We start from the raw sequence: 288358 nt of genomic DNA on the forward strand, positions 1-288358 counted from the left end.
TTCACAACTACACACTAGCTCACATTTCTCTCTGCCACTTGTACGAAAGAACAGGTGCAAGAAGCATCTGAAAGCCAACACACCTCCTGCTAATTTTCTTTTTCCACTAGAAATAAATCACTTGCAGTGCAAACACCCAAACTGTTTGAAATGTGCCTGATGAATGGCTCTTACTGAAGGAGAACTGCTACTTCCATGGGCTGTAACCTGTACTCAATGTTCAAGGATATGGAGAAGGAAAAGGGGCACCACCTCTTCTGATGTAACTTCCTGTGGGCAGGATGTAAGAGAGGAAAGGGCTGGTGAGGCTGGGCAGAGGCTTCTTAGTTTTAATTGCTACTGCTGATGGTGGGGGGGGGGGGGGGGTGTGGTTAGAGAGTGAAATCAAGAAAGGAGACATGCCAGGTCCATGCGAGGGGGAGAGGAGGAGAAGATAGAGAGATACTGGGCCTGGAGGGGGCAGGAAAGAGAGATTAGACCTGAGAGGAGGGAGGGAGAGATGCTGGACCTTGGAGGGCATGGAGAGAAGAGAGAGAACAGACAGAGGAGGAGAAATGCTAGACCAAGCAGGGAGACAGCGATGCTGGACCATGGGGGGAGGGGGAGTAAGAAGAAGAAGACATGCTGGCCCCAGAGGGAGGTCAGGGGGAGAGATGCTGACTCTGAGGTGGGGGAGGTGTATGAGAAAGGGGAGGAAAGAAGTGATACATGGGGAGGGACAGGGACACAGAGAAGAGATGCTAGGTATTGAGAGAGAATAGGGGCAGGGACAGAGAGGTAGAAGGAGGGACACAGGAGATGCTGAACAGAGTAAGATAGGGACACAGAAGAGAGATGATGAATATGGGGGAAGACAGGGACCCTGAGAGGGCAGATGATGTACATGGGAGGAAGCATAGAGATGGGGACATGATTGATAAGGAAGTGGACAGTGGACATACAGAGAAAAAAATGTGAAAAGGTCATGAGACCCTGAAAAGAAATTTAAGAAAAAACAGAGGAAAGTGGAAAAAAGACACTAGGTCCAAAGCGATGTTCAAATAAGAAATGTAGAGGAAAGTATTTTTTTCTGAATTTATTAATTGTAATATGTCAGCTTTGGGAAATGTGCATCTCTGATACCTTGAATTTCTATTTCTATGACAGGTTTTCTATATATAGGTAGGTCTACAATCCACCCCCCTCCCCGCACTTCAGTCCCCACTACCTTGGGAGAGATGGCTTTATAGGGGGCCCATCCAGTCCTAACTAAGCCACTGGATCCACTATACATTTTTGGCAGGGGTCAGAAGATCACATTAGCCTCATACTGAAAGTGCTACTTTGGTTCCCCACTCTTCCAGGCCATCACACGAGTCTTCCCCGCAGGCATTCCTGCGTTCCCGAGTACTATGCTCACTCCCCACTCATCACATATATGTTGGTAGCACCATCCTGCCACGTAATTAATTATGAAGTTACCAAATGCTGTTCTTCAGGACTGTAGCCCACATTTCTGGATCTGCAAAATGAATCCTCCTTTAATAATTGTAAAACAGGTTTAAACACAGACAGTTTTTGAAGGTTAATGTCCTTTTCACCGCTTGCAGCTGTGGTCCATAGGCCCCACGAAGACTGGTTTATTCTGGCCGTGGTACAGGAAGACTTGTGCTGGATCATTTTCATCTCCTCTGCTTGAAGTTTTTTTTCCCCTTCATTTGTATTTTGTAACTATTTCTTACCTATTTTTATTTACTGTGTATCAGTAGATATCGTTGATATGCTGTACCTCAAAAGCTCCCTGTCTTGGACATTTGTCATTTCATCCTCTCTAGGACTTTATAACAAATGCTGCAATGGTTTCCGTGGTCTTGTCAACACACAGTGAATTCCAAAGACTTTAGTTCACTTTTTGAATGATTTCTAATTTAACGTATTTAAAGCAAGTACTGCTGGACATATGCAGCATCGTATAATGATGAGAAGCGTGACCTGCTCAAAGCCTTTACGGTATAATGGCCACTGTGGAGTTCTTTTGAATGATATCATCATCAGGATACATGTGATTGTCATAGAACAGTATGATGTTTTTAGGTACTTTGTATCAATTTCTATTGATTTGAGTTGCTATCTATTAGAACAGTGATGGGCAACCTTTTGAGCTTGGTGTGTCAAAATTCGCCACAAAACCGAGCATAACTCGGGTGGTGTGTCACTTCGAGAAAAAAAAACATAATTTTGCGATATTTATAGTTTAAATAACAAAAATGTATAATTGTAATATATAACTGTATTTAATAAACCAAAAACTAATTATTTAACTTACCTACTTAGTGACTTCTTTGTTCATCTGTCAGTCGGTTTCTTTTGTTGGTCTTGATATTATTTAACTTGTGTGGGGTGCCATGAACTAAGATAAGTGAGGGGGAGGAGGAATTCTTTAACTAATCTGCCTATTAGTGACTTTTTTGTTGCTGAATTTCATTGGCTAAATCTTCAATTGAAGGTTGGTATTTTGTACACTTCAAGCCCAAGCAAGCGCTACTAACTTCATCTGTCAATCTGTTTCTTTTGTTGGTTTTGATATTATTTAACGCTGAGAATAAGGTTTCACAAAAGTACGTAGAGGGAAAAATTGTGAGTAAAGCCATTGCTATATTTTCAGGGTGCTAAAAGTGTCTGGTAATCGGATCCAGGCACTCCAAATTTCCTGGTAACTCAGATATTCTCTTAATAATTGCATCTTTATTCTGCATATCGTGAAATAGAACTGGTGCACATCTTAGGAGAGTTTCTTTAATAAATTCTCCCTCACTGAGTGCTTTTCCATGCTGAGCTATGGAGTGAGCAATGCTCAAACTTGCAGATGTTAAATTTGTAGAACCTTTTACAAATGTAAGGATGGAATTAGATTGGCTCTTATAAAAGTGTAGCTGCCTGGAAATGTATTCCTTCCTTTCATCCTCACTTTTTTTCAAGAGCTGGGAATGATTAGTTTCAAAATGTCTATTTATATTCCACGTTCTGCTTACTACCGTTTCAGTACATAGAACGCAAAATGATCTGCCATTTTTTTCTATAATGCCATACATCTCGGTCCATGTCTCTTGAAAGGGTCGGCTACTGCTACTACCACTTCCTTTACTTAACCTTGGTTTTTTATTTTTTGGGTTCTCCATCAGGGGGGCAGTGACAGAAGATAGAATTATAGATAGCCTGTTAGCCCTGCAGGCAATTAGGGGTTAACTAGCCTAACTGACCACCTTATGTAAATTAAGATGGCTGCCGCTATTTCTAATGGCGGGAAACGGCACCCATAGCACATGCCCTCGCCTCTCCCAGCCTCCCCCTCACCTATCTCAGTAATGATGGTCAATTACAAATCCACGACACCCCAGAACAGTAGATTGGATGATGGTTGCGGGTAATGGTGATCACAGGGCCCTCAGAGATGCGTCCCCCACGGCATTCCGCTGCTCTCTGCTCCGCCGGCCGGAAGTGAGATCAAAGATCCCCTAACGGCCGTGCAGGAGCCGGGGCAGAGGGAGCAGCAGGGAGGGAGCCAATAGGAGCGCACACGGCACACCCCCAGCGGGTAAACATGCACCGGGTGATTTCGCCGGGGGGGGGGGGAGGTTGCGCTGCACCGGGGGGGAGGGGGGCGCATCGGCGATCCACCCCGGGTGTCAGCAAGGAACTCCGCTGCTTCTCTGTATGCGGCCACATGCGGCCGCGTGTCACTGAAAATGGCTACGCGTGTCATAGGTTCGCCATCAGGGTATTAGAACATGGAAACCCACTGATTCTCACTTTTTAACAAAGTGAATATTAATTTCAATATTTTTAGATCATTGAATGTGCATAAAAGACGGCAATTGAGGCCAAGCATTGTGAGATTTTATTTATTTATTTTATTTTGTATTTTTTAGGTGGTTGTATGACTACTTTTAGGGGTTCACTTTGCTTTTTACCCCTATTAGGTAGGTGATATTTAGTATGTATGGTCATTCAGTTATTTTAGTGTTGTATATCTCCACCTATCTGTCCTATGCAGTTCTATTGATACATTTAGTGTTGATATTATTTTTTGTGTTGATATCATGTCTTGTATTAAAATTATTATTTTATTGCATGCATATTTAATCTGAATGTTTTTAACTGATATTGACTTGATATTATATTTTATTGTATTATGTTTTTAGATTTTATCTGTTTTTATTTTATATGATGTGATAGTGTTTTTAGATATGTTTTATTATCAAATATACAATGGTGAAGTTTATGTTTTACTCATTATGTATTTTTATTTTGTAGTTTTTTTACCCCTGACGCAGCCTGAGGGCGAAACGTGGCCACGTCGGGTAACTTGTAATAAACCACTTCTTCTGTTACCCTCCTGTTCTATTTTTTTTGATCTGCTTTTTTTCTTTTGATTTGCCATGAAGCCCACAGACAGTGATTTCCCTAGAGTCATAAGGGGTGTCATTGGCAGAACTGGGACGTGAACCAATGTTCGGACCCCTAGGCCATTTCTCCCATAAATGAGACGACTTATTGAGCTGATGGACTTTAGATATATAGAGCAAATTGAGTTCTTGTCTGTGTTTATGGTTTTCTGTTACTTGAGTTGTAAGATGTAAGTTTCTATTGCCGACTGATTAAATTCAAGCACTTCACCCTGAGCCTTGGAAAAGTGTGTCAGAAACACGCATATGTGTGTCTGTGGACTGTGCGTGTTTATTATGGACACGTGTGGGCAGCAGGTCTGTCTCTCACATCGCATGGAGCAGGGCCATCCTGGGATGTATATCGTTCTCGTTCTATGCATGTGGAAAACTGCACAGGCACATCTTTAGGAGATATTAGCATAAATGCTGCAGAAGCTCCTGGCATTTTGGCTTGTTTGAGAGCAGGTCTGAATGGTGGAGTATGTAAAGCAGGTGCAGTATTGGGGGAACTTCGATAAAGGACACTAAAAATTAGATGCCCAAGACCTGTGCCCTAAGACAGTATTTTATAACGGAATCTGAGTGCCTAGATTCCTCTTATATAATAGAGCGTAAGTTAGTACTTAAGCGTCAACATTTACATCATGTAAACAGAAGGTGTAAATGTTACCACCTAAATCTGGTACCTGGGTTTGGCGCCTACATGTGTGACCCGGCCACGCCCCATCCACATGCACACACACCCCCCCCCCTTTGTAGTTCTGCACTAAAGCCCCAATGCTCAAACCTCCAGCGCCATACTGAATAACGCCATAAAAATACTGCCGGAACAGCGCAGAATAACGCCCTAATGCTCAATGATAATGAGATGCAAATAGAGGTGCGCTCATAACTTTTAGCATTAGGGAGTGTGGCAGGAGGATTGTGCTTGGTGCACGGGCAGAAGAGATCTGCGGTAAGGTCAACTCCTGTACCTGGTAAAACCCGAATGAGAAGCTCACATTGGCGTCTGTTTTCTAATAAAGAGTTATACATTTTTTTTTTAGCTTGGACGCTTATATTCAGACGCAGGAAACAGATGCCAATGAGTGCTTTCGCTTGGGTCTGCTGTTTCTCACAACCAGTGCTTAAAGGCTTGCACGGGCTTCTTTCTGCTTCCAAAAGCAATCAAAACCGGCAGATTTTGCAGAAAGAATCATGAGAGAAGCATGAGAAATCCTCTCTTCCAACACCCTAACGTCTGCTCCGACCTGGCGTTATTTTTTGCAGTGGTAAGGCAGTTTTGTTTCAGGCGCTCTTTTCGGAGGAATACAAAATGATCTCACTAACGTAAGCTTCACTACATCTAACATAGTAAATGACGGCAGATAAAGACCTGTACGGTCCATTCAGTCTGCCCAACAAGATAAACTCATTTACATGGTATGTGATAATTTATACCCGAGTTTGATTTGTCCTTGCCTTTCTCAGGGCACAGACCATAGAAGTCTGCCCAGCACTGTTCCTGTACTAAACGTTCTGAAGATTCTGGAATCCTAAAGAGTTACAAGATTCCGGAATCCCAGTTAGTAGCAACATTCCATGTAGAACTCCAAAGAGTAACATAGTAAATGACGGCAGATAAAGACCTGAACGGTCCATCCAGTCTGCCCTACAAGATAAACTCATTTTACATGGTATGTAATACTTTATACCCGAGTTTGATTTGTCCTTGCCATTCTCAGGGCACAGACCGTAGAAGTCTGCCCAGCACTGTTCTTGTACTAAAGGTTCTGAAGCTAATGTCGAAGCCCCTTAAAATTTACACTCCAGTCCATCCCTATCTATTCAGTCACGATCAGGGCGTAGACCGTAGAAGTCTGCCCAGCTCCCGTTTTGTTTCCCAATTACCGGTGTTGCCACCCAATCTCCACTAAGATTCCACGGAAATATTCCTTCTAAACAGGATTCCGCATGCTTTATGCGCTTGTTCTGTGCAGGTAGGTGCTAATGGCCTATAGCGCCTGTGTTTATTTTTGAGCACTGGGGTCTGAGGCACTAATTTCTAAAATAGCACCTGCCATTTACCCCTTTTTGAGCATCAAACTTGTGGTGCAATATACGAAATTAGAGGTATGTGCATAAATCAAAACCCTGCCCGTGACCCACCCAAACCTCTCCCCTGAACATGCCTAAAGACGCAAACACGTACAGCTAATTAAAAGTCGCTTATGTGCAAGGTAATTCTGCCAGAGGCCTTTTGCAAGCGCAAGTCAGCATTTTCATGTGCAAACAAGGTTTATCAAATTACCTGCTCCCATACTGACCGTGTGCGTCCCCTGCAGATCCAGCAGCAGGAAAAGCAGTAAACACGCAGGAAGGTGAGCTGCGGCTCCTCAGACTTTATTACTACAGCAGACTGCAGAATATGGATGTCTGGGAAATCAGAAAGCGTCAGTACTCAGCGGAGGCCAATGATACTCATGCAGCACCAGTGCTGAGCGACCCATCAGGAGCTTCTTTTATCCACTTACTGCCATTTGAAGTACTTAAAAACAAAATGAATCTATGAACAACAGAAGCTAAAATAACTAAGACCCTGATTTGATGAGGGAAACGGTGGAGGATTCTAAAAATTAAAGCATTATTCATTCTTTCACCCCCAAACGAAAGCAACCTTACCAATTTCCAGTTCAGATTAAAAGTCAAACTGCAACCAAAAATGTGTCCTCCAGAAAATAAAAGTTAAAAATAATTCCATAAAAGTCCTTTAAAATGTCCTTGCAACAGTTCAGAGCACCTGGTTAAAACTGCCTTGGCAGGGTGAGGAAGGAGAAAACAGTCCCTGTGCTCACTCCTTGGGTATTTCGCCCGGTCTCTTCAGGGTGGCGCTGTACTTCAAAGGTACGCTCTCCGATTTCAGCACCACCTCCACCAGAGAAAAGATACTGATCACCTGCAGCCAGGAAAGAGGATACAGCGGTCAGAAAGACAGCACAAGCAAATGGTGCGGATCCACCTTGATCCAGCTAGTGAATAAAGGCCCTCGAAAACTATTTTGCTTTTCCCCTACCGCCTGACACATTTCACATCAACAGCAGGTACAAAGGTTGTGAATGTTATGACATGAGCACTTTATGCATTCTAATCTTTCAAAGAGAAAAATGCGGTTAGTTCTATCCCAAACTTTGTGCAAAGTATACAGATTAAAGCAGCTGTCAAATTTACAACTATACAGGCTACATGAAACCTGCCCTCTAGGAGTAAAGAACTAAGTATTTTTTCTGTGAAAGAGAAATTCAATTATCAGAAAGGGAGATAGAAACAAAGCGTAGAAAGAAAAGGAACATGGACAATTCTTGAAAGACACTCTTCTAGATCTTGTGTGTCTAGGTTTTCAGAAAGCTTTTGGCGTAAGTACATAAGAGTTGCCATTCTGGATCAGATCGACGGTCCAGCAAGCCTAGTAACCTGTTTCCAACAGTGGCCAATCCAGGTCACAAGTACCTGGCAAGATCCCAAAACAGTAAAACAGGAATAAACAGTGAACTCTGACAACTATGTCTTAATAATGGCTTATGAACTTTCCTTTTAGGAAATTAGCCAAACAGTTTTTAAACCCCGCTATGCTAACTGCTTTTACCACATTCTCTGGCAACAATTTCAAGAGTTTAATTACACACTGAGTGAAGAAATATTTTCTCCGGTTTGTTTTAAATTTACTACCTAGTAGCTTCATTGCGTGCCCCTAGTCCTAGTATTTTTGGAAAGGAGTAACAAGCGATTCACCTCTACCCGTTCCACTCTACTCAGTATTTTATTGACCTCTATCATATCTGCCCCTCAGCCATCTCCAAGCTGAAGAGTCCTAGTCACTTTAGCCTTTCCTCATAGGGAAGTCATCTCATTCTATTTATCATTTTCGTCACCCTTCTCTGTACCATTCCGCTATATCTTTTTTGAGATGCGGTGACCAGAATTGCACCATGGAGCAATACAAAGGCATTATAACATTTTCATTTTTGTTTTCCATTCCTTTCCTAATAATTCCTAACATTCTATTTGCTTTCTTAGCCGCTGCTGCACACTGAGCAGAGGGTTTCAAAGTATCATCAATGATGACACCTAGATCCCTTTCCTCGTCGGTGACTCCTAATGTAGAATCTTGCATTACATAACTATAATTCGGGTTCCTGTTTCCCACATGCATCACTTTGCACTTGCTCACATTAAACGACATATGACATGTGCCATTTGGAAGCCCAGTCTCCGAGTCTCGAAAGGTCCTCTTGTAATTTTTCACAATCTTCTTGTGATTTAATAACTTTGAGTCATTGGCAAAATTAGTCACCTCACTAGTTATTTCCAGCTCTACATCTTGGGAACTTGGAAGACTGGGCGGCATCCAATTGATAAGGGGATTTGATACACCGCCTTTATGTGGTTACAATCAAAGCAGTTTACTTATTTTGTACCAGGGGTAATGGAGGGTTAAGTGACTTTCCCAGAGTCACAAGGAGCTGCAGTGGGAATTGAACCCAGTTCCCCAGGATCAAAGTCCACTGCACTAACCACTAGGCTACTCCTCCACTCATTCCACCAATAAGAGCCAACCTCATCAGTGATGTCACAATGGCTTGATTGCCCGATACAGTTCCCCAGGATCAAAGTCCGCTGCACTAACCACTAGGCTACTCCTCCACTCATTCCACCAATAAGAGCCAACCTCATCAGTGATGTCACAATGGCTTGATTGCCCGATACTTGGCTCACTTCTGATATTGTGATGTCATAAGGGAAAGGGGGAAAGGGAAATGGGACTTGATATACTGCCTTTCTGAGGTTTTTGCAACTACATTCAAAGTGGTTTACATATATTCAGGTACTTATTTTGTACCAGGGGCAATGGAGGGTTAAGTGACTTTCCCAGAGTCACAAGGAGCTGCAGTGGGAATTGAACCTAGTTCCCCAGGATCTCAGGCTCCTGCACTAACCATTAGGCTACCTGCAAAGTTTAATGTGGACAAGTGCAAAGTGATGCGCATTGGGAAGAATAACCCAAATTATAGTTACATGATGCTGGGTTCCACAGTAGGAATCACCACCCAGGGAAAAGATTTCGGGGTCATTGTGGACTATATGTAGAAATCTTCTGCTCAGTGTGTGTGGCAGCGGAACCCAAAAAAGCACACAGAATGTTAGGAATTATTAGGAAAGGGAGGGAGAATAAAACAAAGAATATCGTAACGCCCTTCCACATACCTGGTGTACTGCTTCCTGTTCTGGTGTCTCGGGTTCCCAGATGAGGGTCAGTTCTGGCTTCTTTCCCACTTTTGTGAAATGGGACTCTAGAAGTGGCAAGGCCTGCCAACAGAGATATAATATAGCACGTTAGAAAAACGGGGTGACACAAATTCAAGAATGACAGAGAGGAAGTCAAAGCTAGACCGACTGAATCCACCAGGATTTTCTGTTCATAGACAATACTCTCTGCTCCCAGAATTTCTCCCCTCTGATACTTTCAGGTTGCTCTTACATTGCAGTAGACGCGTTTCTGAACTCCATATTTCAACACCAACACATCAAAGGCTTCGTTCAAGACTCCCATCACCATGGCTTCCGATTCCAAGGGGCCAGACTCCTGGGATAACAGTGCAAAGAGGCAGATATAATGCACAGCAATGCAAAGGTTCAACACACTGTGGCAAAAGCAAGTGAAAAAAAACACACTAACATGCTCAAATTCTATTCGTTGTTTATTAACTGTACTAACTATCATTTTTATTGTATTAATAGTAGCACTGCAGTGTCATTCAGACAGCAATGAGAAACAGCTGAGACTCTGGAGATGAGAATGATCCAGTGGCCAACACCCAGTCAGGCCTCACCTTGACAAATACAGAGAAGAAGAGGTCGGTACTGAGCTCATGCACTCGCTTAGAAGCGGTCTTCCGGTCATTGCAGTGGTCTGCTTCTTTCTGAATTTCAGCTGCTGTCAGTCTCACGGGACTCCCACAGCCTGGAATGCAGGAACACATACGTTTGTTACAGTTTCATGGGGCGTGTTTAGATCGTCACGTCCTCTTACCGTTTCCATCTTCATCTGTGGAACAGGACTCCAATTTCCAGGCTACAACTGGGAAGCCCCCTCCCCACCACTCTGAGAGTCCAGTACAGATTGCTATGACTGGTTACTTTAGACAAAACAGTACATAAGTATTGCCATACTGGGAAAGACCAAAGGTCCATCGAGCCCAGCATCCTGTTTCCAACAGTGGCCAATCCAGGTCACAAATACCCGGCAAGATCCCAAAATGTATAAAACATTTTATAGTGCTTATCCCAGAAACAGTGGATTTTCCCCAAGTCCATTTAATAACGGTCTATGGACTTTTCCTCTAGGAAGCCGTCCAAACCTTTTTTTAATTCCGCTAAGCTAACCGCCTTTACCACATTCTCTGGCAACGAATTCCAGAGTTTAGATGTTTGCCAATTCCTCTGCCTTTTTGGTGGAGAAATCCCATTTTACTATAGCTAAGAAGTGCATCAGTACGAAGATACACTAACTGGACCTCGTGCTATTTGTTTTGTTCTCACACTGCCTACATACAAGGTCACAGGTCAGCCTCTGATCAGTGGCGTTCCTAGGGGGGCTGACACCCGGGGCGGATCACCGATGCGCCCCCCCCCCCCCCCGGCGAAAGAACCCCCTCCCCTGGGTGCACGCCGCTGGGGGGGTGCCGCGCGCCGGTCAGCTTCATTCGTTTCCATGCTCCCTCTGCCCCGGAACAGGTTACTTCCTGTTCCTGGGCAGAAGGAGCATGGAAACAAATGAAGCTGACCGGCGTGCGGCACCCCCCCAGCGGCGTGCACCCGGGGCGGATCGCCCCCACCGCCCCCCCCCCTTGGTACGCCACTGCCTCTGATCCTTGCAGTTACTCTTCTAAACCTACCAATCGCTGCAGCAAGAAGACGGTGTACGATGACATCAGGAAAGCGTCGAATTGGTGAGGTGAAATGTGTGTACAGTGGCACATTCAGTGCATAATGTCGAAACTGAGTCTCATCCTTCAGGATTCCAGTGCAGAAGTACAACGCCATCTGAAACAGGACCAACAGGAAAACTCAGTACAAGACAAGGCATCACAAGGAGGGGAGAACGTCAAACAAAAAGGCAGAAGATATCCCACAAATATCAAATATCAAACAAAGGCAGAAGACACACAAAACAAACAAAAAAATGGGGAGCGACCAAAGAAATTCCAACACAAGGGCAAGTTTATTCAAAAGTACACAAAAATAGAACATTGACTCGATGCAGACCTGCGTTTCGGCATAAAACACGTCTGCCTCAGGAGTCAATACCATCTGTGAAGAAACAGTGTGTTTTAAGCCTGTAAAAGTTTCCTGCCTTATGTTCTGAAGTGTATTACTCCTATTTGGCCAGCAGGTGGTGTTTCTTTGCTGTAAAGCTGTTCAAGCGAACTGAAGGGTCCTTTTACTAAGGTGCGCCGGAAAAAATGGCCTGCGCTGTTGTAGGCGCATGTATTGGGCGCGCACAGGTCCATCTTTCAGTGCACCTGCAAAAAAGGCCTTTCTTTTTGGCCGAAAATGGACGTGCGTCAAAATAAAGATTAACAAATGTCCATTTTGGGCCTGAGACCTTACTGCCACCCATTGACTTAGCGTTAAGGTCTCACGCGTTAACTGGACAGTAATTGTCAGCACGTACACTGCCGATTACTGCCCGGTTAGAGCCACGCGGTAGAAAATGAAAAATATTTTCTGATGCATTTATTGGACGCACATAAAAAATGGAATTACCGCCCGGGGCACGCTGTAGCCAGGCGGAAATTCCAAATTGACGTGTGTAGGTGCCCACACACCTTAGTAAAAGGACCCCGGAGTGTTTTTCTTTAGTTTGACACAAACATTAAGCAAGAAACAGCATATATTTGAAATCTTGTCGACTGGGCTGTGATTGGCCTGGAGTTTGAAATTACCCAGCAGTTGTTGCTGGCTGTTGCTTCAGTCTTAGCTTGGGAGGAAAGAGAGACAGATCTCTTTCCTGAGGCTCGGTTGACTATATGTCCTGACCTTCCCAGGTATTGTTTAGACAGTATACAAATGTTTAGTTAGTGTTATAACTGATCCATATTTCAGTTACCGCTTGCACTATTTTGTTCCACTGTTCAATTTTTCAGACAACAATTTGTTTGTTGACTCTGCTGGCTGGACTGATAAAGAATCCTGGTGGATTGTGTGTTGAATCTGTGAGTGCTTTCAGGGAACTGTGGGACCACTGGGAGTGTGGCTCCAGTAACCTAGAAATCACTGGGGCTAATTTGAGAGCGGGAGAATCGCCCAGAGGCATTGTGACCCAGTCGGTGGGAGGAGGGTGTTAGCGTAGAGTACAAGCAGCAGGTGTAGGAGAACCTGAGCTGTGCTGGGGATACAGCCTCGAAGTGGCCAGACAGGTAGGTTAGGCATCTTGTGAAACTATCAAATCAGCACTATGCAGAAACCAATCAGGAAACCAATGGAGAGATACAGTGGGGGAAATAAGTATTTGATCCCTTGCTGATTTTGTAAGTTTGCCCACTGACAAAGACATGAGCAGCCCATAATTGAAGGGTAGGTTATTGGTAACAGTGAGAGATAGCACATCACAAATTAAATCCGGAAAATCACATTGTGGAAAGTATATGAATTTATTTGCATTCTGCAGAGGGAAATAAGTATTTGATCCCCCACCAACCAGTAAGAGATCTGGCCCCTACAGACCAGGTAGATGCTCCAAATCAACTCGTTACCTGCATGACAGACAGCTGTCGGCAATGGTCACCTGTATGAAAGACACCTGTCCACAGACTCAGTGAATCAGTCAGACTCTAACCTCTACAAAATGGCCAAGAGCAAGGAGCTGTCTAAGGATGTCAGGGACAAGATCATACACCTGCACAAGGCTGGAATGGGCTACAAAACCATCAGTAAGACGCTGGGCGAGAAGGAGACAACTGTTGGTGCCATAGTAAGAAAATGGAAGAAGTACAAAATGACTGTCAATCGACAAAGATCTGGGGCTCCACGCAAAATCTCACCTCGTGGGGTATCCTTGATCATGAGGAAGGTTAGAAATCAGCCTACAACTACAAGGGGGGAACTTGTCAATGATCTCAAGGCAGCTGGGACCACTGTCACCACGAAAACCATTGGTAACACATTACGACATAACGGATTGCAATCCTGCAGTGCCCGCAAGGTCCCCCTGCTCCGGAAGGCACATGTGACGGCCCGTCTGAAGTTTGCCAGTGAACACCTGGATGATGCCGAGAGTGATTGGGAGAAGGTGCTGTGGTCAGATGAGACAAAAATTGAGCTCTTTGGCATGAACTCAACTCGCCGTGTTTGGAGGAAGAGAAATGCTGCCTATGACCCAAAGAACACCGTCCCCACTGTCAAGCATGGAGGTGGAAATGTTATGTTTTAGGGGTGTTTCTCTGCTAAGGGCACAGGACTACTTCACCGCATCAATGGGAGAATGGATGGGGCCATGTACCGTACAATTCTGAGTGACAACCTCCTTCCCTCCGCCAGGGCCTTAAAAATGGGTCGTGGCTGGGTCTTCCAGCACGACAATGACCCAAAACATACAGCCAAGGCAACAAAGGAGTGGCTCAGGAAGAAGCACATTAGGGTCATGGAGTGGCCTAGCCAGTCACCAGACCTTAATCCCATTGAAAACTTATGGAGGGAGCTGAAGCTGCGAGTTGCCAAGCGACAGCCCAGAACTCTTAATGATTTAGAGATGATCTGCAAAGAGGAGTGGACCAAAATTCCTCCTGACATGTGTGCAAACCTCATCATCAACTACAGAAGACGTCTGACCGCTGTGCTTGCCAACAAGGGTTTTGCCACCAAGTATTAGGTCTTGTTTGCCAGAGGGATTAAATACTTATTTCCCTCTGCAGAATGCAAATAAATTCATATACTTTCCACAATGTGATTTTCCGGATTTAATTTGTGATGTGCTATCTCTCACTGTTACCAATAACCTACCCTTCAATTATGGGCTGCTCATGTCTTTGTCAGTGGGCAAACTTACAAAATCAGCAAGGGATCAAATACTTATTTCCCCCACTGTATAAACATAACACCATCAATAATCCTAACCGCTATTGCACGTCAGATGCCACAGACTGAACCACAAAGTATATAGTGTCAAAAAGCAATGTGACAAACAAAATGCTCTAAAGAGCAGCGCTGATTTGATAGTTTGGGGAGAATGCCAGGCTATACCCAAGACCAAGCATTCAATAGCTACTACAGAGGTGAATGCGCCTTACACAAACTGAAAATGGGATAACATCAAGTCATCAACTTATCTTCCAGGACTACATTCAGGATTTCAATACTCAACAGTTGTTCATTTTTCTCTACTCATCCTCCCTTACTTTACCACCCTATGCCAGGCAAACACAAAGCTGGCTTATTTATTAGGCAGTTGCCTAGAGCAGCAACTTCCTGGTGGAATGAAAATAAAAGCTGAAGTCAAAGAAAACAGTTTTTCCTGACAGCCACACAAATTCAAAGTGCCAGCACAGCAGACTTTCACCCACAGGAAGGGCGAGCAATTTTCAAACAGCCCATTTACCTGGAAATTGTCTTCATTAAGTACGTATGTATGTATGGGAAAGTTGCTTACCTGTAACAGATGTTCTCCGCAGACAGCAGAGGAATGCAGCCACACTGCCTGGTGGCAATCTACATGCAACCCTATCCTGATAATTCGGGCGTGCTCCTCCACTGTATGTCTCAAACATGTCTAAACCTTGTTTATAGCTAGGGGGGGAGCTCCAGCATGTCGGCTCCATCAATGACATCACCAGGTAGCGTGCCTGCACATTCCCTGCATGGCTGCGGAGTAAACTATACACAAACATACGTGTACACACACACAGATATACATAAAAACAAATTTTAGTATTTAAAAGTATGATGTCCTATTATGTGGAGAGGTGATGTTGGAATGATCATGATTGTTCAGTTTAATTATCAAAATGTCAGGGGAAAGGGGCGCAAAGCTGACTCTTCACCCCGGCTACTTAATACTCTTGCACATGCCCTGCTGAAGTGACCTCTTTTTTTTCCAACAAACATCACAGCAAAACCTGCATAAGAATGGCCTCTATTTATTTAGCTCACTTATAACGGGTTACAGGATTATATATATAACAAAAATTAAAACAAATAACAATACAAGTGTAACACAAACATAAAACATTAAAACACAAACATAAAACATTAAACTACAGAAAATATCAAATATACCACATTCTAATATAATAATTTGTACCGTCAATGTACAAATGGCTGGCTGGCTGGCTGGGTTCGTAACATCCTGACGTCAGCAAGCCTCCAGCGTTCTCTTCCCTCTCACTGTCTCTCCCTCGTGTAAAGATGAAATGACGTCAGAGGGTGGAACAGAGAGAGGGAAGGGAACGCTGGAGACGAGCTGACGTCAGGATGTTACGAACACAAGCAAGACAAGTGGAGGCACGGAATGCTGGACATGGAGGGGAGGACAGAATCAAGGGGCATCGAGGGGAGGAGAGGGCAGGACAGAGGAGAATCGACATGGATGGGATGGGAGGAGAGGACAGAATCGCGGGACACAGATGGGAGGGCAGGGCAGAGGAGAATCGCTGGACACGGAGGGAATGGGAGGCAAGGGGAGAATTGCAGGACATGGAAGGTAGGGCAGAGGATAATCGTTGAACATGGAGGGGAGGCAAGGGCAGAGAACAATCGCTGGACATGGAGGGGAGGCCAGGGCAGAGGAGAATCGATGGACATGGATGGGATGGGAGGACAGGAGAGAATCGTGGGACACAGATGGGAGGGCAGGGTAGAGGAGAATTGCTGGACATGAAGGGGAGGCCAGAGAAGAATCGCTGGACATGGAGGGGAGGCCAGAATCCTGGAATATGGAGGGCAGGGCAGAGGAGAATCGCTGGACATGGAGGGGAGGCCAGAATCGCGGGACACCGAGGGGAGGGCAGGGCAGAGGAGGATTGCTGGACATGGAGGGGAGGCCAGAATCGCGGGACGCAGAGGGGACGGCAGGGCACAGGAGAATCGCTGCACATGGAGGGGAGGTCTGAATCGCGGGATACAGAGGGGAAGGAAGAATCGCTGGACATGGAGGGGAGGGCAGGGGAGAGAGGAGAAATCGCTTTGACGAGAGCCTTAAAAACATAATCACCATTACAAGATAGCCTTGCTAGTGCCCATTTCACTTTCTTGAAAACGGATCTTTTTTTACTAGTAATACAATAATCATCATAGAAATCTCAGAATCTGACGGAATCTTTCTTTCAAAAAAATCAATAAAAACAAGAAGGTTTTAATAGTTTTATGAAACTCCAATAAATTAGTCTGTAAGATAACGGAATTGTATTCCATGAAAAAGCAATGGAACAAGAGTATGCGTGAAAGCAGACACACTCAAGTTGAAAAAATCTGGTGGGGGAAGAGAAAAACATGTCACTCTGAGGGCACAAAGGATGATTAAGAACATAAATTACCAGATTCCTCAAAAAATATTTAGGTACCATCCCACAGTTAAATGCTAAAACCGACAGTTTAAAAGAACAGCGCTTCTCAACTGCGAGCCAATGCAAAGAATGAAGGCTAGGTGTAACATGACTATACAAACTAGAAATTGTTTCTAGGTCTCTGCCTGCTCAACTCTTGACAATGCATTGCAATAGTCAATGGAGAAATCAGGTAGGCGTAGACTGACTGGGCTAAATCAGCCACAGAAAAATAGGAATGGATCCTATGAAGTTGATGAAGATGGTAGGAGGCGGCACTGGCTACATGTGAAATATGATTTTCAGAAGACAACCCCGCATCTAATTCAACTACTTAACTATATATTTGATCCTTTGCAAATATAGTAGATCCATCCCACATCAACACAGGATGAGGGTAAGAACAACGTTCTCTATGAACTCACAAAAAGAGGAATTTAATTGAACTTCAATACCATTCAGTTCTTAATTGAAGTCAGACAGGTTAATAACTTCTCTAGTTGATCTCCTCAGGCAGAGCATAAGGGAATATATAACTGGGTATCATCAACAGAAGTGTGAATACGAATACCATGACTCAAAACAATATCAATCACAGGTCTTAAATAAAGATTAAGAAGCAAGGGTAACAAAACAGCACCTGGGAGAGCTCCCAATATCAAGGGTTTAGGTTTCGAAAGCTCAGAACCTACCAAAACATGTTAACAGCTATCCTCCAAAAACATCTAATTGTGATAGAGCTTTGTCACAGATCAATACTAGATAAAATAGAACGTTCCAAAGTATCAAAAGCAGCGCCAAGAGAACATCAGTCCCCCTTGTCTAATATTTCCAACAATCATCAACAATATCCATCAGTGCTATAAAATTTCCAAAAACCAGATTGAAAATCAGAAAGCACATCCTGTTCTTCAGCTAAATCAAGCAGCTGAGATAACACCACTTCCTCTTGTGACAAATACTCAAAGCTGTCTAGCGCAATTTCAGGGATCCAGTGCTATGAAAGAGAAATACGCCTCAGTCTCACACTTCCCATTTCTTTTCTCTTCCAGTCAAGACCCAGTTGCATCATTTCTAGATTAAATCTGTTTAGGTCCCTTTTCCCTGAACTGAGCAGCTTATAATGTCGCTCGTATGCTGGTGATTGACTTAGATAATGGGCTGGTAAGCATCCTATGGTGTTAAAACAAGTAAGAACGCAGTCTCACCTGCTCAGTCTGTGGTCTCTGTGCATTAACTGAATGGGTAAAATAATTCTGATCAGCAAACGGAGCAGACACAGGCTGGAAGGCAACACAGCGGGAAATCCAACAACCTCATTTTCACAAATTAACTTTTAGCAGCTTTCAATTAATGTTCCTAAATGTGGCACAGTGTCCCCTCAGGAAATGGAGTTTCAAGAAACCATATAATATTTACTTTCACTGCAACTTCCTCCTGCTCCTTTGATCTTTCAGCTCAACCTGAACCACCCTGTCATTCACAACTATTCACTGGGTTTTGTCCTCTGATTTTACACCCTACTTCAAAACTCAGTCCAGCTTCTGCAGCAACGTCCTTTCTGGGGTCATAAAGTGGAGCTTAACTACTTTAGGCTCTATGTTTGGCCACAAGGTGTCACCTTTGAGTGAGGGCCACAAATCCCTCCCCAAGGGCCTCTGCAGCATCCCTATCTCCAGCAAGCCTAGGTCTTTAGCATGGTATTTTTACTACTACTAATAATTTCTATAGTGCTACTAGACATACACAGCACTGTACACATCATATGCAGGTACTTTCTCTATCCCTAGGGGACTCACAATCTAAGTTTTTGTACCTGAGGGTTAAGTGGCTTGCACAAGTTCACAAGCAGCTGCAGTGGGAACTGAACTCAGGTCGCCAGGCTCAAAGCCTGCTGCACTAACCATTAGGCTACTCCTCCAATCACAGCACCTGCCCCTTGGGCCACCAAATTTAGAGGCTGGTGGGTGTGTCTGTGACAACTTTGCTGTGTCCCTGTTTTAACAGTGGCACAGGAAGGCTAAATCTCCTCTCTCTATATAATGTGATTTTCCTCCAAAGTCTGACCTTTCAATAACACTGGGCATTTAGCACACACATCTGGGGTTCTTCTAATTTTTCTAACTTACAGCCGTCCTTTAACCATATGTTCTAACTGAAATCTTACAAAATTTAACCAGTACAAACAGAGAGTAGAGTCTGCCCAAAAAATTACCAACAAAGCTCCCTTCCCGACATCTTTTCTCATCCTCAGCAAAATGCATGAGAGAGAGAGAGAGAGAAAAGGAAAGTGTAAGGTAAAGTGAGAAACACAAAACAACCTTATGCATACTACAGTCTACTGACAGAAGAGTAAAGGATCTTCTGGACAGACCTTCCCTGCAAGCAGTTCCTGTACTGGGATTCAAAGCTGGCTGGAACCCAAGCATTCGCAAGTCAGCTGGTTTTGCCACAGGTGGAGAAACCTTCCCATGTCTGGTGAGCTGCAGTGGACTCAGGGGAGCATAAGAGAGGCTTGTGCTTCTTCCAGGTGCTGGGCAGCGCACCACGAGCCCCCTCAAAATCTTGCAAAGGAAGTACAGTAGTGCCTGAACAGCCTGGCCCTGGCCTGCACCATTATTGGACTGCATCTGCCATGTTCAAAGAGTATCTTGAAATTATCAGGCGTGAGTCAGTCCAGGTGACGTTTAATGTGAGCAAGTGCAAAGTGATGCATGTGGGAAAGAGGAACCTGAACTACAGCTACGTGATGCAAGGTTCCACATTAGGAGTCACCGAGCAGGAGAGGGATCTAGGTGTCATCGTTGACGATACGTTGAAACCACATCTCAAAAAAAGATATAGTGGAATTAGAAAATGTACAGAGAAGGGTGACAAAAATGATAAAGGGGATGGGACGACTTCCCTATGAGGAAAAGCTAAAGCGGCTGGGACTCTTCAACTTGGAGAAAAGGCGGCTGAGGGGAGATATGATAGAGGTCTATAAAATAATGAGTGGAGTGGAACGGGTAGATGTGAAGCATTTGTTTACTCTTTCCAAATTACTAGAACTAGGGGCACGCAATGAAGCTACAAAGTAGTAAATTTAAAACAAATCAGATATTTCTTCACTCAATGTGTAATTAAACTCTGGAATTTGTTGCCAGAGAATGTAGTAAAAGCAGTTAGCGGGGTTTAAAAAAGGCTTGGCTATCTTCCTAAAAGAAATGTCCATAAGCCATTATTAAGATGGACTTGGGAAAAATCCACTGCTTATTTCTAGGATAAGCAGCATAAAATGTATAGTACTGTTTTGGGATCTGGCCAGGTACTTGTGACCTGGATTGGCCACTGTTGAAAACAGGATGCTGGGCTTGATGGACCTTTGGTCTGTCCCAGTATGGCAATCATGTTCTTGTCTTTTCTTGATAGCAGCAGCAGGTGAGACAGGTTTCCACGTAGAAGTTTCTTTGCTCATATTGCACTGAGGACTCCCGATCACTTAATGAAATGCTTTGCAGATGGATTAGGTATGACAAGTCAGTGATATGGCTACTGCAGTACAGCCTTAGGTTAAGAGGGTAAAAGGAACAAAAGGGGTAATTTAGTAACTAAGCAGACAACAAACAACACATACCACACACTTTGTCCTGAGCAGTTACTAGAGGGTTTTCAAAATGTTTCCCAACATGGCCAACATAAATATCCCGGGTTACTTTACACATGTGCAGGTAAACATCAAGCCTGCTCCAGAAACATTTCCATTCGGTTTATGCGCACACAGGCTGAACGCTGATAAGTTTATGTGCTTAGAGGCCATCTATGTGAGAAGCCCCAAAACACACCTACTTCAAGTCTATTTTAAAAAGGCAACACAAGTACCTATGTGCTCCCAGCACCAACCCCCACGGAGTACAAAGTTACTGGCATTGTTTTTCAATTTTTGTTGTATTTGAATGTTTTATATTTTTATTTGTTGCATGTTTTATGTTTTAATTTACATTTCACTTATGCTGTTTGTTAGTGGCTCAGAATGCAAGATAGGCAAGCTATAACATTCCTTAAATATAAAATCTTGTCTGTCTTCTGAATTTTTTTCCTGATTTTCTTTCTCATTGCCTCTCAGCTTGCTCTTCTCCATCTTTGTCTTTCTTCTGTTTAACACTCCTTTTATATCCGTCTTTCATCTTTGTCTCATATTCTTTTATTTCCCCTCTCAGTCTCTAATTTCAATCTCCCCCTTCTTTTCGACCTTCCCTTTCTCTCACTCTGAATATCTAGCAAGCCTTTCCAGCCTCTCTCCATTTCTCACTCTCTCTGATTCTCAGCTGCAACTCTACCATCCTGCCTTATATTTCCACTTTCCTTTTTCAGTCCCTCCTTCATCTTTCCCTCACCGCTTTCCCTTGTGCTGCTTCAGCCTCAGTCATTCCCCCTCTATGCACATGCTCAACCTCTCTCTAGGTGCCAACCTCCAGCGTTAACCATCTTTCCTGAGTGTTACCACAGCATCAATCTATCATTCTCCTTCTTTGATCTATTAGTGTCAACAAACAGCCGTATAAAGTCCCAGACTCAACTGTTTTCCCCTACTGCCTCTCCAGGTCTCAGTGATCTATTCTCATTGAACCATTCCATAGCCTGAATATGCCCTCCCCCCCCACCCATCCAGTATACCCCTCGCCTCTTCCCTCAGTCTCATCTGTCTTTCTCCACTGCCTCGTCCAGTCTCAGTTGATCTCTTCTTGATAAACCATTCCCCAGCCTTAATTATGCTCCCCCCCCCCCCCCCCCCCACCCCGGTCAAAGACTCGACTGCTAACAACTGAACATAACTGACAGTATCTATGTGGAAGCTGAAGGAGCATTGGGCACCCAGCATTCCCCTTGCCACTTCTGCAGACTTTCAGAAACCAGTGCTTCAATCAGAGAGGACAGCGGGACCAGCACGAGGAATATGGGCATTCCTTCAATAGCCCTAATGTAGATACTTTCAGACTCTTTGCTGTACTTTGTTGTTATAGGGTTTCTGGTGCAGCATTGGTGGGCTGGATACTGCCTTTGAGCCATACTTTGGGGATCTCAGCTTTGAAGGACCAAGAAGAGATGTTGTAGTACATAAGCTTTCTGGATCTCACATCTAAAGATGAGATGCGTGTGGTCCTGAAAATTAATGTGAGAGAAAGACATGGACAACACACGCATGCTACCATATATATTTTTTCAACTATGAAAATATTGAAATACCACTGCCCTTACTCCTCTCTCTCTGCTTCAGAATCCTTGGCCTTAAAAGGCTGAAATAAAATCCACCCTAGAGTTGGCTGCATGCTCTGATTGGTGTGTACATACACCAGGCTCCTGTTAGGGTGAAAGGTGCTATAAAACGTCAGACTAAGGGTGACCAGCAGCACGATGTCTGACCTTTCTACCACATCACATCAAGGGAGGAAGAAGGAAAACTGAGGAGTCCAGGACCCTCCTTCAAAGGCCCTGCCAATATTATTCTACATGCTGAGAGCTCTGGTTTACATCTTGGGCAACAGCAGTCAATAGGCTGTGAAAATAAAAACTGGAAAGACAGCCGCAGCGCTTACAACTCAAGTTCCGTTTTCTCATTTGAAGCATGACTAGAGCAATGGCGGAACACTTCAGTTTAAATACAGTAAGGGATGCTAGTTCCAATGTTTAAAAGCCCTACACCTTCCCCAGGCTGAGAGGGATACGTTAATACAGTAAATGAAAACACAAAGTCCTGTCCTCACGTCAACTTCAATCTACTACTACTATTAACATTTCTAAAGCGCCACCAGGGTTACGCAGCGCTGTACAATCTAACAAAGAAGGACAGTCCCTGCTCAAAGGAGCTTATAATCTAAAGGACGAAATGTCAATTTGGGAGAGTCAAGATTTCCTGAATAGAGGTATAATGGTTAGGTGCTGAAGGCGACATTGAAGAGGTGGGCTTTGAGCAAGGATTTGAAGATGGGCAGGGAGTTTATTCCAAGCATAGGGTGAGGCGAGGCAGAAAGGGCGGAGCCTGGAGTTGGCGGTGGTGGAGAAGGGTACTGATTTGTCCTGTGAGCGGAGGTTACGGGTAGGAGCGTAAGGGGAGATCATATTCATGCACCTTTCTGACTTGAAATACAATTTTAAGTTAGTCCCAGTTACTCTGTCTTATCTGTCTATAGGTTCCACCTCCACTTCCACCCTAGGCTGTCTATTAAGATGTTTCATTGTATATTGTGTTGACATTGTAAGTAGCAAACTATGTCGTATTATGAACTGTTTGAATATTTTTACTGCAGTAATTGTATGTTGCCTATGTCTGGCTTATTCTTGCTGTACACCGCCTTAGGTGAATTTCTACAAAAACATGGTAAATAAATCCTAATAAATAGTATTATTTCTTGATTTCTTTTGCAGGTTTTGCCATGGTTTTTGTTTAGCTAGCGTGCTACGAGCCTTCATCCCCCACTGCTTTGTAACTCCTCTCTCATCTAGCCCAGTTACTGCGAAGACAGTAGCTGAGCTTTAGAGTCAGCAACAAGGAGCTGCTGTTGATTTATGGCTGCGACTCCCTTCCCACAAGCACTGTGAACTTTGCTTCCATAGCATCCCTTGCCAGCTTAAAAAATCAGAAGAAACCAAGCCAGTGAAAGCAGAGTGTTCCAGCTTCCAGTCCAGCTAGAACAGGCAGAAGAAATCAAGCTCAGAACAGTTCCCGGTTGGCGAGCTGGCAGAAATTCACCACCGCTTCTTATCTATCGCATTGGGGCCTCAAACATGTAAGGTCACAGGGATTCATTTCTTGCATAGATTGGGAGCATGTGTTAAACACAGGAAACTGCCTTATCTGCACTGGTTGGATGTGAAGGTTAAGGACATGGAGCCCCCTTACCTGCATTGGTCGGGAGCACATGTTGGTCAGCACTTCCTTTCGAGCCACTGCATATTTATCTGTCCCAACTGCTTCATTCAAGCTTTTCTGGAAAAAAGGCAAAAAGATAAGTACAACTTCCATTCTCCAGCATTTCAAAAGCCAACAAAGTGGCATAGCTTTTATGTCTTGGTTCCTTGCCTTTTTTGTTATTGGTCATTGCCTCTCTGGCACAGTCTGCCACCTTCAGCCTGGCCTGCAGGATCTGATAGCTAATTACCTGCCTGCTAAGTGAGCCAACACTTTTCAAATATCCTGTTTTAAACCAAAACATGGCCCCTGGAAGAGGGAACGCGAGAGAAGCCTCTCATGGACAGATCCAGAAGTATACAGCAGGACGGCACATACTCTGGAAGAAGGGCGGAGCCTAAGAAGTCTGGGAGGGATGAAAAGATTGAGGGTGCCTCCCCCGCGGGTAGGAGGTTCAGACCCATGTCCAGCGACAACTGGTCTCTTAGGACATCGGCAAAATTGAAACCTCTGGATATGAGCTATGAACAAAAATACCACTAATTTCAGTGCATTTAGACACAGAAAGGAAATTTACTTTTTTTTCTTTTGCTACAAATGAACCAGTATTTACCAACTCAAAATCATGGCCAAATAACTCAGTTTACTGAATCAATATGCTTAGTTTTACTCAAACCCCAAGAGATGGTTTCTTGACATAAGCAGAAAGTGGTAACTTGGCCTTTTGTCCTTCTTCTCTTTTGCCTTATGCTAGGCGATTTTTTTAAGTCAATGTGGCAGAGGCGTATGTAGACCTGCCATTTTGGGTGGGCCCAGAGTTAACCTGGGTGGGCCCTTCCCACCCCCACCCCTGTACATACATACAATATAGTGTTTTTTTTTTTAATGACCTGATGTCTGCCCATTTCTCTCTGAACCCCCTCCCCCGGTCCTACCTCAGAGCCGTTGCCCATTGCAATTCCTATAGGCAACCTGCGCCAGCCCTGCAGACTTCTCTCTACCACATTCCCACCAAAAAAACAAGACGTGACATCATTGAGGGCAGGACATGATAGAGAGAGGCCTGCAGGGCTGGCGCAGGATGCCGTCAGCAGTAGCTCTGAGGTAGACTGGGAGGGGGCAGATGCCAGGCCACAAGTGAAGAGGGAGAGAGAGTAGTGAGGTGCTGCCACTGAAGAGTTTTGGGGGCTTCATGGGCTGCTGACTGGGTGGGCCTGAGGCAAGAATGGGTGGGCCGGTGTCCACCCAGGCCCACCCTTAGCTATGCCACTGCAATGTGGATAAAACACTTTTTTACCAATATAAATTGCTCTTTCCATACAGCCCACCTTCAAAGTGGGTAATAGTGAATTTTATCCCATTGTTACCATGTACAGTGGCCATTAAAAACACACACACACAAAGATTTCCAGGTCACAGACCACCGACAATGCCGTGCAGCACCCCCCCCCCCCCCTCCCCCTTGAGTTCCGGACTCATGGTATATGTCGAGCATGGCGCAGTACTCACATGGAGATCTCCAGCACTACTGAAGTCAATGTTTAAGCCCATCTGCTCACAGAACTCCATCAGGTCTTCAAGCATTTTAATCTTTGGTGGTGGGTGACAGCGCAGCAGTGCCTGACCCTGGAAGGAACGATAGATTTTGTGGGCAACTGCCATGTTTGCCAACAGCATGAACTCTTCAACTAGCCTAGAATCCAAGAAAGAAGGAGATCAGACAGGGACGTGCAAACTTTGCATGTACACATGGAACCACCAACATAGTTAACATAATATCACAAGACCGTTACATGTTTTCTGATACCTCTGTGGGAACATGAAGAACTACAGCACATGATAGAGTTGATGCTTCTACAGTCAGATAAATCCCAAATGAGGAGCCTCATGGCAAAACACAAGGCATTTCAGGGGGTGGGGGGAAGGGAGGGAAAGAGGTCAGTAGCCATCCTTGGAGTTTGCAACTGAATGCTTGTAAATAAAAAAGCTACTAAGTAATAAATGTAAAACAACCCAGAGATAATATTTCTTCACTCAACGCATAATTAAACTCTGGAATCTGTTGCCAGAGAATGTGGTAAAAGCAGTTAGCTTAGCAGGGTTTAAGAAGGTTTGGCTAATTTCCTAAAAGAAAAGTCCATATACCATTATCAATATGGACTTGGGAAATGTATTGTACTGTTCTGGGATCCTGCCAGGTACTTGTGACTTGGACTGGCTACTGTTCAAAACAGGATACTGGGCTTGATGGACCTTCGGTCTGTCCCAGTATGGTAACACTTATGTTCTAAGCTAAGCCAATTTTCAATTTTGTTCCCAAACAATGGAATTCTTATAAAATGTTATTTGAAATGTTGATGAATAAATGGTGTCAAAGGGTGTTCTTTTTAGTGTTATGATTAGAATTTAATTGACATATACCAATGCTGTCAGAGTCGTTTTAACCACTCATGGGGTCCTGGGCCAATTTTATGGATGGGCTACCAATCCCCCACCCCCTTAGGTCCTCTTCACCCCCTGGTTCAGCGGCACAGCTTCCTTAGCCAGATAAAGGTACAGAGCCACTGACTAGGTCATGCCCTGATGGCTCTGCTACTTGTGTCCCTCTGAAACAGAAGTCCAGCTCAGAAGGGGCAGGCCCAGCAAAGCTATCTGTGGTGCAGCAGTGCAGCCTAGACAACAGCTCCATGCCTTTAAATAGCTTTTTCTTTTTTTTTTTTTCTGGAAGCAGTGGGGGAGTTGGTGGGTAAGGAAGCTGCTAGACCAGGGTAAGAGAGTAGAGGGAAAGTTTATGTTGGACCAAGGTGCACAGATGCCAAGGGTGAGATTTACCACCCCAGTGAGTGAGAATGAAGGCCAATGAATGAGGTTTTTCTTGCAGTGCATTTGGGGTGTAAATTTGGCATGGCGGTAATGAGGAAGGGTTTCTGGCTACTCTTATTGACAAACAATACCTTCATATGCTGTGAAAAATGGATTTCTGCATCGTGAATGACACTTAAATTCACTTATTTCAAACACTTACCAACACTAAACTACATATACAACTATGTAAATAAATTCAGCTGTATTTAATGATCCCGCATAAGGAAGTGTGTCTCATAATTTACCCCTGATCAGACACCATCTCAACACAGAGCAGATCCTTCAAAATGTTCTAAAATTCTCTCTGAAGTTATAACAAACTAAAATTATATTAAAGTTTTGATGTCACCTGAGTAAGGGCAACACACAATCCCTCCACTGCAAAAACATACTCAGAAGCAGAACCAAAAGCAGTAACTCACGGGACTCAAAGACCAACAACCTTATCCATGAAAAGGCAGCACTGTAAATATTACACTGGGCAACAGACCTCCTAGAGAGAACTGCTTCAGAGCTCTACAGACTAGCAGACCACCACACCGGTCACAAGTGCAAAATAAAGACTGATGAAACCAGGGACTGCAGACCAGTAATAGCGACATGAAGGCAAACAAACAAGACTAAACTGAAAACCTCAAGAGGTCAGACTCTGAATTATACAGCAATTCTAGAGAAACAGAAACCAGAAAAGCATATTCCTTTGCCATTCACTTTGGTCCTAGCAACTCTTTTCTGCCTTTTCCTCTCTTTGCAGGGTCTCCTGTCCATCTGACATTTCTTCTCTCCATGTTCACCATTCATCTCCTCTGCATTCTTATCTATTTTGTCCAGCATTTCTCCTCTGACCCTATCTTGCCCTGTCCAACATTTCCCCTCTGTCCCTCATCACCCCTCTGATGTTGTTATCCCTTTACTAGCATCATCCCCTTGCCCAGCATTGCCCCTCTGTGTCCCACTGTCCTTATCCCTTCCCCATCCAGCATTGCTCCTCTATGTTCTATTGTCTTCTTCCTTGTCCCTATGCTCAATCCCTGTCAAGCATCTCTTCTCTGAGTCCCTGCCCCTCTCCGTGTTCAGCTTCTCCCCTTCCTTCCATATCCCCCACTCTGGGGCTAGCATCTCTCCCTCTGTCTTCCCTGACCACCAAAGCTCCATGGTCCGCATCTCTCTCTCCCTCCCTCCCTGGGTTCATCATCCCCCTCCCCCTCTTTCCGGTCTCTCTTTCTCTTCTCTCCTGTTCCCCCTCTCAGGTCTAACATCTCTTCTCCTCTCTTCCCCTCCCCCATTTCAGTCTTCTCCTCTCTCATTCCTCCTCTCTCCCCCCCTCCGAGTCCAGCATCTCCCCCTCCCCCCAGTCTTTCAATCTTCTCTTCTGTTGCCAGCTGCAGCTGCCTTCTTGCTCACTGGTAAAAGCAGCCCTGAATGCTGTGTGTTATGTGCATTTTGTAGTAGTATAATTTATTCATTAGTATACAAATATGCTAAATGTGGCTTAAATATGCCCAGGGATTCTATTTTAATCAGTTGGATATTATTTCCCTTGACTTTAATGAACTTCTCCATATTCTTGTGTACTGTTTTGCAAGGTCGTCTCCTGTACACGACTTCCATTTTTCAGGTCCTCTGTTTGCCATTATGGTGTAGTGAGAGCTCAGTAAACAGTTCGGAGGGTAAGAGTATTTTGCTATTACCATGTACATATTACAGCCTCCTTTGTACACTTTAATACGCATGGTTAGGTATTTTTAGCGTGCGCAAGTTGAAGTTCAGTGCATAGGATCATACTCTGCCTTATTTGGTACGGGGCTTTTTCCTGGCCAGAGAATGGGGAAAACTTTTCAAATAAGACAGTAAGGGGTCGATACTGAAAATATTTCCTGGCCAGTTAAATTGCTTCTTCGGGGCTAACCAGTCATATTCAGCAACACTTAACTGGACAGTGCCACGCAAAACTGGCTATTTTGGGAGCGTTCCAAGGGCAGAGTCAGCGCTTGGCTGGTTATATGCCAATGCTCAGTACTTAACTGGCCAAGGTCACCGCATAAATAGGACCAGATAAAACTCAGTCCTAGCTTTAGGCAGTTTAACGTAGCCAGTTAAGTGCTGAATATCGCACTTAAGCATCTACGTTTTTGCCAGCTCCGTAAACCCAATCAGATCCTAAGTTTTGAACCAGCTTCAGCAACCCAAAATACATACTAAAGGTCTGTCAAGAAAAGGATAGGAACATGGAAGTAAACAGGAAACTTACAGAATTCCAAGAAAAAAGGCAAAAAAAAATGTGTAACTGCAACCATTGAGATATGCAGAATTCGGGACCACGTTTGCACCATTACAAAATGAGCTTCAATCAGATTAACTGTTCCAGTACCATAACGGATATCTACAAACATCTGTACAAGGATCAGCTGCATTCACAGATCCAGCTCCCACTCCTCACATACAACAAGTGAGAAAAGCATGTCAAAGTTTCCAAGGTGAGAGAGAGATTCCGTGAGTGTGTGTGTGCGCGTGCGTATGCATGCAGTCTCAGACCTGAAGGGGAGAGAGCGAGAAGGGTGATTATAATACGACTCCTCCCATGCAATATGTTGGCTTTGAAACATGACGGCAGATGAGGGCCAAATGGCCCATCCAGTCTGTCCATCCTCAGCAACCACTAACTCCTCCTTTTCCTAAGGGATCCCACGTGCCTGTCTCACGCTTTCTGAAATTCCGACACAGTTCTCGTCTCACTTATATATATTGTAGTATCATCATCTTCCAGGGGCGTATCTGGACTCCGGCGGTAGGGGGGGCCAGAGCCAGAGGGAGGGGGCACATTTTAGCCCCCCCCCCCCGCCGCCGCCGAGCCCCCCACCGCCACCAATGACTCTCTCCACCCCCCTCCCGCCGCCCACCCTCCCCCGCTGCCGTTCTTACTTTTGCTGGCGGGGGACCCCAACCCCCGCCAGCCGAGGTCTGCTTCCACCTGCCGCTGCCGTAAAAACTTCTTCTTCAGCCGGCGGGGGACCCCAAACCCCCGCCAGCCGCCCCGCGGTGTTTAAAATTCATCTTCGGCCTCCGTGGCCGTGCTGCTGTGATAGGCGCTGTTGAAATCCACTTCGGAGTCTGACGTCGTTGTACGTTGTACGTGCTGCGACGTCAGACTCCGAAGTGGATTTCAACAGCGCCTATCACAGCAGCACGGCCACGGAGGCCGAAGATGAATTTTAAACACCGCGGGGCGGCTGGCGGAGGTTTGGGGTCCCCCGCCGGCTGAAGAAGAAGTTTTTACGGCAGCGGCAGGTGGAAGCAGACCTCGGCTGGCGGGGGTTGGGGTCCCCCGCCAGCAAAAGTAAGAACGGCAGCGGGGGAGGGTTGATGGCGGTAGGGGGGTCCAGGGCAAAATCTGCGGGGGCCCAGGCCCCTGAGGCCCCACGCAGATACGCCCCTGTCATCTTCTGCTCATTGTGTCCTGAACTTTTTACCTCATGAAAGTTAGTCCAATACAAAGGTATCATTTTACATATGGTTGTTTTTATTTATTAACATGTATTACATAGTGAAACCAGCAGATGGCAACCTTGATCACTGTGAAACCAGCAGATGGCAACCTAGACCACTGTATAACTCTACTGACCTACAGCGGATGAAGGCCAAAAGTCAAGTACAGGTGGCAGGTTACAGCCTCTCATGTTAGCACTACAGCACAGCTATTCCTGAGGCTTTCAATCTGGGTGTTAAAAAAAAAAGAAAACAAAACTTTCGGGCTCTCTAGTGAATCTAAATGTGACAGTGCACATTGCATAATACAGAGAGAGCAGAAGACCTCATCAAACAGGTTCCAGTGCAAAGGCTCATACACAAAATGCCCCTGGCAAATCAGCCTGCCTACAATTTGGCCCCCGACAAATGAGCCCCCCCTTGACAAAAGGGCCACCCCAGAGTATTTTACCTGTTCTGCTCCTGCAACTGTGTCTTCCTGAGTCCCGCTGCTGCTTTGAGCCGAGGTATGTCTCCCCTTTGCCACCCCAGTTTCAGTGCTCACTGTCCAGAATGGCTCCTTCTTCCTCCCGCTCAGTCAAGTATCTCTCTCGCTCTCTCCCCCCCTCAGCAATCCTCCAAAGTTCCTGTGTGCCGCCAGCAGCATCAGCAAAGGAAAACAAGCTGCCTCGTCTGGCCCCAGAAATGTTCCCTCTGTTGTGTCCCGCCTCATCTGATACAACTTCCTATGTCCAAATACGCAGGACACAACAGAAAGAGTGCTTCGGGAGGGGGGGGGGGGGGGGGGGGGAAAGCACCTTGTTAACCCTACCGGTGGCCCACAGGAAAGTTGGAGGATTGCCAGGGGTGAGGGAAAGGGCGAGAAACAGACCACGGAGGGTTGGCAGGAGGAAGAGGGAGACTTGCTGGACAGGAAGGGTAAGAGATGCATTTCTAGAGCATAGGAAGGAGAGGAAGGGAGAGAGATGCCAGAATGCAGAAAAGGGGGTAGTTGGACAGAGATAACAGAACATGGGGGTGGGGAGAGAAAGATGCACTGGAGAGGGAGTTGAAGGAAGAGACAGTTCAGATGAGGGCGTGGGGATTGAAGGGGAGAAGAGATGCTGCACCCCCAGAGGGAGGGAGACGGAGTTTTTATTATACTTCTTATTTTTGTGAAGGGCCATGGGCTATTTTGTCAAGGAATATTTTGTTACGGGGCTATTTTGTCAGGGTGCCCTTTATATGTTACATAAAGGGCAGCTTTCAAAGCTATCCGAGACCTGTCTGCCTTCAGCTAACTTACAATTATATGTCATGTTCTACAAGGTGCATCCTTTTATCTACATTATTGGGAGGGGCGTTCTGGGCAGGATCAGAAAATTGTATTTTCCACTCTCCATGGAAACTCTACCTGTACAAAAGCCAGGTGAAAAGGTCTGCGGGAACTTTGTACCTGCAGCTGGTTTCTCTTTCACATGATGTGATCTGCATCCACACAGCTGTTCCCCAGTCACACAAGCACATGCAGTAGAAGGGCCTTCACTCATCATGCATTGGTGGTTCCTCTCCTGGCTGGGGCAAGGGGATGTTTCAGAGAACACCTGCTACAGGTAAGTAACTTCACATTCTCTGAAAGCATGTAAGAAGACTCCCTAGCTAAGGGTCACATTCAACAATACAAGAGAAAATGATGAGACGTGCCAATGAGCGATAACATTTTTTGTTGGTTAAGACACTTTTATATCTTTTTTCATCAAAAATAATAAGAATGAGCTTTGGAAGAATGGCACCAGGCTCTAGTACACAGAGAGGACGTAAAGAACAGACTTTAACCTATTAAAACTGAGGTCTCCTCTGACTATTAGCCATGCTTTATACTGATATTTTGGTAACTTTTAAATAGTCAATTTAAATGCTAGCCTATGGAACTGTAACAGAGATTATGGGGCTTATTTTCAAAGCACTTAGATTTACAAAGTCTAAGCGTTTTGAAAATACGCCACTTTATATGCTAAAAAAACCCAAACTATTCCTTATACTCCTTTGCTAAGACTTTAAAATAAAGCCTCCAAGATTATCTAAAAGAGAATATGAAGAGAAATTTGCCGCAGAGGCTAAAACTCACAGTTAACAACTTTTTTAGGTGCATCAGAAGCAGAAAGCCCACGGGGGAATCTGCAGGACCGTTAGATCACAAAGGAGCAAAAGAGACAGTCAGGGACGACAAGGCTTTAGCAGAGAAACTGAATGAATTCTTTGCTTCAGTCTTTACGGAAGAAGATGTAAGGTATCTGCCTGTACCGAAAATGGTTTTCAAGGATGATGATGCGGAGAAATTGAAAGAAACTGGAAGAAGTACTGAGCCAAACTGACAAATTAAAGAGTAGTAAATCACTTAGACCGGATGGCATTCATCCAAGAGTATTCAAAGAACTCAAGTATGAAATTGCTGATTTGCTGTTAGTAATATGTAACCTGTCATAAAAATCATCCGTAGTAACTGAAGATTGGACGATGGCCAATATGATGCCGATTTTTAAAAAGGGTTTCAGGGGTGATCCGGAGTAGAGGAGTGTGGTAGCCGTGTTAGTCCACTGTTAAGGTTATCCGGGAAATTACAGACCAGTAAGCCTGATATCAGTGCCAGGAAAAATAGTGGAAACTATTATAAAGAATAAAAATATGCAACACATAAACAAACATAGTTTGGGTCAGTCAGCATGAGTTCAGCCAAAGGAAGTCTTGCCTCACCAATTTGCTTCATTTCTTTGAAGGTGTGAAGAAACATGTGGATAAAAGTGAGCCACTTGATGTAGTGTATCTAGATTTTCAGAAAGCTTTTGATAAAGTTTCTCATGAGAGACTCTTGAGAAAATTAAAGAGTGAGGGGATAGGAGGCAAGGTTCTTGTGTTGATTAGGAATTGGTTATTGGACAGAAAATATAGGGTAGGGTTAAATGGTCATTTCTCTCAATGGAAGAGGGTGAACAGTGTGCCACAGGGATCAGTACTGGGACCAGTGCTATTTAACATTTATAAATGATATGGAAATCGAAACTACAGCAGCACCACTCTAGACAGGCATAGAGCTGTCAAGTCCCCAAATCCCAGGAGACCCATGCTGCTGAACCCTTGCACTACAGCAATCAATCCAGGTCTCGGAAAGAAACGGTCAAAGCAATATGAAACAGCAGCGAAAGGTAAGGGTGTAATTAGGATTTCTGATTTTAGGTTTTAAGCAACGAACACTGATAAAACCACGCCGCTAAATATTTGAAATAGCTGTCTTCTCTATAAAACCCATTTGCTTTAATGCTCTGCTACCTCTCCTCTGGGCTGTCTTATATCCTCCACTCCATTTCTGACACAATCATATATACTTCACTGCAGTGGAAAAACTGGTGTATGCTGGTGTTTTGCACCTCAGGTACTACTGCATAGACCCGTTTTTCTTCCCTCAAGGAGCCCCTACACAAGTACCAGGTCGCAAATGGCTTATGGGTGCCACTATTAGCAGGGTGGTTTGCCATTGCCATGCTCAATCATCTTTCCCCTCCAGCTAAGGCCACATACTCATTTACCAACCAAAACTGGATGGATGGCTGAGTTGAGCAGGGGCCAGTTACCTGACAGAAATTCCAATGAGGGATGCAAACTCAGGTCCTGGGAGCAGTAGGCAAGTGACCTACTGAGAGCAAAATTAAGTGGAAAGCAAACGACTACATTTGCAATTTATAAAGATCAAAGAATAAAGTCCTTCACCTAACACAGGCAGTCCAGGAAGTCAAATCAAGAGGAAGAGGAAAGGGTGGAGCAGCCTAGTGGTTACAGCAGCAGGTTAAGAACCAGGGGAGTCTGGTTCAAATCCCCCTGCGGCTCCCTGTGATCTTGGGCAGGTCACTTAACCCTTCATTGACCCAGGTAAAAACCTAGGGCTCACCCCCAGAATAAACATGATGACAGAGGGAAAAGCTCATGTAAATATAAAAAAAACCACCCAAACTCACTAAGCACATGGAAAGCTATGTGCACAAATGCTCGTAGCCTAAGTAAAAAAAGGTTCAAGACTTGCAAGCCCTGATGTTTGAAGAAAGCGTGGATATTGTTGCTATTACGGAAACATGGTTCAACAATTCTCATGAATGGGATGTGACCGTACCGGGCTATAATCTTTTTAGGAAGGATAGAGAGGGCCGAAGAGGTGGAGGAGTGGCTCTGTATGTGAGAGAAAATATCAGAGTGGCTGAAATGTGACGAACCTGGGGAAAAGAAGAAGCTTTATGGATCGTCCTGAAAAGAGAAGACGGAACCTGTATCCACACGGGAGTTATCTACAGACCTCCTGCGCAAACGGAGAAGTTAGACAAGGATCTGACAGAAGATATTCAAAAGATTGGTATGAAAGGGAAGGTGCTACTGTTGGGAGATTTCAATTTGTCTGATGTGAATTGGAACGTCCCGTCTGTGGAATCAGAAAGAAGTAGGGAGATTGTGGATGCCTGTCAAAGTGCCTTGCTCAGACAAATGGTGACGGAACCCACGAGGGAAGGGTCAATGCTGGATTTAGTGCTCACTAATGGAGGTACTGTTTCCGATATCTGGGTGGGTGCCCACCTATGTAATAGTGATCATCACACCGTATGGTTTGATATAAGGGCAAAGGCAGAGTGTGGACGCACAAAACTCAAAGTACTGGATTTCAGACGTACTGATTTTGATAAAATGGGGGAATATCTGAAGGAGTTGTTGGCGTGGGAAGGCGTAGGAGAAGTGGAAAAACAGTGGTCCAAGCTAAAGGCTGCTATCAATATGGCGACTGATCTTTTTGTGAGGAAAGTAAACAAAAACAAGAGAAGCAGGAAGCCTATATGGTTCTCCAAACAAGTAGTTGAAAAAATAAGAGCAAAAGAGGATTTGTTCAAGAAATACAAAAGAACACAACAAGAGAATCATGGAAAAGATTATCGGATTAAACTGAAAGGAGCGAAGAGGGAAATACGGCTAGCGAAAGCGCGAGAGGAAGAAAAAAATGGCTAAAGATGTAAAGAGAGTTGACAAGACTTTTTTCAGATATATTGGAGAAAGGAGAAGAGATAGGAATGAAACTGCAAGACTGAAAGATAATGAGAATGGCTATGTGGAGAGTGATGAAGATAAAGCGAACATGCTAAACAATTATTTCTCTTCGGTGTTCATGGAGGAAAATCCTGGAGAAAGACCACGGTTGGCTGCCGAGGGAACATCTGGGAATGGAGTGGATACTGCACCATTTATGGAAGAAATAGTTTATAAACAGCTGGAGAATCTGAAGGTGAACAAAGCTATGGGGCCGGATGGGATAAATCCCAGGATACTGAAGGAGCTCAGAGAGGTCCTGGCGGGACCTCTTAAAGATTTATTTAATAGATCTTTAGAGACGGGAGAGGTTCCGTGAGATTGGAGACGAGCGGATGTGGTCCCTCTTCACAAAAGTGGAGACAGGGAAGAAGTGGGAAACTACAGACCGGTAAGTCTCACGTCGGTGGTAGTGGAGTCGCTGCTGAAAGAAGGATAGTTAACTTTCTAGAAGCCGACGGGTTACAGGACCCGAGGCAACATGGCTTTACCAAAGGAAAATCCTGCCAAACGAATCTTATTGACTTTTTTGACTGGGTGACCAAACAACTGGATGAGGGACATGCGCTAGATGTAATCTACTTGGACTTCAGCAAAGCATCTGATACGGTCCCCCACAGAAGACTCGTGAATAAGCTGAAAGGGTTGAACTTAGGACCGAAAGTGGTGAACTGGATAAGAAACTGGTTGACCAACAGGTGGCAGCGGGTGGTGGTAAATGGAATCCGCTTCGAGAAAAGGAAGGTGAGTAGTGGAGTTTCTCAGGGGTTGGTGCTGGGGCCTATTCTGTTTAATAAATTGTGGGAGATATTGTTGAAGGGTTGGAAGGAAAGGTGTGCCTTTTTGCGGATGACACGAAAATAGCCAATAGAGTGGATACCCTGGAGGGAGTAGAAACGATGAGAAGGGATCTCCGAACGTTAGAAGAATGGTCGAGAGTCTGGCAGTTAAAATTTAATGAGATAATACTGGGGTACCACTACGTCCTGGTTTCAAAATATATACCTATATAATACATAGAAACTGTTGTGCTCTTTCTATGCTCGTCTTTTTTTTTTTTTTTTTCCACTATGCTGTGAATCAAAACACAAACACACTGTGCTTTATAATACTAGAAGTGCTCAATGAAATGCATTTTACTCTGGCGAGTCAACTGGAGAAGTAATATGTCTATTTAAGCATCATCGCACTTCAGCCCTCCCTTGCCTCCTAAATCTTTAGAATATATAAAGATACCATTTATTAATGGATACTTAGCTGCGGGCTGGTGCTGCTCGTAATTATTATACTGTTGTCGAGTTATTGCCAAGTTGTAGCCAGAGTGTTTTGATGGATGTGTGAACGTGATGTTAAAACTCAGTGATCACGCCGTCATTCTTAATACGGCTTCTATTTCATTAATCTTGAATTCTTAATTCCAATAATATCTAATAATAATAGTCTCCAGTTGACGCGCCAGAGTAATATGCATTTCACTGAGCACTTCTAGTTTATAAAGCACAGTGTGTTTGTGTTTTGATTCACAGCATAGTAAAAAAAAAAAATAAAAAAAGATGAGCATAGAAAGAGCACAACGGTTTCTATGTATTATATAGTTAAAATTTAATGCCAAAAAGTGTAGAGTGATGCACTTGGGGTGCGGAAACCCAAAAGAGAGATACCGGATAGGAGGGGAGAGATTAGTAAGCTGGACTCAGGAGACAGACCTTGGGGTGTTGGTGTCAGAGGATCTGAAGGTGAAGAAACAATGCGACAAGGCAACAGCCATGGCCAGAAGGATGCTAGGCTGCATAGAGAGGGGCATAACCAGCAGAAGAAAGGAGGTGTTGATACCCCTCTACAAGTCATTGGTGAGGCCCCACTTGGAATATTATGTTCAGTTTTGGAGGCCGTATCTTGCTAAAGATGTAAAAAGACTGGAAGCGGTGCAAAGAAAAGCTACGAAAATGGTATGGGATTTGCGTTGCAAACCGTACGAGGAGAGACTTGTTGACCTGAACATGTATACCATGGATGAAAGGAGAAACCAGGGTGATATGATACAGACGTTCAAATACTTGAAAGGTATTAATCTGCAAACGAACCTTTTCCGGAGATGGGAAGGCGGTAGAACTAGAGGACATGAATTGAGGTTGAAGGGAGGCAGACTCAGGACTAATGTCAGGAAGTATTTTTTTACGGAGAGGGTGGTGGATATGTGGAATGGCCTACCTGCAGGAGGTGGTGGAGATGAAAACAGTAATGGAATTCAAACATGCTTGGGATAAACATAAAGGAATCCTGTTTAGAAGGAATGGTTCCGTGGAATCTTAGCAGAGATTGGGTGGCGATGCTGGTAATTGGAAACAAAACGGGAGCTGGGCAGAATTCTACAGTCTATGCCCTGATCGTGACTGAATAGATAGGGATGGGCTGGAGTGTAAATTTTAAGGGGCTTCAGTACTTAGTACAAGAACAGTACTGGGCAGGCGTCTACAGTCTGTGCCCTGAGAAAGGCAAGGACAAATCAAACTCGGGTATACATATAAAGTATCACATACCATGTAAAATGAGTTTATCTTGTTGGGCAGACTGGATGGATACAGGTCTTTATCTGCCGTCATTTACTATGTTTACTAAGGTGTGCTAGCGCTAACCATGTAGACGCCCATAGGAATATTATGGGCATCTACACGGTTAGTGTGTGCTACTAGTAAATTAGGGGCTTAGTAAACAGGGTCCCTAGTAGAGAGTTGCACGGGGACAGAAATCTTACCCATCCCCGCCCGTCCCTGCTGGAATCTTACCCGTCCCCACCCATCCCCACTGGAATCTTACCCATCCCCACCCATCCCCGTAAAATTTAAACCATCCCAACCCGTCCCCACCCGTCCCCGCAAGAATTTAACCCATCCCCACCCATCCCCGTAAGAATTTAGCCCATCCCCACCCATCCCCATAAGAATTTAATAGTACATAAAAGAAAGTTCCAGTCAGCTCCCTCAGTCTCTCTCTGGATTTGAGCCACAGCACTGTAGGCAAGGAAGGAACGGAAGTTGGAACTTGGAACACTCTGGTGCGCACATGTAAGATTTGTCTCTGATTCACTGGCAGTGTGTGCTGAGAGGTCGCCACATGCACGCGCCAGTAGGTCAGGTGACATCTGATTCTCGTGCCTGTGTCAGAGCTGAGGTCTGTGCACCAGCCTGGGAGCAAAGAGGATTAAATAAATGCAAAAGACCCAGAGGCACAGGATTTGGTAGCTGATCTCCTAGCTTACGTGTATGCTGGGTTTCAGGAAACGGAAGGACAACCTACCTAAACTGAAGTTGACAGCTAAAGCCGAAAGCATAAGTAAGATGAATAAGCCCACAAACTTCATAGAGAGATCATCTAGTGATACCATGGCATAAACTGGATACAATATTATGTAGCAAAACAATGAGGATAAAAGGCCAGAAGAAAAGGAGAATGATAACGTCTCCTCCCCGAGAGAAAACAGAAAAAAAAAATATTCCTTGATAATAGATCTGAGTGACGCCTAAAATAATGTGAAAGATTTAAAATCTCAGCCTGAAGCATGCAGCACCCATAGAAGAAAACAAATTCACATCCTCTAATAACAAAAATGAAGAAAATACAAAGTCTTATTTAGGCAAGATCCAGAGAATTGGAGGAGAACATTAGTACAGTTTAAAACAGAAGTTCTAGAGAAGACTATCGGAAGCGGAATGACCACCCAGCATAGAGAAATAGAAAAGGCAAATATCAAGACTATGGAATGGCCCCAAGGAACAGCTAAAGAATCGGAAACTAGACTAAGAAGAGCTCCAGACCGAATGACCACCACTCCAGCAAAACTTGACAAACTGCAAAAATGTATTGTTAGCCAGCCAAAATTAATACACTTCTCCTTTCAAAAGGAGACCCAACTAACATCCCCCAAACTTCATAACTCAACCTTAGTCCTCCGGGGCCACAACCCAGCCAGGTTTTCAGGTCTTCTCCAATGAATATGCATGAGATCTATTTGCATACATTAGAGGAAGTGCATGTAAATAGTCCTCATGCATATTCATTGTGGAAATCCTTAAAACCTGACTGGCTTGCAGCCCTCAAGGACTGAGGTTGCCAACTCCAATCTACAAGCTGTTTACTGTAATAGATGCCGACAGAATACATAATCACATATATTTTAATATTATGGGCAGTAGATTCAAAGGGCAATAAAAGAGGAGCTATGGAACCAAGAACCGGGTGATGCTGAATAAAGCTATTATGACAAACCCAGAAATGTCAGCGTTGCATGGACCGACTACAAGACAGCTTTTGACAGCGTTCCAAACTCTTGTACAATAAATTGCCTTGAAATGTACAGTGTGAATCCTGTACTGATTGTGTACGAAAATGTAGCAAACTACAATCCATCTGAATTATGAACAAGGACAGTCTGTGGTTCCTAATATCAAAATCTAAAGAGGAATATTTCAAGGAGATTCCTTTTCACCACTCTTGTTTTGCCTGGCCCTAAACCCACTGAATACTCCTATTAAACCATTGGGCTAATGAGTCTGCCTTAATCCCAGAGGTGTAGATGACCTTCCAATAAAATCATGTCTATTATTGATGTTATATAACTCCTGTAAGAATCTGCAAAGGCAGCGTTCAAGAAGGACAACTAAGGAAAACTCACTGATAGAAGGCCATATCATAAAAGATCTTGAACAGGAAACTGTATATAAATACGTACAAGGAGGAAGTGCAACCGTCCACCACGAGTGAGAGAAAAAAAACATCAAAAAAATACTACGGAAAACTGAAAAGTGTTTTAACAGCACGGAACATACAAACTGCCAACCATCTTGCAATCCCTGTGCAAAGTGGTTCCATAAAGATCTTGAAACACTGGATACAGGAACAGCAAAACTCCTCCATGATCCATAAGATCCAGTGTATGTTGCAACTTGATATTCCAGGAGCTGAGAATGACAGCAGATAAAGATCTTACGCCCTATTCTGTCTGTCTGTCCATCCATACCAACTACTCAACTCTAAAATCCCTTCTTTTCCCTGAGAGATCCTCTGTGCTTGCCCCATGCATTCTTGAATTTAGTTACAGTTCTCATCTCACTCCAATTACCTCCTCTTTTCTGTTGGTCGTTCCTCTCCCTATGCACCCAAGCATCCTTCCGGCTTTTGCCGTCACCTCTCTCATCGATAGTATTATGGGTTTCAGACTAATGCATTAGACAGCTACCAATATACAGTATGCCTTCATGTATACCTTACGGCATCAAAAGCCCAAATATTCAAAAAGCATTTCAGTATGAAAGCGAACCACCAGAGTCCATGTCTATCTTTAAAACCTGATAAAGTGTTCCGATGAACAGAAGGAACGAGTTGCAATCTAGAAATATATGGGAGGAAAGAAGCAACAAAATTTGCAAAACAAGAGAAAACTAAAGAAACTGATCAGCAAACAAACTCTCTTCTCCAGGGTTTACCTCACTACCAGCTCAGGAGGCCTGCAGATTATTCAAAACTGCAGTGAAAGCAATATATGGAGCTCAGAAGTATAACACTGCATCAGTACTTCTTGTAGGTGAACATCGGCTCCCAATCTTCTTTCATATAGCTTTTAAAATTCTGTCTCTGGTTCGCCAGATTTCTCATACTGAACTTCCTTCTTTCTTATATGGAAATCTTACTCCATATACTCCAGCCTGAGTTCTTCGTTCAGCTCAGCAACACTTATTATAGTCATCCCTATTCATTTAGCTCTCATTATGGAACTTGCTCCCTCTGGAGCTCTGTTCAGAACTCTCCTTCAGGAAATTCAAAACCTCTGTTAAAACTTGTTATTTTACTCAAGCTTTTTCTTCTGCTAATGAGTGACGTAAAATGGTTAATAGTGACTGCGCTCAGTGATACCCACATACAGCACATCACGCGTGTTCATGACTCATCCTACTGTTACTCAGAGTAATTCTATTCTATCCTCTTCTCCCTCCATTCTATAGATATTATTATAACCTTCGTCACTCTGCAATTTCCACTTTTCTTACCCCGGAAGTTATCATTTCATTGTAAAATGCTTAGTAATCTTATAATTTGCGGTATATTAAATAAAGCTGAAATGTGAAATTGTCTACAGCACAAATATATCAGGAACTAGAAAGTTAATTCAGTAACCATATTTAGATCGCATGAATGATTTTCAGAGGGGGACTTTAAACCTAAAGATGAAAGACTGATGCACAGGATAATAGACTGTGGACAAGATAGTTCACAGCCAGTACAGAACAAAACCAATAAAGCAGATAAAGGCAGCTTTTGAAACACTGAACAGGAAACAATTACTTCTATGTGCTAATGTCCAAAACCGTGTCTACAGAAAGGCACACTGGAACACTGAGGGGCACATTTTCAAAGCATTTAGAAGTGCTTTGAAAATGTGCCTCTAAGTAAACATGGGAACTCTGCTGTGTCAGAAACACACTGGGATCACGATGACCCCAGACAGAATAGTGGAGAATGAAGTTGTGGTCACCAGGACATTTCCATTCCTACTGATAAAAAGCTTGATACAAGAGAACCAGATATTGTGGTAAAACAGAAAGGGAGCACAACATCTTTACTAACAGAAATGTGGGAACCAAGAGACGATTGTATTCTGGGTGAGGAGAAACAGAAGACCTTCAAGTATCAACAAGTGCAATCAGAAGCCAAGAAAATACGGCGAATGAAAGAGAAATCCTCCCAATTGTGTTGGGCGCTACTTGCCTGATTAAAAAAATTCCCAAGCGCATCTTGATATGTTGACAGTTCACATCTTATCTATTCCAGAAGGCTCTCTTGGAACAACATATAATTCTGAGAGGCATAGCTTGACATAGGATGAAGTTCGTAGCATATAGAGGGCATAAGTGCCAGCTCAATATTCTTTCCTGTACTCCCCTGATTCAGGAGCTGAGAGCTCTTGCTGAAAAGTGGCAGGGGAAGGCAGGAAAGATGTCTAGCGACTGTTCCCATCTTCCCCTGCAGCCTACTGGCTGGCGATGAAATGTCTGACCAAAGTGCTTACAGAGGGAGCTTCTGGACTGCCTTAAAGAGATACCTACTGAGGTATTGGGTAAGGAAAGAAGAGCTGAAAGAGGGGGCAATCAAAAGGGAAGAAAGGCCTTTGACAGGGGCAGAGAACCTATGAGGGAAGAAGGAGAGGGACGGAAGGTGTAAAGCACCGCTGACAGAGGAGCCAGGAGACAGCAAAGGCTAGCTATAAAGAGGGGCACTGGCTGGGAGATATGATATTGCTGTGAGCATCTGGGACAGAAACTGAAAGAAGCTCTGGGACAGTTGCCTTGAGGGACAGAGAAGAGGAAGGATGACACAGGAAACAGGCTAAAAATGGATATTGGTCTTTCAGTTACGGTACTAGACTGGTTTCACTCATACCTTACAGACAGAACCTTTAGTCCTTTGGCAGAATACATCATCTTAGCTCTGACCCTTTCTAATATTATTTATGGCTCCCCTGCTTGGCCTTATCAGTTGCTTTACTTGACTTCCTACATATATGCAGATGACATCTAAATACTTACCGGTTTGAATCACAACTGTCCCCAGGTGTCACGGCTTGGGGTAGGTGAGCTCTTGGGCCGCAGTCAGGTTGATGCTGCCTACCAAACCCGAAGGCTAAGCGGGCCCCGGCTGGCGGCACATGAGTCATGCCTCAACAAAAACCAGACCAGAGAGTGGCTCTTAGCCCTTGAGGCACCCCGACAAGTCAGGGCAGAGAGTGGCCCTTAAGAAAGCCCTTTGGGGCTGGCCCGATGGAGTTGAGGCCAGGGAGTTGCTGGAACCAGGTTAAAGCCACAAATAGGAACAGGGCTGGAACAAAGCTGAAGGCACAGACTGTTATCCAAATCTGTCAATGACGCTGTCTCTTCCCATAATACTGTTCTCTTCTGTGCTCTGGATACTCTCGCCCCTCCCATTCCCCGTTCTGTAAGGTGTACAGGAGTAAGGAGGGGGGAAAGAGGATAAGGAAGAAGAAAGAATGTGAGGGTATGACGGAAGATGGGAGAAGTTTCATCTCTAGACAGGTATGACAGCCCTCGCAACTCAGCACTTCAATTTCTAGGTCTGGCTCTCTGGAATTCTCTTCTTGCTGTTGCTTGGCTCAAGCCCAGTCTGTTAAAACTTAACAAGGGGCTTCGATCACATTTTTCCAATCTTATTTGAGGCTCTGCTGTAGAGGAATGTGGGGTTACGATGCATGGCTAGCTCTGGAACTCCCCTTCTTACCCTTTCTTCTTTCTCCCTCTTCTCTCCTATAGGTTTTTAATTCCTATACACTATTGAATTTGTAAACAGCTTTGATTATGTCACAGAAAGGTGGTATCTCAAGACTGTAATAAACAACTTCTGGTGTGGACCGGCTGCAGGGGGAGAGGAGGAAGGAGAGACAGCCAAGAACTTGAGTACTGCTCTGGCTTTTCCCCATGGTCCCCATTATCTGCCCTGCTCTCCTCCTGTTACTGGGAGCAAAATGGAGGCGGGAATCTGAAATGCTGGTGGCTCCATCATACAGGGTAAGAAGCAATAAGCAGCATCACTTGCGATTACACAAGGGATGTATCTTCATTGCGGATATCCTGAAAACCAAAGCTGGGCACCACAGCATTACAGACTGAACAGTGTACAAAGTAATACAGTGAGGGCTAACAGTATTATGTAGCATTTACCCGAGGAAAGAGATAATATATTCAATTCTCCATATTGTAATGAGTATCATATCATACCCAACAACCCCATGCTTGAAATTTACCCCCTGCTGTTTCATTAATGGTTTAAAAAAAAAAGACAAAAATGGAAAAAGCCCCTGCTGTGTCCATAAGTGGTTAGAAAAATAACACAAAATAAAGCAAACTTCTTAGCTCTGATGGGAAACTTAGGTATCAATCGGCTCAAATTTGAAATTAGAAAAATGATGTTATAAAGGGTCATTGTGGCTAGTGAGAGGCCTGTCAAAATCTGCTGCTTCTGACAGCAACAGTAACGGGAATGCAGTTCCAGCACTTCTGCTTAGGTCAGAGGCAGAAGAGTAGTTGAATAGCAATAAACCAACATATTAACAATCAGAACTGAGTCTGGTACTGCCACTTTTGTGCCAATGGGGCTGCTTGTCGGTGTTGAAGGGAGCAGCAGGGAGACAACTGGACCCAGGAGGGGAGCAGCAGGCATTGCTACTGTCTTTAATGCGACTAGCAATATCCAGTTCAGTGGAGAGGGAAGGAAGAGAATCAAAGCTCCTTTGCAGATTAGAGTTAACAGTAGCTTTCAAATGCAATTCTTCTAATGAAGCCCCTCGCAGGGGTTTAATGAAGGCTCTGACTGCACAGCACTGTTTCAGTCTGAAAAGCATAAGGAAGGAAATGCAGAGCAAGCGCTGCTGAACCTCAGGCACGTTTAATTGCACCTAAAGACTGAAACCCCCACTCTACCGTTTAACTTGTCCCCCAAATTGAGTGCACTGCAGTGGAAAACACAGTATGAGAGTCAAGCTCTGGCACCCAATTAGGAAGATTAGCAATTAACAGTGTTTGAGTTTAATACCATTTGCAAAGAGTGATTTAAGACACCGTTTGCTACACTGGGCTATTTCACTGTTACTAACAGGCAACTGAAGATGGCAGACAGGAATTTGAAGGGAAGCATGTCAAAGGGCTCCATTTATTCCTGTGGCTTTATACAATGAAGTGGAGGTATACACACGTTAATCAGCTCACAGGCATTGCCGGGGCCACAGCCTGGGTGAAAGCACAGTGGGGTTGCGATATTCATGCAAACATTTCTTCTTTAGATTTAAAACAAATAGGAGAAAGTTTTTCTTTACTCAGCGTGTAGTTGGACTCTGGAATTCGTTGCCGGAGAATGAGGTGGCAGCAGCTGGCCTTTACGGAGTTTAAGTCCATTGAACATTATTAAATTAATTTTAATTTTTTTTTTTTTTTTTTTTGGGGGGGGGGGGGGAGGAGTTGCCAGGTTCTTGAAGCCTGGATTGGCCACTGTCGGAGACAGGACGCTGGGCTTGATGGGACCTTAGTCTTTTCCCAGTATGGCGGTGCTTATGTGCTTTCAAGCAGGTGTAAGTGTCTCTCTCTGAATTTGCACACTATTGGGGCCAGTCCTGGTAACCAAGCATCAAAGTGCCAAAAAAGTCAATGCCCAAGCCTAAATTACATCTGCTACACATTTATCTAACATTAACTACCTCTCCCCCCCCCCCCCCCCACACACACACACTCCACTCTTGCATCTCCCTCCCTCAAAAGATACAACCAACCACCCCTCCTCCCCCAATCCTATGCAGCTCATTGACCCATACCGATTGTAATCCTACCCATCTCAGCGCATCACTTCTATGCACAACACAATCACCACCCACCGAAGTTCCCCTCCCCCATAAAAAAAGCTTTTCAACCTCTCCTGTGACTTTTATGCAGGTTTGGGCAACCACAGAGCTCAAGGTCCAGTACTTCTGCTTAAGTCACAGGCAGCAGCAGGTCCAGCACTTCATGCACTGCTTCCATTGTACGCAAATATATCTCATGAATATTCAATGTAGAAATCTTGAAAACCCAACTGGGTTGTGGCCCTCGAGGGCCATGTTTGCCCACCCCTGCTTTTATGGATCTCAAAGGGGCTTTGGGACAATGTGTTCCTCCGGATACGATGGTACTAAGCCCAACAGTGCTATGGGAAAGCCGCCTGTGAACTAATCAGTTGTCCTTTTTAGTTCTGGCTTTATCTTCTCTCTCGCCATGAATTCTTCCTCTTCACTTCTTAATCTTACAATCGTGGCTCTGCATCTCTTCCTTTCACTTACATAACTGAAAAAAACATCTTATCACTTGCTTTGTTGTGGTGGTAGTGGGGGAGGAGGTTGTTTTTATTTTTATTTTTTTTAAACATCCACACATTTCTTTCCTGTCTTCCATCCAGGTTTTTCCAGATAGTCTTTCCTGAACTGTGACTGAGACCTCTTGTATCTTCTGGATTGAACCCTTTGCCCTTACATTCTCAACATATCTTTTGGAAATCATATCAGTCTAGTGTTTCTACTTTGTTGAGCTGAAAAACAGTGGACCAAAGTGAAAAGACCTATAGAGTGACCCATGAGCTTTCATGTTGAGACAGTTAATACAACTACTACTACTACTTAACATTTCTAAAGCGCTACTAGGGTTACGTAGCGCTGTACAATTTAACATGGAAGGACAGTCCCTGCTCAAGGAGCTTACAATCTAAAAAGACAGGTGTACAATCTAAAGACAAGTGTAGAGTCCGTCTGGTAGGTAATACTATATTTCATGAGAGGTTAGGTGCCGAACGCGGCATTGAAGAGGTGAGTTTTAAGCAGAGATTTGAAAATGGGTAGGGAGGGAGCTTGGCGTAGGGGTTGAGGAAGATTGTTCCAGGCAAAGGGTGAGGCAAGGCAGAATGAGCGGAGCCTGGAGTTGGCAGTGGTGGAGAAGGGAACTGACAGGAGGGATTTGTCCTGTGAGCGGAGGTTACGGGCGGGGACATAGGGGGAGATGAGGGTAGAGAGGTAGTGAGGAGCCGCAGACCGGGTGCATTTGTAGGTAAGGAGGAGAAGCTTGAATTGTATGCGGTATCTGATCGGAAGCCAGTGAAGTGACTTGAGGAGAGGAGTGATGTGAGTATATCGGTTCTGGCGGAATATAAGACGTGCAGCAGCGTTCTGAACGGATTGAAGGGGGGATAGATGGCTACGTGGGAGGCCAGTGAGGAGTAGGTTGCAGTAGTCAAGGCGAGAGGTAATGAGAGCATGGACGAGAGTTCGTGTGGTTTGCTCAGAGAGGAAAGGGCGAATTTTGCTGATGTTGAAGAGGAAGAAGCGACAGGTCTTGGCAGTCTGTTGGATATGCGCAGAGAAGGAGAGGGAGGAGTCGAAGATGACTCCGAGGTTGCGGGCAGATGGGACGGGGAGGATACGGGTGTTGTCAACAACAAAGATCTTCCTGCTCTGCCAGAACTTCCTTAAGGCCCTCCTCCAGTACCATGGAAAACTTTCAGAAATCAAAATTCAGCAGTAAAATCCTGCTAGAAGATGAACATTGCTAGCTGCTTTTGTAACAGCCCTGCCATCTTTGCATGATACAAGTGTGATTTTCTTCAAATGTCAGTGTAAGGATCCAATGGTTACTGGCCTCCACTAATCACCTCAACTACTTTTAACAGAACTTATAAACATGAAACAAACATTGCAAGCTGTTTCTAACGAGTGACTCCAAATGAGTGCATTCCAGAAACCAAAGGAATTCATAAGAAAAACTGAATGTGCAATAAAGAAACAGAAGCCAGGAAAGTATCCATAAAAACAAGGAAGAACAGAGAGAATCAAACGAATCTAGCCCAGGCTCCGTGTTATAACATTTTAAGAGAGAAAGACAGAGAGGTTTGGCCCTCCATGAACTACTGGGGTCTGTCAGGCCCAGGTCACTTTTCAATTTACATACAGGGGCCCAACTGGAATGTGAGATATATAAGCGGTATTTTCTATACTGTCTAGAAATGCCAGGATCCAAGAGGAAGATAGATAAAGGACCTGAGCCTCTTCTCTGCTTCCCTCATAACGTTAGAATGAGGGATAGTGGCCTAACAAGGTAACTGAAGGCAAAACTTTGTCTGCATCCCTTCCTCCAGGAAGACATTCTGGGCATCAACCAGTCTCTAGGTGAAGAGCCATTTTCTGAGGTTATTCCTGAATCTTACCACCTTGTAGCTTTATACTGTGACCCCCTCATTCCACAACTTCTTCTCACTGAAAAAGGTTTAATTTTTGAGCGATATTAATACCTTGTAGGCATTTATAGGTTTCTGTTTTATCCCCTCATTTCCCCTCTCATCATCCGAGTTCTGTTGCAGACACCATAGCATTTTGGTTGTCTCTCTTTTAACCCCCTCTAGCCCATCCTCTTTAAGCATTGTAGGTGAGCTCTCACCAATAACCTGTACACAGAGGTAGGATTACTTCCTTTTTTTATTATTATCCCTCTTTCTGTGCATCCCAGTATCTCCATTGCTCTAGCCACCAATTTATCTCATTGTTTAGCTACCCTGAAACTATCAGACACTATAACTCCAAGGTCTCCTTCATGGTTGGTGCATATCATGTACCACTTTTGAAATTCTTAATTTAAGCAACACATTAACAACATATGACTTGTGGCAGGCAAGAGGCAAGCATGCTGAATGTCCAGTCATGACGATACTTTGATGTTAACGCATTGACACTGTTTATACTGACTGTATTATGTTGCCACCTGCTGCCTTTATGAGAAACTGCATCAACAGCTTTGATTGGGACACGTGGCTAAGAGGATCATGGGAATTTTGTCCTCAGTCAGATTCTTTGCTTTGGGAGTTGAGTTCCTATAGTTTAGCCTCAGACATTGTCCAGTATACCGTCAGATGTACTCTGAGACTCATAACTCTTCCTCGTGAGTGATTCCATTTTATCATCCAGCAAGTTGTATGTTTTGCAATTCCTTTTATTTCTCCAATAAAGATATGGAAGTTCAGAAACTGAATTCAGATTCACTGTCTGTTTAACTGCATAAAATACTGTTACAAGCTCTAAGGAGTGGAGTGGAGGTGTGGCCTAGTGGTTAGGGTGGTGGACTTTGGTCCTGGGGAACTGAGGAACTGAGTTCGATTCCCACTTCAGGCACAGGCAGCTCCTTGTGACTCTGGGCAAGTCACTTAACCCTCCATTGCCCCATGTAAGTCGCATTGAGCCTGCCATGAGTGGGAAAGCGCAGGGTACAAATGTAACAAACATAAAATAGATACTATTGGAGATTCTACATGGAATGTTGCTATTCCACTAGCAACATTCCATGTAGAAGCCTGCGCGGCCACACTGGTGATCTGCAAGGGCCCGACTTCGCTAATGGAATAGCAACATTCCATGTTAGAATCTCAAATAGTAGCAACAGTGGAGGAGTGGCTAGTGGTTAGGGTGGTGGACTTTGGTCCTGGGGAACCGAGTTGGATTCCCACTTCAGGCACAGGCTAGCTCCTTGTGACTTAACCCTCCATTGCCCCATGTAAGCCGCATTGAGCCTGCCATGAGTGGGAGTTGGACTTTGTTCCTGGGGAACTGAGTTCAATTCCCACTTCAGGCACAGGCTAGCTCCTTGTGACTTAACCTCCATTGCCCCATGTAAGCCGCATTGAGCCTGCCATGAGTGGGAAAGCGTGGGGTACAAATGTAATAAAAAAAAAAAAAAAAATGACAGAATAGGATAAACAAATCCTGAAATATGAAGACAGGACTAAACGTTTAACATCTGATTTGGACTTTTAAATTTAAGCACTTGCTTCTTCCCAAAACGAAGCTCATGGTGAGCTATAATTCAGATACTATGAATTCCTCTTTTTATTTACGACCACCACAACTGCTTTTACCTTACCCAAGGTAAAAATACATTAGGTTTAGTCCACTAAAATGTATCACTTTATATCTTTTTAATTTTAGTATTATTTATTAACCTTTATTTCTATACTTTCTAAGGTGTAGGACTACGCATTTGCTCCTGTGTTTCCATTAGAACTCAGCTTGTTTGCTATATAAAACTAAACCCCAGGCCAAATTCACAGAAGACAAATGGGGTTTCAGGAACGGGATGGAAAAGTTACTTCCGTGACTGGTGACGAAGAGATAACATTCTTATACCAAATAATCAAGACTTATCCTTTCAGAAAATCCGCTTCCCTTTGTTTTCCAATGCTTTGTTAATATGTTTGCAATATTTATGAAGGGCAATGGGACAACAAGTCACACTGAAGCCTGTAGAAAGCAGGTCGCTTAACAGGAAAACAATTCCTTAACTTTGATAGCGTATGATTCTTAGGAGATATCCTCTACTGAAGTGCAGGCGTTCTATGCATGGCATGCAAGGGGATTAAAACTACAATTTAGCTGCTTCAGGTACCAATACATTTAGCACTTATCCTTACCTAATACTTCACATGATCTCAGTCTCCCAACATGGGTCGTTTTCTTACTCTTTGCTACTTTCAGTGAGAAGGCAGCATGTTACAAGCTTGTGCACATTTCCACTTCCACTGTTTAATGTGGGCAAGTTGAAAAGAGCATTTTGTATTAAAAGTCAGACTGCAATCCAGCTGGCTCTAGCACTGTTATTCTTGGTTTGGGCTAATTCAGAAGCACAACAACTGAGGCTCTCAGAAATCAGATGTGTTTCCTATACATGGAAACTACAAAAGCCAAAATGTGTGTGCGTTTGTGGGCAACTTTACCAGAGATAAATGACTGGGGAGACGAAGAGGTGGTGGAGGTATCCAGACAAGACATAAGGCAAGGCCACCATATTTTGCATTGATTCATAGGCCCATGATGTGAAAACTGTTATGGGTACATTGTACCTGCTTTTTGTGTCGATAGATTTAACCCAGAAAATAGTGCTTATAGACTCGGTGTACAATCAAATTTTCACAGTAGTGAGGAAGGCCCACTTTCAGACCTGACAAATTGCATGTGTAGATCGCTATTTAGACTCAAGAATGGCTTTGAAAATTGTCTTGAGTAAATGTAACAAAACTTGAGAGTTTTATAAGTTAATGAGGTAAGTACATGAATTCTGTATGGCATATCACATCCCTTTTTCCATCCTCACTGCACATTGCTAAGCCAAACAGGAACCATGGATCTGTTAATATATTTATTTATAAATCTGTGATCATGACGACAGCAATGATAAGGGTGGGGGTGAGAGGGAACCTGTCACCAGGCACCAAATGAGAACATGTTTAACAGAACAGACGGAAAACTGATATTAAACGACCTGTCCCAGACACCAAATCTTAAAACAACCAAGGCCCTGACCGGCAGCCTGGGACAGAGAACTCTGGAAGTCTGTATGGACTATCATTGATGAATTCTGCCCAATTTCAATCTGATCTCATGTTTACAAGGTGTTTGGTGATTAAATATTTAGACTAGAGGTTCAACCCAGAGCCACATACTTATAAGATTTCCCTCTTATTAATACGTTTAAACTGTTATTTTAATACATGTGTACGAAGTTGGCAAGAGGATATGACAGTTGCCAACAAATGCCCTGCTGGAGTCTCTTCTCAGGCTTAGGAAGATACTTCCCAGTGCACCAACCAGGTGATCTTCCTGCTGAATGTAACTGACTGATGGAACGCAAGATGCTCTTCAATGCCTGTACCCCCTTGCTGCTCCTCCAGAAATGGCTATTATCCACCCTAACCTCAACACACAATGAGTTTCATAACAGGGACCTAGAGACTGAGAAGGCAGTACAGAAGAAGCTGGTGTTGGTAGCCGTGGCAGTGCATGGGAATCGCTGCCACCACTGCCTTTTGGAAAATGGGAAAAGAAGGTAAACTCAGGGAAGGTGGTAGCATGAAGGAAGGGGGTAGATGCTAGACTGTGGCCCGGGGGGAGGGGAGGGGGGGCAGCGGTAGCTTCTCAGCCCTGCCCAAGGCTCTTGCCTTGGGTTGCCCTGCCTGTGGGTAATACAAAGTTTTAAGGTGGATTGTATTGTGTTGACATTAGAAGTAGCTAAGTGTGTACTGTTATTTGGATGATCTTGTCTTCTTAATTGCATATTGCCTCTGTCCTGGTCACTCTTGCTGCACACTCTGCCTTGGGTAAATTTCTTTTAAAAAGTTGTAAGTAAATTCAAATACTGAAAATAGTTAAGCTCTAGAACCTGTTGACAGAGGATGTGGTAAAAGGCCATAAATAGTTATCTGGTAGACCTGAGGAAGCCTCTGCTTATCCCTAGAAATCAGTAGCATAGAATCTTGTTACTTTTTGGTATTGTCCAGGTACTTGGGTTGCTGGCCACTGTTGGAAACAGGATACTGGATTAGATGGATCTTTAGCCTGACCCACTATGGCAACTCTTACATTTTTACACCATTATGTTGATATGACTTTATTTTATGTATTTATTTACTTATTAGGATTTATGTACTGCATTTTTTGAAGGAATTCACTCAAGGCGGTGTACAGTAAGAATAAATCAACCATGAGCAATAGGCAATTACAAGAGTAAAAATATTCAGATAATCCAAAGTATGGCATAGTATACTACTACAATGTCAACACAATAGTAATAGAACATGTTAATTGATAGTGAAGGGTAAAGCAAAGATGGAACATATAAGATAGGTAGGAGAGTAAGAGGAGTTAGAAAATAAGGCGACTAATTCAAAGAAAGGTGCACATGAGGTGAGAGAGATGGTTAAAATTATCCCAGCTAGGGTACGAGTGGATATCAAGGAAGAAGTCAGTTAAGGTTTAGCTACGTTGTAGTAGAGAGTTCATGATGGGAATAACTCCTGAGGACAACTGACTGCTACTAAATTTGCATCTCTACTGATTACATTTACTACTACTACTACTACTATTTAGCATTTCTATAGCGCTACAAGGCGTACGCAGCGCTGCACAAACATAGAAGAAAGACAGTCCCTGCTCAAAGGATTTGCATGAGTGATCCTCATCTGCAGCTAGAAGAGATTTTCACCATTTGTGTTCACTCCTGCAAAGTTCCCTTTTCTACTCTACAACCTTCGCCCATTCCTGATGAACCACCACAAAGCCTCCATTTCAAGTCTTACTTTCACACCCTTATGTCTAAGAATCTTCTGTTTACACAGGTCTCTACTTTGAAGAAGTTTTAAACTGCATAAATGGCCTAATATTTGGACGTATATTTTATAATCAAACATATAAATGGCGAGTGTCGTACTCACTCGCAAATGCGCAGTAGAGCCCCTCTCTGCCCCGCCCCCGCGTCAATACGTTATGATGGGGGCGGAACAGAGAGGGTCTCTACTGCGCATTTGCGAGGGACGAAACCGCCATAGCTAACGCTCCCCCCACCCGGCCGGGCCCTCGCTCCGCTATTGAAACAGCGAGGGAACGTAGCACACAGCTCTGCTGAGCTGCCGTCCTTCCTTCTTCTTCTCTGCCTGTGTCCCGCCCTCGGCGACGTTACATCACACGAGGGCGGGGACACAGGCAGAGAAGAAGGAAGGCCGACGGCAGCTCAGCAGAGCTGTGTGCTGCGTTCCCTCGCTGTTTCAATAGCGGAGCAAGGGCCCGGGCCGGATGGAGGGGTGGCGGCGAGCTCGGCGGCGGGGGGGCGCCTTGCAGCGGCGGCGGGAAGGGGCTTTCAACCCCCCCTCCTATACTAGCCCGTTTTTACGGGCTCAACGGCTAGTACTAAATAAGACGTGCAGGTCACGTTTGGGAATATTCATCTCTGTCCCACAGAAATCCTTCATACTTAGCAGACTAGAGACTTCTGTGCATTACGCACAAGCATGCAGAGACCTTAACACTTTTGAAGGCATGATCTGCATATTATCTGTGCTATACAGAAATTGGAGTGAGATACAAATACAAAAATATTCTTGTATTCACAGTCCAGTGCAAATTTCAAAAAAATTAACAAGACCGGACTTTTACCAAGAACTAAATAAAATGAATCAACCATATTCCAACACGATAAAATTTCTGTAAAAGAAAAACCTTTCAAAGTTTATGAAATGCAAAATAATCTCTCAAGATCTGAACCTGGTTTGGAATTTGATTCCACAGTTGGGATAGTATGGTTTATCCCCCACTATCATCTCCTGACCACCCAACTAAACCTTTCCGCTTCTCCTCCTTGAAACCCCACAGTTAAAAAATGCGTAATTAGGCCTGCTCATTAATAGCATTTCCTTACTGGCTAATTTAACAGCTAATATAACTAAACTCCAGGTTGCTCCCTCGGCAATCACATTTGCATGTTGTTGTTCAGTCTTGCTATTAACTTGTAATTTGTGGCAGGAGAAATAGCCAGGCGGTAATAGCTGGAAGCAGCATAGAAATGCTGCCAGTGAACACACTAAATAGAAAACAAACATTTTAGTCAAAGAAAGAAGATTTATGTATCTCGAACAGAACTTTTCTGAAGGTAGAGCAATCAACATTATCTTTTTTTCCAGGCTGATTCATTTTCAGCCCTATTAGTTTCCCCTATTCATTGAAAGATACTTTAATTGAGATAACGGAGAGAAATGTACTGATGCCTTAGCACTGGCTCTTCTTCAGAGGGAAAACTCAGTATGTCATTTCTGCTACAGATCAATATTGTCATAATGTGAACATGTCATTCAAAACATCTAATGCAGATATTTTTTATTCAGTGACGTGGAGGGGCATTTTTGAAAGAAACGTCTATGTTTGGATTTGGACGTCCTTGTAAAACATCCAAATCCGGAGGCAGGGAAAAGCGTATTTTCATTTCGAGATCTGGACGTCCTTAGACATCCTTAGACATGGACGTCTTTGACTTTCGGTGATTTTCGAAACCAAAGACGTCCATGTCAAAAACATCCAAATGCAAGCCATTTGTATGTGGGAGGAGTCAGCATTTGTAGTGCGCTGGTCCCCCTGATATGCCAGGACACCAACTGGGCACCCTAGGGGGCACTGCAGTGGACTCCATAAAATGCTCCAGGAACATAGTTCCTTTACCTTGTGTGCTGAGCTCAAGACTGTGGATAGAATCCAATCAATGGAAGGCAGTTCTAGTCAGACTGTAGGTAGGATCCAGGCAATGGGAAAGCAGTGGAGGCGGAGCACTGGAAGGCAACTCTAGTCACAGACAGTAGGTAGCATTCAGCCAATGGGAAGTTAGTGGGAGCGGGGCACTGGAAGGCAGCTCTAGTCACAGAGGGCTCGATATTCAGTGCTATTTAGCCAGCCCAGAATGGTTCCAGGCTGGTTAAATAGTGCTTAGCACCAATATTCAGCATAAGATAACCCTATATAACCATATATACAACTTTGTATCTGTAATCTACCGACTAGGCAAACGCCTCTGACGGTACTGTATAAGCCACATTGAGCTGCAAATAGGTGGGAAAATGTGGGGTACAAATGCAATAAATAAATATAATGCTTATCAATCATAATCAATTTCTTATTATCTAGAACTTCATTGGCTTCCAATTGAGGCAAGAGTGCAATTTAAGTGATGAGCTCTAATTTTAAAATTTTTCATGGCAGGTGTTTTTTCAACCTTTAAACGGTAACAAGCTTTATCGTACAAGAAATCAGATGTTACTCAGTTTCCCCCAATGTTCAGGGGGTAACCTCACTGAAAGTGTTTCAGTCCGCTCTGATTAATCAGGAAGCCTCAGTATGGAATTCACTTTGTTTCTTTAATATCAATAAATGATTATTTCTATTGAGAAGGTTGTTGGAAATTATTTTATTCTGAAAATTTGTCATGGCTTAATCTGATAATATGATTTTATTTTGAGTCACCGTAATTCCTGGAGTATGCTCCAGCATCTTTATGTACCCCCCGCATTCAACTTTTGGCATATGCGGATTATAAGTCATATTGCAATGTAATGTAATATATAGCAGGACATATTTACCCACTTCTACCCTAGCTAATATTCAAGCACATTTCTGACCTCATGTGCAGTTTTTTTTTAATTAGTCCCATATTTTTTTAACTCCTGTTACTCTGTCTTATCCATCCATAGGTTCCATCTTTGCTTACACCCTATGCTATCTATTAAATGTCTTATTATGTATTGTATTGATATAACATAGTAATGATGGCAGATAAAGACTTGAACAGTCCATCCAGTCAACCCAACAGTCACTACTCATTATCAAGACATGATTAAATCAACAATGAATGTGATCAAAAATACTTGATCATTGTCTCTTTGGCATTTCATGGGACATAGACTGTTGAAGTCCACCAGCCTTGTTCCTTAGTTTGCCACCGAAGCCCAACCCCAACCTATCCAAATCCGTCTTGTCAACTGCGGGACACAGACTGTAAAAGTCTGCCTGGCAATTGTAATGTAGCATATTATCTCATACCTTGTATTGCTATTTGAATATTTTTACTGCTGTAATTGTCTATTGCTTATGTTGGACTTCTTCTTGCTGTACACCACCTTGAACAAATTCTTTCAAAAAGGCATTAAATACATCCTAATACTACAAAATAATCATAAATAAGTCTTAATTCATGACCTGCTTGTACAGGATACATTTACAGATGAATCAAGAGTCGAGTTTTGGGTTCTTTGGCTCTCGCTCCACTGTGAGGCTGTTCCATAATGCCAAGGGACTGCCTACTTGTGAAGAAGGAATGCAGATAAGTTATACCATGTTGTTAACTTTCCCTTTTCAAACTAACCCCCAAAACCCCAAGGAAAGTGCTTGCACACACTTACACCTGCTCTTGGGTATGCCTCAAATTTGCCAGTTCAATTTACAATATATGTCCAAAAGTGCAAATCCCACCCACACGATGGATAAGCTTAAAGTGTCCCTACACATACCCCAGGAAAACTTCTAAAAAGCCAGAAATGAGTTAAAAATGACCTGCCACTGCTGCACTTCATGTGGTAGTACAGAGCCTAATAGACTGACTGCCTGTTCTGTGACATGCCCCAAGGGGTTCTCCAGCTGGGGGAGAACATCAGCCAGAAATACACAATGACATTCACTTTCAACTTGAGAGTTTGGTGCTGATTACCATTAATATTCATGTCAGAGACAATGATGGATTTTGTAAATGGATTTGTCCAGTCTAATTAAAATAAATGCCACCGGGCTTTGTTACAGGAGCTTCTGGACACAGACATGGAGCACAGAAGGCAGGTGAGATTGTCCTGTGGTAAGGCAGGACACTGGTGGATGCTCAGGAAGATCTGAACATTTGTAATCTAGAGCTGATTCTAGAAATGGAAATTATTCCAGGCAAGTGCGTGATGACTGACAACGTCTGTCATCTGAATTCAGGCTACATCATCCAACTACTGCCCGTAGGGTGGAATCAATTTTCTTTCTACAATTTTCAGAAAGGCTGAAATAGCAACGTCAAAAAAAAAAAAAAACAGGAGACTGGCAAAGGCAAAACTCTAGCTTGTAAACTGCACTAACATACTAACCCTGGCCCTCAGCACAACTTTAACAAACATCAACCTTTTAAGTCCCCAGATATAAAAATCAGCACAACAAAGAAGCAGAAAGCGACATGAGCACAAATGAAGTGTAGCGAATTCAATAAGGAACAGCGGCAGCTTAATAAGAAGTCGTGTGGCAAACTCTTACATTAGCACTCCAGTGAGTCCCGCTGCTGCCTTAATGACACCTGCGCCGGGGGATTCTTGAAAGCAATCAAGCTCTCTACAGCAGAATTCAGGCACACTAAGGCCCTTATTTACAGACACAAAACGGGAGAGAAAGGTTAGGAAATAGGGACTGCCGTTGCTATTGGGAGAAGAACGACTCACCATGGGGCAAATTCTTCAAAGAAGGGAAACTGAGCATCTGGCTGCTCGTTCAGTTCTCTCTAAATATCATCTTAAACAGGAGATAAAATAAACAGACCTTTCGTGGCTAGAACGGGAAACTCTCTATAAAGAATGGAGAGCATTTAACCTTGTTATCATGTACTACCCAACTGGTGGGGGGGGGGAGAGCAGAGAGATACTGATGTTAAGTTTACTGAATCTGATATATGGACAAACAACAGAGAGATCTCAGGGTACTCAGAGCAACATAATGCTGGGCTGAATAGGAACATGAATACCCAGCTTGTCAACAGGTCATTGTAAAACCAGAATTGGATTAGTATGCTCAATCTACAGGCTGTCCCTTCAAAGGTGCAGAGCATGGCTACCAAAAAATATAAAATCTGCAGTACAAGCCTCACAATGTGAGAGTAAAATTTTGGGGGGCGTATTAAATATCTTGAAAAACTGGAGGTACAAGCAAGAAAACTCCTCCATGTTGTAAAACTGGTCGTAAGCCCTTGAGCCCAGGACGAGGCCTAGTATAGGGTTTTGGCCAAGGCCTAGGGTAGACCAAACAGACACTACGCACTACCCCAGCCACCAAGCCCCACACACACAACAACCAACTAGCACCACCAGAAAGGGAGATAGCATTCAGGCGGGCCTCACGGCCTATCGGGAACCCACTCACACAGAGTCCAAGCATGCGGGCCTCACGGCCGAACAGGAACCAAATCATACACTGGGAAGGGAGAAAGAACGAGGGGCCCCCAAAGGGACAGGAGCACCAGCAACGCACACAGCGCTAGCTAAGAATGCAAGGGAAAAGGGACTGACAGACGTTCCTATAGGAAACACAAGGTTGTGCCACAGGCAGTCAAGGATAAAGGAAGCCACATAAGAGAACACTCTAGGCTACCATACAGCACACAAGGCAACGGGAAAGCCACCTAAGAATACACAATGCTAACCTCACAACATACAGGGATAAAGGGTACTGCTATATAGGATTACACAAGGCTGTGCCACACAGCACTCAAAGGACAAGGGAAAGGTAAGCAAACAGAGAATGTTGCCTTAACACACACACAGATCAGATAAGGAGCAGCGCTCACCAGAAGCAGGAGGCAACACAGCAAAGAAGGAATTAAAGCAGAATAAAGGAAAAGACAGCTTTAAAACACAACCTGCCAGAAGCAGGGCTCACTACAGACAAAGGGTTAACACAGAGGAAGGGGCAACTTAAACAAACTGGAACATACAAGGGACAAGCTTACCACAAACAATACAACACCTGCCAAGCATAGACCAGGTGTAGTGTAGTGAGGCAATCAAGCACAAGCTGGGAACACCCAGCACTCACACAGAATCTACAAGCTACGAGGAGAGAAAGCAAATCTCCAACGTAAAGACAGTGTGCACTAGCAGAAACAGAGAGAGAGGAAAGCTGGCTTCAGCTGACAGCAATCAACGCTAAAGAAAGGTAAGGAGAAGTAGATCAGGCTTCTGACGTCTGCTGCTTCAGCCGTCAGCCCCTAACAAGCCAATCAGGAGTGAGTCCCAAACATTCCCTGCCTATCTAGCAGATCATAACACATGTTCACAAAGTAGTTTATAAGAACTAGTATATGCCAAGACGAAGGAGGAATGGGCCTCAGAGAAATAGATTATATAGAGAGAGCTACCATCATAGACCTCCAGACCTATTTAAGGTCATCAATATGTCCAAACACACGTGTTCGAGCATGAGAGCAAGCGTCCAGAATCTAGTTCCATCATTAAACTTGGGCAAGCGTTCAGACAAGCAGAAGGGTTGAGTGAGAATCCACCTGTAAGTAAAGGGATGGAACAAACAGAATATGCAAAGCAGGAGAGAAAGCTCTGTAAAGGAGCTAATCAGCAAACAAGGACAAACAAGTGGCAACTGCACAAAAACAGTGGAAATCCGACAGATGTGGATCAAACCCATGAATGGTTAAAGAAGCGGAGAATTGAAACCTAAAGATGAGAGATTGATAGTTGCAACTCAGGACTGCAGATTATGAATGAGATGGTTCAAAGTGACATAGAAAAAACTGGTACAACTGAGATTTACAGATTCTATAAGAAAAGCTGGAAATGCCATCCGTCCAGGTGATTTATCACTCTAACCTGTCAATTTGACTTAGTAGGTCTTCCAGGTTCACCGAGATTTCTTTCAGTTCCTCCGCATCGTCACCCTTGAAAACCATTTCCACTACAGATCTCTTGCATCTTCTTCCTTAAAGACCAAATCAAACAATTCATTCAATCTCTCCACTGTGACCTTGTCCTCTAAGTGCCCCTATTGCTTCTTTATGATTTAACGGTCCCACGGATTCCCTCACAGGCTTTCCGATTCTGATGTACCTGAGAAAGGTGTTACTATGAGTTTTTGTCTCCATGGCAAGTTATTCTTCATATTCTCTTTTAGTCTTCTTTATCAGTGCTTTGCATCTAGTTTGACACTGTTTATGTTGGTTCTTATTTTCTTCATGCGGATCTTTTTCCATTCTTTGAAGGATGCTCTTTTGGCACTAACAGCTTCTTTCACTTCACCTTTTAACCATGATGGCTGCCATTTGATCTTGTTTCTACCTCTGTTAATATGTGGAATACACCTGATCCACGCCTGATTTAAAGTTCTAACCTTTGTGATCGACCCTTTCAGCTTCTTTTTAATAATTTCCCCCAGTTTGTCATAGTCACTTTCGAAAATTGAATGCTGCTACAGTAGATTTCTTCAGTGACTTCACTCCAGATATCAGCTCAAATTTGATCATGTTATGACCAGCTGATCCAACACCGTTACCTCTCATACCATGACCTGCATTCCACTAAGAACTACATCTAAATAGTTCCCCTTCTTGTTGATAATTGGACCAGTTGTTCCAAGAAGCAGTCAGTTATTACATCTAAGAATTTAACCTCCCTAGCGCTCCTTGATGTAGCATATTTCCTGGATGTCTCTATTCCCCCATGCCATTTTCTTCCTGGGTCTCCTGATTTCTCTTTCCATGTCCAGCATCTCCTTTCTGCCTTCTTACTAGGTCCCCTATGTCCAGCATCTCCCTATGTCATCCTTCCCCCATGTCCAGCATGTCCCCTACATCTCCCTTTGTCCTCCCTCCCCACAACCAGCATCTCCTCAATTTTCCTATTCCCCCCCCCCCATGTCCAGCATCTCCTATTTCCCCTCCCCCATTTCCAGCATCTCCATTCAATTTCCCTATTCCCCTTCCCCTTTGTCCAGTATCTTGCCTGGGTCTCCCTATTCCCACTACCTCATATCCAGTATACTGTCTCTTCCCTCCCCTTGCCACCTGGTCCTACATTGCTTCTTCAACCAACCCCGGACTAGCATAATCAACTTCCCTTCCCCCACATAAGCCATCACAGTCATGGTATCTTCTAAGGCCTACTGCCATGGTAGGAATAAATAAATAAATGCAGAGCCTTTGAGACTCATATGGATATCAAATGACCTGCCAATCCTGCCCTCTCTGACATAATAGAATGCACCAGAACAGATATGGTCGACAGGGACTCAAAGACTCCACACTTTTGTTTTTATTCATGGTGGCCAGAGAAGAGACTTGCCACCTGCTGCTTCAGACAGAACTACGTAAGGCAGCCATGACTCCACTGATTTGAGAGTACTTGCTGCCCCCCCCCCCCCCCCACTTCCAAATCTTCCACCTGAGGTAACCGCCTAATGACAGAACCACCCCTTCGCCTTTCCTCTCCTTTTTGTAGCGCCTAAGATCTCTTACAACCATCGTTTACAGTGAAGAAACTGAGAGACCCACTATGATGACTGTGCAACACTAAATAATCCTCTAGAACGTTATCTCACAGCACAGGAAGCCAGGGTGTGAATATTTTGATTTCAGGCATACCAGGCTCTGAGACATACAGCTAAAGGTCCACGAGAAAGCAAGCTCCTCACATGTACAGGAAAAGTAAGAGGGGCAGAGAAAGGACACAGAGTGCAAGCTTCAGTCATATTAACAAAAAAGCAAGAGGAGTTTCCATTCACGTTGCTTCACAGCCGCAATGGATCCACATTCATGTCCCAAAAAAACAATCCCTACCGCAGGCTGAGAGTCTCACTGATTCTCAGCATAGAGTAATGACTCTGGACCACTGTGGCTCCATATACCAAAGGAAAGACTAGCCAGCAACCAGGCACAAAACATGGTTATGGATGTGTGTCCACGAAAGATATGCAAAACTCTTCAAGACAAAAAGCAGGAGCATAATTTCCACAGCAAGACACCACTCAAGACGCAAAGGGCTAAGTACACACTACATACACTAGACTATTCTATCTCACACAGGCCAGGCTGAGGGAGCACTGGTTTCGCAGGACTGCATGTAGGAAGATGTAGTTTTATTTCCCAGTCCACCATTTCTCCTGCTCACTTTGCTGACGACTATCACTATTTCCAGGTCTGCAGGCGAACAGCTAGTTCTGGGGCCATTTTACAAAAGCTTAGCATATGCTAACTGACATTAGTTTGCATTATGTGCCATGTGACCCATAGGTATAAAAAAGGATGTGCAGGCTCATTGCATTTTCAGCTACCACCTTCCTTCGATTCTTTCCCTACCTCCTCATACTGATTGGGAGGCAGGAGGGGAAAAGCAGCAGTACATCAAGCTGCTCCTCTTTTTCTGCCACAACTAAAAAGAGTGACGTCCAACAAAAATAAGAATCCAAGATGTAGAAGTCGCATCAATTTATTATAATACCGGACTCAAACAGCTGTGTTTCGGCACAAAGGCCCTGAATTAGGAGTTCATCACAACGACCGATGTTATCAGTCTGATATACCTACAATAATGAGGAGTAAAGATCGAACGTTTCTTCAAAACAAGAGGAATGTCTGTGGCCCATGACAGCGTTTCTCACACAGCATGAACCAAACTGTTAAAAAATTCCCAGGTGGCCCAAATGGACCCCGAAGCCCCCCCCCCCCCACCCCCTCCAAAACAGGCCCTGAAACATTCCCAAACACTCCCACAGAAAACCCATGATGGGGCCCCCCCGATGCATCCTCACTTCCTCCCCTCCCAAAGAAATTCACAAGTAGGCCCCAAATACCTCACAAGGCCTTGGTCGCAAGGTAAGAGCAATATTCACTCACTCCTGCTTCAAGCACCGCTAATTTGCATATTGCCAGTTCCTGACCTCTAGCGGTACATTGAAACATACCACTAAGGTTAAGAAGAAGGACCTTTCCCTGTGGTAAGAAAAGCATAATGTGCAAGCTTTTTTGTATTCTGTTTTTTAATTAATATTTGCTCCAAAATACAATTAACCATTTCAATTTCAAAAAAGTATCATTAACAACTTTTCTCGTACCTCCCTTTCTCTTTACTCTTCCCATGGTGACTTTCATGCCTCCTCAGAATTCTCAATGACTATTCAATCAGCCTATCCTACCAACTTGAATAAAGTTAATTTTGTCTAGTGGGCAAGTTAGCTTGGGGAATGAATTTTCTTTTGTAAGTTAGTAGATTTTCTTACATTATTATTATTTTTGCTCTACAAATTTTGTTTGAAAACTTCTAACTTGCTTGTAAAATTCCAAAGAGAAAAAAAAAGAGGGAAAGAACAGCGTTTCCGAGTTAATTACTTCCACCATATCATTTTTGGAGGGCTTTGCAAATGTCAAACCCAGAAAAAAAAAAAAACACACGCTAAGCAACCTCCCTGGAATGAGCCTATGACATTTCTGCCAGCATGGAAACACAGTACACTCGCTTCCACAGGAACATCAGGTGAAATAAATCATTATAACAAAGAACCAGCAGTGTAAATTTTCATTCAGATTTTACTTTGTACTGATTTCAGAAGACAACAGGAGAGGAAGTGCCAATTCCCTAGTGGCACGGTGAGCGATCTCATCTTCAACCAGCTAAATCACACATCTTCTCCGAAGAATAAGCACATTCTTTGTCTCAGCAGTCACACTTATGCAATTATGGAAAACCATGATCGGTCGTTACTGGACAGGGGACAAATAATCCCATCAGAGGTTTACCACAAGAGATCTGGATTTATTCTTTTTGACACTGGTTTACCTCTGTGTGGGACATACGAAGCATCTCTGCCTTCCAGAGCCAACTCAATCAGCTCTTCTCAACTCTCGACACTTTTGGCATGTTCCATAAATACAAAGGACGTCAAGGCCAACTGTGGTCAATTTTGGTGCCAACTTAGTAAAAAGTATTTAGCTAGGCTCTGAAAACGTAGCCAAGGCAGAATTCCACTTCTGGAGCAAGTTCTTGGACTTTCTTTCTGGTTCAGTTGGGTAATTTAACAGAAGAAATAACTTAAGTACCAGAACGTAACTCGCCTCGCCCTCAGAATTAGAAAAGGCAGTAATAATCCAGAATGATCATGCTTAAAAGCTTTTATTTGAGGCAGGCGTTTAATTTAGTCACCTCTCCCCTCTCCAATAGGTTCAAAACTCTGCTGCCCATCTCGTCTTCCGCCAGGGTCGCTTTACACACACTACCCTCTCCTCAAGTCGCTTCACTGGCTCCCTATCCGTTTTCGTATCCTGTTCAAACTTCTTCTACTAACCTATAAATGTACTCACTCTGCTGCTCCCCAGTATCTCTCCACACTCGTCCTTCCCTACACCCCTTCCCGTGCACTCCGCTCCATGGATAAATCCTTCTTATCTGTTCCCTTCTCCACTACTGCCAACTCCAGACTTCGCGCCTTCTGTCTCGCTGCACCCTACACCTGGAATAAACTTCCTGAGCCCCTACGTCTTGCCCCATCCTTGGCCACCTTTAAATCTAGACTGAAAGCCCACCTCTTTAACATTGCTTTTGACTCGTAACCACTTGTAACCACTCGCCTCCACCTACCCTCCTCTCCTCCTTCCTGTACACATTGATTTGATTTGCTTACTTTATTTTTGTCTATTAGATTGTAAGCTCTTTGAGCAGGGACCGTCTTTCTTCTATGTTTGTGCAGCGCTGCGTACGCCTTGTAGCGCTATAGAAATGCTAAATAGTAGTAGTAGTAGTAGTAATTGGAGAAGAGGAATTTAGGATCTATTAGGACACCTCTAATGAGAAAACAATATTTTTGTGTGTTTACTTTGCTAATGAGTACCTTCAGAGAATGTTGTTAGGTCTTTTCTATCATATGAAATGGCATTCTTTTCTTTTTAAAATTTGTAATTTTAAATATTTGTGAACCACTGTGATCTGTAGAAGCCAGGCGGTATATTAAATTTCGGTAACAAAGAGAAGGAACAGGCTGGGTAAAAAAATATTTTTTTTTTCAATTTCAAATCCCAGTTCATTCTGGGAACTGAGTAGCAAATCTGCATCTGCAATTCCTATACTGAGATGCGTGATTACCCATATAAAAGTCTGTTTAATATAAAAAGTGTGCTGTGTTGCCAGAGACTTGGGTGATGGGTTCACTCTTGAGGAAGGAGTCAGCAGCTGTACGATTGGCTCCTTGATAACTACTACTACTACTTAACACTTCTAAAGCGCTACTAGGGTTACGCAGCGCTGTACAATTTAACATAGAAGGACAATCCCTGCTCAAAGAGCTTACAATCTAAAGGACACGTGAACAGTCAGACCGATAGGGGCAGATAGGGGATAGATGAAAGAAGATCCTGACTTCAGTATTGCTCTCCGTAGATTTAGGAATGTCTGTCATCAAGAATGACTAACAGGAGAAAGAAGCAAAAGGTACCATCAATCTGTGCCTAGAAAAAAGACGCCTAACCCAAGCCTTCAGGACCTGTTTTGGGGTTGTTGTTTTTTTTAAACTTTGACAGTGATATTAAGAAACTGTGCTCGTAATTAACACTCAATTACGAGCACAGTTTCTTAATATCACTGTCAAAGCCATTCCCTCTTCTGTATTGATTCATCAGGTGTTGCACTTACTTTCCTGTTCACTGCAACTGAAAACTGCGAAAGTCAGTCCTCAGTCAGTAAACACCCAAAGTAGTAAATTCCCTCTTCCTGCTTCCGTGGGTTAACTCCATGCAGAAGCCGCTGCTCAGCATGATTACATGGTACAAGTCCAACCATCACATGACATCACAGCAAACAAGAGATTTCGCACCATTCATTTGCTGGCTACGGAAGGAAGCACATTTTATTTAAGATAAAGTTGGGAATATTACCTCACTGGACAGCACCTAGGAATTCAGCTGTCTTTTTATTTGCTGGTTTTTGGCTTCTTAGTTTCCTCCTGCTCCTTTGAGCTTTCAGCCCAGCAGGGTCACAGCAACATGAGCCACCACAAACCTCCATTCAAATCTACCCAAGAGTTTCTCCCTATGTTGCATTTATTTAAAAAATTTTACCCCCCCCCCCTTTTTTTTTTAAATATCAGTCGACACAGGTTACATAACACACAAAACAATGAATAAGTAACACGTTGACAAATAATTAAAGAGAAGGAAAAAGAAACTGTTTAAGGCCCTTTCAAAAAGCCAGAAGAGACGTCTGACCCCTCAGAGCATCAGGCAACTTATTCCAGCAAATCAGGCGCAGTTCATTTTTCCAACAGCGACCCTACCTGACTCCACTAAAAGATGACTTTGGCAAGATCTTGACGATCGTATAACAGCTTAGGAGTCTAATTCCTTCATTATTCTGTCACAGACAAAGCACCAACACTGTATCTTCTACCAAGTCCAGCAACAAACCCAGCTCGACCCAGGAGTCCTGCAGAGAATAATTCTATAGCAGTGTTATAGAGCCTGAGGAGAGCCTTTTTTGTAAAGGAACACAGGCCCCTCCTTTCCTTTACAGCGTAACCGGGTATATAGGGGCGAACGCGCTTACGCTGTGAATGCTTGTGCCTAACCAAGACACCACCCACGTGCATGCCCACCTGTCAAATACCTGCTACGTGACATATGCGCAGATTTTAAGCGGATTTGGGCCATTTATACCCGCATGTGGGCACAGTATTCTAATCATTTCTGTGAGTTATTACACCGTCCATGATACAGCTCACTTGACAAAATTACCCCTCACAGGTCAGCCTTCTTTACTTAAATGCCACAAGAACAAGAATGTTCATTTTGATCCTCAGCTCCTAATGCCAGAGCAAGCTCAAAAGGGAAGGCACTAGTAAGAAATGAATGGGTGCCACACTCTCTGAAGTCTTGCATGGATTTCTGTAATACCCGCAGCTTCCTGCAGGTGCCAAACTTGACTGGGTCACACTCTGCAGCCTGCATGTGACCTGGGAAGTTCCTTCACGTGCTGGACGTTGCCTGATCTATCTGCTGATGTGTACAGAGCTGATAGTGCATCTTCAGCAGCAGGGTTTAAAGGTCCTTGTTTTTTGCTGTCACTTGTAAAAGTGAAAGCGGCTGAGCCAACACTGCTTTGTCACTTAACCCACCTGTTTTTTTCCTCCACTACTACTACTACTACTATTTAGCATTTTTATAGCGCTACAAAGCGTACGCAGCGCTGCACAAACATAGAAGAAGAAGACAGTCCCTGCTCAAAGAGCTTACAATCTAGTAGACAAAAAATAAAGCAAACAAAATCAATTAATGTGTAGAGGAAAGAAGAGAGGAGGGTAGGTGGAGGCGGTGGTTACGAGTGAAAAGCAATGTTAAAGAGGTGGGCTTTCAGTCTAGATTTAAAGGTGGCCAAGGATGGGGCAAGACGTAGGGGCTCAGGAAGTTTATTCCAGGCGTAGGGTGCAGCGAGACAGTTCACACCTCATGCAGCTCTGTGCTACTGCTGTATGGTATTGTGTCTGAGACTTTCCCTCTCTCTGCTGGCAGGACAGAGGATCAATGAAGAATTTGAATAGCCCTCATCCACTTTCCCTCCCTAAGAATTAACCACAGAGAGACAGCTCATGGCTCACTGACATAACACAGGTAATTCAGCTGTAGGAGACACCAGACATGTCTTGTAGCACAACCGTTTCTAGGATAAGCAGCATAAAATGTACTGTTTTGAGATCTTGCCAGGTACTTATGACCTGGATTGGCCACTGTTGGAAACAGGATGCTGGGCTTGATGGACCTTTGGTCTGTCTCAGACTATAACACTTACGTAACACCAGGAAACAGGAAAGCCGTGCAAAATAAAATTGGTGCCTGACTGTGTAATCAACAGAGGCAGTAAACTAGACAGCTTTCTCCTCAGGTTCTGGGAGTACAGCTTTTGGGTGAGAATATTTCCCCCTTTCCACATATAACTAAACCTTGTTTCTCTGAAGAGGCTAGAAAACCGTAAACCCCAAACCTTATTGCAGGCCACGTGACTCTGAGGCGTCAGCAGACTATGCAGTGAGGTACAGCCCACACTAAACAAATAGTATGCAAATCCTGTGTGCATACAAAATCTACACCAGCAGGAGCGTGCGCTGATCACCATGGAAACAGGTACACATCACGCGTGTGACGGCAGTAAATCGACACTTACACTACTGATCCATCCTGTTTCTCCTTTTGACCTGAAATGGCACCACTCCGTATAGCCATGTGTACCCTCACAGAGACTTGTACTGAACCCTGCTAAAACGAATGCAAGCTGGATTTCTGGGTTATTATCTAAACCCACTGCACCCTTACACTTTCTGACCTTTCTATCGTCCCTGTTGACTCTTTTAAATATCTCGGGGTTGTCAATGATTCAAAGCTGGCATTTGATCAGCAAATCTCTCAGGTTGTAAAGAAGGGATTTTTCTGGCACTTTTGGGCTTAATTCACACATTTCACGTCTCAACTGGATTATTGTAATATAGTTTACGCAGGGCTTCCTCAGTCAAAACTCTGCTGTCCGCTTGCTATTTTGGCTAAGCGATTTGACTCAATCACTCCTCTACCAGCTGGCTCCCCGTCTCACACCGCATACTATTTAAGATCTATCTCCTTATTCTAAGACCCCACTTGGCTTCACTAATTATCCCCGTACACCCCTTCTCGTGCTCTCTAGATCTCTGGATGCTAACCAGCTAGTCTTGCCCTACCCCAAGCAAGCCCACTACGAATCTACCTGCCATGCTGCATTCTTTCTTGGCTCCTTTCCTCTGGAACAGCTTACCAGCAAATATCAGATGTGAACTTTCCCTCTCCAGATTTAAAAGACCCATTTTTTTCAGAAGGCCTTTGGCTTTGCTCCTTTTGCCGTTCCCCCTCTTTGCCATTTCTCTCCTCACCTATGTGAATGCCTCTTTTCTATTGCTAATAGACTTATATTAGCAACGCTAATTTGTTGCCGGTGAACGTGGTGAAGGCGGTTAGCTTGGCAGAGTTTAAAAAGGGGTTATTACTACTACTACTAATAGCATTTATAGCGCTACCAGATAACATGTATAGAATGTTTGTACGTTTGGGAAGCTTGCCAGGTGCCCTTGGCCTGGATTGGCCGCTGTCGTGGACAGGATGCTGGGCGATGGACCTTGGTCTTTTCCCAGTGTGGCATTACTTATGTACTTATGTCCTCTACTTGGCTCACTTTTATTACATAGAGCAGTGATTTAACCTATTGTGATGTCATAGTGGCTCATTCCACCAATAAGAGCCAACCTCATTAGTGATGTCACAATGGCTTGATTGTATAGAATGTTTGTACGTTTGGGAAGCTTGCCAGGTGCCCTTGGCCTGGATTGGCGCTGTCGTGGACAGGATGCTGGGCTCGATGGACCTTTGGTCTTTTCCCAGTGTGGTATTACTTATGAACTTATTTTGTTATTGTCCACCACTTTGATCTTTTTGTAAGCAAAGGCAGTATATCAAGTCCATAATAAACATAAACATCAGAGGTGCATATCTGGAATACTTCTGTTCATTAAAAGTATCTTAAGTTCCTGTACTTGAGGGCAGTGACATCAGTTCACAGCAGTGGCACCTCCCCCTTAATTCCAAATTTGCAGACATGATCACCTCAGGTACTCACCCCCCCCCCCCCCCCCGCCATTTTTTCACCGATTGACCCGTCCCTTTCAACAAAACAAGCAAAAAGTTGTGGGTCCTTTATTCTTACATGAAATATTGGGCATGAAAGCTTCACTAATGCCATCTTCAGAAAAACAGGCTAACTCTTTACTCCTCCTCAGATCAGGCATTAGAAAATCATGCGCTCAATCTTCAAGTCTTTTATACACTTCTCTGAATGTGGATTTAATAGCTAACACAATTACCACCATTAGATTTAAATGAGCAGTGCACCAATGCTATGTAAGTCTTTGGGTATAGTTTTCTTGCCCACTAAATTCCTTTCTGCACAGAGAAGCCATATTAGCACAGAAAATGGAGTACAGAACGTGTGCTAGGCCTCCTGCACTTTATTACATTGGCCTCTCTGACAGCTAGGTGCTAATGGAGGTGTCAAACCCCCTTCCTGTGGCATACGAGCAACAGGGTTTTCAGTTTCAGCTGAAATTCATCCCTAAGTTTCCAACTGAAACTAAAACTAGCCCTGACCCCCCAAATGGGAAACACCTCCAATCCTTCCCTCCTCGTGGCCCCACCCATAGGCCTGCCTGCCCACCCCCTGAAGAGAAGAAGCCCCCTCCTGCATCCACCCATAGCTACCACCCTCTCCGCCTCATTGCTGATGTGGTGCATAGCTGGGGCAGGAACTATCCCCAGTTGGTCAAGACCACGTTGGGTCCTCAGTCAAAAATGGCTGCCAAGACCTCAGAAGCAGTCTCGCAAGATTGTCGTTGGAGCTCCCAGCAACCATTTTGACTGAGGACCCAGCATGGATAGGAGCAACTGGGATCATTCCTGCCTCTGCTAGGCACTACAGCACCAATGAAACGACAGGCCTGGGGGAGTGGGGTGCTACTCTTCTGGAAGACAAGAGGTGTTCCTTCTGTTCAGGGAGGGGGAAGGAAGAAGTGGGGACTGCACAGCAGGTTCGGTTTTACCAAAAAAGCAATGGCGTTTTCAGTCAAAACCAAAACAAGGCTGAATACCATTTTCAGGCTGGTTTTTGGTCGGCCTCCAACATGCAAACTCCCTTCCTGTGGCATATGTGCAAATCAGGTTTGTGAAACTTACTTGTTACTGTCCCTGTACTGATAGATGTAACAGCCCTGAGGCATCCCGCTTTCCTTGTCCAGGGTAAATGTGAGTTTCAGCTGGGGAGAAAGAGAAAAGATGACACGATTATATTGACAGTTCACATGTCAGAACCTTTCTAAAAGTCCTCCAACAGATAAAAGAAACCAGCCGTGAATAAAGAACCCTAGCCAGAGGAAGGCCACCTTCTAGAGGTTTCTAACCCTGCTGTAGAGCTCAGCTTGCTTCCTTGGCCTTGATGCGGATGGAAACAGACTGTTTGCCCTGTTTGGGGGTCAATGCAGAAAGCTACCAAGGGTGAACACACACTGTTGGCAAGAAGTTTGAGCAAGTAAATGGTCACACAATGAAAAAAAAAATTTTGCCCTGAAGCAAAACCTTGCATTAAGCACCAGCGCACAGCATATTTAAATGAATGATAAAGAGCCTAAGCTATTCCACCCTGATGGAGAGAACTGCTGCAGAAGACTTTAGATTCCTGTATTGTGCTCACCTTAAATGCCACATCTTAAGAGAGGAAGAAGGGTTAAGCTTGCTTTTCTGCACAGTGCATCACAGCAAAAAAAGCTAACACCCCTCCCACCTCTGCCCCCCCCCCCCCCCAACCCCCCCCCCCCCCATTGCCTTTCTAACCCTCAAATAGGAATAAAAGTACTGGTATCTGGTTGAGCCTTCTGAAAACAGCCCTAGTGTCTAGTGTCATCTGTGACCCTCACCCCGTCCCCCCAATGACCTTCCTGATCTCCACTCCCCCCCCCCCCCCAAGGAAGAAAAGCCCTAGTGTTTAGTGGCCCAATCCCCTTGAAAACAGCCCTGGTGTCTGATGGCACCCATGACCCCCCCCCCCCCCCAAACATAATCCTGGTATCTAGAGAAGGAGCACCTCTAGACACCAGGGCTGTTTTTTTGGTGAAGTGATGGGTAGATGAGGACCACTAGAAAAGGAGTATGCTTTTTTTTTTTTTTGGGGAGAGGGGAAATCAACAGGTCATCTCAGGGGGGAGATGGGGGATAGTGGAGCTGAGGTCATCATGAGTTTCACTAGATACTAGGGCCTTTTTTTGGGGGGGGGGTGTCAGGGAGGTTGGGAATCTACTGGAAACCAAAGCTTTTATTCATTTGGAGGGGGTGTGGGGGGGTTCAGGGAAGGATCAGGAGATTGATGAATGCGGGGGGCTCAGATGAGTGGGGGGGGGGGGTTATCGTGTTAACAAAACGTACACATATAAACTCTACCACTCGGCTTTCTGCATCAACCCCTTGATCATATATAAACTTGAATTATCACCTCTCTTTAGATGTGATTTAAATATCAGATAAAACTAAGCAGGAAATAATAGCCCAGCAAGGCAAAGAAAAGGTCGGTGGTTACAAATTGAAAGTAGTGCAACAAACAGTTGACATCCTGCAGCAGAGAGTGTCAAGGATCTGAAAAGAAAAGGTAAGGCAGAAAAGTCTTGTTGTCTCCAGGCTAAATGCACTGAATGCCACACAAAGGTAGAGAAAGCCTCTTCCCAAAAATGAGGTAGTGGGAGGCCACGAGGTGATCCCACTTCAAGTCAACATCTACAAGATGCTGGAGAGAAGATCATTATTACATCTCACCTAGGGACATCAGTTTCACAGAAATTGTGAATTGAACTGGGGGGGGGGGGGGGGGGGGGAGAAATCAGTGAAAAATGGCAAAACCGGGATAATGATACATATTTCTACCCAAGAATCAATATAGTGTGTGGTGTATAAATACATTTAGGGGTCGGTATTCAAAGCAAAAACTGGCCGCTCCTAGTCAGTTAAATCACCTGGGGCTAACCAGTCATTTTCAGGGCCACTTAACCAGTTAGGGCTGCTGAAAATGACCGGTTAGCGCTTAAAGCAAAACCGATATTTTGGGAGTGCTCCAGGAACGGAGTAGCAGTTGGCCGATGAAGTGTCGATATTCAGTACTTAACCGGCCAAGGTCACTGCATAAATAAGACCAGATAAAAGTCAGCCCTATCTTTACGCAGTGCCCCATAGCAGGTTAAATGCTGAATATGGCACTTAACCGGCTATGGTGTAGCCGGCTCCAGAAACCCAGACTGTAGAGAAGGGGACCCAGGTCCACATCCCCTCTAACTTGTGGTGGAAAGTGTGGGCCTTCCAAAACCCACCAAAAAAACCTACTGTACCCACATATAGGTGACACCTGCAGTCACAATGGTTACTGAAGTGGAGTACAGTTGGGTACAGTAGTTTTTTGGTGGGTTTTGGAGGGCTCACCATACAATATAAAGGTGTAACGGTGAGATGTGTACCTTGGACCTTTTATGTGTACACTGCAGTGTTCCCTAGGGTGCCCTACTGCTCTGCTGGGATGTCTGTGTGGCCAGTCTACTAAGAATGCTGCCCCCCCCCCCCCCATACGCCCTGATGGCGTGTTTTTGTGAGTTTTCTCTTGAACGGTTTTTTTTTTTTTAATGGTCACAAAAGAAAAACACACTGAACACAAAACATCTAGGAAATGGACATTTTCGAAGCAAAAGAGAAAGATTTTTCTGGTTCAAAAATTGCTATGTTCAGCAAAATATACAAAATTAGATTTAGATATCATATTGAAAATGCTCCTTCACATCTCATATATATATAAGTTTAGACAATTTACACAACTATACACAATTCAGAAAATAGGTAAAAAAACCCTCTTAAAAAAATCCTACGCTAATGCTATTCTGCTCTCGTGTACCTGACCCGACTATAAAGTCCCGAGGGATTGTCTCGGTATCTCTTTCAACACTTGCAAACCGTTTAGAACTTTTTGGTACAAGCAGTTTAGAAATCCAAATAACGTAAAGTAAATATAAACTGACATGTAACCTGGTAAAGCTCTTTTTCAATGTTGTGTCTTGATGAATTTAAACTTTATACAAAGATCTTATCAGCATTCCAAAATGGCACCAGGAAAAGAGAAGGTTCATTGCTTGTTACCAAAAATTGAAGGAGAAAGCACCCTTCATGTTTTGCAACAGACCAAAGCAGATATGAAAAAAGTCCAGTATACTCAGAGATGAGTCCAGAAAACTTTATTGCACAAGTCCCGACATGGCCATGTTTCACCAAATTGGCTGCATTAGGGATAAGTTTTAATCAACAAACCAAGAGTTTGCTTGATTCTCTTCCTGGTATTCAGCAGTTTATCCAAGACAACACCCTAGCCCATTATAAACCATAAAGCTGTATGTCTCTGTTGATCACCCCACCCCTCACCTATCCACACCCATCCTGTTAGAATATCAATGATATGCTTTGATGGTCCCATGCATACCTCCTACCCACCCCCATCCTCCCACCCTGTCAGACTGTCATAGTAATGCTTGAATGTTTTCACTTATATACACTGTCAGCTAGCACATTTGCTTATTTCCGATCTGAGGAAGAAGGGCAACCTTCGAAAGCTAATCAAGAAATGTATTAAGTTATGTCCAATAAAAAAGGTATCATCTTATTTTCTTTTCCATGTTTTATTTTGTTTGATTTCTATTGATAACTCCAAGACAACACAAAACTTGTGGAGCTCAAAACCAAGAAAGAACTGGCAGAGTTTCGCCTTTAGGTTTGAACAGCATGCTTGTATACACTCAAGGAGGGAATTTCTAGATAAACAATAGGACAACCCAGAGGCTGTTGTAAATTCTTATGCACCTTCGGCAAGATGTAAAAAATAGGCAGCTGAAGAGTTTTAAAATTCAGATATTTAAATTCATTCCTGGTCAAAAATCCTTGTTCTAAAGAACTTTAGTCAACATCTGAATAGCATCCAATTGCTTGAAAGTGACTACAACAGCAAAGAATCGTTCCAAAAGTAGAAAGAGGATATATGTTTTAAATAAAGACTGCATGTTTTGACAAGACATCTTCCATTGTCTGTTTCTTCCTTGCTCTTTATCCACCAGCCATCATTGTGAGGATTATTTCCTTCTTGAATCTAGGGTAGCAACTCCACCCTAGATTCAAGTCAGGGAACTCATGCAAACCAACTATGGGAATTCTTCCAACCACTATCAACTGAAGACATAAAATCACTTCTACTAAAATGCTCATGCTCATATTGCTTCTTAGACCACTGCCAGAATTCTTGATCCAAACCACCCCAAAAGAAGTGATTCAATGGTTAACAGACTGCTTCAACAGGCTACTTGATTCCGGTTCTCTTCCCCCAGACATGAGCAAAATCGTTCTCAAACCTCTAGTAAAGGGTTCAGGGTTAGATACGGCCTCTGCGGCAAATTACTGCCCAGTGGCAAGCATACCACTCTACAAAAATGCTTGAATCATATGTCAGTAAACAATTTTCCAAATACCTGGACACATTCTCAACACCACACCAGTCCCAATTCAGATTTGCATACCACACTGAAACCCTGCTCCTAGTACTAACAACATATGTCAAACAACAGCTACGCAAAGGAGATCAGGTTCTACTACTTCAGTTTGACATCTCAGTGGCGTTCGACACAGTAGATCAAGTAATGCTACTGGAACGTCTGAATCAAACTAGAATAACCGGACTAGTCCTCAAATGGTTAATCAAATTCCTCTCAAACTGAAGCTACTCAGTGAAACAAAATAAAAACCTTTCCAAATTCTGGATTCCAAAATGTGGAGTTCCTCAAGTTTCCCCGCTCTCCGCCTCCTGTTTAACTTCTTATGTTCTCCCTCAGGTCTACAAACCTGGAGTCAGGAGAATTACTACTATCTACTATCATGCTCCTACTAGCTGACATCCCCACACCCAGATCCAACCTGTTCAGCAACATTCGGGATGCAGACCATTCAAACCTGGGCTCTGGCAAACAAACTGAAATGAACACCCAAAAGACGAAGATTCTCTGATTCCGGAATCAAGGAACTGAGGTCCCAACTTCAATAACACTACCCAGCAACATCACTTTCCCAGTTGAATCAGAAGCCAGAGTCCTTGAAGTCATCCTTGACTCCTCATTATCACTCTTATCCCGTATCAACCAACTATGGAAGAAAACAATGTTTAAAACGAGGCAACCTCCTAATAAGATCACTCTTTGATCAAAAAGCCTTAGTAATATTGGTACAAATGCTTATCCTACCAAACCTGGACTACTGCAATGCCCTATTTCTTGACATCAAGAGCAAACATCTAAAAAAAACTACAGATCATACAGAACACAGAAGATCAATATTCAAATGAATAGATACAACAGTGTCTCACCTTATTTAACAAATACTATACTGGTTACCAATAGCAGAAAGAACGAAATTTAAAGTGCCTTATCTTTCAAAATCTTCAAGGTGCAACCTCTGCACTCCTGATTAACATCTCATCTATCTGCATTGATCACTCCAACTAAAAGAACAATTGATCCTAGCCCCACCCTTTCACAAGGAAGTCCGATTCCAGAGGATCTTTAACTCACTCTTTTCGGTGACAGGAATCCCACTATGGAACTCATTCCCGTTGACTATCAGAGCACAGAAAACCTACCCCAGCTTCCATAAGAAGCTAAAAGCCTTCTTCTTCCCAAAGACTGCAAAATAATACCCACCAGCATTGATCGCCAAGTACTGTAGAAATATCTAACTTAACATAGCTGTACAACACTATAAGAATGTATTCACCAAATGTCTTAATTATAAATCTGTAACTGCTGCCCTACTAATGCTGTAAACCGAACTGAACCCTAAACAGGGGATATTAGCGGTATAAAAGACCTAAATTGCACTGAATTGAATTTGTCCACCTACACTTCTGTTTAAACAATACCTGGATGTCTGATTTACCTTCACTTTTATTGATTTTTATTTTTTAATGTAATTCCTATGAACTGCTTGGTTTTCTTTGATTATAAACCACATTGAACCACTTGCTTGGCCCCTGCAATGTATGTTTTGTATTGTACTGTACTTCCCACAGCAATGACAAAGTGAAAACATACTTAATTCATAAAATACGCTAACCCCTCTCCTCATCATAACTTAGCAGCAATTGGTTACCTCAGTGGAGAGGCCCCTAACAGAACTGGGATGGAAAATGAACTAAGCTTAGTATTACCCATAAAAATGGTCCCTCCAGAGTATGACTGAAGCAGGTGGGAATGGAACTTATCTCATATTTTATTGCATCCTGGAGTAACGAAGTGATTTGGACAGGAGGATTAGCCTTTTGATTTGAGCCAGGATTCAGATCTTAGAGATGCTTCTTCCACTGTTTCAAGCACAAACATAGATTGTAAACACTCTGAGTACAACTCACTTTGAGCCTGGGTTTGGAAAGCTGAGTAATTAAAGCCAAATCCAAAATTTGATTTCCACTGCTGTCAATCAAGTGCCTTTCATGAGCACTGAATTCGCCATATGTAAAAACTTGTTGTAATTTAAGCTGAAGGTGAGCAGCAAAAGCATTTTGCCATGTTTATCAGCGCCGATGAAGAGATTTGGTCATGTGGACAATATAACAAAATGCGCCATTGTATGTAGAAAGCTTCAGTAATTCCGTCCAAACTGTATTTTATATCATTAGTTGTAACACTGTCCACCTTACCTTTTGTGCAATTATGCTGAAAAAAACCACAAAACCTTCAGATATTCCATATGTAGGAGTCTAACTGGGAGATCTTCCATCCCCTCCTCCCTCTCTTCACTCACAATCATGTCTCACACAACAGACAGGCAACATCTTGATTCTCTGTATTCTCATCACTGGAAACTACTTTTTATAATAAATTTCCCTCTCGGGTTCTTTCACTTATGGCCTGGGCCCCAATTATTAGCTCAGCTAATTAAGATGCTGCAGCCTGACAAATCTGACATGAGACGACAGACTCCTTCCCCAATCTTCTCAGAAGCGAATTACCACATTTAGAAGTAAAATGTTTACTGTAAGAGTTCATATTTATTTTTAAAGTTACATGTTGAGTCACATTCCAAGCTTAATTGTATATTTAGTTCAGTTTAACTGCTGGTTCAATCAAACATATCTTTTCTGGCAAACAATTGCACATCCCACCAAATCTTTGTATTAACTGAAAAGGTATGACACAAATGTTTTGCAAGCTGCAAAATGCCTAGTCATCCATTCGAACAGAAATAGGAGGGAGGGTTTCAGTCTTCTGGTGACTTCAGAGGCTGCATGACAATGTCACAATGCACAACATCACTCCATCGTTCAAGCAAGAGAGAAAAAATAAAGCAGCAGCCACAGAAAGTGGAGCCCACAAGGTCACCTTTAATGTGATTAGCTATGGCAGTAAGTGTCATTGTGTAGAAGGCCAAATGGCTCCTCCATGGCCTCCGTCTCCCCTCTCTTTCTTCGGTAATCCTTTGAGGTAGTGAGAATCCATCACAAATAACTGCTTTATGTTGGACGTGAAGTGCTCGAGCCTATTCAGAGGCAGACAAACATGAGCATTCAGAGCGCAGTACAATTTACTGAAAGTGACATTGTTTGTGCTTTCCATGGCATCAGCAGGGGTAGCCTCCAGAGAGCTCCACTGGATGGTTGGCTCAACCCACGTGCTCCCCTTGCTCCGCTTAAATTTCCTAGCTCCTTCTGACCCATATTCACCAGTTGAATTCCTCTGCCTTTGAAGTTTTGGAAGAAAGCCTACCTCATCCATCACTGACATCAGGCTTTTGAACAACTCAAAAAGCCTGGGAGTCAATTTTGTTCTACACGACTGAAAACATTTTGCCACAAGGGCTGTGTCTAGCAAGGAGATATGCCATGTGAAGGGTGTGTGAGAGAGAGAGGCAAATGAGAAAATTATTGCTCTACATTACAAGATAGTGCTGGAATCCAGCACTACTAAATTGTTTACACATAACCAGATATGGAAAGATTACATAAACTTATGGTCTTCAGGGAAAAACAGATGCGAAAGTGAATTTGAGCTTGGGATCATAAGAATATGCCATGATTCACGTAGCCACCTATACGTCCAATTCTAGAGGTCAATCAGAAACATAAGTACCTCGTAAAATAACCTTTGGCTGAATTTTGTGCTGGACAGCTCCCGAGCACTTAAAGGCTTTTCCACAGAAAAACCCAGTCTAGAGTTTCACAACATCTTTATTAAAATTGTTTCTATACCACTTTACAAACAATAAAGCCTGTTCAAAGCAGTTTACATCAAATGATTAGCGTCATTTTGAGATGAAGGTTAAAGCTCTTCAGCTGTAGTACCAAAGGCACAGTAAATACAACCCCCCCCCCCCCACCAACAATTCTATGAACTTGTACACACAAGTTACAGAATACTGTCAGTTGAACAAGTGCTTAATTGTTAAATTAGCTATAATTGGCACTAATTTGCTATTATGCATGTAATTGCCCTTAGTCGATATTCTATAAATTGAGCACGTAGGCTCCAGGTTAGGGGCGTGCCTAGCACTCACGTATGCACGGTATAGAATACTACAGCTCACAAAATCCACAGCTTGTATCTGCAAGGGTGCATGGACGTAGGAGAGCATAGGCAGGTCAGGGGTGTGCCTAAGCACACAGAATACTACAGTTACATCCTGACAGCAGTTAAGTATCAGCATTTACAACCAGCCATTCAGATGCTTGAGCCTAAAGTTAGGGAGTCACCGTAGACTTACACTAGGCAATTAAGCAACTAATTATAGATAGAGAATTTGCACTTAGCACGTGTGATTTTGGAATGACAGCTACCTGTGCTGAATGGTCTCCCTGGCGTAGTGGCACTACATGCTGCAAAGAGAAAAGTCTCTCTAAGACTCCTGCTAAGTGCTGTATAGAAGATAACATTCTGGAACAGATCACCAAAGGCAGCAGAATCATCGTAGGTTCCAAGCAGTGCTTCACTGTCTTAGGAAGCAAAATATTTACCAATCAGTCTTCCAAATCATCAAAGCTTAAATAAGGAAAGCAGACAGCCAGGGTAAAAGAAGAAAATCAGGCAGAGGCGAGGAACATTCTAGAGCTCTCTAGAAAGGAAGTTACTCGATGGATATTCTTGTCCTAACTGAATTCGGGGGTGGGGGGGGGACAGACTGGTCATTCTGGCAGTGATATTACACTATGACGTTTTCAGGCTACCAAACTGTTGGATGTCATATTTTCAATAGAACTAATACTTCCACCATGAATAAGCCAAAAGAAACACATCTGAACTCACTGCTCATGTGGCTCCCATTAGGTTTCGGAGAACGTATAAACTGATAAATGAGCATTTCCTATAAATGTAAAAAAACTTTGATTGCCCTTCAAACTGCCACATTCATTTATAACAAACTCCGGGGCGCTGAAATTGTTCACATATATTCAACAGAACTGAATATCTATAGACCGATGAGCTATATATAATTAAGTACATAAGTGTTGCCATACTGGAAAGACCAAAGGTCCTCGAGCCCAGCATCCTGTTTCCAACGTGGCCAATTCAGGTCACAAGTACCTGCAAAATCTCAGATCAGTAAAACAGATTTTAAGCTGCTTATCCTAGAAATAAGCAGTGGATTTTCTCAAGTCCATCTTAATAATGGCTTATGGACTTTTAAACCCTATAAGCTAAATGCTTTTACCACATTCTCTGGAAGTGAAATCCAAGTTTAATTACATGTTGAGTGAAGAATATTTGTCTGCAATTTGTTTTAAATTTCCTACTTAATAACTTCACTGTGCTCCCTAGACCTTGTATTTTTTGGAAAACGCAGATGAATTCACGTCTATCAGCTCCACCCAACTCACTATTTCAAAGACCTCTATCCTCCCCTTAACCGTCATCTCCAAGTTGAAGAGGTCTAGCCTCTTTCCTGATAGGAAAGTCATCCCATCCCTTCATTTTTGACCCTTCTCTACCTTTTTTGAGATGCGGTGAGCGGACCAAACTGCACAAAATATTCAAGTTGTGGTGGCACCATGGACGATAGGTTGACGTAGTGTATCTAGATTTTCAGAAATCTTTTGACAATCCCTCTTGAGACTCCTGTGAAATTAAAACCCATGGATGGAGGCAATGTTCTTTTGTTGACTAGGAACTAGTTGATGGACAGAAAACAGAAGGCAGTGGAGAAGGGTGAACAGTGGAGTGCCGCAGGGATCTGTACTGGGACCAGTCTATTTAACATATTTAAAAATGATCTGGAAATCTGAACGACAATGAAGTGATTACATTTTCAGATGACACAATACTATTCAAAGTTGACTGTGAAAGCTGTTTTGGTTCTAAATGATATCCTGACGTGAGCAGCAAGAGTTTGATGACTCATTGTTTGACTAAAGTAATAAACAAATAGCTGAGAACCGAAAATAATGAATTCATATCATACTTCACTGCTATTGCCTGTCACAATGGATGTGATTACAGCAGGAGTTCAGGATGTTTCTTTCAATTATGCAGTAACCAAAAGGAACCAGAGCAAGTTTAGAAGGTGTAAGCCAAGAGAAGGGCGGGCACATGTGCAGTGGAATACAACTGGGAATTAACTGTATTGCTCCTATCACTCAAAAGGAAGCCTCTATATATCATCTTGTTTTTAGTGTGTTAAGAACAATTCTCACACCAATTGGTTCTATTGAAAGTCCTATAAATAATAAATCCTGTATATGTCCATGTCTGGTGCTTCCTCAAGTAGGCATCTTATATAATAAAACTCACCCTCAATGTTCTGAAGACTGACATCACTTCCGTCACTTCCTTCAGGGTTCGAAGGGTTCATGGTGGTGAAGCCACCGAAATCGCCAAGTCTCGGGGCCCCGCCCTCGCGTCAAACGTGATGATCGAGGGCGGAGCAATGGTGTCACACACCGAGGGCGGAGCAATGGCGTACGTGCATTCGGAGGTGCGGAGCAATGGCGTCAGAACGACGAGGGGGGGGGAAAACCTGGCTCCAGAACGGCCTCTTTTACTAGTTATTTATAAAGGATTCTTTATCATTCTTTTTTACGCTCTTATTTTTTCTATTTTAGATCATGTGAGTTACATTCAGGTACTTTTTGTACTCACATTCTAAGTTTTGTACTTAAGGTGATGGAGGGATGAGTGACTTAGAAGAACACAACGAAAGGATCAGGGAAAAGATTATCTCGTTAAACTCAAAGAAGCGACGAGGAAATACGGCTAGCGAAAGCACGGGCAGAAGAAAAATTGAATGATATTGAAGAGGAGATAAGGCCTTTGTCAGATCTATGGGGAGGAAAAGAAAGAATGGATGCAAGACTGAAAGTACTGAGAATGGCTACGTGGAGTGATGAGGATAAAGCGAACGTGCTAAACAATTATTCTCTTCGGTGTAAATGCCTTGTGTGTTTCATCACGAGAGACAGCAAATACAATTTTAGAATAAATAAATATATAAATAGAAAAAGGCCCAGATTTTGCAAAGCACCTGTCACTAAGATTGTGATCTGTATCAGCAATATATGTACCACACATATATATATATATAGATAGATAGATAGATAGATAGATAGATAATATATATATATATACACACACACACACATATATAGATATATAAAATAGCTTTTCTAATAGATTAATATGTTAAAAATGGAGAAGTGTACTTTTTATGGTTTGTGCAAAGAAACCTATTAGAATAAGACAATCTGTTTAGTGTTCTTACTATGAGGCTGAGCCAAAATACAGAATTAACATCTGGTAAGTTTTGCCATAAAACAGTAAGACAGTGCATTTAGGAAAACTGCAAGTTTGTCTATAATGAGCCTTAGATCTTTCCACTATTCTAATTAACAGAAATCCCTACTGTCTCATACTTCCAGTAAAGCATGTGGTCAGCAACTGGGGACATATTTTCAAAACCCACTGAATGGAAACACAGCGGGAAAGACAGAAAGAAACACTGAACCATAGTAACATGGTAGATGGCGGCAGATAAAGAAAGACCTGTACCGTCCATCATAAACTCATTACATATGGTATGAAGTGATACATCATATGTATACTTGCTCTTGATTTCTCCTTGCTATTTTTAGGGCATAGATCATAGAAATCTGCCTGGTACTGGCCTTGTTCTAAAATTTCTGAAGTTATTGTCAAAGCACCCGAAAAGCTCCACTCTGGCCCACCCAAATCTACCCAGCCTCCATTTGGACACAGACCGTAGAAGTCAGCCCAGCATCGGTGGGGTATACATGGTAACAAATAATAATAATAAAATAATTATTATTCCTGTTACAATCTGGAGTCTTCCTGAGCAAAAGAACATTGGCAGATTTGGGGGGGCTCCCCTTCTAATTCAGAGGCACAAAGGCACTGTTTGACCTGTTGAGTTTCTGTTAATGGCATGTCACTTTTAAGACATTTTCAGGACACTGCAGTGTGGCAAACAAAGGATTATAAAAGCATCACACTCCTTAATATCTGGCCCTACTTAAAAATCAAAATATTTTGCTAAAAAGATAAAATGAGAAGAACATCTTGAAAATAGAATGATTTTCCCACATTTCTGGCGCAAATGGAAGCGTGCAAAGAAAAGCTATGAGAATGGTATGGGATTTGCGTTCCAAGATGTATGAGCAGAGACTTGCTGACCTGAACATGTATACCCTGGAGGAAAGGAGGAACAGTGATATGATACAGATGTTCAAATACTGAAAGGTATTAATCCGCAAAAAATCTTTTTGGAGATGGGAAGACGGTAGAACTAGAGGATGTGAAATGAGATTGAAGGGGAGCAGACTCAAGAAAAATGTCAGGAAGTATTTTTCACGGAGAGAGTGGCGGATACTTGGAATGCCCTCCCGCGGGACGTGGTGGAGATGAAAACGGTAACGGAATTCAAACATGCGTGAGATATGCATAAAGGAATCCTGTGCAGTAGGAATGGATCCTCAGAAGCTTAGCCGAAATGTGGGTGGCGGAGCAGGTGAGGGAAGAGAGGTTGGTGGTGGGAGGCGAGGATAGTGGAGGGCAGACTTATCTGGTGGTTAGGCGGGAAATACTGCTGGGCAGACTTGTACGGTCTGTGCCCTGAAAAGGCAGGTACAATCAAGGTAAGGTATACACATATGAGTTTATCTGTTGGGCAGACTGGATGGACCATGCAGGTCTTTTTCTGCCATCATCTACTATGTTACTATGTAAATTGATGAAGAATCACTATACTCTATTTGATCTAGTGCATTAGTCTCTTTCCTGATTTTACTGTAGCGGAGTTTCAAGTCATACAATTGTTCCTTCTAGGTGTATTTTCAGTTGGATATAAGAAGGAGACAGGCCTCCTTCACTGAAAGAAGGTTCTGGAATGAGGATCATTGGGTAAGAGTAGAACAGGAGTAATCGGGGAAAATTTTTCTGTACAGAAAGGGTGGTGGTGAAGAAGAGAGAATGAATGTATAGCTAGGAAGCTGCTGTGTTGTCACGGTCACTGTTTCTGTTAATTAGGACTGTTCAGATATCATTCACTGCGTATGACAGACTTTAGGCCTGGTTCACTAAAGCTTCCACCAGACAGACTGGGAGACAGCAAACAGTAGCCATAAGCTTTTAATAACTTTCTGCGATCAGCAGTAGCCACAAAATTGCTTCTTTAAGCACATTAGACCTTTTTAAAATTAAGAGCTGCAGAATGGATAAATTAAGGAATGGCCAGGGATTCTGAGGTTGGGGACAATCTGTATAGAAGTGATATTCAGACTCGTAGCTGGATAAACCTATCTGTTGCAGCAATTTAAGTTCAGTAACTGGGTAGAGCCTGCCAAATATTGGGCCTAAGGGTAAGGAAAGAAGTGATGTGCTTATCTTCATTCAGGAAGTAGCTTGTATTAGGATTTCTACGAGAAAGCTGCCTTCTGATGTTTGTTATGATAGGGTGATGGACTTCAGAAATCATGTGATTCCCATTGTCAGCAGTCGAGGACTTTGCCTCACCTTCTACTCGCAGGGTACAGTACGGCAAACAGTTGCAATTAGACCTTATATCTGCATTTTCTTCCATTCTAAAGGTCTTTTGATAATGTGTTTCTATAAAATAGAAAGCTATCACTGGATTTGAGATTGACTGCTCTAAATTCCTATGACATGGTGATCAGGATAAGCTCCTGGAGTGGAGGAGTAGCCTAGTGGTTAGTGCAGCGGACTCTGATCCTGGGGAACTGTATCGGCAATCAAGCCATTGTGACATCACTGATGAGGTTGGCTCTTTTGGTGGAATGAGTGGAGGAGTAGCCTAGTGGTTAGTGCAGTGGATTTGATCCTGGGGAACTGTATCGGGCAATCAAGCCATTGTGACATCACTGATGAGGTTGGCTCTTATTGGGGAATGAGTGGAGGAGTAGCCTAGTGGTTAGTGCAGTGGATTTGATCCTGGGGAACTGTATCGGGCAATCAAGCCATTGTGACATCACTGATGAGGTTGGCTCCTTATTGGTGGAATGAGTGTAGGAGTAGCCTAGTGGTTTGCAGTGGATTTGATCCTGGGGAACTGTATCGGGCAATCAAGCCATTGTGACATCACTGATGAGGTTGGCTCTTATTGGTGGAATGAGTGGAGGAGTAGCCTAGTGGTTAGTGCAGTGAACTTTGATCCTGGGGAACTGAGTTAGATTCCCACTGCAGCTCCTTGTGACTCTGGGCAAGTCACTTAACCCTCCATTGCCCCAGGTACAAAATAAGGACCTGTATATAATATGTAAACCGCTTTGAATGTAGTTGCAAAAACCTCAGAAAGGCAGTATATCAAGTCCCATTTCCCTTTCCCCCTTTCCCTTATGACATCACAATATCAGAAGTGAGCCAAGTATCAGGCAATCAAGCCATTGTGACATCACTGATGAGGTTGGCTCTTATTGGTGGAATGAGTGGAGGAGTAGCCTAGTGGTTAGTGCAGCGGACTCTGATCCTGGGGAACTGTATCGGGCAATCAAGCCATTGTGACATCACTGATGAGGTTGGCTCTTATTGGTGGAATGAGTGGAGGAGTAGCCTAGTGGTTAGTGCAGCGGACTCTGATCCTGGGGAACTCGGTTCGATTCCCACTGCAGCTCCTTGTGACTCTGGGCGTCACTTAACCCTCCATTGCCCCAGGAATGAATAAGTACCTGTATATACTATGTAAACCGCTTTGAATGTAGTTTCAAAAACCACAGAAAGGCAGTGTATCAAGCCCCCCCATTCCCTTTCCCCTTTCCTTTAATCTTGAGCCTGTGACTTCAAAAGAGGGCGAGTTTCACAGACCAACTGGAGCAGAGAGAAGAGGGTAAACAAGAGAACATAATTAAAAGAGCAGCCAACGAGGCACCTACAGTTCATGGGTGGGCCAGGAAGATTGGAAGGGCAGCTGCGGCAGGTATTTATGATTTCATAGCTCACTGAGGAACTCTTTGCAGATTTGTAGCTACTGGCTCACCGGACACTACCTTCTGATCACACATCTCAGAACAGTCTCCCTGCAGGTTGCCTCTACCACTGGTTCCTGCAGTCCATGTTGCAGAAAGTTACCGAAGGTATTTTTTCGTATGGTCCAGTGTTAGCCTGATTTTCCTCTTTTCTACATGAAAAATCCTTTTCGGTGTTTTCCTACTGTTTCATCTCCTCAAACGCAGTATCCCCAGGTCTCAGTCCTGACTCCATTGTTGTTTACTATTTCCTTAAGTCCCTTAAATCAATGTATTCTACTGTGCGGATGACATCCCTTTATTCGACTGTAAGGATCCTCAACACGTTGACCCAAGAGTCAGTTGTAATAAGTGCCATTAGACGGTGGATCTCTGACAACTACTTAATCTTAAATACATTAAAGATAATTGCAATCGCATTCTCTGATAGACCCTCTTTTCCCCTCAGTTGCTCCAATGATTGGCAGCACACTAGTTTCCTTGGTAACACAGTTCAAATACTTGTGAATACTTCTTGACCACGGGTCCGTTGCTTTTTAATGTATTTATATGACCTAGAGATGGGAATAACTAGTGAGGTAATTAAATTCGCCGATGACACAAAATTATTCAGGGTCGTCAAGTCGCAGGAGGAATGTGAACGATTACAGCAGGACCTTGCGAGACTGGGAGAATGGGCGTGCAAGTGGCAGATGAAGTTCAATGTTGACAAGTGCAAAGTGATGCATGTGGGTAAGAGGAACCCGAATTATAGCTACGTCTTGCAAGGTTCCGCGTTAGGAGTTACGGATCAAGAAAGGGATCTGGGTGTCGTCGTCTGATACGCTGAAACCTTCTGCTCAGTGTGCTGCTGCGGCTAGGAAAGCGAATAGAATGTTGGGTGTTATTAGGAAGGGTATGGAGTCCAGGTGTGCGGATGTTATAATGCCGTTGTATCGCTCCATGGTGCGACCGCACCTGGAGTATTGTGTTCAGTACTGGTCTCCGTATCTCAAAAAAGATATAGTAGAATTGGAAAAGGTACAGCGAAGGGCGACGAAAATGATAGTGGGGATGGGACGACTTTCCTATGAGAGAGGCTGAGAAGGCTAGGGCTTTTCAGCTTGGAGAAGAGACGGCTGAGGGGAGATATGATAGAAGTGTATAAAATAATGAGTGGAATGGATCGGGTGGATGTGAAGCGACTGTTCACGCTATCCAAAAATACTAGGACTAGAGGGCATGAGTTGAAGCTACAGTGTGGTAAAATTAAAACGAAAAAAAAAAAAAAAAAAAAAAAAAAAAAAAAAAAAAAAAAAAAAAAAAATCGAGAAATTTTTCTTCACCCAACGTGTAATTAGACTCTGGAATTCGTTGCCGGAGAACGTGGTACGGGCGGTTAGCTTGACGGAGTTTAAAAAGGGGTTAGATAGATTCCTAAAGGACAAGTCCATAGACCGCTATTAAATGGACTTGGAAAATTCCGCATTTTTAGGTATAACTTGTCTGGAATGTTTTTACGTTTGGGGAGCGTGCCAGGTGCCCTTGACCTGGATTGGCCACTGTCGGTGACAGGATGCTGGGCTAGATGGACCTTTGGTCTTTCCCAGTATGGCACTACTTATGTACTTATGTACTTATCTGTCCAAGCCTCAGATTGTGAAACTGGTTAAAAACGTGTTTTTGGGGCATGAAGGCAATTTCACTGTGTACATTCTTATTTGGCTGTATCTTCCCAGAAGATCTTGCTCTATGCTTTAAAGCCTTCGGATGGGATTACTGTAACAACATATGAAGCTTCCCACTCTACCTCATCAAACGGCTGCAACTATACAGAAATCAGGCCATATGAACTCTTCATTGAGCATAAAGGCAAGACCATATTACTCTCCTTCTGAAACATCACTGCTACCTATACAGTAATGAATTCAATTGAAACTTCTCTCAATAACTCATAAGGTTTTCTGTTCGGGTATCCTTCCCTATCTCTCTACTATGATTCTCGCCTAATCCCTCAATGACTTCTTCATTCTCTTTACGATGGCCGCTTATAAAATATTAACAGATCTAATAGCCAACCCAATGCAAAAGTTGTACAAAGACGGTCTTAGGGCAAATAAACCAGCAAGATACACCTACACACTCATATCCACCTCGTGTACATTACTGTACTACCAAACAGGAATTTTTAAACATTGTAAACCACTAAAATGTTCCTTACTGTGAAAGGCAGATATCAAATATCTGGAATACAAAAATATGTACATGCATAACTGCAGCCTGCTTTGTTTGCTCCTTTCATTTAGGATTGCAACTGCCTTTTGGTGCAGGTTCCTCCCCCAAAGCTTTCATTTAGTAACTGCCACTTTGTGCAAACTTCCCTTCCCCAATGTTTTCACTTATTTTTATTTTTTATTTATTTCTTTATTGCATTTGTATCCCACATTTTCCAACCTATTTGCAGGCTCAATTTGGCTTACAATACATCATGAATAATGGAAATACATGATAAGAGATATTTAGTATTACAGACAGATCTTGGGTGACATGATTATGATAAGACAAGATAGTAGTCTAACAAGCAGATATACTAAGTCTTTTCTGGATACTTGTGGGAGATTTACATTTGTTGGTCTTTGTGGTATGCCTTGGTTAAAGAGATGGGTCTTCAGTAGTTTTGCGGAAGTTAGTAAGTTCATAGTTTGTTTTAAATTGCACGGCAGCGCGTTCCAGAATTGTGTGCTCAGGAAGGAAAAGGTTGACGCATGCGTTAGTTTGTATTTTAGACCATTGCAGTTTGGGGAAGTGAAGGTTGAGGAATGTGCGGGATGATTTTTGGCATTCCTGGGTGGTAGGTCTATCAGGTCTGACATGTAGGCTGGTGCCTACTACTACTACTTAACATATCTAGAGCGCTACTAGGGTTACGCAGCGCTGTACAAATTAACAAGGAAGGACGGTCCCTGCTCAAAGGAGCTTACAATTTAAAGGACAAAATGTCAAGTTGGGGTAGTCTAGCTTTCCTGAATCGAGGTGGTTAGGTGCCGAAGGCAACATTGAAGAGGTGGGCTTTGAGCAATGATTTGAAGATGGGCAGGGAGGGGGCCTGGCGTATGGGCTCAGGGAGCCTGTTCCACGCATGGGGTGAGGCGAGGCAGAAAGGGCGGAGCCTGGAGTTGGCGGTGGTGGAGAAGGGTACTAAAGGAGGGATTTACTTTTACAACCAATGCCCTAACTATACATTATACCCAACCCTGTTCTACTTATGATGTAAACCGCACTGAACCCTGAATAGGGGATATTAGCTGTATATAAGATTTGAATTGACTTGAATAATATTGGCTGTATGCTGCATTGTACAGTGATAAGTAGGTATTTGATATAATTTGGGGCTTTACCTGCACTTTGATTCAGGATTCCCCCCCCCCCCCCCCCCCCCATGCCTTATTATCTCAGACACAGATTGTTATTTAGGGATCATTTGTATATACTCCCACTCCATTCTGAATCCCACCTGCATACCTTATGGCTAATTTCCAGAGAAACATTACTCCTTTTAGCTTGTGCATAAGCTGACTTACTGAAAATTGCCACTTCTAGAAAGTATTAAGATGTAAGTCCATGTACTTTGGCTGACCTGCACTTTCTTCCACTTCAGTGTATTTGTTCAAGAAATTGCAACTATTCTCCATTTCTGAGGTGGTTATATTCTCAGGGAAGCCTGCTGTTTGAGCTCCAGTGCAGATAAATGCGAAAGATCAACTCAAATGTTCATAAACTTTCAATTACAGCCAGAAAGTGATGTGAACAGCACTAGGCTTCCAATAAGCTCCTATACTGTACAGACTTATCTATATATAAACATACCAATGTATCAGGTCAATATTCAGAAAAACATTTAGGGAATAATATAAAACATGTACTCGAGACATGTCAAACCACTCTTACATTCAGCAGCACTAAGGAGGACAATTCTATAACTGGGCATCTGCATTTATGCACCCTTTGGATTCCGGAATCTTGCTGCCCCTTTGGGATTCCGGAACCTTGCTGCCCTTTGAGATTCCGGAATCTTGCTGCCTTGTGGGATTCCGGAATCTTGTTGCCCTTTGGGATTCCGGAATCTTGCTGCCCTTTGGGATTCCGGAATCTTGCTGCCCTTTGGGATTCTGGAATCTTGCTGCCCTTTGGGAGTCCACCAGGTACTTGTCACCTGAATTGGCTGCTGGAAGCAGGATACTGGGCTAGATGGACCATTGGTCTGACCTACTATGGTTATTGTTATGACCTTTTGTAAATGTACAGAATATCGACCTTCTGTGGGTTAAGTGGAAGCTCAATGCCTATGTACCATTCTCTAAAGGCACACAGTGCAATAGTGGGTGTTCAGGAGCATGACCTACAGTGGTGGAAATAAGTATTTGATCCCTTGCTGATTTTGTAAGTTTGCCCACTGACAAAGACATGAGCAGCCCATAATTGAAGGGTAGGTTATTGGTAACAGTGAGAGATAGCACATCACAAATTAAATCCGGAAAATCACATTGTGGAAAGTATATGAATTTATTTGCATTCTGCAGAGGGAAATAAGTATTTGATCCCCCACCAACCAGTAAGAGATCTGGCCCCTACAGACCAGGTAGATGCTCCAAATCAACTCGTTACCTGCATGACAGACAGCTGTCGGCAATGGTCACCTGTATGAAAGACACCTGTCCACAGACTCAGTGAATCAGTCAGACTCTAACCTCTACAAAATGGCCAAGAGCAAGGAGCTGTCTAAGGATGTCAGGGACAAGATCATACACCTGCACAAGGCTGGAATGGGCTACAAAACCATCAGTAAGACGCTGGGCGAGAAGGAGACAACTGTTGGTGCCATAGTAAGAAAATGGAAGAAGTACAAAATGACTGTCAATCGACAAAGATCTGGGGCTCCACGCAAAATCTCACCTCGTGGGGTATCCTTGATCATGAGGAAGGTTAGAAATCAGCCTACAACTACAAGGGGGGAACTTGTCAATGATCTCAAGGCAGCTGGGACCACTGTCACCACGAAAACCATTGGTAACACATTACGACATAACGGATTGCAATCCTGCAGTGCCCGCAAGGTCCCCCTGCTCCGGAAGGCACATGTGACGGCCCGTCTGAAGTTTGCCAGTGAAACACCTGGATGATGCCGAGAGTGATTGGGAGAAGGTGCTGTGGTCAGATGAGACAAAAATTGAGCTCTTTGGCATGAACTCAACTCGCCGTGTTTGGAGGAAGAGAAATGCTGCCTATGACCCAAAGAACACCGTCCCCACTGTCAAGCATGGAGGTGGAATGTTATGTTTTGGGGGTGTTTCTCTGCTAAGGGCACAGGACTACTTCACCGCCTCAATGGGAGAATGGATGGGGCCATGTACCGTACAATTCTGAGTGACAACCTCCTTCCCTCCGCCAGGGCCTTAAAAATGGGTCGTGGCTGGGTCTTCCAGCACGACAATGACCCAAAACATACAGCCAAGGCAACAAAGGAGTGGCTCAGGAAGAAGCACATTAGGGTCATGGAGTGGCCTAGCCAGTCCACCAGACCTTAATCCCATTGAAAACTTATGGAGGGAGCTGAAGCTGCGAGTTGCCAAGCGACAGCCCAGAACTCTTAATGATTTAGAGATGATCTGCAAAGAGGAGTGGACCAAAATTCCTCCTGACATTGTGTGCAAACCTCATCATCAACTACAGAAGACGTCTGACCGCTGTGCTTGCCAACAAGGGTTTTGCCACCAAGTATTAGGTCTTGTTTGCCAGAGGGATTAAATACTTATTTCCCTCTGCAGAATGCAAATAAATTCATATACTTTCCACAATGTGATTTTCCGGATTTAATTTGTGATGTGCTATCTCTCACTGTTACCAATAACCTACCCTTCAATTATGGGCTGCTCATGTCTTTGTCAGTGGGCAAACTTACAAAATCAGCAAGGGATCAAATACTTATTTCCACCACTGTAGGTAAGGCTCTCACTTACAGAATACTGTATGTTCCACATCTCCCTGCTGCATTTAGACACCCACAGTTTTGCCAGCTCTATGGCTGGTATAACTACAGGTGAATGTGTGAGGCTTGCCGATGTCGGATTATGCCAGTATTCTATAACGCAATCGGAGAACCCAGACACTGTTATAGGATAGGCTCTCACCACACGGGGGCACCCAGTTACAGAACTGTCTCCTTCACATATAGCAGGTGCCACTGAGTATGCCCGTGTAAATTATATGTACAAGTGCAAGCAGACTTATACGTAGAAGCATGCCAAAAACTGGAGCTGTACAGGTAACGCCCCCTAATTCCCTCTTGTTGTATAGATTATGCGTTTTGCTGGCCACCTGGGGGGGGATGCTGAACTATTGGGGGTAGGGCTTTCAGCCACCCCTGGTGGGGGCATGTCTTAAGATTCACTTAGTGTGTCAAATACCCTTTGACTAAACTTGCGTCTACCCATCAATTTTACTCAAATATGTTCATGCCAGACAAGAAAAACAGATGCATCTGGTCCAGTTCATTTGAAGGCAAGACATTTATAGCCTGCCAAAGGATGTCCCTCCTCCCTGCAGGAACTCAGTCATGAAATCAAACACAGGTCTTCTGACTACCAGTGGAATCAGCAGCAGTCGAAGCATGATCTTACTCACAGTTAAGATTCATCAATCACAACGATCCAACATAAATCCTCACACCCAGCAACACAACATAATCAATTTTCGTACTGGTCAATTTACTTTCCTCTTTCCCCTCGACCCCATGACGCCCAACTCACTTCTACCTCATCTGACCTCAACACAATCTTGTATTTGTTATCAACCGAAATGGCAAATGCCTTTACGGTACTTTGTAAGCCACATTGAGCATGCAAATAGGTAGGAAAATGTGGGATATAAATTTAACAAATAATAATAATAATAATCTCTACCCAAAAAACACAACTGACTGAGCTACTGCAGGAATATCCAGCAATCTAATCCTTACAACGAAGGGACAAAGCTACAGTCTTACAGGACACATTGGGGCTAATGCAATAAAACTCAAACTAAAAACTTTTATCATTCACTCGTAAAAGAAATGTAACGTACATGAAAATAATTCTTAACACACTATAGAAAGAGTATTTAGATCAGCAATAGGGTGCATTGTAACTCCCAAAATAACTACTGTATGTGCTTCCACTGTTAACCCCCTTCACCCGCTAACTAGCTTGAAGTGAACAAGCTGGCTAGCAAGGTGGATTTCCTTTCTTCCCTTCCATCAGCTACATTCAGCCCTCAGCTGGGGTATCTCCTTCCCCGCATCTCTGTGGCAGAGAGAATCTCCCACCCCCCTCCACCTTAAACCCAGGGATTATCTTCAACTCTTCTCTTTCTCTGCAAACATCCAAAGCTCTGCTAAAATCAGTTCTTTCTTTCTGAGCACCTTGCTAAAAGCCCATCCTTATCCACATTTATCACTTCCTTCTTACAACGCTGCCTCCTCCTCAAAGGTCTCCACTGAACGTCAGAGCTGTTTGACTTCTTATCCTCCAATGTTGTAACAATTTTGTACACATTTGTCTCTGATCCTATTATTAGCTCTAAATCCACTTTTGCATACAGTTAAGTTTCTCCTACTCACAAGTGCCTTCACTCTGCATCTGCTCTTTACCTCACACGAGTTATCCCCCCATTACACCTGATCTTCCATGGCAGACACGGTCTTTAATGGGCCATTTCAAATGCACAAGATTCCCACGACCCTAAGACATAAAGGCTACACAAAACGTACTGGCCTCCTAGGGAAACACAGGCAAGGCTATTTGGTTGTTCCTGGGACTGGACAGGGATCTGAACAAGCTTTGGGTAGGTCTAGAAAAAAATAACAGCAAAGATTTTTTCTCCAACCAAATAGAAAATCTCTTCTTTCTTCACTGATCACGCATTTCCACTTAGATTCCTTACACTAAAGCAGGATGGTGCTAGAAACAGATAAACCAAATCTGTCATTCTTACTTTCTCAGCATTCCAGTTTGCAACATTAAAGGCAGCACATTAGAAAATTCTGAAAACGGAATACGAACGCGTAGGTACATACCTGGTCTAAACGCAGAGCACCTCCATCAAAGCGCTGCTTGCGCAGGGAGCGTGCTATACAATGAAGATTGAGTATGGCCTGGCGAATTTCATCAAGAGCGTGCTGGGAAGATATGGGTGGCAGCTCCTCTTGCCTGAACTGTCTGTCCGGGTGATCAATCATACTTGGGGCATGATCATAACCTCAGCTTCACACAAGAGCAGATAATGCTACGGCCAAACCACTCATCCAGGATCTGCAATACAGGAGATTCGTATTATTAAAACTAGTAGAAACACCTCTGTCCTGCAATTTCTCAGTTCACTGCTTTCTGGAACCTGAACGTGGAGTATATTTGTATTTTCACAAGATAACACGGTGGAAACTCTGAAACACAATCATGCATCACTGTTGAAATTATACAAATGTGAAAAGCAGCACAAAATTTAAGACACCACAGTGGAAACCAACAATGTTGGTTCTAACACAGCACTTTTTGCTTTCTCCTTTCATTTCTGGCCCAGCTGGAAGCAGCGCTATGTTCCTGGCACCAGGAGCCTCCAGGTCACAACCATCTGAAGATTTTTCCCTTATTTTACTAGGACACACCAAAGGCACCTGAGAATCTTACAGGCTAACTAGGCTCTTTCAGTAGAGCTTTGAGCTGAAGGTCAGTCAGATAGTCAGCCCGGTGGGCTCTGGGTCAGCACAGTTGCATGGAGGTTAACTGGGCCCTGTCCAGTAGATAAGTTAGCACTGTCTTTTTGCGTCCTAACTTTATGTGCTCAACCGGTTGGCTGCGAACTGGTGGCCAGCTTCACCCACAGACCCCAATATTATTTACTTATTTGTTATGCTACTTTCCCAAGAAAATACAGAAATCAAGTGGGAAGCCACTCTGAATCCTACGGTTCAGGTGCAGTCAGCCAGGGCATCCCTCACTTCACACACCTGGCAAGGTCCCAGAAGTGTAAACACAGATTGTATGCTGCTTTGCCTAGAAATAAGCAGTGGATTTTCCCAGTTCCGGGGACTTTTTTTCTTAGGCATCAAGGAATAGCACTAAACACAGGAGCAAAATCTTCTGCCCAATTGATTCTTATGCCAGGTTCAGAGCTTTTTTTCTCCCGGTTTGGCATGTAATATGAGAAGAGAATGTCTTGCACAGGGCACCTGCATCCAGCGTCGATGGGACTTGAACCTTGGTTTCCTCTGTTCTGTTCTAACCAATAGGCTATCCTGACTTAACCAAATGTCTATGTAGGATTCCCCATCATTTGCAACCGGAAAACTGGTTTGACAACACAGTTCCCAGAGAAATGTTTTATTCGATTCTCGATATAACGCCTTTCTCTGGTACAACCAAAGTGGGTCACATATTACACATAGTTCACAATTTAAAGTTTTGCACCTGGGGCAGTGGAGGGTTAAGTGACTTGCCCAGGGTCACAAGCAGCTGCAGTGGGAATTGAACCCATTAGGCCACTCCTTTCCCAGCAGTTGTAACAAATGACAGTAATGAAGTGAAAGTGGAAAAAAACGAAGAGAAGGAAAAGAAAGAAAGAAAGACGATATGATGCAAAGAGCAAGGAATAAGAAGGATAAAAGAGAAGCAGAACAACCTTGCCTGCAGGAGTTATCTTCCAAATGACAGAAAAGGTCAACCTGTCAGTCATTGGATTCAGACTACACAGCTCTTCACACAACAGACGGGGAAGCATGGGGACCACCTGTGAACAAAAAAACAGAGCATCAGAGCTGCACTCCCAGTCCCCTTCTCCAAACCAAGGCTGGCTTTATAAGACACACTCATCGCACTATAAGTGAAGTATCCATGAGTACATGGCAAGGAAGACACAATTCCCAACCAAAGCTATCTGACTGATATTTCCCTTTTATAGTACACACTTTTAATTCTACATATTTTGTTAACATGCAGAAAGAATGTGCTCTCATAGTATTAATATATTTACTGAGAGTTGCCTGGTCTGCCTCTTCTCAAAAAGTGGTTTATAAATATGCAATTAAATCTGTATCAGGGCTTTTCAAACCTGTCCTGGAGACCTCACAGCCAGTTTGGCTTACAGGACATCACCAATAAATATGCACAAGCCAGATTTTTATTGTTACATTTGTACCCCGCGTTTTCCCACTTATGGCAGGCTCAATGCGGCTTACATGGGGCAATGGAGGGTTAAGTGACTTGCCCAGAGTCACAAGGAGCTGCCTGTGGCCTGAAGTGGAATCAAACTCAGTTCCTCAGTTCCCCAGGACCAAAGTCCACCACCCTAACCACTAGGCCACTCCTCCACTGTTGCTACTATTGGAGATTCTACATGGAATGTAGAATCTCCAATAGTAGCAACATTCAATGTAGAATCTCCAATAGTAGCAACATTCCATGTAGAATCTCCAATAGTATCTATTTTATTTTTGTTACATTGTACCCTGCGCTTTCCCATTCATGGCAGGCTCAATGCGGCTTACCTGGGGCAATGGAGGGTTAAGTGACTTGCCCAGAGTAACAAGGAGCTACCTGTGCCTGAAGTGGGAATCGAACTCAGTTCCCCAGGACCAAAGTCCACCACCCTAACCACTTGGCCACTCCTCCACATTTGACTACAGCAGGTCTCCAACGTCTGCACATGGTGAATATCCTTCAAATTGACTGGCTGTGAAGTCCTGGGACAGGTTTGGGAAGCTCCGTTTTACACAGCAAATTACTCCACAGGCAAAATGGCTTGTGAGGTGAGATGTCTCTTCTGGTCTGACAACTTTAAATAGCTTAGGAGTTTCTGAATTGTTCCGATTCTGAAAAGCAGCCTGCGCCTCCTCAGATGAAAACATTTTAGATCATTTTAATTGGCATGAAGGTTAACTGTTGAAATCATCTCCTGCAGCAATATTATAACCAACAAGGGACGAAGAAAGTCACATTGGTTTTCTTTTTCCTTGAAGGATATCAAGATCATCTTATAAATTCTTACTGTGTTCGCAGGCTCTAAAGAATATGAGGCAACCGTCTACCCCTAACATGGTAATGTCTTATGTTGGTCCAAGCCTTAGGAACAGTTTACTTAAGTGGTTAGGTGGTGGACTTTGGTCCTGAGGAACTGAGTTCGATTCCCGGCACAGGCAGCTCCTTGTGACTCTGAGCAAGTCACTTACCCTCCATTGCCCCATGTAAGCCGCACTGAGCCTGCCATGAGTGGGAAAGCGCAGGGTACAAATGTAACAAAAATAAATAGATACTATTGGAGATTCTACATGGAATGTTGCTACTATTGGAGATTCTACATGGAATGTTGCTACTATTGGAGATTCTACATGGAATGTTGCTATTCCACTAGCAGCATTCCATGTAGAAGGCTGCGCTGGCTTCTGTTTCTGTGAGTCTGATGTCAGACTCACAGAAGCAGAAGCCTGCGCGGCCACATTGGTGATCTGCAAGGGCCGACTTCTACATGGAATGTTGCTAGTAGAATAGCAACATTCCATGTAGAATCTGAAATAGTAGCAACAGTGGAGGAGTGGCCTAGTGGTTCGGGTGGTGGACTTTGGTCCTGGGGAACTGAGTTCGATTCCCACTTCAGGCACAGGCAGCTCCTTGTGACTCTGGGCAAGTCACTTAACCCTCCATTGCCCCATGTAAGCCGCATTGAGCCTGCCATGAGTGGGAAAGCGCAGGGTACAAATGTAACAACAAAAAAAAAACCTATCCAAAAGGCAGGGGGGGTCTTATTAACTAAGAGACTGGTTAAATCATGCTGTTCTGATGGATTAGCATTTGATTACTCTCTCTTCTGGTCAGGATATTACTGTTGACATTTATTTGCTATGTTTACTCTCACATCATGTTATATATAGCCTGTTTTACATTTGTCTTATTTTATGATATTTAATTTTTCCTTTATTTTATGTGATCTTTATGAATTTTCATTTCTGGTATAATGTGGATTTTTATTATACTTCTGATATTGACTTATGTACACTGCTCGGAGCACGTTTATTGCTGAGCAGGAAACAAATGTTATTATGTATGATACCAGATAGCATTCAGAAATAAAAATGTGTTATCTTTTCAGTAACTTAATTAACTTGCATTGTGTTCTTAGGGTCAACCTGCTCCAAGAATTGTCTTCTCTCTTCCCCCTCTGAAAGTCATGGGAACCGGGGGGTCTATCCTTTGTGACCTGCTCCCTTGTTCAGGTCAGCAAGTAATTAGCAGCCAGTTTTCTTCATTAACAGCTGAGGCTGTAGTTCATATAAAAGAAAGTCTGTCATTACGAAATGCAAACAAGGCCAGATCTCATTGTTTTGGGCATGTTGGCATAACTTGCTCTAAATTTATCACTCAGTACTGTTAGGCTCCCGAGGGAGCAAGCCAATCCTACTACTACTACTATTTAGCATTTCTATAGCGCTACCTCAATCCTCACGTAGTCTATCGGTATATGATGTACTTTTCACAACTAAAACAACACTGGTGGCTTCCGAGTTTGGGGAAATAGCTTATCTCGGCCTGCACCCGTCTGAGCTACACGTAGTACTGACATTCACTGATTCATGTAAGAAGTGGTTCCCTGAGCTAGACAGGCTTTTGGATTACTCCTACAGACTGCCATATGCATGGATTTACAGCCGCACTGACATGCTAGTGATGGTGCTGGAGGCGTCTCCCCAATCCTGCCAGCCAATTCTCAGTGCTCTTGGCTTTAGGGTTGTTTTCTGGAGCCTTCTACTCTCTTTGTATGAACAGTACTTTTTTCATCAAAAAGCAGGACTGTGTCAAGCGGGTAACACCAGTGCTTGTCACCAGGACAGAACAGCTCTCAAAGAGAGAGCGGTCTGAGTATGTGCTGCCCTTCTCACATGCAGCTGTCACCACCTAGTAAAGATCAGAGACACTCTGTTTTTGTATGTGGGGCTAAAAACCCAGGGGAAAAAAAATAAAAGAGACTAGGTAGCAGTGAGTGAAGTGGCAACTGACAAAAAAAACACAGCAAAGCATAAAGGAATCCTGTGCCGAAGGAATGGATCCTCAGGAGCTTAGTCAAGATCGGGAGGCGGGGCTGGTGGTTGGGAGGCGGGATAGTGCTGGCAGACTTGTACGGTCTGTGCCAGAGCCGGTGGTTGGGAGGCGGGGATGGTGGTTGGGAGGCGGGGATAGTGCTGGGCAGACTTATACGGTCTATGCCAGAGCCGGTGGTGGGAGACGGGACTAGTAGTTGGGAGGCAGGGATAGTGCTGGGCAGACTTATACAGTCTGTGCCAGAGCCAGTGGTGGGAGGCGGGACTGGAGGTTGGGAGGCGGGGATAGTGCTGGGCAGACTTGTACGGTCTGTGCCAGAGCCGGTGGTTGGGAGGCATGGCTGGTGGTTGGGAGGCGAGGATAGTGCTGGGCAGACTTATACGGTCTGTGCCAGAGCCGGTGGTTGGGAGGCGTGGCTGGTGGTTGGGAGGCGAGGATAGTGCTGGGCAGACTTACAGTGGTGGAAATAAGTATTTGATCCCTTGCTGATTTTGTAAGTTTGCCCACTGACAAAGACATGAGCAGCCCATAATTGAAGGGTAGGTTATTAGTAACAGTGAGAGATAGCACATCACAAATTAAATCCGGAAAATCACATTGTGGAAAGTATATGAATTTATTTGCATTCTGCAGAGGGAAATAAGTATTTAATCCCTCTGGCAAACAAGACCTAATACTTGGTGGCAAAACCCTTGTTGGCAAGCACAGCGGTCAGACGTCTTCTGTAGTTGATGATGAGGTTTGCACACATGTCAGGAGGAATTTTGGTCCACTCCTCTTTGCAGATCATCTCTAAATCATTAAGAGTTCTGGGCTGTCGCTTGGCAACTCGCAGCTTCAGCTCCCTCCATAAGTTTTCAATGGGATTAAGGTCTGGTGACTGGCTAGGCCACTCTATGACCCTAATGTGCTTCTTCCTGAGCCACTCCTTTGTTGCCTTGGCTGTATGTTTTGGGTCATTGTCGTGCTGGAAGACCCAGCCACGACCCATTTTTAAGGCCCTGGCGGAGGGAAGGAGGTTGTCACTCAGAATTGTACGGTACATGGCCCCATCCATTCTCCCATTGATGCGGTGAAGTAGTCCTGTGCCCTTAGCAGAGAACACCCCCAAAACATAACATTTCCACCTCCATGCTTGACAGTGGGGACGGTGTTCTTTGGGTCATAGGCAGCATTCTCTTCCTCCAAACACGGCGAGTTGAGTTCATGCCAAAGAGCTCAATTTTTGTCTCATCTGACCACAGCACCTTCTCCCAATCACTCTCGGCATCATCCAGGTGTTCACTGGCAAACTTCAGACGGGCCGTCACATGTGCCTTCCGGAGCAGGGGGACCTTGCCGGGCACTGCAGGATTGCAATCCGTTATGTCGTAATGTGTTACCAATGGTTTTCGTGGTGACAGTGGTCCCAGCTGCCTTGAGATCATTGACAAGTTCCCCCCTTGTAGTTGTAGGCTGATTTCTAACCTTCCTCATGATCAAGGATACCCCACGAGGTGAGATTTTGCGTGGAGCCCCAGATCTTTGTCGATTGACAGTCATTTTGTACTTCTTCCATTTCTTACTAGGGCACAACAGTTGTCTCCTTCTCGCCCAGCGTCTTACTGATGGTTTTGTAGCCCATTCCAGCCTTGTGCAGGTGTATGATCTTGTCCCTGACATCCTTAGACAGCTCCTTGCTCTTGGCCATTTTGTAGAGGTTAGAGTCTGACTGATTCACTGAGTCTGTGGACAGGTGTCTTTCATACAGGTGACCATTGCCGACAGCTGTCTGTCATGCAGGTAACGAGTTGATTTGGAGCATCTACCTGGTCTGTAGGGGCCAGATCTCTTACTGGTTGGTGGGGGATCAAATACTTATTTCCCTCTGCAGAATGCAAATAAATTCATATACTTTCCACAATGTGATTTTCCGGATTTAATTTGTGATGTGCTATCTCTCACTGTTACCAATAACCTACCCTTCAATTATGGGCTGCTCATGTCTTTGTCAGTGGGCAAACTTACAAAATCAGCAAGGGATCAAATACTTATTTCCACCACTGTATACGGTCTGTGCCAGAGCCGGTGGTTGGGAGGCGGGGATAGTGCTGGGCAGACTTGTACGGTCTGTGCCAGAGCCGGTGGTTGGGAGGCGAGGATATTGCTGGGCAGACTTATAGGGTCTGTGCCAGAGCCGGTGGTTGGGAGGCGGGGCTGCTGGTTGGGAGGCGGGATAGTGCTGGGCAGACTTGTACGGTCTGTGCCCTGAAGAGCACAGGTACAAATCAAAGTAGGGTATACACAAAAAGTAGCACATATGAGTTATCTTGTTGGGCAGACTGGATGGACCGTGCAGGTCTTTTTCTGCCGTCATCTACTATGTTACTATGTTAAAGAGAATGAGCATGCACTGCCTCAGTGGAGCAACCGTGGGCAAACTGAATGGACAGCATTGAAGACCGGTGAATTGATTTATTGAAGACTGTTGGTTCTGAAGCAGCTAATGCGAAACGGGACCTGTTGACCACGGTCTGATCACGGTCTTGGTTGAAGAAGGCTGTTCGCCTGCCTAAGTTAAGTAATCTTCTATGACTGTACGGCAGTGCTATGTATTCATTTAGAAATTGGAAAAATATTAAAAATAAGGAGGTTTTTAGCCGCCGATGATGATGAAGTCCTAGCCCTCATCCTGCTATAAATACAGGAGAGGTGCTTCTCGAGACGTTTTCCTCCAGAAAGGATACTCTTATGCTTACATTTTTGTAACTGTGTTTCTATATTTATATGTATAGAATTATGAGGAAACCAGTCCCTAATAACACCTATAGTTTACTTATATATACTGTCATCTACCACATTTGCTTATTTCCGATCTGACGAAGGGCAACCTTCGAAAGCTAATGAAGAAATGTATTAAGTTATGTCCAATAAAAAAGGTATCATCTTACTTCTTTCCATAGTACATAAGTAATGCCACATTGGGAAAAGGACCAAGGGTCCATCGAGCCCAGCATCCCGTCCACGACAGCGGGCCAATCCAGGCCAAGGGCACCTGGCGAGCTTCCCAAACGTACAAAATTCTATACATGGTTATTCCTGGAATTGTGGATTTTTCCCAAGTCCATGTTTATTTTGTTGATTTCCATTGATTACCTTTAAAAGTGACTAACACGGCTACCACACCACTCCACTCAGAATAAGAATCCTTCTATTTGGATGAACTGCTCCTAGAATACAGAACCTCACACAGCACGGTGTCATCCCCTTCAGAAAACAAGCTCAGCTGCAATGCTAGGAAAAGGCAGAAACGGCCTCTTACCTTCTGTACAAGGTAGACACTAGTGGCTCGTTGACTGGCCACTTTGTCCAGCTCTGTTCCTTCCTGGAGGAAATAGCTCACGTCTGCTATGTGAACCCCTACTTCAAAGTTTCCTGGAAGGAAAAGCAATGGTGTATTAGTGCAGAAGAACGATCTACAAATATACAACGTTAGTCTGCATAATCGTACTTAGAACAAAGACAATAAATTTATTTATTTATTGCATTTGTATCCCACATTTTCCCACCTCTTTGCGGGCTCAGTGTGGCTTACAATAAGATATGAATAATGGAAATACATTTGTTACAACTTGGTTATAGGTTACATTGTACAAGTTATGAGAGACCTTCGAAGTATCGTTAGGTATTTCACAATGGGTCATCAACATAGAAACATTGGAAGGAGACAATGGGAAGCTTAAAGGGCAGTATTAAGACACAAAGACATATGGTGTACATATTTCTGTGAGTAAGTGTATGAGTGATGTGGAATTACGGGGGATGAGGGTCAGAAGTGGATGTATGATGCATTGATGAACAGTGAGTGTGGACTCTATGTGTTTTGGCTCTTTCCGTAAATTGTTTCCAACAGATGGGTCTTCAATAATTTGCGGAAGGAAGCTTGTTCGTAAATCGTTCTTAAGTTGCGCAGCAGTGTATTCCAAAGCTGTGTGCTCATGTGAGAAAAGGTTGACGCGTGTAGCGTCTTGTATTTCACGCCCTTGCATATAAGAGCCAATTTTATGCATATGTGTAGCAGATGCTGTGCTTATAACTACAGTACAACGCCGATAATCCAGACAATCCTCTACAGGGAGTGGTCCAGATAATCATATATCTGGATAACTAGACATACCTAATTTTTATCAAGAAAACAAAATCACAACGTAGCATGTTGAACATTAGTTTTATTTCAACAATAAACTGGAAGAAAAAAAATTATAAACTACAGTATAGTACTGTATTTGCTACTTATTGAAAAACATTGTCTTTTTGGCAAATAGAAGCCCAGAAATCGGGTGGCCCAAGGATCTTTTTTGCAGGAACCAAAGATAGAGAGCTTTATCTACCTTTTCAATAGGCGATCTTTTCATGGTTTTTCTGGAACAACTCCCTTCCTCTTTTTAAAAAACTGAGATGTAGTTTACAATAGCATTTTCCCCTGACACTCCCTTTCTTAATTTCTCCACGATATCAATTTGGTCTTTAATGATAAAACGGGCTTTTATTTTGCTTTGTTGCCATTTTTTAAGTGCAAGGCAATTTTCTCTGTTACGACCAAGCAAGCTTTTTCCTCTGCCACGTCCCTGCAAGCTTAAAGAGCAAGGTTTTTCTCTGCAGCGTCCCCACAAGCTGAAAGCGCAAGGCTTTTTCCTCTGCCATGTCCTCGCAAGCTTAAAGAACAAGGTTTTTCCTCTGCCATGTCCCTGCAAGCTTAAAGACCAAGGTTTTTCCTCTGCCACGTCCCTGCAAGCTTAAAGAGCAAGGTTTTTCCTCTGCCACGTCCCTGCAAGCTTAAAGAGTAAGGTTTTTTTCTCTGCCACGTCCCTGCAAGCTTAAAGAGCAAGGTTTTTCTCTGCAGCGTCCCCACAAGCTGAAAGCGCAAGGCTTTTTCCTCTGCCATGTCCTCGCAAGCTTAAAGAACAAGGTTTTTCTCTGCAGCATCCCTGAAAGCTGAAAGCGCAAGGCTTTTTCCTCTGCCATGTCCTCGCAAGCTTAAAGAACAAGGTTTTTCCTCTGCCACGTCCCTGCAAGCTTAAAGACCAAGGTTTTTCCTCTGCCACGTCCCTGCAAGCTTAAAGAGTAAGGCTTTTTTCTCTGCCACGTCCCTGCAAGCTTAAAGAGCAAGGTTTTTCTCTGCAGCGTCCCTGAAAGCTGAAAGTGCAAGGCTAATTTCTCTGCCGTGTCCAAGCAAGCTAAAAGTGCAAGGCTTTTTTCTCTCCCACAAGCTTAAAGAGCAAGGTTTTTCCTCTGCTGTGTCCCCGCAAGCTTTTTTCTGCTGCGTATGAGTTGGGAGGAAAAGGAAAGGGCCGGGCTTTTCTGTGCTGCGTCCCAGCTCCCATTCACATCATTTCCTGCAGCAGACTGCGCAGACGGCAAGGATTGGCTGGGAAGGTACTGTACTGTTGGGCAGATAATGGGTCCGGCTAATTGGACATCCAGATAGAAACACAGAAACAGCAACATGACATCTGCCTAGTCATGGACTGTATCAGTTTTTTACCAAAACACATTCTGCATGCTTCTTATAAAAATGTATCAATATACCACATGCTATAATAAATGATTTAATAATGTAAAAACTTAAGTGTTTGTTCCGGTTTCTTTTGTCTAATATTACATTTTGCTTATAGATCAGAAACCATTCAGTGTGACATTAGGCAGAAATCGGGAGGGGGAGCAAAAACTTTTTCAAATCTCTTAAGTGGGTTACAATCAAATATACATAAAATCAAATTATTACATTTCAACCACAATTAGTCAAAAAGACTAATTAAAATAAAAAGAAACTAATACTACCATGTTTCCCCGAAAATAAGACACTGTCTTATATTAATTTTTGCCCCCAAAAATGCGCTAGGTCTTATTTTCATGGGCTGTCTTATTTTTCGGGGAAACATCGGGATTGGATCGGGGGTTGGCCCGCCCGCCCTCCGTCGCTCCTGGAACTAACCTTAAATGCCTCCTTTCACCTTCGCAGCAAGCAGCAGCAGGGCAGGCCACTCCTTCCTTCCGTGTCCCGCCCTCGCCTGACGTAACGTCCGCAAGGGCGGGGCACGGAAGGAAGGAGAGATCTGCCCTGCTGCTGCTTGCTGCGAAGGTGAAAGGAGGCATTTAAGGTTAGTTCCGGGAGCGACGGAGGGTGGGTGGAGGGGGACCCGGTGGCCTCGGTTGGGGGGGGGGGGCCCGGGGGCAGCCTTGTCCGGCTCTCGGCAGCCCTGCTTTCAAACAAAATTTGCTAGGTCTTACTTTCGGGGGAGGCCTTATATCTACCAATTCAGGAAAACCTCTACTAGGTCTTATTTTCAGGGGATGTCTTACTTTTGGGGAAACAGGGTATCATTCAAAAGCATGCTAAAACATATAAGCTTTTAACCGTTTCCTAAAAGAGAACAAAGATTCCAGAGAGTGGAACTTGTAAGGAAAAACGTACATGACCTGTCGTCTTTTAAATGAACTTAGTGAAAAGAGTGAACATCACGCAAACATTTACCCCAAGATCTCAATGCCTGTGTTTCCATACATGATGCAGTACTTAGTGGTGCATCATTATTCATGGCTTTAAAAACCAAAACCAGTATTTTAAACTGAACACACAGAGCAAAGAGCAGACAGTTAAATTCTTGTAAGAATGTGACTTGATCTAGGAACCCCCCTATCACGTGAGCAGCTTCATTCTGGGACATCTGAAGAGACTGCAACGATGTTTGGGTTAGACCACAATATAATGTATTACAATAATCCAAATAACACAACACCAAGAGAGGATCTTCAAGTCCTCAGCAAAAAAAAAAAAACAAGGAACAGAAACCAGAGCAGACCAGGAGTCTAGGAAAATCGTTATTAGAACAGACCCGATGTGACCACGTTTTGCCAAATAGGTTGCATCAGGGGTTTTACAACACACTACATACAGACAGAATGAAAATTAAAAAAGGTTTAAAAAAAAAAAAAATTATAAATATATCGAAATGCATGCAAGGAGACATGCAGAAAACTATAAAACATGCAATAAAAATGCAGTTGCAAATAATAAAAAGTATAACAAATTAAAAACAACAAAGCACTAAAAAAAGAAGCAGAGCATAACAGAAAGGATATACCAAATATGCAAACAACTAATCAATATAAAATCACTAACCATTGTGAACTCTATTGGTGTTTTAACATAACAGTGTGTAAATGATAAGAGTTAAAATAGATTAAAACTCGATCTCAGGCAGCAGGTCACACGGGGTGCTCTAAAGAGTGCTCTGCTGAAAAAGAGACACCATGTGTGAAACTCTGCAGTTGGTCATTTGAAAACCAGCACTTTAGAAACAGAAACTCTACTTTTGAGGCAGGCATGAGAGCCTACTGACCCAGTTGGCAGCTAGCAACAAGTAAAGGTCAACTGGTCTTAACAATCAAAAGCATAATGCAATATGAGAACTGTTATAGACATGAACTTTTTCTTCAGGGTTTAAAAATGTAAGAAAAATAATCAACAAACTGAGAAAAGGTCTCATGACATGGGATAATAAAATATGAAGGGAGCCAAGAAAAACATCTATAATCTAGTTTAATTTCACTCAGGATTTCCACCAGCCCAAGACCTCCGTTGCTTCTGAACCTTTATGGGAAAACCCAAGTAAATATTTTCTTACATATTTTTACATAATGTGAACTGGCAACGCTGGGACTAAACTGTTCATTTAAAAAGGTTGAAATGAAGATTGTAGGAATAGAAAATATTACTGCGGGCTAAATGCCAACAGAAGAACATGAAGGACGCCTGTGGCTATCAGAGGAAGGGGCTGGAAAGTGGAGAGTTAAAAGTACACATGGGAGTCCTGAGCAGCCTCCATCACAAATCCCTTTTATGAAAGCAAACTTGTGTTTTATTCACCTGAAGGACTCGTACTTCTGCCTTGGAAATCCAATAGCTTTGAGCCCCCTCCCCATACGTTTATATCTGTTATTATCAATTGTGTTAGTTAATCCTTTTCTTAAAATCTATTTAGAACACCTTCCAGTCAACACCTGCAAGAAATCAATATAAACTCTTGTTTCCTAGTTCCTCCTTCACGAGCTCACCTTACTCTGACAAAGATGGCCTACGGGATTCTCTCTTTCTTTGTGTGTTTATTTAGCACCAGGAAATACAGGAGTCCTTTAATCTGCAAGTACTCCACAAAACTGCAGACGCAGCACAATTCAGCCAAGGGCTGCTAAAGAAACAGCACTCACTGCAACCCAGACAACCCAAGAAGGACATTTATTATTCTTGCAATATCAAGTAACTGTATTTGCCAGAACCAGTAGCAAATTAAACAAACACCAAGGATTAACACTGAAAAGCACTGGGAACACCAGGAGAAGCTTTTTACTCCAACTGTACAAGGCAGATCCATTTAAAACTGATTTTCTCAACTTAAAGTGTAAAATCTTTGTGGTGCTGTTGGTACAAAATGATAATTTCTTGACTTGGATTATCTATTTTCATAAACTCAGCTGAAAATCAAACTGACAGGATTATCGTTTCTCTAGGAACATTTCTGAGTACTTTATTTCTCAACACGATGGAGCTCCAGTGCATTGAGCTCTTAACGAAACCCCAGAATTCATTGAGCCAACAGCTCAGTGGCGTTGAAGACTTTGTGAAGGTTGAAGGAGGCCACTTTGAACACAAATTATGAATTAACAAAGCAAAGAACCCATTATATCCTAATGTATTTTCAAAGGTCAGACTAAATGTTTAAACGATTGCAAAGTTTTCTGTGTAGATGCAGAAAAGAGGGGCACTTGGAAAACATATAGGACCTACTTATCTACAATATGGGAGTAATTTTATATTTAGGCACCGTCACATGTTGTATTCTGTTATAGAATACGTGGGTAAGTCAGTCACACACCTAAATGCGGCACTTACGTGACTTATAGTATTCTGTAAGTTATGCAGGTAAGTGGGAGACATGGACATTGTGGTCCATGCTCCGTCCCTTTGTGTTTTTGCGTACTGAAGTTACAGAACACCAGTGGGCAATGCACCTGGCACTTATCCGTGTAAAGGGTCTATGACACACGCAACTGGCACCTAAGATTAGGCGACTTGTTATAGAATGAGGGGCTACGAGGGTAAGTTTTTTTTTATTTGTTTTCAATCTACCTAGTTTAATAGGTCAGGAAAGTGCCCATTTTCTTAAAGTTCATTTATAAAATACCAGCACGTAGTCTGAAGAATCGTACTTAAAGGCACAGACGTTGTGCCTGTTTGAAACAGTCTACCCATACTCTGCTCCAAGCACACTCAGGAGTCATGTCCTTAGTAAACCAGTATTCTGGCCACTTATGTACATAACCTGGCTACGCAGATGTTTACATACATTGGAATGGTTAAAAATGGAATAGCTTAACCTAAAAGTAACTGTCACGACTGTGGTTGTGATCCCTCTCTGACTCACCTTTTGTCCCGATGGTCAGCTGCTGTGCTGGCTACTTTCTTTCCTGTGTGGTTCAAGCCTCACTTTGGTGTTCAGTGTGTATTTCCTGCCTCTGTCCTGTTTATAAGTGGTGCACTTTCATTCAGTGCCATTGCAATGCCAAAGGTCTCCAGGTTAGTCCGTGTGCAGTGAAGCACTTCTGCCTTGTTTATTATCTGTGTGCCTGTGGGCACTTCTGCCTTGATTTCTTGTTGCTTTGTTCATAGCCTGTGTGCCTGTGGGCACTTCTGTCTCGATTCCTTGTTTAGGGTGCCTATGTGCACTTCTGCTTCTGTTCTTTTCGGTCTGTTTGTGTGCTGGGTTCAGCCTTCAGCCATAGTTCTGTTGTTTGTCTGTGTGGGTCAGCGTTGTGTCCTGCCATCTGCCTTGCTTGTTCTAGTCCCCTCTACCTTAGCTTCAGCCTTAGTTCTGTTGTTTGTCTGTGTGTGGGTCAGCTTTGTATCCTGCTTGTGTCTGCCCTGTTTGTCTTCAGCTCCAGTCCCCTTCCTGCTTGTCTCTGCCCTGTTTGCTTTCAGCTTCTGTTCCTGCCAAGCTTGTTTGAAAATCCTGAATCCTGCTTCAGTATCCTGAATCCTGTTCCTGCCAAGCTTGTCTGAAAATCCTGAATCCTGCTTGAGCATCCTGAAACCTGTTCCTGCCAAGCTTGTTTGAAAATCCTGAATCCTGCTTGAGTATCCTGAATCCCATTTCTGTCAAGCTTGTTCCAGTATCCTGAATCCTGTTCCAGTCAAGCCAAGTCCGTTCTAGCATTTGGTTCCAGCCAAGCCAAGTCCGTTCCTGAATCCGATTCCAGCCAAGCCAACTGCATCCTGAATCCTGTCCAGGCCTGCTTGGAGGGTTTTGCCTCCTGCTGCCGCTCGACGACAGTAGGCGAAGGGCTCACGTTGTTCCACAGTTCGTGACTGTTTGTTTAAAGCCTGGGACTGTGACAGTAACATCGCCATCAATTATCAATTCTCATTGCAAAAGTATAAGAAAAGCTTTGTAGTGGAAATGGGGCCAAAATTGTGGAATTCTTTGTCCTTGGAATTGGTAAAACAGGCTTCCTGTGGTCGGTATCACAAAGCTTTGAAAACATGCCTGTCTGAAAGCTGTTGTTTAAAACAGCATTTCTGTATAATTTATCTGATTAGAGAGGCATTAATCAACTGGAAGTGAGGACTGATTAGTTAATGCTGTTAATGAATGATGATAAATCTTAAGGGATTTGTAGAATGGTTAACTTTCTATCTTGAGTATGGTTTGGGATTATATTCTCTGTATTCCACCTCTGAGCTACCAGTTAAGTGGTTCTGAATGTCCAGAAGTGAACTACACAGTTCAGACACTAGGGGCCTCTATTTTAAAAGCTTTTCCACATGTGTAAACTGAATATATGTGTATATTTCAGCAAGGCACTATTTACAGGTGGAAATTAGCAGGACGCAGAGGTGCTGTGGCTTGGACAGGTATTTCCCAACTAGCAAAGGAAATACAAGTCTAGATTAAAATCTTCCCCATCAGGTTCTGTACCAACTCAGAGGCATCCTGACCTGGGTGTTTCAATTCTAATCTTGAAGTTTTATGTAGAATGGGCCTATAAGTGCCACAGTACATAGAAACCATTTAAAAAGTTACTTCGTTACCTGGTTCAGTCACTAGGTTTCACAACTGAATTTACAACACAGAAAATGAAATACACATCTTCACTAAGAGACATCTCAGCAGTACAGATGTGGAGCAGCTGGGAGGAAAGCAGAGAACAAGCACACGACATATCGCATGAAATTATTTCCAACCCTTTTAAACAAGTGTGTGTATATGTGTGTGTGTGTGTGTGTGTGTGCACATCTGCATATGCCTATTTATTCAAATGTGTTTGTATGTGCATGTAGGTGTATCTGTGTCTGTAACTAGGACTGAGGGGGGGGGGGGGGGAGAATGCAGTTTCAAAGAAGTATTCTGTAAGGAGGGGGCTAGGCTTCAGCAGGCATTGGGAAAGCCTCTCCCATAGAAATAAATTAGGCCAATTTGGAGGACTTTTTCTGAAACTCCAATCTGATCTAGGCCATTTTTAACTCAATGTGTCTTTCCTTGATTTCTTGTCCCCCACAACATGCCAAATTTGGTCCTCTTCTGCTAATTTTTCAGAGATTTATTTTGACCCCAGACAGACAGTCCCCTAAGTGGGGAAAGCACACAAAGCACGGCTCATGTAATCACGTGTGTATGTGTGGACGTGAATGGAGTGGTATCCAAATATTCAGTTGTTTTGGAAGGGCTTCGTAGAGAATACTGGGTGGCCCTGCACCTCTGTCAGCTCGTTATGTTATGCTAGCGTTCCGTAAGGGCACCAGTATGCAAAATGGGGTTTTATATATGTAAAGTTCCTGAGGGTGGAGTGGGAAAGGGGCTTCTCTTGATTTTTAGCAGAGAACTGTAAACGGGTGGCTCTCCTGGAATAATTTACGGTGAAGGAATATGTGTAGTTTTTACTAACGTGCACAGTTACATAACTCACTCCAATATGTCCATATTTCATTCTAAATAAAGAAAATGATAGCTCATAGCAGTAAAATATTTATTAAATCTCATGTTATTCTAGCTACGTCAGCAAATACTAATAAGAATATAGCAGAGATCTAAGCACTGGATCTACTTGAGGAGCAGAAACTTATATCATTTAAATATAAAACCAAAAAGAGGGGGAAGGCATTTTGGATTTGGCTCACACCATTTTTTCAGAAGATGTTTTCCTGTCCCTGGAGGGGGTTCACAGGCTAAGGGTTTCTTTTACAAAGCCATGCTAGCGATTCCTGCATGGCAAATGAGAGGAAGCCCATTCAGTTCCATTTTCCCCATGGGAATCAGCCCTAGGTTTGTACCAGAGGCACCTGGAGGGTAAAGTGACTGCCCAAAGTAACAAGGAGCCACAGTGGCAGGACTTAGGGTTTTTGAACTGGGCTTCCTTGGCTCTCAGTCTGCTGCTCTAACCATTAGGCTGAACAGGATTTAGATTTATTATCCACATTTTTTTCAACGTTCAAACTTTGATACATAGTAAGAGTGGAGGAGTAGACTAATGGTTAGTGCAGCAGGCTGAGAACCTGGGGAACAGGGTTTGATTCCCACAGTAACTCCTTCTGACCCTCCTCCGCTGTCACAGGCAGAAACTTAGAAAGTGCTTTGGTTGTACCCTTTACACTCTATATACTGTACAAACTAATGCTAAGTTCTGTATTCCCTCCATTTCTGCCTTTCAGATTTTAAGTGCGTGATCATTCTCCATCTGGTTATTCCAGGAGAAATCATATGATCAACAAAGTCACTTCTCCCTGAGTCTCAGTTTATCCACTGGCAGTAGGGCTCCTTTTCCTTCACGCAGTCCAAGTACATGTTGCTCAACAAATCCAAACCAGTGAGCCCCTTCGGGGATGTCAAGTGTCCTCTTACCCAATTTCCATGGAAATCACTATAGAAATTCATTCGTTGCTATTATCCATTTCAACTTATTAAGCAGATTAGGCTCTAAACAAATATATTTGATTGGTTTGCGACTGTCTATTGCAGTTTTCAACTATTTCAATGTTTGGGTAAATGACAGACTATAAAAGCAAATGCAGCAATAAATGGAATGAAAATGAGAAACCAAACTTATAGCTTCCGAGCACGGCTGAGAATCACACAGACGTTTGCTGCCCAGAAAGCTCTACCACCAATTCATGCATGACATACAAGGATAGAATAATTAATTTCTGCTCTTTCCAACATCTCATTAATGCACAGGATTAAAAACAAGGAACAGCTCGCGTTTTACATTTCATAAAAACAAACCAGCTCCCAGTCTGCAAATAAATCAACAGCAGAAGACAATTTGTGTTCCTACAAGCTCTTGTTGAAATGCAAGACTAGCCACTAGGACTAGAAGGGAGGGAAAGGGAACATTTCTGGCTTTTCTACCGTAACTATTTCTGATCCTGTTCACAAGATAAAGTCTGTCAGGAAAAGAAGGCTTAAGGATGGGAGGAAGTGGCACCCATCAACTTTCCAACTGAATTAGAACCAATCTGGGTGTACCCTGATATACTGTTCTGGGAATGGAAGGGCCAAGTTTTCTTTTCATCTCTTCAGGATATTATTTTCTGTTCAAGCAACTTTATTCATCTATAAAGAGAGCTTGAGGGCGCAAGCTCACCAAGAGAAGCACCGCGAGCCTACTCTATCAAATAACTTCAACAATCACTTCCACTTCAATTCCTTGGCTGGTTTTATCTGGGTTTCAAACTACATTTTTCTCAGTCATTCCAGAATTTGCCAGCTCAGTCCACTGGAACACAGTCCTTCCGTTTCCAAATGCAAATCTCATTAAAGCTGTCTAGAATGTTCCTGGACAGTCCTATACTTCTAACGATGGCCAGAACTACTATTTCTGAGTTAACCACAAAAGAAACAAATGGCTCAGTGAGATGTAATGCAAAATCATTCATAGGTCTTATGTCAGCCTTGTTAGAAGGGTTCTGCCAACATCCACATGTTCTAAGTGTCAAGAGCACGCAAGTTCCTTCACAAACTGCTTTTGGTCCTTCATTTTTGTATATTTGGGACAATCTGATTAACCCAGAAGTATCTGGGAACTGCACTAGGGTAGAACCTAATCTTTGTTATTTTGAGAGTCCTGCCTAGTAACCTCATGGCCTGGAGGCAGTTGGTTTCAGAGATGGGACTTGATTTGCTCTGAATCAAAAAATATGCTATGGGCAGTTTCACTCTTATCTCCCCTGATTTTTAATTTGTACCTAAGGCCTTTTGCTAGGCGATGAGAGAGTTTAACGTTGCCTGTTAGTATATGGTCCTGCGTAATCCGTGAAAAACTAACTCAGAAGCACCTTATAGGCTACCCACAGAACGAGTCTATGTTGTTTGTCTCTCGCCAATATGTTCTTTCAGTGATCAATTTAGAACTTACAATGTTCCACTGGAGGGGACTCAGTCTGATCCAAACTTAGGTAATTATGGATGCAGGTACATTTGGCGTGCTCTCGATACCCTGCCATGATCACTTAAGACCCTAGAGCACCTTACATAAAACAAATTTTAAAACAAGATATATAGATACACACATTCAATGCCATGATATCCCTAAAGTGAGACCAGTGGGGGGGGGGGGGGGGGGGTGGCAGTACCTGTTCCTCTATCTGATAAGGTGGACCAATCTGTTTCGCATGAACGTGTTTCCCAAATGGCTTTATGTTCTGCAGACACTTCCTCTGTGGGTGCTTGTGAGTGTCTTTCCCGTTTGGTTTCCCAATTCTGTGGGCTGGTAAAAAGGCTAAGTTCCGTTTTCAGTGGTTTTGGGGTAATTGGAGGGCGGGGGGGGGAGCTTGGGCTTCCTGATTTGCAGCACTATAATCAAGCTGGTCTGATCCATCACCTGTATGATTGGCTGTATGGAGGTCAGGATTACATTCCATATTCCTACAAGACTGCCTTTTTTCCACCATATTATCTTCTTAACTCTTTACGGCAGGTGCCTTCTTCCCTGTTGCCTAAATCTTGGAGTCGGAGTATGCCTCTTAGACTGTTATGGGAAGTGTGGAGGTCGCTGGTCAAGGTGCTAGGGGGTAACCTAGCAGTTAAGGACCTGGGTGTGGTTCAGGGCAGATGGGAGCAAGACCTGGGTATTTTACTGCAAGATTGAGATGTTCTTTCTGCATTGCATAGTGCTCCCCAAGTGGTTGCTACTACTATTTTGCAGGAAAGCCATCATAGAATCTTGCATAGGGCTTCTCTCTCCCAACTGCAACTGTTCCATGCGGAAGTGGTGCCTTCGGCTCTTCGCATGAAATGGAAAGCTGGGGAGGGTTCCTTATTCCATTCTCTCTGGGCTGCAATGGTGCAGTGCTGTATTCACTCTGTCTATGCCGGCCCCGCAGCGGCCATCTGTGTGGCTTTTGGGACTGTTGGGCTCTGGGGTGCTAGTAGAGAGAGGGAGCTTACTCCTTTTCTGGAAAGTGAGGCTTGTTGGGCTTAAATTTATTAGGCAGGTCTGGGTTTCACCAGATCCTCCTTCCTTTTGGAGAACATAGTAACATAGTAACATAGTAGATGACGGCAGAAAAAGACCTGCATGGTCCATCCAGTCTGCTCATGACAAACTCATATGTGTATACCTTACCTTGAATTTGTACCTGTCCTTTTCAGGGCACAGACCATATAAGTCTGCCCAGCAGTATTTCCCGCCTCCCAACCACCAGTCCCGCCTCCCATCACCGGCTCTGTTACAGACCGTATAAGTCTGCCCTCCCCTATCCTCATCTCCCAACCACCACCCCCTCTTCCCCCCCAACTGCTCCGCCACCCAATTTCAGCTAAGCTTCTGAGGATCCATTCCTTCTGCACAGGATTCCTCTATGCATATCCCACGCATGTTTGAACTCCGTTACCGAGTTGCAGAAATCATTTACATCAGTTGGCACTCTTGGAGGCTAGGGATGCTATGAACTGCCCTAAACGCACTCACTGCTTCTTTCTCCCCTGGGACCCTTATATTAAAGTTCTGTCCCCTCTAGAACATAGTCTTTTGTTAAACCAATTGGGACCTTGGGTGCTGTGGGAGGGGGGTGGATGAGATTTGGATGGGGTCTGGGGGTATCTGAGATCTTCCTTTTTATGACAGTAAAGGCTTCTTGGATCTATATTTTCCACTTTGTTGGAGATGGGGGTGGTTTGTTTGTATGTTTATTTTTCCTTATTGCATGATCTGGGGTTCTGGGTTCCCTAACGAGGGAGCGGGTGGGGGGTTTTGGGTGGCAGGAGGGGTATATTTCTAAAACTTTTATGATGACAGATGGTTTCTTAGTTTGTCGGCCCTTGCAGATCACCAATGTGGCTGCGCAGGACGTCAGACTCACAGAAACAGAAGCCTGCGCAGCCTTCTACATGGAATGTTGCTAGTGGAATAGCAACATTCCATGTAGAATCTCCAATAGTAGCAACATTCCAAGTAGAATCTCCAATAGAATCTCCAATAGTAGCAACATTCCATGTAGAATCTCCAATAGTAGCATTTCTTTGATTTTTTTTTTAGGGTTTGTTTGGGGGTTTTTTAATCCACCCTGCTCTCCTGCCTGTGTAAGGGTATTTTTCTATTAAACACTACCTTACTCAAATAGGCAGGATGGTTAAGTAAACCTGAGCTTTCTATCTACTGAATGGACAAGGCACATTAATAAGTAATTGTGCTCGTCAAGCTCAGCCGACTCTATCACCATTTACAATCTCAGCTTCCACATCAAGGGAAATTTAGAAAACGAATATATTCACTAGAACACAGCTCTGCAGGTCCATTTTCTTAAAACCCTCCTGAGAACAGGGTCCTATATGCTGTCCATCTGGCAATCTGTGGCTACGTCACACTTTTCAATCTCTAACTCCAGCGTGTAAAGTTATCTACCGCGTCTCGGTACCTCATATACAGTTACTACCATTGAGAAAGTGAGATGGAACTTTAAATCCTTTCTATCAAAACATACAACTATGAAACTCATGGATCAATTTCTGACTCCCTAATGGGTGCAACAAAACTGCGCTCTGACAGGAGACAACCTGCTTTAATTTCAGAGAAATTCTTCATTTTTAAGCAAAGTTTAGCACAATGTAGGACTAACTGCAGTGTGCAAGTTGGAGGGCACTTATGAAAGTTGTGATCTAGAGCAAGTTTTCTCCAAATTTTGCATGAGTTTTTCATATAGAAAATGTGTATTTTCATTATTGGCAAATACATTAAGGAGCACAAAAGAGAAGGTGGTGACTGGACTCGAGGAACAGAAACCACCACATTAACTTCAATGTCCTTTTGTTTTTCTGAACACGGTCGAGTTGCTTTTGAGGTCATTTCTGAACTGTTTTCAATTCCTAACTATCCATCATCAATCTGTACTTTATTACCCGTGCCAGACTCATTTCCAGCTCAGCTTCAAATGTGAAAAAAAAAGATATTGTGAAAGAACACAGCTCACTCAGCCTGCTGTTCAGTCCCAACTAGGACGTCACGCTATTTAGGGTTCAGATTTCTGAGTGTTGACGGTTATAATGGTTCTCGCGCCAAACACACTTCAAACAACAGTGCCACTCGGCTTTAGTGTACAACATCCACATGTATAAAACACTTAAGCCAGTGCTATGTGCATGTGCCATTCAAATCCATACATCTCTGCTTGGACGAATAGGAACCATTTAACTCTGGCCAATCAATCATGGGAGGCAGATGCACAGATATTCATACACTGAGAGTAAAAAAGCTGGGTCAAGCCGGGTCGCCAGCCTGGAATCCTTTGGACCCAGCAGATGGTTAGTATTGGCATGTCTCTCCTCTCCCTGCCTTCCAACCCTGTATCTATTTTTTTTAAAATCACCTTGAGTGAGTTTGCCCAGTATAGAATGGTCCGTGATTTTGGAAACCTGAGCTGGGACATCTTTTCTGAGATGTATTTCACTAAAAATGTTCAAATCACTTCCAGACTATTGGAGGAAAGTGCCATTGCAGAAAGGCTAAAAAGAACAGAGTTATATAAATAAAACTTTTTTAAACACTGTAAACTCTCAGCACTTCATCAGTGAATGTGAGTGTGATAGAATTACCTCCTTATCCAAAAAGCCAGTTACTGGCGCCCTGGTCCCTTCTAATTGCACCAGAAAAATGCTTTCCTCGTTCCCAGAAACACTGATAGCAATTTATGCTAGAAATAATTTTGTGAGCTGGCCCACTGGCCAACGCTTCGCACTGTATGCTGTCACACCGAAAACCAGGGCTGAAGATGACGGAGATACTGCAAGAGCCATGGCCACAAGCACCGGGGAGGAAAATCTCAGCAAACGTGTGCACCTGCCATTGGGCTTGTACAATTTCTGATTACAGCATACTGATGGGATGCAAGAACAAGACCCTGAGCTCCAGCACCAAAACCAAACAGGACCACCCTGCCCCGCCCCCTATTTTTTGTTGGTGAAAAAATTGATATCATTCATTTTTAAAAGATCCTTCTCTAACTGATAAAAGATATACCAAACAAGCAGGTGGGGCAGAGTTACAGGAGAGTCAATATAGGGTAATACATAGGGGATGCATAACACAAAAACAAGCAGCAAGTGCAGGATGGATAGGCGAAGCTCAATGCTCAAAGTGTAATAGAGAAAGTAATACCTTTTTGCATGCATTTTGATGATGTGCTAGAATAAAACTATTTTGGAGAGCGATACAGAAATATCTTGAACATATCTTAGGGCAAAGATTACTCCCCTCTTGGAGAGGAGTGTTGTTGAACAAAAGGGATGCGTATGGGATATCACACAGAAATATGGAGCTATTTTTATGCAAGGCATATGCAGTGGGGAAAAAATGCATACTTGGACACTGGATGAAAGAAGATCCACCCTCCTTTTGGTATTGGAGAAATAGGTTGCATGAATTAATGCTTTGGGAGGCTAGAGCGGTTTACGGTAATCCAAAGAAAAGAAAGGAGTTTATCAATATATGGATTAAGTATCTGCAAAATATCTCCCACAAAGCTCGAAGTGCTGTGCTAAATAAACTTGGAATGCCCTAGCAAATGGGGCGTGTAGGAGATAAGCACTCCATGTTGTAGATGGGTACAGTCCTGTAATAGACATTGGGAAAGACTAGACACCATGAAGTAAGAAGACCACTGTGACGATGTTAAACGGGGGTGGGGAGAAAATGATGTTAGAAAATATTGATGATGCAGTTACGATGTATGTATGCAACTGTGACCTGTTCTTATGTTTACGAAGTGTTTGAATTTATTGATTATGTTCACAATGTTTATTATCATCAATAAAAACCGTTGAAACATAAAAGATCCTTCTCTTCACCAGGAATGATACAGCAGCCAATGCTCTGCAATTCAGATCAATGAAAGTACGTTTAAACACAGCAACACATATCTACACAAATTTGCTAAAAAAATGAGCCCAACTTGTTCTTAAAGTAACACTATGGAACGAAGGAACATGATAAAAATAAGACACAGCACAGTCTTGTATGTGCCAGCTATGGCTTTCAATGTCCACATATCTATATGCGTTGAAGCAAAAAAAAAAAAAAAAAGTGAACCTCTGTGGTTTATCTGCCTTGGGTCTTTGAGAACTGCAGATTGTAACCTCCTGCTACACAGCGAAGTGATATGATGCACCATGGGTTTACCAGCCTCTGCCTCGGCACTAGACCAGTGACACTGAAATGTCTCCACTTCCCTCTGTGGGGAAGAGAAACCGATATCACTGCTCTGCAGCAGACAGCGAATCCACCAAGGAGGATCAGGTACATATATGAAAGGCAGGTCAACATCTGCTTCAACTTCTACATTAAAGCTCAAGAAGGAGAGTATTTCACCTGGCTGGACATTAAACCTTCTGAACTATGAGTCTTAAGTTCTCTTTCAAAAATGAATAATACACAAGCCAAGAACTGCAACAAGTCCAGGCCACAATCAGGATGAGGTAATTGCAAGACCTTTAAGCCTGTGCTCTGCTCTTTTCCTTCTTGCCAACTTAGAAGTACAGATTTCCTCTGCCACTGATCATTGAAACTCGACTTCGCCAAGCCTGGATCTGCTGGTAGCTTCTGACTGTTCAGTAAAACCACATGTGGTGCAGTACGTAGGCAGGAAGCTGCTACAGACCTTTCATGGCTGGAGGGAAGAAAGTCAAACAAACCAAGCAGCCCTGCACACAGACTCGAGTTACATGCCCAGCATCAGCACTCTGTGTGCAGGGCACAAGGTTCGTACTGAAGCCATCTGCTTCTCTTTCTCTCTCACAGGACCTGAAACCCCAGCTGAGAAAAGCTAGTTCACACCAATTCAGTACAAACCTTTATTTTTGCTTGCTATCAGCACAGATCTGCAGAGCCTATTGGTACCTGGTGTACAGCACTTTAGATGGATTTCTCTAGGGAAAGATGTTTATATTCAGGGTCATGAGCTGGCAGTTTCCTTTCCATTTGCTTATTCACTTTATGCCTGTGCACAGTATTAATAAAAGACCCCCACTATAGGTGTTTCTGATTCAGGCAACTGGAGAATGAAATGCTATTACTGGCCAGGCATTTGTTGGTTCTGGTGCATAATGTATGACTATTGCGTACATTCTTGGGAGGATGCTGAAATCTCTGAAGGAGGGTCGGATGGTTACTCCTTCAGTGGGTACTGCACGTAGGCTCTTTTTTCCCCCATTTTTGTGGAACTATTTTCTGCTTTCTGCCAGGTACCACTGTTGGAAACAAGGTACTGGGCTAGATGGACCACTGGCTGACACTGCCCAAATTTATTAAAAAGGCACATTTTAGTACAGGGTTCTGGAAGTCTGTGGTCTCGGTCTGGTTTGTTTGTGGTTATTTGTTTTTAGTTTTTATTTATTTGTAACATTTGTATCCCGAATTTTCCCACATATTAGCAGGCTCAATATGGCTTACAAAATACCGTCATGGTGGACGTCAAGTCGGTTGATAGCAAATACAAGGGTGTATAGTGATCGAATGAGGTATATGTGGAGGGTCGGAAGGGATGAAGATTGTGTGTTGTCCAGTACGATCATTAGGCATGCTGTGTTTTGGGTGAAGAGGTTTACATAGGATCGTTGGGCTGGGCCTTTTTGAAGAGGTTGGTTTTTAGTGATTTCCTGAAGTTCAGGTGGTCATGGATTGTTTTCACAGCTTTTGCGAGGCCATTCCATAGTTGTGCGCTTATGTAGGAGAAGCCGGCTGCGTAAGTTGTTTTGTATTTCAGTCCTTTGCAATTTGGGTAGTGTAGGTTTAGGTATGATCTCGACGACCTGACTCTGTTTCTTATTGGTAGATCTATTGGTATATCTTATGCTAATGTGCTTGTTTTAGGTTCTTTTCTATTATGATATTTTCATTTAATTGTAAACCGATGTGTTCTGCGTAAGTTAAGCGGTAGAGAAAATTATTAACAAACAAACATGAATATATTTTGGAAGCATTAGCCAACAGAAGATATTCACCGATGTGCAAAAACGTCCGAAGACAAAGCTTACTGCCACAACCACTAGGGGTTAAATCAGGCCTTCCCAAACTCGTCCTGGGGAGCCCTCAGCTCGTCAGACTTCACCACACACCCCAGGAATATGTACGAGACACGTTTTCCCACACCGGAGACTGGTTTGTGAAAATTAGTTTCATGGTTATTCATTGTGGATAAGCTGAAAATCTGACTGGCTACAGGACCCCTAGGTTTGGGAAGCTCTGGGTTCAACAGAATTAGTTGGATTAAATGCTAAAAACCAGCTCTCTCGTTAAAGGATTATTTTACAAGTACGTCATCGTTTCTGACATTCTCAGCATATGCTGCTGATCAGGCCAGTTCCCAAAATTCTCTCGGACAATACTTCCAGCCTGCTGGTTACAATCAAACCCCCACAGAAAAAGCAGGGCGTCAGAAAGATTTCATCTCACCCAGCATCACAGGAAAATGTGGCCTTTCTGTTATTCTCTATTTACCTCGTTAACACAGGTCCCTCCACTCTACCCCACTGCAATCTTTAGGGCAGTGTATTTCTCCTCCATGTGAATACTGAATGAGCGTTCAGGAACACTATGTCTGAGAAATCTCGGTTCACACCTGTTCTACTTGTTAACAAAATATCAAATATTTCATGCAGCCCTTTTCAGCCCTGAGCCAAACCCCAACAGAGCAGTCACAGCAGATACCACTGCAGAAGAGTGTGGGAAAAGGGCGGATATCTGGTCTGCTGCCTCGATTAATGTCATGTCTGGAAGGCTGCCCACACTGCCATACTGATGTCACACATCTGGATAACTGCCAATGGTGATATCACTGCTGGCAGCTCACCAGTTGAGTGACATCACACATCTGGTGAAACTGTAGTGACATCACTTCCCATTAACAGCCTAAAGCAGCTATAGATCATATATAAATAGCTCCATTATTATAAAATTCTCTTTATTAAGCCAAGAGCAATCGGATACAATAACACCAAACAGTACAGGCCAAGAAAAAAATAATAGAAAAATATAAACAAAGTACCACATACCTAGACCCACCCCTTAATCCCCTGGACCTCCACACTGGAACCCCTTAGGTTGTTCCTTCAGAGCAGTCCCGAACTCCAAAAAAGCCTCCCCTCTTCCCCTCTGTGTTTACCCAGTGCCTTTTTGAAGTCCTTTACTGATCTTGTCCCTATTACTTCTAGCGGGAGGTCATTCAAAGCAACCATCACCTTTTACATGATGCTGCTTTTAAATTTTCCTCCCTTCAGCTTTATTTCATGTCCTCCGGTTCTACAATTTTCTTGTGGTTGGAAAAGGTTCATTTACTAATGGTTACCACCTGCTAATATCTGCCTGCATTAACCTTTAGGAAATGACCCTGTTAATATCTGCACTGTGTGGGTGTAAATGGTTGAAAGGAAACAATATGCACGGTTTCTGTTTTTTAAAACACTGACTGCAATGTAGGTGGGCTAAACACGCTCAGGACCACTGCAAATAGTGCGGGTTATTCACTTTTCCCAATACAGTATAGTTTAGAAGGCAAAAAGCCGAACATTAGAGCTGCTGACCACAAAACAACAATTTACCAATGAGATGCAGTTATCAATGAGCACGCAAAATTACTGACCTGTTAATAAGTGTGCACTGTCAGGAAAAACAAACCAGGACCACCGCAGCAGTAATCTGCCATCCAGTGGAAAACGGCCCTCTTCCTGTCAGTGTGTGACTGGTGACTGCCTTACTCAGTGACAGGAAGGGAGACATTTTAAAAATACATGCTGCAGAGTAAGGGGTCATCTCCACCCTCCCCCAAAAAATAAAAATTCCCAGATCTCCCACCCCAATCCCCCTTGATCCATTAAAACCAATAAGCCCTTATGTTTAGTGGCACCCCACCCCCACCCTATAACCCTGAAGTCTAGTGGCACCCACTCTCCCCTCTCTCCCACCTATAGCCCTAGTGAATCCCCTCCCTTCAACCCCCAAACCAATAGCCCTGGTGTCTAGCAGCACCCCTCACCCCTACCCCCCCCAGTACACCTTCACAAAGCAGGAGCAAAGCACACTTGTTCCTGGTTCTGCGCCACCATCTTGGAAAATGGCCTGCCTAACCCCATGTGGTGCATTTGTGAAGGGTCATTCTACCAAATACGGAATTTTTCCCTTATTTGGTAGTCTTTGGCAGACTGAGCCCCACAAAGAATGCACGGTGCGGGGTCAGGTGCCACCATTTTCTAAGATGGCGGCACAGAGGCACGAATGAGTGTGCATTGCTCCTGCTTCTTGAAGGCACACCAGGGAGTGGGGGAAATCTAGGGGGTCCAGGACTTACAGAGCTTGAGGGGTGCTGCTATTGGTTTGGGAGTCGGGGGTGACACCAGGCACCAAGGCTATTTGGGGAGAGAATTGAGAGCAATGTTGATGAGAGTGGAGTTGGGTGTCTAGGGGGTGCCATTAGATTTTCTGCCCTGATACAGAGAGTAAGCAAGACCTGATGGTATATTTGCTGCGTTTGGCTCACCTTAAAATCTTCTATATACTTCTCTATATCAGGGCAGAATACTGTAGCTAATAACCTAGTTACCATTTTTTAAAAATAATTTTCCTTTATTGGAAACCACAGAAGAACAGCATATAACATAGTCTAAACTGAGTGGTACTTTAATACAATCCCACGAAACCAGGGCTGGTGTTAAGACATGCTGGGGCCCAGGACAGAAAAGGAGGGGGCCCACAGTACCCTCTCTTCCCTGCCCCCTCCCTCGATTTCCCTATCCATCATTACTACCAAACATTAAACAACCTTAAATGACTTCTTCACACACAAAACACAGGCAGACCTTCACCAAATACAGAACACCAAAACAGAACTGGGAATGCTAAGAAGTTAAACTCGGCAACTACTGCAACACTGGAGAACACAATCAGTGGCATAACCACGAAGAAGAGAGGGGAGAGGACTTAGATCCCCCCAAATTAACATCTCCTTTGCTGTGGTTGGTGGGGCTCCCCAAGGCTCACCAGCTGATGACCACCTCCTTCCCCTCCTCAGGTCCAGCGACCAGAAGTGTCCAAGCCCTGTAGCTAAAAGTAGTATTTCAGAGCTGCTGTCCCCCCCCCCCCCAAACACCTGCTCATCTTTCACACATTCATGAAATCTGAACATGCGTGGTGATGGGGTGGGGGGGCAGTGGCAATTTGGGGATATTGCCACCAACTGCAGAGCTTGGAGATTTCTGGCTGCCAGGCTGGAGGAGGAGGTTTCAGTTGGTGGGGCCTGGGGGGGTCTCCGCCAGCTCAAGTATTTATATTTTGAATTCTGGTAGGGAAAAAAATTGGTGCCCACCTATTTTGGGCTCAAGCCCCCTCCCTCCCTCAAATCAGCCGTGCCACAGAATACAATAACCATTTGTAATGTGCCTATCCCAAAGCTAACATATTCCAGTTAATAAATTCAAAATAAAACACATTTTCTACCTTTGTTTTCTGGACATTTTGCTTTTCCATCATCTTGGTCCCAGTTTCTCTTTTCTGCTTTCTTGTCTGTCTTCTGCTAATTCTCTTTGCAGTGTCTGCTGCCCGTTTTTCTTTTCTCCTCTTTTGTTCCATTACCTCACTACACCCATCTCTAACATTAATTTTTTTCCTTTTCAGCTATTTCCTCCCTTTTTTCCTTTTCTGCCTCTTTCCACTCAAATTTCATTCTCTTTCTCACCCTTCTTTTTTTTTTATTTTTTAGCACCTATCAATTTTCCATCTCCTCTCAGTCCCTCTCTCATTTCCCATCTCACTCCTTTCCCAGCCTCCTACTTCCTTCCATCTACTCCCCATTATCACATTTCTACCTCTGTACTCACTAATCTCCTCTCACTCATCTTCTTGCCACCCCCCTTTTAACCTCTCCCACATGGTTCAACCATTTCCAGAATCTCCTCTCCTCTCTCCACTCTTATAGCCCACCCTACTACTACTACTTATCATTTCTATAACTCTACTAGACATACACAGCATTGTACACTTGAACATGAAGAGACAGTCCCTGTTCAACAGAGCTTACAATCTAATTAGGACAGACAAACAGGACAAACAAGAGATAAGGGAATATTCACACAGACATAGATGGTAACACCAATCCTAAACATGAAACATCTGAAACAACCCCAATCTCATTGCCTGATATCTCCCTTTCCCTCCAGCCCCTAGCATCTCTCTCTCCCATTTCTTCCCCCCCCCCCCCCCCATGGGTCCATCTCGCCTCCTCTCTCTCCCCACCCCATAGTTCAACATTACTCTCTCTTTTCTGTTCTTCTTCCCTCATCCCTTGATGTAGCATCTCTTTCCTCCCTCAATCCCATTGTTCAGCATCTGTCCCTCCCTTCCACCCCTAGACTCAACATTTCTCCCACTCTCTTCCCTCACTCCCATCCCCAGTTCCAGCTTCTTTCTTCCAGAATGCCCTCCCATTCAGCTTCTCTCCCTCCCTCTGCACCACCCCAGGTCCACAATCTCTCCTTTTCTCTTCCCAACTACCCTCCCATCCAGTATCTCTGTCCCCCTCCCTCCCCACCCCAGGTCCAATGTCTCTCCCTTTCTCTTGCCTCCCTCCATTCTGTCCACCATCTCTCTCCCTCTCTTCTGTCTCCAAGCCCAATATTTCTTCCCTTTCGCCTCCCCCAAACACCCTCGTTCCGCCATCTCCCACTCTCTTTGAACCCTACCTCCACACCCAGTTTAGTTCAAAAACAGCTGCTCCTGGGCAACCCCCATGGACTGCATGTCTTCCCCTTCTCTCCACCCTGGTCTGACATCTCCCTCACCTTCCTGGTCTAGCTTAAAAATGTTTCTTACCCACTCGCCCATCCACTCCTCCTGCGCTCAACCATCCCCCCACTGCCGGTTCTTACCCACTTGCCCATCCCCCTGCTGCCGGTTCTTACCTACTCGCCCTCCCCCCCGCTGCAGACTGCAATGGCAGAGAAAGAGTGCTGAGGAAGCCGAATTTCACCAAAGTCAGCATGTTTCTCAATTGCTCTCGGGCCGGAAACCTTTGCTCAGAAAAAATATATTTTTAAGCTAGAGTGGGAAGGTGAGGGAGACATCAGACAGGGGTAAAGAGAAGGGCAGGACATGCTGGCCCACGGGGGCCCCCTGGAGCTGTGGGGCCCAGACCAGCTGCCCTGTTTGCTTGCCCCTAAAGCCGGCCCTGCCCGTAACCCCATGAAACCCTCCAGTCAAAACCAATTGCTCACAATCAGCAACCTATGAAACACACCGTGTTGTTCCTTCACAGTGGTACCTGGTGAAAACATATGGGGAAAACCAAAGCAACATCCTCCCACCTCCACAATCCCAGTGTTACAGCATCACAAGTTCAGCAGAAGACTACACGATCTATGTGGAAATCTATCCCAATTTGGGGACCACACTTGTTGAAATGTCCTCGAAGACCTCAGGGACCCCAGCTTTACGTCCAATCTCTCTCATCGTATCAGCTGATACAGCTCATGTCTCCATTCTGTTATATCATTTATTTTATTATAAGAACATGCCATACTGGGTCAGACCAATGGTCCATCTAGCCTTGTATCCTGCTTCTAGAAGGTCAATCCAGGTCACAAGTACCTGACAGAAACCCAATTAGTAGCACCATTCCATAATACGAATCCCAGGGCAAGCAGTGGCTTCCCCCATCTCCATCTCAATAACAGACTATGGACTTTTCCTCCAGGAACTTGTCCAAACCTTTTTTAAACCCAGATATGGTAACCACTTTTACCACATCCTCCAGCAATGAGTTCCAAATTTTAACTATTCTTTGAGTGAAAAAATACTTTATCCTATTTATTTTAAAAGTATTTCCAAGTAACTTCATGGAGTGTCCTCTAATTTTTGTACTTTTTGAACGAGTGAAAAATCGATTCACTTTTACCCATTCTACACCTCTCAAGATTTTGTAGACCTCAATCATACCCCCCTCCCCCTCAGCTGAAGAGCTCTACCCTCTTTAGTCTTCCCTCATATGGGAGCAGTTCCATCCTCTCTATCATTTTGGTCGCTCTTCTTTGAACCTTTTCTAATTCTGCTATATCTTTTTTTGAGATACGGCGACTAGAATTAAGCTGTGTGCTGATGTCCATTGTGATGAACTCATTTCTGTATTGTTCGCCCACTAATGTGCACGCTGAGCTCTCGTTAACCATGAGCTGTGGCCCATGATAGTTTTCCACAGCAACCCCTCAGTCTGGAACAAAATGTACACAATTTCCACTTCAAATACTTCTCGACCTGGGACTGCAAGATCAATTACAAATCTCATTTCAGAAAGAAGAGTTTTTAAATATGAAAATAAAGCTCCCACAAATGTCAGGGCCACTTGGGATAGCCTGCTGGTAGTGAAATGGAGCTCAGTGTCAGGGCTGGAAGTAAAAAGGTATAACTCCAGCCAAAGGAGAGCCAAGGATTACTCTTCTGTCATGTGGGCATTGAAGGAGGCTACATCCCTCAGAGAACCCAACAAAGATTAATGAAGTAACTCTTCTACATACGACAAAGAAGAAAATGCAAGATGTCAATCCTGAGAGGTGAATCAGGTAGGAAGAAATAAATGAAAAAACTTTTCAGGAGAGGACATGCTCCACAGCCATCTGGAAATGCAAAGTTTCTGAGAGGTTATTTCCACACATCTAGGAAACATGGGCTGCATTTCTCATGAGAAGAAACAATGCATCCAGTCGCCATCAAACCAGAGATACAGCTAAATACATCTAGATCATGACTTCTCCAAATGGAATCGCTAACTCGCATTTGTGGTAACAACCTGGATGAGCAGGGGGGAAAAAAAGCACCTCATTGGCTATAATTACACTTGTATGGACCTAATGACATCAGCATCGGCTGTGACACTGTAGGGCAGCTGAGAGTAGCAGTATGAATGGAAAGGCAAGGCCTCACGGATTGCATGCTTTCTTGGCCACAATAATGGGGTCGTGGCCACAAAACGTTTGATAAGCATTGAACTAGATAAAGAAGAAACCTCGAGACTTTTCTTCCACCATGTGAGTTCCAATTACGTATCTGAAAACTCGTCAAGCATAAAAATATCTTCTAGTTTCCTCTCATTAGCATCGTGCGTAATGATTACTAAAGGCCTTTTGAGGTTTTTTTTTGCTATTAACAGTTACAATGACAGACAAATAACCAGACAAACCAATGTCTTCTCACACGCACACACTGTTGCATTTTAGGAAAAGAGAGCATTACTGGTATACTTGCTAGGAAAAACCCCAATCGTTAACACGAAACAGCGGTACAACGCTCAGGCCAGATAGAGAAAGCAGTATTGCAAATAATCCACCTTTCACTCCCTGGAAAACTACATGTGGCTCGCTGTTTTGTCACTCAATGTACTTTAACAAACACAGTGGGGTGATTTATAAAAGCCTGTTTATGCGCAAAAAAAATATTTTACAAGTTACCCCATAAAGTACTTCATAGATTAGATGCCAATGCAATTAACATTCAGGCTTACCATCAGAAAGGAAATTCCCCCATCCCTATCCTCACCTCCAGTGAAATGCGTGAAGGTGCATGAATGAAATTTTCCCACCCTCCAGTGAAATGAGAGAAAGTGCGTGTGTGTGTGTTTACCGTCAGGAAGAAGTTTGCAGGACAAAGCATCATCCAGGTCTCTGGCAGTCGCTGGGTCAATGGTAAAAATGCACTCCTTTCTGTGGAAAAAGAAGGAAAAAGAACTGCTTAAGTTTCTAATCTCTCATTAGCGCCACTAATACACACCCTGATAATTCAGAATTCTAACCTGTAAAATCTAGAGCGCCAGTGAGGAAGATACGAAGGAAGAAAGCTGCTTTTTCTTACTGAAAAAAAAAAAGACCAGCAGGAATACTGCTTGCAGAAACAGCCAGTACGATGCACGATGTGCAGGGGATACCTACGGCATTCACGCTTTATTTTTAACGTCAGCTAGAGAACACAGGCGGTGGAAGGGATCACACACTTTGCAACTGCATGGGCTGCTCATCTTAGGCCTCTATATGAACATACAGGCTTCATCCCCTGCACTCCTGCTTTCCAGCACCTGAGTGCGAAATACAAGTGTATCTGCATCACCAACTGGATTAACAAATGTTAAAGCTGTTAAAATAACGATGCAGTTCTCAAAATCACAAAGGAGCAATGTGCTTTGTCTGCTTTCATGTTACACAGAAAAAGGCCACAATACTTTTTTTTTGTTGTTGTTACATTTGTACCCTGCGCTTTCCCACTCATGGCAGGCTCAATGCGGCTTACATGGGGCAATGGAGGGTTAAGTGACTTGCCCAGAGTCACAAGGAGCTGCCTGTGCCTGAAGTGGGAATTGAACTCAGTTCCCCAGGACCAAAGTCCACCACCCGAACCACTAGGCCACTCCTCCACTGTTGCTACTATTTCAGATTCTACATGGAATGTTGCTATTCCACTAGCAACATTCCATGTAGAAGTCGGCCCTTGCAGATCACCAATGTGGCCGCGCAGGCTTCTACATGGAATGTTGCTAGTGGAATAGCAACATTCCATGTAGAATCTCCAATAGTAGCAACATTCCATGTAGAATCTCCAATAGTATCTATTTTATTTTTGTTACATCTGTACCCTGCGCTTTCCCACTCATGGCAGGCTCAATGCGGCTTACATGGGGCAATGGAGGGTTAAGTGACTTGCCCAGAGTCACAAGGAGCTGCCTGTGCCTGAAGTGGGAATCGAACTCACTTCCTCAGTTCCCCAGGATCAAAGTCCACCACCCGAACCACTAGGCCACTCCTCCACTGTTGCTACTATTTCAGATTCTACATGGAATGTTGCTATTCCACTAGCAACATTCCATGTAGAAGTCGGCCCTTGCAGGTCACCAATGTGGCCGCGCAGGCTTCTGCTTTTGTGAATCTGACATCAGACTCACAGAAACAGAAGCCTGCGCAGCCTTCTACATGGAATGTTGCTAGTGGAATAGCAACATTCCATGTAGAATCTCCAATAGTAGCAACATTCCATGTAGAATCTCCAATAGTATCTATTTTATTTTTGTTACATTTGTACCCTGCGCTTTCCCACTCATGGCAGGCTCAATGCGGCTTACATGGGGCAATGGAGGGTTAAGTGACTTGCCCAGAGTCACAAGGAGCTGCCTGTGCCTGCAGTGGGAATCGAAGTCACTTCCTCAGTTCCCCAGGATCAAAGTCCACCACCCGAACCACTAGGCCACTCCTCCACTGTTGCTACTATTTGAGATTCTACATGGAATGTTGCTATTCCACTAGCAACATTCCATGTAGAAGTCGGCCCTTGCAGATCACCAATGTGGCCGCGCAGGCTTCTGCTTCTGTGAGTCTGACATCCTGCACGTCGTCAGACTCACAGAAACAGAAGCCTGCGCAGTCATCTACATGGAATGTTGCTAGTGGAATAGCAACATTCCATGTAGAATCTCCAATAGTAGCAACATTCCATGTAGAATCTCCAATAGTATCTATTTTATTTTTGTTACATCTGTACCCTGCGCTTTCCCACTCATGGCAGGCTCAATGCGGCTTACATGGGGCAATGGAGGGTTAAGTGACTTGCCCAGAGTCACAAGGAGCTGCCTGTGCCTGAAGTGGGAATCGAACTCACTTCCTCAGTTCCCCAGGATCAAAGTCCACCACCCGAACCACTAGGCCACTCCTCCACTGTTGCTACTATTTCAGATTCTACATGGAATGTTGCTATTCCACTAGCAACATTCCATGTAGAAGTCGGCCCTTGCAGGTCACCAATGTGGCCGCGCAGGCTTCTGCTTTTGTGAATCTGACATCAGACTCACAGAAACAGAAGCCTGCGCAGCCTTCTACATGGAATGTTGCTAGTGGAATAGCAACATTCCATGTAGAATCTCCAATAGTAGCAACATTCCATGTAGAATCTCCAATAGTAGCAACATTCCATGTAGAAACCCCAATAGTAGCAACATTCCATGTAGAATCTCCAATAGTAGCAACATTCCATGTAGAATCTCCAGTAGTAGCAACATTCCATGTAGAATCTCCAATAGTATCTATTTTATTTTTGTTACATTTGTACCCTGCGCTTTCCCACTCATGGCAGGCTCAATGCGGCTTACATGGGGCAATGGAGGGTTAAGTGACTTGCCCAGAGTCACAAGGAGCTGCCTGTGCCTGAAGTGGGAATGGAACTCAGTTCCCCAGGACCAGAGTCCACCACTCTAACCACTAGGCCACTCCTCCACTACTGGTTCCAGACACAGCTTTTCTAAAAGGCTACTTATACCGCATCTCCATCCATTTCCAGGCCTGCTCCCAGCAGTAATCATTATTCTGTATCAATTAGGATTTGTTATATAAAGCTATTTAGCTATTTCTTAATTCATTAGGCTGATTCCTGAGGGAGTGACTCACTGAATCACAAAAGCACCAATCAGGTCCTGGTATGTGCGATGACCTCTTCATGAGGGCACAGCTTCCAGAGGGAAAAGGGAATGGCAAGAAAGCCATTTAATAAAATTAAGGGCGGTCGTTTTCTGCTGAGCAGCATATGGGGAAGGAAAGGGCACCGAGGTGGTCAAGGCACAGAGACGGATCTATTTTATTTATTTTTATGCATTCTTGTATAGAGACAGCATAACAACTAACTGCCTTCACGAAATCATTATCCCAAAGGAGCCAAAGTTACACCTGCTCTGAGGCAGAATTAACTTTATGCATGTTCAGGTACAAATTGGCAGGGGGGAGGGAGGCTAAGACTCAAAGAATCATCGAGAGAGTGGGGAGATAAGTAAGCTCCTAAATATTGGGGGATTGGTGAGTAGGTAAGACTCGGCAGTGGGGGGATGGGCGAGCAGGTAAGACTCGGCAGCAGGGGGATGGGCGAGCAGGCAAGATTCAGTAGCAGGGGACGAACGAGCAACTATGAACCGGCTGCAGGGAGAGAGGTGAGAGGGTATGAACCGGCAGCGGGGGAATGGGCAAGTAGGTATGAACCGGCAGCTGGAGGATGGGCAAGAACTGGCAGCGAGGGGATGGTCAAACGCAGCAGGAGGGGATGGGTGAGCAGGCAAGATTCAGTAGCAGGGGACGAACAAGCAGCTATGAACCGGCAGCGGGGGAATGGGCAAGTGGGTAAGAACTGGCAGCGAGGGGATGGGTGAACAGGTAAGAATCTGCACTGAGGGATGGGCAAGCAGGTAAGAATTTGCAGTGGGAGGGTGGGCAAGCAGGTATGACACACATACTTGATAGAACACACCTCTAAGTGTGTAAAATGAGATGAAATGTTGAGGACACTAAACAGTGTAACTGCCTGCACGGATTTTCTGCTCGCAGGCTGTACAATTTCTGAAAGGAAAAAAACGTGTATATTTTCCCTTTGAAAAGTAGTGCAATTTACGTACCTCCCTCTGTACAAATCAGGAGCCCATTATAAAAATTACCCTCTAAGAATTGTAGACGTACTTTCCTGCTATCTCACCTTTGCTGGTCTGAGGCCTGCTAAGCCTGAACCATCTTTTACCAACTGGATTCTACAGCCTGTGGCCTGAAAACATCAGAAACCATTAGAAACCAGTTTTCTGCAAAGGAAAATTACTGCTTGGCATACCCATGATGACTTCATCCAAGGACACGTTGTTACTGCTAACTAGCGTCCAGTTACCTCCTGGGAAGCACAGAGGAGCTTACTTCACGGAGACAATGGCTCCAGAAGCATATGCGAATCAAGAGGGAGTTTGCTACCATTCGACTTGTGACTGATAAAAAGTATCTTTGCTGCTATCACAAGACCTTGCATTGTCCACCATGAATTCTGCTGGACAAAAGTACACTTTTGTGATTAGCTATCACCTGAGCAAAAGGGATGTCAAATTTGGACTGAAGAAGAGAGAAGGGCAGAAGTAGAACAACAGAATTCGGATATACATATAAAGTATCACATACCATGTAAAATGAGTTTATCTTGTTGGGCAGACTGGATGGACAGTTCAGGTCTTTATCTGTCATCATTTACTATGTTACATATGTAGAACACTTGCTGGTGACTAGATCGCTCTCAGACTAACTAGAGAGACTGATTTTCCTACACACAACAGTGAACTGAATTCATTGTTAAACTGTACAGCGCTGCGTAACCCTAGTAGCGCTCTAGAAATGTTAAGTAGTAGTAGTGATAAAAGCCGACAAGGTCAGTTCTGCCACAGCACTGAGGCCATACCCAAAAGGCTGTGTAATCAGTATACAGAGTAAAAAGACTTTGGATTTTATTTCTGGACTGAGAGACTCGCAGAGAATTCTGCTAGAGTCGCAACAGAGGAATTCGATTCTTCACCCCACTGCATTATGGACTTCAGGGTAAGAGAAGCAGGATTTATTAACTATACTTCAGTGTATAGTTAGTCTAAGGTTTTTGTCTGTGAAGGACTAGTTTCTCACGATTTGTGGTCAGTAGGATAACTTGCTGTCAAGAGTATGTAATCTACGATAGATAGATAGATAGATAGATAGATAGATAGATAGATAGATAGATAGATAGATAGATAGATAGATAGATAGATAGATAGATAGATAGATAGATAGATAGATAGATAGATAGATAGATGTATTATTGGTATAATTTATCATAATCTCCTTAGGATATTACTGGTGTGATCATATATCTTTATTTATATAGATCTATCGGTGTAATAATCTATATTTTTGTAGTGCACAGATATATATTTGTAACTTACTTTGCATCTTCAATATTGTTATTTTTATAACTATCAAAAATAATATATTTCATCTTGGCATGGTTTTTGCATTGGTAGTCAGTCTGGCAGAAACCGAAGAGCCAAATAAGAGGTACAACTCATTCCCTAGAAACCTGTCCAGAATAACTTATTTAGTAATTTTCTGCCAGCCCACGTCTCTTAGCCTACAGAATCCCCAAACATGTGCTTCTTTTATGACAGCTATTCATAATTTCAATCAGTGTAGCTACATCGGTATTAAGCGACTTAGCATATTTGTACAAAGGACTGAGTTGGAAGATTTTTGGATTTTACCCCCTTCTTCTATCATATGTTTTACAACAGCAACATAGGTCCCTATGTGCTTTCTAAAGCAGGCTTACAGCCCAGCCCTCTAGTGACACCTGAAACAGGCCGTGTTTCGGTCTCAAGGCCTGCATCAGGAGTCCAAAACATCCGAGACGTTGTTCAATATTTGATGTTCTTGAAGAAAACTCAACTGCTAATTTCACATATCAGTGTCAAAGGAACACACAATGAGTCTGAACATTGGCAGCACCTAGCTGGGCCGGTGCCAAATTCAACTCTACATGACTATAAGGGAAAAGGAAATGAGACTTGATATACCGCCTTTTCTGTGGTTCACATAGGAAATACAGATACTTATTTGTACCAGGGGCAATGGAGGGTTAAGTAACTTGCCCGGAGTCACAAGGAGCTGCAGCGGGAATTGAACCCAATTCCCCAGGATCAAGGTCCGCTGCTCTAACCGCCAAGCTATTCCTCCAATCTTCAGACTCATCGTTTTATGTTCCTTTGACACTGTTACGTGAAATTAGCAGTTATATAGAGTTTGCTTCAAGAACATCAAATATTGAACTTAACGTCTCAGATGTTTTGGACTCCTGATGCAGGCCTTTAGACCGAAACACGGCCCATTTCAGGTCCTCGGTTAATGGAATAAAGAACTTTTTTTAATACAATTGCAAACTGCCTTGTGTGTGTTTGTTTTCTCTCCACTGTCTGACTTACACCTAGGGGTATATCATATAAAAGGATGCACTTTCTTTCTGTACACCTCACTCTCATGCATCAACACCCCACGCAACTTTAAAAGATTGTGTGTGTGTGTTGTGTGCGTGTGTGTACAGTTCAAAAGAGGCACTCTCAGGGAGACAGGAGGAATGGCAAGGTCCAGGGAGGAAAACAGCACATATTCTAGTTTAACCCTTCTTCGGCCACCCACACAAATAGAAAAATACAAACTAGGTAGGTAGGCAGGCATGGGCTATGAGTAACCTTAGAAGAGAGGGGGAGGAGTCCGTTTTAAAAGAGACTTCATGCCACCTTTCACTAATTCCTTCAGTTATTTTTCCGCAGGGTGATGCCTCCAAATGTGTTAGTTCTGTAGTGGTCTGAATCCAGCTACAGAGAATGGAAACTTATCACAAACACTGAGCCAAGGTGAACAACATTACACTTCTAGATGACAAATATAAGATCATGCAGATAGAATTAAGCCACCGAATGGAGAATTCCTTTCAGAGCGCATGAGGAAGGAACAAACAGAATCACAGGCAGACCATTGTCATTGATTGTTCTGGGATCTAAGAAATATTATTTAAAGATGGTGGAATTGAGTGTGAGATGTACATGGGGATAATTAATGTGGTGAAGAAACAGATACAGAAGTTCACAGTTTATAGTTTATTTATATTCTGCATAAAAACTTGGATTGGTGGATTACAAAAAATGCATAATCATAAAACAGCTCAACAATAAACAAAAATAAAGCAAATCCTGTTATCTCCTTTATATAGTAGTGAATGTCTCTAGCCAACTATAAAAATTCAATACATCAATTTACAAATGCCTCCATAAATAGATTGACTTATATTCCTTGTTACCCTAATCTGCTCTGGCAACGAGTTCCAGAGTCTAGGTCCTGCTATTGAAAATGATTTTTCCCTTGTCTCTTCAAAATGGATCTTTTGTAAAGCTGGAATAGAAAGCAAACCAGTTCCCGCTGATTTTAACGACCTAAGCACAGTTCTCAAATAATAACCAGCATCAGACTGTAGTGCTTTGTGAATCAGAAGCAAAATTTTAAACTGGATTCTCTTTTCCACTAATGACACTTCTTCAACAGTGGGGAGATTTGATGAAAGCATGACAAACCAGAAATGAGGCGTGCTGAAGTTCTGAACAACCTGCAAAGCCCTAACGTTGCCAAGCCCAGATACAGGGCATTGCAGTAATCCAGACCACTCACTACCAAACTTTGAATAAACAGCTTAAAATCTTCAACAGGAATAATGTCTTAGCATCTCTAATTTGAAAAACTAACTCTGAATTACCTTTCTAACAAGAGGTTTAAAATAACCCCCCAAATTACGCACCTCGTGTCAGGTAAATTTCATTCTCACAAAGTTTAATCTTCTCTTGAATCTGATGTTCACCCTACCTACCCAAAATCATAATCTCCATTTTCTCTACATTTAGGGCCAACTTGTTATCCTTCAACTATTTCACTATGACCACAAAGATAGATCGTAAACACACAATAGCATCCTCAACTGACGTATCAAAAGGGAAGAAAAACTAGATGTCATCTGCATAAACCCTACAGTGAATATTAAGGGAGCTCATCAGGCAACATAATGGTATTAAATAGATATTAAACAACACCAGAGAAAGGGATAAACCCTGCGGGACACCAGTCTTTAAATCCTTTTTCTGTGAAAACGGATCACCCCTCCGTACTTCTAACTTTCAATTAGCCAAAAAAAAGAGACAAACCATGACAACACATGGCTTGCGACTCCACAAGCTCTCATTCTATTAATCAAATAGCATGGTTCACTGTGTCAAACGTAGCAGATAAATCCAAGATTACCAAGAAATAACAAGAGGCATGATCCAGATCTTGTCTCAAGACATCCAAAGTAGAGACCAACAAAGACTCTGTACTATGAGCCCTCTGAAAACCATAGTGTACCTGAATGTAACTCACCTTGAGCTACTACTGAAAAGGTGTGAGCAAAATCTAAATAAATACATTTTTAAAATACTGGAAAGGGTCTAGAATACATGTGTTGATTCCAAATATTCTTCTAGTTGTTTTAAAACTATTTTCTCCAAAATTCTAGTCATCATAGTTAATGAAGAGACAGGTCGAAAATTATTCAAAACAGACGGATCCAGAGTTATCTTCAATAAAGATCGGACCGTAGCAATCTTCAAAACATCTGGAACCTCACCTATAGTTAATGAAATATTTCAAACTGAAGAAATAATGCTTCCCAATCCAACAGTATCCTTAATCGCTACCGTTGAACAAATGTCACCTGAGGAATTGGTTGGCCTAAGTGTTTCAAGGTAATGAGAATCATCTCTCTCCCACATAATCAAGTATAATTATCCCGAAAACATGAAGACTGAGAACCCCTGCCCTACACAAAAGTGAAGATTCTTTTGTTTTCTTAGAATGATCTCATTAAAAAATCACTTTGCAGGTGGTATTAGAACAATATCTACCAGAGAGTAAGAGTGTATCAAAAATGCAATAACTGGCTTAATAAGACACCTAAATGAGAAGTCAAAAATGTGCATCTATTTATCCTATTTTATAAAAGTAATGTGGCCTCTGTGTGGCAGCCAGGACCAGCCCAACAGCATGCAAATGCCCCTGCACAAATGTACACCTACTCCAAAAAATAAAATAAAAAAAGGGGGGGGGGGTAAAATATGGGCATTTATTTTACACATTTATAGTTACAGATTAAAACACATCCACTTCGGCTCCGCACAAGCGGTGCCCCTGGGAATGCCAATGTGCAGATCATGTGCCTTTTCATACACGTACGTGGTCACACAGTTCGTAAAACAAGATTTTCACATGCAAAAAGCTTTAAATTAGCCCTAAAGTATGCAGTAATAGTAACATGTTAATTTCATGCATAATCCATTAGAATAATGGTGCACTTTCTGTAACTACACATGTATCCCACGCACACAGGACTCAGACTTCCATATGTAACTGATTAGTATAATGGAGCACGTTCGATAAATACACGATAAATGCACACAGGACTCAGACTGTCATGCATGATCAACTTGAATTATGGCGGCACCTTCTCTAACTACACGTGTATCCCGGGCACACAGGACTCAGACTTCCATATGTAACTGATTAGTATAATGGAGCACGTTCGATAAATACACGATAAATGCACACAGGGGACTCAGACTTACATGTGTAATGCGCAGAATAGTCTGTTACGCATATATCCCAAGAAGTTAGGTGCACACATTCCAGTTTTGGGCTGGTATAGTCAAACACCTTTTGCAACAGGCTCCTATATTTCTTTATAGAATAAGCTCCCCGCAAGATCCCCAGTTATAGAATTACCAGCAAAAATGTCCAAATGCAAACCAATATCGATTTCCTCTTGGCCATGTCCTTCTACCCAACCTCACAACCTTCTTCTCATCCCTGTCCCAAGCTTGTCCCGTTTTCCTGTGCTTTTTTGGAGCCATCATGCAATCGTACTTCTATAAGGTTACCCAGTTCCATCCTCCAGCCTTTATGGGCCAATAAAATTCACCACTGTATATATAGTATGAATATTGCTGATAGCACTGAGCACTGTACCTCAGTCTTGCTCTGTAGCATCCCTGGCATTCGAGCCAGTGTGCCCTCTCTATGTATATATTTTCCACTTTATTTGCCCATTTTCTCCCTCAAAAATCATGGCAACCTTCTTCTCCACCAGATGTGACATCCTGGCTGCTCAGGAGACACTCGCCAACCCAAAGACTGGAAAGGGCAGTGGCTCCACCATAGCCCACCCTCACTGACAACAAATGTTAGTCAACACCGAGGATGGCAGCTATTTCCCTACTTCCCCAGGCCTGAATGCACCACCTCTCATGGACTGAAACTAGACCTCCCTTTCCACATCACATTTGAACAGTGAACTTACATATATTTTCTTGTCAACGTATATTACTGACTGAAATTTGTTTATTTTTTAATTGAAGGAAGAGAAGGTAGTAAGAGCCCTGGCACTGCTAATAAGACCTCCGGCTTCCTGCTTTAACATGATGTGACAAATGAAGTACAAATCTACTACTGTCTTCTCTCTTTGGTCCTAATTATTCCTGATGCAGTGCCTTAGAGTCTGCCATGAGGAATGTCATATTGCAGAAAAAGCAAAAAAAAGACCAAAGGATGAGGACGGGTGGCAACAGGGTTCCACCAACTAGGCTGGCAACCACAGAACAGCCACCGAGGAGCAATCCACCTCTCACATCTACGGAAAGTTCCATGTTGGTTACAGGGGCAGAGAGATCATTTTTTATTTTTATTTTTGTTACATTTGTACCCCGCGCTTTCCCACTCATGGCAGGCTCAATGCGGCTTACATGGGGCAATGGAGGGTTAAGTGACTTGCCCAGAGTCACAAGGAGCTGCCTGTGCCTGAAGTGGGAATCCAACTCAGTTCCTCAGGACCAAAGTCCACCACCCTAACCACTAGGCCACTCCTCCAGGAACGTCAGGTTACATATCAGGAAGGGAATATGTCTCCAACTTAGCACAACTCTGTCACAATCTCGAGTCACAATGAGCTCCTTCCAACACAATCAAGAACAAGTTGCAGCTAGAATCTCAAACAGGGCTTTATTTAATATAGAGAACAGTTCATCGCGTTCGAATAGCATCGACTCAGAAAAGATCAAGAGCAGCAACTTAACAGAAAGCAATTATTACACACTGTCCTTCCTCCTCTCGTGTACAGAACAGTTACACTAAGTGAACTTCCAATACACTCGCTTCAAATTAAGGCTGTTATACATCTCACCAAATCCACTTCTACATTACAGGGGAAGATGGGTGAATAAAAGAAGGAAATATCCTGGATGCATTTATGATTCTTCTCAGATGCAAAACAGGACAACAGGTGAAATGGAGGAGCCTTCAGCAGCACAGTGAATACCAGGGACACCAGGGTTCACAGCTCATGTCTCACTCTTGCACTCCTGGTGCCATAGGGCGAGTCACTTCACATCCAATGGGGGTGCTAAACGCAATAAAAATGACCCCTCCGTGGACAATGGGGGTGGCTCAAGCACAAAACTGGTATCTATGATCAGGTACAATGTGACACCTCTGTTTACTAACCCACAATAAAACACCGTTTTACCACACGAAATTGTACCATGAAATTCATTAACTAAGATAAAAAATTTTTGTTTGTTTTCCTGCAGCTGGAAACATCATACATTCCCAGCTGCATCATCTCAAAGAAAGAAAGACCTAACTCGAGAGATACACACTTTTTTTTTTTTTTTTTAAGGAATCAAGGGGTAAGGGAGTCATTTTTTTTCCTCATTACCAGCCCCTTTGGCTGCTCCTGAAGGAAAGTTAACATCTCTAGAGGTGGTGTAAACATTCTATGAATGGCACAGTTTGCAAAGTTTACTGCAAGATTCAGTATTCATTTTGCAAAATAATGAGCTACTTTGCATGCATTTGCATGTATTATGGTCTAAAAGCTTTGCATTAAGCTGCATTGTTGGCAAATAACACGTTACTGTCAATTAATGCACATTAACCGGCCAATAATACACGTTATCGCCATAATGCTTCTTAGTAAACGGACCCTTTAGACTGTAAACCCACTGAATGCACCTTCAGTGTAGAAATGGAAGATGGTTAGATTTAAGGAGTAGATCAGCAATCTTTTTTTTCCTTTACAGAATTTTAGGAGAAAAATGTTAACTTCTTTTCCCTCAGTATATTCTGCTTTCTGTCCACTAAATTAACTGCATCTCAGGAAAAGAGGTGGGGGGGGGGGGTATCATGAAAAATGTATTATTTCTGAAACAGAAAATACCAGGCACAACTGACTCTCCTTTGATTATGAAAGTTTTTCCAAAGAAACTGGGAAAATAAAGGTGTATAGTGCACAGTGATATCATAGTATCCAGCAGGCAGGATGTTAGTTTCCTCTCTAATCTAATTAAAACCTGCCTCAGGCAGCTAATGCAATAGAACTCAGAAGCACAACTTACCTCCCCTCATCATTACCTCACTCCTTGAATTACCATGATAGATTCCTGTCCACTTCTACATAAAAATCCAACTGCTCAAGTTCATCTGAAGGAACACTTACTCTGCAACACTCCACCTCCCTCTCTAGTTTCCCCATGCACCCCTCTTCCCAAACTTTGTTCAGCAGACAAATTGCTCTTATTCATTCCCTTCTGCCCCTTTGCTAAATCTGGGTCTTAATAGCGTTCCTTTATAAGTGCACATTGCCAAATTCAAATCCAGCCTAAGCATACCTTGAGGCCACTTTACAAACATCAGGAGGAGTTGCCTAGTGATTAGTGCAGCAGACTTTGACCCTGGGGAACTGGGTTTGATTCCTACTTCAGCTCCTTGTGACTCTGGACAAGTCACTTAACCCTCCATTGCCCCTGGTACAAAATAAGTACCTGAATATATGTAAACCGCTTTGAATGTAGTTGCAAAAACCTCAGAAAGGCAGTATATCAAGTCCCATTTCCCTTTCCCCCTTTCCCTTATGACATCACAATATCAGAAGTGAGCCAAGCCATTGTGACATCACTGATGAGGTTGGCTCTTATTGGTGGAATGAGTGGAGGAGTAGCCTAGTGGTTAGTGCAGTGGACTTTGATCCTGGGGAACTGTATCGGGCAATCAAGCCATTGTGACATCATTGATGAGGTTGGCTCTTATTGGTGGAATGAGTGGAGGAGTAGCCTAGAGGTTAGTGCAGTGGACTTTGATCCTGGGGATCTGTATTGGGCAATCAAGCCATTGTGACATCACTGATGAGGTTGGCTCTTATTGGTGGAATGAGTGGAGGAGTAGCCTAGTGGTTAGTGCAGTGGACTTTGATCCTGGGGAACTGTATCGGGCAATCAAGCCATTGTGACATCACTGATGAGGTTGGCTCTTATTGGTGGAATGAGTGGAGGAGTAGCCTAGTGGTTAGTGCAATGGACTTTGATCCAGGGGAACTGGGTTCGATTCCCACTGCAGCTCCTTGTGACTCTGGGCAAGTCACTTAACCCTCCATTGCCCCTGGTACAAAATAAGTATCTGAATATATGTAAACCGCTTTGATTGTAACCACAGAAAGGTGGTATATCAAATCCAACCCCTTTATCTCCTTATCTCACCTACAGACAGTTTCCTCAGACAGACTATGAAAAGGCATCAGCCAACCCCCTGAAAATGATTTGTCTCCACTTCTTGTCTATCTTTATAAGTCCATAAGCTTTAAAAAGCAGAAACTAGTAGTGTGTGTGTGTCGGCAAAGTGATTACACCTGGTAGCACTACACAAATCCCAATTTAGCTTTCCACTAGCTCGGCCTTCTGAATTCAAGAAATCTTCCCATGGGAAGAGGTTAAATTTCCACCTTCTCTTTCAGAGCTCCCCTCCTTCCTATCTGGCTCTCATCACTGGGTTCCCATTAAGATCAGACTCTTCCTCCAGTCTTTTACGTTGTGGTCACATCCACTTTCTCTTCTGGAGGTCTTCTATCTGCCGCTCACTGAGGTGCCTTCAAGCATAGGAGCCGGCTCAATGGGTGCTTCAGCACCCCCAACACTGAGAAAATTCCTTGTATGCATCTAGGGAGGGTTTTTTCCACTGGGCTTAGCACCCTCAATAATTTTGAAAAGTTGGCTCCTATGCCCTTCAAGCCCCTCTCATCAGAGATCCCACATGCAAAGTCCTGCCTCTCCATTATACTCTCAGCAGCAAGCTGTTTCTCACTTATCATTTAACATCCGGCTTTCACCACCTTTTCTTCCATATACAGGAAAGTAACACAAAGGCTGTCCACAGCAGGAAGAAACAAAAACAGACAAATATGCAGGCAGATGAAGACCATATAAGCCTATAAATGCCCATATGTAACATTTACTCTCCCTATGACTCCCTTAGAGATCCTCTGTACTTGTCCCAAGCTCCCTTGAATTCAAATACTGTTTTCGTCTCCACCACTTCCACTAGGAGACCGTTCCACGAAATCACCATCCTTTCTGTGAAGAAGTATTTCCTGAAGTTACTTCTGAGTCTATCCCCTTTTACTTTCATCCTATGCCCCCTCATTCTAAAACTTCCTTTCAGTTGAAAGAGACTCCCCTCCTGTGCATTTATGCCATATAGGTATTTAAATGTCTCTATCGTATCTCCCTCTGCTGCCTTTCTTCCAAATGATACATATTGAGATCTTTAAGTCTGTCCCCATTTACTTTAGGACGAAGATCACAGACCATTTTAGTAGCAGCTCTCTGGACCGACTCCATCCTATTTATATCTTTTTGAAAGCATGGTGTCCAGAATTGTAGACAGTAATCTAAATAAGGTGTCACCAGAGTCCTATGGAGCATCATCACCTCCTTTTTCCTACTGGCCATTCTTATCTGTATGAATCCAAGCATCCTTCTAGCTTTCTACCTGATCACACCCAAGTCCCGCTCCTCTTTCATGCACCCCCCTAAACTGTACCATTCCCTTGAGTTTTTGAAGCCCAAATGCATAACCCTGCATTTTTTTTAGTATTAAATTCCAGATTATCCCTCTAGCTTCACTAAGTCCTTCCTCACGTTATCCACAGGGGTGCAGATTTTGGTATCATCCACAAAGAGGCAAACCTTACCAGACAGCCCTTCAGCAACATCACTTAAAAAATGTTAAAACGAACCGGCCCAAGAATGGAACCTTGCAGCACATCACTGGTAACATCCTTTTCCTCAGAATGAGCTCCATTTACCACTACCCTCTGTCGTTTTCCACTCAACCAGTTCCTAACCCAGTCAGTCGCTTTCTTATTTATTATGATTACTACCATTTTGAAGGAATTCACCGAAGATGGTGTGTAGCAAGAATAAGACCTAAAGAACGATCGCAGCAGTAAAACTATTCAAAAAATAATACACATTATGACACAGTAGCTACTTACAATGTCAACACAATACACAATAAAACATCTGAACAAACATATAAATGGCGAGTGACTGTACACACTCGCAAATGCACAGTAGAGACTTCCCTCTGTCCCGCCCCCACATCAATACCTGATGACGGGGGCAGGACAGAGAGGGAAACTGTGCGAAGCCGCCGACGTCGCTACCGCTCCCCCCAGAGGTCACCGCTATCGCTGCCGCCCCCCCTCCACCCGGCCCAAGCACTCTCTTCGGTATTGAACTTACATCGGCGAAACGCAGCACGCAGATCAGCTGAGCTCCCGCAGCCCTTTCTTCCCTGCCTGTGTCCCGCCCTCACTGACGTTACGTCACACGAGGGCGGGACACAGGCAGAGAAGGAAGGCCGATGGGAGCTCAGCTGATCTGCGTGCTGCCTGCGTTTCGCCGATGTAAGTTCAATACCGAAGAGAGGGCCCGGGCCGGGTGCAGGGGTGGTGGCGGCGACTCCGGGGGACCGGCCTTGCCAAAACCCCATACTAGCCCGTTTTAATGGGCTCAACGGCTAGAATAGGGTATAAATGGACTGGAGACGGAACATATAGGCCAGCCATTCTCAACCCAGTCCTTGGGTCACACACCTAATGCCATCAGGTTTTCAGGATATTCTCAATGAATATGCATGAAATAAATCTGCATGCAATTGAGACAGTGAATGCAAATCTAGCTCATGAATATTCACTGTGGATATCTTGAAAACCCGATGGGACCAGATGTGCTCCGAGGACTGGGATATGAATGGCTGATATAGACAGATTCAGTCTATATGACTGAAAGAGCCGCTCTCAGCTTCTCCACTCCTCAAATGTAGTTTTGTCAGACTGTGCTCAGAGCCAGGAGCGCAGAATACACTACTACTACTACTTATCATTTCTAAAGCGCTACTAGACGTACGCAGCGCTGTACACTTGAACGTGAAGAGACAGTCCCTGCTCGATAGAGCTTACAATCTAATTAGGACAGACAAACAGGACAAACAAGAGATAAGGGAATATTAAAGTGAGGATGATAAAATAAGGGTTCTGAACAAGTGAATAAGGGTTAGGAGTTAAAAGCAGCATCAAAAAGGTGGGTTTTTAGCTTAGGTTTGAGTGTCTCACCTTATCTCTCTTCCAGATACTAACATTTTAATGCCATGATGAACATGATGGCATTTCTAGAAACCCCATCATTTCAGAACCACTAAGCCTAGGAAGAGTTAAACCTCCTTTAAATTTCTGAGGTCTGAAAGCCATCCCTTGAACTGGGAAAAGGTTTTCTAAAATGGTGTCAAATTGCCCTCCAACGAAAGCCATAAGCTTGTTTCTCATAGCAATGGGATTGTTATGGCAACTCAAGAAAAAAAATAAATGAATGAAAGAGCCTCACACGCCTCATGGGGAAGCATTTCTGTGAGTAAAATCTGCCTTCGTGCAGGGAAACAGACTTTTATAAACTGTGTTACCACTATGCAGGTGAAGTGATCATCCGGCAGGTGAAGCAGCGGAGTTCCCGGGGCAGGCTGGGGAGGGGCTTATGTTTACAACATGCAGCTCATGGATTTATCCTACCCCCCCCCCCCCCAACAGCATAACCACTCTACTGGATCCTACCCCCCAACAGCATAACCGCTCTACTGGCCATTCTAACCTTCCTCCTCCTCTGTGCTATTTTTGTGTGTTTGTTTTTTTTAATGCCAATCTCTTTGCTCTCACCATTTTTGTTACCTCCTAAAAGAACCATATTGCTCTTGTTCTCCTTTTACCTTTATAACCTTACAAAGAAAAAAAAGCACAACTGGGCCTTCAAGACTGGGACAACGGGAGTTCTTTATTGAAAAGAGACCCGACACGGGCCGTGTTTCAGCGTCAGCAACGCCTGCCTCGGGTGTCCAAGTCTAATTGCGAGGTATGCAAAGTGGGAAATTCAATTCCCCAAACACAACGAATATGGTTTTCTGTCCGCAGCGGCATCAACAATGCTTCATAAAACTCCTGCAAAAACTTGGACCCCTGAGGCAGGCATTGCTGACACAGAAACACGGCCCGTGTCGGGTCTCTTTTCAATAAAGAACTCCTGATATCCCAGTCTTGAAGGCCCAGTTGTGCTTTTTTTCTTTGTATACTTTTTGTGTCTGCTGGATTACCCTCTCTATTCGCTTTGTACCTTTATAACCTTGCCTTACACATGGGTCTGTTTTGTTTTTATTATTACCGCGCTTTCCCACTCATGGCAGGCTCAATGCGGCTTACATGGGGCAATGGAGGGTTAAGTGACTTGCCCAGAGTCACAAGGAGCTGCCTGTGCCTGAAGTGGGAATCGAACTCAGTTCTTCAGTTCCCCAGGACCAAAGTCCACCACCCTAACCACTAGGCTACTCCTCCTCCTTGCCTTCCCGGGGTTTTTTTTTTTTTGGGGGGGGGGGGAGGGGGTTAAATACTGACCAAAATTTTCTGTACACTTCAGACCTTGAAACTGCAAGGGCCAAGATGGTGGATCGTTGAGACGTGAAGGCTGCAACTCTGTACTTGAGAGCATCTTTTTTTTTTACCAGCAGTACGTGCAGTGCTTCCGACGGATTTTTCCTCAACAGTCTTCTTAAAGACTACCTACATTCCTTTAGAAGAATCATCCTTAATGTTATTCAGCAATACTCTGCACAAGAGACTGCTGTGAGATCTTCAAAGGACCTTCATCATTATTACTCTGCAGCATTCTGCACGGCAGACTCCTGATGCAGGCCTGACGGCCGAAACACAACGTTGTGTCGAGTCTTCAAAACTTTTAATAAAATTCTTCATTAACGAACATCCTCCAGTTTCTGGCATCCTTGGTCGTTCTCCCACTCTCTGCACTTTCCTGTTTTTACCGTGGGGTGTTTGAGTTCTCCGCTTGCCGGCGGCTCTCCTCCCATATTTACCCTTGAGAGCATCTCTGCCACCACTGTCCCTTTATCAGGGAAGCATCAGCTTGCACGTAAAAGTGGTTTAAGAAATTAACATGATCTTCAGTTTGTCCCTATCATACAGACATCCTTAAGAAGACTCCCGAGGCAGGCTGGACTGGCTGAAACACGGCTCGTGTCAAGTCTTGGATGTTGATCAATAACTATTAGACTTTTGGAACATCGTCTGCTCATTCTTTTAGTCGCCTTCGCTGTGTTTGGGGTGTCAGTTCAGAATTTGCAATGCCCTCAGCAACAATTATCTCTAAGTCCAAATGGAATTACATTAGTCTTTATTTGATAGCAGCCCTTCTCCTGTATAATTTATTTCTTGTAAGAGCTAAAGTATTAGATGTTTTAAAGTTTCATAATGTGTGACAGCATGGCTGTTGGATACACCCTTCAACTGTTAATTTAATGTGGATCATGAGATTTTTTTTTTAATATATTATTGTTAACCTTTGATTAAGTGATGATATGGTATACTTTTGATTTTAACTGTTTAATATGTCAGCTGTATAGCCTTCACTGAGAAAAGTGGCACAAAAAAATGATACATAAAACACACAACTTTCACTTTGGAACAGATATTATCTATATTATCAATCCTTTTCTCTTTATTTGTATTAAATCGTCCAACCTGTCAGTTCTGGGAGATGTTCAAAATTCCATAATAAAGTTGATGCAGAATAATATCTTACACAAAAAGAAAACTGTCCTCAATCCATTCTCCTCAGCACAGGGCACGATCTCACCATACTTTATAATCATTCTTAACTGGTAAAAACAACAATTAAACCCAGCAAAAGGCAACTTGTAAATGCAAAAAGTCAAAAGTATTAGCACTACAGCAAAAGCTTTGCTCTACCATCTCTCACTATATAAATATCTGGGCAGGTACAATTTAAAATTTAACAGGAATAAGTAAAGAGCAGAAAACAAACATCCTATTTCTAAAGTGCTATCTATAAAAATGCTGAAAATGTCACATTTTAACCTGCCTCTGGTATCATAGATAATTCTGTTCCGTTCTCACTTCTAACTTGTAATTAACCTACTTCAAAGTTAGTATTTTCACTCACGGGTATCCCTGTTAAATAATTACAGGCAGAAAACAAAAGCTCTCTGAAGAATCATTTCTCATAAAGCATTCAGAACAGACTAGCTCAATTTTGTAAATAAACTCCTTATTTGGTTGGTGTAGAAAGCAAACATGACCTGGAAGTCACACATCAACCCTACAAAATAACTTTCATCTCCCCACTGGCACCATCAATCAGGACGTTGTCAACGTAGCCAATGGTAAATAAACTTCAGAAAAGTATGGGCGTGAAGAATTTAGCATCGATTTATTGATTTTATGAAACTAAAAATAGAAGTCAGGACAATTGCTGCCACTGTTACTGATACACAGAGCAAACATCACAGTGAACTCATTCATCAAACACAATGAAAACATCCGGTTCTCACAATTCCTGAGAGGGAATGACTTACACCTGCAACATGGGAAAAGTAAGTAGCACACAGTTTTTCATATGTTAACTTAAACCTCTCCATAATGGAAGGCTCTAGATGAGAGAGTCAAAGGTGCTGGTTCTACTGCTGAAGAAGATACACAAGTTTAAATCCTACCTTTTTTACAGATTAACTGGCTGTGCTGCAGCTCTGTCTCTACATTTTAGACTTAGCAGCTCTGTCTCTGAATCTCCCCCACAAATTCTTCTCCTTCTTACCTACAAATGCACTCAGTCTGCTGCCCCTCACTATCTTTCTACCCTCATCTCCCCTTACGTTCCCGCCCGTAACCTCCGTTCACAGGATAAATCCCTCCTCTCAGTACCCTTCTCCACCACCGCCAACTCCAGGCTCCGCTCATTCTGCCTCGCCTCACCCTATGCTTGGAACAACCTTCCTGAGCCCTTACGCCAAGCCCCCTCCCTGCCCGTCTTCAAGTCTTTGCTTAAAGCCCACCTCTTCAATGCTGCGTTCGGCACCTAACCCTTACCGTTCAGTGAATCCAGACTGCCCCAATTGACTGCCCCTATCGGACCGACCGTTCACATTGTCTATTAGATTGTAAGCTCTTTGAGCAGGGACTGTCTCTCTTTGTTAAATTGTACAGCGCTGCGTAACCCTAGTAGCGCTCTAGAAATGTTAAGTAGTAGTAGTAGTACCTTCACACGCAAGAGTTTTATATGTAACCTTGCGTACCCTATGTACTTCACTTACCGTCAGTGTTCCCTCTAAGACGTGCACATGGGTCAGAAAGGCAGTGCACATGCTGGCTTTCTTTATTTTGAACATAGGCTATACCGCACACAGTCTCGAGGCTGAAAACGTGCACATAAAATGTCTTTCATGCACACACGGGCCAGCAAAGATGAGACAGAACATTGGATACTGGTCTGTAACAGATTTCATGCAGATGAGCCACTAAATCCTGGTAGCCAGGGACAGACTTTACTGGTTTGAGCACGAGTCTCTTGATAAGTACATAAGTATTACCATACTGGGAAAGACCAAAGGTCCATCAAGCCCAGCATCCTGCTTCCAACAGTTGCCAATTCAGGTCACAAATACCTGGCAAGATCTCAAAAAAGTATAAAACATTTTATACTGCTTATCCCAGAAATAGTGGATTTTCCCCAAGTCCAATTTAATAATGGTCTATGGACTTTTCCTTTAGGAAGCCATCCAAACCTTTTTTAAACTCCGCTAAGCTAACCACCTTTACCACATTCTCTGGCAACAAATTCCATTATTAAGATGGACTTGGGAAAACCCACTTATTTCTAGGATAAGCAGCATAAAATGTGTTTTACTGTTCTGGGATCAGTGACCTGGCTTGGCCACTGTTGGAAGCAGGATACTGGCTTGATGGGTCTTCGATCTTTCACAGTATGGCACTGCTTATGTTCTTAAGTTCAAGCATTTACTAATTTACTACAAAGGAACTATGAATGGTAGAACACAAGGGGCTTAATTAGAACAATCACAGAGTGGAGAAATTACGTGCCAGAACAAAAAATAATTAATGGTATAGCCAATGAGGTTTTTCTGGTTAAGTACATCCAACACAGCAGATGTGCAAAAGTACAACATTCAGATTATCACATGAACGTGCCAAGAGTTTAACACTGGTTCAGTAGTATGATGCTAACAGGACCAGCGCTGACATCACTCTTGTTCCTGGGGAAACAGAACCAGAACCACTCACGAGCTCTGTATTTACCTAAGATCCCGCCTTTTCTGGAACTCTTCTGGTGGGATAGTCCAAGGCAGAGACTGAGGCAGACACTCCAGAGCTGCATCAGAAAAGTCCGAGAAATCCACTCCATATTCCGTAAGGATCCCTTCTGTTTCCGGTTCAATCTCACCAGCCTGGCCAAGGCTTTTGGCCAAATGTCTGTAAGAGCAAAATACAAAAGAGAATTAAGAAAAGAATGACTGTAAAAAATTGATTAGAATTCCTTCCCCTCCTCTCTCTGTCCCTTGAGCTTACTCTCATTCCCACAGCTGTATATCACGCTCCTCGTCTCCAGCTGGGCAGCTGGTGAAAGCATATACTAGGGTACGTGTCGTTTATTCACATACAAAAGAAGCAGGTACATATCACACCACAGTGCATGTCGGCACAGATAAGGTAAACTCCAGGTCCAGTGGGGCCAAGAACATAAACAGGAAAAAGAAAAGCAGCCTCCCATTTACATAGGAAAACCATTTTCACATACTGAATCTGTGTTTTTTCTTTTTGAATGGTGGTGGAGATGAAAACGGTAACAGAATTCAAACATGCGTGGGACAAACATAAAGGAATCCTGTTCAGAAGGAAGGGATCCTCAGGAGCTTATCCGAGATTGGGTGGCAGAGCCGGTGGTGGGAGGGGGGGATGGTGCTGGGCAAACTTATACGGTCTGTGCCAGAGCCGGTGGTGGGAGGCGGAGCTGGTGGTTGGGAGGCGGGGATAGTGCTGGGCAGACTTATACAGTCTGTGCCAGAGCCGGTGGTGGGAGGAGGGGCTGGTGGTTGGGAGGCAGGGATAGTGCTGGGCAGACTTATACGGTCTGTGCCCTGAAAAAGACAGGTACAAATCAAGGTAGGGTATACACAAAAAGTAGCACATATGAGTTTTATCTTGTTGGGCAGACTGGATGGACTGTGCAGGTCTTTTTCTGCTGTCATCTACTATGTTACTATTATGCATATTTTCAAAGCACTCAGCCTTCCAAAGTTCCATACGTTTATATGGAACTTTCGAAGGCTAAGTGCTTTGAAAATGAGCCCCTATGTTACTATGTTAAGTGAAAGAAGTCATAGTAAAACAGCTGAAAACCACTGAGCTGCAGAGCAGGTGTCATATACATTTAAAGAACAAGAAAACAAAGTGGAAAATAATATCATATGGAGTAATGCTCTATCAGATATTTATAACATGCTATCATATTTTCAGGAAGATCCTTCTATTTTTAGGAAACCCACAGATAGGAACACTTATGTTTTGATAGTTGTCACCCTCAGAAGCTTAGAGAAAACATCCCTGTAGGTCAACTCCTTACAGTGAAAAGAATCTGCTCCACTGTCAATGAATTTAAGTCTCAGTCCTCCATTTTGTCACAACGTTTTAGAGACCGGGGGTATCCTGGTAAAATCATTAAGAAAGCCTATAAGGGAGGTCGATGGGCCAAATGTACACACCTGTTATTATCTGAAGACTGCCCAGTACATGGCTTACCTTATTCTTCCTCAATATATGCAGTGCGTGCCGGGGTTTTTAAGCATTGGAATGTGCTGCTGTTACATCAGTTTGCTAAGAGATTCCTCTGTTTGCTTCCAAATGAGTTAAGAACCTTTAGGATATACTAGTGCAGTCATATTTACAATCACCCAGCAGTGGAAAAGCTTTAAAAGGACATCATCCCTGTGGCCATTGCAGTGTCTGCCAGAATCCTTTTGCTGGTACTGAGGTTGTGTTGAATGGACATTTGATTACCTTAAAATCTTAAGATCGTCAAGATCTTACCTAAACCTACACTACCCAAATTGCAAAGGACTGAAATACAAAACAACTTACGCAGCCGGCTTCTCCTACATAAGTGCACAACTATGGAATGGGCTCCCAAAAGCCGTGGAAAACATCCATGACCATCTAAACTTCAGGAAATCACTAAAAACCTACATCTTCAAAAAGGCCTACCCCAACGACCCCACGTAACCCTCTTCACCTACCAACACAGCATGACTATGATCGAACAGGACATCAGGCAATCTTCATCCATTCCGACCCTCCACTTATACCTCATATGATCACTATACAACTTTGTATTTGTTATCCACCGACTGGGCAAACGCCTTCGACGGTACTATGTAAGCCACATTGAGCCTGCAAATAGGTGGGAAAATGTGGGGTACAAATGCAATAAATAAATAAATAAAACTCATTTTCAACCGTTGGTGTAGGCTGAAGACACTGAAGACTCGTTGAACACAGTAGCTGTATTCAGGGTTTGGATGAAAAAACTCCCTTGGTGACTCACTGCCTACAAGTTCCACAAACCTTTGCTGATCTACGTTTCTCTGTGCTTGAGATACTGGCTCCACATGTGCGGGGTGGGGATATCTATGTAAAGTAGTCAAATTAAAAGCTCCATTGCCACCTCTCCTAAATCGAAAATGCGCATTAGAAAAAAACGTTACAGCAGAATTCCACAATAGAAACAATGTTTCACCACGGAAAATAGTAAGAGATAAAGAGGCTGATATTACCCTACAGGCACTAATGACTGAACTGTTGCAGGTCAAAGACGTGCTCGAAGAAACTAAAGATGCACTAGGTGAATTCCAAGAAGAGGTGTCTGACTTCAAAGCTCACGTGAACAGGTAGACGTACAGAAAGAACAATTGACTACTCCGTCAGCAAGCCAAGGCCCTAGACTACGTCCCAGCAAATCAACACAACCAAAAGCAATGAAATTACGTCAAGGTAATTAGACTCCCAAAAGGACTGAATGCATCAATGTGGAAATGTCTGAGGTTGAGCCAGCACAGATCACTCAGGGACCTCTGTGAACCTTCAGCATATACTTGCAAAGATCCAAGCCACCAAGAGAAAAAGCGCTACTGAAATATCAAGGCCCTAAAATTTTAATGGAAGAATGCAAAAATCACTGCTGGCAGTGTGCAATCAGCTCAAAGAGATCCATTTATTACTACTTATATCCCACATTTTCCAAATATGATTCAGTTCAACATTGGTCACAGTTAACACGGTTATACATAGAACTTTCTACGACTTCACATTTCCTAGTGTGAAATTCATTTAACTAGAATCCTAATTAGATTGTGAGCTCTGTCAAGCAGGGACTCTCTCTTCATGTTCAATTGTACAGCGCTGCGTACGTCTAGTGGCGCTATAGAAATGATAAGTAGTAGTAGCAGAATCCACACTATACATATAGGCCCTGATTACAGTAATTAGCATTCTCCTTTAGGAGTTTTGTTTATAGCAATAGACTATAGGCATTTGCCAACATTTAATGAGCAATTGTAAACTTTATTCTGTAGAACACTTTGTATATACTGGTCCTAATCTTCTTCTTAAAAAGATAGAATTTGAGCATTTTGCAGAAGAATAAATAATCGGTTATCCACCTTATGTCTGCTGGTAATGAATTCCACATCTTAGTGGTGAAGTAGGAAAACCCTGCAGCATAGATAGATTTGTAATTTATTGAAGTAATAGAAAATTCCAGTCCCCCCCCCCCCCCCCCCCCCCGGCTGCGTTTCTTAATGGGAGAGTTATTAGACAGCACATATAGTCAAGGGATGATGGCAGTAACTTTAAAGCATATCCTCGTTTTCACATGGAGCGAATGTAAGGCTTGCAGTAGCGGAGTCGCTCTCTACATAAGTATATAAGTAATGCCACACTGGGAAAAGACCAAGGGCCCATCGAGCCCAGCATCCTGTCCACGACAGCGGCCAATCCAGGCTCTCTGATAACGCAAGACGCCAAAGATCAAGAATGCTGTGGTTTGGGCAGTTTACAGTTTCTTTAGATTTAATTCTTTGCATCTGTTATATACTTCATTGCAGTAGTCAATCTGAGACAGAATCAGCGACTGAATTAAAAAGCAAAATGTCATGGTAGAAAAGCAGCTTCTGATTCTTCTCAATTTCCAAAGCGTTCTGCATACCTTTGCTACTAGTCAATGCAAATTACCTTGCATCTCTCACTCCCGTTTACTTAACCACTTATTCCACAAACTCAATGTGATAATTTCATTCCCGTCCCCACAAGGTCAGTGTACGTCCGCTGAATTTACTGCAGCACTACACTATCTGCTGATAAACCAGATCTCTTCCCAGCCATCCTTCCCAAACCCAAAACTATAAGAGATAAAACCTCAAACTGCATCAAACGCCAAACATTAAAATCAAAGTGAAGAAACTACAGCAACTCCCACCCCTCTGTAAATACTGGCATTCACCTCTTTACTATTCATTTTTTAGTTGCTACAGAAAACGTACCCTGTTGCAAAGTTGCTGTCTTCTTTCCACTCAACAATTCGACAGATAAATATTATATTCAAATAGACATCAGGCCTTGCCACAAAATCATCAGGACAATCCATCAATGGCACATAGACACGAGGGAGTCGGTGGTCCACTGGTGAAAACATGGCACATCTTTTAGACAGTTCACTATTCTTGTCTGTTAGAGGCTTAATAAAGCCAGTGGCTGCCCTGGAATGCTTCTTCTCCAATATGTAGACAACCTAGAAGACAAAAGCAAAATTCAGCAGTTCTTCCATTTCAAACCAGTGATATACCAGGAATTCACTACACCACCAAACTCTATGGAGCCAGAGCCTCCTAGACGCAAGAACCCAATGTCTGATGAACGGGAGTCTTTGAAAGAGACATAATGTAATCTCACAGTGCAATATTAAAAATGTTTGTACATCAGTGTAGCTAGAAGCACAAGTGGATTTAACGTAGGAACATACAGACAGAGAAAAACAGCCTATCCAGTCTGCCCATCCGTGCTATCTACTATCCCTTCCTCACCCTTAGAGATCCTATGGACTTGTCCCAAGCACTCTTGAATTCAGTTACAGTTTTCATCTCCACCACTTCCACCAGGAGGCCACTCCATGAATTCACCACCCTTTCCGTGAAGAAGATTTTCCTTAGCTTACTCCTGAGTCTATCCCCTTCCCCCTTCATTCCAGAGCTTCCTTTCAAATGAAAGGTTCATACCCTGGGCATTTAGACCACAGAAGTCTCTATCATATCTCCCCTCTCCTGCCTTTCTTCCAATATATACATATTAAGACTTTAATGTCTGTCCCCATACACTTTATGTTAAAGACCACTGACCATTTTAATAGCTGCCCTCTGCACTGTCTTCATCCTTTTTTTATTTATTTAATACATTTATATCCCACATTTTCCCACTAATTGCAGGCTCAATGTGGCTTACACTAATCTGTAGGAAGGCTACAGTGCATGAGGTACAATTATACAGTAGATAACAATATATAAAAGATAATAAAGATATTAGCGTCCTTGAATCTTGTTAGGACTAAAAGTTGAACAGAATTATGTTGAACCTGGAGAATAAGCTTTTTTAAACAGTTTTCTGAAATGTAGGTAGATCTGAGTAGATCTGACTGATTTGGGTAAGGCATTCCACAATTTTGTGCCTAAAAAAGTAAAGTTGGAGGCATACCTCCTTTTTCCTGCCGGTGGTTCCTCTCCCTATGCACAAAAGTACTTCACCCTCTAAACTGTACCGTTCCCTTGTTTCTTATAGCCCAAATGCATAGCCCTGGACATTTTTTAGCATTAAATCTTAGCTGCCAGATTCTGGACCAAGTTTCACTAGGTCCCTCCTCATGTTATCCACACCTTCAGGGGTGTCTACCCTATTGCACATTTTGATATCATCCGCAAAGAGACGAACCTTACCAGACAACCCTTTGGCAATATTGCTTACAAAAATGTTTAAAATGTTAACAAGGATTTAGAGAGAGAGAAAATCACGTTCTGAGAGAAACAATGTCACTAAAGTCAATTCTGAATATGAGAGAATTAACTGTTCTGAAAGGCCAGCAAACGACTTGAAAGCAGCTCTGGTTTTGTTCTCTCATCCCGATTATTCCCTTATCCTCCTACCACCATTCACTTCCTGGTGGGACTCTCCGTTAGCAGCTAAGTAAAATCTTCTACTGACATACTGGTTTATGTTTCTAAGTCAGATTCAGCAAACTTCAGCCAACCTGAAACCATTTTACTACTTCTGAGTCCTTACTCCAGAACATGCCCCGTCTCTTTAATATCAAATACTAAACCTACCAGTAATGTTCAGTGTGTCCAACTTGCCTGTCTCTCAACATGCTATGTCCATTTAACCCTACCTTCTGTTTTCTGTCCAATAACCAATTGCCACTGTTGGAAAAGGATATGGCAGATGAAATTTAATGTAGACAAATGCAGTGATGCACATTGGGAAGAATAATCCAAATCATAGTTACATGATGCTGGGGTCCACCTTAGGAGTTAGCACTCAAGAAAAGATCTAGGTGTGATTATAGACAATACTCTGAAATCTTCTCCCCAATGTACAGCAGCGGCCAAAAAAGCAAACAGGATCTATCATTGATGAACATTAACACTAAACCACTCTGTATTTCTTCTAGCGGAATTGGCGATCGCCACCACGGTACTATGTAAGCCACATGGAGCCTGCAAATAGCTGGGAAAATGTGGGATACAAATGCAACGAACAAACAAATAAATAAATTAGGAAAGGGAAGCAAAATAAGACCAAGAATATTATAATGCCTCTGATTTGCTCCATGGTACATTACTTTGTAATTGTCCACATTTCATCTACCATTTGAATGCCCAGTCTCCAGCCTCCTAAGGTCCTCCTGCAGTTTCTCACAGTCCGCATGTGATTTAAAAACTTTGAACAGGTTTGTGATATCTCCAAATATTCTTTGTTGTTCACTGTTCCCATTATTTCCAGATCATTTATAAAAGTGTTAAAAGCACTGTGGCATTGCACTATCCACCTTCCTCCACTGAGAGAATAGGCCATTTAACCCTACCCTCTGTTTTCTCTCTTTTAACCAGTTCCTAGTCCACAACAGAATATTGCCATCTATCCCATGGCTTTTTAATTTCCTCCTGAGTCTCTTATTATTATTATTATTTATTGCACTTGTATCCCACATTTTCCCACCTATTTGCATTACATTAGCAAAATTCGCCCTTTCCTCTATGAGCACACCACCCAAACTCTCATCCACTCTCTCATTACCTCTCGACTACTGCAACCTACTCCTCACCGGCCTCCCACTTTGCCATCTATCCCCCCTTCAGTCCGTTCAGAACTCTGCTGCACGTCTTATCTTCCGCCTGGACCGATATACTCATATCTCCCCTCTCCTCAAGTCACTTCACTGGCTCCCGATCAGGTACCGCATACAGTTCAAGCTTCTCCTACTAACCTACAAATGCACTCGATCTGCAGCCCCTCCTTACCTCTCTACCCTCATCTCCCCTTACGTTCCTACCCGTAACCTCCACTCTCAAGACAAATCCCTCCTTTCAGTACCCTTCTCCACCACCGCCAACTCCAGGCTCCGCCCTTTCTGCCTCGCCTCACCCCATGCTTGGAATAAACTCCATGAGCCCATACGCCAGGCCTCCTCCCTGCCCATCTTCAAATCCTTGCTCAAAGCCCACCTCTTCAATGTCGCCTTCGGCACCTAACCACTACACCTCTACTCAGGAAATCTAGACACCCCAACTTGACATTTCGTTCTTTAGATTGTAAGCTCCTTTGAGCAGGGACTGTCCTTCTTTGTTAAACTGTACAGCGCTGCGTAACCCTGGTAGCACTCTAGAAATGTTAAGTAGTAGTAGTATTTGCAGGCTCAATGTGGCTTACAAAGACCTGTTATGGCATTGCCATTCCTTATGAGTGACTGTCAAAACGTTTTTCCGAACATCTGAAGAGCTAGAAGCTAAGATGCACCTTTGAATATTACAACAAAGTAAGCCAAGCTCTTTCCCTTATGAAGTCTTCAAACTGATTATCCAGATAAACCTAAAATGTAAGAAACTATCACAGCACTGGATGATTCTGGACCCAGGAATGTAAAGCCTTTTTCTACCTGGTGACACACTGAAGAAATGGACAAATGTCATTAGCACTTGGCTCGTTATGAATTAAATAAGTTTAGAGCCAAGTGTCTGGGCTGAAGCCACCATCACAAAGGAACTGTTTTGTGAGATGAGAGACTGAAGACAGAACTGGGAAGACCATCAATACAGTCCCATCTTGCACCTCAGCAAAAACAGAAGGAAAATGACCTAACAGTGACCTACTCACTGAAATCTCTGGTTAAGCCATTTGAGATGTTGGAAGTGCTGCTCTCACCTTTGCAGTCCTTTGAAGGAATGTTTCCGGAAGACGTTTTGCGTCACGCGCATTCAAGATGTTCTTTCCGTTTGAAATCTGTGCCGACTCACTGCATATGTTGTTTGCTATATTGAAAACATTAAAAACGAGAGATTATCTGAGGCTTGTGAAAGTTGTCCCACTTGCTTTTATAAGATATTATGGAGTAGATGCACTCAGGATTTTCTCCCTAACACACAATACAGGTCAAATCTGTTTGCACGGCTGAACCTAAAAGAATAGTCATTTGCAGCTGCTTAACATCTGTACCAAATTAAACCAACTATTGTTAACTGAAGAGCTGGTCTCAAAAAAAACAAAAAAAACATTTACTGTACAAAGAAAACTGCAGTGGAACCATCCAGCTGAGGTCATTGACAGCATCAGAAACTGTTCAGAAGAGGTTTAACCTTAAAAGTTGGGAAACATTCTAAATAGAGGTGGACGATTAAACATTTTTATCAAAATGAATCGTGATATTTTAATCTCATGATTAATCGCATCTCTGGGCTGGATGGCTTGGTACAAATAATTTTACACTGCGCAAACTGTATAGAAATTATTTAAAACTACTGAATAAAACGAAACGTTGTATAAACATACTTCTTTCCCGGAGCATATTGCTCCCCCCCCCCCCCCCCCCATACAAGTACGGTTCTCCTCTCCTGCTGCATCTTTCCCTTGTACATACACTCAAGTGTCTTCCCTTCTGCTGGTAAACCTAACAACCCTGACACCCATTTCTCTCCCCCCACCTCCCAGCACACAGGTCCAGCATCTCTTCCCCCACGTTTATCATAACATTTATCTGGCTCTTCATAGGGTCTCCAACAGCGATTCACAGATGCTACTTGCAACTGACACCGATGCCTTCCCTCTGCTACATTATGCCAAGGTGAAATAGGAAAGAAAACAATGCTGGACAACAGAGGGGGAGTTAAAAATTTTGATCAGGATTAAAAAATGTAATCCTAGTTCAAATTAAAAAAAAAAAAATTCATCAAGTGCCCAGCCCTAATTATAAATACATTTTACAAACAAACCACCCTCTTCATTTGTAATGGTTTAATCCAGGGTTTGACAAACCTCAGACGCCAGGTCACCGTGATGACTACAAATAAAATCGGACCTGGCACCTAAGTTCTGTGGCCTGAACTCACAGGCAGCACCAGGTCCTTTAATCTTTCATCCCCCGCAGCACTTCTGACACTTACACACAGGCAACACCCCCCCCCCCCCCCCCCCCCATTACCTTTGATGTTTGCAGGTGCTTCTCCTCCCCGCTCCCCTCAGGACGCTGATCTCATGTGGCAGAAACAGTGAGTGGCTGTGCACTAGGCTACAGCCTCCTCTTCTGCTGCCCGGTAGTGAATGTAAAATTTGAATCACATGGTTCAAAATTTTTTCATTTGGCGCCAGGGCGGCAGAAGAGAAAGATGGGACCTGTTACGCAGCCGCTCTCCAATGCTGCCACTTGTAATTCTTGTTGGGCTGGTGCTGTGGGCCGGGGATGAGGAAGAGTTGTGTTTCTGTGTGCCACAGGTAGGGAGAAAGAACCAGGTCTCTGCGTGCCACAGGGAGGGGGTGAGGGGGGTCAGCTGGGTTTCTGTGTGCTGCGGGTGGGTGGTGAGAGAGATGTCTGTGTGTTGGGTTGGAGGAGCTGGAGAGAGGTATGTGCAATTAGGAGAGAGAGAGAAAGTAGGAGAGATGTATGGAGGGGTTTAGTTATGGGGAGGGGGTCAGAGGAGACAACTGCACAAGGGGTGACACAGGAAGTTATATGGAAGAGGTGATCATGGAGAGAAAACTATGGGGGATGTTTGGGGTAGTGGCAGAAAGCGCTATGTGGATGTGTGTAAAATGGGAGCAGGGATGGAGAGAGAATTAGGGGGTCTTGCTGGGACACAGAGAACGTTCCGGGGTGCGCACCCTGGAAAGGAGGCCAATATACAGCCTTGTTAATCAGGATATTTACAGCACTAGCAGTGGCAGGCGCAGCTCATAAAGAGCTTTCTCTAGCAACCATGTTGGTAGGTTCATTTCAAAAATTTAAAGAGTCCAGTTCTTCTTGTGTGTATGGGGGGGGGGGGGGGGGAGAGAAGAATTAAGCTATGAGGGGGAGGGGAGGGGGAGGGCAAGAGAGAGAAGCTGTGAGGCTACTGCTGGGAGCAGAGATGCTTCTGGAATTCCTGGGTAGGCCTTAAGCTGTAGCTGCTGAGAAGCGGCGGACGACCAGCGGGAAGAGGTTAAAACTGCAGAGGCTGCTGGGGGCAGGTAGGCAATGAGAAAGGTTAAGGCTGCAGTTTTGGGGGGAAGGTGGGTGGGGTGGTTGCACCCCTCACCCACCCTTAGTAACTACAATTCTAGCCTCTCCCCTATAGCCCCAGGAACCACAGCCTAAAGCCTCTCTCCGCTGCTGCATACACTATAGATGGGTGGGAGATAGGGAGAGCAGTAGCCTCTTATCCGCTCTTTCCCTATTACTGTAATAAATAACTGAGAACATTGTATGCAATATATTAATAAGCATAAGTAAATAATTCCAGTCATACCAAGTCTAGCTCCTAGATCCTAAGAAAATTTGTTGAGGCCTGGTTTAGTCAGTAGCCAAATAAAACCAAGAAAAAAAATTTTCTGTCCTTGTTTCAATCTTGAGACAAAATAAACTCTTAGGTCAGTTTTCAAAGGAATTTGTATCTTTACAGGCAGATAATAAACATATTAATTTCCTTATCCACAGATCAATTAAAAAAAAAAAAAAAAAAAGAGTGCGCACACAAAATGAAAAACAATAATGAATGGAACGCTGTGTTTCAATATAAAAACTTTTATTTAGTAAATGCCAAACAAACTACTTCAGAGGTTAAAGTGTCACATATCTGTTAAGGAAGAGGTGGGCAACCATAGTCCTCGAGGGTCACAGCCCAATCAGGGTTTTCAATGACTATGCATGGGATTGAGTTGAAGTTTTTAGGATTTAGCTGCCCGTTTTGTCTTCTTCAGCAGCCAGAAATAACTGCAAGTTTAAAGGACTGGCGAGAGGTATAATCATAAGTGTCAGCACATAAATATCAGTCTTGAAAAAAATTCTGTGTGCATGAAATTGTGAGGCTGGTTTTTATATGCAGAACACACGCAGATGTAGGCAGGCTCTTGTTTTTCTTCGGACCCACATACATGTAGGTATGCTTACCATGAAATCCACATGTGCATGTCCGGTAGGGCGTACCCCCTCCCCTTAATTACAATACAAGTTCTGCATGCATAACATTTGCACACTCTTAGCTTTCTCTATGGACCACTATTACACCCACAGTAAAAAAAAAATAGCTGCACGTGGCTGTACTGTGTGGCTTTGTGCATCCCTTCCCCCCACCCCCCACCCCCAGGTGGAGCCTAAGCAGGCATTTCTGGCTTCCCCAATGTGCCGGGGTCAGAACCTTACCTAAGCTGTCCTGGCAATGCCATAATGAAAGACCTCAAATGTCCACTTTTGATGACATCACAAATCATCATCACAGAATGTTTTGGGCCTTTGCTGATGACATCACTAGGACAGTGCAAAGAAAGCGATTCACAGCAGCTCACACATCGAAACTAGCTCCATGGAGAGGATTTGATCCATGGGCTGTAATTCAGACACCCCTGGAGTGTCAGTGAGAGAAGCGGGGTCTGAAGCCTGGCTTCCCTGCCCCTAACCACTAAGCTCCCCCTCCAAATGTCTTTCTGCTATGTAAAATGGCAGCTGGCATGTTGCTTAGTTAGATGCCCGAGAGTGTCATGAGGAAGGACATGAGTGATATCGTGAGAGAAGGTCCACCTCGGGACCTTTACCCACCTGGAGTACTGCAGTGTGTTTATGCAGAAAGCCTTACTTGCAGTTTATTGCGAATTTTGATGGTCAGAGCTTAGAATTGCAGCTGTTATAAGTCAGAATAGAGCGATCAGCCAATGAGGTGACTCAGTTTTCCCTTTTAGGGAATCCAGCGTCACAGGGAACAGAATGTACTTCTGTTTTTATTTTCTGTGGCAATTAAATGCTATAAATTGGGAATCATATGTTTATAATCCAGAACATGGGAATATAAACTCTTGACAAAGATTTAACAACCAAAACAAGGACCACTTTTATCTATCTGTGTAATAGCAAAAGCATTGCGTTTCTTTTTCACAAAATACAAGCCATCAACTCTGAGAGCTCAACTTATATGTGGTACGGCAGGGGAGCCCGAATTACAGCCCATGGTTAGCATACGTGGGTTTAAAAAAGGTTTGTACAAGTTCCTGGAGGAAACTTCCCTAGCCTGTTATTGAGATGGACATGGAGGAAGCCACTGCTTGCCCTGGGAATGGTAGCATGGAATGATGCTAATTGGGTTTCTGCCAGGTACTTGTCACCTGGATTGGCCACTGTTGGAAGCAGGATACTGGGCTAGATGAACCAATATTGCCGTTCTTATGTTTTTGCAGAACAGTGGGACCATCATTATGTTAAACAGAATGGGAGAAAGGCGGGAACCCTGGGGCAGAGAGCCAGGTTGAAGAAATACTACCACATAACATTTTCTTGACTTTAAGAAACAGTGGAACCATTGCAGGACTTCACCACTGTATGACTGTCTCAATGGTCACTGTAGCCATATGTTGTTCCAGGTCATGAGGACAGTCAAAATTCTTCATGAAGTTTTGCCATGTAATTCACATACGAGCTGGGTAGAACAAACCAGAACGGACACCCAGAGCCTTTAATTTAGGTCGCATAGCCAAAAATCATTTCCTCTTATGTGCAGTACTCTTAGCAAGTCTGGAACAATATACGTGAGCTTCCCATTAAACATCAGAGGAGACTTCACTCCTGCTACAGGTAACATTTGTAAGGGTTACGATATCTAAAAACTGCTGGCACAATCGGCTGAGATGTAGATTTCCCAGGCAGAGAACGCAATGGTACACGATGAGCCCACTCAGTTTCAAATGGCCGCTGGAAACTAGGCTGGAGCCATTCTGGTAAAACGTTTTCCAAATAAGGTGTCATATCAGCTCCTTCGCTTCCTTCCGGGAGCCCTATAATGCAAATGCTATTCCATCTGTTACGGTTAGCCAGGTCTTCAAGCTCCTTTAGAATTTTATCCACACTGTGAATTTTCCGTTCCACAGCAGTTAAACGGCATTCAGTCGTGCCAAGCCGGAACTCAGACAAAGTTACACATTGTTTAAAACTATTCAGTTCTGCCATTGAAGTGATTTCATTTTTAATTTCACCAGTGGTTTGCAAATTATCTTGTAGTAACACATGCAAGCCTTGTATTTCTGCTACTATGTTTGTATCAGGCGCAAAATCATTTTTGCCAGATGCCACCTTTTCCGGCTGGTTCCCTTATAGACCTTTTTGTTGCAGTTGGCAAAATAAAAGCACTTTGTCCCTTTGCAGACTTGGTCTCAGACACATAGACGACTTGAAAAATTAGATATCTTTATTTTATTTATTATTTGTAGCATTTGTATCCCACATTTTCCCGCCTATTTGCAGGCTCAATGTGGCTTACATTGTTCCGTAATGGTGATCACCAATACGGAAAAGAGAAATACATAATAGTATGGAGGTAACAGAGTAGGTTAGGTAGTCAGATAAAGAAAGTTCATTTTCACAATAAGTAATAAAAGGTATGGATTAAACTTCAATCGCAACTTCAGTATCAACAAAGGAAAAAGCTTTAATTGGGTGACTAAAACTGAATTAAGCCATTCTCAGCAGGAGCTACCACTTCAGGTTGCCATCCTGTCTGCGTTGCAGCCCACCTCCCTGCAAGACTAACTTTACGAGCACAAAGTTTAAGCTCCTAAATTTAGGTGCGTTTTTTTTTTCAGAGAAAATTAAACTTTGGATCCTGTGCTTTACTGAAAATAGGGGACAATTTAAGAAGCCAACTTAGAAACCCAGCCTTTTCTGAATATCAGTCGTGTTATCTCTAACAACACGACTGTGAGCAGTTCAGAAGTAAAAGAAGTCAAGATCATCTTCAAAGTTTTACAAGAACTCTTGGGACACCCAAAAGGGCAAAAGAAAACTATCAATTACTCTACTATGGTTTTTTCAAGCCAGTCCTTAGGACACACCCAGCCAGTCAGGTTTTCAGGTTAGCCATAATGAATATGCCAGATATAAATTTGCATAAAATACAGGTAGTGCATGCAAATTCATCTCGTTGTGGATCTCCTGAAAACCTGACTGGCTGGGTGTGTCTCGAGGATGGGACTGAGAACCCATGCTGTACTGTGAAAGTGAAAGGAATCATGCAGTCTCACTCACCATTCTCACCGACACCAATGGACAGCTTCTTTACATTGTCCAACAGCAAGGCCGGCAAGCTTCCCTGTCCCCCCTCCACACCGCTGTCATCAAACTGAGCCTCTATGATAACATCAGGATCACCCACATCTCCCAGTACAGACTCTGGCGGCTCCTGAGGTACCGCAGGATGCTGCCCACCTTCAGGTCCTCTATCACTATCAGCCATCTTCACCACCTGAAAAAGGAATAACCTCTGTTATTTGCCTGCACAAGTCAGCTGCTAAGAAGCTCAGTCACTGTGATGGGTTTATGCTCCGCTGTAAGTTTGTATAACATGAATCTGTATTTGGTTCTTAGTTGTAAACCTCATTGGAGAAAAATAAGGTGTGTAAGTGAAAATTTCTCTGCATCTTGAAAGCATTTTATTCTATTAGCACCTATCTGAAGAGGCGTACAGAGCAGTTTGGGTGCATCTTGGGATATAATATAAATCCTGATGAAATGGAATCTAGAATTTTGGAAAAAAAAATTTTACAGCAACATGCCAAGAAAATAAATCAGGAGAGATTCAAGTACTTGGAAATCAACATAGCAAACAACTGGAGACTTATACTTATGTAAAAGCAGTTTTACATACTGAATACAGGCACTGTCTGTCCCAAGTGGGCTCACAATCAAAGTTCTTTAAAGGTGAGCCAGTCGATATTGTGTATCCGGATTTTCAAAAGGCGTTTGACAAAGTACCTCATGAAAGACTCCAGAGGAAATAGGAGAGTCATGGGATAGGAGGTAATATTCTATCGTGGATTAAAAACCGATTAAAAGATAGACAACAGACAGTATGGTTAAATGGTCAGTATTCTCAATGGAGACGGGTAGTTAGTGAGTTCCCCAGGGGTCTGTGCTGGGACCGCTGCTTTTTAACATATTTATAAATGACCTAGAGATGGGAGTAACTAGTGAGGTAATTAAATTTGCTGATGACACAAAGTTATTCAAAGTTGTTAAATTGCAAGAAGGTTGTGAAAAATTACAAGAGGACCTTACGTGACTGGGTGTCTAAATGACAGATGACGTTTAATGTCAGCAAGTGCAAAGTGATGCATGAGGGAAAGAGGAACCCGAACTATAGCTATGTAATGCAAGGTTCTATGTTAGGAGTCACCGACCAAGAAAGGATCTCTGAGTCGTTGTTGAAGATACGTTGAAACCCTCTGCTCAGTGTACGGCACCAGCTAAGAAAGCAAATAGAATGTTAGGTATTATTAGAAAGGAATGGAAAACAAAAATGAGGACGTTATAATGCCTTTGTATCGCTCCACTGCATGACCACACCTTGAATACTGTGTGCAATTATGTGGTCACCGAATGTCAAAAAAGTTATAGTGAAATTAGAAAAGGTACAGAGAAGGATTTATTTATTTGTTACATTTGTATCCCACATTTCCCCACCTATTTGCAGGCTCAATGTGGCTTATATAGTACCGGAAGGCATTTGCTGTTTCCGGTGTGAACAAATACAACGTGATGTTGTGATGAGATGTAATTTAAATGGCAAAGTCACAGTAATAGTCGTAAGGTGAGAGAGTAGCGTTGTGTTTATAAATGCTTCGGTTTTCTTGTGTAGCCACGGTCAGTCCTTTACGTTGGATCGGGAGGGTGTGCTTTTTTGAACAGGGTGGTTTTTAGTATTTTCCACAAGTTTAGATGGTCGTATGTCGCTTTTAAGGCTTTTGGTAGTGCTTTCCACAATTGTGTGCTTATGTAGGAGAAGCTGGATGCATAGGTAGATTTGTATTTAAGACCTTTACAGCTTGGGTAATGTAGGTTTAGATATGATCGTGTTGAGTCGGAGGTGTTTCTGGTTGGTAGGTCGATTAAGTCTGTCATGTACCCAGGCGCTTCGCCATAGAGAATTTTGTGGACCACGGTGCAGATTTTAAAGGCAATGCGTTCCTTGGATGGATGACAAAAATGATAAAGGGGATCGCATGACTTCCCTATAAGGGAAGGCTAAAGCAGCTAAGGCTCTTCAGCTCGGAGAAAAGATGGCTGAGGGGAGATATGATAGAGTTCTATAAAATAATGAGTGGAGTGGAACAGGTAGACGTGAATCACTTGTTTACTCTTTCCAAAAATACTAGGACTGGGGGCACGAAATGAAGCTACAAAGTAGTAAATTTAAAACGAATCGGAGAAAATTTCTTCACTCAACGTGTAATTAAACTCTGGAATTTGTTGCCACAGAATGTGGTAAAAGCAGTTAGCTTAGCAGGGTTTAAAAAAGGTTTGGATAGCTTCCTAAAAGACAAGTCCATAAGCCGTTATTAAAATGGACTTGGGGAAAATCTACTGCTTATTTCTAGTATAAGCAGCACTAATGTGTTGTACTGTTTTGGGATCTTGCCAAGTACTTGTGACCTGGATTGGCCACTGTTGGAAATAGGATGCTGGGCTTGATGACCTTCGGTCTGTTCCAGTATGGCAATACTTATGTTCTTATGAAAATTATAGTAGGTAAATAAAGCAATGGAAGCAGGATTTACAAGAGGGTGGGGAAATAATAGCATTCATCTTCAACAACCCCCCCCCCCCCACCAAAAAAACACACAAAATTAGAAAAAACATGTTGCTACACTGGCTCTCTTAAGAGGGAAAATGGAGACTATTACACTGAACAGTTTACAAGATTCCTGCCCCTGTTTCAATGTTTCCTTATAGACTTCCCGTCAATGTTTACCCAACTTAATAATAAGATGTCTAAATTCAGATGGAACTGTCTACTATGTGTGTAGAATAAGGGCAGGAGCTAAAACACCAGTTTAACCTCTGCCCTCCACAATGAACACCAAGGTATCTTCTGTTCCGGAGTGAGGTGTAGTGAGCTCTGGAAATGAACAAGTTAATGGTAAGCAGGATCTCACTGGTTCATATCCTGGCTCAGCTGTAGTAATAAGAAAATTGAGCCACTTCATTCACTTTCTGTTTACCCATTCTTACTGGCTAATATTTTTTCCATCTCTCCTCTGCCAACATAAAAGAAACTATCAGATAATGCAGGTGGTGAGGAGCTGCAATGACTTCCATCCTGGAGAGGGCTACAAGCACTTTTTTTCTTGGCATGCCATGATCGTAACAAGCTGGTTGGGATTGAGTCTGGATGGAAGATGCTCCAGTGCTGCAAATGATTATTACTTTACAATAAACTTAACAAAAACCGAGTCTGGACAATCTGTGGATTATGGGGAAAAAATGATTACGCAGATGAACGATCATCCTGAAATACCAAATTTAAATAAGTTCTGCATCAAAAGAGTTGTAAGGAACAGGTGACAAACTTGATTCTCTTTGCTGTACATCTGAAAAATCTTCAGGTATAACATTTTTCACAGTCTCTGAATAAAAAGAGAGGCAACTGAAAACGGTAACGGATTTCAAAAATGCATGGGATAAACATAAAGGAATCCTGTTCAGAAGGAATGGATCCTCAGAAGCGTGGCAGAGCCGGTGGTTGGGAGGCCCTGAAAATGGTAGATACAAATCAAGCGTACTTGGCACTACTAACTCTCTCTTTAAGAGCCCTTCAACTGTAACTACTCCCCTAACAAGGCTCATATATGGTTTTAACCTCCACCTTAACCATATATCATATAGAAATCATTCATATGTTTTTTATGGCCTCAGCAGTGCACATGACCAATTTCACTCTTTTATTGGACATTCCATAGCACCCAAATCCTCACTGGCGATAATATTTTATTAAACTGTTTCTTCATTTACTTATTTAACTATTCATTTTACTTTTTAATCTCTAAGTTACTTATAAGCAATACTTAACTTGCACTGAACGGTCAGACCAGGGGTTCAACAATGCCCGACATGCATGTTTCACCCTAAAAGGCTGTGTCAAGGGCTCCCCCTTAGCCGTTGTTAGTACAAGCCTCGCAATGTTTTCTTTCTGGATTTCCTCCTGCTAGTTAAGGTGGAGGTTAAACCCATATATGAGCCTTGTTAGGGGAGTAGATACAAATCAAGGTCAGGTATACATATAAAGTAGCGCATATGAGTTTATCTTGTTGGGCAGACTGGACGGACCGTACAGGTCTTTTTCTGCTGTCACCTACTATGTTACTAACCTATATAGATGTATTTAACACCTAAAAAGTGTAATATGTAGTGGGGGAAAACAAGAGGCAATTCTGCTTTAGTATTGGGAAATTATAATCAACAAATACAAATCTGGTTCACACTAACCCTAAAGAAAGCAAACAGCCAGCGTGAGCCTTCCAAGAAAGGGGGCAGCCCTCCCCCTTCTCCCCAGGGCTTTGAGTGTCATAAAAGGAGCTTTCTTCACAGCTCGATTTGATTTGTGTGTGCTGAACACAGATCTCTTTAATCTCAGAGTATGTTACAGCAGATAAAGAGGATCTATTTGTGCCTCTTCTATCATCTTTTGCAGCAGGAGGAAAACCTGCACAAGATAAACTGCACTCCCGCTACCACTTCTGGAGGACTCCTTACTGCGTGTTTTGACAAACTTTCAAAGCTGTGAACAGTGCACCTGGGCCAAACGCACAATGCTCAGGAAGCAAGGCAGGACCAAGAAGAACTTTCCACAGCCAATAATCTTCTCTTATTGTAAAAAGTCACAGTGTTTTGTATGTGAATTACTGCTATCCACTCACAAGCAGATGATCAAAAGCCCCGCGCTGTTCCAAACAGCGCTCTAAAATAGCGCTGGAACATGCATGCAAATTTAAACATGCAATTATCTCTGATCATGGGGTAGAAGTGCAGGAGAATTGTGCCTGAGCATGCGCTCAGCACAATCCTCCCGCACTTGTTTGACAGGTCTAGGCTGTCAAAAGCCCAAACCTATCAAACACACGGGCTGGAGGTCCATGGGACCACCAGGCCCCAACTACCCCTGCCCTGAGCAATGGGGACTGAAGGTCCGGTGGACCTCCGGTCCCCCCGACGATTCCCCCTCCCAGATTCAGGGAGGGCTGGAGATCCGATGGGTCTCCAGCCCCCCCTAACTCCCCTCAACATATGCACCCAGTCACTGGTGGCCCAGTGGGCGACCAACCCCCCCCCCCTCAGCAACAGGGGGGCTGGAGGTCCACTGGACCACCGGTTCCCCCTCCTGATGATCCCCCCCTAGGTTCAGGGAGGGCTGGAGACCCACCCCAGCAAAGGGTCCCTGGTGGTCCAGTGATCAATCTGCCCCCCTCTCCCTACCCCCCTACCTTGTGGGTCGTTAGAGGGAGGTAGCCTGCCTCCCTCCTCTTCCTTCGACGCCACAATATCGTGGCGCCCAGCCCTGCCCAGTGTATCCTGTATCCTGTCACTGGGGGGGGGGTTGGTAACCCACTGGGCCACCAGGGACTAGGTGCACATGTTGAGGGGAGTTAGGGGGGGCTGGAGACCCACCGGATCTCCAGCCCTCCCTGAACCTGGGGGGGGGGGGAGGGGGATCGCCAAGGGGACCGGAGGTCCGCTGGACCTCCAGCCCCCTGTCGCTGGCAGGTTTGCCTTGTTGGGGGGAATGGGGGCCTGCTGGACAGGGCTCACCATTCCTCCCCAATGATCTGCAAATCCTAACACCAGCTCAGAGCTGGCGTAGGGTTTGCTCGAGGGCTCTGATCATGGGGCGGTAGCAAACGCCGGCGCTAGTATGGCGCTAACAGCCTCTAGCGCTGGCGTTTGCTTCTGATCATCCCCCTGTCAGAGCTTAAAGTATATATAAAGCAGTGGGAACTTCCAACATCTCACCATCCAGGTTTACTTGGATAGTGGGAGGGAAGCAGGAGTAGCCTGGGAAATGGCAGCACTAGAGTCACCCAAAGTTTCTCACCTTTGAAGCTGCGAAAGACCATTGAAGCTCTGAACTGCTCTCTCTTCTCTGCAACTGTTTGAATGTCTTTGCAAATAAAGTGCTCCCATGCTGAGCGGTGACCGGTCCCAACAGAAGAGTAGATAAGCTACAAGAATCTTTCCATGCCTCCCCTCCCCAGACAGACTAGCACTTACCCTGAATCCCCTTGTCTGAAAATTATCTGGCATTACTGAGCATTACTGGGCCAGAACACACCCTGAGCTTTCCACTATATCTCCTCTGAAGAGTGTCTGAGTAAAACACACTGAACCTGGTACTTTTAAAGAAATTGTGTGACTGGGCAGCAGCTGCCAATCACATATATGTTTTCTATTATCATCATCACAGAACAGCTAACACTTGGCCGTCTAAATAATTAAACAGCTAAAGATTACTTTAATGTGGGCGACATTTGAGAGAATCCAAGGTCAGCCAAAACCTTATAACAATAATAATGATATTCAGCTGCCATCCATACAGGGTAAATACACACATTACACAGAAGAGGAGTGCGGTATGCACGAGTGTGGAAATACGATTTTGCAAGTGGTTGGGATCAGCAGAATAAATGATGGCGATGCTCTGTTTTGAGTTGGCTGCAGGTATACAAGAATGTGAGGCTAGACATAAATTTCACTTAGGAAAACTGTACTTCCCCAAGGGTTGTACAAAAGAGAGGGGTATATTCGAGAAAATACTGTATAACTTTACAGGCATACATATTCAGTACAAGCAAGCCAAACCACCACAAGGGTGGAGGTACACAAATTCCTACGAAAAGTAGAATCTGAGGAAAGGGGGAGTAGGAGGAGTAGGCTCTTGAACAACACTAGTAGGCGACGTAGATTAGGAACAATCTCTTTATTTAAATATACGACTTCACAGAAGTGCAATTGAATACGCTGAGCTTTTTTTCCTGCATCGGCAGTGGATTACAATTGTAGCAGAAGCCTTGCTTTCATTCTCTTTGAGCTTAATATTCGTATATTTATATATCACAAGACTCCTGAAGAAGGCGTCTGTAGCGCCGAAACACAGCTGTGTTGAGTCGAGTGTATATTTAAATAAAGAGATTGTTCCTAATCTACGTCGCCTACTAGTGTTGTTCAAGAGCCTACTCCTACTACTCTTCCTTTCCTCAGATACATATTCAGTGGCAAGATTTGTGCATGCTAGAGACATTATAGACAGATAATAGATATTTATATGTATAATTTTATATGGATATCAAAGTTCAACAGCCACCATCCCACTGAATATTGAGCTCTTTAATTATAACATGCTTCCAGAACTCTTGGGCAAAACAAATGAAATAAAAGTGAATCTATTATTAACATTAATTACATATTAAAGACAAACCAAAAGCTGGTGACAACATGGTATCTCCTTGCGTGGCCATCAGCCATCCATTTTAAGACAGTTCCATGTCATGATCTAAAGTATCAAATGCACTAGACATGTCAAATTGGAGAATTAAAACTTTGTTGCCGAAGCTTCATTCTCATCTAAGAAACGGTTTCAGTGCTATATGAGGCCTGAAACCCAATTGATATTTATATAGAATTGAATGAAGATGAAAATATTCAATTAACTGATAGAGTGATTAGCCCCTTAAAACTTTGACCAATAGATGTATTGAGGCCACTGGTCTGTAATTGGAAACAACACTAGTTTGACTCTTTTTTCGGGATCAGAGTTAAAATTATGCTACCACTGCAAGCAGGGAGTATACCCTGAGATAACATTAAGTTAGACTTGAATTTAGATGATCAATTAAAACTTTAGGGGATGGTTTCAAGAGATAATTAGGACAGGAGTCAAGCAAGCATTATGATTTGGTATATTTGCAAAGGAAACAATTGACTTGGTTCAATGTAATGGGTTGAAATGTCGACCAAATTCTATTCATAGATGAGCAAAAGGGTGGTTGATTTTGTAAATTAAGGAATTACTCTAAAATTCTTGTTTTATTTTATTTTCTGTTCAAAATAATAGGCCAACTGGTCCACTGAAGGGACAGAATCATTTAAAGAGGTTTCCTGTTGAGTATTCAGCAATGAATTAGCTAAAGCATTTCTTGTTGTTTTGCCTATGAATTTAGAGTACAAAGTAATTTTAGCTTTGGAAATCATATGTTTGTATTCTCTTAGGAGCTTTTTACAATTTATCCAATTATCATTAGTTTTAGTTTTGGACTAAATTCTTTCATATCTTCTGCATTTTCGTTTCATTTCTAAGAAAACTTCATTGTACCTGGGAGATAACCTCAGATTAGGTCTGGATTTGGTTTTCATAGGTGCTATCTTGTCTAGAACTATGCTACAGGTGTCACTCCATTTTTGACTGAAGTCAATGGATGAAGGAGAGGAAAATAGTTGACTAAACTGCTCATTTGACCAATTTTACCTCTGGTTTGAAAGATGAGAGAATCTTTTCTTGTTTTAAAATTAAATGTAGCTTCCATCCAATTTAATGTAAATATGAGGCAGCTATGATCTGACCAAGGAATCAGTAACCATTGTGGATTAAAAACAAAAAATTAAATGAGTCTCCAAATTTGGTTGCTAATGTATCCAATTGATGACCTTTGACACAAGAAGATTGGCCACGGAAGATTGAGAACTGCCACAACTGAAGAACATCAAGAAATTGACTGGTATGATTATTAGGTTTGTCAGGATGAAGGTTGTTATCGCCAATCAACAAAATGTCATCATTATTGACACAAGCAGTTGCGGTGAACTCACTGAACACTGCTTCCACTTGCTCCCAACATCCAGGGGGCTGATATATAATAATATTTGAATTGGCTTTGATAAGGAAGAATCTTTTATAGAGAAGGTTGCAATTTCTAGTTGGGGAGTTTGCCATTTTTGTGTAATTTTTACATCAAAGAATGTAGATGCTGGCTATACCTCCTCCCCTTTTCTTAGTTTTGGGGAGATGAAGAATTTTGTATCCCGGTGGGAAAATGTCTAGAGTTGCTGGATCATCCATCATTTGAAGCCAGTTCTCATCAGTAAGAGTTATGCCAAACCGAGCCTCTTCTATCCAGTCTCGAATTATTTCAGTTTTATTTATGACAGAGCGAGCATTTATATATCCAACAGGCATAGGTAGATAAGAATGAATTTTTTGATTTAAGAATTGACTCTTTTTGTAAAACGTCTTCAAACAATTCCTTCTATTTCTATTATTGTGATTAGTAGAAGGTGATAAATTAGAGCCTACTTGAGTCACACATTGAAAATCTGATGTACATAAGTTATGCAAAAGTCTGTTAGATGATATATACTGTCTTTGATTAATTATTAATTAATAATTAATTCCACTGCTGTTTCTAGAAAAAGCAGCATAAAATATAATATACTGTTTTGGGATCTTGCCAGGTACTTGTGACCTGGATTGGCCATCGGTCTGTCCCAGTACGGCAATACTTATGTACATTTGTCCTTTAGATTGTAAGCTCCTTGAGCAGGGACTGTCCTTCTCTGTTAAACTGTACAGCGCTGCGTAACCCTAGTAGCGCTTTAGAAATGTTTAAGTAGTAGTAGTACTTATGTATGTTATTTACTACACTGAGCAGAAGAACACACACATTTTCATTGTTCAACCAACTCAAGATCCCTCGGCCTAATCCAACCACTTTCAACATAGTAAATGATGGCAGATAAAGACCAACTTACCCATCTAGTCAGCCCAGTTATGATTCCTCTACTTTGGCTACTACATAAATTCTCATATGTAACCCAATACTAACTCTCCACCCCCCACAACTGCCCCACGGATGTGTCTCTCTCTTCTTTTACCCCGCTCCCCCCCCCCAGCTCCACTCCCTAACCCCCCCAGTCATAATGGTTGTTTCTACCACCTCTTCTGGTAGGCCCACTCCAGAAATCAACCACCCCCAAGCAATGAATGACCTCTCATGTATCCTGTTCAACATTCAATCCCCTCCCTGCAACTTCACATCTGCCCCTTCATAGATCAGTGCTTCTCAACCCAGTCACCCAGGTTTTCAGGATGACCACAATGAATATGCATGAGACATATTTGCAAACAAAGAAGACAGTGTGTGTAAATTGCTCTTGTGCATGTTCACTGTGGATATCCTGAAAACCTGAATGGCTGGGTGTGCCCCAAGGACTGGGTTGAGAACCCCTGCCATAAGTGACAGCAGCCACCCACACCATAACAAAAGTCTGCCAAATAGTTGAAAGTTTTCACCAAATCCCTTTTCCTCCATTTCTTTTTATGGTTTGTCATGGTGGATTTGGAGTTGGTTAATATGATCGTGTTTCCCTGTACACAAGAAACACAGGAGTGGGGCAAGTACCTCTGTGAATCAATCTATATAAGGCAATCAACAGACTGGGGTAGGTGGGATTTAAGTCTGGAGTAAAGAATCACTTAGCACAAAGGCAGGGATTTTAATCTCTCTGTTTGCACCGTCATGGACTGTTGAGTTACAGGAAGAGAAGACAGGCAGAGGTGATTTTCACTTACGTCCACAGATGATTTCACAAAAGTCCACAGATGATTTCACAAAAGTTCATTGCTAGGGATATGTTTCCTGGCATGTACTCCACTATGTATTGCTTTTAATTAATTTGTTTGGCAGATCTATAATGCAACAGGCAACCAAGACTGCAGAATAATGAGCCATTCTGGACTGTTAAAACAGAGAAGAAAGCAAGCAAGGGTTTCCTTCTCCCACACCATCTCTCTCTCCCCTCCAACCCCCAAATCAAAAACTAAATAAAGTCACTTGTGAAAAACTGTCATTTCTACATTCTGAGATGTGTTATTAGTCTAAGGAGCAATTATGCTGACAGTAAGAGGACAAAAGAGATGCAAATTATTAAAGGCGAAGGACTGAAAGGGTATTGCTCCATCGGAACTCCTTCTCTGCTCTCCCTCCCTCTTCTACTGTTTTAACATTATAGAACTGAACACCATCTTCCTAGTAAAATCCTTTCACTTAGGTCCTTCTTTTCCACAGATGCAACAGATATGCGTAGTTTAGAAAGTTCACATCAAGAACACAAACACATTTACATCTGCTCTGGAGCAAGTGGACATTTGTGCACCACGGGGCTGGTTCTTGGCGTCTTACAGTGCTTTTAGTAGACAGACACCAAGACCTAGTGTGTACTTTTCAACTTGCCTATTTCTTCATGTTGATGCTGGTTCCTTTATGTCTCTTTGGCTTGTACAGTATCATATTTCTCTATAATTATCACCCTGACAGAGACATCCACATCTAACAAAAATGTTACTCCTTACCTAGTACTCAGCCTTCCTATTTGTTTCATAACTGACTAGAAATACTTCCAAGTCCCTGACCCAGGACAATACAAAAGGTTGCAAGACCAAACCTACTGATAAGAAACAATAAAGGAGAAAGATTACTGGAGATAATCTCATGTAGGTTCAAGAGGAAACGTACAGTTCGTGCTTAGCTTTAGCTCACATCCCACCCCTACAACCAATAAATTAACTACACTGCTTTGCAAAAAAGTCTTCACACCCTTGCACATTTTTTTTTAATTTCAGCTGTGTGAAAACATACAAAATGCATTAAAGTTGGGGTTTGTTCCATCTGAAGAGAGAGACTCAAGTTTTCTACTGTTTGTCCTTAGCAAGGTGACATCTTTTTTGAACATTTTAGAAGTGATCTAATGACTTCTGCATGGACCGAGGACTAAGCTGAAAGATGTAACATACGTACACATCTGTTGCTCAATAACATCTTGTGAAATTTTTAAAAAATTAGTAAGAGTTTGTTACACTGATCTAACAAAACAATCTCTACACTTTCAACATGAAAGATCTGGATGATTCAGATTGGATTCCCGTTCAGTTTGGTGTCCTACAGGGCTCTTCATTTTCTTCATTGTGTAACATCCTATCTGCAGCCCCTGGTTACTCTATTGGCTGAACACAATTATTCCTTTTTTATCATATTTTCATACAACTACATCAAACAATGCTTTGAACTGGAAATGAGCTATTTCAAACACAGCAAACAATAGAATCTCATCAATCGGAAATATAACTAGTGCTCAAGTATATAAAGTCCACATACAGGGAGGGACAAGAAACAAAGAAATAATCAAAGGAAGTGGAAAATAACTAAACAGAAAAGCAGGACGACCTTGTCATAAATCCATAAACCATCAAGACAAGACATCTAAAGAGAAGCGGTCAAATTACAACACCTTTAACTTCCAAAAAAACCCAAACTGTAGTTGTGCAACATCATAGAAAACATATTTAGTATTTTCATAAATTGATTAAACTTGTAAAAGACTATTTTATCTGAAATATGAAACTTGTTGCTGGAAAACTCAAGAACTTTTCTCTCCTATTTTGAGTCCATTTATAGACATCCGGGAACATGGAAATTTTTTTCTCCCAGGAAAACAAAATTAGAGGAACAAAACAAACAAACAAACACTCGCCATTGTGCTTCTTCATCTTGTAAGAAGATAAAAGTAACAAGGAGAAATGATCTCTCTACAACTTCCTCCGCAGAGCGTTCCAATATATTTATGTCCAAACCATCAGAAGAAACGTCTTCCAAAGATCTTTGTGGCAACTCTTGAGACAACCAAACCTTAAGAAAAAATATATCCTATGCAAGTAAGGTAAAGATTGATCAGAATACAGCTTTCTTTAAGGAATCGATAAAAGAGCTCCTTAAAAGTAGCGGTTTGTTATTAATTTAGAAGATTCAGAAGTCTCAAATCTAATTGTCTAACTTAACTATCAAATTTTTCAATTCTGTGATGTAATAACACTTTGTCCTGAATTAAAGATGTCCGAGTCTGTTTTATTTGCTGAATTTGATTCAATATATCCTGAGTCTTTTTAGTATTTTGCTCATCAGAATTTTCCAACTTTCGAATCCTAGCTATACTTTGATGAACAGAGGGAGTCGGCCGGGCACATACCTGATAAATGGTGTCTAGAGCAGTCCACAAAGACTCAAGAGTGATTTGCACTGGTCTTTCCAAGAGAGTTCAAGTTATCAACAAACTTGCTTCCTATATTTCCCCAATAGCCTCCAAGGATTGTCCTGCAGTGGCAGACTCCATAGCTTGCAATGTTCCTGCCGATGGAATCGCAGGTGGGGCCTCACCCTCGACAGAGTCCAGCAGTGTGTTCTTCAGTTTGAGCTGCTGCTCATCCAACTTCCAGGTATGTAGCACTGAATGGATTGACAGTCCCTGCAGGCTCCACTAAATTTCACTGCTGAGGTTAGGGTTCTTCCTTATGCCCTAACCTTCTGGCTAACCCAAAGTCGAGGCTTAGAGGAAGCCAGTTATCTCTGACTGGCAGAGGACAAATTGCTGTGGCAGACGGGTGGGAGTCTGCTGTTTCCCCTGCCGCTTAGGCGTTTTGTAGAAGGATTAAAATTAAAACAAGGTAAGGAAAAATGCCACTAATCAGGAGCTGCTTCCAATATGTCATACTCAGCAACAATCTTGTCCCAGATGTTTGCAGAATAGATGTGTCTAGAGTGGACTCTTTCAACTGAATCTGGTCTGCAATTGGTTGGTGGTTGGATGGCATAAAATAGGTTGATTTTTATTATTGCTAAGACTCATTGCTGGAGGATGTAGTAACAGCAGTTATCATATCTGAGTTTAATAAAAGGTTTGGGGAAGTTCCCGGAGGAAAAGTCTATAAACTACTATTAAGATAGACATGGGGAAAAAGCCACTATTTATCCCTGGGATTGGTAGCATGGAATCTTTGTACTCTTTGGGATTCTGCCAGGTACTTGTGACATGATTGGCCACAGTTGAAAGCAGGATCCTGGGCTAGATAGGCCACCAGTCTGACAAAGTAGGACTCTTCTTATATTCTTAATGAAGATTGACAACTGTGATGATGTTGCCCATCTGCCCCTTTATCTTCTGTGAAAAAAAAATACATTTTACAAAAACTACTTGAAGGCTCTGTAAGTTATCAGGTAGCGGCAATTTGAAATACCTTACTAGAGAGTTAAGACTTCTGAAGTCTTACCTAGTTTTACAATGCTTCTTAAAGACCCTTTAATTTAGCAAATGTTTTAACTGATTTTTTTAAACTTCTTATGGGTTGTTTTTTATTTGTATCCTGCATGTAACCTTTCTGAAATCTGTTCTGGATCCTAGGGGAGTTGGTAGAACATAAGCAAAAGATTAGATCTGTTGTGGAATAAACACTTTAAAAAAAAGCTTACCATTCATTAGGATAATTATTCATATCATAGACATTTGCCTCCCATGAATTACACGTGGGGTTCTAGGATAATCCTGGCAGTTGTAGGTACATCAAAGTACATAATGAACTGTCCCAGTGCTGGAATTGTTCAGTATCAAACAATTCTGCCTTGTTCTGTCATCGCTTCTTATTTTAAGGTTTGGTGCATATGAGCTTTCCCATTCAACACTGGCTTCCCCTGTAATAAAACAGCCCAGCAGCACAAAGCAGGTGAGACAGCAACCTCACAAACAGAAACTTATTGATTCATACATTAAAGCGGAGTGCACCATACAGGGCATGTAAAAGAATGCACACAATGGAGAGGGGTAGATAGTGGGATTCCCCAGGGGTCTGTGCTGGGACCGCTGCTTTTTAACTGTCAGCTAGCACATTTGCTTATTTCCGATCTGAGGAAGAAGGGCAACCTTCGAAAGCTAATCAAGAAATGTATTAAGTTATGTCCAATAAAAAAGGTATCATCTTATTTTCTTTGCCATGTTTTATTTTGTTTGATTTCTATTGATAACCTTAAGAGTGGACTAACACGGCTACCACACTCCTCTACTTAACATATTTATAAATGGCCTAGAAATGGGAGTAACTAGTGAGTGATGACACAAAGTTATTCAAAGTTGTTAAATTGCAAGAGGACTGTGAAAAATTGCAAGAGGACCTTACGAGAATGGAAGACTGGGCATCCCAATGGTAGATGAAATTTAAAATTGGCAAGTGCAAAGTGATGCACATTAGGAAGAATAACCCAATTTATACCCAGGTTTCACATTAGGAGTGACCACTCAAGAAAAAGATGTAGTCACACAATAAAGAGCAGCAGATAAAGACCAGTATGGTCAATTTAGTCTACCCAGTAAGGTGACTAGGGTTTTTTTTTTTACTTGCTGCTTTGTGCAGGTTACCCTCTTTATATGTCATTGGTTAGAGTTCTACCTGCCACCTCCTGTCCCACATGCTTTTTGGAAGTGTGAAAGTCATTGAGTTTTGCTTTAATTCCACCCTCTTGCTAACTTCAGTATTTATCCTATGCCTTTTAATTTTGTCCTGGTTTTCATCCCCACCACTGCCACTGAGACATTCCAGGCATCTACCATCCTTTTCCTGAACAAAATATTTCTCGATGTTAAAGTTTAATCTGTTTGCAGCTTCATTTTATGACTCCAGTTCTGTAGTTTCCCCTCTTTGAAAAGGTTTCAGGTATTTAAATGTTGGTGTGCTACCTCCCTTGTCCCTTTTCTTCTCTAGAGTACACATATTCAGGTCTTCCAAATCCCTCTTCAAATGTCTTGTGACACAGACTCATACCATTTTGGTCACCCTTCTCTGAACTGTATCCTTAGCGAATTACAGCCTCCAAGACTGAACACAGTACTCCAAGTGGGGTCTCAGCACCAACTTGTACAGAGGCGTTAACAGCTCCCCCTTTCTGCTGGTTATGTTTCTCTATGCAGCCTTCTGGCTTTGGCCCTTGCCTTGTCACATTGTTTCACCACCGTGAGGTCTTTAAACACAATCGCCACCCTCCTGGTCTGTGTATATCAGTCTCTCTATCGCACACAGCTCCTTTGGATTTCTGCATCACTCTGTAGCTCTTCACAATAAAGCTTAAATTGCCAAGCATTAGCTGATGCTAATTTTTGTAAATAACGTCATGTTGTCCACTGCTTCTGAGGTGTCCTCTGTCGCAAATCTTTGTGTCATCCGCAAAAAGACAAATATTTTCCTTGTAATCCTTTGGAAATATTTATAAAGATGCAGAACAGAATCTGTCCAAGGACCGATCCTTGAGATATTCCTCTACTCGCTGCTCTTTCTTCTTCACCATCTGTCAGTCAATTTCTGATCCAGTTCACTACCACAGCACCCATCCCCCCTTTATTCACGATCCTCCTTTGAGGAAAAAGATCAAAGGCTTTGCTGAAATTCAAGTTTGAGAAGTTGGCGTGCCATTTTTAATTCCTTTCCATTGGCTTGTTTCAACAATTTTGGACCCCTAAGACAGGCATTTTAGCCAAAATGTGGCCATGACAACAGTCTAGTTTGGTTATATATCTGCCTTAATGTTGAAATCTTCTGCTTAGTGTGTGGCAGCGGTCACGAACGCAAACAGACTGTAGGAATGATTAGGAAAGAAACAAATAAAATAAAACAAAGGATATTATAATGCCTCTGTATCACTCCATGGTGAAACCACACATTGAGTATTGCAACACAATTCTGGTCACATCTCAAAAAGATATAGTGAAATTAGCAAAAGATACAAACAAAGGCAGACAAAATAGAAAAGGGATGGAACAACTCTATGAGGAAAGGCTAAAGATGCTAGGGACAGCTGAGGGGGACACAATACAGGTACTACTACTAACAATTTCTATAGTACTCTTAGACAGACATAGCACTATATGCAAAACATGTAGGAGACCGTTCCTGTCCAACAGAGCTTATAATGTATTCAAGACAGACAGACAGGACGTATAAGGGATTAGGGAGTTCTTTATTGTGGGAACAGATGAATAGGGGTTAAGAGTTAAAAGCATCCTCAAAAAGGACTATAAACCAATGAGTAGAGCAAAATGGGTAAATGTGAATTGACTGTTTACTTTTTCAAAAAAATACCAAGACTACGGAACATGATATGAATTTACAAAGCAACACATTTAAAACAAATGGGGAGAAAAAATATATATACTAGTAAAAAAGGCCCGTTTCTGACACAAATGAACTAGCAAGGTTTTCCTCGGAGTGTTTATGTTTGCGAGAGAGAGAGTGATTCTGGGTGCGCGTGTGTCTGTGTGTGTGAGAGAGAGAGAGAGTGATTCTGGGTGCGCGTGTGTCTGTGTGTGTGAGAGAGAGAGAGAGTGATTCTGGGTGCGCGTGTGTCTGTGTGTGTGAGAGAGAGAGAGAGTGATTCTGGGTGCGCGTGTGTCTGTGTGTGTGAGAGAGAGAGAGAGTGATTGTGTGTGTGTGTGTGTGTGTGTGTGTGTGTGTGTGTGTGTGTGTGTGTGTGTGTAAGTGCCTATGTGAGACACAGTGTGAGAGTGTGTTTCACACAGATACAGTGTGTGCGAGAGAGAGTGTGTGTGAGACACAGACTCTCTGTGAGACTGAGCATATCAGACCAAGAGAGTGTGTGAGTGACTGTGTGACACTTAGAGAGTGAATGTGATACAGTGTGAGACATAGTGTGTGTGAGAGACAGTGTGTGAGAGTGAGAGAGAGAGAGAAAGACATTGACTGTGAGAGAGAGAGAGAGTGTGTGTGACAAGAGATACCTCCCCCCCCCCCCCTCTGTGATATCAGGCCCCCCCTCCCTCCCTCTCTCTCTCTGGTGTCAGCCCCCCCCCCCCCTCTCTCTGGTGTCTACTACTACTACTACGGTGTCTGAGCGTTACTGTGCAGGACGCTGAGCTCTGGCAGTGCTTCAAGGAACTGACCAATCCTATTTAATAGAATGCACCTCCAACATTCTGAAGCCGAGAAACCTTGTGTGGTTGGTCATTTCTGCTTGTGACGAACCCGGAAGTACATGATGTCAATTCAGGAGATGGATACAGAGAGCAGAAATGCCTCAGCCATGCAGTCAGCTTCAGAATGTTGGAGGTGCCTTTTATTATATAGGATTTTTTTTACTCAATGCATAATTAAGCTTTGAAATTCATTGCTGGGAGGATGCGATAAAATCAGCATAGCTGTGTTTAAAAAAAAGGTTTGGTTAAAGTTCCTGGAGGAAACGTCCATAAACCATGATAAGGTGGACTTGGCTAAAACCATTGTTTATTGCTGGGTTAAGCAGTATAGAAATCTACCTACCTTTTGGGATCCTGGATTGGCCACTGTTGGGAAAAAAAAGGATGCTGGACTTGATTGACCTTTGGTCTGAACCAGTTTGGCAATTCTTATACTCTTTACAGAGCAGAAGAATAACCTAATGGCTACAGCAAAAGGCTGCGAACCAGGAAATTCAGAGTTGAAATCCTGCTGCTGTTCTCTGTGACCTTGGGAAAGTCACTTAATCCTCCACTGGCTCAGGTACAAACTTAGTTTGTGATGTCCCCAAGGACAGGGAAATAATTACAGTACCTGAAGGTAATTCACATTGTGCTACCACTATTACTACTACTACTTAACATTTCTAGAGCGCTACTAGGGTTACGCAGCACTGTACAGTTTAACAAAAAAGGACAGTCCCTGCTCAAAGGAGCTTACAATCTAAAGGACGAAATGTCAAGTAGGGGCAGTCCAGATTTCCTGAATAGAGGTATGATGGTTAGGTGCCGAAGGCGACATTGAAGAGGTGGGCTTTGAGCAAGGATTTGAAGATGGGCAAGGAGGGGGCCTGGCGTATGGTCCTCAAATTGGACCTAATTCTCAATCCACCACTAAATCCAAAATCACTACCTTTCCTCTTATAGATATCTTAATTTTAATACACATTCATTTTTAATGCAATAAGTAGTCTCCCTTCAGCTTGCTCTGTCCTGTGAGCCTTGGTTTGCTTCTTTTGGGTTCATGTGCACATTTTGCTAAGTTTCTCAAGCTTCAATTTCCTCTCGGGGGTATCGGCTCCAAATAGATTTTATTTTCTCATTGCATTATAGTAATGAACCTCACTCCTGTGCCAGGGTATCATCTCAGTCTCTCACGTCTCAAAGAGATTCCAGCATATCGAGCTGCTGTTGGGCGCTCTTTCTAATCAGATTCCTGATGCCTAATACACCTGGAACCATTTCTCTATCTTTCTGTTGCATGTTCTTAACCTCAGATTTCATCTGTTGGTATTTAAGGATCTTCTTTTTCTCCAGACACAGCACAGATTAATCTAAGTGTACCACCATGTCTACTGAAAATGCCATTCTTGTGCTTTTCTCCATTACGACAGCGTCCACCTTTCTTGCTTTGAAGTTTTATTGCTGGGTCCCAAGGGATCAAAACGACTTCATTTTCCACAGTTCTGTTAAGGTCGTAATCCCAGTGTTTTTCTGGTGCAGCAATGTTATAGTGTTTACACAGTTTCCAGTGGATGAGACTTTGATAACAGCTGGCGACTTTTATGCCATTCCGATCCAGAGATCTTCTTGCCCCTATTTAAAATGAATTATGTACAGAGCAGTAGCAAGTGAAATACCAAACAAGGTATACGCTTCATCTACAAACTTAAGTGACAGTTTAACATCTATATCCATGGCGGAGTCCTCTGTGAAAGTGCCCAAGTAGACTGAAAGCCATAACATGCTGCTAGAGGGACAGTGAAATAGTACAACTCGGGAACGAAGTCCATCAAGCCCAATACACAGACGGCAGGATTGGGAACACATGGACACATTACACTTCAGCACTCAGTGCAACTCCTCAAATTGGACCTAATTCTCAATCCACCAACCGTCCTACCTCTTTTCAAACCGTTTCCTACACATTCGGCCTGTAGAAACACATTCCCTCCGCCCCAAAGGACAAATCATCTAATTTAATCCAAAGATTTATATACCGCAAAATCCAACTTTAGAGCATAATATAAACACAACGATCTAAAAGAAATAAACAAGAAAAAAATACAATAAACATAAATTAACATAATAAAAATTACAATGACAGCCAATCATCTCATTAAACAAAAGAAACAGAAAACTACTGAGGTCACCCATTTCCCACCTAATTTTCAAAGGCATCAAAGCCAGGTGCCTCCTAGAGGTGCAGCTTCCCTTCCCAGCGGTGCCAGGAAATGACTGAAGTCCTAGAGGCCTACAGTGCGGGATGCACAGCTCCCTGCCCTTCCTTTAGCTGGCAGCTGAAAGTACACCCCACCTACTCTTTCAGGCTGGTTATATCTCTATCACAGTTGGGAACAGAGGATGATGGGCTGAAAGGAAGTCAAAAGACTTGGGAAAAGATCCTTCTCTCTTTTTACTATTTTCTTTCCTGTGTGATTTCTACTGACCTTTAACCTAGCAAATCTGTCATCGCTTCAGACACTGATGACTTATTTCCTCTTCTTAAATCCAAGGGTAACATGTATACCCTGATAAGCAATATTAGAGTGTAAAGCTGATAAGTGTGGTTGCTATCATCCTGGTTCAGTCTGACTGCAGCCCAGCCATTCTTTATGAATCACTTGAAACCTAAACCAACATTGAAAAATACAGCTTACATAGAAAACCTATGAAACCTACCTGGTTCAAACCTGACCTATCACTTTCAGAGCGTAGAAAATCCTGAGTCTCTTTACAAGACACCAATATAAGCAGAGCTGGGAAACCAGTAGCCTGACTTTTATGGGGATGATGGCTTGGATACCTTGCAAACGATCAAAACACTAGCTGGAGCCACTTGGTTGATAGATACATCTAATTGTCATTCTGGAAGGAGCAGTGCAAAAACACACACAGGTAGCAGCACACCAATCTCATTACACTGGTGAAAGGCTTTTCTGGAGCAATAATGATCCTTAGTGAAGAGTGGAATGTAACTATGGGGTAGGAAATGGGACAGTGCTAAACTGTCCAAATGTTGCCCCATATCACACAACTCTTCAATAATGCAACCTTCTGATCACTACTGAAAAGTGCTGAGGCCAACGAGCAGCCTAGTGACTGGAACACCTGGCTGATAACCAGGTAAGTACAGTTCAAATCCCACTGCTTATCCTTCTAATCTTGAGAAAGTCATTTAACCCTTCATTGCTTCAAGTACAAACATAGATTGTGTCTCCCCAGAGACAAGGAAATACCTAGTGTACTTGAAACGTAAACCACTTTGAACTAGTACTGAATCTCTCTCTGTCCAAAGGGGGTTACGCTGAAAGGTCCGATTCTGAACTGTGATATGCAAACACGACTGGCTGCATACACAGCAGTCCAGTCACCTAAGCATTTTGTTCTCATTTTACACTGTCAATTTGTTGGTGTTGAGATATATGACGACACTAGGAGACTGTACAGCGATGGACGTGAAAATATCCTACAGACAGACTTTACATTTTCCCACTACACAGTAGAATTACTGCTGTAAAAACTACTGTTGAATTCAAGCACACAAGTCTGCAACAAATTAGTTTTACTGCGCTTTGCCAATGCTTTAAATTACAAAAAGGATTCTTTTGACCACTGAATGTGAGGGCCACTGTCTAAACCTTAGATTAGTGATGCTAAGGTTGCACAAAAACATAGAGATGAAATACGTACAAGGACAGGCTTTGAAAAAACAAAGAAAAAGGACGGAAAATACTGTACTGTACACAGAGGGATGAATATCATACACTTCGCTGGACTAAATTAAAATCAATGGCCTGTAGCCAACACTAAGTCCTGTATAAGAGAGTCAATCCAACAACGAACAATAAATGCCAAAAGGTACAGGCAAGATGGTAACAAACGAGCGACACCGTTTTCCCAGAGGACCCAGATCAAGGTGAGCCATGGGACAGGTAAGTTCTTTCACCTGGAAATGCACCATGTGCCACCCAGATGTCACTCTGAAGCACGTTCCTTGAACAAAGCAGAAAGGAAATGAGTTGAACTTTCAGTCAGCCAAGAAAAGCAGAATCAAGCTATCAAAAAACACACACACAAGCAAACTGTGCTTCGCATAATTCCAAGCCCAAATTTTCACAAATCTCACCAACAATATTCATTTAGAATATAAATCTCTCTCTCCAGCATAACGCACTATTCAACTATCTTTGAAACAGGCTAAAAACACAAGACAAGCCAAGGGGTCAGGAGCACCGAGCTACACAAAATAGATAAATCATTAAGTTAATGGATGGTATTCAAAAATCTATAAACACAGAGACAGTTATCAGCAAACCAATTAAACCATTTCTCTTGCATCCAGAAAATCCAAGAAGAAACCATAGAACCAGAAGAAAAGAAAAGAAATTAGTGATTCCAACTAATTGTTTAATTACAGAAGTTAAAAGATGAAAAGATGACAGAAGACCTACAGAATTTGAATCCAATGTGAAGTTGGGAAGATGTAGAAAAGATTTTCAGGTTGCCTATTCTTAGGTATTTAGACTTGGAAAGTTTCTGTCTTTCCCAGTGCTTCTCCACCTTAGGTAGCTATTACTATGTAACTTTCCGGTGGAATCAAATACGTGCGTTTGTGTCACATGGAGGGGCATTTCTGATATGACGTCTAAGTCCAACTTTACATCGAGAAGGTAAATCTTATCCCAGTTGTGCATGCCATGGTAACATCAAGACTGGATTACTGCAATGCACTATACAATGGTCTGACTACAAAGGGCCTGCACCAGCTCCAGTTGATTCAGAATGCAGCAGCAAGACTCATAGAAGGTTGCAAGTGACGTGACCACATCATACCATTTTTGCAAATACTTCATTGGCCACCAGTACAATACAGGGCTAAATTTAAAACTATGTCTGATCTTCAAGGCCCTGAAAGGAAATGGCCCTGAGTATCTGAATAGGATGATCCTCCACACACCGCCAAAGACACTAAGGTCCTCCCAAGGACTTTCACTAACTACACCCTCTCCAAAAGACATTACACAATGTGATACCCGCAAGCAAGCCTTCTCCGGAGTAGCCCCCACACTCTGAAATGCATTGCCTCAAAGGCTCCGCTTAACAAAAGACTACCTCTACTTCAGGAAGCATGTGAAAGCTTGGCTTTTCAACCAAGCCTTTAATGGAAGAAGTAACTAACTTGTTAGTCTCACTCACACACACAAGGATTGACTCGGGCTGCACAAACTGCAGCAGGATATGTTTATCCACTCCTACCCTAGCTGAGATAATATTTAACCATCTCTCTGACCCCACGTGCAACTTTCTTCAAATCAATCACCTTACTTTCTAATTCGTCCTACTTTCTTACTCATCTGTATGTTACAACTTTGCCTTACTCTTCACTACCAATTATAATGTTCTAGTACATATTGCATATTTTCAAAGCACTTAGCCTTCCAAAGTTCCATAGGTTTCTATGGAACTTTGGAAGGCTAAGTGCTTTGAAAATATGCCTCATTGTGTTGTCATTGGAAGTAGTATACCATGCCGTACTTTGTATTGTTGTTCGAATATTTTTACTGCTGTAATTGTCTATTGCTCATGGTTGATCTATTCCTACTGGCCTTGAGTGAATTCCTTCAAAAAGGCGGTAAATAAATCCTAATAAATAAAGAAAAGGTGCGCTAGCATTTTTAGAGCGTGCACAAAATTAGCGCGCGCTGTGTAGGCGCCCATAGGAATATTGTAGACGCCTACACAGCACACGCTAAAAGCACTAACGTGTCTCTAGCGCAGCTCAGTAAACAGGGCACTATGTTTCTGCAGTACTAAATTATGATCAAAAGCATAATGCTAACGTTCTTATGAATCAAGAAGCAAGACAGAATAGTCATAAAAATATATCTAATTTAAAAATCAACAAGAAACAAGACATGACATGGGGTGTCCAGGCTGCTACGTTTACCAAGGTGTAGTAACGCTTCCTCCTAAGTATCATGAAGCTAAAAGATGTGTTCAACAACTGAAGGTAAAGACATTATGGACAGAGTCAACAACAACTTATATTTCCCTCTCAATGAGAATTTCTATGGCAGCCACACATCAGCTCAATCAGGCTGACTATTTTGGCAGTATGATCAATGAGCAACCACTTCTGCAATAGGTAACCCATTCTAAAAGCTGTCTGGAGGACAGCAGAATAATGGGCAACCTTTCATTTTGACAGGCCATTTATTCCCTAAAGCTAAACCACCATTAAAAGTAGAATAAAATGTGCAGCTCTAAGAGCGTGTAATGTACGAAGCTTACGAACGCTCAGCGTGGGATCAGATAGGACAGCGGGCAGCAGAGGCAAGCCAAGTCTCGGAGAAAAAATAAAATTCCAAGGTTGCTTCCAGTCACTCCTGGAAATCAATCATGTAGATTTCTCTAAAGGCTTGTGCACTGCCTCTCTTCAGGGCTTTGGAGCTAATATGGTCACAGTACATTTGCTTGTTCAAAACATTTTGGACCACAGCAATGAGAAACAAAAGACTGCATCTCCAATCACGTTTACAAGCTGCAAAAGAGTTGGGTGTTCGGATTGTGGTCAAATTTTTTTTTACCCTTCTCATTGCATCATATATTACTTTCTAATAAAAAAAATATTAATTTAAAGCATTTATACAAAAATCACAAAAAAATAACTGTTTTTCAAATAGTCTTTCACTACAAATATTTAAAAATATATATAACAATCTTAAAAGCTAAATGCACGGTGAAGAGTATAAACTGTGGCTACACAATAGTTCAATTTAGTTTATTCAAAACCTGATATCCTTTATTATAAGAAAAACAAAGCAGTTTGCAATCATACATCAATAAGAAAAAAAATGAATTACAATATTTCCATAGTAAACAACAGAAAAAAAAAGGAGAAAAATAATCAATGGACCATTTCAATCTGTGCAGGTTTATTAGAATAATTTGCATGCATTTCTGTATGAAATTGTGAATAATTTTAAAGCTCAAAATCTAACCTCTAAACTGTTAACACATAAAAGAAAAATCAGTTATTAAAATAAAACCACTGACCACTTATGCATTAATCACACGAATGGTTGACAGACACAAGCACCTTAAATTCCAGCTCACGAAGGCAGATGGAGACCACAGCTTTATTATACCTAGGACCTCCGACTGTAGGTTTTAACCACTGAGCACTGATAGAACACCCTAATGCAAAAAATTTAAATTAGGTTGTTTAAAACAGTAACAGCATTCAAAAATGTGTGGGATAAACACAAAGGAATCTTGCATGGAAGGCGTGAAATCAACCCAGCTCAGAGGTGATTAGATGGCGACACCAGTAGTTGGAGAACAAGGCAGACTTCTACAGTCTGCGCCACAATCGCGGCTGGAGAGATTTGAATGGGTTGGAGTGAGCTTCAGTAGTTGGAGAATAAGGCTATGGTCTGTGAGCTGAAAATGGCAAGGTCAAATCATGTCAAGTATGAATATGTAGTATCACATCACACCTTATTTTATGAGCTATAGGTAAGAGAATAATTCTTGGGGTCTGGGTGGGGGAGAAGACTCCTTCTTTCTGGGCTTGGAGGAATCGTATGCACGCATTAATGCTTTTGGAGCGTCAGTACGCCAGGTGCTACCCTAAACGCCTGAGGGTGTTTCCTGCAGTGTGGGATGTGTACATTTGGTCTTTGCCACATAGAGCCAGGAGTCTGATTCTTAACCCAAACTGATTTTCGGGCCTTGGTGGTGGTGCGAAGAGACTCTTTTCAAAAAAGATGGGCTGATTTCGAGGACTTGGGTTATATGTAGTGAGTACGGTGTGCAGCACACACTTCTCCCCCCCCCTTTTTTCCCTAGAATACGATTTATGAGTGTTGTTTTACGGGTCAGGGAGGGGAGAGGGAGGGTTGGAGGTGGGGACTGGGGGGGGGGGGGGGGGATGGGAAGAACTTCTGTAAATGTCTTTGATGACTACCCAATCATTTGTTTGTAATTCCTTATGGGAATTCAAAGCTGTGGTTTTTACAGCTGACTGGTTGTTTCTTATGTTGTGTCATCATTACAATCGTTGAACATAATAATGGAACGCTAGGACTAGATGGGGGAAGGTCATCAGAGTCCAGGCCTCCCCTTCTTCTATGTTGTCCTAGTGACTGTTTTTTTCTTTAACGTTTCCATTGGAACATACACGATTATGACTATTCATAGGGAGGTGAATGGGGGGGGGGGGGGATGACATGCATTGGAAATGATGAACAACTCACGACTGTTATTTGGATTCTTATTTTATTGTTTGTTCAATAAAATTTGTTTAAACATAAAATATTTTAATGTTTTAACATTTTAATAAAATTAATATTTTATTTATCCGTATATGGAATTACGAGGGAATGAGGGAGAAACACAAGGCGTAGATGATCAAAAACCTCAAGAATATTAGTTTAATAAAATACATAAAAATCTATAAATCATCAGAAATCTTGTACATAAATGAGTGGTAGTCCGTAACGTGACAAGACTCGACACAGCCAGACGAAATAATACAGACGCCAAACTTTGTACAAGCAGTATCTCCACATGTACTGAGATAAATATAGGACATGCCTGAACAGGACCTAGCCACCAGAGGGACCTCTTATGGTGGAAGGCTTATATAATGACCTGAAGGGAGCCACTAGAAGGTTCTCAGGAGTAGAAGCAGCCTGCTTAGATGGGTAGTGACCACTAGAAGGCATTCTGATGGAGGACACCTTTGTCAGGGCTATCATTGAGGCAGGGCTCCCCTTAGTGGCCTCTACAAAATAACACACAGATAGCTGGGCAGGGGGAGGGGCAGAAGCTACGAATAGTTCTCTTCAGAAGGCATGCCCATTGGATAAGTTTCTGTACCTTTTGCAGAACATAGGAGGAGTCCAGGAAGGGTGGGGTTGGTAGGAAGTAGCCCTTTAAAAATTGTCTTTTCCAAAGAAGAGAGCAGAAGGAGAAGGAGCCTTCCAAGAAGAATGCCAAGCAATTAATAACTGGACACCAAAAGAAAGGATCCATAAAGATGGGCTGGAAACCCCGGGGCTTGGACCCGAAAGAAGGTTCCCTAAAGAAAGACAAGGTACTTACCTGTAGTCCAGAACAATGGGAAGCATAAGGAACGTTGGTTTGGCCACAGTGTGGAGGTAACACTGTGAGCCTTGAAATAAGACTCTAATATCAACAGCCGGGGGTGGAGGACAGGATTGTAACATTGAGGTGAAGTGAAATCCTGTCCAAGGGGTGGTGGATGTTTTCATCTGAGACTCTCATCTCCCAGTGGAGGGCTCAGTTGAAGAGAGTGTACTGAATTGTTTGTTGACAGAAGAGTAACCCCTACAGAGTGGTTAGCAGAAGCTAATTGGAGTGGATTTGCATTTAGAATGGTTAATTTGCATATTCTGGGAAGCTGGCTGCTCAAGTATTGTACAACTGACCCACACATTCTCCCAGTGGAGGGTTCAGTTCAAGAGTGCTTGCAAAAGTGTTTGTTGCAAGAAGAATATCCCTTCAGAGTAACTAAAGTATAGCCCAAGAGAGAAGATCTGCCTTTTGAGTGGTTAATTTGTATATCCCATAAAGCCTATTTGTCAAGTGGTATTCCACAGATGTCGCATCACATGGCGCAAGGAGGGTAACAGAGCCACGAACTGTTACCGGGGAAGGCTTCAGAAGGGGGATATTGGATGAAATAACATATGTCTTATGATTATTCACCCTGAGTTAAAGGGGAACCTTGAACATTGACTTTGAAAGAGAAATAAAACACATGAAAGAGAACTCTCCTATCAATTCTTTTCTAGTGGAAGAGTTCAGGCTTCCTAGTACTTCATGTTGAAAAGGAGGGAATTCTACATGCTCACCTCCTATTAAAAGGAAAGAAGAGTTTCTGCCATACTTCCCTGGATAGGGAGAAGTGTTGTCAGGAAGAACTCAAGATGTCACTTCCAGTTGAAAGGGGAGAACGTCACAGTACAAATATGCAAGTAGTAGGTGATGCGTATGTAGCAGCCCATCAATCACAGTTCTATATAACCAGCTCCCTTAAAAGGACTCTGTATATCATTTGCCTGACTTCCCATATAGTTTAGTTTGACATTTGATAGAACCACCCTCATATAGTAATACCAAATAATTAATAACTCTTCTCTTTTTAAAATACCTCTCATTTCTTTGTATTGTGTCTTACTCCAAGTTTGAAAGGAAGGGCTTTCTCTTTGTTTCTACCTGCATTCACAAAAGCGAGTCTATACATTTCTAATCTCCCATCTACATTGCCTGGTTTTGTGTTAGAGAGTCTGTCTACACCGATTTTAATTAACTCTGCTATGACTTGGCTTCAAAGGAAATGGAAGGACTATTCTTTCAGTAAAATTCATTTCTTTTGTTTCCAATACTTTGTGACACTTATCCATGACAGAAAACATCCTAATTACAATTACAGCTGCAATTCATTATAATAGCTAAGGAATACAATTACCTTGTCAGTACAATTACCTTGTCAGTCAAAGCTGCTTGTTTTGTTTATAAATAAAAGTAGAAAGATTTTGAGACAAAATATAACGGCTATTTGGCAGCTTTTGGCACATTCCGTTTTCTCTCTTAATTGTGGGAAGGTTTCTTGATTAACCTGTGTAACGCACAGCTCCGCCTAGTAGCTGGCAGGAAAGTGTGTGATGTCTATTAGCTGACTGAAACGGATTGCAATCCTCCTCCTACCTGTCACTTTAGACTTTGCCAGCTACTGTCAATGATGAACTGGCAACCGCAAATGACAGCAGCTCCTCTCTAGGTCTTTAAACTGCCTACTGCAATTAAATCTCTTCTTAGCCAGGTATCTGTTTCCCAGAGCTGCCAGCATGATGTCCTCACAGCCAACAACTATGAGTCTCTCCTCAATAACTTGTTTAACGATGAAGTGCTGCTTTTGACAGGAGGGTCTTCTGTCACTACTAGAGCCAATTCCTCCTAACTATGTAAGATTTAATTGGAAGAACAGGCATATAAGGTCCTTGAACATTTCAGATTCTTACTGACCACTTTCCAGTCTGCTCCTCCACTTGCCAAGCAAGACTACTGCATCCATTTGAGAAACATCCTTGGCTCCAACCCTCATCATCTCTTTACCACACTGAACTCTCTCCTCAAAGTGCCTCTACCTCCAACCTCCCTTCACTTTCACCCCAGACTATGGTCTAGTACTTCCATGACAAGGTTCACAACATTAACCTTGAGTTGTCCATCAGATCACCTCTGTCTTTCCCTTCCCCTCAGAGACGTAGCCAGGTTTTGATCTCAGGGGGAGCAGACTTTTATAAAATAGGCGCCGGTTGGTGTCAGCTAGACAGCAGTGTCTGTGTTGTTGCTCAAGGGCTGTGGCGGGCACTGATTAATACAGGTTGTCTCTGTTGCGTCCTGCCTACAAGGAAACAGTAAGTTACATCAGGAGGAAGGACACAGAAGTGGTCCCTGGACTGGCCAGAGCAGGCAACCTGTTTTCTTAACTTCAAATAAAAATATTCAAATCGTGACCATCACCTCAGGAATAGCACACTCAGTCCTTCCACTACTAGACACCTTATTTAAATCAGATGGGCTTTTGTGTGGTGACTCTACAGGATGCGGAGACCACTAGTCTTCGGGATTTTTATTTTGGTTGACAAGGACCACCAAAGGCAGCCCTTGCCCCAGAGTGGCTGAGCCCACTTTCAAATAGGGCTAGACACTTTGCCATTCAGGTTTTCAGGCTATCCACAATGAATCTGCATGAAAAAGATTTGCATGTAATGGAGACAGTATATACAAATCAATTTCATGCATATTTAATGAGGATATCCTGAAAACCTAACTGGCAAGGGGGTACTCCAGGACCAACTTGGGAAACACTGCCCTAGAACACAAAACTTACCACCCCATAACAACCCTAAACCACCTATGAAAAGACAGTGCTATATATATTACACTGGGTTCTCGAGCACCAATATACCTACTATTGGGAAACTGGAACAAGCTGCACTGTTACACATTCCTACACAGACACTACATACTCACTTCACCTCAGTCGCACATGCAGAACATGGACAGACCCTCATCTATATAACATAAGAGTAGCCATACTGGGTCAGACCAATGGTCCATCAAGCCCAGTATCCTGTTTCCAATGTGGCCAACCCAGGTCACAAGCACCTGGCAGAAACCCAAACTGTGACAACATTCCATCCTACCAACCTAATACAGAATAGGGAGCCACAAAAATCAAAAACCAACAACAAAAGTTGAAGTAGAGACCCCCCTCCTCTCTGCCCAAGAAAACCAGACTCTATAAACAGTGCAATACTGGTAAAAAGAAACAGAAAAGCATTTTCTCCTGTACTTCGCAAAATAAACATAAAAAAATATACATTTTACAAAGCAGGTACATCTCAGTCCTTACAAAGTATTAAATAAAAATAATTTTTTCTACCTTTGTTGTCTGGAAATTTGGCTTGTCCCAGTCTTTTTTTCCCATGTTCCATGAGTCAGCCTTACAAATTCTTTTCCAGGTTGGCCTTTCCATTTCTTCTCTCTCCTCTTGTCTTCTTCCTTTTCCTTCGCTACATCTATTTGGCACTGATCTTTCGTTTTATGTCCCCACTGTCAAATAGCTATGTATAGAGCTCCCAAGTGATCCAGTTCCAGAAGGGAGATTTTTCAACCAGTCCAAGTGTGAACTCTTATCCCACATTCATGTGGGATTTGCAGTCCCTGATTCTACCCATCAAAATCTGTGCTGCAGTACATCCAAAATGACTTAAGAAAATGCACTCGGACCCCTGCAGGGTTGCTAATCTGAAGATATCAGAGATGTGCATTTTCAAATACTGTCATATTCCTAATATCAAATTCAAAATAAATACCTTTTTCTACTGTTAGAACAATTTATTTTTTCAATTGCTTTGGTCCCACTGTCTCTTTTCTGGTTTTCTCTGTTTCTTCTGTCTCCAAGTGCACCATCCTTCTTTCCTCTGCATCACTATTTGTCCTGTCCAGCATCTCCCTTCTGTGTCCCTTGTCCCTACCCCCAAGTTCAGCATCTGCCCTGTTTCCCCATCTCACCTCTTTTTCAGCACTAGCCTTCCTGGTCTCATCTCCCCCTTTTCTAGCATCTGCCCTCCTGGTGTCCCCATCTTCCCCCTTTTCCAGCATTACCTCCTTGTCCCCATATCACCATTCCCCCTTCCAGTAGTGCCCCTCTGTGTCCCTATCTCCTCCCCCCTTTCCAGTAGTGCCCCTCTGTGTCCCTATCCAATCTCAGTTTTCCCTTCCCAGTGAAGCCATCATCGCCATACTCTCAAAACAAAGCAAGCAAACCTAAGAGCTGCTCCATCCACGTTGTCACTCTTTATTGTTGGTAGCATTTGTATTTAATCTCACTTATATTTTCAAACATGGCAATTTGTGCAGTATACGGATGTACACAGAAAAAGTATAATAATGGAACTTAGGTAGAGTAGTAATTTGTTGTAAATCGTAATCAGTGTGTCATTTGGAGGGGCTGGTTATAGAGGCACCCTAGCACGTGTTATACTCGTGCAGAGATTTTTTTTTTCTCCTGGTAAAGGCCACTAAACCAGAATATAAGAAAGCCAATGGACTGCATTAGGGGCTTATAGCCCATTTAGTTATGTTTAAACAAAAGAGATCTGCATTAAAAACATATTTATTTTTATTTTGACCTATAAAACCACTTGTCCCTGAAACATACCTAAAAACAGAATAATCCATTTGTATATCTAAAATGTAAATTCCTACAAATGAGATGATGTGAAAATGTGATTCCATGTGTGTTGGCGTATCATTCAATACCTCTTAGGAATATACAAAAAAAAAGGACCTGAAATAAAGGATACACTGACCTTCCATTGCTCCTTAGGAAGCAGTTTCACCACCACAACATCGCCGTTAAGAGCTCTGTTCCTTGAAACAACTCCATCAATAAAAATATCTCGAGTTCCATCCTGCAGAAGAGAAAAAAGAAGATCAACCACCCAATCCAGTCTGCCCAGTTATTCATGATCACAATGCCAGAATACATGCCAGCTGCCAGAATGTAACTTCCTGTGAGATACCTCTCTTCAATCCAGATGGTCCTTGTGTCTTCTGCCTTTGTATGCCCCAGTCTTGGTTAGAGGAGTATAAAAGAATCCCACTTAGACCCTCCAGCAACCCCTCCTTTTCTCATGCTCATCGACAAAGCTCTGAAATAGTCCAAATCAGTGGTTCACAGCCCCGTTCATTAGGACACACCCAGGAAGTCAATCTGGTTTTCAAAATAGAGCTAAGATAGATTTCCAAGCAGAAGACGGAGTGTATGTATATCTTTCTTATGCATATTTACTTGGATATCCTAAAACTCCCAGAGACAGCCGACAATCAAGGATCTAAGTAAGCAGCAATTCTAACGTGGCTGTTGTCTAAATACTGATCTCATACATCTCCCGTGTAGGCTGCCAGACAGACGCTGCTATATGTGACTACATTTCCACTTGAATAGATATAGGAAAATGGCAACATCTAGAGATACGAGAATACTAATGCCCAGAGAATGGAAAATAAAACTTCCAGATCTAGAAACGAGACCAACTTAGATTTAGTGGCAGTCATGGAGATAAGGTACTGGAATATAATTACACTGGGCTATAATCTACTCAGAAAAGAGAAGCCCGAGAGCTTGTCTTAATGGGCCCCAATTAACCGCAAACAGGGCCTATTCACCCAAGGCATGTGCGGTTGGCTGCTGGCAGGTCCCGGGCAATGGCAATAAGGCACATTTAAACACAAACAGTTTGCCCACCAACCTACTGGCTAGGAGATAGGGTAGGCAGTGAGGTGTAGGCTGGTCTCTGGTTCTCCTTAAAGGTTGTCCCCCCTGAAGGATCAGAGCGTTCCTTCTCCTTGGAGGCAGTTTACCCTCCCACCCATTCCATTTTTTGTATGGTTTGATTATGGGGTTTTGCTTATTTTTGTGTTCAGGCTTATTTACAGGTGGTTGGCTTTGGGTTTTCGCAGCTGCAAAAATCCAGAGCTACAAGAGTGATGGCTCATGGGGGATGAGCCTGGTTATTAAGAGGGCGGGGCGGGAGACCCAGTTCACGGGTGTGGAGGTTCACACCTGCATCAGGGCTCTTGCTGGCAGGACAGAGCTGGAAGAAAATTAGCAGCGATCTACTGGGAGTGGATTTGCTGCTCTGTTGACACAGGAAACAGCGGCTGGATTTTTTTTTTTTATATTTCTACAATCGATGGCTGTAGCAATGTTTAAAGGTTCCACGTTAGGAGTCACTGACCAAGAAAGGGATCTCGGCGTCAATGTTGATGATACGTTGAAACCTTCTGCTCAGTGTGCCGCCGCGGCTAAGAAAGCAAATAGAATGTTAAGTATTATTAGGAAAGGAATGGAAAACAAAAGTGAGGACGTTATTCTTACTGTACACCGCCTTGAGTGAATTCCTTCAAAAAGGCAGTAAATAAATCCTAATAAATAAATAAATAAATAAAATAAAATAAAATAAAATAATGCCTTTGTATCGCTCCATGGTGCAACCACACCTTGAATATTGTGTTCAATTCTGGTCACTGCATGTCAAAAAAGATATAGTGGAATTAGAAAAGGTACAGAGAAGGGCAACGAAAATGATAAAGGGGATGGGACGACTTCCCTATGAGGAAAGGCTGAAGTGTCTAGAGCACTTCAGCTTGGAGAAGAGAGCTGATGGGAGATATGATAAAGGTCTGTAAAATAATGACTGGAGTGGAACGGGTAGATGTGAATCGTTTGTTTACTCTTTCCAAAAATACTAGGAAGTATGCGATGAAGCTACAAAGTAGTAAATTTAATACTAATCAGAGAAACTTTTTCTTCACTCAATGTGTAATTAAACTCTGGAATTCGTTGCCAGAGAATGTGGTAAAGGCAGTTAGCATAGCAGGGATTAAAAAGGGTCTGGATGGCCATAGACCATTATTAATTTGACTTGAGAAAATCCACTGCTTATTTCTGGGATAAGCATCATAAAACGTATTGAGCTTATCTGGGATCTTGCCAGGTATATGTGACCTGCATTGGCCACTGTTGGAAACAGGATACTGGGCTTGATGGACCTTTGGTCTGTCCCAGTGTGGCAATACTTATGTACTGTTTCTTTCCCTCCCAGTCCAGTCTCTGTCTCTCTCTCCACCGTATCCCACCCCCAAGCTTGGGTCCAGTATCTCTCCGTAGCTGCCCCAACCAATGTAGCTTCCCATCCACGCAGCAACAAGAAGCTGCATCAGAGAGAAGGACTACCCAAGAGCTGGCCAAAAGCAGCCTGGTTTAATCTCTGTCAATGAAGACAGCAAGCCCGGAGGACCAGGGAGAGAAAGGGAGGTAGGTGGGAAGGTCACACAAGTGTTAATTTTAACATGCATGCATTAAATGTGCAGTGTGAGTGTCTCTCTATCCATCCAAATAAATACATGCATCCACAGAGGGGGACTGATTCCAGGGATAATGTTATAAAGGATGCCAAGCAGGTGCATACTTGTACACCACTCAGGGGTATATGCATTGGGAGTGGGGTTGAGCAGTGTTATGTGAACATGTAGGTTATAAGATAATACACACGTAAATGTCTACATTTACACCTGCTCCTCAGCTGCATTTGACCTGTTTTTTTATATTGTTATTTTATCAAGGCCCACGGGTACCTACATGACTTTATACAACAGGGGCCTGCAGCTCATTAAGATTAACTATATAACCATTTGATAACTGAACAGTCTCCACTTGATGAAGATGAACTGATAAGTGGAGGAGTAGCCTGGGGGTTAGTGCAGTGGACCTTGATCCTGGGGAACTGGGTTCGATTCCCACTGCAGCTCCTTGTGACTCTGGGCAAGTCACTTAACCCTTCATTGCCCCAGGTACAAAATAAGGACCTATATATACTATGTAAACCGCTTTGAACGCAGTTGCAAAAACCACAGAAAGGCAGCATATCAAGTCCCATTTCCCTTTCCCCTTCTCCGAGGGTAGGTTTTATTCAGTACCTTAACTTATTCATCTAAGAAAGGGTGCACAATCACCCTGTAAAAAAATAAGTAAGACACAAAAAGTCCCTTGAACGAGCAACATGTGAATTCCCAAACAAAGACAGACGCATTCATGTACTGCACTAAAAAATCTACTGTAGTCTTTAGCTGGATTTCTGGCAGCCAAGGGGTGTAATAATCATACAGACTACTTTTCTGGTTTAATGACTAGGTAAAGAAGCACTTCTAGGTATGAAACCAGAAAGGAAAAGAACAGAGACAACGAGGAAAGCCACAACCATGAGCAGACGTAAAGAGTGACTCACAAAACACACAAATTCAGCAGTTAAGAATCAACCTATATAAATTAGCCTTGAATATTCAGTTTAGAACAGTCTCTAATGTTGCTGACTGTGCTCTGGAGCAAAGCAAAGAGCAAATTCCTACCAGGTCTTCTGGACATCTCGATTTGCAGCAAACATTTAATCATGGATGACATGGACAATATTTCCCCTTAATTATTTACTGGTATCTAGGGATAATATGGTGTTCTATAAAATCTGCTGCACTTTATTTTTGCACCTAAGCACTTTAAAATATAAAACAAAGCCTGCTTGGAAAAATGTGACCTGCAGCTCCCTTAGTTGACTATCATTCAATAATTCCCCTGAATGAGTGAGACACGATTGTTCACGATGGATCCCTTTCACTTTCTCCACCACTCTATCACGAATCTGTAGCACACTGCCTTAACTAAAGGTACCCAGGAACTTATTTACATACTTTTTGGAAAGAGAGCTATTTTGAGTTTGCTGAGTTAAAGTGAATCTGCCTCCGATTACAGTAATTGAGGTAGTCTGAAAACTACTAGATGATAAGTCCAAATTCCACCTTTCCCAATACCTTAAACATAAGTTCCAGGCTACATGATCAAATGTTTTCTCCTTGTTGATCAAAAGCAATAAGAAGACAGGTGGGGGAAGAGAGGTTGGTGGTTGGGAGGCGAGGATAGTGGAGGGCAGACTTGTACGGTCTGTGCCCTGAAAAAGGCAGGTACAAATCAAGGTAAGGTCAGAGCCGGAGGTGGGAGGCAGGGATAGTGCTGGGCATACTGTCTGTGCCAGAGCCGGTGGTGAGAGGCGGGGCTGGTGGTTGGGAGGCAGGGATAGTGCTGGGCAGACTTGTACGGTCTGTGCCCTGAAAAAGGCAAGTACAAATCAAGGTAAGGTATACACATATGAGTTTATCTTGTTGGGCAGACTGGATGGACCATGCAGGTCTTTTTCTGCTGTCATCTACTATGTTACTATGTATGCTGTTCTTGGGCTACCCAGATTAAGTTCAACATTTTCCAGATGTTATCGTCCACTTGGCATCCAATGACTTTATGAAGCCTAACATCTAAATTCAGCAGAGATAAGGGCCTAAATGATCCACCTAGCAGCTAGCGTCTGCCTGGTTTAGGGATAAATTCCCATGCAACTTGCTGTCTCTGCTAACTGGATTTTCCCTAATCTCCATATTAAATAGTATTATAAAATTTGGCAGTATACCTATCCAGGCCTGGCGCCATGTCTGCTTTCAGGAGTTTAATTGCTAGCCAAATTTCTTCAAGTCCTACCAACCTCTTCTTCTCAGAGGGACATAAAAGGATCAAATACAAGGAAAAATTATGTCCTACCTGATAATTTTCTTTCCTTTAGTCACAGCAGACCAATCCAGAGTCTTATGGGTTATGACCATCTACCAGCAGGTGGAGATAGAGAGCACCAAATTGAACTCTGCCACATAGGACGGTATGCTCCTTGGTCAGTCAGTATTTCTCATAACAAAGAAGGAGGAATAAAGAAAACATTTCTCCCTCCTCACAGAAATTAGGCATAAACCTGTCAACTAGCAGAACTATGCACAGGCAACCACAGCAAGAAACCTAAGCATAGAAACAGACTGAACTAATAGTGTCAGCTTCGTGAAAGGGTGGGACTGAAAATTATCAGGTAAGACAAATTTTCCTTCCTTGTCATCAGCAGTAGATGAATCCAGAGACTTGCGGGATGTAGCAAAGCAGTCCATAAGTAGGATGGGAACCAGACACAGCCTCGGAAAGAACCGACGCCCCGAAGGATGTCTTAGACCTAGCCGAACCCATCAACTGGATGACGTCCGGAAAATGTGCAGAACAATGACCATGTAGGGGATCTTCATAGAAAAGAAGGAAGAGGTGATGCACCTAAAGGACATATGCACAAGCAATAGGCACCTGACTCCAGCGAGCTATGACTGCATATGAGGCTGCACTGCCCTGACTGGGGCCCACCAGTAGCAGGAAGGGAGACTATGCCCTGATATGCATCGGTGGCCTGAAGGTACCAGAAAGGTCCACAGCAACCATGATATAAAGCAGCAGATGGAAACTCAAAGGATGATTTTCCTCCCAAAGAAAAGAATGGCTGATTAATGGAAGTGTGGATACCACCACAGGCAAAAATGGCAGGACCGTGCTGAGAGTCACCCTTGACTCTGAGACACGAATAAGGGGTCTGCACAGAACACTGTCAGGATTTCAAAATAGCGATGGAACCAAGCAAAAAATGCTGAGCTGGACTCACGCTGACCATGCGAAGATGGAGCCAGTTGAACATGAAGTCACAGGAGAACTCCAACACAAGACAGGAAGGATCCTATCACACGATAGGGCTGAGGTCCAGGAAAGGGTGAGACTGCATCTCAAACTCAGAGCAAAGCAGAACCCTATAGACATAAGATGAGCTGAAATACGACCCCAGCTAGTGACATTCCACACAAAAAGGACTGTGTTGCAAACTACAGAACACCAGAGGCCTGTTCCCCAGCTAGAACAGATTCCTCAACAAAGTGGGAAAATCAGAGACAAGGAGCAGTGCTCCATAATCAGAGATGGAGCTGAACTATGCATCCAGAGACGGAGCTTTGGACAACTCCAAGGATGAAGCTATAAGGCATAACCAAAGGGCAATCCACTTCCTGCTCACCTCATGCTCAGAGGTGGAGTTGGGAATTCATGCAATGAAGCAGCTGTGCCCCAAAACCCAGGAGGAAGCTGTGTCCCATAGACAGAGATCGAGCCAACTGTACTACAGCAATATGAAAGCAGCAGATATGAAGCCATGCTCTACACCCCAAGATAGTGCTATGATCCATATTCATAGATGCAGCCTTGCTAATTATCCAAGACAAAGCCATGCCCAACAGGCAGCGATGGAGCCGCACCTCGCCATCAGAAATGGAACTGTGCCACACAAAGGAGCCATGGCCACCAGGCACAGGAAGGGGTATTCAGAGTCAGGACTAGGGCTGAATTCCACACAGAAAACAGGGGGGTTTGCTCCCCATTCAGATATGGAGCCATTCCAATCAACAGAGATGAAAGATCCGAACTGAGACTGGGACAGTGAAGCAAAAGTGAACCATACTAGATATGGTGTAGCCAGAACTGTGCTTCACAGCCAAATACAAACAGCACAGCAAGTGGAAAGGGGAAACCGTGCTGTACAGACAGCGATGGAACCCCAATCCACATGTACCAATGGAAGAAGTTCAACAGCCATGAAAGAACCGAATTCTGTCAATATCATAGAGTCATAAGCTAGCCAAGTAGCAGTAGCCATACACTCGGCTGAAGCTGTCACTGTGAGGCAAAGGCTGACAATGGCCACAGGAACTGCCGGAGGCTGACACAGCTGGAGCTGCTAGCAGTGAAGGACTGCCTATAGAAATAAAAAGAGACAACTAGGCGGCCTGCGTAGCCCCCAACAGGAGAGTTGGGGGCTAAGCAGCGGCCACAAATAGGAAGGTGAAGGCGCCAAACTGTCTTCTGCTGATCAGCAGCAAAATAAAAAAACCAGAAGGCTGCAACCTACCAGCCGCCCAGGGGACATCCCACCTGGAACTTACTCAGAGCCACAAGGCTACAGTGACCCAAAGGTCAATACTGCAAGCGCTAAATAATCTGAAGGGCGATAGCCCATGCTGGAACGGCCCTAAGGTGGCTAAAGGTGAAGACAGCTGAAAGGCAGAAACGCCACCGTATGCTGGTCGAAGTCCACAAATGCAGTCGGGAGCTGAAGGCTGACAACGCAGCAAGGGACTGAAAAATAGGTCACACAACTTGGAGGCTAAGGCTCTCAACGCCATATGGCATTGCTGTCTTAGACAGGACATGCCAGGATGACCGATGTACCACAAAGGCAGCCAATGCAACAGCGTACCACTAAATGCTCATGCGGACACGGACTGCCAGCTTTCCCCACATCAGAGAAGAAAAATGGCCATGCCTCAGCAAAAAGAAAAAAAACAGTCGAACTGACATAGAGCCCCCAACTACCCAAACAAGAAACCCCACAATCCAGTACCTGGAGTAAACGTAGCAGTAGAACTCAAATGCCCCTGCAATCTTCAGCACAAGCTGAAGGCTGCCTACGCAGTCGGGAAAGAGCAGGCCAGTCAACCGTGAGGAGACGATGCCCCTTAGCTCAAGGTGAGAAGGAAATACACTCCCTCCCAGGAAAAGAGGTCAGCCCTCGACAGCACTGCCAGGGCCAAGGCCTCAGAAACAGACTGAAAACGCAACTGGGAGGAGTAGCCTGGAGAAGGCCACCAAAGAAAAGGCTGCATGGGCAGCCAAGAGTGAGCTGGGAGCAGCAAGGTCCAGGCTTCTTCTGTATGGGAATTCACTGTGCACGGAGTCGTCAAGGCCTGAAATCACAAAGGCAGACGAAAAAAAAACCCCTGCCACATCAAGGGAACTGGCGCCATCCACACCACAACAGCCTGAAGGCTGCGAAGACAGAAAAGGAGAAAGAGCAATCCCTTATTGCAGCCCGAGACCAAAATGGCTGCTGCCGAATGAAGAGAGGAACTGTAAAAAAAAAAAAAAAAAAGCTCCCACGTTGGCCCAATGATACTGTCCCGAAAACACAGGCAAACCCACACACAAGCTGCTCATAAAGTGTATCTGGGTTTAAAAAAAGGTTTGGAGAAGTTTCTCGAGGAAAAGTCCACAGTCTGCTACTGGGACTGAAATGGAGAAAGCCTGGAAGCATGGAATCTTGCCAGGAACTTGTGACCTGAAGAGGATACGGGGCTACATGGACCATCAGTCTGCCCCAGTATGGCTATTCTTATATACTTATGATCCTCCCATCTTGATCTCTACTTCCTCCACCCACCTGTCTATTTCACCAATGTAATTCCGCACCCCAGCAATTCTCTCCATAATTTCTTCTGTAATCTCAGTGAGGTCCCGCTTTAAAGCTCAGAACCACTCTTGCACATCTGTCTTGAAGTCTTCCTCCCCCAAATTCTCCTCACGATCTGCACCCTGCTTCTCACTCATGTGCTCAGCCTCTGCCATTACTCCTACCTCTCCCCAGGCAGACCCTGTACTTGAGTGTACTCCTTAAGATGTACTGCTCTTTTACACTGAGATATACTCGCTAAACTCTCAGAAGGCTCACTTACCTGATGCAGAGAGCACAGATCACTTGCTCACTAGAGGCTTTGACTTATTTCTCAGGTGCCCATTGCAGGCAGCGATGTCACTTCATCAGTATAGTGGCAATGTTGAGTAAAGCTAAATGATTTACACGTATATAAAATAGAGGCGTAATATAAAATTCAGACAACACAGAGAGTGGAACTTAAGAAGAAGGGAAATCACATAAGGAGATGCATTACATACAAACAGAACAGAAATGGGTAAGAGGGAAGACAAAGTCGAGGCCATGCCACAGCACAGCACGAACTTAAGCAAGGCTGCCAGCAAGAACTACTGCTGGAAGACGGCTTTCAAAGAGGACTTAAACATCTTATGTGAAGTCAAAAGTTATAGAATTGCCCCGATAGGGACCCGAGTGACAGAGTGAGGGGGATCACTACACAAGACTTGTGACAATAGAATGCAGGGGCAAATGGGCAGACTGGGTGGGCTTCAGTGGCCCTTTTCTACACAGGTATACTTTTTCCTTTAGTACTTTTAAATTAAAAGTACAAAGGTTAATGGAAATGATTGGTTACTGGAAGGAGGGCTTTAAAAGTCGGACTTGACGTTCGCCTTTACGGTATTTTGAAAGCCACATTGAGCCTGCTAATGGGTGGGAAAATGTGAGATACAAATAAATAAATAAATAAATAAAATCTCTTCCAATTGGGTGTAGTACAGTTACTCCTTCCAGGAAGCTGAGTGGCCCAGACAGCTGCCCAACTGCAGCCTCCCGTGACAAGATGCAGAAAAATTGCTAAACCCTTTGAAGCCCACAAAAAGCTCCAGATTTCTGCACATGTTCTGGCCTCTTCTCCTCCCGATACTTCTCCCACTAAGAATCGCCCATCCATGCCACCATTTCCAGATGAAAGTCCCTCTTGCTTTATGCATTCCAGTGCATTTCTGTTGACTGCGGTACATTGTGAGGGATAAACGTTTCTCCCATGCTACCTGCAAAAGTACGATATTAAATACCAAAGATACGCCTGGTCAAATAACTGGAAGGTTAAACAAGTGAAATAATGCCTAATGTTTACACACACATTATGTAACAAGAGGAAACAAAGCAACAGGTTCAGCTGGTGACTGGGGAGACACATACGCACGTTACACGTATCAATCAAATACGTTCCAAATCCTCATAAAACCACACTTCTAATTTTTTATTTTATTCACCTTTTGAACTACATTTTCCATCACCCATTCAATATGTTCCCATCATAAAACCGTATGAGCACATAATGCTGTAACGCTGAGGTCTGGGAAGCCTCTTCAGGTGCTTGCGGAGAGTAAGTTATAAATCAGCATTGTGGGCTTCCAACTATCCTGTCAGTGTCCAATAACAGCAGCCCCAAGAGACGAATCCATTTGTTCACCTGCTAATTTATTTATTTATTGCATTTGTATCCCACATTATCCCACCTATTTGCAGGCTCAATGTCCCCAGAAGACCTCAAATGTTTTGTTTTTATCTCAGCTGCCCTCTGCTATTCCCCACAGAGTGAACAAAGGAGCAGAAGAGAAAAACCATATATACTTAAGGTGGTGGTTTGGGGTTTTGGTTTTTTGCTGGGTTTTTTTTTCCTTTTTCTGAAAGAAGTATTGCTGAAGTCCTGGTCATGTCTGTTCAGCTGTCTTGTCCCTCTAGTGGTCCCGTCATCATGAGAAAATAGCCGGACAGATATTGCTGAAATTTGATGGGTGGTACATGCAAAGCAGAGGAATGTCACCTCAGAAAAGGCAAAACGATCCCATCACCGCTTTCCCCATTATCTCAAGGCAGAAAGTCCAACTCTTTTTATCATCTCATCACATCACTGACATAACGGGTAGAAGACAGTGGTGTCAGCATGGTCAGGGGAAACCAAACAGCTGGACTGAATCCAGAACGAGAGACAGGCAGGCAGGCAAGGCTGTCAGCTGGAGGAACAGCATGACAGAGGAGAGAAAAAGATTAGGATAAAAATGAGGAAATGGAGGGATTGACATGACAGTGTGACTAAGCACAGTTGAGAAGAGGAGGAGGATGGACAAAGTGACATGGGGAGCAAGGGGTGAGACCAATCCATTGGGACGCTCTCAAATAAAGACATGACACAAGTGTAATGTGAACTGTTGGGACAAAATGGCCTCCTGCACTCAGAGCAAAAAAAAGACTTCACTGCCAACCAGCACTTCTAGAAGTGGGATAATCGAGGCCATTAAACACCAAGGCAAGGGAAACAGTGGTACCTGGAGAAAGACATAACCAGAGTGAACGAATATGCAAGGCCATAATCTCTAAAAGGTTGAAATGACAGCAAACCATAAGTACATAAGTAATGCCATACTGGGAAAAGACCAAAGGTCCATCGAGCCCAGCATCCTGTCCCCGACAGCGGCCAATCCAGGCCAAGGGCACCTAGCAAGCTTCCCAAACGTACAAACATTTTATACAAGTTATTCCCAAAATTGTGGATTTTTCCCAAGTCCATTTAGTAGCAGTTTATGGACTTGTCCTTTAGGAAACCGTCCAACCCCTTTTTACACTCTGCCAAGCTAACCACCTTCACTACGTTCTCCGGCAAAGAATTCCAGAGTTTAATTACGCGTTGGGTGAAGAAACATTTTCTCCGATTTGTTTTAAATTTACTACACTGTAGTTTCATCGCATGCCCCCTAGTCCTAGTATTTTTGGAAAGCGTGAACAGAAGCTTCACATCCACCTGTTCCACTCCACTCATTATTTTATATACCTCTATCATGTCTCCCCCTCAGCCGTCTCTTCTCCAAGCTGAAAAGCCCTAGCCTCCTTAGTCTTTCTTCATAGGGAAGTCGTCCCATCCCCCCGCTATCATTTTAGTCACCCTTCGCTGCACCTTTTCCAGTTCTACTATATCTTTGAGATGCAGCGACCAGAATTGAACACAATACTCAAGGTGCGGTCGCACCATGGAGCGATACAACGGCATTATAACATCCTCACACCTGTTTTCCATACCTTTCCTAATAATACCCAACATTCTATTCGCTTTCCTAGCCACAGCAGACCTTGGAAGCTACAGAAATAGAATTTAGGCAAAGCATGGGAGAAATACCAGGAAGGCAAGTGAACAGCACGGGCTGCAGAGACATACAGTGAGCAGCTGTACAGGAAAAGCAACACTAGGACAAAGGTCTAACACGTGTCAAGTGAACACATACCATGTACTCTATGTCTACTGTATTTAGGTGAATAAGAGAACGTTACACACACCTCACCGTTTGATTTTCTAACACACTAAACACAGATACGAGGTACTGAAGTTAGTGTTTTAAAATAGTCAATCTGAATTTATAGGATGTCAGAAAAAACACATACAAAGAGAACGAGTTATGGCGTAGTAGCCTAATGGTTAGTGAAGTGGCCCGAGAACCAGGGGAACTGGGTTCAATTCCCACTGCAGCTCCTCGTGACTCTGGGCAAGTCACTTAACCCTCCATTGCCCCTGGTACAAAATAAGTACCTGAATATATGTAAACCACTTTGAATGTAGTTGCAAAAACCTCAGAAAGGCGGTATATCAAGTCCCATTTCCCATTCCCCCTTTCCATTATGACATCACAATATAAGAAGTGAGCCAAGTATCGGGCAATCAAGCCATTGTGACATCACTGATGAGGTTGGCTCTTATTGGTGGAATGAGTGGAGGAGTAGCCTAGTGGTTAGTGCAGTGGACTTTGATCCTGGGGAACTGTATCGGGCAATCAAGCCATTGTGACATCACTGATGAGGTTGGCTCTTATTGGTGGAATGAGTGGAGGAGTAGCCTAGTGGTTAGTGCAGTGGACTTTGATCCTGGGGAACTGTATTGGGCAATCAAGCCATTGTGACATCACTGATGAGGTTGGCTCTTATTGGTGGAATGAGTGGAGGAGTAGCCTAGTGGTTAGTGCAGTGGACTTTGATCCTGGGGAACTGAGTTCGATTCCCACTGCAGCTCCTTGTGACTCTGGGAAGTCACCTAACCCTCCATTGCCCCTGGTACAAAATAAGTACCTGAATATATGTAAACCGCTTTGAATGTAACCATCCCCAACCCTCTCTCTAATTTTTGATGGCCCATATGTGCACAAAAAACATATTATGCGCAGTTTTCAGCCTTGACTGTGTGTGAAAATAAATAAAGCCTGCAAAACATTTTGTGTGGGCGCACACACGCAGAGCTTAGAGGGAACGCTGGTTGTGAGCGCAATCACAGCTTGTAGCATTTGAACACACAAACTGCTAACAGTTTTGCTCCATAGTTGCATTTTCTAAGAACCCTTAACACATGCAGAAAGTGGAGGCTCTTAGTTCGCAGCGTGACAAAATGGCGCATCTCCTCTTCCTCTATTTGCAAACTCACGCATGTCTGTTCAGGAACTCGGTGTGAAAACTGTATGCAGCTCTTTCTGCCTATGTGCACAGAATGGACAAACTCTGGCTGTTAAGAAGGCAGGGCAGGATTTTATTGCAACTGCTTTACAAATTAGTTCATGCGGTGGGAAAGAAAAAAAAAAGGCTAGCAAATCTGTTCAAGGGAGCTTAGCTTTAATCAGTGGAAAATACTCAAAAGCCTGTGTGGCAATAAAGCAAAGGGCTTAAATTTCACTGACTGGTGGTCTTGGGTTCAGCTGGCTTCTAAGCTCCAACAATGAAACAGCCTCTTTCCCCTACATCTGACATGGAGAAGCAGAATGTAACCACTTCCATTCTCAAACATTAAGATCCTCTACTCGTGCAGTTAAGATAACAGAAGCCCTCTGTTCCCCAACCTTATAAACCTTCTTCAAAGGCGTGACCACAAAGGAGGACTTTTCGAAATGCACGTGTGCCACCTTTGGTCACGAAGTGAAAGGGCAAAATGAGCCTAAAAGTGTGAAGACAACACAATTCACTGCACATCTTAGGCATAGTAGAGCATAGTAGAGGTCTTATGTTATCTTATTTTAAAAAGAACTGGGAAACTAACTCCTTCACAGCAACCAGAAAGCAATCATATTTCTACTCAGAAATACAACAGGCATCCTTAAACTGAGTGATCTGACTGACTCATTAATGCCCAGGTCTCAGAAAAAAAGAGCCACGCTGGCTTCAACCAAATGTCCATCGAGCCCAGCATCCTTTCCAATGGTCAATTTGAATCTCTTGAAAGAGCCCAGCACATCCCAGTGGGGAGGTCCAGTCCCTGTTGCACACTCACAGAAGAGATGAAAAACAGCAAAGCTTTGCCAATCTCATCTATACCTTCTGGCTGGCTTTTACCATCTTCTCTAGCAACAAATTCCAAGCTCAATCAGGTATCGATTAAAAACTACTAGTTCATGAAGGGTCCCTTAGTCTTAATGCTATTTGAAAGGATAACGAACATTTCCTGTTGTTCTGTTTCACATCTCTATCGTACCCCATTCTCAGTTAAGATTTTTCTTCTTCATTTGCATTTCTTTCCGCTTGTCCACAATTCATTTTCTTTACTATTTACAAGTCAGTCTCAAAGTCATCCTGCAATTCCTTCTTCTATTTTAACTACTGTGAATAATTTTGTGTCATCTGCAAATCTGATCATCCTACACGTTGCCCCCATCTGCAGACAAAGCAGCTTTTATAAACCGAGACTAATTCATTCAGTGTGGAATCTATTTAGCCCTTGTAATCTCACACCTAGCCTTCTTCTGAAATCCTAGATCTTCAACTGATACAAGATACGGCACTTAAACTGATCACGTAACCCTCTCCTACACTGGTTGCCCGTAGCTGCAAGGATCCGATTCAAAGTTTTGAGTTTAATTTATAAAATTGATGATTTAGGCCTACTGCTATCTAATCCCATATGCTCCCAACCAAAATCCCCTGGTAGTACTGTCATTTAGAATCATTAGGTGGGATAATATCCAGCCCTCCCGATGTATACCTTAAAACATAGCTGTTCAAAGAGACCTATGACAAAAACTAAAAGCCCAATATTATTCATTTATGAGTGGTTCAGGGATGTCTTGAATTGCAGGGAGTCCTGAAAAATATACCTGTACTTTAGATTATTTCTCCTTTGGGTTAATGTAACTTTCTTGAAGGTTCTGCTCTGTTACTTTCCTATTACCTAGGAATAATTATAAGCTGATGAGAAGTTATGCCAAATCAGAGGTATATCAAAAGTAAACAAATTAGAATATAAATGTGTTGTAACTCAGATCTATAAGGCATTTCATTATTCATCTCTCTCTACTGGAAAAATGGACCAGTCAGCCCAACTTGTTTCCTCTCACCAGTCCCCAGTTTACTGGGGTTGTGCATTCATTAGCTCGCATTCAGTTCATTAAATACACATCTTCTTATCGTCCCATCCCTCTCAAAAATACACCTAGATTCTTCTCGAGCCACAGCCTTCTGCCATACTGCTCCTTCTCTCTGAAGCTCGCTGCCTCTATGACTCCATCTCGAGTTCCAGGAGGTAGTTTAAATCTGCATTTTCCCAGGCCTTTTCATAAATTCCCTCACAACTAGTCATTTTTTCTGTCGCACCGGCAACCCCACCTCTTCTGTTCAGTGTACTTGCACTGTCACTAGATGTTTTGCTGCTGTTCTAGTCACTTGTCCCTACCCTTTTCTTTTCCCAACCTGTCTTTAGGTTTGTCTGCTAATGTCTGTGGAAAACGATGTGTACGTCTATACTAATTTTTGGTTACTGTAAATTGCTATGATAACAAATGAAGCCAAAATAAATAAAAAAAACAATTTAAAGTATATTAACCTAGGAATTAACACACATACAATCTATTTGTGCATGTTAAAAAGTTCTGTGTGTTAAAAAAATAGTTACTAAAACAAATGTGTAAAGCAAACTTATAAAAAAAAATTAAGAACAAAAGCAAATGAATTGAAAATGAAAATTCTTTTCTTGTGCACATCCCTACAATGCACAATCCCATGACTTTCTATTTCCTCAGGAGTCTTATACAAGTGTCTTGATCACGCTTTCTCAAAATGTGGACACACTTGTATTGACTAGCTTCCTTTACTTATAAATTTAAGTTTCCAAAACAATTCTAAGATTTACTAAACAGAGCTTCCCTTATAGGAAACCATTAAGCATCTCTCCTGTGTCTTAGGACAACACAGGAGAAATCAATACACAAAATGTACTGTATACGGTCTGAATTTATTTAGCACACAGTTTCTAGACCACATTATCCTAGGTCCTAGGCGGTCTGCAATTTAAAACATTCATAAAATAGAGCAAAAATAAAACACTAACCAAACACAAATATGCAGCATCCAGTATCCAGCATAATAAAATGTAACACCTTACACTGGTTAGTCAAAAGCCCGAGTATAAAGATTTGCCTTAAGACATTTACGAAAAGAAAGATAGTCAGTCATCATACGCAACTGCTCTGGCAGCCCAGTCCACAAATGAGCAGTCAAAATGGAGTAGCCTAATGGTAAGAACAGTAGATTGAAAAGTAGGGGGACCCTAGTTCAAATCCCGCTGCTGCTCCTTATGATTCTGGGCAAGTCCCTTAACCCTCCAATGCCTCAGGTACAAACTCAGATTTCGAGGCCTCCAGGGACAGCTGTCCCTGAGTGACCATCACTTCAGTAGCTTTTGGGCTTGAGGGAGGTACATAAGAAAATAAATGCACAACATTCAGTATTGTGTTATAAAGTGCCAAAAACCATAACAGAGCACCTGTCATCTCAGTCAGATTTAGCAGACACAGAGCAAGTGCTGAGATTGTTAAAAGGCACAGTGATAACATTCAGAACCCTAAAACGGAACTTACCGGGGAACGAATGAAGGCTTCATGAAATTTCTTAGGATTTATTCGTACAGCACCCTAGAAGAGTTATAAAAACAGCAAAGTGTAAATCCATGCAGAGGAGAACTGCTAAAAAGGTGTACTTTCAAATCAGTGGCTCAGAAGACAACCCAGGTTTTGCTCCTCGAGTTAGCCAAGGCTGGGGATACTAAGCAACAGCACTCACAAGCCTTGGGGTGAGCAGGGAGAGGAAGGTCCCAGACACCTGCAGGTTTCCAGAGGCTCATCATGTCACTGGCTGGACTAGACAAGGCTCTACAACGAGGGGAAAACTCCTGGGTTCACAACACCATTGCCTAATTTATGTTAATAAAATTTGCTACAGAGGTTTCCAATGCAAAAAAATTAATTAATAAAGGGAACCAAATCAATTTCACAAAAGCAGGAAATTAAGAACACAAAATAATTACGAGCAGAAATACAAACAAATGAATTAGACAAAATAATTTTTGAACAGAGGCAATATTGCTGCTCTGTAAGCTTCACTGTCAGGCTGTCTGTACACTTGAGAAATTGTAACAGCTTAAGGGAAGGGCACATGCTGATTTTCAGGCTGCATTTTATATGTTTTAAATTACACACAAATGCATTAGTGATATGTGACAGAATTACACCATGGATAACTAAACCATTTTGTAAGAGCCAGACAAAGCTCAGCATCTCTCCTAATATCAGGCCATCGGAAGTAAGAAAGCAGACACCTGGGAGAAAAACTGACTTGTCCAATGTATCTCAATCACTTGCAGAGCCAAGATTAGAACCCAGTGTCCGTGGTGACTTACAGTATCCTTTTGCAGGAAGAAAGGAGCTGAAAACACCGACCTAACAGCGCTCACAGACCTCATTTCCAGCCAGTCCCAACTAGTCCTATCAGGTTTTCAGGATATCCACAATGAATAGGAATTAGGTAAATTTGCCTACAGTGCATAAATATTCACTGTGGATATCCTGAAAATCCGGTAAGACTAGGTGTGTCCCGAGGACTGGGTTAGGGATGGCAGCTCTAACATAACCCAGCCAGACCACCTTTTCTTCTTTCCCAAAGTTTGCCTGGTTATTGTCTAATTTCAACAGTAGTGTATAAAATGCACCATTCAATAGCCCTGGCACCCTCACCCGTGGACAGAGTAAGGTTGAAACATACTTAAAAACATGGAAATATTCATCGCCAGCAGATGAGGGCCTTGAGGCTGGGTCATATCTTATGGGATAAGAACTTCCTAAGCTCATGGGAGCTCAACAAGACATTCTTAATGCAGATATTACCGAGGAAGAGGTCAGCTGGTGTATTCGAGACAGCCCGCTATATAAGTCACCCGGAATAGACGGATTCTCCTCAGAGTTTTACAAAATTTTAGTAGCGGAAGTGGCTTCTTGTTTGACAGTGGTCTTTAATGTTTTTGTTCAGATAATTGTGTTGTTAAAACCAGGAACAGATCCAAATAAGGCAGAATCCTATCGGCCGATATCTCTGCTGCCTTTCGAAACTAAATTGTTTGCAAAAATTATGGCTAACCGTCTCGCTCGGATTTTGCCCGACCAGGTAGCAGCCCCCCAGGTGGGTTTTGTGAGGGAACGTTCAGTAGCATGGAATTTAAGAAAGATCTTGTTATCGTTGGAGCAGTTACAACTTAGCTCCACTCCTTCATTGCTTGCCAGCTTTGATCGAGTCCATTGGAACTTCCTGTTTGCAACTTTAGAGGCAAATGGAATAGGTGGGGTTTTTCTGTCAGCTATAAAAGCTCTTTATCAGGATCCGGTAGGGGAGGTGTGGGTGAATGGGATGTCATCGGAGACATTTGAGACTGCGAGAGGTACAAGACAGGGCTGTCCCTTGTCTCCACTTCTTTTTGTTCTGGTGTTAGATCCTCTGATTCGGGATATCATGGGGGCGGAAGATGTGAAAGGTGTTTTGATAGGCACAGAACACTTCAAAATATCCGCTTTTGCGGATGACTTGTTGGTGATTCTGCGGGAGCCCCAAACATCTTTGCCAGCTATCCTAGAGCTCTTTGCTGAATTTGGGGATTTTTCAGGTTTCTGTCTTAATTTAGACAAATCAGAGGTTCAAACTACTCATGTTTCAGAGGTGATATGGAAACAACCGAATTGTCCATTTAAAAGAACTAGGACATCTTTCGTTTACTTAGGGATACAGCTACTGGGGAACCCTGAGCAACTGTACCAGCTAAAACGTTGCCAGACTTTTCTCTTTCACTAAGGAGCTTATTGAGAGGTGGGAAGGCTTACCGGTATCCTTGCTAGGACGTATAGCCCTGTTTAATATGACTGTTTTCCCCCAAGTGGCTATATTGCTTACAGATATTACTGTTGTATCTTGCTAAGAGGGATTTGAGAGTCTTGATGGGCTTGCTTTCTAGATTTTTTGGGGCGAAGAAAAGGCCACAGGTTCGTTTACAAAGCATGGTGGGTAATTGGAATAGAGGAGGCTTTGGCATTCTGGACGTAAAGCGCTACAATATGGCTTGTATGTTGAGACAATTAGATATTGGCTGCTTGGAACGGCATACTGCACACCGATCCAGATGGAAGCTGCTCGGTGTCACCCATTGCACTTACATTATGTCTTGCAGGCCTTGCCCTCAGCACTGCCGCTTCATCTTTGTGCAAGCGTTATAATTCGCCCCTTAAAGGCACTATGGGGAGACATGGTGCGACTCTGGTCTTTTGACCCTCACTGTAGTAGATTGTTACCTATTTGTGGGAATGGAGATTTCCTCCTGGGAACAGAAAATCCGCGCCTGTTGGCTTGTCGAGGCAAAGGGTTTCAATCAACACAAGACTTTTTGGATTCAAGGGGAAACATCAAGCCGCTGGAGCTATTAGATCTCGGCACGATAGAATGGGCAGATCGATTTGCATATAAACAGGTGTCCCATTATATAGCAACCTTGCCTCGGTCCTCTCTTGAGGTTAATGTGTCTACCAAATTCCACGAACTTTATGAAACAGCCACGAACGAAGCTATTCAATATCAATGCTTCACAAAAGATTATTGCAGCGCTGCCCCCAAAAGGAATTAGGCCTTCTTGCTCAGAGATGGTCGGAGGTCTTGCAGAAACCGATTACAACGAAGTTTTGGTGCGATGCATGAGCCAAACACCACGTGGGGCAAGTAGTGCAGAACTTAGAGAGTGTCAGGGTAGAGTGATTTTTAGGGCCTATACTTCAAGGTCAAGGTTGCATAAAATGGGCAGCGCAGACTTGCCTCAATGTGTTAGACGTAGAGGACCTATGAGTACTTTTTATCATGCTATCTGGGCCTGCCCAGCGATAAAAGCTTTTTAGTTAAAAGTGATTCGTTTTATGGAGAGAATTTTGGGGCAGAAGCAATTGGTTTTGCCGGAAAGTGTGCTGCTGGGAGTTGTAGCCCCTTTGGGGGTGGGTACTGTCCATCAAAACTTATTGGTTCATAAAGCATATCTAATAGGTAAAAAATGTATTTTAGGTAAATTGGATAAAACCGGAGGCTCCTTCTTAAAGGCAATGGCGCAATAGATTTCATGCATTACTTTTATTTGAGCTTCAAGATTCACACTTAAAATTTAATTTACAATGCCAATTTTACTTAACTTAGGAGAGAGTTATATCCACAACCTAGCGCACCGTGCCCGCAGCCTTATTCTTAACCAACTTGGTGCACTATCAGGTTCTGGATGAGGAGGGGTAGCTGATTGTTGGGATGGATTAGGATTCCCTCACTATAATTAGTTTTTAGGAGATATCGCATGGGGTGAGTTGGGGGGAGGGTTTATTGAATCTATTCCAATAGGCTCGTATAGGAGGTTTGGGGTTTCGTTAATAATAGGTGTACTTGTTCTGGATAGAGGAATAGCGGGTTAAGGAGGAGGGCGGGTTTGAGCAAGGGTTTCCCCTCCCCTTTTTACTGACAATGACCCTTGTGTTCAAAGGTTTCATCTGCTTGGTTGTTAGTAACTATTTCTTGTCTGGAATGGTAGGATGTGATTTAACTGTTGGAATCTTTCAACAAAATTCCTAGGAATCTTTTTGGAGGGTGGGGTGATTTAGGTGGTTGAGTGGGGGGGGGGGGAATGTTAAAATAAACATTAGTTGGGATATGGTTATTGCTTACTCTTGTTCAGCCTGCTCGACCTACCTCATCTCAACTTAATGTACTCTGTGCTCGTTAGATGTTCACTTTGTTATATTATTAATAAAAATTACTAAACTAAACCTGAAAGGGGAGGGGTTGTGAGATTGGGTGGAGGGGGGGGGGGGGAGAAAAACTTTTTTGATGTTCCGCTTATCTTATTAGCACTTGGAAAGTTTGTTCACAACTTATTGTATATTGAGCGTGTTGTGTTGATTGTTCATTTGGTTGGATCATCAATAAAAATTGTTGAAACATAAAACATGGAAACCATTGTTAAAAGTGCACCTGCTCTGCCATCTCTTAAACAACGTTCATTTATTGACCAAATTAACACCCACCCCCTCCTCCTCCTTCAGGCAGGAACTCAGCCTGACAATTCTGCACAGGACCCAGCACAAAGGTCCCTAGGGAAGGATGTAACTAGAGCTTTCTACCAGCAAATTCTGAAGCTGGCATCCCCATCTGGCAGGGAGCGAGCAGCACCAAACTGGCATCCCGGGAATGAACATGACATCGCGGCACATGCCTGTACTTGAAAGTTTTATTGCTTCCACATCTTCTTCAACAAGCTATTACCAGAGATAACATTTCTATTAAGAAGCAGATGGTCCTGTGCAACACTTCTTTGAAAACCTTATTTACAACTCTGCACATTTCACGCTGTGATATCATATCTGGAACCAGCTACTCTCCCCATCTGTACGAACAACTGTTCTTATGAGCGCTGGGAAGCGAGAGGGTTTTCAGGAGAGGACACCAAGTGCCTAGCTAGAGTCTCATGAAGTCACACAAATAATGATAACTTACACAATTTGATGGCTAGCAAATGCTGCGCTCTCTTTGCCAATTTCACATCAAGAGAACATGTCACTGGGAAGCAAGAAAGCATTAAACTAATCAGCCACCTTGCAGCCACTGGATTCTCAGCAGCAGACCCAGAGATTTTCCTCGGGCACCTAGCTTCAGATATTTATCAGGCCACGCCTCAGATGAGGTACTGCTTGCTTTTACTCCAGACAGAGAAACAGCACATCAGTTTCCTGTCCTTTGCTAGCAAAAGCAAGAGCAGTGAACAGCATAGTCAGACAATCACTGTCAGGACACCCATCATATTCGGAGAATCCAAAACCAAAAACTCTTTTAAAGCAGGGAATCAGCCCTCATGCTCCTGTCAAACAGCACCTGCTGGACTTCAAATCCCTGATTCGAAGTACGCAAAAGCTCTGTGAAGAACAAGATGAGGAGATCAAAAGTGAGAATAATTCACAGAACGGACTTGTGAATACGAGTTCAAATCCCTCCTCAGATCTGTCTACATGAACAATACAGCATCTTTGTTAGATGTGACCCAATGCCTCAACAGCAGCAGAACTGCAGGTCACGACTAAGAGACTTTTTGGCAAAGTCAGAAGCAGCAGCTCTAAACTGCAGCTCTGAGCTGTCCTATAAAATTTTATTAAAACACGCTGGAGGAAGGGAATCTAATGTCTGAAGGACGGGTGGTAGGTTTGGTCCAAGTCTCTTCCTCAACAAGGCAGGCAGTGATCTCATGCCTCACCGAGTTGATACACTGCAGCTCTCGGTGGGAGGGCGTGGGGCAGAGAGAGCCAAATACAACAGAGGGTCAACTCTCAAAGGAGACCCTAACTCCTGCAGTGAAGGACCTTGCATAGTCATGACATGCCATCTGAGACTAAAAACTGAAAAAAAAAACAAATCACAAGGGCTGGAAAAAGTGAAAAGCGGCTTAAAACAAGTGAAGAACAAGCAAGGGTTTGGAAAATGAGCTTCGGTGCTCAGGTTTTCAAGATATCCACAATGAATATGTACGAGATAGATTTCCATACCAAGAAAGAAGTGCATACAAATCTCTCTCATGCATAGTCATTGTTGATTTCCTGAAAAAACAACTGGCCGGTTGTGCTTCAAGGACTGAGCTGAGAACCACTGATGTTCACCACCACATCCAGGACAAAATCCATGAGCCACATGACAAATGTCAAACAAGAAAGAGACTTCGGACTTATCATCTCAGATGATCTCATGATCATCATCTACTGTAATAAACAATGATGACAGTAGGGTCAGGTGCAGAAGTAAAGGTGATGTCAGCAGGAAAAGGAGACATATTGTATTAGTATAGGTCACCTGTAAGGTCTCACCTTGAGCACCATCTTCGGGACACTAAGGGCAACCCGGAATTACCACCAGCCCAACGCAACCTCCGCCCGCAGTTCCACCTCCAGTGCACACCATTTCCAACGCAAACAAAAATATTTTTACCCCAGCGCTAAGCTGACGGTGATCAGGCTGTGCCGTGCTTTGCCTGGTTACCGCCGGGTTACCGCAGGAGCCCTTACCGTCCCCTCAATGGGTAGTGGTAAGTGCTACTCGCCACATGGCCATGTTACTAGATACGATTAAATTGTTTTCTAAATATCACCAAAAGACTCCTGGGTTGTAGTTCTGGCTCTACAATCTTTTACAGAAGGCAGATCATTTCACTTCTGTGAAACCCGGCTCACACTAAAGATATTTGTGTCCAAGACAATAATTCCAGAACAAAATACCAAGACAACCTCGTCTAAAGACTTGAACTGCTTTAATATTCAACCTTAACACTTCTTTTTTTAATCTCTTTCTCATTTAGAACATACAATGAAAGATCAAAAAATTAACTCATAGAGCGTGTGTACAGAGCAGATTTTTAAGCACCTGGATCAGTTCTCCTCGTTTCAGTCCTTCCGATACATCCGATTTTGACATATAGGTTTCAAATACAGTCCTCTTCCTTCCTCTGCTGCATTTACGACGATTCTTTTTTTTATCGCTGGCTGGTGAGCTGGCAGCATGAGTTACACCTGTAAACAGGAGCCAACAATCATATTCACTTCCAAACAGCAGGAGCGTTTTTAGCTCACGGTAGAATCAGCTGGCGGTAAACGCAGCTTAGTAAAAGATCCCCTTAATTTCAATTGCATTTCCATTCCCTTTACACCCCAGTCATTTCAAGGAGGATTACAACAAGAACAAGATAAAACACATTCAGGTACTATAGACAGAGAATAGCGAGCAGAAGCAAAGCGTGCAGGGAACTAGAGAGGCATTAGTGGAAGCTGGAGAGAGGGATCAGGCCACAGGGACTGTAACAATATCATCTGTGCTGGATGGCTAAATCTCATTTGACTATGCAGAAGATTTTCTTTTCTAGGTGAGGCAAACCTTTTGCCTGGTGATCTCATTTTTTTAGGGGCATAAGAGAAGCTCCTTTGTCAGGTGAAACAGCCATAAACATTAGATTAAAAAACAAACAAACCAGACCCATTCCAAGTGGGATAAAGATCATACATCTTTATCTCGCTATGAACTTTCTCCTCTATATTCATCATCAAAATAAGGAGAACAAGGCCAAAGCTTATTCACTGTAACAGATCTTCCTTTACTATAACATCAGTTTTCCCATTTAAATACACAGGAACACAAAGAAAAATTCACCACCACGTGTAAAACTGTACGAGAACAGGGGATTCTACTGTAGGGAAGCACATTACACCAGATCAGCAGGGAGATTAAAGTCCAAATTAATGACAGGGTGATGGGCTCGATGGACCCTTGGTCTGTCCCAGCATGGCGATGCTTATGTACTTATGTACCTCGTGGGGCTTCCAGATGTCTTGCATTCACTCCATAGTCGGAATTGGTCCAAGTTTCAAGCTGGGATTCCGAAAGCTGCCTCTTTCTCTCGTAGCTGGGTGGTGGTCTGGCCGATTCAGAATTGTTTCGCATCCTTGCGAAACCTCTCTTGTTGCCACCTAAAACAACAGACACATTTTAAAAAGTGCATAACCAAACATTCACCTCCAGCATCTACAGCATTCTTGTATACTTTACAAAAATCCTTCCCAGAATCTTTATGCTTCATAAGTTAGACAGAGTAAAGCAGGATTCCAAGTGTGGAATCCTTACTGGACCTGGAGGTTACCTGTGAAAGAGGGAACCCACAAATGGCTCAGTCTTCATTGTCTGGTGGCCTATAGTAGCCAAGACCAAAGACAGTAGAGCTTGGCCTTTGAAGCAGGCCGTAACGCTTGCGCTACACAGAAGGGCCAAATCTCTCTCCTCTGATGACAACTCATGGGCAAGCCAAATGCAGTAGTGAATGTTGCCAGATGGAGCTGCTTTTTCTACCATGCAAGGACACTGGAGCACGTGCACAGGTGTAAGAGCATGTGTGCACAGCTGTACGTGTCTACACACACAACAAAACAAGGACTAGGTCAGCATTTAGGAACTCGGACTTGCAAATGACTGCCCCATATTTCACATTCCTTTCTTGTTACATTTCCTTCAAAACCGCCTTAAGAAGGGACCAATGTGGCATGGAAAGCTCGCATACAAAATCATTTTTGCATAAATTTTATAATGGTTCAATAAAGGTATTATTTAGTCTGCAAAGTGACAAAAAACAATTCCTTAAGATGCATTAAAGTGTCATCCCTGGGGATAACAGTACTGCGAAGGGTGGGGCTCAGATTCAGGTCTCCTGTCCCTTGCTGCAAATGTGATGAAACTAAAGATGGTATTGGGAGATGTTCTCAGAGCTGATATTCCTGGGCTTCTGGTTCCGGCAGACATGAGAGTGAGTGGAAGACAGAGGAACTCCCAGAAGCCAGCGTTAGGAGCTCTTAATGTGCCCCCGAATGGTGAAACTGTTAGTCCTAGTATGCTGAAGACTATGAGAGGAAATGCTAGCAAATCTATAAAGATTTATACCCTGAGTCCAAAGGTCTGAGGACACAACTGGAGTCTCCTCCCAGCAGCAACAGCCCCTGGCCCGGAGGGGTAATCTCCATCAAAATGGTGACCTCTCTCATCAATTCTTCCCTTTACCCACACCATACACCCCTCTTCATCATACTTCGTGTCATACATAACAAAAGGAAGTGTGTTTTTAATTAATATGGCTACTCCTCTATCTTTACAGCCTCCTGGAGAATAATAAGCCTCTCCCCAACAGCTTCATTTCAATTTGTCTATGCATTCTTTCTTAAAATACCCTAGAACGTTTTTTCATTTAATTGGGTTTATTGTTTATCGTTTATTTATTTTCTATACCATTTCTTGTTGCATACACAAATCAGAACGGTTTACATCTTAAATAGTAAAATATCCAAATTTAAAAACATATAGGAAGTCCATTTGTGGGACAGGAAAGCACAGCAAACTAAAAGCATCCATTCTAAGAAATAAAAACATCAATAAACAATCCATTCATAACAAATTTTATAAGCAGACAAATGAGTTCTTACTGAACAATCATATTGGCTATGTTGCATTTTTTTTATCCCAGATTACTTTCAAATGTATTCTGAAATAGATGTGTTTTTAAAAGTTTACAAAATTTAACATACGACTCTTCCATAGACATTCCAGGAGGCAAATTTAAGCTGATCTAATGGCATAGGACCAAATTATCAGGTATGACAACTCTATGTACCTCCCACATGGGATTCTGACTTTATAGACATCCGTTTCATTCTGGGTCTAAACATTCCCAAATACCCCTCTCGTCAAGAAACCTGCATCCTTCCCCCCCCCCCCTCCAACCAGCCCCCATCCCACACATCTTCCCCAACTGCAAAAATTACAATCAAATCTACGCATTTCCCCCCAACACCATTACCCTGAAGAAACACACACATCTCATAAGTACACAATCACCCACAGTTAAAGGTCACAAGAGTGATGGGCAATGTCGCCATACATAATCTCCAGCTGTGGCCTCACCAAGCGACTAAGTATTTAATTTAAAAAGCATGAGCGTCTCAGAAATATTCCATGTAACAGTTTGAGGCCAGTAGTGCAAATAGGTATCCGGGATATAACCACTGATGTGGTTTGCCTTCAAACATGCTGGCCTTTGTTGTCCTTATGTCCTCGTACGTCCATAAAGACCACTGAAGATCTAGCACTCCTCAGCTCCACTGCACCTTGGCCAGTGGACTCTGGAGTGGGCTCAGTGTCTGAATGAGAGATTCACTCATTGCTGTAAGATTGTGCATCACTGGACCAATTGGAGCACTGTGTCCGCTGTGAAGCATTCTTTACAGGCCTCGGGGTTTCTTCAGATGCGGATGTTCCCCTTCTAAGCCTAGCTTGCAAAGGTGGCCACTTGCCTAAGTTGCATAAGACTGCCAAGCCAGTAGATAACTGAGCATGTGATGCCGATGTTTCTTCTAGAGAGACTCCAAGGGTTTATTACCTGCACTGACTGTAAGCGTCATATGGGTGAGGTACCAAAGGTCCACCTGGAGGCCTTTCTGCTGGAGGTCCTTCTTATATGTCCACAATTCTATTCACCATCACATTGTCTGGAAGATCTGGGAAAACTCCCATGTCCAAGTCATCATATTTTACGCAGAATGATAACGCCGTAGTTTTACCACCAGTGCACGTGCAGGCAGATTCAGGCCTACTTCACAATATGCTCGCTCAATTTCATATGGAGAGCCTGCAGAAGATACTACTACTACTACTTAACATTTCTAGAGCGCTACTAGGTTTACGCAGCACTGTACAATTTAACAAAGAGAGACAGTCCCTGCTCAAAGAGCTTACAATCTAATAGACAAGTGAACGATCGGTCTGATAGGGGCAGTCAAATTGGGGCAGTCTGGATTCACTGAACGGTAAGGGTTAGGTGCTGAACGCAGCATTGAAGAGGTGGGCTTTAAGCAAAGACTTGAAGACGGGCAGGGAGGGGGGTTGGCGTAAGGACTCAGGAAGGTTGTTCCAAGCATAGGGTGAGGCGAGGCAGAATGAGCGGAGCCTGGAGTTGGCGGTGGTGGAGAAGGGTACTGAGAGGAGGGATTTATCCTGTGAACGGAGGTTACGGGCGGGAACGTAAGGGGAGATGAGGGTAGAAAGATAGTGAGGGGCAGCAGACTGAGTGCATTTGTAGGTAAGAAGGAGAAGCTTGAATTGAATGCGGTATCTGATCGGAAGCCAGTGAAGTGACCTGAGGAGAGGGGTGATATTACGAGTTACCCTCTCGGCCTTCTGGGACTCCCAATATTTGGATATTCGATCTCCTAATCTCTAGGTCTTCAACTTTATCTTGTAGATCCTCCACTCGTTGCTGTACTTGTAACTGTTCCATTCTATCCTCCGCTGCATCCTCTTCTAGTTGTAAGAGGCGCACCTTCACCACGTCTATCCGGGTGTTAATGGCTTCAAAAACTTCCTCCAGCTTAGCCCCTACCAGATCTGCAAGTGCTGCCTTAGAACTTTTTATGGGGCTTATATTCAGCTCCCATCTCGAAAGGTTCGAAGCATTTTACCATACAAGACGTCAGTAACAGTAAACTAGGACAAAAGCTAACAACGGTAATCTAATGAAATATGTTGGTCTGATCTAATAAATATGACAGCACATGATTCTTGAATAATACAGTGTTTATAGCTTTGTGAAACCGAGCATAGCAGGTACTGTTAAGCACAGATGTTGCCAGGAAATTCCAGATCCTGACAGCTTGATGCTGGAAAAGAAACTCTCAAAGCTGAATCCCTTATAGGATGGGATTCTCTGCCATCCACCCTCCAAAGGGTCTACAGGTGATTCTGATAGATCCAAAACCAATTAAGTCCCTGTTGGGCTTTCAGAAGGCTTTAGCGCCTGTGGTGGGCCTTTGAAACTTTTGCCGCATACATATCTTTGATCAAGGCTGTTGGCTTCGGTTTCAACTGCTTCGGCATTATATGGGTACAACATTAACTGCCTAGTCCAAAGCAAATCCAAGTTAAAAGGACTGAGTGGGTCCGCTTGGTTGCTGGGGATCAGAGAGCTCTGCTAAGCATGTCTGCGTCCTGAATGAGCGCTCACCGGAAGTCCGCAAATGAATTCCTTACTACTGATGTGTAAAATAAAAAAGGAACTTCCCCCGCCCCTATTGGTACAGTCGTCTGCAAAGACTCCCACTCTGCACCCAGCCTTGATACCTTACGCCAAGCCTGTTGTGTTGGCCAACAGCATGGCAAATGAAGGAGTTCAGCTGTCATCTCTCCCACATACACGCAGAAACATAACCTCACTCTCTGGCTAAAGACCCAACAACTGAGTTTGCACCTGGCTTTGACCACACGGAGTTTCAACTTCAAGATGGCTCTCACTTGTAGAAAAGCCACCTTTCAACTACCGCCACTGCTCTTGGAGTCCTAGATGTGCTACGGTTCTTTGATGAATTGCACTAGTGCATCTGGAAGATAAGAGGCATCTGCTGAGCAATTTGTTTGTTTCCTGGCACAAAATAAGTGAAGATAAGCTAGTTCCTTGCAATTCACATCAAATTACTTACTAAGTGAGATATTTTTAGAATGGTACCTGCCACAGGATGATCTCCCTGCCTCAGGGAAAATAGCCATGGCCAAATCAAACAGCTCGATGGTGACAGAAAAAAGGGGCCAGACTGGAGCTCAGCCCAAAGCAGGACTATCGAGTGCGGTAAAAAAAAAAAAAACAAAGAAGAAAGTGGGGAAAACAAACTAAAAACTATAAAGGAAGGTAGAGGAAACTTTTTCCAAAGAAAACAAAAATCAGGTATAAAAACCCCGAAGGAAAGGCACAAATACAAAAAAAAAAAACAATGCTCGCACACCATACGCTGTGAGAAGAGCGGGACAATTGTGTTCTCTCCTCACTGCGGATGAGAAGAGACCGATGGTCTCGCAGTGGGTGGGAAGGCACTCGCGCATGTGCTCTTAAAGCTGCATTCGTTTAAGCTCTGATGACATCACCCACACGTGAAAATATGGCCTGCTTGTCCTCGAGAACCCAACTCCGCCAGCTGAAGTGGAGGAGGGCTGCCAGAGCCCCACCAGCTAAACTTCAAAACAGAAAATGGGATGTAGTGAGGACGATTCGGAGCGAGGCAGTGTATTGAAGGAAGGGAAGTGTGGTTTCACCTCCCGGCTCTCCTTTTACCGCATACAGTTCAAGCTTCTCCTACTAACCTACAAATGCACTCGATCTGCAGCCCCTCATTACCTCTCTACCCTCATCTCCCCTTACGTTCCTACCCGTAACCTCCGCTCTCAAGACAAATCCCTCCTTTCAGTACCCTTCTCCACCACCGCCAACTCCAGGCTCCGCCCTTTCTGCCTCGCTTCACCCCATGCTTGGAACAAACTCCCTGAGCCCATACGCCAGGCCCCCTCCCTGCCCATCTTCAAATCATTACTCAAAGCCCACCTCTCCAATGTCACCTTCGGCACCTAACCACTTTACCTCTATTCAGGAAATCCTGACTGCCCCAAATTGACATTTCGTCCTTTAGATTGTAAGCTCCTTCGAGCAGGGACTGTCTTTCTTTGTTAAACTGTACAGCGCTGCGTAACCCTGGTAGCACTCTAGAAAAGTTAAGTAGTAGTAGTAGTTTTACCCAGCTTGAAGATAAGGAGGCAGTGGTAGAGGAGATGCTGCTACAACAGTTAAAAAATGGATTGACTGGGTAGGAAGGAAAATCTGGTTATTTTTTTACCTTTAGAATAAGTGGCCTCCATCCATTAAAGTGTCCTTCATTTCCACAAGAAGCAATATTGTGAAATAACGGTCAGTTAGAAATTTCTGGAGCTTTAGAGCGCAGACGCTGATGTCACAGAAACATTGCATCACCAAGATTGTGACCTCATTGCCATAGTGGAACAGGAAATTTGCTCTTACTGCCAAATCAAAAGAATTTTGTCCTGTTTAATTAGCAGCATTAGCAGTTCACAAGGGCTGTACGGAAGACCTCACCAGCTGATGATACTGTGGATGTGGAGAAAGTACCCAAAGAGCGGAAGGAACCTGACAGGCCAAGGGGCAAAGGGGGCAGGGGACCCATCACTGGAACACACACGGCAATGCTTCTTGTCCCAACTTCTCCCAGGAACAGGATGGGAGAGGGTGAGTCTAGTACAGATGGAAGAGGAGGCGCATTCTGCTCCCTAATCCAGTTCCCCTCACAGATAGGTGAGAGGCTGGAGCAGACAGCAAAGTCAAATTTACTTTGTGTCTGCATATTTCTGATTCTGCTTTGGGGTCTGTTGTCTGCATATAATAATATAGTAAATGACGGCAGATAAAGACCTGAACGGTCCATCCAGTCTGCACAGCAAAGTGAGGGATTCCGCTAGCATGTAACTTCTCTCTAGGGATCTGTTTAACTTATCATTCTGTTTTCCTGTTGAGAGGCATTTTGGTGTCTTACAGACCTGCAATATATTTGCACTGCTGTCTCTTCGTACAGGGCATTTCAGGTCTGGCAGGACAGGTTATGGCATAGTGTGTTGCTTTCAATACACATTAACACCTCTTAATAGAAAGCAGGTCATAAGCGAGACAGATAAAACAGGGCTAACAGAATCCTTTGAATGGAACCGTTTAAGGGAGCTTTAGAAACCAGTTGCTCTTGTTTACTAAGGCAGCAGAGTGCTTTTAAGACTGGGTATCGGTCTTCTACTTGTACGGTGTCAATATAAGGACTTGTGAAATTGGATTTGCATTGTATTAATGCAAGTATATGTTTTATTTGTATGTTTTTACCCTATTTATTTTAAATAGATAGAAATAAGGGCGAGTCAGAAAAGGTGCAGGAAAAATGATCTCAGCTAAGATAGGAGTGAATAACATAGAAAGAGAGAAAAATGTGGGCAGATAAAGTCCATACGGCCTATCCAGTCTGCCCATCCATGCCATCTACTCTCCCTATCACTCCCTTAGATGCCCCATGGACTTGTCCCAACCTCTCTTGAATTCAAATACTGTTTTCGTCTCATCCATTTCCGTTGGGAGGCCATTCAACAGGTTCACCACCCTTTCTGTGAAGAAATATTTCTTCAGGTTATATAAGTGAACACACCAAAAACATGTAGATAGTGGATAAGTCACATTACAAATGTACTTCAGATTGTAAAACATAAACACAAAGCTCATGACATCTCTTAGAAATCCTTTGCCTTACTACCAATACATATATTTTTTTAAATAAATTTTTCTTTATATTTTCTCTAAAAAGGCGGAAAAAAAGACCTCAGTTGGCTGTGACTGTCTTACCTAATGAAAACAACAGGTAAACCTGGAGTCAGGTAGACAATTAGAACGCAAAAAAAACAGCTCACAGTTCTCCATCACTGGTCTTAAAAAAGCTCCAAGAACATTTTTTATTCAAAATATAAACGTGAAATCTTCTTAGAGCTTCTAAACAAAAATGAATATACACTTTCTTAAATCTTCTTAAGCAGAAATACAAGTTATATAAGAACACTAGTAAAAAAAACAAACCCGTTTCTGATGCAAATGAAACGGGGGCTAGCAAGATTTTCTTCAGAGTGTGCATGTGGGAGTGTGTCTGTGTCCCTGCCCTCTGCCCTCTCTCCCTCCCCCTTGGAGTGCAGTCCTTCAGTGTTGTTTCCTGCTGTTCTGTGTTTTTGTTACAGAGAGAGTGAGGGCATCTCTCTCCCCTCCCCCCTCTGAGTCCTTCACTGTTTCCTGGGATTTCGTGCTGTGCTGTTTTCCTTCACTCATGGGGAAACCGGATATCTCTGGCGCTTCACACTTCCGGCTGGAGGCTTCAGTGGTGCCTTTTATATATATAGAAGATAAGTGTTGCCATACTGGAGACAGACCGAAGGTCCATCAAGCCTAGTATCCTATTTCCAACTATGGCCAATCCAAGTACCTGGTAAGATCCCAAAACAGTCAAATAAATTTTATGCTGTTTAACCTAGAAATTAGCAGTGGATTTTCCCCAAATCCATCTTAATAACAGCTTATGAAGTTATCTTTTAGGAAATTATCTAAACCTTTTTAAACCCTGCTGAGCTAACTGCTTTTATCACATTCTCCAGCAACGAATTCCAGACTTTAATTAAGCGTTGAGTGAAGAAACGATATGATGTGTATATTTCTGACATTAAAATAAAACAGTAGAACAATCATATATAACATGATAAATGCCAGCAGAGTAGAAATAATACATCATAATATGCAGCCTGGAGGAATATTCATATAACACAAAGTATATCAGCACAATACAATGAAACATTTTAATAACATTTTTCCCATCAGCCCTTCTGCAATATCACTTAGAAAAGATGGTAGCACTGTCACTCCTGCCTCTTCAAAGTACACCCTGGGGGGGGGAGGGGGAGTGCAGCTAGACACCAGTGAAGTTTTTATGTTTGGGGGGGGGGGGGGTCACAACAGGGATTTCTTTTTAAGTCAGGGGCTGAGAGGAGGTAGAGAGAACCTTTTTCTTTAATGTCCCCCTTCCTCTCAGTGCATGAGTCAATTACAGGAATGAGGACATTTTACAATGAGCTGCAGCAGTAAAGATGCAAAATCTTTGAACACCTTAATAAACAGGTCTCTTACTGTTCAAGAGAAAAGATCTGATAAATAAAAACATAAACTTTCTTGTTTACTGCTTTTGTATTCCACATATAAATAAATGCATTGCTGAAGTCACAGCTCATGAATTGTGGTGCAGACTCCATCCCATTTTGATTGCCTCTCTCTAAGCTGGCTCTAGCTTATCTCTACTCATTTGGTGGTCCAGCCTCCAGAACTGAATACAGTATCTAGGTGAGGTCTCAATAATTGCTACCTTTTCCTTCCTCCTAATTGTGCCTCTCCTTACGCATTCTAGCTCCCACCTGGTCATGCTTTTGTTGCACGGATATTATCAAACATGACCCCCAAGGTGTCTCTCCTGGTTGGGATTATGTATTGCTATTCACCAGTATCTCAAGCCAACGGTGTGCTGCTTCCTCCGATTGCTCCACCTCACCTTCTCTTGTATCCTCTTAATTACCGAGTATTAAATTACTCCTTGAGCTTTCTTAGACTGCATCATTTACTTATTTATTAGGATTTATTTAAAAACTAGTAAAAAAGGCCCGTTTCTGACAAAAATGAAACGGACGCTAGCAAGGTTTTCCTCAGTGTGTATTATTGAGAGAGTGACTGTTTGTGAGAGAGAGAGTGAATGTGCGAGTGTGTGTGTGTGTGAGAGAGAGTGAGTCTAGGAGCGAGTGTGTCTGTGAGAGAGAGAGAGAGAGTTTGTGTGTGTGTGTGCGAGTGAGAGAGAGTCTGGGTGCGAGTGTGTCTGTGAGAGAGAGTGTATGTGTGAGAATGAGAGTGTGTGCAAGTGCGTATGTGAGACACAGTGTGAGAGAGAGAGTGTGTTTCACACAAATACAGTGTGTGCGAGACACAGACTCTCTGTGAGACTGAGTGTATGAGACCAAGAGAGTGTGTGAGTGACTGTGTGACACATAGAGAGTGAATGTGATACAGTGTGAGACAGAGTGTGTGAGAAACAGTGTGAGAGAGTGAGAGAAAGACATTGACTGTGAGAGACAGAGAGAGAGTGTGTGTGACAGAGATACCTCCCCCCCACTCTCTGGTGTCAGGCCCCCCCTCCCTCCCTCTGGTGTCTGAGCGTTACTGTGCAGGACGCTGAGCTCTGGCTGTGCTTCAAGGAACTGACCAATCCTATTTAATAGAATTCATCTCCAACATTCTGAAGCCGAGAAACCTCGTGTGGTTGGTCACTTCTGCTTGTGACGAACCCGGAAGTACGTGATGTCAATTCAGGAGATGGATACAGAGAGCAGGAATGCCTCAGCCATGCAGTCAGCTTCAGAATGTTGGAGGTGCCTTTTATTATATAGGATATTGTGTATACTCCCATGGGGATTTCCACTCTGTTGCACATCTTAGCATCACCTGCAAAGGGCAAACCCATCCTTCTACAGAGCTGTGAATACCACAAGGTCTATGTAAAACAAGCAATTTGTTCTCAATCTATACTTACAAGTATTATCTAGTATTTACAAGATCGAAGGTGGTAACACAATTGTGGAAGAATCCATAGCACTGATCTTTCATGCCTAGTCTTCCCAGCCGGATTGGGGTTTACCCCACAATTCAACAATATTTCTGCACACATTGCTTTCTGACACCTTCACATAGAAGGTAAGTATAATCTCTTTAAAAGGATAAAAAGCCCCTACCCCAAACCAAACTACATTTTATCTCGCACGTCCTTCACTCCTCTGATCAGCAGAGGTGCAGGAGCTGATAGCTGAATGAAGGTGATTCAGAGATGGGATGCTGATTTATGCAATATCTTGAGAGAAAGAATGAACAAGATAAAAAGACGAGTTTTCTTCAGGGGAGCAGAAGGACACGTACTGTCCGAGACAAAATGGGAAATGTCTGGGCTCATGGGTAAGAGAGGTGCAGAAGAGCACCCACACGCCCAGGGGAGAGAGATAGAAAGACCAGTAGGGACAGAACTTGAGACCAGGTAGTAGAGGGGGTCCTAGAGGGTAATCCTCGATTGGAGAGAAAGGTCATACCCTAGCTGACCCATCAGAACATAGATAGTAGGAATAATAAGGAAATGACAGTCAAAGGCGGTTAATAAATCCAAATAAACACACTGGGTATTTTCCAGAATAATCAGCTTAGTTGGTATAATAGTAAGAGACAACAGCTCACCTTGAATTTGGTCTGAAAGCAAATAACTGAGGTTCAGAGAATTTGGCAAAAAATGATCCTTAGTAAACTTGCCAGATAAGAATTCATCTTTTTCCAGGTTACAGACACCCACGTTCTTTTTTTTCTGTTTGAATTTCATGCACTCCTGTTCATTTCGCTCACTTGACCCAAATGGTTTTTGAAAATCTGATTCCTTCTTTGTACAATTAAACACAACTCTACCACCAGAAGCATCAGCTACAATTATCAGCCCATGTTTTTTAGACATAACTGATTCTTCTTCCAAATCAAAGTTGCCTGCTTGGTTAATGCCGAGGTCTCTTCTTTTCTGCTGATGGTTATTAGACAGAGCAGGGATTTTTCTGATAACATCACTATGTTCTTTTCTCTTCTCAGCTCCCAGAAATGCAGGCTTCTCAGGTTGAGCTGCCTTCTTAGGTGAGAACCCTGGAGCATATAACTCACTTCTCTCCAGATCTTCCTTCATGGACCCTCTCAAGGCATAACCACTCTCTAAACCAGGGTCCTCGACACTGCCTTCATCTAGATGCATTATCTCAGCAATGTGATTTAAAAGTTTTTGAATCGAGGACTATGGTGCTGCTGCACAAGTCTAGCATATGCATTCTTCTGGGGAGGCATCAGTTTACTCTGCCCATCTCTCATATACTCCTGGTGATCCATGGCCCACGTATGCTAATCACACTTTAGCGGGGGGAAAAGAGAGAGACAGGAAAAATTGTTACTCTCTCAACAATTAGGACAGAGTGCCGTACATTTTCCAAGAACTGTAAAGACATTATCTTGCTTTCTGCAAGAGAGTGAAGGCTTGGTTATTTGAGGGGTGTGGAAAACTGGAACTGTATTGTATGGATTGTATAATTGTAATATATTTTAGACAGTGGTGGGATAGAGCGCGAGGGTTGAGATGGATGGAATATTAAAGTGTATATATTTTAATTGTAACCTGCCTCGGACTAATTAGTGAGGTGCGGAAGTCAAATATTTGGAAAGAAGTAGGTACAATGCGCATAATTCCTGCAACCCCTAAACTTTGGAAATCGACAGTGGACTCCAGAAACAAGAGGGACAATCTTGATACTTTAAGGAAGATTTATTGGTAAAAAGAAGACTCAACACAGCACAGCACCATGTTTTGGCCTATGGCCTGCCTCAGGAGTCTATTGATGACAACTGGATAACAAAATCTCTAATGTAGTATCGTTTTCAATGCAAAACACACTAAAGAAGGGTCTTGAAAAAGACCGTAGATTTTTTAAAAAAAAAAAAACCTCTGTGGTCGCCTGGCTGCGTTGAGTCTTATTATCAATAAATCATTTCTGGAGTCCATGGTCAATGTCCCACTTGTAGAGAATGACACGGGTACGGGGAACCTCAGCAACTGTGGGGATGGGGACAGAGCTCGCAGGGACAGGATGGGGACAGGGGACAAACTTTGTCCCCGTGTCATTTTCTACTTTGAAGCCTGTTAATGAACTGGACTGTTATTTATGTTTAAGTGATGCCTACAAAGATATTTTGATTTTTTGGAAAAACAAGCGAACATACTGGCCACAAGTAGCAAAATTTGCATGGGAGATCCTGTACATCCTGCTACCAGCACATCTTCTAAGAAGACAACTTCTATTCCAGGAAGGACTGTGGAAGACAGGAGAGCTAGATTGAATCCTGAGATTGCTGATGATTTCTTATTTATCCACAGATTAAAAAACCATAACAGTGCTTCATAGGGCATATTTCTCCCCTCTAGGGCATATAGAATGGGTTGAATTTTGTACCCCTGGACATTTTAACAGTGTGGATTAGGATTCCTTCACCTATTGTTGGGGTTGGAAGGGTAGAGGGTGGTGGTGGGAAGGAGGGTTATTATAGCTGCTCATTGTTATTATTGTTTTCTATTTGTAATTTATATACAACAGTTGCACAGCCTATTGTTCCTTCTTATATTTTAATAAAAAGATTTAAATATCAAATGATAAGTGTTCGAGGCTTCTGCGGGTGGGGCCAGGGACAAGCTTTGTCCCCGTGTCATTCTCTACCCACTTGCTTTCTGCTGTTACCATCCACTGGATCCCTGATCTTCCTCCTCTTCCTCATCCTCCTCTTCCTCCTCCCCTCCCCCAATGGGAGGAGGAGGAGGGACAATAACAGAAAACGAAGGGACCTGATGCTGAGGCAGCTGAAAAGCCGGCGAGCGGGAGCCTCTGTCCTCATCACTCATTACCTGAACGGGCAGATGGACCGGTCGCCTCCCGGGGCCTCGGCTGGAGCCCAATGATCTGCTCGGGAAAAGTAAAAGCGCCGATTGCCGTCGCTGGCTGATGACGTCGTGGCCGGCAAGCCGGGTGGGCGGGGCCTGCGGGAGCCTTGGGCGTGGAGGCGTGGCTTAGTGCGCTGCTGTCATTGCAGGAGGGAGGGAGGAGTGCGCGTGCAGCGGGAGAAAAGCAGCTGAGCAGGGAAAGTGCAGCAAATTTCTACAGCATCACCTTATAATCATGTTAACCCTTGGTTGCAATTTTTACATTGCTTCCCAGTTACAGCTAGTGTGCTTTTCAAAATCTGTATCTTTGTTTATCAATCTACCACTAGTGCTGGGACCGCTGCTTGTTTTTTAACATATTTATAAATGATCTAGAGATGGGAGTAACTAGGGAAGTAATTAAATTTGCAGGGGCGTAGACAGACAGCAGATTTTGGGTGGGCCTAGGCAAGAAGTGGGTGGGCACCAAATGTTCTCTCCCCCACGCCCACATCAAAAAAAATATCTCAGCTGGTGGGAAAGTGCTTCTCTCCCGTCTTCACCTTGGTAGTGTGCAGCAGGCAGGCGCTGAAAACTGAGCATGCGAAGGTGCCGGTATTGTGGAGAGCAGCATTTTCATTACCATGTGCTACTGTTGGATGGGCCTGAGCCCTAAGTGGGTGGGCCCCGGCCCACCCAGGCTCACCTGTGGCTACGCCACTGACACAAAGAGGCTCATTTTCAAAGCACTTAGCCTCCCAAAGTTCCATAGAAACCTATGGAACTTAGCCTCCCAAAGTGCTTTGAAAATATGCCTCAAAGTTATTCAATACTACCAAGAGGATTGTGAAAAATTACAAGAAGACCTTGGGAGACTGGGAGCCTAAATGGCAGATGACGTTTAATGTGAGCAAGTGCAAAGTGATGCATGTGGGAAACAGGAACCCGAATTATAGTCATGTAATGCAAGGTTCCACATTAGGAGTCACCGACCAGGAAAGGTGTCATCGTTGATGATACGTCGAAACCTTCTGCTCAGTGTGCAGCGGCGGCTAAGAAAGCAAATAGAATGTTAGGTATTATTAGGGTGGGTGAGATTTTTGATTCCCCAGCGGTGGGTAGGAGAGGAGGACTGGTGACGCTAATCCGAAAAGGCCTAAACGTAGAAACCAAGCAGGTAGTGGTGGACCCGGAGGGAAGGTTTGTCCTAGCCTCAGTGGTACTGTACCGACAGCCTATTTTGTTATGCAACATATATGCCCCAAATAATTGTGAAAGGGCATTTCTTGTCCAGATTATCCGCAACATTCATGACTTTGGGGAGATACCAGTTTTGTTGGGGGGAATTTAAATGACGTGATTGATCCCACCATGGGTAGGTCTCAACCGACGGGGAGAGGGTTGGCTAGAACTGAGAGAGGCATTCCTATGTTATGTGCTGCACTAGAGATAGTTGATGTGTGGAGAACACTACATCCTTTGCAGAAACATTACACACATGTCTCTAGGGAACACTCTACGATGTCAATAATTGATTATGTGCTACTTTCACGGGAACTTTTGTCGTCGGTGAAGGATACTCAGATAGGACCCATAATGATCTCAGATCATGCTTAGGTAGAAATAAGGATGCGTATAGGCGGGTCCCCATCCAAGGGTGGCACATGGCGATTTCCTACCTTTCTTTATCGGATAGGGATAATCTAATTCTATTTTGGGAATCGGCAAAGGCCATTCTTCGGGGAGAGATCATCTCTTTTGTTAACTTTAAACGGAAAGCTAGGCATCGGGAAGTGCTATGTCTAGAGAAGCAGGTGACATCTCTTCGGAAGCAGTATGGGGTGGGGCATTCGTTGCGGGTTAGGACACAGTTGCTAGAAGCGCATCAATCCCTGAATGAGCTTTTACATGAGACAGCCAAGAAGTCCTTTGCATATTACAAGTATCAGCTTTACAGATTTGCAAATAAAAGCGGGAGGCTCTTGACTAGAATGGTAGCTAGGAATGTGGGCACTTGTAAAATACTTACATTGACAGATGCTGGAGGAGACCTGGTACTTAGTGATGTTGAAATTAACAAGGTTTTTGAAAGATTTTTTTAATGCAACTCTATACACCAGTTGACGCTGCCTAGTGAAGCCTACCTTTCAAGTATCGACTTGCCTAAGGTGTCTGACTTGGAGTTGGGATTGCTGAACGAGACTATTGTTGTAGAGGAGGTGGAGTGGGTTCTCAAACAAAGCCACTTGGGTAAGGCCCCCGGGCCAGATGGACTGCAGAATTAATTTTATAAGCTTTTGCAATCTGAGTTCAGTCCCATATTTACAGAGGTGTTTAATGCAGCTATCCAACAGTGGCACTTGCCATTTCATCTTAATTCAGCCCAGATTAATGTTCTACCAAAACTGGATAGGCCAATGAATCGCTTTGATTCATATCGCCCCATCTCTTTGTTGAATTCGGAGGCTAAGTTTTTAGCCAAGATATTAGCTAACAGGCTGGCGAGATTTCTTCCGTCCTTGGTAGTGGAACCACAGGTGGGATTCACTTGTGGCAGAATGATTGCGAAGAATATGAGACGAATACTGGCAGCATTGGAGATGGTCCACCTAGAGAGGGCTCTAGCGCTTTTAATTAGTTTTGATGCCGAAAAGGCTTTCGATAGGGTGGAGTGGGGTTTTCTCTTTGAGGTGTTGAAGGCCTATTGTATTACAGGATTATTTGCTCAGGCGATACAAACCTTATATGCTGAGCCTAAAGCATAAGTGTATGCTAATGGTCTACTCTCAGAATGGTTTCCTATTAATAGAGGAACCAGGCAGGGCTGTCCTCTATCCCCGCTCTTCTTTGTCCTAACGCTTGATCCATTGCTAAGGGAAATCCAGGCCAACGTGGATATTTGAGGGGTGCGGTTCCGGGATGTTGTTTTTAAGTCTGCAGCTTTTGCTGATAACCTGTTGATACTCATAACGGACCCCCATCAGTCGTTACCACATCTTATGGAAAGTCTAACGGAGTATGGTGATTTTTCTGGGTTCCAACTAAATCTCACGAAATCAGAGGCGATGGCAAGCACTGAGGGGCTGCGAAACGAGTGGGGTGATAGTTTTCCATTGCGCTGGGCTCAAGGTTCATTTCGCTACCTGGATATTCAATTGCCGATGAATCCGGCTCAACTGTATGACCTTAATATCTCAAAGCTGCTTAGAGATACTAAAGAACAACTGATGTTGTGGTCTTCTATCCCTTTATCTCTTTTAGGCCGGATACATTTATATCGTATGATACTCTTTCCATGGTGGCTATATGTATTACAGTCGCTTCCGATTCGTTTACTGCGGAGAGATCTGACAGCACTTCAAAGGGTATTAACCAAGTTCTGTTGGGCAGGTAGGAAGCCTAAGGTGAAATGGCAGCATATGGTTGGAGCTCAGACTCAGGGGGGCTTGGGACTGCCCAATGTGCGTATGTATAATCAGGCTTGTTTATTGCGACACTTGCGGGACTGGATCCTGGGCACTACTACGTACACGGATTTGGTCATGGAAAGAGCCTATTTTAGCCCTTGGCATCTAAATTACTTACCGCATGCTCCCTTGAAACGTCTTCCTGAGAGAGTGCGGGGTAGTGTTCTGCTTCAACCTCTATGGTCCTCATGGCGCGAATTGCTTCAATTGTGGGGACAGATCCCGACTAGCAGTGTACTCTTACCCCTGCAGGGAAATGCAGATTTCACGCCGGGTAGAGAGGATTCAATTTTTATAGTCTGGAGGACCGGGGGGTGGTACTATTGGAAAGTCCAAGCTGAGGGGTCTATGATTTCAGCACAAGAGTCCAGCAGCAACTTTCGCTTATTGTCAGCTATCGCATTATTTGAATACCATCCCGAAGGATAGCTTATCATTGGGTTGTGGACAAAAATTGTGGGAGTTCTTAGAAGGGGATGCTGCAGGGCAAGTTTCGGTGTCTTGGTTCTACAGGGAGCTGGGGAAGCACAAGCCAGCTAGAAATGTACAGGAAGTGTCGACTCGGAGTCAAGATGTAGGGAGACCGATTCCCGAACATCTTATCGTGACAGCGCTTGGGGGAAGCTCCCAGATTGTACATAGTGCAGAGCTTCAGGAATGTCATTTCAGAACAGTACATCGAGCCTATTTTTCTCAGAGACAAGGATACCACGTGAGAGTAGTGGACACAGATACAGTGGGGGAAATAAGTATTTGATCCCTTGCTGATTTTGTAAGTTTGCCCACTGACAAAGACATGAGCAGCCCATAATTGAAGGGTAGGTTATTGGTAACAGTGAGAGATAGCACATCACAAATTAAATCCGGAAAATCACATTGTGGAAAGTTTATGAATTTATTTGCATTCTGCAGAGGGAAATAAGTATTTGATCCCTCTGGCAAACAAGACCTAATACTTGGTGGCAAAACCCTTGTTGGCAAGCACAGCGGTCAGACGTCTTCTGTAGTTGATGATGAGGTTTGCACACATGTCAGGAGGAATTTTGGTCCACTCCTCTTTGCAGATCATCTCTAAATCATTAAGAGTTCTGGGCTGTCGCTTGGCAACTCGCAGCTTCAGCTCCCTCCATAAGTTTTCAATGGGATTAAGGTCTGGTGACTGGCTAGGCCACTCCATGACCCTAATATGCTTCTTCCTGAGCCACTCCTTTGTTGCCTTGGCTGTATGTTTTGGGTCATTGTCGTGCTGGAAGACCCAGCCACGACCCATTTTTAAGGCCCTGGCGGAGGGAAGGAGGTTGTCACTCAGAATTGTACGGTACATGGCCCCATCCATTCTCCCATTGATGCGGTGAAGTAGTCCTGTGCCCTTAGCAGAGAAACACCCCCAAAACATAACATTTCCACCTCCATGCTTGACAGTGGGGACGGTGTTCTTTGGGTCATAGGCAGCATTTCTCTTCCTCCAAACACGGCGAGTTGAGTTCATGCCAAAGAGCTCAATTTTTGTCTCATCTGACCACAGCACCTTCTCCCAATCACTCTCGGCATCATCCAGGTGTTCACTGGCAAACTTCAGACGGGCCGTCACATGTGCCTTCCGGAGCAGGGGGACCTTGCGGGCACTGCAGGATTGCAATCCGTTATGTCGTAATGTGTTACCAATGGTTTTCGTGGTGACAGTGGTCCCAGCTGCCTTGAGATCATTGACAAGTTCCCCCCTTGTAGTTGTAGGCTGATTTCTAACCTTCCTCATGATCAAGGATACCCCACGAGGTGAGATTTTGCGTGGAGCCCCAGATCTTTGTCGATTGACAGTCATTTTGTACTTCTTCCATTTTCTTACTATGGCACCAACAGTTGTCTCCTTCTCGCCCAGCGTCTTACTGATGGTTTTGTAGCCCATTCCAGCCTTGTGCAGGTGTATGATCTTGTCCCTGACATCCTTAGACAGCTCCTTGCTCTTGGCCATTTTGTAGAGGTTAGAGTCTGACTGATTCACTGAGTCTGTGGACAGGTGTCTTTCATACAGGTGACCATTGCCGACAGCTGTCTGTCATGCAGGTAACGAGTTGATTTGGAGCATCTACCTGGTCTGTAGGGGCCAGATCTCTTACTGGTTGGTGGGGGATCAAATACTTATTTCCCTCTGCAGAATGCAAATAAATTCATATACTTTCCACAATGTGATTTTCCGGATTTAATTTGTGATGTGCTATCTCTCACTGTTACCAATAACCTACCCTTCAATTATGGGCTGCTCATGTCTTTGTCAGTGGGCAAACTTACAAAATCAGCAAGGGATCAAATACTTATTTCCCCCACTGTAGATGTAAAAACTGTGCATTGGCGGGCGCTTCTTTCTTGCATGGTATGTGGCATTGTAGACACATGAAGGTATACTGGTCAGCTCTCTCTCAGTTTTTACAATTGGTGCTAGGACGCCAAGTAGTCCTCTCTTTTGAAAGGGTGATGTTCAGCTCCATCAGTTTGTGGAGATCTGGCACGCAAGGAGAAAAATATTTCCTAAGTCAGTCATGTGTTTTGGGGAAGAAATGCATTCTTAATCATTGGGTATCGGACAGACCTCCCAAGAATAAGTTACAAGAGCTCATGTCATGGGAATCCCATGGGGCACATCAATCTCCTAAGAGGCAACAGAGGTTTCTTGAGGTATGGAGGGCATATTTGAAAAGGATTTCTCCATTGGCATGCAGCCAAGTTCTGAATAGTTTTCGTTGGAGCATTACGGATGGTAAAGACGGATGGTGATTGGATGGTACACACAGGAACCTGGGGGGAGGGGAAGGGGGAGTTTTAGAATGTAGGTAGGGAAGAAGATAGGGGGTGGGGAGGGGGATGGGCAGTTCGGGTGGAGGGAGGAGGGAAAGATTGTATGAGGCATTAAGCTCTATAACCTTGATGGCGAGAATACGACTTTGTTGTTTATGATTTCAAATTACTGGCTACTGAATATGTTAACGATCAGTTTTGTTGATTCATCAATACGAATGCTGTAACAAAATAAATACAAAAACACCAAATAGTAAGAGTGCTTTAGACTTACAGCTTATTCAGTTAGTTAAATGCAGTTGGTCTATTGTTATAAGTCAAATGTTTAAATGTTCTATATGAATAGAAAGGGGGGACAGAGATATGATATTTACAAATTTGGAAACAGCTTATTGCAGTTGCTCTTTAATGAGTACAGACTATAATTACCTCTTTGTACTGTTTTCAATAAAAAAAACAAACATTGAAACATAACATTTATAAATGATCTGGATAGGGGAATTATGAGTTAGGTGGTCAAATCTGCAGATGACACAAAATTATTCAAAATTGTTAAATTGTATGTGGGCTGTGAAAAATTGCAGGAGGATTTTGGGAGGCGGGAAGACCTGGGCATCCAAATGGTAGATGAAATTCGATGTGGACAAGTTGCAAAGAGACTGACACTGCGGTTGCGCTACGAATGAACTGACTGACTCTCTTAAACAAGCATCTCTATCTGACTATTTTAACTGCAGTGTAAGTGTTGTTACATTTCTTTGCATTTCCATATGCTCTACATTTTGTAGTTAACAACAGAAGGCTGTGAGCTGTGATTGTGTAAAAAAAAAGTTAATTAATGTACTGTGTGGATATAAGGGATGATTTTTATCGGTCCCCAGAAATCCCTTATAATGAAGATAAACATAAAACATAGTAGATGACGGCAGAAAAAGACCTGCACGGTCCATCCAGTCTGCCCAAGAAGATAAATTCATATGTGCTACTTTTTTATTTGTACTGTCCTCTTCAGTGCACAGACCGTATAAGTCTGGCCAGCCCTATCCCCGCCTCCCAACCACCAACCCCGCCTCCCAACCACCAGCCCCGCCTCCCACCACCAGCTCTGAAGATCTACATATATCTACATATATCCCATTGGTGGGAGGCGGGGATAGTGCTGGTCAGACTTATACAGTCTGTGCCAGAGCCGATGGTTGGGAGGAGGGGCTGGTGGTTGGGAGGCGGGGATAGTGCTGGGCAGACTTATACGGTCTGTGCCAGAGCCGGTGGTGGGAGGCGGGGCTGGTGGTTGGGAGGAGGGGATAGTGCTGGCCAGACTTATACAGTCTGTGCCAGAGCCGGTGGTGGGAGGCGGGGCTGGTGTTTGGGAGGCGGGGATAGTGCTGGGCAGACTTATACGGTCTGTGCCAGAGCCGGTGGTTGGGAGGAGGGGCTGGTGGTTGGGAGGCGGGGATAGTGCTGGGCAGACTTATACGGTCTGTGCCCTGAAGAGCACAGGTACAAATCAAAGTAGGGTATACACAAAAAAAGTAGCAACTATGAGTTATCTTGTTGGGGAGACTGGATGGACCATGCAGGTCTTTTTCTGCCATCATCTACTATGTTACTATGTTACTATTTCTGCTACTTCTAGGTCATATTACAAATGGAAATAATTCACAAACATCATTTGGTTAGAGTTAGGCCAAAAGAGAAAAGAGCTGCTTTTTGCTGTTGTGAGTGGAGGAAACTCCCCATGTCTAGTATCAGGGTCACTGTCCTATAATGGGTAAATAAATCCTAATAGATAGACCTCATTTGATAAGGCTCTTCTAAGAAATTATTTCCCACAAGGTGCAAAGAGACAGGTGGGACTGACCTCCCTTGTGGTCTCACAGAGGCAGAGACTGATGAGACTGACCGCCATTTCCTCACAGAGGCACAGAGAGACTGCTGAGCCTGAGACTGACCTCCACACCCTCTCAGACTCACAGACTATGAAGTCCACAACTGGCATCTGGTTCACCACATAAGTTAATTTCAGGAAGATTTTAAAAGATAACTGTTATTTATGGTGGCAGCAAAGCATATAAATATTTTTTTCCGTGATAGCTTGTGATTGTTTTTATAAAGGCAGGGACAAGAAGAAGTAAGTTAAAAGTGAGAGAGAAGGAGAAAAGAGCAGAGGGAGATTTGGACACTTTCAGTGTGGGGGGGGGGGGGGGGGGGGGGGGGAACGACAGAGAAAAGAGACCAACACACAAGGAAGAGCAGAAATTATTCTGAATATTATAACCTACACAAAGAATCCCTCACAAAACCTAACAATATCCTGAGGTCTCGGGAACTTTCAAAAACAGTGAATTTCAGATTATTTTTGGGATCAGAATTTTTCTTGTAATCACAGACCAGTTCAATATAGATGGGGAAAGCGTAACCACTTACATAACACAAGCTGGACCTTGCAGCACTGTACTTCTGCTTCCTCACAGAAATCTAAAGATCAGGAATTAAGAGCTGCAGGGACAGGTCCAAAGACAGAAGCAGAATGAATCCTAGTGAAGTCTAGGAGTCATTCTTCTGCAGACATGGTCTGCCATGGCAGGCAGTGAATATGCAAAACTATCAAATCCAATATTTCAAATATAATTTAAGTTTGTTAGAAGAACCATTAAGGTCAATTATAATTTATCACTGGCAGAATATATTGAATAAGCCATGCTAAGTAATAATTTATTCAGGTCCAAAGCGAGGCTGGGGCTTTTGGAATTGAACTTACTTCCGTCACACAGTAAATAATGTACAATCTGAACATCTGCAGTTCCAGGGTTGTAAAAGATAGCTGACAAGGTTCACCGACTGCTACAGCTCTGCTACCATCCCAGTTTGGGTGGCCTTCAGATGACTTAGACTGTTGAACAGAATAACCCCCAAATTAGCAGCTTGTTCACCAATCTTGTTTGAGGCACAACAGCAAGACACAAAGGGGGCAATTCTATAAGTGGGCACCCCTTACAGAACCCCAATGCCATGCAGTGAGAGTCTCTATTCTATCGTGACATCTGGGGACACTCCATGAGGTTACCAAGTAGCACATTTAAAACAAATAGGAAAAAGTATTTTTTTTTTGTCACTCAGTTTATTGTTAAGCTCTGGAACTCATTGCTGGAGCAAGTGGTAAAAGTAGATAATGTAGCTGGGTTTTAAAAGGTTTCTACAAATTCCTGGAGGAAAAGTCCATAAACCATTATTAAGGCAGACCTGGGGAAACCACTTTTTATTCCTGAGGTTAAGTGATAGAATCTTGCTACTTTTTGGGACTCTGCCAGGTACTTTTGACCTGGAGTAGCCACTGGAAACAGGATATTGGGCCAGATGGACCCTTGCTCTGACCCATCAGGACACCTCTTATGTTATGTTCTGGGCGCCCAGCTTCCGTTATAGAATCCTAGTGTAACCCAACTTCGCTGCACCTAAAATCTAGGCACCCACAGTTCCACCAGCCATAAACCTGCTATAACTTTGGGTTTCTAAATGTGGCCAGGGCACATGTAACTTACATGTAACTGGAAGACATGCCTATGTGTCACTTGTCTGAACGCCCTCATGCATTTACACATTAAGGGCTAGATTCTATATATCGAACCTCGATTTCCACGTGGAAATCCAATTGCATTAATTGAAGTAGTCTTTAATTTAGGCATACATTATGAGTGACTAAATTTAGTCAATTACACCAACTAAAACCTGGTGTAAAGAGATTTGCATATAATGGAGGCAGTGCATGCAAATCAAGTTCATGCATATTCATTGTGGATGTCCTGAAAACCCGACTGGCAAGGGGTACTCTAGGACTGGAGTTGGGAAACACTGCTGTACTGTGTTTTTGACACTTTACAAGAGTACTGCCTTTATCACGATGCAGACTGTGATTTTTGTAAGTAAGGAGGGTGACTATTTAGGTGAATTAATGAGTGAGATCCCTAAGGGTGAGCATATCACAGAGTTCGTATCGGCCGGTCCTAAAACATACGGGTACAAGCTATCCAGTGGTGAGACCCATCTGAAGGTAAAAGGCATCGCACTCAACAGTGAAACAGTGAGAAAATACCTTTTTGCAGTCTAAAGGAGAGAAGTTCTGGATTACGATTCAAGGGTGCCCAGAATGAACAAACTAAGATATCCATTCAGCAAAAAACGATAGAAACAAGGTCCGACGGCAGGTTAAATCTCATGTACTTAAAAAAATTCAAAGGGTCGTGTATGATAAACAGGTTTTGATTCAAAATTTTAACACTTTGCCTTATGGCTATTGATTACATTTTTACTTGTCCTGACATGCCTAACTTTGCCACATGTTATTACATTTTTATACATATGACTGTATGATAAACGGGTTTGCTAACATAAAAAAAGTGGGGGGCTGGGAGGGGGATGCAGAGAGTGAGAGGTTTGCTTATCTGTAACCTGAATGCTTCTGAGGTGAACACACTGATAAAAGCAAAATAAAGCATCCTTTTGAAAGAAAACAAATGCTTATTTTCTTTCTGTGGTGGATGGCTAGAGAGAAGGAGGAGGGAGGTGCAGGTGGATGACTAGAAAGAAGGAGGGGGCCTATGGGTGGATGGCTAGAGAGAAGGAGGAGGGGGACCTTTGGGTGGATGGCTGGAGAGAAGGAGGGAGCCTATGGGTGGATGGCTAGAGATAAGGAGAAGGGAGATGCAGGTGGATGACTAGAGAGAAGGAGGGGGCCTATGGGTGGATGGCTAGAGAGAAGGAGGAGGGGGACCTTTGGGTGGATGGCTGGAGAGAAGGAGGAGGGGGACCTTTGGGTGGATGGCTGGAGAGAAGGAGGGAGCCTGTGGGTGGATGGCTAGAGATAAGGAGAAGGGAGATGCAGGTGGATGACTAGAGAGAAGGAGGGGGCCTATGGGTGGATGGCTAGAGAGAAGGAGGAGGGGGACCTTTGGGTGGATGGCTGGAGAGAAGGAGGGAGCCTGTGGGTGGATGGCTAGAGATAAGGAGAAGGGAGATGCAGGTGGATGACTAGAGAGAAGGAGGGGGCCTATGGGTGGATGGCTAGAGAGCAGGAAGGGGCCTGTATGTGGATGGCTAGAGAGAAGGAGGAGGGGGACCTTTGGGTGGATGGCTGGAGAGAAGGAGGGGGCTGTCCTTTTTGAAACAGAACTGGGATTTCCTGTGTTTAGCTCAGGGCAAAGCTGAGATTACCCTGGGCATAGCATTGGATGGTCTGTTGAGCTAACCCTGCTGGATTCTGCTGAGCTAGGTAGGTTGAAATCTTAACTCGGTGTTTCAAAGCAATTAAGGAAAACTAAGCAAAAGGAAGATCTGCGGGAGCTCCTCATGTGCCTCAACATGCCACTGCCATCTTGACTCTGCCTCCAGGAAACTGCCCCCCCCCCCCCCCCGTGTTGATAGGGAACATTATTTACTTCTCCTTCTTTGGAGCCTGTGTTATAAGAATTGATTCAGCTACCAAGTTACAGAGACTTTCCAGGAATGGACCAGACATCATCTATCTGCCACAGAAGGTTGTATGGCTGTTTATTTCATTCTTCTTGGTGCATGGAGGTCAGCCAGACATATTTTCTGTTTGAGAAGTGTGAGTCAAGCTATTTGAAACTCTGGTATTTGTTTCATTAGGAATTTATTTCTTAGTTGTTACAGGAAGTTGTTAAGAAGTTAGGAGGAAAGTTCCCGCTAAGAGAAACATTACTAGCTTGCTCATTTGCTATTGGCTGTTTATATAATAAATCTTTACTTCCGTTGGAATGTTTCCTGTCAGTGTACTTACTGCAAATAGACTGGAGTTGGGACCAGGAGTTGGTAAAGAATTCCCTAGACATTGTACACCTCCCTACAGATTTGGGGACTCATCCTGGACAGATTTGGGCTGTTCTCTGTGATTGTGATTTTCCCATACAGAACTGGGGCTCCGTCTGAGATAGCGATCCCTATAGAGGCTGGTGGTTTTATTCCTCAGAAGCAGGCATCCAGAGGCCTTTGTGCCTTTGATCTGGTTTTGAGTATAGTAAATAAGGAATGCAGTCAAAATATTTCTAGTAAAATGTATGTTTCTAGAGCTTCATCCCAAAATCACCTTGAGGATACAGAATAATAGAAGGAACAAGTTTTTGCCCTTAAGAGAAGATCATAACACATTTAGAACATTGTTGATATCAGCATGCTTTTTAATGTTTAAAAAGCTTGAAAAAGTGGTAATATTTATGGGCAACCAGGTGTTTTTATTATTGTGCCCTGAGCCTTTAAACGCACAAAACCCGAGTACAGTTTCAAGACAGCCTAAATCGTTATGTATGTAGTTCAGATTCAAAACACAAAGAACTTCTAACTCTAACATAAGAGAGGCCTGTTCTGTCTTACAGGCTCTAAAGCATTCAATGTCTCTACAGTATTAATTAGATTGTAAGCTTTGTCGAGCAGGGACTGTCTCTTCATGTTCAGTGCACAGCGCTGCGTACGTCTAGTAGCGCTATAAAAATGATAAGTAGTAGTAGTAGTCTGTAGGATTACGGAATCTTTGCTACTATTTGGGATTCTGCATGGAATCTTGCTGTTCTTTGGGATTCCAGAATCTTGCTACTCTTTGGGATTCCGGAATCTTGCTACTCTTTGGGATTCTGGAATCTTGCTACCCTTTGTCCTTATCCCTTATTTGTCCTGTTTGTCTGTCCTAATTAGATTGTAAGCTCTGTCGAGCAGGGGCTGTCTCTTCATGTTCAAGAGTACATACACCGCTTTGTACATCTAGTAGCGCTATAGAAATGATAAGTAGTAGTAGTAGTCTTTGGGATTCTAGAATCTTGCTACTCTTTGGGATTCTGCAGAGAATCTTGCTATTCTCTGGGATTCTAGAATCATTCTACTCTCTGTCCTTATCCCTTATTTGTCCTGTTTGTCTGTCCTAATTAGATTGTAAGCTCTGTCGAGCAGGGGCTGTCTCTTCATGTTCAAGTGTACAGCGCTGTGTACGTCTAGTAGTACTATAGAAATGATAAGTAGTAGTAGTAGTATTCTCTTCTAAACATGTAAGAAATCCTGTCCTATCCTGCAGTCGAAAAGACATCAAAACTCTTCATCAGCAGTCCTTACAGTCTCAGGGTCCCTTCTCTTCCCTCTGGGTTCCCTGATAGCTCCCAACTCAGAGGTTTTCTCCTTACCAGTCTGGGCCACACCCTCACAATTAGGCTTTCCCATCCTAGCTGTGTTAAGGTGGCCCCAGGAGGATGTGTCTTAAGGAGAACTAGAATGTGCCTAGCCACTTTCTCACAGTTATATCAATACCAAGATGTGTGCTGCTATTTGTTTCCACTGTAAATAAACATATTTACTTCTTCCTGCCCTCAAATTATTTCTCTGAGGCTACTGATTTTTTTTTTTGTGACTTCTGGGTATGTATTTCCATTGGAACACCTCTCTCATCATGTCCTCCCAAAATAATATGACAGTGAAGTGTGGCAAGGTGACACTGGGTCTGGTACTAAGAAAAGGATGTAGCATCACTCAGATTATGGTAGGGAACAATTAGAGTTTCAGGGCCAGATGCACTAAACTTAATGAGCCATTAACGAGCAAGTAGTAAACCCTGGCATGCACTAAAGGCTTCTCCGAGCCATTTTCCGATCACGGTAGCAGCTAACAAAAACGGAATGCAGATGATCCAAAGGCTATTGCAAGGCTATTATAATGAGATGCACTATGGTTTTCCGATCCCCTTACCGTGAAAAACCTAACGGGAGGTCTACACCTCTCGTTGGAGCAAATCGGAAGAAAAAAATGTCGTCAGGGATGTCCTTTTTGGACGTCCTTCACCTGAAAAACCCCCCACTCCAAAGACGTTTTTTGTGGATGTCCTTAATAAAAACCTGTGCCGCCTGAAAGGAAGACACTGCGCCGCTCACCCCCTCCACGACCTGCTGCAGGAAGGCTCCGATGCGGCTCGATCGTAGCAGGAGAGTGCAGTTGAGGACGTCCATCCAAAAAGACGTCCTTTTTGGACGTCTTCCCCCTCCCCCCGCAATAATAAAAACGTCCTTTTTGGACGTGCTGCACTCAGCTGAGAGACCTGGAAGTCTCTGAGCCAATCACAGCGCGTTTAGCTCAGCTAAATGCATTTTGATTGGCTCAGAGACTTCAAGGTCTCTCAGCTGAGTGAAGCACGTCCAAAAAGGACGTTTTTATTATGGGGGGGGAGGATGTCCAAAAAGGACGTCTTTTTGGATGGACATCCTCAACTGCACTCTCCTGCTACGATCGAGCCGCATCGGAGCCTTCCGGCAGCAGGCCGTGGAGGGGGTGAGTGGCGCAGTGTCTTCCTTTCGGGCGGCACAGAGGCGTATTTGGCATGCGCAGAGCAGCCAGCATAACGCTTGGCTGCTCTGCGCACGCTCGGCCGGCTGACTGGCCGACTGTTTACCGATGGAGTAGAGAATGCAAGTGAGCTACAACGAGCTTTTCCTTGATGGATGCAATCCTCACCCTCTCGACTTCCCTTATCGCTACCGGAAAATCTTTACAAGGTCTGGAGTTCAAGTGTAGACCACATGATCCTCTTTATTTACATCTTACCCTCTTTCCAAGTAAAGCACTCAAAGAAAGCTTCTTGATTTATTTGCACAACTTTTCATATACCACCTAGATGTTAATACAGGCAAGTTACAAACTACAGTGAGATACATCCATTAGGTTTAATATCTGGACAAGACATAAGCGGGGTGAAAAGCCAGGGGCACAGTATTTAGATATCTGAATAAAGTAAGGGAATAAAGAGGGTAAATTTTATAACAAGGGTATGAAGGTGCCTGTTTGGAGCCTTTTTTTTTAAACATTTTTTTTATTAGGCAAAACACGCACACAAAAAACAAGCAGTAGCTTCCACATATAGATAACAATAAGAAGAAACAGCCAAAAATCAGCAAATTGTTATATACAACAAACAATTAGAATTATTCTGTATGAGGTCTTCAGGCCCTGATAAGTCCAATACTTCTGCCAAACCTTATGACAGGCATCAGATCTATCTCTGATCATTTTTCAATCAAAGGGAAAGGGGGAAGAGAAATGGGACTTAATTTAGTCGCCCTTCGCTGTACCTTTTCCTGTTTGCTTTATTTTCTACCATGTAAGATGCTTTCTTTTACAGTGTAAGCCGTACTGAGCCTGCTGTAGTTGGGAAAGCGCGGGGTACAAATGTAATAATAATAATACCGCCTTTCTGTGGTTTCTGCAACTACGTTCAAAGCGGTTTACATAGTATATACTGGTACTTATTCGTACGGTAACGGAATTCAAACATGTGTGGGATAAACATAAAGGAATCCTGTTCAGAAGGAAAGGATCCTCAGGAGCTTAACCGAGATTGGATAGCAGAGCCGGTAGTGGGAGGCGGGGCTGGAGGTTGGGAGGCGGGGATAGTGCGGGGCAGACTTATACGGTCTGTGCCAGAGCCAGTGGTGGGAGGCGGGACTGGAGGTTGGGAGGCGGGGATAGTGCGGGGCAGACTTATACGGTCTGTTCCAGAGCCGGTGGTGGGAGGCGGGGATACTGCTGGGCAGACTTATACGGTCTATGCCAGAGCTGGTGGTTGGGAGGCGGGGCTAGTGCTGGGCAGACTTATACGGTCTGTGCCCTGAAGAGCACAGGTACAAATCAAAGTAGGGTATACACAAAAAGTAGCACACATGAGTTGTCTTGTTGGGCAGACTGGATGGACCGTGCAGGTCTTTTTCTGCCGTCATCTACTATGTTACTATGTTACTATGTTACCTGGGGCAATGGAGGGTTAAGTGACTTTCCCAGAGTCACAAGGAGCTGCAGTGGGAATTGAACCCAGTTCCCCAGGATCAAAGTCCACTGCACTAACCACTAGGCTACTCCTCCATTCATTCCACCAATAAGAGCCAACCTCATCAGTGATGTCACAATGGCTTGATTGCCTGATACAGTTCCCCAGGATCAAAGTCCACTGCACTAACCACTAGGCTACTCCTTCACTCATTCCATCAATAAGAGCCAACCTCATCAGTGATGTCACAGTGGCTTGATTGTCCGACACTTGGCTCACTTCTGATATTGTGATGTCATAAGGGAAAGGGAAATGGGACTTGATATACTGCCTTTCTGAGATTTTTGCAACTACATTCAAAGCAATTTACATATATTCAGGTACTTATTTTGTACCAGGGGCAATGGAGGGTTAAGTGACTTGCCCAGAGTCACAAGGAGCTGCAGTGGGAATCAAACTCAGTTCCCCAGGATCAAAGTCCACTGCACTAACCACTAGACTACTCCTCCCACTCATTCCACCAATAAGAGCCAACCTCATCAGTGATGTCACAATGGCTTGATTGCCCGATACAGTTCCCCAGGATCAAAGTCCACTGCACTAACCACTAGGCTACTCCTCCACTCATTCCACCAATAAGAGCCAACCTCATCAGTGATGTCACAATGGCTTGATTGCCCGATACAGTTCCCCAGGATCAAAGTCCACTGCACTAACCACTAGGCTACTCCTCCACTCATTCCACCAATAAGAGCCAACCTCATCAGTGATGTCACAATGGCTTGATTGCCCGATACAGTTCCCCAGGATCAAAGTCCACTGCACTAACCTCTAGGCTACTCCTCCACTCTTTCCACCAATAAGAGCCAACCTCATCAATGATGTCACAATGGCTTGATTGCCCGATACAGTTCCCCAGGATCAAAGTCCACTGCACTAACCACTAGGCTACTCCTCCACTCATTCCACCAATAAGAGCCAACCTCATCAGTGATGTCACAATGGCTTGATTGCCCGATACAGTTCCCCAGGAACAAAGTCCACTGCACTAACCACTAGGCTACTCCTCCACTCATTCCACCAATAAGAGCCAACCTCATCAGTGATGTCACAATGGCTTGATTGCCCGATACAGTTCCCCAGGATCAAAGTCCACTGCACTAACCTCTAGGCTACTCCTCCACTCTTTCCACCAATAAGAGCCAACCTCATCAATGATGTCACAATGGCTTGATTGCCCGATACAGTTCCCCAGGATCAAAGTCCACTGCACTAACCTCTAGGCTACTCCTCCACTCATTCCACCAATAAGAGCCAACCTCATCAATGATGTCACAATGGCTTGATTGCCCGATACAGTTCCCCAGGATCAAAGTCCACTGCACTAACCACTAGGCTACTCCTCCAAAAAAGCAATTTCCGTCCCTTGAATACTCCAGTACTCAACAGATGGAGTGGTTTTCCAGAAAGTGCTTTTAGTATGATGTGCAGCCTGTATTAATAGTCCAGTCAATTCCCAGTCCACCCCAGATAACTCCATGTTGATAACTTCTCCCCTTCAATGTCCTCTCTAACACAGCACTGTGTGCCCCCTTCAGAGAGCATCAGGATGTTTATCAGTTTCAAGATCAAAATATAATCAATTTTACACTTGTAGGCTGTCGAAAATGTATCTAGGAAAAAGTGAAGCGGGAGGTCTCGGTGGTGTTAAACAATATTTATGTATTTATTTGTTGCATTTGTATCCCACATTTTCCCACCTATTTGCAGGCTCAATGTGGCTTACATTGCTCTGCCCTGGCTACTGCCATGGCTGAATAGAAATACAATTAATAATAACACAAGAATATGAGAAACATAGCGGACAAATTAAGTAAGCGGGAAGTGGGACATGAGGGCAGGCAGGTGTGGTGAGAGGCCAGGGCTGGGCACATCCAGAGAGCAGCTGCCAGTCCCTGGCAGGCAGGCGTTGAGTGCTGAGGACTTATCGGTATTACCTCATGTGTGAATGAACATTTCCTTTGTATCTTGAGCAAACACTTGTGATTCTACGTGAGGATTACTTCTTGCTGTTATTCTTTCCCATTGCAAAGGCTGAGTTCGGTGGAGCCCTGCACGTCCCAAGATTTCACGCAGCCAGCAATTCCCTACAAGGAAAAGGTGGTGCAAAAATAATGTAGGGTTCCAAAAGACCAGATCTCTATCTTAACTGAAAGGCTATTTCTCTTCCGGGACACTTTCTCTGGGTTTGTCCCACCAGTGCTCTGTGGTTTCCTTTTCTCTTATCCAGGAATGGAGAGAGTGGATGTTGCATTCAGGTACAGTAGGAATTTCCCTGTCCCCAAAGAACTTACTACCTAACAGACCAATGCAGAAAGCGTGTGATAAAGCCATGTGCCAATGGCTGACAGCAGAGCTTTTAACACAAATGTTAGGCTCAATTTTTGCTCACCAATGCTGTGAGCTATCCATATGCAAATCTGTTGCAAGCAGAACTTGTGCACTAATCATGGAGACAACATCAGATCAGACGCATGCACAGGTGTCTGAGCATGTTGTGAGCCTATGCTGGAATGTTATTCGATGCATAAATATCAGTGTATTCAGTACATGACATTTTTGCAGTGCATATATTAATATGCAGAATATCCTTCCAGCACATTCACAGATACAGTTGTTTTCTGGTCTGACCTGAGCACAGAGTCGTCACTTCCCCCGTTCTGTCTTTTCTGTGTTATTTGAATGTTCTTCCAGGCTGTCTATTAGGATATTGTTTCTATTCTGCTGACATTTGTCCTATTTCTGTGTCACGATTGTTCTACAGTGCTGTTAAATGTTTATATTTCTGATACTGTTTCACTTTAGCCCTATTACTAGGTTTCAATTTGCCGTCTCCGCGTTTATCTCATTGACTGGATTTATGTTTATATTTGGTGATTTTACTATTGTTATGCTGTTAACAAAAGAGAACAGGGGCTCGATATTCAGCCAGCAGCATTGAATTTTGGGGTTTGCAGAGCTGGCTAACACATGGCCGGTTAATACTACTACTACTTATCATTTCTATAGCGCTACTAGACGTATGCAGCGTAAGTGTGATATTCAGCACCTAACCGGCTCTTTCATGGGGTTACCCTGGCCAGTTAAGCACTTAACCAGCCAAGTGCAGAATCCACACCAGTGGCCCCCTGAAATAGCCGGTTTTTCAGTTCAGTGCTAAATGGTTTATTTTCACTGGCACTAACCAGTTAAGAGACACTGAAAATTAGTAGGAACCATTTCTGACCAGTTAAATCACTTTGAATATCAACTCCTAAGTCTCGAGCAGAAAATTCATCTTCATTTAGGAGCTTAAAAGTTACTCGTATAAGCTTTGCCTAGATTTATGAGCTCAAATTTATGAACATGAAGGGAATTTGATCACATTTAGTGCCAGTCACGTGCGTAAATATGCAGAACCCTAGCAATCACGTACGAGCGCACTTACCCTTACAGGAGGGCATCTACATGCTATTCCACAGTGGTGCACCTTAGTGGTTGAAAGTATAAATGCAAGGGGGGAAGGGTACAGCATAGCAAGGTTCCTGCTTTTGCACATAACCTACATTTACGTGGCTGTAGTTACGCCACATCTATGGCTGAAGTAACTGCGGATGCGTAACAGTACTGGGTTACGCTTCTATTCTATAACGGAATCTGGCACCAGTTGTGGAAGGTACCTCCCTAGTGCTGAAAAACACTGCTGAGCTCCAGTGGCATACCGAGGGCAGGGTGGTGGGGGTGGTCCACCCCAGGTGCATGATATATCTCAAAGCATCTCCTATAGCCCTCATACAGTCACATAGTCCCTTACCAAGGCAATTCTTTACTACATCTCTTCACACAAAGTCCCGCAGACAGGTGTGCAAATGGAGGAAGGGGAAACGTGCCATCATGTCCGATCTTTTATTTCTATTTTCAAGTGGACTAACACAACAATCGCATTACTTTATCCATATTTGTAGTTCCGAGAACCAGCAGGGAAGACGGACAATGTCCCAATGGCCAGATGCCCAGGGAAATCACCCTTATGATGTATACGTACAAGAAACCCAATTTAATATTTAAAAGGTCTGCAGTCCAATTCTGCAGGATCGTTTTGACTGGGGTGATAATACTGTTGGGTTTAATTATCAACATTTCAGCAGGGAGGGAGCTCGAAGGCTGGAAGTTAATTGGGGCCAAGGGTGAAATTTGCATTGAGGATGAACTAAGTGAACGAATGATGGTATAACTCTCCTGATGAGAGGTTTACACTGGCTCCAAGCAGCAGAGAATGAAATCTAGGCCACAGAAAAAAAGGCTGGTTCCTCCTCCTCATCTGTCCCTGTGACCTTTTCTTCCATGTGGGGCTGTCTGTGTTGGATGGATGTGTGTGTTTTGGGGGTATTGCCAGTGAGGACAGGGTTGTGAAAGACATTGAAAGTAGGGTGTGAGTGTGTGTGTATAAACCGCTGTTCTGACACGTCCTAACCGGTATATCACAATAAACTAAACTGCTCGGAAGCAGTATTCAGATGTGTTAAGGACAACTTAATTCTCAAGTAGAGAGGTGTGGTAGCCATGTTAGTCCACTCTTAAAGGTTATCAATAGAAATAAAAAAATAAATAAAACATGGAAAAGAAAATAAGATGATACCTTTTTTATTGGACATAACTTAATACATTTCTTGATTAGCTTTCGAAGGTTGCCCTTCTTCGTCAGATCGGAAATAAGCAAATGTGTTAGTTGATAGTATATATAAGTGAAGCATCAAAGTCTAGCAAGGTGGGGGTGGGTAGGAGGTATGCATGGGTACATCAAAGCATTTCATTTCATTGATAGTCTAACAGGATGGGTGTGGGTAGGTAAGAGGAGAGTGATAAACAGAGAAATACAACTTTATGGTTTATAATGGGCTAGAAAACCCAGATCCTTGTTAAGTCCTGTCTGTTGGGTGTCAAAATATTCAATCATTCTGACTTCAATATGGATCATGGGCTGGCCAAATTCGCCCAGCTCTTTCCTGGTTCTTCTTGGGCAGCCTGTTCCATTTGATGATCCTATAGCCATCCTGGGTTCCTTCTTTGCCTCCCAGTTGTCGTTTGATGTCCATATTTCATCAGTAGTTAAGACTTGTTTCTTGGTACTCAAATGCATTTCAGAGGTTAGACCTTATCTTTGCCAGGCTGCGTTTCCTGCACTTGGACAGAGCTGTACTGACTAATGTAATTCTTTATATAATGGCCTGAAACTCTCTGCACTGAAAAGATCTGAAATGATTCAAACCACTGCAGTGAAGCTGCTCCTTCATGAAATACATTCAACTGTATCACCCCTCCTTGCTAAGAAACCAGTTACCTATAGAATTAAGCTCAAAATTAAAATACTCATGTAAGATGTTTACATTTGATTTTTATTGATAATTTCAATTTTACAGTTCAAGTATTGACACTTGTATAGCAATGCTTAGTAGGTATCAAAGTAACCCAAACAGAAAAAAATGATTTACTCAAGAAAAAAACAAAACCTCTGAAGCATCAAATCCTCAATATCACTAGAAGATCCAATAGGAAAATCACAAAGAAACATCGTCTGTTACTTGAACCCAAAACCCCCCACCAGGGTAGCACTTCAGCAAAAAAAACAATCATATATTTCAGCAATTTATGGCCTAAAAAGATACACAGAGGAGCATCCATCACCCTCCTACTGTGTTGAAAGCAATGAACTGGGGCAGATTAAAAAAAAAAAACATTTTCAACAGATCAATCAGTATTTGACAACACACAGAGATATTTCAGAAAGAAGGAGCTCCTAACTGGAGTACCTCTGGCCTTAAAACATAAACTCTATTCTTCTCTGAATTTCCTTAGTTAGATCTTGGAAAATCCTACCAGAATATTCCAAAATTCAACCTCACGGTGTTTAAAAAACATACTTAGGAGCATGAGATGGGGCCAAGATGGCTGCCATAGCATGCGGTTGTTGAGATGATTTCTCTGCTCCTTTGAATTTTTTCCTTACCTATAATGCTGAAGTGACGCCCGCCCATTGGTCTGACTCTCTTGCCTCAGGCAATCTGAGATCACCGCCTTTACTTGCAGTCAAGAAGGCATTATGGCTGCCCAGAATGAGAAGAAGAGCCCGGGCTTCGGGAGCAAAGTATCAGTCAACCCTGCTGGCCCTCAACCCTCCCCATGCCTGAGGGTGAAGCTGCTGGTGGACAGTTTGCAATGGCAGAGCAAACTGCTTTGGGTGGGATGCCAAGAGAAGTTCCTGGGGCACATATTCCAGCAGATCAGAGGCCACCTACTGGTGAATCTCAGATGGCAGATGGCTTCCATGTTACCAACTTTGGTGAAGCCTTCTGAAGTTACCCTGGATTCTATATGGAAAGTTCTGGAAGCCAGGTGGTCCTACCCGCAGTTCTCCAGGATTCAGAATGTCTGCAAAAGCTTGAGACTTTGCTCCTTCAGCAACTACTGTGGAGGACTTCAAGACCCAACTTCAACAGGTGAAATCCCTTCAAATGACTTTTAACCAAGATAGAATTATATTGTATCAGAGAACTGGAAATTTTGAGAATTATACAAAATGCTTGAACTTAAAGCTGCTGAATTTTCCAAGTTTGCTTACATGCACACCAAAGGAAATGCATTATAAGTTTCTTAAATGTGAAGATTCTGGGTTTCTTCCTTTAAATATGATTTACTATATTATTTTGCCACCTAAGAAGTGAAGCAGCTCTTTAATATGATCAAAACAAGTGGAGCTACCATTGAATAGTTTAAATTTGATAAATATTCTGGAGACTTCTATAGAGGAGACTATAACCAGAGTTGGTTATAGTCTTAATTGTTTTCCTACAGCACAAAGACACATTATTCCATTTGTTTTTCAGACTGAGTGTAATTTTCTGGGAGGGAAAATGTCCATCTTTCCTGATGTCTCAAAATCTACACAGAGCAGGAGGAAACATTTCTTGCTTTCACCAACAAGTGTTGTAATCTCCATACCTATGTCTTGTTTCTTTAAATAATGTTAGATATGTGCATTTTTTTCAACCATCTCAGTTTTTCTTGGAAGGAAAAGGAACTGCTGCTGATTAACATCCAGATTAGCATAACTTGATTTAAAGGGCTTTTTTGAAATAACAGTGCACTTCCTTATGCTTTTCTTGTGTAAATTAATATTTGGTTTATAATAATAATTGTTATTTACATACTTGTGTGAAGACCTAGTTATGGATTCTATATACTTTCCTTCAAAGTTTGTAGATACTTTGAACTTTATTCTGGTAATCAATAGAAATAAAACAAAATAAAACATGGAAAAGAAAATAAGATGATACCTTTTTTATTGGACATAACTTAAAACATTTCTTGATTAGCATTCGAAGGTTGCCATTCTTCGTCAGATAGGAAATAAGCAAAAGTTGGTGGATGACAGTATATATGAGTGAAACATCAAAGTATTTCAGTGACAGTCTAACAGGATGGGGGTGGATAGGTGAGAGTCAGAGAGACTATTCTAAAAATTCAAATTAAACAATTTTTTTTACAGACATACTTAGAAACTAATCCTGGTCTACACCAAGTGCCATAGTTGCAATTAAAGTCACAAGAATAACTAGTTGTGACTCTGATTTTTCCAATACAGAAGGTAATAAATAGGAATAAATCAAAACATAGAAAATAAAATAAAATGATACCTTTTTTATTGGACTTAGCTTCTTTGAAAGATAATAAAAAAATGTATTGTTAGTCCAATAAAAAAAGCATTATTTTATTTTCTCTGTTTTGATTTATTCCTATTTATTACCTTTAAGGGTGGACTAACACGGCTACCACACCAGTTGACTCCAATACAGAAGAAATATCCAGAGCATCCAAACGTTGACCCACATTGGGTCGACCTCTTGAAGTTTCTTTTTAGCAGTAGGTAAATAATACATCCTGGGGCTCATCTGAATATTTGTCTGATGCTTTCAGTCTTTACATCCCTCCAGATCCCATCATCTCTCTGTAGCCCAAGGAACTACATAGGAGCCAGCTTTGTCGGTGGATGAGCACCTCCAATATTGAACAAACTCCTTGAACTGTGTCCAGGGAAAGAACCTCTGTTGGGTTTAGCACCCCAGTAATTTTGAAAAGTTGGCTTCTATGCTTCCAGCTCTATTCCTGCTTCTGCTCGTCATGAGAAGACTCACCACTCAGTGAAAAGCTGTCCTAAGGGTTCTTTCTTTCTTCTTGTATTTATTTATTTGGATTTATTAACCGCCTTTATGAAGAGATTCATCCAAGGCAGTGTTCAGTAGGTATAGTTTAACATCAAACTTACAATTTTGTTAACAGCATAACAAGAGTAAAATGTACAAGTATGAACATAAATACAGTAAACACAGCAAATTAAAACCTAATAATAGGACACTCATGAAACAAGATCAAAAATATACATAACTCTTCAGTTCAACGATTCCCTATATGTCTGTTCCAATGATCCTTATTCTACCACTACATCACCTTGTAATTGTTCATACCGAAGTCGGTGTACGCCTCTCCGGTACTATGCAAGCCACATGGAACCTGCAAATAGGTGGGAAAATTTGGGATACAAATGTAACAAATAATAATAATATTTAACAGCATTGAAATTCAAATAAGAGAGATTATACGATACAAGAATAATACTAATGAAATATCTAATAAACGCATCTGTGCTGTAACAGCAGGGCATCTTTAGTTTCCAACCTAATATACTGCAGAGTCTGTCAGAGCCCAGCTAGGAGAAGAGAACAACTTCTACAGTCCCTAAACAAAGCTTCAGCCCTTGCTCGACTGTCCTACTGATCTCCCATTTCCTCAGAGGTGGTAAGAACTGCCTGGCAACATATATGACTTGTGATCTACATTATTTTCTTGTAAGATTTAATGATGGCATTTGCTTGATGTATAATTTTGAAATTTCAAAGCTCTCCTGAGTTACCCACATGATTATCCGAGTAACGGCACTGGATATCACCATCAGAACTGTGTACAGACATTTTCAGCAAACAACTGTCCTACGTTATCTGGACAAATATCCAAGTAATATCACTGTAATCCAGTTAATCAAGACCCTCCCCATTAGACCTGGATATTAGGCATTGACAACCTGTGCTGAATATCCGAATATGATTTCAGATGCCTTGGCTATTTCAATGAAACACTGACAATGGAGTTTGAATATTGAACTCTCATTTCTTTTTCCAGGCCTTTGTGGGGTTAGTTTCTGTTGATATTTTGTGTGTGTGTGTTGGGGGGGGGGGGGGGGCAGGAGTTAGCTGGAGCCTGTTTTTTTCTTTTCCACTCCATCTCATCTCACACTGACTTCACTTCTAATCCTCCCATTTACTCTTTCTTTCTTTCTTGAATTTGCTTTTTGAAAATCGTGAGCCACTCCGATGCCTTCTCACTGAGTCTGGTATAGCAAATAGTGAAGCAGACATAAACAGGGTGACTGAGGTGAGAAGAGAGCGACCCAGGGGTCTCTGTACTTCTCTCACACCAGCACATTCATGCAATCACTTTAGGCTCAGGTGGGCACAATTGCTTGTCTGTCTCCACTGGGATCCTCACTTTCTGTTCTGGAATCAGATAGTTTTCTCAGGACTTCATGCTGGAAGCAGATTTCAGGCTTTGATGATCTTCTGCATCTCAGATCCTTTATCCAAAGGAGTCTGAGTGGCCACAGCAGGAGGGGGCAGCATGGGGGAGGGGAGATGTCAAAAGAGACAGAGAGGGACTAAATGGATTTGCAGTCTTTACTAGAAGGAGTTTTTCTCTCTCATCAGCTCAGACTTCCAGGACTGACACTGCTGAGGGACTCCCTTCAGGGGAATTGTAGAAAACAGCCCCTAAACCTTGTCACATCAATGCCCCCCAAAAATATCCACCAGAGGAAATCCAGGCAGAGAAGTGGGCTGAAGGAAGATGGCACAGGAAAATACCTAAACACAATCAGATCTTCATTTATCTGAAGTTTAAAAAAAATATTTCTAAGATTTCTGTGCTCCTGCTGTCGAGAAAAGGCGTAGAGTGGAGTTGGATTGGACCAGAGTTTGGGTGACATCACCAGGTTGGGTTATAAAAATGCCTGAAAAGAGCCAAGAGCCAGACAAACTCCTGTACTTCCCAGAAAGGAGGAACTTCAGAAACCCTGACTAAATAGGCAGCTGCCAACTTCCAGCTCTTCCACTCCGGGCTTTATCTGTCTCTCTGTTAGCTCCAGCGGCACCGGTACCATTGTGGAACCCAGAATGCAGATCAAGCACGTTCTGGCTTGTGGACTTTTGCTGGCTGCACTGTGCATAAGTTTGGAGGCAAAACCCTTGAACCAACAGAAGGTAAGCACCCACTAGCTGTTCAACTAATTGGCTTTGCTTTTAAGAGGGAAATGCAGATTTCAGTCTGTGGGGCTGAGATCCTGGGGCACTCTTTCACTCTGATTTATTCCCACTGCACGGTTATGTGCACACCTGGAAACTAGGTTTTTTGTTGTTGTTGCTAGAAGCATTGGATAAATCAGCACAAAGCTTGTAAAATAAAAGCTCCTTTTCCATTGAGATAAATACTGCACAGAAGCTTGTGAAGCTCTAGTACTTGTTTTTCCAGATTTCACCCCGAACCCGATTTTCTACATCTCATTTGTTTCTCTCTGACCTGAAAGCGCCCCGTTTCTCTGCAAGAAAAACCCTAATCTGCATCTCCGTGGCATTACCTCCCCCCACCCCCCAATACAAAAACAAAACAACCCTGCACAATTGATCCCTAGCCCATCCCCTTCCTTGTCTGCTCTGAACTGCCTATGTGTGGGGTGGGGTACTGGATCTCAGGGTCTCTTCCAATACTTGGCTCCCTCAGCATCCTGGAACTTCTCTTTCTCTCTTCCCACCCACCTTCCCTCAAGATCAGGGGCATCTTCAAGAGTCCTCACGATTTAATTCTTCTCCTCTGAAGACAAAAAGTCACTTTCCCATTTCAATCCCAGTTCTTCCATACAGCCTTTGCTGATATTATGTGCTGACTCTGAGGGAAGGGAGGAGAACAGCTCTCATAACCCCCTGGCTTAGAGGTTGGGGGAGGTTGTAGATGAAAGATTTTGGAAAGGACTTAAATACAGTCTCTGTTACTAAGAAAAAGCCAGAACAGTGTAGGTCATGATTGAATGAAATAAGGAATCTGAGATGTTAATAAATAAAGAAGCAGAGGAATTATTAAGATAGTCATGACAGGCTCCTGAGGAGGGTCACCCCCACTTCTACAATGCAGGAGGCTGGAACCGATGAGACCTTAGAGGGGGAAGACTTGTGATCATTTTTCTGCACATCATAAAGATCTGAACCTTGCATAGGAACAGCCTCCATCAGAGGAGTTGAGGGTTGAATTCCTTCATAGGCATGAAATGCCAAAAGATGGCAGAGGGGGGGGGGGGGGGAATATTTTAAGTAAGATTTCCTTCATCTACTACTACTATTTAGCATTTCTATAGCGCTACAAGGCGTACGCAGCGCTGCACAAACATAGAAGAAAGACAGTCCCTGCTCAAAGAGCTATGTAATAAAAGTGAGCCAAGTATAGGACAATCAAGCCATTGTGACATCACTGATGAGGTTGGCTCTTATTGGTGGACTGAGGCATTATGACATCACAATATTAGCTCTGGTTACAAGAGACTACTACTACTACTATTTAGCATTTCTATAGCGCTACAAGGCGTACGCAGCGCTGCACAAACATAGAAGAAAGACAGTCCCTGCTCAAAGAGCTATGTAATAAAAGTGAGCCAAGTATAGGACAATCAAGCCATTGTGACATCACTGATGAGGGTGGCTCTTATTGGTGGACTGAGGCATTATGACATCACACTATTAGCTCTGGTTACAAGAGACTACTACTACTACTATTTAGCATTTCTATAGCGCTACAAGGCGTACGCAGCGCTGCACAAACATAGAAGAAAGACAGTCCCTGCTCAAAGAGCTATGTAATAAAAGTGAGCCAAGTATAGGACAATCAAGCCATTGTGACATCACTGATGAGGTTGGCTCTTATTGGTGGACTGAGGCATTATGACATCACAATATTAGCTCTGGTTACAAAAGACTACTACTACTACTATTTAGCATTTCTATAGCGCTACAAGGCATACGCAGCGCTGCACAAACATAGAAGAAAGACAGTCCCTGCTCAAAGAGCTTACAATCTAATAGACAAAAATAATAAAGTAAGCAAATCAATTAATGTGTAGAGGAAAGAGGAGAGGAGGGTAGGTGGAGGCGAGTGGATACAAGTGGTTACGAGTCAAAAGCAATCCCACTCTCAACACCTATTAGTACATCATTCCATGCAAGAGCAAGAAATGGATTCATGGGGAAAGGAGCTGTCCGTGCAGGAGATATTGATGCCAAGCCCAGTACATCTGCTGAGGTACCACTTAATCTTTCAGGAGGGTCGGCTGGGCTTCTACATGTCTTTCTGTCCACATTCCTGCTGCTCTGCTCTCTAGTGGGAGACAAGAGCTGGTGGGAGATATGTCTTCCTTTTCACCAGGGGCATAGCCAGACCTCGAGATGGCACATTTTGGTCACCCCCCTCTGCCGCCACCCCCTCCACCACCTCGCCTCCCCCCTATGCCGCCCACTGCCTCCACTGTAACATCTTGGCTGGTGGGGGTCCCCAACCCCCGCTGCAAATACCTAGCTCAAATACACTAAAAGGAGCGTGCCTAACGTGAGGGGAAGAGAGAGCAGGGCAGGCAGCGCTGAATGAAGTCTTCAACTGGCGGGGGTTGGGGACCTTCATGACCCAGAGCAATTTTTTTTGGGGGGGGCCAGGCCCCCATCTAGCTACGCCACTGCTTTTCACGATCTCTAATACGTGTGTTTTATTGTCCTTTCTTGCAGTCACTGCGCAGTATCCTGGATAAAGAGCTGGCAGAATACTTGGCATCTAGAGACAGAGGAGACAAGGTTGGAAGCCTGAAATCCCAATCCCGGCTACTGAGGGACCTGCACATCGACTCCAGATCCCAGACGACTTGGGCCCGAGTGTTGAATAATTATCCCAACATCAAGAAACGAAAAGTCACAAATAACAACAACAAAAAAGGCTCAACCTCTAAGGGCTGCTTTGGCCTGAAACTGGACCGAATAGGAGCCTTGAGCAACTTGGGATGTTAGACCACTGCCACCTAGTGGTGTAAAGGTAAATCTCCTTTTGTCATTCTCTGGCTGCACTGAGAATAGATTTACAGATATCCTGCACCTGATCAAGGGGGCAAGAAAGTCAATTAGTTGTAGTGCATTGCAGAGGGGCAGAATTTATAAAAGATACCTGGATTCAGTCTTTGGATATTGCCTTCCCTTTGCTGCCTCTGTTATTTTTGTTTTCATAGAAAGTTTATAATCACTTTGTTCTGAAAATTATACTAACTGCTTTTTTGTTGGGGGGGGGGGAGCTTTGCATTTTCTTTTGCTCTATGTCCGTTTGGTCTGTGGTGTTATGTTAAGAAGTACATTGGGCAGACATTAGATAGAGTGGAGGAGTGGCCTAGTGGTTAGGGTGGTGGACTTTGGTCCTGAGGAACTGAGTTCAATTCCCACTTCAGGCACAGGCACCTCCTTATCCCTCCATTGCCCCATGTACAAATAAATAAATACTTGTATACAATATGTAAGCCGCATTGAGCCTGCCATGAGTGGGAAAGCGCAGGGTACAAATGTAACAAAATAAAAATAATGGCTCCTTGTGGTCCTCACCTGCTGCCATATTCCACAAGTAAGGAACAGGCCTTTTACAGGTGATACAAACCCAGACATCACATCAAAAGCCCTCAGCGCTCTATGGCATGTGAAACATGTGGACACCAGGGCTGAACACTGGGTGTCACTGTTGCATGATGACCTTCCTTAGGGGCTGCAAACCATTATTATCCTTATACCCAGATGATCAAAAGCAAACGCCGGCGCTAGAGGCTGCTAGCGCCATACTAGCACCAACGTTTGCTAGCACCCCATGATCAGAGCCTTCGAGCGCATTGCTCTTTGCGAAAGTAGCATGCTAAGCAGGGCTTAGCGCATTCATCGCCAATGATCAGCGGTCAGCACGCCAAAATTTGGGTCGCTGGCTGAGGCAAACCCTACACCAGCTCCGAGCTGGCGTTAGGGTTTGCAGATCATTGGGGAGGAATGGTGAGCCCTGTCCAGCATGCAGTTGTATGCTGGCAGGCCCCCGTTCCCCCCCAAAGCAAACCTACCAACAGGGGGCTGGAGGTCCCCCCCCCCGACAATGACCCCCCCCAGGTTCAGGGAGGGCTGGAGATCCGGTGGGTCTCCAGCCCCCCCAAACTCCCGAAAAATGGTCCCTGGTGGTCCAGTGGCCGCCGGCTAAACCCCCTCCCTCCCTCCCAGTGAGCAACAGGGGGGTCCGGCGGACCTCTGGTCCCCCTGATGATCCCATTCCCCCAGGTTCAGGGAGGTCTGGAGATTCGGTGGGTCTCCAGCCCCCCCCAAACCCCCAGAAAATGGTCCCTGGTGGTCCAGTGGCCGCTTAAAAAGGTGTCCATTAAAAAGAACCCCCTCCCGGCCCCCCTACCTTAGTTGGAGGAGGAAGGTAGCCTGCCTCCCTCCTCTCCCTGGTTGACACCGCCGCAAAATGGCAGCGCCCAGCCCCTCCCAGTGCATCCTGTGATGCGCTGGGCGGGGCTACAGACCATATAAGGGAGCACGCATGCATGAGAAGTCCCAGCATCCGCGGCTGAAGCATGTCACCGACTTCTGCCTTAAGAAACCAATGCATGGAGGAGGGGAGCGGCTTGGCCACCTGTATTTATTTGGCTGGTGGGACCTTGGCATCATCCCCAGCAAAGGTGTTTAGTGGTGGTGGGGTGTGAGAGAGGAGGAGGGAGGAATGTGTTTCTCCCCCCTCCCCAGTCCATCCTTGGACATTCCCAGAATTGGAGGGCTGGCTACACCCCTGCTGAGGTGTTAGAGATAAATCCAGTGGAGTAATTAGTAGTCTAGTGGTTAGAACAGTGTGCTGAGGGCCTGTGAAGCCAGAGTTCAAATCTCACTGCTGCTCACTGTGACCTTGGACAAGTCATTCAACCCTGTATTGTCTCAGGTACAATCAGAAGATTGTAAACACTCTGGGGACAGGAAAGTACCCAATTGTAACTCACTTTGAGCTACAAGAACAACAACAAAGAAAGCACGAAACAAATCCAGTAAGAGGATTTAAAAAGGTGTGTGATAAGCATGGAAGATGCTTAGCTGCAAAGGCATGAAGAGAGCTAAAATTCATCTTAAACCTATGGAGTTAAACCGCTCAGAGCAGTCAGACTCTGTTTCTCCTGATATATGAAATATGACATACAGTATATCTTACTGTATACTATAAACACATGAACAGTGTTCAAAGGATCTGGATGGATTAGCCAGTTTGAAACTTGCACAGGGTATGCATACTTTTAGCTGGCTTAAGGAGCACCTGCTCCTGGGGAAGAGCAGAGAAATAACTTACCTAGATCTAATTTTCTGTCTGCAGAAATCACAGGTGCCTGGAACTGAAGGGCACCTTCATGACCTAGGCAATGCCTATAGGCAGAAAGTACCTGGCCACATTGTGAGGGAGAAAATTAATTTATTCCATGCTTTTAAAGGGAGAAGGAAGGGTTAAGCACCAGCATGTATAAGCAACGCAAGTATAGCTAAAGATTCCTGGTGACAGAGACATCTGTGACTTCTTTCAATGTTGATAAGAAATCTGAAACAGAAATTAGCTTTCACATTAAGAAATGCTGTTAGACAGGAGACAACAGGCAGCTTTAATCCTGATCTAAAGCAGGACCCACATCTCTCTCCACTGCCACTGTACCTCATTCATTGGGCAGGAGGAGTGGCCTATTGGTTAGTGTGGTGGACTTTGGTCCTGGGGAACTGGGTTCAATGCCCACTGCAGGCACAGGCAGCTCCTTGTGACTCTGGGCAAGTCACTTAACCCTCCATTGCCCCAGGTACAAATAAGTACCTGTATATAATATGTAAGCCGCATTGAGCCTGCCATGAGTGCAAAAGCACGGGGTACAAATGTAGCAGTGCCACCATACTGCATGCAGTAGCACTTTTTAGCTCTGGGTTTCTCCTCTTGTGGTTCATGATGTGAACAGATAATATATTATACACAGGGGCCAAAGGCAGTTTTTTCTGCAGCATAAACCCAGTTCCATTGTATCTGCACTGCAGGTATCAAATTAAACCCCCAATCCAGAACACTGGACAAAGCAGAAAGAAGAGATAAACAATGAACAACTGTCCAGATTCACCTATAAATTAGGCAGGCTACAGCTTAGGGACTCACATTGCAAGAGTCGTCACCTCGTTAAAAAAAAGTTAAATGCATTTGAAAACAATGAAAATTACAATGTAAAGTCATCATAAGGATTATTTTTATTATTGAAATTAATTGATTTATATATATATTTTTACTTGTAATCATTTATTAACCTTGAAATGTATTTCCTCTTTAATCGAGGAGGAATTTGTAAATGCTACAGCTTAGGAGTCACAATGCAAATGAATCCAGCCCTGTCTGAATTGAATTACTCCACAAGAATGGATGAACAGATTTCTTTATTACATCACTAATACCTGGATAGATTTTAGTTTTGTATATGAGCTACATCTGTTGTCAGCTCCTCTGCCAGGCAAAAGGACATGGGGCTCACAGGGTGTGATATAACCTCATTGTTCTAACTCTGCCACCTGCTGGTGATAAAGGGAACTGGTAGCATTGTGAGCAGAGAATAATGGTAGGGGACTGGGGGGTGGGGGGGAGAGATTGGAGACTGCATCAGAGATCAAAGGATGGGGACAAATGTGCAAAATTAACCTTGTTTCCTTTTCTTCATTTCAGGGTTATAACTAGACAATGGTTTTTCAGAGACAGCTACAGCCCACCTCCTCTTAAATATTCCATCCAGCATCAAACAGCTGAAATAAAGAAACCCTTTTATCACCAGTACCAGGAGATGCATTGCCATTGCTTACAGTTTTTGGTTGTACTTTATTTTCCCCGAAGCTGTCGGGTTACTGTATTCAGAATACCAGGGCCCAGGTGTCAGAGACTGATGAACCAGCTGTGCCACTGTGTCTTGTAAATTCATGCCATGCATCAATGTATTTATGTTGGAAAGCTATTTATACTGTTTATAAAGAGATATTTATAAGAATTTTATTTATGTAAGTAAATGAATGAGGGTCAAACATTGTAACAATTTGTCCAAAATAGCTGCAAAATGTAAAAATACAAAACAAAGTCATTCCATCAACATCCTGAAATACTGTCTTTATTTACTGGCAAAATCTTTCTATCCTATATAACAAAAAGCACCTCCAACATTCTGAAGCCGAGAAAGTGAAGCCTGAAGCATCCGTGCTCTCTGTATCCATCTGTACTTCTGGGTCCTGTGACAGCAGAAGTGTTGGAGGTGCATTCTATTAAATAGGATTGGTCAGTTCCTTGAAGCACTGCCAGAGCTCAGCGTCCTGCACAGTAACGCTCAGCTGCCTCTCCATGGGGTCTCCTTTTTCGCTGCCCACCTGCAACTCACTCTTCACGGCGCTAATCAGATGATCGACGTGACACTGAGGCAGACTCTTCCCGCCACCAGCGCCACTCTCCACGGGTCCAGTGCTCATTCTCTCGCCACACGAAACACAACAACGCATGCGCAAGGAGCCAAGCACACCCTCGCAACTCGCTCTCCATGGCACCAGAGAGAGAGAGGGAGGGAGGGAGAAAGGGAGGGGGGCCTGACACCAGAGAGAGAGGGGGGGCCTGACTCCAGAGAGAGAGGGAGGGAGGGCCTGACACCGGGGGGGGGGGGGGGGGGGAGGTATCTGTCACACACACACACACACACACACACACACTCTCTCTCTCTCACACACTCAGTATCTTTCTCTCTCTCTCACACACTCTATGTCTCTGTATCACATTCACTCTCTATGTGTCACACAGTCACTCACACACTCTCTTGGTCTCATACACTTGGTCTCACAGAGAGTCTGTCTCACACACACACTCTCTCTCTCACACACACTGTATCTGTGTGAAACACACACTCTCTCACACTCACTGTGTCTCACATACGCACTTGCACACACTCTCATTCTCACACACACTCTCTCTCACAGACACACTCGCACCCAGACTCACTCTCTGTCACACACACACTCTCTCTCTCACACACAGTCACTCTCACATACACTCTCTCAAACATACACACTCCGAGGAAAACCTTGCTAGCGCCCGTTTCATTTGTGTCAGAAACGGGCCTTTTTTACTAGATAGTAATAACTGGCAACATTTTGCATTTAGGAGATCGAAGTTCAGCATCTGGTGAAGGGTCAAAGAAAATTACATACAATATGTTCAGAGAAGATTTACAGAAAAACCACAAAAGTGGAAAGAACACGAAGGTCCCATGAGAGAAAGACGCAGTCAGACAGAAAGTGGGAACAGGATCAGGCTCTTCAAAACAGACCAAATACTCTCAATCCGCCACAGTCGTACGAGAAAAAGTTTTCTCGCACAACAGTGACATCCATAAGCAATTCAATCACTAACGGTCTTTCTAAAGACCACCTTTGCTCACTTTACAAAGATACATCAATGGAAACATCTGTACTTGTTCAATATTTTCATTAAGACCACCTTTGCTTACCTTTTAAAGATACATCAACGGAAACATCCGAGATTGCTGAACATTTTACTAAGCCGTGTAAGTGTGTACGTGCACCAAAATGGAGTTACCGCATGGCTACCACGTGACTCTTGTGGTAATTTCATTTCTGGCGCGCAGCTGACACGCATGGCCGAAAAATAATTTTTCTTTTCCGGCCACGCTCCAAGTAGCATTTGGCGTGTGTAGGACATTACCACCTGGTTACCACATGAGACTTTACCGCTAGGTCAATGGCTGGCGGTAAGGTCTCACACCCAAAATGGACACGCGGCAATTTTTATTTTGCCGCACGTCCATTTTTGGCAAAATTTTTTAATTTTTTACAGGTGCGCTGAAAAATGATTCTGCATGCACCCAAAGCCCACGCTTACACTACCGCAGGCCATTTTACAGTGCACCTTAGTAAAAGGACTCCTTAGGCATTTTCCCCTTACAATATGAGGTGCTAGAAATGGTTTTATAAGGGAACACATATTTCTGCCACTTTTCTGCGCTGGGAGTAGCCAGAAACCGTCATTCATTCAGGACATGCTTAGACCTCATGAGTCTGTGTTCTGTGAATGATTGCTAAGCTTTGAGTATTTGGTCTTGGTTATGATAGTTTTCTATCCTGCCAATATTATGCTGTTCTATTTTTTTCTTTATTTTATGTTTTTATTGATATTGTACGACGCTTTGACCAGTTTCTTTTCCGAAAAGACAGTATAGAAATCTTATGCTGAAGCAAAGTATTTCCTTTTAGGACACAAAGTCTTTACTCCAGCCTCTTGTGTGGAAGAGTCACCCTAGCCACTTCGCAAACAAATTTTACCAATTTTTTTCCAATTCCCAAGGGAGTAAATTCCAAGTCAAGGATGCCAGACTTCCTAATGTACTCTTTCTTCTAATGATCAGTCTGTAGTCCTGACTGGAGGAAAATCCAGTAAAAGGTTATGTTGAAGGAACAACACATGGGTCGAAACATGAACAGACAACCGACCAGAAACATAATACTCCCATTGATATTCGAATGTCTCGCTTAACTCTGTTCAATGTAATCCATAACTTAGTCGTAACAAATGTATTTCTATTATTCATGTCTTATTGTAAGCCACACTGAGCCCGCAAATAGGTGGGAAAATGTGGGATACAAATGCAATAAATAAATAAATAAATAAATAATCAGGGTCAGGTCACCAAGGGGCCCTTTTACTAAGCCGCAAGGCCAGGGCAGTAATTTCATTTTTTACGTAAGGCCACTAGGTGCGCTGGAAATGTTCCAGTACACGGCTGTAATCAGCATTGTACGCCCGTAGTCCATTACCATCCAGTTAATGCGTGAAACTTTACCACGGCCATTTTCTGCAAAAAAAAAGGGACTTTTTTGCAGGTGCGCTGAAAAATGGACCTGCACACATCCAATACACGCGTCTACACCAATGCAGGCCATTTTCGGAGCACCTTAGTAAAAGGACCCCCCAATTGCTTGGTGTACAGTATAGAACATAATCTGTGTAGTCTACACTAAAGGTTACTTTAGAAAAGATTGTTTCTGAAATGCCTTTTAGAATTACATCTAGGGAAAGGGAACTGGGACTTCACATACTGTCTTTCTGAGGTTTTTGCAACTACATTCAAAGTGGTTTACATATATTCAGGTACTTATTTTATGCCAGGGGCAATGGAGGGTTAAGTGACTTGCCCAGAGTCACAAGGAGCTGCAGTGGGAATTGAACTCAGTTCCCCAGGATCAAAGTCCACTGCACTAACCACTAGGCTACTCCTCCACTGCAAGGGCTGCTTGGGCAAAAATGCCAATTCATGCTGCCACTATAGTAGACCCAGCCCTTATCATAGTCCATAAGGAAACACGGTCCAAATTATACAATCACTTGGTGATAGGGTTACAGCAGACACAAGCTAGTCCTTGCCAGCACGTTACATTTGAATGCTTCTCTGGGACTGTCCTTTCTGTTACACTTCACAAAATCTGCTGTGCTGTGCATACCCTATTCAAAAACCATTCAGGCATTTCCAAGGTTCATGGTGCTACTTGGGTTGTCATATGGTGAAAGATTCTCAAGACCCCTGATTTATGGAAACCACCAGTAGAAATTACTGTTTTTCATCTTTGATCCAGCAGTTCTATAAGGCTTCGTGGCTTTTACTGATTGGGACCTAGTCCTTAGTGGAGTGCATGATCTGGTGCGGGAGGTAATGGTGCTGGGGCCGCTTGATAACAGTGATTATAATATGATTGGATTTGATATTAGCTTTGAAGTAAGTATACATAGGAAATCAAATACGTTAGCGTTTAACTTTAAAAAAGGAGACTATGATAAAATGAGAAGAACGGTGAAAAACAAAACTTAGAGGAGCGACTGCGAGGGTCAAAAATTTACATCAGGCGTGGATGCTGTTCAAAAACACCATCCTGGAAGCCCAGGCCAAATATATTCCGCGTATTAAAAAAGGAGGATGGAAGACCAAATGACAGCCGGCGTGGTTAAAAAGTGAGGTGAAGGAAGCTATTAGAGCTAAAAGAAAATCCTTCAGCAAATGGAAGAAGAAACCAACTGAAAATAATAAGAAATGGCATAAGGAATGTCAAGTCAAATGCAAAGTGCTGATAAGGTGTTAGGTTTTCAAGGCAGAAACTAGGTTTGTGAGCCCTTGGACCACTGCCGAGAAGCGGCAGTGGCAGGAAAAACCACTCCACACCAGAGACAAGGCAGAACTCTGACAGAAACAGCTAGACTTCACCTGCCCTTGACCGCCCTTCCCCAGGAGTTGATCAGGACTTACCAGACAGGGCAGGAACTGGATATCAACTAGGCTGAACAGGGACTGAGGGTCAGAGGGGAAGGGAATATACATGGGCAGCAAGGCAGGAAACAGGGCTAGGACTCACAAACAGACAATACAAGGCAGGAAATGGACAAGCTAGAGGACAGGAACTGAAAGCTGCCAAGTAGCCACTGAAAAACACTGGCAGACAAGAGTCAGGACTGAAAGCTGCAGAGCAGCCACTAAGCAAGAACACAGACAAACAGAAACTAGACCAGGAATACAGACCAGAAACCAGACTAGGGAATAAGCAATAACCTAAGCTAAACTACACATAGACTAACTAGAACTGGACAAGAAACCAGACTAGGCAGAAGTGCAACAAGCACACCAACAAACCAAGGACCTTAGATGATGCAAAGGCAAACACAGAAGTTTCCAGGTGATTAATAAAGCCCATCAGCTGCTGAAGTTCAGCTGCAGGAATCACAAGGCAGCTACGGGTGCTGTTCAGGCACAAACAATAGAAGCAAGTCTGGCAGCCCAGAAGATACGGACCGGACGGGGCTGAAGTCTGGAACGGGTGACAGTTCATAGCAGCCACCGGTTCTGGCCACCAGAGGGCGAGGTGAGCACAGACAAGGAAACAGTCACCATTGTGACATAAGGAAGGTAAAGAGGGACTTTGAAAAAAAGATTGCGTTGGAGGCAAAAACACATAGTCAAAATTTTTTTAGCTATATTAAAAGCAGCAAGCTGGCAAAAGAATTGGTTGGACCACTAGATGACCGAGAAGTAAAAGGGGCGATCAGGGAAGACAAAGTGATAGCGGAGAGATTAAATGAATTCTTTGCTTCGGTCTTCACTGAGGAAGATTTGGGTGGGATACCAGTGCCGGAAATGGTATTCGAAGCTGACAAGTCGGAGAAACTTAATGAATTCTCTGTAAACCTGGAGGATGTAATGGGGCAGTTCTACAAACTGAAGAGTAGCAAATCTCCTGGACCAGATGGTATTCATCCCAGAGTTCTATAAGTACTCTGGTATTCATCCCAGAGTACTGATAGAACTGAAAAATGAGCTTGCGGAGCTCTTGTTAGTAATATGTAATTTATCCTTAAAATCGAGCATGGTACCAGAAGATTGGAGGGTGGCCAATGTAACGCCGATTTTTAAAAAAGGTTCCAGAGGAGATCCGAGAAATTATAGACCAGTGAGTCTGACATCGGTGCTGGGCAAAATGGTAGAGACTATTATTAACAACAAAATTACAGAGCATATTCAAAAGCATGGATTAATGAGACAAAGTCAACATGGATTTAGTGAAGGCAAATCTTGCCTCACCAATCTACTACATTTCTTTGAAGGGGTGAAGAAACATGTGGATAAAGGTGAGCCGGTTGATATTGTGTATCTGGATTTTCAGAAGGCATTTGACAAAGTACCTCATGAAAGACTCCAGAGGAAATTGAAAAAGTCATGGGATAGGAGGTAGTGTTCTATTGTGGATTAAAAACTGGTTAAAAGATAGAAAACAGAGAGTAGGGTTAAATGGGCAGTATTTTCAATTGAGAAGGGTAGTTAGTGGGGTTATCCAGGGGTCTGTGCTGGGACCGCTGCTTTTTAACATATTTATAAATGACATAGAGATGGGAGTAACTAGTGAGGTAATTAAATTTGCTGATGACACAAAGTTATTCAAAGTCGTTAAATCACGGGAGGATTGTGAAAAATTACAAGAGGACCTTACGAGACTGGGAGACTGGGCGTCTAAATGGCTGATGTGAGCAAGTGCAAAGTGATGCATGTGGGAAAAAGGAACCCAAATTATAGCTATGTCATGCAAGGTTCCACGTTAGGAGTCACGGACCAAGAAAGGGATCTAGGTGTCGTCACTGATGATACGTTGAAACCTTCTGCTCAGTGTGCTGCTGCAGCTAAGAAAGCAAATAGAATGTTAGGTATTATTAGGAAAGGAATGGAAAACAAAAATGAGGATGTTATAATACCTTTGTATCGCTCCATGGTGCGACCGCACCTCGAATACTGTGTTCAATTCTGGTCGCCGCATCTCAAAAAAGATATAGTGGAATTAGAAAAGGTGCAGAGAAGAGCGACGAGAATGATAAAGGGGATGAGACGACTTCCCTATGAGGAAAGGCTAAAGCGGCTAGGGCTCTTCAGCTTGGAGAAAAGGCGGCTGAGGGGAGATATAATAGAGGTCTATAAAATAATGAGTGGAGTTGAATGGGTAGATGTGAAGCGTCTGTTTACACTTTCCAAAAATACTAGGACTAGGGGGCATGTGATGAAGTACAATGTAGTAAATTTAAAACGAATCGGAAAAAAATTTTCTTCACTCAACATGTAATTAAACTCTGGAATTTGTTGCCATCTCTAAATCATTTATAAATATATTAAAAAGCCGTTCTTCTCATTTTATCATAGTCTCCTTTGGTAAAGTTAAACGCTAACGTATTTGACTTCCTGTGTATAGTTACTTCAAGGTTGATATTAAAACTGATCATATTATGATCACTGTTATCAAGCGGCCCCAGTACCATAACGTCCCTCACCAGATCATGCGCTCCACTAAGGACCAAGTCTAGAATTTTTCCTTCTCTTGTCAGCTCCTGCACCAGCTGCTCCATAAAGCTGTCCTTGATTTCATCAAGGAACTGTACCTCTCTAGCGTGTCCCGATGTTACATTTACCCAGTCTATATTTGGATAATTGAAGTTGCCCATTATTATCACATTGCCCATTTTGTTTGCGTCTCTGATTTCTTTTATCATTTCTGCGTCTACCTGCTCATACTGGCGAGGTTTGGCTGGCTTCCTAAAGGAAAAGTCCATAGACCATTATTAGATGTACTTGGGGAAAATCCAATACAGAAGCATCCTTCTGGCCATGGCCACCACCTTGTCACATTGTTTCGTCATCTTGAGATCCTCAGACACCATCACCCCAATGTCCGTCTCCTGAGCCGAGCTTACCAATCTTTCCCCTCCTATCTTGTACATCTCTTTTAGATTTCTGCACCCCAAGTGCATCACTCTGCACTTCTTGGCTAGTTCGATAAGATGAAGTATTATCATGAAATCTGTTTTACTGTTTTGAGATCTTGCCAGGTACTTGTGACCTACATTGGCCACTGTTGGAAAGAGGATACTGGGCTTGATGGACCTTTGGTCTGTCCCAGTATGGCAATGCTTATGTTCTAATCCAGTTCACTACTTTGGGTCCAAACTTCAGCCAGCTCAGTTTACTCATGAGCCTCCTACGAGGAACCATGCCAAAAGATTCTGTTCAAATCCAAGCAGATTACAGCTAGTGCGTGTCCTCAATCCAATTCTCTGGTCACCCAAAGAAAATCAGATTCATTTAGTGTTATTTTCCTTTGTTAAAACCATGTTGCCTTGGATCTTGTAATCCGTTGGATTCCAGGAAGTTCACTAGCCTTCCCTTCAGCAGCACCTCCATTACTTTTCCAACCATTCAAATGACATTTACTGAACTGTAGTTTTCCGCTTCTCCTCTATCACCACTTTTGTGAAGAGGATCCACATCCACTTTTCTCCAATCCCGTAGAACCTTTCCCGTTTCCATTGATTTATTAAATCTTTAAGAGAACCCACCAGAAACCTCTCTGAGCTCACTTAGTATCCTGGGATGGCTCTCATCTGACCCCATGGCTTTGTCTACTTCCAGTTTTTGATAAACACTTTCTTTTGTGCATGGTGCAATATCTACTGCATTCTCAATTATACCTTCTTTTTTATTTTTGACTGTTTATTTAATGAGACAGGCAAATCACATTTTACAAAAATCCAATTCAGAAACACAACTATCATTCTCACCAATGATAAATAAAACAGTAGGGGCCTCCCGCTTCCCCCATCCCCTCCCCCCCCCAAGGAAAGAAAAGGTAATGTACTGTATGTGGCCACATGAAGTCATTGAGCACATCGCTCTTGGAGTTTCCAGAATTTTCCCCAAACCCTATAGGCCTTTGTCAGCTGACCTAGACATTACTAAAAATGTCTGCATGTAATGTTTCAGTTTCTGCATACACTTTCACCAGCATGGAAGATTATTAAACCTAAAATTGACTTCATAGTTAGGGGGAGGATCTTAAATGTTACAGCTTAGGGGCCACAATACACATAAATCCAGCTCTGATTCGGTCAGTGCTTGAGTGATATCACCAGGTTGGGTTATAAAAATGACTGAATAGAGCTAGGAGCCTGACAAACTCCTGTACTTCCCAGAGAGGAGGAACTTCAGAAACCCTGTCTAAATAGGCAGCTGGCAAATTCCAGCTCTTCCAATCTAGGCTTTATTTGTCTCTCTATTAGCTCCAGCGGCACTATTGTGGAACCCAGAATGCAGACCATGCACGTTCTGGCTTGTGGACTTTTGCTGGCTGCACTGTGCATAATAAGTTTGGAGGCAAAACCCTTGTCCCAACAGGAGGTAAGCACTCATTAGCTGTTCAACTAATTGGCTGTGATTTTAGTCCATGGGGAAGAGCCTTAAGAGAACTGCACAGGGGTCTCTCAAAGAAGGGTGAGCTCTGCTGCAACAGATAAAAGATTGCATTTGACATGCTTGTTTTGTTCTTCCTGCTTCTGCCTGTAGTTGGCAATTGTGAAAACTGTTGTCCCTTTTTTTACTTAAATTCTATTTTAAGCAGGGCTATCCCAAGGGCTGTGTGTAAAACTCCCCGTCCACTGTCTCCCCCTGCAGTAGCTGTGGCATAGTGGACATAATTCCAGGTAGGACGTTGGGAACCCAGTTGGTTCACAAACCAAATTCTAACCTGCACTGAATTATTGTGTGCCAGAAGAGTGTGGAGTGGGCAGATTCATTTTTGCCAGCAGCCCCCCCCCCCCCTACTTCCCAGAGAATGCTGGGCCTGACCTGGACCTCACATAAGACTGATCAGGACAAAAACGAGTTACATATTTATGTATTAAATGCTGAGTCTTCCCAAGGGAACACAAGATGACTTATAATATAAAAATAAACAATCAACATAATAATTAAATACTTTTAAACACACTATAGATGGAAATCTCTAAGCTTCTACCTTGTGTAGAGAGCAGAGACCTCTAGTGGCTGTACTAAGTATTGTATTGTGATGAGTGAAGCAGCCAAAAAGATTCCCTCCTGGAATTGAGTAATTTGGAAGCTTTGGAGCAGTGGCTGAGAACCAGGATGTTGGGCAAGTCATTTTTCACTCTCCACTGCTTCTTGTACACTACAGAGATGTCAAGGGCGGACTGACACAAAAGAGCGAAATTTATGAGTGATGAGTTAGAGGTAGAAATGTACAAAGTTTTACATATAGCTCCTGGAATTTCTGTATATCTAGGTAATCTGCACAGAATAGTTAAGGTTGGTGCTTCTGAAAAGATATGGACAGAGAGGAGGCAATCTTCGGCCTCTTTCAAAGGACTTTGCCTAGGTAACAATTAGACATATTCCAGGGACAGAGGCATAGCAAAGGATATACTCTTAAAAAAAGAAAAAGTTTGTAAAGTTGTTTTTTTCAGGGTGGGAGGTGGTTAATCACCACTGGGGAAGTCAGGGGAGGTCATCCCCGATTCCCTCCGGTGGTCATCTGGGCAGTTCGGGCACCCTCCTTTGGAAGGAAATCGTGTGCAAATGAGCTAACAGCAAGCAGCTCATTTGCATTCAATTTTCTTCATGCATGCCCGTTCTTTTCCAGATTAGTAAGGGAAGGGCTTTTTCCATTCAGTTAGTGGGACCAGTGCACTACGAATCCTGGCCCCTCCCATGACCAAATGCCTTGGAGTTATTCGTTTTTGAGCTGGGCGCCTTCGGTTTCCATTATCGCTGAAAAATGATTCCACCCAGCTCAAATCCGCCCAAATCTGATGTATTTGCCCGGCACCAACAATATTATCGAAACAAAAGATGGACGCCCATCTTTTTCGAAAATACGGTCTGTCCCGCTCCTGTCCTTGGAGATAGACGCCCATGGAGATGGGCGTTTGCATTCGCTTATGCCCCTCCACGTTACTCTTTGGGGTTCTACATGGAATGTTTCTACTAATTGGGATTCCGGAATCTTGTAACTCTTTAGGATTCCAGAATCTTCAGAACTTTTAGTACAAGAAGAGTGCTGGGCAGACTTCTATGGTCTGTGCCCTGAGAATGACAAGGACAAATCAAACTCCGGTATACATATAAAGTATCACATACCATATAAAATTAGTTTATCTTGTTGGGCAGACTGGATGGACCGTTCAGGTCTTTATCTGCCGTCATTTACTATGTTACTCTTTGGGGTTCTACGTGGAATGTTGCTACTAATTGGGATTCCGGAATCGTGTAACTCTTTAGGATTCCAGAATCTTCAGAACTTTTAGTACAAGAACAGTGCTGGACAGACTTCTACAATCTACGCCCTGATCATAACTGAATAGATATGGATGGGCTGGAGCGTTAATTTTAAGGGGTTTCGACATTAGCTTCAGAACATTTAGTACAGGAACAGTGCTGGGCAGACTTCTACGGTCTGTGCCCTGAGAAAGGCAAGGACAAATCAAACTCCGGTATACATATAAAGTAACAAATACCATGTAAAATGAGTTTATCTTGTTGGGCAGACTGGATGGACCGTTCAGGTCTTTATCTGCCGTCATTTTCTATGTTACTCTTTGGGGTTCTACAAGGAATGTTTCTACTAATTGGGATTCTGGAATCTTGTAACTCTTTAGGATTCCAGAATCTTCAGAACTTTTAGTACAAGAGACTTCTATGGTCTGTGCCCTGAGAATGGCAAGGACAAATCAAACTCGGGTATAAAGTATCACATACCATGTAAAATGAGTTTATCTTGTTGGGAAGACTGGATGGACCGTTCAGATTTTTATCTGCTGTCATTAACTGTATGTTACTATGTTACTATGAAAGGAGATAGACTCAGAAGTAACTTGAGGAAATATTTCTTCACGGAAAGGATGGTGAATTTGTGGACATGAAATCAGTGTCTGAATTCACCAGAGGTTAGGACAAGTACATAGGATCTCTAATAGAGTGATAAGGAGAGTAGATGGCATGAGAGAATCAATGCTATAATAGCTAGTAAAACAAGCAATAACCAAGAGGAGAATTACACCAGCAAATACATATATGTACATACAAGCATGCATGCAGAGGGGTTGGAAATTATTGCATGAGACATGCTCCACATGTTTTCCTGTATCACTGCTGGACTGGCTGTTAGAATATCAAATGTGTATTTGTTTTCCTGTATTGTAAATTCTACTGAAAAACCTAGTAAATGAGTTGTTTAGCTTTCTCAGAAGTTGCTTATGCAACAGTGATACAGGTTCAGACATGGAATTTGCTCCTGGATACTATTTGGTGGAGAAGTGCCTGTGCTTTTAATGTTAAATGCATCAAGATCAACAGACTGTTATGTTATATTGTCAAGAGGAGTGAAGGATGAGCCTAATAATTAGAGCTACAGGCCAACCAAATTTCAGTTTCAAATTCGGCAGCAAAACCGACTCGAAATCCAGGATCAGGTTTCCACCGAAAATGCCCACCACTCCCCCTTCCCATTCCTACCCTGTACTGGTGTATTCGGGGCAGGAACATCCCAAATTGCTCCACCCCCCCCCTTCCTCAATTCCAAAATGGCAGATGAGACAGCAGCGGGAAGTCTTAGCTGCCATTTTGAAATTGAGACTGGCCTATGCAGCAGTCTTGCAAGGCAGCCACAGGAAGTCATGGCCACCATTTTTTCAGCACAGTAGATGGGGGCAGGAGCAACTCAGGATGCTCCTGTCCCAAAGACACCACATCAGAGAGGGCAAGGAGGGCAGAGTGGTGGGTGGCCAGGGAGGGGGTGGTGGTGGCGGCAGGGCACAGTTTCAGTTCCTGCTTTAATAGCTCTTTGGGCTTGCATATATATATTTATGAAATTAAAACAAAACCTTTGACATTGCCAGTTACATCCAATAGAAAAATAATCACGCTTGCCTTCATTTTATTTTATTTTAATTCCAAACCATGGACTATTTCAATACCCTCTCTCCCTTCTAGGTCAGAGACAACACGGACACAAACACATATGCTGAAAATAATTCCATGTGCCACATGCTTTCCTTACTTATTTTATTTATTTATGCATTCTTGTATCCCATTATTATTCAAAAACAAGTTTCGGTTCAAAGTGGCTTACAATTTACACTTTGGTGGAGTTACAATAGTGTTGTGCAATGTGGAGAGGGCATCTATAGTTCAAGTGGTTATTCATAGAGTTTTTGAAGAGTCATATTTGAAGAGGAGAAGGTAGTGGTATCTTTTGTGTTCAGTTGTAGAGTTTTGCTGATATTCCCATCCTATATAATAATTTGCACCTCCGTCTGAATGCCTGGGTTCGTAACACACTTCCTATTGGTCCATCCTGGCGATGATGTCAGAGGGTGGACCAATGGGAAGTGAGAGGGAAGGGAAGCCAGCACCAGCCAGCCACAGAACGTTGGCGGTGAGTACACAGGAAACAGGAAATGAGGGCGGGACCAGAGGCAGAGCTGAGACAGATGGGAAGGCAGGCTGAAGTGCCGCTCGCCTTCACTGCGGACGCCAGACCCAGAGGTTAGAATTTTTAAATTACAGCCGGCACGCAGGAAGGCGAGGGGCTGCCGGAGGACAGGTCTTGCTTGGAGTCGGAGGGGAGACAGAGAGAGGGAGGGAGGCGCGGGAGTCTGGAACTCAGAGGAGAAGGGTGGCGTCGAACTCGAAGGGGAGGGGAGGGGGCCCTGGAGCCAGTGGAGTATCCAGAAGGCAATTTTTGGGTGGTCCAACAGGTTGGATAGATGGGCACTAGAGAAACACCTGCCACCTGATATGCCCTGCCCACGCCCCTACTCCTATCACACACCTACCCCACTCCCAATAACTTCAATGGGAGTAGCAGTGCTGGCCTCAGTGGCTGCAGGCCACATTGAGAGCTAGGGGAACTATAACAGGTTGCCCTCTTCATCCTCCACTGAGCCACGGTCCACCAACACACATATGCTTCCCCCAAATATGCCCTAAATATTACAGTGGGGCCCTAAAATATCAATACAGCAAGAAAACTGAACAAGCCAAAGTACTATAGAATATTACATAGAAAATTGATGCTAACAGAATACTTTGGTCACACACAGAGAACACAAATGCCAAATACAGAATAAGTGACCACAAACCATAAACAAATTAAATCAAAATCCCAAGAGGTCAGACCTTGCATTTAGCACAGCACAGAGAAATACTAAGAGATGCATTTTTTCCTATACTGTGCAAAATATGATAGCACATGCAAGAGACAGTGTTAGGGAGGTACAACTAGGGCAACTGCGTTTGGCCCCTAGCCAGAGAGAACCCCAGGCCAGCTGGAAGCTGAAGAAGGTGCAGCCTGTTAGTAAGCTTTGGGGTCCCCTCCTAAATATCTGCCTTGGGCCCCAGCCATATTTTAACACCAGCTCTGGCAGGATGTACATTTCAAATCTGACATATTCTAGTCACAAAATAGAAAAATAAAATTATTTTTTCTACCTTTTGTTGTCTGCTCATTTTATTTTTCCAAGTCATGTTGGTTTCTACATCCTTCTGTCTTCTCTTAACTCACTCACCAAAGTCTCATGTCCATTTGATGTTTCTACTCTCTCTCCATGTCCACTATCCATCTTCTTCCATCTCTGTACCTCTATCTTCCTTCATGTTTAGTATCTCCGTTTCTCTGTGTCCCTATATTTCTCTATCCAGCTTCTCCCCTCTCTTTGTCCACAGTGCCATTATATCTCTACCCTCTCTGACCCTACCCCATCCAGGTTCTCTCCCTCTCACTCCCTCCCCTTTCCAGCATCTGGTTTGGTTGCTTGATTCCCTGCCTGCCTACCCACCCGGCCCTCTCTTCCTCCCTCATACTGTACATTTAGTATTTGTTCCCTGTTCCTTCATCTCCTTGGTCTGGTATCTCTGTTTCCCTTCCCTCCAGTTCTCCTCCCCCTCTTCCTCCCACATCCAGCAGCTCTCTCCCTTCCATCCAGATCCCCTCCTCCTCTTCCTCCCACATCCAGCAGTTCTTTCTCTCCAGTCCCCTCCTCCTCTTCCCACATCCAGCAGCTCTCTCTCCCTTTCACTCAGATCCCCTCCTCCTCTTCCTCTAGCAGCCCTCTCCCTTCCATCCAGTCCCCTCCTCCTCTTCCTCCCATGTTCAGCAGCTCTCTCCCTTCCCTCTAGCCCCTTCTTCCTCTTCCTCCCTTGTCCAGCAGCTCTCCAGCCCCTTCCTCCTCTCCTTCCCATGTCCAGCAGCTCTGTCCCTTCCCGCCAGTCCCTCTTCCTCCCTTGTCCAGATCTCAAGCCCCTTCCTCCTCTCCCTCACGTGTCCAGATGCTCTTCAGCCCCTATCTCCCATGTCCAGCAGCTCTGTCCCTTCCCTCCAGTCCCTTCTTCCTCTTCCTCCCTTGTCCAGAAGCTATCCAGCCCCTTCCTCCTCTCCCTCCCCTTCCTCCTCTCCCTCCCATGTCCAGAAGCCTTCCAGCCCCTTCCTCCTCTCCCTCCCATCAAGTCCAGCAGCTCTCAGCCACTTTCCCTCCAGGCCCGCCCATCCAACCTCCTTCATAAGCACATAAGCACTGCCACGCTGGGAAAAGACCAAAGGTCCATCAAGCCCAGCACTCTGTCTCCGACAGCGGCCAATCCAGGCCCCAAGAACCTGGCAAAAACCCCAAAATTTAATAACGATCAATGGACTTTTCCTTCAGAAATCTGTCCAGACCCCCTTTAAACTCAGCAAGGCCAGCTGCCGTCACTACCTTCTCCAGCAATGAGTTCCAGAGTCTAACTACGCGCTGAGTAAAGAAAAACTTTCTCCGATTTGTTTTAAGCCTACCACATTCTAATTTCATCTTGTGTCCCCTGGTTCTATTATTGTTAGAAAGCGTAAACAAATGCTTCACATCTGTCCGCTCTATCCCACTCATTATTTTGTAAACCTCTATCATATCACCTCTCAGCCGCCTTCTCTCCAGGCTAAAGAGTCCTAGCCGTCTTAACCTCTCCTCATAGGGTAGTCGTCCCATCCCTTTTATCATTTTTGTCACCCTTCTCTGCACCTTCTCCAATTCCTTTATATCTTTTTTGAGATGAGGTGACCAGAACTGAACACAATACTCCAGGTGCGGTCGCATCATGGAGCGATATAACGGCATTATAACATCCTCATGCTTGGTTTCCATCCCTTTTATAATAATACTCAACATTCTGTTTGCCTTCTTAGCCGCCGCAGCACATTGAGCTGAAGATTTCAACGTCCTATCCACGATGACTCCCAGATCCCTTTCTCGGTCCGTAACTCCTAACACGGAACCTTGCATAACATAGCTGTAATTCGGGTTCCTCCTTCCCACATGCATCACTTTGCACTTGCGTTGAACTTCATCTGCCATTTGGACGCCCAATCCCCCAGTCTGCTGCTGCCCATTCTCCCGTGGCTCTGCCGGTACGGCCGTCCGGGAGGCAGCGTTCAGCAGCATTGCCTGTGTGCCTGCCTTTAAAATAACTCTTCTCCCCAGGCTCCGCTGCAATGCATTCTCTTTCGCCCGTCGCAAAGCGCTGCCATTCACACATGCAGCTCCGCTCCCTTTGCCGCGTACATCCGACCCTCTCTGATGCACTTCCTGTTTACGTAGGGCCAGATGAGATCAGAGTACCAAGGGAAGAAGTATAGATGGAGAAAAGAAGTGGTCCCAGGACAGATCCCTGAGGTACACCAACTGACAGTGGGATAGAAGTAGAGGAGGATCCACTAGAGTATACACTAAAGGTACGCTGGGAGAGACAAGAAGAAAACCAGGAAAGAACAGAGCCCTGAAATCCAAGTGAGGACAGTGTATCAAGGAGTAGGCTATGATCAACAGTGTCAAAAACAGCAGATAGTTCGAGAAGGTTGAGGATAGAATAGAGACCTTTGGATCTGGCCAGGAACAGATCATTGGAGACTTTAGCAAGCGCTGTTTCATTGAATGAAGGGATCGCAAGCCAGATTGAAGTGGATCAAGAATAGCTTGAGATGAAAGAAAGTCAAGGCAACGGCGGTGAACAGCACGTTCAAGTATCTTGGATAGGAAAGGGAGGAGGGAGATGGGGTGATAGTTGGAAGGACAGGTAGGGTCCAATGAAGGTTTTTTAAGGAGTGGTGTGACTACGGCATGTTTGAAGGCATCAGGAACAGTTGCAGTGGACTGTGAAAGATTGAGGATATGACAGATAAAAGGGATGATAGGATAGTGTTAAGTAGATGGGTGGGAATAGGATCAGAGGAACAGGTAGTTAGTTTAGAGGAGGAAAGAAGATGTGTAGTTTCCTCTTCAGTGATTTCAGAAAAGGAGGCAGGGGTTGGAGGGTTGAGAGAATGGACTAAGGGAAGGAGAGGTGGAGGTGACCTGGTTGAGAATTCAAGCTTAATCTTGTGAACCTTATCATGAAAGAACTCATCCAGAGCCTGAGGGGAAAGTGAAGGGGGATTGGCGGTGAAGGCACTTTGAGGAGAGAGTTCAGTGTGGCAGAGACGTCGCGGGTTTGAGCCAAGAGAATTTCTCAACTGGATGTAATAGTCCTGTTTGGCAAGTAAAAGAGCAGACTGGAAGGAGGTCAGCAAGAATTTGAAATGTATGAAGTCAGCATGGGTACAGGATTTCAGCCAAAGGCGTTCGGCAGAGCGGAAACAGGAACGTAGGTAGTGGATTCTAGAGGTCAGCCAAGGCTGGGGTTTGGTAAGTTTTACAGGACGGGGAATGGGAGGAGCGAGTGTATCCAGAGCAGAGGAGAGAATAGTATTATAGGAAGAGACAGCCTCATTGACAGACTTGGATAACATAGTGGTAGAGAAGAGATTTGAAACACTGGACGACAGAGTAGAAGGGTCAATAGCCTGAAGATTCCTAAATGTATTGGTTAAGATTGGACGGGACTGGGGAGGCGGGTGTTTAAGTGTGAGAGTTATCAGATGATGGTCAGAGAGGGGAATAGCTGAGGCACAGAAACTGGAGAGTGAGCAGTTTGAGAAGAGGATAAGCTCATGACAGTGGCCATTCTGGTGAGTGGGGGCAGTGGAGCACAGTTGAAGACTGAAAGAGGATGTTAAAGCAAGAAACTGAGAAGCGTAAGAGTCAGAGGGATCATTAGCATGAATGTTAAAATCCCCAAGAATGAGGGAAGGAGATGAAGGTTCAAGAAAGAAGGAAAGCCAGGCATCAAAGTCAGTGAGAAAGGAAGAAAGGGACATCAGGGGGTAAAAAAATTACTGCTACTCGGAGAGGCAGAGGAGCAAATAGACGGATGGAGTGGACTTCAAAGGAAGAAAAAAAGTGAGACTGAGGTGGAAGAAGAGGTTGAAATCTACAAGAGGGTGAGAGTAGTAGCCCGACACCACCTCCGCGGCCAACCGGGCGAGGAGTATGGGAGAAAAGATAACCTCCATGGCATAGGGCCGCGACTGAAGCAGAGTCTTCAGGGTAAAGTCAAGTTTCAGTTAGATCAAGCAGATGGAGAGTACGAGAGATAAACAGGTCATGGATGTAGGAAAGTTTGTTACAGACACAGCGGGCATTCCACAGAGCGCAAGAGAAAGGCAGGGAAGAAGGGGGGAGGAGAGGAACAGAAATTAGATTGGCGATATCACGGTGTGACCTGCACAAATAGGATGAGAGCTGATGTGGAGGACCAGGATTGGGATTAATGTCCCCAGCGGAGAGCAGGAGAAGGAGCAAGAGAGTACGGAGAAGAGTAGGAGAGGTATGACGACAGCGACGAAGGCGAGATGTACTCAGATAGAAAGGAGATGGATGAATGGAAGGAAGGTTGAGAGCTGAGAAAAAGGAAGAGGAAAAAAAGAGATGATGAGATGATGAATACAGAGAGTGGACAATGTGTTCCTGCAGTGTACAGTGGTTTCAGATGGAGAAACAGATCAGGAAAGGACAGTACCAAGAAGAAAAAGTGTACTGGAGCCATAAGTAGTAAAGGAGAATGGTGACATCGAGAGTGGAGGGTTGAATTCCTTCATAGGCATGAAATGCCAAAAGATGGCAGAGAGGGGGGAATGTTTTAAGTAAGATTTCCTTCATCCCACTCTCAACACGTATTAGTATGTCATTCCATGCAAGAGCAAGAAATGGATTCAAGGGGAAAGGAGCTGTCCATGCAGGAGATATTGATGCCAAGCCCAGTACATCTGCTGAGGTACCACTTAATCTTTCATGAGGGTCGGCTGGGTTTCTAATGCAAGAAACAGAGCATGTCTTTCTGTCCACATTCCTGCTGCTCTGCTCTCTAGTGCGGAGACAAGAGCTGGTAGGAGATATTTGTCTTTCTTTTCACCAGGGACATAGCCAGACCTCGAGGTGGCACATTTTGGTCACCCCCCTCTGCCGCCTCCCCCCTACGCTGCCCACTGCCTCCATTGTAACATCTTGGCTGATGGGGGTCCCAACCCCCGCCAGCTGAAGCACCGCCGCCACAAATACCTTGCTCAATTTCACTAAAAGGAGCGTGCCCAACGTGAGGGGAAAAGAGAGCAGGGCAGGCAATGTGGCAGCACCGCCGCCGACCAGTGCTGAAGTCTTCAGCTGGCAGGGGTTGGGGACCCCTGCCAGCCAACCAGGGGTCCAGAGCAAATCTGGGGGGGCAGGCCCCCGTGGCCCCACCTAGCTATGCCACTGCTTTTCACGATCTCTAATACGTGTGTTTTTTTGTCCTTTCTTGCAGTCACTGCGCAGTATCCTGGATAAAGAGCTCGCAGAATACTTGCCATCTAGAGAGAGCGGAGACAAGGTTGGAAGCCTGAAGTTCCAATCCCGGCTACTGAGGGACCTGCACAACGACTCCAGATCCCAGAGGACTTGGGCCCGAGTGTTGAATAATTATCCCAACATCAAGAAACGAAACTTCACAAATAACAACAAAAAAGCCACAACCTCTAAAGGCTGCTTTGGTCTGAAACTGGACCGAATAGGAGCCTTGAGCGACTTGGGATGTTAGACCACTGCCACCTAGTGGTGGAAAGGTAAATCTCCTTTTGTCATTCTCTGACTGCACTCGGAGTAGCCCTATTTACAGATAACCCGCACCTGATCAAGATGGCAAGAAAGTCAATTAGTTGTAGTGCATTGCAGTGGGGCAGAATTTTTAATAGATAACTGATTCAGTCTTTGGATATTGCCTTCCCTTTGCTGCCTCTGTTATTTTTGTTTTCATAGAAATTTTATAATCTCTTTGTTCTGAAAATTATACTAACTGCTTTTTTGTTGGGGGGTGGGGGGGTGGGTGGAGCTTTGCATTTTCTCTTGCTCCATGTCCGTTTGGTCTGTGGTGTTATGTTAAGAAGTACATTGGGCAGTCATTAGATGGCTCCTTGTGGTCCTCACCTGCTGCCATATTCCACTTGTAAGGAACAGGTCTTTTACAGGTGATATCAAAAGCCCTCAGAGCTCTGTGGCACGTGGGACATGTAGACACCAGGGTTGAACACTAGGTGTCACTGTTGTATGATGACCTGGGGTGTACTTCCTTAGGGACTGCAAACCATTATATCCTTAGTGCAGGCCGGGTTCTTGGGCCAGTCAGGTTTATAGGATAGCCACAATGAATATGCATGAGGTAAATTTACATGCCCTACCTCTATTGTATACACATTTCTCTCATGCATATTCATTGTGGCTACCCTGAAAACCTGACTGTTTTAGTGTAATGTCAATCCAGAATGTCACAACTTTGTTTATTTTCTGTGTCTATACAATGTGTGAACAGATAATATATTATACACAGGGGCCAAAGGGAGTATTTTGCACCTGCAGCACAAACCCAGTTCCATTGTCTCTGCACTGCAGGTATCAAATTAAACCCCCAATCCAGAACACTGGCTAAAGCAGAAAGAAGAGATAAACAATGAATAACTGTCCAGACTTACAGATTCACCTATAAATTAGGCAGGCTACAGCTTAGGGACTCACATTACAAGAGTTGTCACCTCGTTAAAAAAAAGTTAAATGCATTTGAAAACAATGAAAATTACAATGTAAAGTCATCATAAGGATTATTTTTATGATTGACGATTCATTGATTTATATATATTTTTATTTTTAATCATTTATTACCTTTCCTCTTTAATGGAGGAGGACTTTGTAAATGCTACAGCTTAGGAGTCACAATGCAAATGAATCCAGCCCTGTCTGAATTGAATTACTCCACAAGAATGGATGAACAGATTTCTTTATTACATCACTAATACCTGGATAGATTTTAGTTTTGTATATGTGCTACATCTGTTGTCAGCTCCTCTGCCAGGCAAAAGGACATGGGGCTCACAGGGTGTGATATAACCTCAAACATTGTTCTAACTCTGCCACCTGCTGGTGATAAAGGGAACTGGTAGCATTGTGAGCAGAGAATCATGGTAGGGGACTGGGGAGTGGGGGGAGAGATTGGAGACTGCATCAGAGATCAAAGGATGGGGACAAATGTGCAAAATTAACCTTGTTTCCTTTTCTTCATTTCAGGGTTATAACTAGACAATGGTTTTTCAGAGACAGCTACAGCCCACCTCCTCTTAAATATTCCATCCAGCATCAAACAGCTGAAATAAAGAAACCCTTTTATCACCAGTACCAGGAGATGCATTGCCATTGCTTACAATTTTTGGTTGTACTTTATTTTCCCTGAAGCTGTCGGGTTACTGTATTCAGAATACCAGGGCCCAGGTGTCAGAGACTGATGAACCAGCTGTGCCACTGTGTCTTGTAAATTCATGCCATGCATCAATGTATTTATGTTGGAAAGCTATTTATACTGTTTATAAAGAGATATTTATAAGAATTTTATTTATGTAAGTAAATGAATGAGGGTCAAACATTGTAACAATTTGTCCAAAATAGCTGCAAAATGTAAAAATACAAAACAAAGTCATTCCATCAACATCCTGAAATACTGTCTTTATTTACTGGCAAAATCTTTCTATATAGTAATAACTGGCAACATTTTGCATTTAGGAGATCGAAGTTCAGCATCTGGTGAAGGGTTGAAGAAAATGACATACAATATGTTCAGAGAAGATTTACAGAAAAACCACAAAAGTGGAAAGAACACGAAGGTCCCATGAGAGAAAGACGCAGTCAGACAGAAAGTGGGAACGGGATCAGGCTCTTCAAAACAGACCAAATACTCTCAATCCGCCACAGTCATACGAGAAAAAGTTTTCTCGCATGACAGTGGCGTCCATAAGCAATTCAATCACTAATGGTCTTTCTAAAGACCACCTTTGCTCACTTTATAAAGATACATCAACGGAAACATCCGAGATTGCTGGACATTTTAACTAAGACTCCTGAGGCAGGCACGAATTTGCCCAAACAGGGTACCGTGTTCAGTCAATAT

The 288358-nt window shown here is 43.4% G+C and overlaps 3 protein-coding genes across 3 annotated transcripts; 2 read left to right on the forward strand and 1 right to left on the reverse strand.

Annotated features, from left to right (window-relative positions):
- Positions 1 to 6541: 6541 nt before the first annotated feature.
- Positions 6542 to 233328, reverse strand: DIS3L2 (DIS3 like 3'-5' exoribonuclease 2). Its single transcript, XM_030216582.1, is given in 24 exon segments — positions 6542 to 7362; positions 9669 to 9770; positions 9943 to 10047; positions 10295 to 10425; positions 11360 to 11507; positions 23883 to 23969; positions 25401 to 25584; positions 70796 to 70875; positions 94243 to 94422; positions 94424 to 94477; positions 95844 to 95951; positions 102555 to 102667; positions 128435 to 128514; positions 149741 to 149914; positions 154036 to 154283; positions 157961 to 158067; positions 164292 to 164508; positions 195824 to 195925; positions 212281 to 212334; positions 219167 to 219312; positions 220105 to 220263; positions 230997 to 231575; positions 231578 to 231701; positions 233242 to 233328. Coding segments are annotated over 23 exon segments (3366 nt in total). The 5' UTR covers positions 231681 to 231701; positions 233242 to 233328; the 3' UTR covers positions 6542 to 7257.
- Positions 233329 to 259519: 26191 nt separating this feature from the next.
- On the forward strand, positions 259520 to 266697 carry NPPC (natriuretic peptide C). The gene is made up of 3 exons (XM_030216708.1): positions 259520 to 259730; positions 262290 to 262590; positions 266299 to 266697. The coding sequence occupies exons 1-2, from the start codon at positions 259644 to 259646 to the stop codon at positions 262563 to 262565; spliced, it is 363 nt and encodes a 120-aa protein (XP_030072568.1). The 5' UTR covers positions 259520 to 259643; the 3' UTR covers positions 262566 to 262590; positions 266299 to 266697.
- An 18379-nt stretch (positions 266698 to 285076) lies between these two features.
- LOC115478390 (C-type natriuretic peptide 2-like) lies at positions 285077 to 285967 on the forward strand. Its single transcript, XM_030215689.1, has 2 exons — positions 285077 to 285169; positions 285695 to 285967. Exons 1-2 carry the CDS (start codon positions 285077 to 285079, stop codon positions 285965 to 285967), a joined length of 366 nt encoding a protein of 121 aa, XP_030071549.1.
- The last annotated feature ends 2391 nt before the right edge of the window (positions 285968 to 288358 follow it).

This window comes from Microcaecilia unicolor, chromosome 10 (assembly GCF_901765095.1).
Source record: "Microcaecilia unicolor chromosome 10, aMicUni1.1, whole genome shotgun sequence".
In the NCBI taxonomy this organism is placed as follows: domain Eukaryota; kingdom Metazoa; phylum Chordata; class Amphibia; order Gymnophiona; family Siphonopidae; genus Microcaecilia; species Microcaecilia unicolor.

Coding starts and splice junctions, on each gene's coding strand:
- LOC115478390 (XM_030215689.1), top strand. CDS start 285,077: ATGTCATTCCATGCAAGAGCAAGAAATGGATTCAAGGGGAAAGGAGCT. Junction 285,170..285,694: donor AGCCCAGTACATCTGCTGAG/GTACCACTTAAT, acceptor CCTTTCTTGCAG/TCACTGCGCAGTATCCTGGA.
- NPPC (XM_030216708.1), top strand. CDS start 259,644: ATGCAGATCAAGCACGTTCTGGCTTGTGGACTTTTGCTGGCTGCACTG. Junction 259,731..262,289: donor AACCCTTGAACCAACAGAAG/GTAAGCACCCAC, acceptor CCTTTCTTGCAG/TCACTGCGCAGTATCCTGGA.